This window comes from Lagopus leucura, unplaced genomic scaffold (genome assembly GCF_019238085.1).
Source record: "Lagopus leucura isolate 7727_CA_CO unplaced genomic scaffold, USGS_WTPT01 Super-Scaffold_100039, whole genome shotgun sequence".
NCBI lineage: Eukaryota > Metazoa > Chordata > Aves > Galliformes > Phasianidae > Lagopus > Lagopus leucura.
In genome coordinates this window covers 356,860-602,294 of record NW_024962288.1, presented here as the reverse complement: position 1 = coordinate 602,294, position 245,435 = coordinate 356,860, and the positions used below count along the sequence as shown (strand labels likewise).

At 38.7% G+C, this 245,435-nt stretch overlaps 3 protein-coding genes across 28 annotated transcripts; 1 reads left to right on the top strand and 2 right to left on the bottom strand.

The window, feature by feature from the left end:
• Positions 1-1,061: 1,061 nt before the first annotated feature.
• Positions 1,062-58,913, bottom strand: ZMYND8 (zinc finger MYND-type containing 8). Of its 15 annotated transcripts, none has more exons than XM_042883593.1 (22): positions 56,961-57,009; positions 55,873-55,922; positions 46,691-46,761; positions 32,280-32,449; positions 27,767-27,985; positions 26,771-26,884; positions 25,095-25,187; positions 23,859-23,946; positions 23,310-23,365; positions 22,199-22,276; positions 21,239-21,354; positions 20,004-20,485; positions 17,644-17,784; positions 15,821-15,973; positions 14,449-14,952; positions 12,231-12,605; positions 10,586-10,776; positions 9,727-9,807; positions 8,855-8,933; positions 7,588-7,827; positions 7,269-7,426; positions 1,062-2,611 (listed from the first exon to the last, which is right to left on the bottom strand). In XM_042883593.1, exons 3-22 carry the CDS (start codon positions 46,713-46,715, stop codon positions 2,510-2,512), a joined length of 3,465 nt encoding a protein of 1,154 aa, XP_042739527.1. In that variant the 5' UTR covers positions 46,716-46,761; positions 55,873-55,922; positions 56,961-57,009; the 3' UTR covers positions 1,062-2,509. The 15 variants fall into 15 exon arrangements, 13 of the variants coding, with proteins under 13 accessions (XP_042739527.1, XP_042739521.1, XP_042739523.1 ...); XR_006181176.1 differs by lacking the exons at positions 1,062-2,611; positions 55,873-55,922; positions 56,961-57,009 and adding exons at positions 3,118-5,203; positions 5,755-6,961; positions 58,882-58,913; XR_006181175.1 differs by lacking the exons at positions 1,062-2,611; positions 55,873-55,922; positions 56,961-57,009 and adding exons at positions 3,118-5,844; positions 6,602-6,961; positions 58,882-58,913.
• Positions 58,914-81,679: 22,766 nt separating this feature from the next.
• On the top strand, positions 81,680-157,309 carry NCOA3 (nuclear receptor coactivator 3). 10 transcript variants are annotated; one of them, XM_042883670.1, is made up of 26 exons: positions 81,681-81,776; positions 95,979-96,045; positions 101,209-101,248; positions 127,666-127,876; positions 131,795-131,870; positions 135,051-135,158; positions 137,200-137,372; positions 138,653-138,753; positions 139,714-139,888; positions 140,450-140,638; positions 140,892-140,993; positions 141,794-141,934; positions 142,275-142,422; positions 143,290-143,675; positions 143,908-144,788; positions 145,612-145,747; positions 146,813-147,004; positions 147,562-147,801; positions 148,545-148,671; positions 149,172-149,343; positions 150,126-150,422; positions 151,336-151,440; positions 151,883-152,105; positions 152,309-152,483; positions 153,018-153,159; positions 154,098-157,309. In XM_042883670.1, exons 6-26 carry the CDS (start codon positions 135,061-135,063, stop codon positions 154,107-154,109), a joined length of 4,215 nt encoding a protein of 1,404 aa, XP_042739604.1. In that variant the 5' UTR covers positions 81,681-81,776; positions 95,979-96,045; positions 101,209-101,248; positions 127,666-127,876; positions 131,795-131,870; positions 135,051-135,060; the 3' UTR covers positions 154,110-157,309. The 10 variants fall into 10 exon arrangements, with proteins under 10 accessions (XP_042739603.1, XP_042739609.1, XP_042739608.1 ...); XM_042883669.1 differs by lacking the exon at positions 95,979-96,045 and having other exon boundaries at positions 81,680-81,776; XM_042883667.1 differs by lacking the exon at positions 127,666-127,876.
• Positions 157,310-158,063: 754 nt separating this feature from the next.
• SULF2 (sulfatase 2) lies at positions 158,064-221,112 on the bottom strand. Of its 3 annotated transcripts, none has more exons than XM_042883679.1 (23): positions 220,951-220,982; positions 218,989-219,047; positions 216,776-217,024; positions 214,982-215,229; positions 208,994-209,233; positions 197,084-197,235; positions 194,430-194,599; positions 190,286-190,436; positions 188,448-188,623; positions 184,747-184,875; positions 183,743-183,799; positions 182,911-183,040; positions 173,142-173,343; positions 167,154-167,397; positions 165,562-165,658; positions 164,256-164,350; positions 163,625-163,684; positions 163,055-163,224; positions 162,456-162,598; positions 162,116-162,239; positions 160,751-160,781; positions 160,409-160,465; positions 158,064-159,710 (listed from the first exon to the last, which is right to left on the bottom strand). In XM_042883679.1, exons 4-23 carry the CDS (start codon positions 215,154-215,156, stop codon positions 159,680-159,682), a joined length of 2,634 nt encoding a protein of 877 aa, XP_042739613.1. In that variant the 5' UTR covers positions 215,157-215,229; positions 216,776-217,024; positions 218,989-219,047; positions 220,951-220,982; the 3' UTR covers positions 158,064-159,679. The 3 variants fall into 3 exon arrangements, with proteins under 3 accessions (XP_042739613.1, XP_042739611.1, XP_042739612.1); XM_042883677.1 differs by having other exon boundaries at positions 216,843-217,024; XM_042883678.1 differs by lacking the exon at positions 218,989-219,047 and having other exon boundaries at positions 216,843-217,024; positions 220,951-221,112.
• Positions 221,113-245,435: the final 24,323 nt, after the last annotated feature.

Sequence of the window (245,435 nt, the reverse complement as noted above, 5' to 3'; positions counted from 1 at the left end):
TGGATTCTCTCTTCAGTCCAGGACTGAGCAGCAAATCAGGAAGCGTACAATCAGAACAAAGCAACGTTCCCAGCCCACAGATTGTTCCCAAGCTCAGCTCCCAAGCAGAAGGGATGCACTCCACAGGACAGAGGTTACTCTATATACAAGTGAGATGGCCGTGGTAATTCAACTTACATTAAAGTAGGAGCCTGTCCTTTACGTTCATATCACATCAGTGTCATCTCCCCCCACATCCAAGCCAGAATCATGTACTTCCTTCACTTTTAGTTAAAATCTTCAGGGGAAAATAAATAAACAAAAACAAACAAACAAAAAAAAACCCACAAAACAACAATCTTCAAACCATAACCAGCTGAAATGGGGAAAAAAAATGCAGTCACCAAGATATCTGAGACACCTGGATCTTGGCCTGATAACAACTCGATGCTGGGCTCTGGTCAGCCTCTACTCCAGGGGAAGGAAAAAACAATGCTTATTAAAATTTAAAAAGAAAAAAAAATCCCTGACAGAGGCTCCAGAAAGCACTGCTGTTTCCTATCACTCTTTTTGAATTGTTCATCTCCATTTTTCTTCCAAACACAGCGATGCGTTTCGGTGATAGAGCTCACAAGGTTATTAATCCAGCATTCCAACTACATTTCAAAACATGATTCCGAGCTTCCAATATTTGTGCTTCTCTTTAAACAGTAGCACTGAGAACATTAACTTCTTCTGCTTTATAAATGCATGCAACAAAGTAACCACAGGAGTAGGAACTTGAAGAGAGCGGGCACAGCTTGATGTTACAAGGAACATTTCGTTCGTTCCCTGTTTCTTCCCCTAGGACACACACTGCAGCCTTGCCCCAGTTCGTGCCCTCTCAGAGGATCACAGCGCTGCTCGCCATGGAGCCCCATCTCAGCTCTCAGATACGCTGAACAAGGCTGTGCACACCCATCCTTTCCATCCAGCCCCAATGCAAAGGCAAGTCAGTGTTGCACAACGAGCCTCTTCCACTAACAAAAATCATACGTACAAAACTGCAGACTGAATGCAACTGGAAATCCAGGAACACAGAACGCTTTTCTAAAACTGTTTAATAAAAAGCTGTGCAGTTTCTTGAAACACCGGAGAAACCCAAAGCATACCATGTGCCACCTCTCAGTCACAAAGAAACACAATTTTCAAAAAAGATATTTAAGTTTAATACAAATTTTATACAAAGAAAATGTGAAAAAATACTTCCATATGCTAAAAGCAATTATGCTTCACAAATAAGGCCAGCTAGGCTATTTTTGACACAACTGCAATTCACGAATATTGTTCTCGCCTTTTGCTTCTAATACTTTTCCCCTCTAATACGGGTTCTAGCTGGAGACTGTACAGACCGCATTCTTTTATAAACAATGGGAAAAATCAACATGACTAAAATGTACAACAGAATGTACTGGAATGATATCATACATTAATTTGCTCATATACATACATCACCTTTGCTTTGTTCAATGCTTTCGTTTTACACAACATACAAAATGGTACTACAGTATAAGTGTAACAGACAGCATTTTCAGGGGTTACTTTCTCTCATACTGTTTCATGCTTACATAAAAACATAAATTCCATCATATAAATAATACATGCTCTGGCCCAGCATCAGAAGTCCTTTGCCCATGTTTCCTGATCCATGCTTTTCTCCACCCCCTAGCTCTTGTTCCACGTGAAAAGCTTTCCATAGTCCTTTTCAGAGGATTCAAATTAAAAAAAAAAAAAAAAAAAGGAAGAAAATTGAACTGTGAAGAACAGGAAAAAACCCCTCATCTGTGATATCAACGATAAGAAGCGATGCTGCCCTACCCAACAAGCCGGTGTTACACTTCGCAACTGTTCAGATATCAATCTGAATAAAGTTTTAACTTGTTTCTTGTAAACAATTTTAACAGTCTGGTCACTGTAAAAAACAACGTAAATCTTTATATATCTCAGGTCCGCAGATGGGAAATGCCATAATTGGCCTAATGCAATTAACAGAAAGAAAGATAGCCTTCATCATTTGGTTGAAATTCTACAAGAGTTTCAAAGTGCAGAAATTGTTCCCATCCAAAAGCAAATGGAGCTGTTCAGATCCTTCAGGTTTTATTATTTGATGCATTACTGCCACTTTCCCAGACCAGTTTTCAGCGTTAGCTTGTGATAAGGCTGCTTTAAACCTTTCCTTTCCAACTTCAAACACTCTTCATAAGTTAAAGTCAATACAAATATAAAAAGGAGATGGTACTCTAACTTTAATGACATCCACAAATTGTACATTATTTACAAAAGAGGCAGAGATTTGACACGGATCTTACCTGTCCTCAGCTTTTCTAAGCCAGCGCTAATGCTTTACATTAATGTAGTGTAGTTAATGCTTTGTGCATTTATACAAAGCTTAAGTCTGAACCTTTGAGGTTAATCCAAAGAACTGTGTTTATTTTTCACATTTCTATTAGATTTATATATTCCAACAATTGTATGGACTTCTTGTTAGCAGTTAGACTCTTCGTACTTGGACTGGCATTGTGGTCTGAACATACTGAACTCCAGTTCTCATTGCCACTGTCCCAGCAGAAGGACTTACCACTACAGGAATGGTCTGTGGATTAAAACCAAGAGAAACATATTGTTATGTTGAAGGTCATATCAACATGACCACAGAAATAGAGATTTATTGTCCAGGGAAAATCCAGAACAAGCTCCAATTTTGTGCAAGGATTTATACCTTAATTACCAAAATATTACCAAGGCAGAAAGTAGTATATTACTTTCCTATAGCCAAGAGGTTTTTTTTTTTTTTCTCTGTAATTGTTAGTTTATAATTACTGGGACCAGCTGTTCCTATAGGTAACGTGAATGCTCTACCTATGCTTGGAGAATTAGGTTTTCAAAGCTCCTACAACCAGTTACGTATTTTCCCCAAATAAATTCACAGGAAGAGGAAAAAGGGCTAAGAAAATCCTCTGTCATTTGAAAAAGTTCCAACCAATCAACCTGGAGTACAAAAATACCCTTGTTTATAAGCATATCCCTTACATCTTCCCGCCCTCCCCCTCAAAGGAACTCCCCCATGCGTTCAGTCTACACAGAAGAGAACAGAGAACATCCATTTAAACAAAAAGGTTCTTAAACTTTTGCACAAATTGATAACAAAAACGTCAGCATTACTGGGAATTGTCTTACACTGCCTGTAAAAATACTGATATAGAATAAACTTTTCACTTCCATCATACAGATTATGATCTATAAATCTTAACAAATGAAGTTTCAGGACATCTCTATGGGTAGAAATGGGTTCTACGGATGCAGAGACAAAGGCACAAGAATGTTAAACAATCTGGTCAACGTCACGTCACTCTGGAACATCTGGAAAAGGATTTATTGAATCTTAAGTCTGTATCTTAACCTTCCTACAAAAACGTGAGAAAGCTTAGAAACGTTTATGCCACACAAACTGCAAGTATGCTTTGATACAACGCCAGCGATGGCCAACTGGTGACCCAACAGATGCATCCATTTCAGCTCACAACGTTTTGTGGAAGAAACAAGGAGTGAGAATTTGAGAAATGTGGAAGGGACTCCCAGGACTCCCCCTAAGGTTAGTGTAGGCTTCCAAAGCAAACGTGGAAGAACAACACACAACTTCACTGGAGCCCTATGTTTCCCCCCATAAATTTAAGAAACCACATCAGTGCCTTGATGGTACTCAGGAAAGACTGAGAGTGTCCCTGCTGAGATGGATTACAGCCTAGTGTTGGCCAGCTCCTTTGTGACAAAATCTGTGCCTTCCAGAAGCCTACTATTCCATTCCCTGGAATGCAAAGATGATGAATTCAAAATGTTTACGACATTTCAACCGCAGAAAGAACAAAAACCAAATGTGAAATCAGTTCTCTGAATAAGTTCAAGGTTAAAGTCATTTGATAATGGTTTCAGAGGTGTAAAGAGGGTTCAGTGGAAACGGCACCCAGAAGATACACTGAAAGTTGTGCAGAGGGAGGAAATGCCTAGTGGAAACAAAGTGCAAATTGAACTCTAAAGAAGCCACTGTGTACATCACTGTTAGCACTACAGGTAGGAAAATTAAGGTTGCCACAGCTGTCTTTTACATGTACACACTTACACAAATGAGAAAATTAAGTTTCAGTTATTAGAGTGATCGGGAAATGGAATGTGCAAGACTCCTTAAATGCATTAGGATCATTCCCTGAGAGGTCAATCTTCCACCTCTGCCAGCTTTTCACATTTGTACATTTTGCATACATATTAAACATGCATTAAGGTTTAAAATTATTTAAATTGCACGTGCAGTCATTAGAGTACAGAGGTGTCTGTAGCTGTGCAAGGCTAATGCAAATGTGTACAACGTTTCAAACATGCACAAATAAAGGTTGAAACCTTCAGACGTTCCACTTACGCTTCACATTACTCAATGCTTTGTATTACAGAAAACTGATGAAGGTTACTGCCGTTATTCTGAATGTTACATGAAACCACCTTATGATCTTAGAACCTCTCAACTATGCACGAGAGAGCCTAACTTCTTTGAAGCTTGCTATTTGATTGCAAACACACAAAGCCTTGTTACGGCAATTCAGTTCAAACGACTTAGGGCCAATCCTGCAAAGGTGCACTGTGCTCTCAGTCGAGACAAACGAGTTGAGTACAAATGCTTAGGAATGTGACAAGTCATGATATCCACTACGAGCAGTACATTTTTTCTGTCAAATGTGATGGCTATGAAACACTGCAATGTGTGTGGAGGTGCATGCATTCCTGCACACAGGTGTGTGAACGTTGCAGCTGGTAGGGGTGCATGCACGTCTGTGTGTGTAAACAAAGCAAAAGAAGGACAGTGACTGAGCTGATTGGGCCTCACAGTCACAACATCAAAACTGAACTGCTATTATCTAGCTTCAGTCAGAAATTTAACTGAAGTGACCGAAACATGGGCTGCCCAGCTGAGCCCACCGCTCGAGACAAGGCATGCGGGTCAGCTACCAGTGCAGCATCAGCAATTTTCTTTTTGGTAAGAGGTCAGCTCAGGTGCCACGCTGACAGTGAAGCGAACACTGCAGAGCATGAATGAACATCACACAGAAAGAATGTGATATTATGGTATGCAAAATAAAGAAAACAAACCTCACTGCCGTCCCATCTCCAGTGACTGATAAAAGGGCATTCAAGTGTCCTTGGTTAAGTTTTCAATAGAAAAAAACAGGTCTGAATTCAATGCTATTTCTCAATTTCACGCTAGTGTGCAAGACTGCATGGGAGATACACTACTGATGAATGCATACTTTTCTTTCATAGTTACTGAGATGTCATGGGAATATCAAGCATAGCTCAGAACTCATTGAATCTCTTTAGGATACCATAGACAAAAAAGATATTTAAAAGATATTTTAAATGAATTCTATATATTTACATTGATGTTGTGTTCAAGTATATACATGAAACAGAAATAACTAACACAGTAATGTAAAGTGGAAGTCTGACTATCCTCAGTGCCTTAGCTGTTCTTAAGGAGGGCTCCTGAATCCTTGTAACAATCAGTGATGAAATGGAAGGGTGGAATGTTGCACAGCAAAATAGGACATTTTGCACTGCAAACTGAAACTACACCAGTGAATTCATATCTTAATTAGAGCAGCAAATGGAGACAACCCCCCAGAAATACTGTGCAATTTTAACGCCAGGAACAGCACTACTGCAGACTTCAAATGATGACATCGTACTTACAATTGAGGGTTGAGTAGTTGGAATATAGGTGGTGCTCTGCGGTACCTGGACCAGTTTTATAGGCTGGTTGCTTGTCACACCTGTTGCTATCTGCAGAGACAGCACAGGCAACCTCAGTAAAAGTCTCAGCTTTTACATGAATTCCACCTAGTCATTACTATTACTGTATGAAATTTATGTTGGATGTTTTGTTTGTGCTAAAAATTTGTATCTTAATGAATTCACAGGTTAATTCTTTGTTTATAAAACAAAATTCAAATTATGAACATGATCAATGTACACAGCATGATGTTTCAGGTAGAATACCTACGTGAAAGCAATTCCAGATTAGTATAACTGGAATATTCCCTGGCCAAAGTTTTAGGCAATTGATTTTCTCTGATCCCCTTTTCTCCCAGTAGTACAAAGGTCACACTGCCACAGACAATACATACGAGCTTCAACTGAGCCAAAGAAGTTCAAAGAACTTCCCCCCAGAATCCAGGTGGGACAGCACATCCTTTACCCCTTCTTTTAATCTGTTTCCCAAGTTACTCCCTTAGATGACATGTCAAGCCCAGAGATCTAACACCAGACAGTAGCAAAAGTGTCAAGAAATGAACACAGCTCTCTATTATACTATGCTTCCCAATTCTAGAAGAACTATCTCAATGAGACATCATGCTGGAATCACAATACTACAAAATTAGTTTGCTTTAATATTTTAAAATACAACAAGGCTCCTACTGATGTAGAGGATCAAGTGTAAAGGGTCTGAAGGATAAGCCCCCCATAAAATTTTTCATTTAACAAATCTTGCATGGGCAGAAGAAAAATGGTGCTGAAATTGCTAATAGTCAAGCCCTACCTATAAAGCAGAATCTTCTCTATAAACATTTTCTATATATGCAATGTTAAGTCCCTTTTATTGGAGCGTTTGCTCATCCTTGCCTACTGAATACTATCAGAGTAGATGATATGGAGGATTTCAGAATTGTACACTGCTTCGTTAACTGTAGATCCAGGTGGATTGCTGTATCAGTGTTATGGAACATTGTGGTACCCTAGTGGCAGTCTGTTGTGATAAAGTAAGTTGATTTGAATGCAGGTCTTGAGCTTGGCCTCTGAACCCCCAGGTAAGAAGGGCTTGGAAGTGCTGCAGTCAGTATTGCTTATCAGAAGGCAACTTGTATCGAAAGATCCAGACCAGAAGCTACACTGATGGGTCCTGGAGAGAGAGAAAGAGAGAGGTCCAGTCCCCCTTGGCTGGAAGGATGAGTCAAGCCAACACAAGGTCTTATTGGGAATGAGTGCAGGGGAAAGGGTATTCCCAGAGGACAGAAGGAGATTTTTCCCAAGATGACAGGGGGAAAAAAAAAACAAACAAAGAACCACAACTCTCTTACTCCCCAAATCACACATTTTGAAATATGCAAGCGGCCATAAATTCCCAGCTGATCCAGGGAGGCCTTTAGGGGTAGGTTTCAGAGGACTCTAGTTTTGAAGTGGTTTGCAGTGACCACAGCAATACTCACTGTAACGCTTTCTTTGCTTTTATCAGTTGAAACGTCCTTTTCCTTGGGGGTGCTGGCTGTTTCTGTGGGCGTAGGCTGCACACTTGAACTGGGCTGGGATGATTTATTTAATGTTTCTGTGTTAATTTCAGTATCGGCTTCTTGCTGTGTTGCAGTAGCTAAAGAAAAAGAAGAAAGCAGAGCCACTACTCTTGTGCACCAGTCTTCAATCTTAACAGGCATATCTGCATACGTGCAAATGAAGAACACTGAATCTCTGTGTGTTACATCCACCCCAGCTCCCCTTAGCTGTGAAACATGCAACCCAGAGCAAGATTACCTGACTGCGTGCAGGATTTCATATGCTCAGGCCAGTGAGCTTGTTGGCAGGGATAGTCACAGTAGCTAGTGTTCCAACAGCAATAAAAAATGGCCTCTTTCTTGCAGTTGGCACACCACTGCTTCTTTTTAGTTTCATCCACTGCTTGCTGCTTTTCCATTTCCAGCTGCTTCTTCACTTCAGCAATCAAGCGATCCCGTTCTTGTTCTAGACTCTGACGCATTTCAGCCATTGTCAGTTCTACTCAAAATACAAAGATAAATAAATTTTGCCTCTCCATGAAATGGAAGCTAATAAAATATTCCCTAAACTTAGGTGTATCTGCTTCATATCCACTCAGCAAATGACAGTCTTCCAACCTCTCTAAGTTTAAAGAGGCTGCTTATTACCACACTCCGTGATGCTGGGCACAGAGGTGAAAATGACTGGCCTGCAGCAATCCAGCTCTTCTTTTTTCCCTTTTAAAAAAAAATGGCAGTTGTGTTTTCCCTTTTGCAGTCTATCAGAACTTCACTGCCACAATTTCTCTATGATACAGGCAGAGGCTTAGCAACTTAATCTACCAGTTTCCTCAGTACCTCCAGAAGCACCTCACCAGGTCCCCTGAGCACCATCAGGTATTTCAGAAGGTCTCAAATCTGGGTAATGCCCTACATTCTCCCAGTTCCTGCCTTTGGATTCTGTGAGTATCCTACCTGCTAACTTCCTTCGGTCAACTACGTGGGTAACCTTGTCATAAAACAACATTAATTTAAGCAGGATTTTCCCATTGTGTGAACCCATGCTGGCAACAACCAATAACTGCACTGCCTTTCAAAGTGTTTTTCAGCACCTCCAAGAATAACCTTCTATGTAACTTCATCAGGAAATGAAGACAGACCAACAGGCCTGTAGTTACCAGGGTCTTCTTTTTTACCCTTCTTGAAAATTGGAGCAACATTTGCCAGCTACATACTTCATTAGTATGAAGTAATCAGCATAAAATATCTCCTAAAGAGATTATCCAGTGGTGCATTTAAAAAAAAAAAACCAAACAGTTACATTCAATGTTACATTACATGTAGCCTGGATTTCTTTCAGAGGACTGAAACCTGTTGCTTACTATGCACACATAAAAGTCACCTGTGTACGGATTGAAATGGTACCCACTGATACTGGCAGCACATTCTACAGGGTGCTCTACCCTTTATGTGGACAATCTCTGGTAGCTAACATGAAGACAATGCATGCTACAAGCATTTAGATTTTGTATTTGCCATTTTCATACCCAGATTATGCTTCATTTCTGAGAGTTCCTGCTGATGTAACCACTGAAGCTTTTCTATCTCAATCCTCAAACGTCGAATCTGGATATTACAAACAAATATTGAAATGTTAATATTTAGTAGTGATGACAGAGTACAGTATATAGCACAACTATATACAAAAATGCAAGGCTCTAACAAAGAGCTTCATCATCACTTACATTAAGGCTCCTTTTCAATAACATGGGCAATAGGTATTCTATTTTCTTGGTAGGTTTTCCTATCGTAAAAAGTGCAAGATCGTTTGAAAACAAAACCTACTTCAATTAAACCTGGTCTTCCATCTAGAATTAGTTAGGTCTCCAATTTCTCCAACCACAACAAAAATCTGTTTCTCAGTTTTGCTTGTATTTGTTTGCGTGCCACTTGATTGATTCTTTTATTTCCACGCACCCAGACTTACAAAAGTGGGTTTTTCATTCACTACGAACACCACTGCTCTAAACTGCAGCTTCCTTCTTATGTTTAATACAAACAAACAAAAGATTTCACACTTAACTCTGAGCTTTCTCTTGCTCACGTTTCACATTCATTCATAGTTTACTTTGTTTAATCTGGTTTTGCCAGCTTTAAAGAAAACACTTTAAAGACACCAAGTACTACCTTGACAGTGAATGCAACATTTAGCAGGAAGACACTTTTACTGGTGCTCTGTAGTAAAAACAGTGATAATATGACCAGCAAACTAAAAAAGAAGTATTACATCTATGGTCATAATCATGTAACTCTTATGCAGTATGTGATTGCATTATGATAGCATGTGGTATTTTTATGCATAAAACACTCTTTTACAACTTGTGAAGGTGAAGCAGACTTCTCTCCATCTTGCACTAACCTCAGCTATTGTACTTCCAGTGGTATTTTTGGAAAGATCGTTGTATATTTCAGTCATTGTTCCTTTGATGGCATCCATCATCTGAAAGACAAATAAGTCTTAGATACTTATTTTTAACAGATAACCACTTTAACTTCATTTCAGCCACTCCAATGTGAGCCTGTATTGCTTTTAGTATCTATGTGCATATATACATGTTTATCTGAATCTCCTCTTGAAGTACTGTTTTAGAAGGTACAAGAAAGCACTTTCTACCAGGATTCTGTTGTTTTCAAGTGCTTTTAATGTCTGCATAATTATTTATAGGACTCTCTTTTTTGTTTGTCTTAATTCAAAGACCTAAGAGAATATACCAAAAGCTGATCTCCCTCACTCCACCATCACCTTTATAACATTACAAGTACTGCATCATCTGTTTAACAACTAAGCTTCAGTTTTAATACTTGAATGCACACTTAGGACAAGTTACAATCTGATGAAGCTTTGCAGAGTTTTAAAACAGTTGCATCTGAGTGTGTTTTACCGAATGCACATGATGATTATTAGTGCTTACTGTAAATATGCTGGTGAGGAGATACCGAAAATTGTCCAAAGCGCAATGCAACGTGACCAAAAGAAGTGATGGGGAAATACGGGCGACACAAAGTGTGAGTGCCTGCGCAGCCTCGAGCAGGCCGTGCTTAGAATGACAGCATTCAGCTGCTTCTACAACAATAGCTCAGATCCCAGCAGTCTGACTGCTTCTACCTACTGCTTGTTACTTTCTAAATAAGATTTTTTATTTCAGAATTTGAAATTTTAAAAAACTTTAAAATTCACCACAAAAATAAGTTTAAGAAGATCTTTCTCAAGGACTTACTTTGCTAGTGTATTTAGCAATGTCTGCAGCCACGTCAGCCGAGGCTGTTGCGATTGGCAAGTCTGTATTAACTGAGGAAGAAAGTGTATTTGCAGATCCAGAACTTGTAACCATAGAAATAGGTTGAGTACTTGTAACCAAAGTTATAGTTGATGTGGAAGTGCTCTGGGTGATCTCTTTCTGCTGCACAGCTACGGAAAGAACACACAGCAGACCATTAATCACAAGTAATTATGAAGATGAATAGGTAACTCCTAACTTTAATGTTCATTAAATGTGTGCACCTCAACAATCTCAAGATTTTTCTTACTTATACAAAGGTGCCATGTATCAAATTGATTGTACAGTGACCAGCCACTGAACTCACATATAATTATACAGCTTCAAGACAAGATAGCAAAGAACTTCAAAACCTGCAAGTTTAGACTGGTCAGTGCAAAAGTCTCCCTCTGATCATCGTTCTTCCCATTCTGGGACTTTCCCATCCCATCTCCTAACCTCTCCACTTGGACAGCCCCCAGCTAGCACCACAGGTACGAGCACAAGCCTGTCCTGAACATCTTCACTTGCCACCATCTGAAAGTACATTACTGACTTTGTTCCTTTAGAAACAAGATTTAGTGAGCTACTTTTGAAAAGAGCTTTAGTAAGAATTTTAGTTGTACTTCCTGGTGTTATTTGCATTCGTTTGCTATTAGTGCTACTAATTATTGTTAGTTCTGCGTTGCGACATGTTTAATGTAATACATCCAGCCCAAACTCAGCCTCTGGTTGGAGAGCAAGGAATGTAATGCAAGGTTAACTCATTAAAGCAAAGAATTTATTTATAGAATTAACTCAAGTGGGATGAAAGTCAGTAAACAGGAAGGCTTTGTCAAACGTGCTCAATATTTCAAATAATCTTAAAACAGTTGGTAATTCAAAAATAAGAGTACAAATCAAAACATGAAGAGCTTCACCTTTCCATCCCTAATGACTTACCTGCCTTAGTTTTCAATTTAATTTTAACAATTCACTTTGTAAAGATCTCAGTTGATGGTATCCTCTAAAGGCTGAAATATTACTGAAATAAAACAGTTCTTAAATTTAACTTTGTACTATTTAACATCGATTCAGTATATAAGAAAATCTGTATATTCTAGAGCGTTTTCTTCTGATATTTCTAGCATATCATATGACAGAACATTGTTACAATGCACTCAACAGGAAAAATGTTGATTTAACCTGTGGGGGGGAAAAAAAAAAGCCTGTACAAATCAGCTTCTTGGCAAATAAAATTGGATCCAGATTGTAGATGTTGGGGTAACAATGGTAATCATGCAACTGAAACAGAATTAACGATTTCATCATGTAAAGCAGAAAATAATCAGTTTAGTCTTTCAAAACTGATGGCTAAGAATGGCAAAGATATTTTACAGATACACACACAAATGGTTTGTCATTCAAATAAGGAGACATGACTAAATACACACCAGAAAGAGCAGGTATGGTGAGTTGCTGTATTTCACAGTCATTTATAAAAGAAGAACCACACTTTGAGATTTTGTTTATATGGAAGAAATCCCTGGTTAGGCAGCCTGGGAGCACTGACATCACTACTGGGGGATTATGGCATCACGGGCACATTGAGTTAGAAAGTGTATACCTTTAACTGCTTGTCTTGTCTGATATCTTGTCCCTTGAGAGGATTGAGGCTGCTGTGACTGAGACTGCTGGTTCTGCTGCTGTTGCTGCTGTCTCTGCACCTTCTGCATGTGCCATTTCTGAGAAGATGTCTGAAATTTATTGGAAGAATTCCACACTACTCGCTGCACAGCAGGGGCAGTTTCCTTAGGCAGCAGAGGCCGCTGCTTTTTCACAGGGCTTCCAGTGGCTGCAGATGGAGCACTAACAGTAGAAGTAGCACTAGTAGTTGCAGTCACACCAGCTGGTGGAGTCTGGGACGCAGAGCGGGTGAGAACTGGGGTTTCTGGCAGGGGCTGGGTGCTTGCACTGGAAGAAGGTGGAGTTTTACCTACAACTAAACAAAATTTATTGTCAACTTTTCACCACCACATCTGATCCATAATTTCACATCAAATTCTGAAGAGTCACGTGCACCTTCCAGAACAGAAATTGTCACGGAATTAGAACAGAATCATAGATCCATCGCAGTCGGAAAAGATCTTCACGATCACCAGGTCCGACCGCCAACCCAACCTACCGTGTTCCATCACCAGCGAAGTGATGGAACTCCAGGGGACTCCACCACTTCCCCAGGAATCCCATTTCAATGCCTGACCACTCCCCCACCCACGATTAAATTCTTTCTTACATCCAATCTGAATCTCCACTGCTGAAAATGAGACTGTTTCCTTGGGTCCTATGGAGTGAGAAAAGAGACTGACACCTTCCTCATTGCAATTTCCTTTCAGGTAATGGCAGAGAGCCACCTCCTCTTTCCTAGATGAAACAATCCCAGTTCCCTCAGCCACTCCTCATAACTCCTGTTTTCTGTGTTGTTTCCCCTTACCAGTGCTGTTGCTCTTCTCTGCACACACTCGAACAACTCAAAATCCTCCTCATAGTGGGGGTCCCAAAGCCAAACACAATGTTCAGGGCATGGTCTCATCAATACAAGGGGACCACTAAGTCCCTTGCCCTGCTGGCCATACGAGTTCTCATGCAGCCCAGGATGCCACTGGCCCTCACCAGTATCATGTGGGCACGCTGCTGGCTCATGTGCAGCCAGCTGTCAGCCAGCATCGTCAGGTCCTTTTCTGCCTGGCACCTTTCCAGGCATTTCTCCCCATGCCTGTACCACCGTGTGGAGCTGTTGTAACCCAAGTGCAGCACCTGACATTTAGACTTGTTGAATGTCATGGGCTTGGCCCATCAGTCCGGCCCATCGGGATCCTTCTGCAGAGCCTTCCCACTCTCAAGCAGACCCACCTGATGTGGTATGGTCCACAACTTACTGGTGATCAATTGTCAGCTGGACTGAGCTTCCCCCACCAGGCCTCTCTGACCCCAGCCAGCCAGCTCTTCACCCAGCAAACTGCACCTCCCTAGGACACAAGCAGCCGGCTTCTCTGGCACAGTACTGGGGAAGGCAGTGTCAAGCACTTCACTAAAACCTAAGTGAACAACATCCACAGCCCTTCCCTCAGTTACAAAGCAGCCATCATGTCACAGACATAAACCATGTTAATCAAGTCTTTCATAACCCATCCTGGCTGCTTGTAAACAAAAAGACTTCTCTGGAAGAACAAGAAGTTACCATTTGTTAAGATGTTTCTAGGTTACCACTTATACCTGTCATCCCAGAGCTTATAGATGACTGTTCCGTGTATCCCATTCTCTTGCTATACAGCCTGACAGGGAAACATCAGCATTGATCAAGGAACTGTCTTCACTGGGGTGATAATCCTCCTCCCCTTAAGGTTTAGAGCTCTTTCTCCCTCTTGCAAAAGCAAAAAAGCTTCCATCCTCCTTAAAGCATTTAATTGGAACTCATGCAATTTGTATCTCTGAAAAATTCTAGTGCTTATACAGCTGCGGTTTTGGGACATCCGTGGAAATGTATTTATGTTTGACTGGTGGCTGAAGCAGAACCAAATTCCTAAATCTGTGACAGAACAAATGTGCGTTCATAATTTTATGTTGCTGAAAGTAATTTCAGTGAAGTAATTTTTTTTTTTTTTAACTGAATCCAGAAATTATAGAACTGAAAATATCGCTTACTCATCAAGAATGAAAAATCATTCATAAACATTGTTCTAGTACATATATTTTTACCATCTTAAATGCAAAGATAGAGCTTACAGCTTTGGCTTGAACAACAGTGCAAGGATAAAGGACAAATAATAAGAATTTCATCCTACCATCTTGTTTAGGAGGAGGCTCTTTTGACTCTTTCTTGTTTTTCCGTCCTTCACGCCCGCAGTGATCATCGCCCAGATCGATGACAAGTTCGCTCTCAGAATCAGAGTCCAGTCCCAGATGCACTGTTGGAGAGTCCGTTTCATCTTTACCTTTCAGTTTTTCTTTTGCAGGATGTTGCAAACTTTTTCCCTTTTCAGAAAACTCTTTTTCAGTGTCTGTAATTGCCTTTTCTTTGACTGGGTCATCTGCTTTCTCCACTTCTGGACTTGTGCTTTTAAGTTCTTCTTTATCTTCATTCTGTGCTGGGGGCTTAGGTTTTTTTTTCAAGCTTAATGATTCTTTGTCACTTCTTGTACCTTCCTTATCCTCTCCATCTTCTTGATCATTCTTAGATTTCTGATCCTCATCGCTATATTCACTGTCACTGGTGTCAGATTTTTCAGAATCTTCAGAGTCACTGTGTTCTACTGCAGTATAAACAGCTTCAGATATTTCATTTATTCCTAAATGTGGGGAGGAAAGTACAGTCCATGCTAATATCAGACTGGCTGGTATTACCAAAGAGAAAAGAAAAAAAACAAAACCCCAAACCCGGCCCTTTGTAGAACAAAATAGAGAGGTACCACTACCTTAGCTGTCAATCCTTAAGCTATAAGCATCTCTCTTACAGCCCTATCGCAGTATCACGAGTGAGAATTACCTTCCATACTCCTAATTCTTATTTTTATTTGATTCAACAGCCCTCCTTTCACACTATTTTTTCACTACCTGCAAGCTATAGCTCTGTTCAATGTTGGGCCAACACTGGCAAATATTAACAGGAATGATTAGTAACTACAAGAAATCACCTTAAAATCAGTAACACTATTCAACTGACCACAGTTATTTCTATGCATGTCTGAAGAATCAGTTTCAGACTGCATAACTTTTGTAAGGAGAATCTGTACTTTTTTAACCTTCAATTAACTGCTGGATTGTTAATGCTTTTCAACAGTAGGGAGTGCCCTCGTCACTGGATATACACATCTGTGCAGCAAACATAAAAGTCAGGCACAGATCTTTGGTTTTTCAGTGTACAAAGCAAATAGTAAGATTATAGTTGTGCCAAACCATCTACGTCAGAATGGTGCAAAAACAGATCACAAGACGAAAGCTTTTTGACAAAAATCAGACATGTCAGCTTTTGCCAGAGTTTAAGTTAGACGTGTTCAGTTCTATTTGCCTCTAAGAGCTCAAATAGCCTCTACTCCTGTTTTAATGAAAAAAATTAAAGTTTCAATATTTGAAAATGCTTTTTTTATTTTTAGACTCCAACTCAACATTTTCTCAAATTCATCCTCCAGGCTTCCACTGCATTCTTGGGATACTCACCAAGTTGTGCTTTACAACTCTCTATTGTCTTGTCAAGATTAAGCTGGAACCTACTACGTATCTGTCGTTTTGGTGAAATGAGTGGCACAGGAGTGGACTGCTGTTGGACTGACTCACTCAGCTCTTTCAGATCCATCTCAGCTTTGCTTCGATCTAGAAAAGGAATTAAAAAAAAATTTTACAAAAAGAAGAATGTCCATGTGAGGCAAACCTTACAGAGTAACAGTGCAGACAATCTGAAGTGTGAAAAACGGAGACAAGAGACACTACAACACCTCCCCAGGGCATCCTGAATCTTAACATGGAAGTGGTCTCACAATCCAAATTTATCTGCCCAGCCCACGAGGGGGGTCTCACTGAGATCTAAGTTTCCAATTTGCCTTGTTGACGCTGCAGAAAGAAAACAGAGCCAGAGGGCAGGCAAACCCCCTGAGGAGAAATCTTCAAATTCTCATCTCTAAAGTCTTTACTGTTTCTTATCATCCATCTTAAGAATTTCATTCCTTACCACATGAAAGTTTTCTCTCTTTTCTGTCTCCATTTCACAAGGACAGGCCCTGTACCACATATATTTTTCCAAGCAATCTGTGTGTAGCTTGGTCATTCACACTTCCACTTTTCACTTTAGCCAGTCTACCAGCAACAACTGATGGCTCCTTTTCACTATTTCCCCTTCCTCCTTGCTGAATTGGAGGATCACAGCCCTTCTAGCACTCTGCTTAAGGTACAAGTTTTTGTTTTGCATATTTTCACTTTTGCTTTTTAGGGGAATCCCTTTTCACACTGTGCTTGAAAATAAGACACCACAAGTCATGTCTGAAATCCACGGGTTTTGTAGATGGAATCATGTTTAGTGCAGCTGCCACTTTCATTTCTAGCATCAAACAGTATATTTAGGAAAAGAAATCCCCCTAAAGCTGAATAAATGATTGATACTCTACCAGAAAGCACAGTAGCTGTTCTGTTACAGTATTGCTCACGGGCCATAACATTGGTTTTTCAGTTCTACCCCATTTATTCAGAATGTTCTGTGTTCAAGCTAATGCCTCCCATCCATGGCTCAAACAGTTCCCATATGATGTTTCTTTTTGTGTTTGGTTTTTTTTATAATGCATTGTTACATCTGATAAAAAAGACAAACAGCTGTGGTGCAGCACAAGCAATTCCATGGTTATATCACAAGCACAGACTAACACTGAAAAGTATGGTATGTCTAAAAGAATGCAGAACTTGATCTCAGCCTTCCTGAAGTATTTGGTGAAGACCGGGAAAAATTCTGTCACTCCATGTAACATCAAGTGGACGGAAAATATAACCAGAACTGAATCAGAATATCTGTAGAAGCAAAACATGATTGGGGAAATTGATTTACATCTGTTTGGCTTTCAGAACTGCCTTACCAAAGCAGTACTTTCCTAATTCATCTCTTAATCTCAGTATCTCCCTTGATACAGATGGTCAGTGAAGAAGAGACATGAAGTTTGCAAGACCACAAGACAAGTGAAAACTTCATCAGCAGTTCATGTAATTATAAGCTTTACAAACTTACCTACTGTTTAGAAACACTTATTTGTACAATTCAGCTATGAAATCACCCATTAAAAACTTATTTTGATCAAAAAGAAGAAAAAGCAACAGGAACTTTCAATTCCACTTACAAAACATCAAACATCTTATTTGATGAAACAACAATTACACAAAGCCACACTTAAAGTTCTTTGTTCATTTAAATCTACCTAGAAGTAAGTTTGTTCACGTTCTTTTGGCACCCCCATGATTTATCCAGCTATAACATACTGGGACTTCTGAAAGTCAACACTAACCAAGATTCAGATTCAGAATGCTTCCTGGAGTGGCAGTTCTTTCTTGCTTAGCAGAAATTGGCGTTGACGCTTGAGGAGAGAAGGGTTTGGGACTGCCTGACAAGCTCCCTGCTTGACCTGTTCTTGTTGGTGCAGGGGAAGCTGAAAAAAGTACAAAATTAATAACGATGGATTTAAAAATAATCACAGTAAAGCCATATTTGCTGGGCCAAAACAGCTTTTCAACTTATAAAAGCAGAGAAAAGGTTTTTGTTTAATCATTTAAATATTATTCTATACCTCCACTGCTAACTTTCAAATACCCTTCGACTTTAGTTTAATAAAAGAAGAAATTGTAAGGAAAAAAAAAATCACACTACCATGATTTATTTCATTACACCAAATGCATGTTTACCCTGAAAACCTCTCTGTTTTCAAGATACTAGCTTTCGAGATTTGGTTATTTTAAATGTGAACTCTAGACTCTGAATTGCCATTATTTTACTGCATGTATGCAGGTAAACATTAACAAAAAAGTCCAGCCATTTTCTAGAGATGTTAATAGAGAATTCAAAGAAATCATATTAAGTTCAGTCAGTGCAGCTGGAGATCAGTGACAAAAATCCCTCAGATAAGGCAGTAGGATATTCTAATTTTACACAGTTAAGCAAAAGTCTGTGCTCTGATGCTCCAAAACATCCACAGAGTCACATTTCAAACATGAACTTCAGGAAACTCCCGGTCAGTCTACAGAAGGAAGCTTTTGTAGGCCATAACCTGAAAAAAACCTCTGATTTCTGACAGCAAGTGCTGTGCATTAAACTCCTGTTTAACGTTCTGACAAGTTACCCTGAAGTCATAGCTGAACACTGCATCTGACAGCTACAATTCATTTGCTACATCCCAGGACAAGGTTGCAAGTTATTTCCAAGTTATTTCCTTCATATCACTCCAAATGCACAACAGAACCATCCAGTCCATCTGAATAAAAGCATTCCTGTCTAAAGACAGTGCAGTCATCCTACCTGGAGTTTTCTTTTACAATAAACAGAGTAAGTTAATCCTCATTTTAATCACATCACACATTCCATTAACACGACAGCTAAATTAAAAAAAAAAATATTAGCATTTGTGACAATATACAGGAAGAAATGCCAGGTGGGAAATTGGAACATACGAGTTTAGAATATAAAAATCAGCTAATCATTGAATCATAGAATGGCCTGGGTTGAAGAGGACCACAATGATCATCCAGTTTCAACCCCCTGCTGTGTGTGGGGTCGCCAACCAGCAGACCAGGCTGCCCAGAGCCACATCCAGCCTGCACGTGGAGGAGCTCGGTTGCAAGGGACCTCCATCAATTCCAACTGCCTGCTGTTAAGTCAAATCTGGCATTTTATGCACTAAGACAGGATCAGCAAGGTGTGAGGAAAGTGAAAGTTCCCCAGAATTGCCATGATGGTCAAGAATGCAAAATAATAGGATAATATTATCCTACATCTCCTATTACCTTTCTCTAACAGGACAGCTTTAATGTGATTTTGGTAACAATCTCTACTATTATAAAGAAATAATAACGTAAATAAGTTTTAAGACAGAAAACAGTACCTGTAAGCTACAGCTTGTGCAGGAAAACTGCACACATATACATCCTTGATAACTGATGTATAAAATGAACTATTCCTTTTGACATGTTATTCTCTACTGAAATATCTATGTGTTCTCAACACTTAAAACTGATGCAGTTACTTTATCACAATTTCCACGAGATAATTTGGAGCCAAAGGTGGTTTCACAGCTCAGCTTTGAGGAGGAGTAAGATACCCAAATGGCATCACATCTACTGACCACTTGGCATACATGCCTGCCTGCTTGTTTTGGAGAAACTACTGGGCTGCACAAACACTGCAGAGTAAGTGTCACATATGACTCTTGTTGATTTTTTTTTTTTTTTTAAATTAAGCTTCTTGAAACAGATGTAGGGGCAGAGGGGAGGGTGGTTATTTAGCACCGATTTCTCCAGCTGCAATACTGACCTGATAAACAAAATTTATCTCAAATCTCAAAGTCACTTCTGCTGGTTCTGACTCTTTCAAATGTGCCCACCACTAATTCACACAATTAAGAAACGTGTGCATTACCAGTGCCGTTCCACAGAAGGTGAACAAATGATACCACAACTCTTTTGTGCAGCACCACCTCCACCTAACTGGGCAGCGCTGGCAAAAGTTTATATCCAATAAATTTTAAGTCTTATCAAAAGCAAATAAATAAAGGCAAAGCCTTGAAAAAGAGCTATCCAATTTTAAATGAAATGCCTCCTAATCACAACGCTTCCAACTAGTGAATTAACCATACGCAGTCTTACAGCCCCTTTCTACCTGTATTTTTCTCAATAAAATCCATGGATTCTTCACTTGCACTGAAGTGGCTGGAAGTTGCCTTTTTCTCTGCATCCTGCTCAACGTCAGACCCGGTGTGCACTGATGAGTTGGTGCTCATTGGCGACCGCGGCATATCTGTCAGCGAAATCCTACGACCTGTGCTACTGCTCAGCATGGGTTTGCTCATGAGAATCTTCGGTGACGCTGTCATATCAAAGTTCAGTTTGATCTTCTCTTGCCTGTCCGTCTTTGCAGTTCCGGCAGTTGGGTTTGTAGGATCTAGCAACATTTGGTATTGATTATTGGGAGTATACGGTGTCCGGAAAGGTGCGTAATTAAATACTCCAAACTTCCTACGAATGTTATCAACATAAACCTCCATTTCTTGCATTGCACTATTGAAGATGCTTTTCGTCTTTTTCACAGAAAAAGGAATTTCTTTAGACATGAGGTAGCAATTATTTATTGGAACCCAGGCCCTATAAATCAAACAGAAAGACAGAGATACGACAGTTTACGCTGTTAACTGACACAGTGAAGTTTTAAACATTTTTTTCCCCAAACTCCGATTTTATGCCATCGTAAAGATATGTGCACCTGAGATCATTTCAGAGGACCTTCACCTTCTTTTAGAAGGACACTGCACAGGGTTTTTCACATTAAATAACCCTGGTAAATAAGTAAACTGCTTCTATTAGGATATTTCTAGCTGATTTTACTTTTCTCCAGCAACACATAAAAGAAGATTAAATACTGATCAATAGGACAAAACATACTTAACCAAACTAGTCCATAGAACTGTAAGATGATCATTACAGAACAATCTTTCCATTCGTCATAGCAGAGAAACATGAAAATGCAAGTGAGAAAAACAGTTCCAAAGAACATCCTACAATTGTGTGTTCACTACCTTGGTGTTCAGACAGCTCAAACAACAGTACTGGCCCCTTCCACTAGTAAGAATTTTTTTATTTTTTTTTCCAGTGCAAACTCATTGCCACATGAATGAACTTGCATGATCAGTGAGGTCATATAGGTGCAAGTCTTGCAAGTGCACGGCTCACACTCTACAGACATCATGTAAGGAATTAAAATTGCATACACTACAATGTTATTATAGCTTATCCAGGTCAATATTCAAAAAAAAGGATTCCAAAACTTGGAGAGCACAAAATAACAATGAGGGTTTTTTTTTAACTATAACCAGAAATAAGCTTTGGTTAAATTCCCACCTGTCGTGTTGGCCAAAGAAACGGGCATCAACTTGCCCATCTTTATCCCTCAGTGCTTTAGCAGGCCAGAACGGAAAGCCTTTGAGTTTAGCCCAGACCAAAGGGTGAGGATTGCTCTAGAGAAAGATGGTAGAACATACAGTAAGAAAACACTAGCAGTATTACCTTCAAAATCTGTTACATAGCATTAAGTTTTTAAAATTATATTTATTTCCTAGATTAAATAACGTGCAAGACCCTGGACAAACACAAGATTCCATTTCACTATGTATTTGGTACCTAATAGATCATGGAAGGAAAAAAGTTAAAAAAAATATATATATATATTATCTTGTTTGAACAAATCTTAATAGCACTTACTATTCTATAATTTTTTTTCTTGTTCTCTCCCAATATGCAGCACATCCTAAACCACAGTTGACCTCTGAAATTCTCTAATTTCCACTTAAGCTCAAGAGAGAACTTGATGGATTACACAGTTCTACTTAAGAACTTCAATAAGTCTTTCAGGGTTTGGTGCAATATTAAACAAAAGCAGAAGTCAGACAACCTATTAACAGGCAATAAAGGAAAGCCAAGTCTTAATACTGAAATCTCAAAACCAAGTTTTCAAACATTCACATTTCAGAAATTTTACTCTTAGTGCAAGTACCACAAATGACCCATCAGTGGGCACCTTTTATTTGAGGGCAGAGACTGCAAACTGTTGCTAACAATTTACAGTCACTTCTCAGCAAAAGCATGAGTCTGACAGCTAACACCTTGAGATGGTCTTCTGATTCCACAAAGCGCGATGAGCGTGACGTGTAACTACAAGTCGCTTTGTAAAACTAGCAGTTCTCCTTAATTCACTTGCCTCTCAGTAACCACCACAGGTTGAAAACAATGGGAGGACAAGAAGAGCTAAATGAGAGCCTTTACTTTAATGCACTAGCTAGACTACCATCATCCTTAACTTACACAAGGCTCACAAAACCAATTCTCTCGTTTTTGGCAAGCAGCTAAGTAACATTCCGGACACACTTCAATTTCATTCATCTGAAAAGAAAAGGAAAACAATCATTCAATAACTTATCACAGTTCAAGGTGTGATTAGTAAATGCTGTAATATAATAACATCATATTTCCCACAAATCCGTGGTCATAAATCAACCTTTAACTGCCATGAATTCAATGCTACTTTGAAAGAAAACCCTATTTTCCTACCCCTGTGAAGCAGGCTTTCCAGTTAAACAAGACACATTTCTAAGCCTCTCTTCAGATCATACACTGCTCATGTCATAAAAATACATTGTCTTTAGTGTTGCATTTATTGCAGTGATAAAGAATTACTGACCACCATTTGTTTCTGAACACTTAGTTCCATAATAATTTAGGAGACCAAAAAGAAAATATGTTGTTCTTTTTTCAGACTATATAAGCCAATTAGGAAGTCAGAATCAGGTCATACACAATTTTTTTTCTCTGAACAATTGATACATCCTCAAAACTTACTAGAATTATGGATATTGCTGCATCAGCAGAGGGGTGGGAAAAGCACTCTGCATAAATATGAAGTGTCAGATTATCAGATAATTCATATCAATGAAATACCGTTCAAAAATGCTGCATTTAGAATAAATTTTTGTAATATTAGCATTATGAATTCTCAGTGAAATAAAATCAGTTCAAACGATCAACTAAAATGCAGGCATTTATTCACAGGGCTTTCATACTGTGACATCAAACGAACCACCTCAAATATGTCTACAAATCAGAACATCTGTTTCTTTTTCCACCTCCAAGCATTCATTTAGAAGACAGGTGTCTTTGTGCAGATCCCACATATCTTCTCACCCATCACTGACATCCTAATTACATATGGTGAATATCCTAAGGAAAATATTATTAGCAATGCCCTTGTCAAAATCCTCCTATAAGCCATGGATATGCATCCCCAAACATAAGAAAGCCTACACAAATTATAGTTTGTAATACATATATTAGAAAACATTATTTCAATCACAAATACAAGCAATGGAATACTTCAAATATACAGATAGAACAATCAAATTAACTGGGGTACACATACCTCATGCTCACAGATTTTGATGATGACTTTTGCTGTTTGTGTCAATTTGTGATTTCCTGAGAAGACAATAAGAAAAATGCTCTAACCAAGAAAACTGTTAGTATAAAACGATGATAAAAATCAACAGGTTTTAGTTATAAAAAGTTTATGTTGAAGACAACATAGAACATCTGAAAAGACAATGCAAAGCAGGTATATATTCAACACGTGCTTGTGGAAGCAGCAGGCAGGCTCTTCAAAGGCAAACAAAGCGCAGTAAAAAATCTTCACGTGTTCCCTGTCTGTGCCTGTTTGCCCCTGCCCACCACTGACACACCATTCAGTAACGGGCATCTCCTCAGGCAGGTCTCCTTCTGAGCAAGGAGACAGCATAGGCAGTATTTGGTCCCAAGTGTAAATGTAGGTCATTCTTTTTTTTTGTAAAGTCACGTTTAGAACTACGGCATTAGCAGGAAGATACTTCCACCATTTGTCAAACAGCAGCAAGTTTCTGCATTGCTTAATCTAATCTGAAGCTTCATATTCTAAGAAGTATATCTCTGTGCTTACCCCCATTGTAAATAATGCAGTTGTGCAAAATCCATTTGGCATCAGCCAAAAATGCTTCAGTGCAACCGTACATTTTCTTTTTAACATTCTGGAAAAAAACATTTTTAAATGTATCAGAAAACAGATATGAGTAAAAACTCGCATCTTCCTAAACACTGCTGCCTGTCAGACACACAATTACTAAAACAAAAACCTTATATTACAATTCATTCTAAATACTTCAGTAACCTTCCAAGTTCAAGGTGTTTTCTGACTGCCCTAAATATTTATGAAATGTCTAAACCAATTCTCAACAGTGAACTATTTAGATCAGCATCTTCAATAATTCCAAAGGGCTGCAGAGGGGCACCAGTAAGCACCTGTCCATTTCCTGAGGCAGTAATTCTGCTTGAGGTCTCTACAGAAAACAGAGTCCTTGATTTTGCACTGGCATATCATCATTGCTGCATGGCATTTTAATTTCTTTATTTTGACAAGACCCAGGAAAAAATTATTTACTATACCCCATAAGCCAGTTTTTGATATTCTAGCCTACCACCTGGGTGAATCAAATCAGTGACATGGATTTGTTATACATTTATGCCACAAAGACATTGACCTCTGCTCCCAGAGCCCAGAGAATAAGGACTCCTCACCCAGGCACCACCACAACAAAGCTCTGCATTGCTACACTATTATTAAAGCAACAGAGAATGAAGAACTTTGTAATTTGAAACATTTAACTTATTACTGAACTGACAAACTCCTGTAATCCACTTCTTTACTGTTTTCTTCTTCTCCCACATCTCAGGTGCAGTGGATGTTCTTCTATTTGCTATTTTATATGTTCTAATGTTTGACCAGCAGATGAGCCTGGAATGACCTCTGGTCACACACTCAAATGGTCCCAAGGGGAATCGTATCAGCAATGCATTAATAGCTAACAAACATGGTGATCAAACGTAAAATCTTACTAATGAAGTCTCCCCACAGGATGATTCCCGGAATTATACGGATTTACACAGGAGGAGCTCATCAGGGTAAACTTGTCTTTTTTATACTGCTTTTCCTGAGCACTTGCCATTAGCTCAGACTGCATAACAGACACATTCAGTGGCTCTTCCAGTTGGTTTTACAATAACAAAACTGTAATCAAAACACTTAAATAATTTCAAGCAATCTCTCTCGCTCCCATCGAACAACCCAGAAAGCTTAAGCACAGCAATCAAACTCAAAGGACCTTTGCCTCATACCAACCTTCTCTAATGTACAAAGGTCCATTGGATGAAAGATATATTCTGCATAATCTGGGTGTTGATCCAGCGAAACTGGCTTTTGAAATGGCTCTGTCTGTTAGGAGAAAACAAATCACACAGCTTCTTAATACTGAACAGCTCCATCAACAACTCAATAGTCACTCTTCTTCTAATACTACTTTCAACTGTGGTATCAGAGAAAATTATTTAAAAGAAACAGTAAAGATTTGTGAAGTAATGCAGTGCTGGCAAAATGAGGAAATAAATGCCCTCACATAACTGATTTTTCATATGTTGGAAGTGATGAATTACAAGCCTTTGGGTTTTTGTAAAATGGACTGTTCTTATTTACAGCAGATCTTTTTTGAGCAGAGTATTAGCTGAGGCTCAGCAAATAGTTTTTAGGAGAACAAACACTCCCATTATCTAGAATTAGAAATAACTTTATCAGTCTTAGAACTTTCAGAACAATGGTGACTTGCAGATAAATTCAAACTTCCATCAGTGGGACTCTGCACATTATCTGCTGCATTGCCTTTCTAGCTGCACGTTGAGAACAGTTTGTCATCTCAATACAAACACACACTGATACTTTGCTTCTGAAAAAAAAAAAAGAAAAAGCTAATGACTCTTTCTAAAAGGAGACTATCTACCACTCCAGAGTTAAAATACTCCAAGAGCTGAAGTTTATCAATACTAAAGAGTAACCTTCCTAGAAACTGTCACTATTTTTCTGCTGAAATATTTATCATGGAGACACCAGAGCTGTAAAGAACCCATGATTCCTTCCATACATCTGGTTTTTCCAATATATTTTACTGTATGCTTGCAAGCACAGAGACTCTTCTAATCTATTTACAGGGACAAGGTAGCAACAGGAATTCAGATAAGCCATGGCAATCCATTAAAACACCTTACTACACTTTTTTCTTCCCACATGTGAAAACTACTCAAAGCTTGCATAGTGAAAAAAGAGCAACCAGAAATTTAGAAGAAAGAATGAGGGACTGAAATGTGTGAAACTTCCAGGAGGCAATGATGATTTTGAGGGTTAAATCTCAGACAGACATGTGGAGATTGGTAAAAGTTAGAGGAAACAACATTTTCCCTCCATGATAAAAGTTCATAGGATGGCAGATTCCTACAGTATGCAAGTTGATGGCACAGGTTGCCACTACACTGAGAAAAAATTCAGTTTTACAAGTACACGATACAACTACTTCTTGTGGTGAGAACAATTTCCTACTAACAGAGAAAAGACTGGCTTATAATCAAATTAAGGGTTATAATCAAATATGTAACATTACCTGCACCTATAGCCTTGCCCACATACCTGGGTTGGTAAGAAACCACACCTTGTCATTTCCCTTGCACCTCAGATAAGACCAGCATTGTTCACTTTCAGTGAGTGAGAAAACACAAATTCCCTTTGGAAAGCTATGCTGCATCCTCACTGCATCTACTGAAACTACCTCCAGAAGCTGCATCAAGGAACTGTGTTTTATATGCATTCCAGAACAGCATACACAGTCTGAACGAAGCTGTTTGCAATACACGGGTGGTAAACAGCAGAAAATCTGACAAAATGAGCTAGACTCAGCTCAACAAGAGGAAGCAAAACCCAATATTATGACAAACACACAGAACAAGCATTAAAAAAAAAAAAATCTTCCTTACCCCTGGCTGTTTCATTTTCTGTAGTGCAAACTTCAGCAAATATGATAGTTGTTCAGTGGTGAGCATTGTCATAGCTTTACTCTGTGTTTCTATGCATTCTGCAACTGTGATTTTCTAAAAATTAGGATGAAAAAAATATTGTCAGCAAACATTTCTAGGTGAATTCTTCTCCAGTAAAAAATCCCAGCATTTGAGCAGAAGATAATAACTACTTCCTAAGAAACAAAATATTTTTTATGAAGTAGCATAAATACTTCAGATACTTGTTTTATTAAATTCTGGATATGTTAGCCTAAATAAGTAAACGAATATATAAAAAGGGAAAAGTCTAGAAACGACACTCATTTTTTAGATCACTCAAATAAGAGAATGTTGGAATACATACAATTCCCAATACAGTGCAAGCTCCGGCAACACGAATGAGGAAAAAAGTCATCTGGGCTCCATATAATGCAATACATGGCCAAAAAAAAAAAGACATCTGATAAACCAATTTACTTTCATTGTAGATACAATGTAGATACAATAATTATTCTCTCTCCAGAAGTTGTTGGAGAGGAATAGTTAAATTCTTCCTCAGACCTGCAGAAAAATATAGTACTAATAATATCCTCTTGTTTACGTAGACCCTACAGTGCACGTGTTCTGAGCACTCTGCAGAACTGATCAGCCCCCATGCAGCAGCATGAAGTAAGCTAGACAAAACTGTGAAATGTTTTCAGAGTTAAAGGTAAGATGTGGGGATCACTCTTTGAAATGGATTCGCCTTCCCTAGAGATGGTAAGAAGTTGAAGAGTCACAGTGAGATGGCCAACAGAGTCCAGGTGAACGCACAGAGAAAAAGCAAGGAAGCAGCAAGAGACGCTCCCTTTTCACACAACTTTTTCTGGTACCAAAAGGCAACGTAAGAATAGAACAGAAACACACTGGAGTGTAAAAAAAAGCAGTTTGTATCACTCATATACAGAAGAAATCCACTCCTTCTATCAAACTAACCTCACATTCTGGGCAAAACCAATCCCCCTCTGGTTCCGCTGTCAGTTTCAGACACTTAGCGTGATAAACCCGAGGGCAGAGTTCACAGCAGAGGACTTGGCCTTCCCGATGACAAACCCAGCAATAGAAATCATTCCGTCCATCCTGTGGTACAACATCAACAGGGTCTGTGGTGAGTGGCTGCTTCATATAGTAAAACGGACCATGTCTTAGTTCTGACTGAAATGTAGGCAAGAAAAACAGGTTTGGTTTCAAAACAAATTTGCATTTCATACAAAACAGCATTCATAGCAATAAATATCATTATATATAAATCAAACAGCAATCTACAGAGTTTGATTAACGTTTATGTAAACACAATATCTTATTTATTGCACAAAACCATTCACGAAGAGATTCATTTCATATTCAGATGCCAAATGATGCATATTATACTCAGCACTGAAAATAAATTTTTGTGGCAAATGAGGACATCAAGTGCAAGTCGTGCAATCCAACATCCTCAAACTCAGAATCCCATGGGGCTGAGGGAGCTACATCATACTGGGAGATGTAGTGGTGGCTAAACTGGCACAACTGAAGAAATTAATCAGTCCTGAAACAAGTAGCTGAGCACCACACAAACCTGTCCTAAATTACAGTAACTCACAACTTCTCAGAACCAAGCAAGTCAATGGTGATTTTAACTGATAAAGCAAAACAAAGTAGGATGGCACAGAAGCAGATTCAGACTTTAATAAGGTGACCCCAGCAGCATGAGCCTGGGGAAAAAATGCAACCCACCATTTACATGAGCATCAGAATTTAAGACACAATCTCCACTAGTTTGTCTGCACTAGAAAATAATGTGAACTTCATAAACTGCACGGACTGCTCTTTCACTTGCACCTCAAACTGCTTAAAGGTGACACAGATGATACCAAAACACAAGAGCAGGAGAGCCTGGGAGAGCCAAAATTGGACAACAGATATCCAGTGTTTCCTGGATTGGATTTGAAGAAAAGCAAATAATTATTGGAAAACTGAGACATATTTATTAATGATAAGGGAATTTAAGTTTCCTGTTTGCTATTAATTAAAGGAGGAGGGGATGGAGATAAATAATCACAAATTTTTTACTATTTGCTGTGACTTTTTGTTTGACATAATGCTATTTGTGGCTACCCAACTGGCTGCTTGTAGTTTGCAGCACCACTTTGGTTCTCGGGTAATCGTGTGCACTTCCTACATCACAAAGAGCTTCACGAGTTCTTAGGCTGTCACATGCCTGCCTGATTGCTAAAGCAGGGGGACAATATGCAAAAGCTGGGTACCTCTGCGGCACCCTGAACAAAACTGGTCACACAGGACGTACATTATACACTACAAACCACCATCAGCTCAGACTGTGGTCCTTCTCGATTTATAAAGTAGCAAAGAACAAGGTCTAATTATCCTCATGAATAGAAGGCCTTCAATGACAAAGTTAGGTGATGCAGAAGAGGTGTTCTATGACAATCCAGCTGGAGATACAATATCTCAACAGATACACCGGAAGACATATTACCTCTGATAATCAATTACTGTACTTTCATGCAAAGAAAGAATGTTATCCATAAAATTTTACTGTAACTTCATAAGCATTCTGCTGCCTAAAGTTCCACTTACATTCCTGTCTCTTTTGGCAGTTTTCATTTCCTATTCTACATACATTGCAGCTACTAGAAAGGTAGCACAGACATGGACTGAGCATTATCTTCTGTACTTTCTCTGTGTATACAGTTAAACACAGATACAACCAGACCTCTACAAGGAAGGTTCTTTGTGCTCTTGGGGAATAAGAGGGGCAGGGAAAGGCTTTACCTACATTTCAAATATATTACTATGCCAATCATTCAAACCAGGATAGAAGTGCACGTGTAAACTCAGAGCGAAAAAGAGAAAGTTACAATTGTCAGCAGAAGTGTGCTTTGTTTGTGGTTACATGCACCACAGCTTGAGACCAAAATCTCAGTACTCAGAGATTCTGAAACTGAAGTCTTGGTAGTTGAGATGCAGCTACGGGCAGTGCATCCACACTGACTTCCTGTTTTAAAAGAGATTTAAAATCTGTAAGCAATTACAGAGAAATGAGCTTATTGTATCTAAATAAAATAGTCCATCTTTGCTAGAAGGTGGAAGGAATTAATTCTCTGACTGAGGACTTTCCTATCTTTCAGATAAATACCACCTTGTTTTGTCTGAGCTAAGACTGAGGGCCAGGAAAGAAAGAAGATAGGAATGAGACTCAAAAAGACCCAAACAACAGAACTAAATGATGGAAAACGAACCCCTGAGTGACATCAAAGGAGCCTTTCACTTGTTCTAATCAGAGCAACATGTTTAAGAGTTTAAATGTTAACAGTCATGAAAGAAAAGCTTTGTTCTCCCAACAGTTTCAAAAGTCAGTTCCAGCTCAAGTGGCAGCTTGCCCTCACAGTTTCAGCAATGTTAGTAAGATATGTATAAAACTGAAGGAAAAACAAGAGTACTGTAGTGCTTTTTATGCAAGACAAAGATTACTATTTCTAGCCAGTTTAAATTAACTTTGAAGCTGGGTTGGAAAAAAGCTGCTACTTCAAATATATTGTAGCTGACCAAGTGTTGCACATTCCTGATTATTTTTTTTTTTAACCTTTTAGCTATACTCTATATCTCCATAATTTTTTGTATGTCAATACTTTAAATACCCGTTGGCACCATTCTGAACATCCATAGCATCTTAGTACAAAGCCTTGTGCAATGATAGCTGTAGTGAGGGTATCTTGATACACACCAGCACTACCAAACACTCGATGGTGAAAAATATCAACCTGGAGGCTCCACTGATGTTGCCAGACCTCAAAATGGATTTATCAGCCAAGCAGAATCACAGCTGTCAGCTACATTATACTTGAAACCTAAACTAGGAGCAAAACAAGTAACTGTGTGCTTAGCTTACATCTCTTCAGCAGTTAAAGGATCTTTAGCATTAACTGCCATTATGTAGAGCAGATTGATACACCTTATAGAAACAATCATCCTCAGGTACGTTTTATTAAATTAAAAGCAACTTACAAAAGCAAAAAAAGCCAACAAAAACAAACCAAAACAAATGATACTTCCTTGCTAACTGATAACATGTACAGCTAAGCAACATGCCTAGTTTGCTTTTCTTCTTTAGATACACAACTTTTCTATCCTGCAGTATTCCAGGTTTGAAATACCTGGAAAACAGAAAATGATTTACTGAGGGGAACGGACATATTGAGTTCAACTACAATTATTTTTCCCACAGTGTACTTTTAAATGCATGAATGAACAGTGGGAAGGAATCCGCTAAGATTCAGCCTCACTGTCTGTACCATTATCTCTACAGAGCGCAGTCAGAAACCCAAACTGCAGCACAACATCATCTCCTTGCAAATGTCCAAGACGTGCAGGAATTCTCAGGGCCCACAGTGAACTCAGAAAAAGCCGAAATGACAACATTAAACTACATCAGCAATGCCTGCACATGCTGTTACTAGACCTCCCCAGTACCCTAAGTAAAATACATTTAGCACTGAAAGACCATTCTTTGGCCTCATTTATTCAAGGTCTCTGTTCCAAAATAAACTGCAGTGATTAAGAATTTCATTTTCTTTCTAAACCAGTACAATTGTACCATGACGATGTTTAATGCAGATGCTATTACATGAGGGGAAAAAAAGCTCCAAATCCACACAACTTAATCCTGTGTTTATAAGATAGTGGTAGAACACATTAACACACAAAAGCACTCTGAACAGAACACAGGCACTTCATCTGCAAACTAGATGAGAAATCATTTCAGTGGAGCTAAAGATTGCTTTCATGTAATCTCCTCCAGCATGATAGAGCTGCTTTACAGCATTTAGTATTCAATGTAATTCATACAATTCCTTCATTTGCATCATACAAAGACTCTGAAATTGTCAGTCTTCTGGAGTCAAGTCCTTTCATGAGCTACAACAAATGCTATAAATTCAGTATTCAGAAGTCACTGAAAATGAAGACGGAAAAATACTGCCAGCATGATCCTTTGAGTCATCAACTTTGGTAGCAATATTTCCGGCTCATCAGTTTAAAGGAAGGGGAGAGAATCTGTGAAGTACCATGGGAGCAGCAGGACTGCTGTTAGCAATTGGCAAGAGGACTGGGAACAGATGACAGATTCCCAGAGATATTATGGTATCTTTCTTAACCTAGGACATCACATCCCTCTATATTCCCTTTTAATTTTATTTACTCTCTTGATAGTTTTAACAACAACAAAAGCTCTCATATTAAAAATAAAAACCTTAAAAAAAAAAGATTATAAGCACCCAAATCTACCTTAAAATGCCAATTCCTGCATCCACTGCACCTTCAGTGAATATCTACTTCCTAGTGCAAAAATTAAGCTTCCTAAAGAGTAGGGGGCTCCTGTTCAGCTCTCTACATCCATCTTTCATTGGTTCATATCCTAGCATAACAAGACCAGGACTTCTCTTACCTGTTCTTTATTATTACTGTTCAATAGACCAGGTTTCTTTTTCTTTTTTATGGGACTTGTTGATGCATCTTGGGGTGAGTGGCCATTAGAGGAATGTGGAGGGCTGGGAAACTTCCTTTTTTGTGCAGTGCGTTCGGCAGAGCCAGGATCTACGTCAGATACAAACAAACCTGTTAGAGAGCACACATCAGTGAAAAGTGTTCAGCCAGCATTGTGCTTTATCATACACGCTCCCTCACTGAACAGTTTCTCAATTGCCCATTATGCAATCACATACAAAACTGGAAGAACAAACAATGCCACCGTCAAATGAAATTTCAGTATATGTTATTTTAGGTTACATTAAACATTTGTTTCTTTTCCCCTGGAATTCTGGTCACTCATCTCATTCCAAATATTATTCTTTTTTGAAGTGTAATAACAATTACATTCTGTAGTTTAGCAGAAATCCATTTCAAACTTATTTCCTCAATTCCTCTCAAAAAGAAGAACAATTATGATTTCACTGATGTAATTTAGGAAGATAAGGAACAGAAGCATAAATGTGGCAAATGATGAGGTCAGACTTTCTTCCTATTTCCCATATTTAAACGTGTCTACTGAAATTAAAAAAAAAAAATAGAAAAAAAGACAAGACTCTCACTCATTTCTTAACATTTGACAGCTAAATAGAATAAAAAGAGAAGGTGACATAACTTTTCAATGCCTCTTAAAGGGAGAGCTCTAACACTCTCCAAGCAAATGACTAGAGCAGTTTATTAAGTTACAGCATCCCTCTAGACCCAAAGTTATCACTCCAGGCAAGAAAGATGGCAGAAGGAAACATGTGCCCATGGCTCAACTGCTTTAAATCATCATTTGGTATCTTAGTGTAAGCTCATCAAGCAGCTTACACCGACACAGCAGCCCTGGTGAGTGCTATGAGCTGCAAACATTCTTAAAAAGAGACAGAGAAGAAACTGAGAGCCAGTTTTACCAATCTGCTGTTGATCCTCAAGTCTGTTTCACTCTCACAGTGGTCCTCCATTTTGTTAACGCTTTATAAAAACAGAGCAACAAGCACTGACAAGCTCATCAGAAATACCCCAGGTAAAAAAAAAGAAAGAGCATTCCTAATAGATATGGAAAGCTTAGCTCAAAGACAAAGTACTGATGTAAAACAAAAAGTACCATCAGCTGCAATAGACAATCACTGATCAGCAGACAACCTTGACAAAATACAAATGAAAATGCAACAGATTCTGTTCAACACTTTTTTTTTCCTTAAGCTTTTAACATGTTTAACAAAACGTCAGACACAACCCTAGGGGTCAGAAGTCATCACTGCCGAAGAGAAACAACTGAAACCTCCACAAAGTCATTCCCATGCAGTCACTTCCCTACTGACTTGTGCTAGCAAGCTTTTTTTTGCAGCTACACACAAAACTGTTGAGGAATAAAATCTGTCAAAAAAAACCCAAACAACGCTTTTTGCTGAGTAGTTTCTTTCTGTAGCCCCATTTGTTGCACAGCCAGACAAGTGCTTCCCCTTCAGCAAAGCAGTTATACTGGACAGGAACAAAGGAAGGAAAAAAGCAATGCTGCTTTATCATTAATGCCACCTTAAAGGGTGTTTGCGTTTTCCACAGCTCCCGACATAAAGTCAAATCCAACTGCTGGGAAATAATCCCTTCCTTCACGAATCTGTCATCTTTCCTTCCAGGTCTCACTGGGTGATGGGCTGAGTTGTATTGGGTTGCCAAGCCATCAGAATTCACTTGAAGACCTCACCTGAAATCTCCCATGAAAATTAACATATTTAAATACTACTTTACATGCATAATACTTCATATCTCCTTTCTCAAAATGAAAGATGATATTAAACTCATCAGCTTGAGGAATCCACTTATTCTTGTGTGAGAGAGATGCACAAAAGTGTTCACAGACTAAAGACAGGATAACACTTATGTCAGCTTAGCCATTCTATTTCAGGCAGTTATCACTGTCAGTCATCTGCCCTGCCTGCGGCACACGTCCTGGACCTGCTCCAATTTTCAGCCAATCACATTAATTGGACTGAAAACAGGTACCTCAGATGCTCATTCAGAAGTGACTCATGTCTCTACTAGAAGCAACAATGCTCACTAGAGGAGCTGGCAGATGGCTTGAGGAGGTAACAGCACAGGCACCTGATTTTAATCCACTGCCTGTAAAGGCTCTCACTTAGCAGGACAGGCTAGTCAGGAGTCCAAGCTCCTTCCAGTTTCCTGTCTCAGATAGCATACCTTCTTTCCATTGCCTGTACTAATCCTGAATGCATTCAGGCATCTTTACAGAGGTACCCAAGTTTGATCATATGCTACTCTATCTGTACAGTAGGAAAACCGCATACAGAGATCGATTCAAATCTGCAGAAAACAACACAGTTGACTTCCCTCCTACAGGCAGGTAAGGTCATGCATGCTGCTGACTTAAGGTGCTTCAATGAGGAAACAGAAGTTATATGGACTGAATACATATCTAGGATTTTTAAGAGAATTTACAGTCAACTGTCAAATGCAATTCCTTCCTACAACAAAACTGTAGGTATCACAAATAATATGGGCTGCTGACACTTTCTCATTAGACATTCTTAAAAGAAAGCCAATCACAGAATCACAGAATTGTAGGGGTTGGAAGGGACCTCCAGAGATCATCGAGTCCAACCCCCCTGCCAAAGCAGGTTCCCTACACCAGGTCGCACAGGTAGGCATCCAGGCAGGTCTTGAACATCTCCAGAGAAGGAGACTCCACCACCTCCCTGGCAGCCTGTTCCAGTGCTCCGTCACCTCACTGTAAAGAAGTTCTTGCGCACATTTGTGTGGAACTTCCTATGCTGCAGTTTCCAGCCGTTTCCCCTCATCCTGTCTCCACTCACCACTGAAAACAGTCTGGCCTCGCCATTCTGCCCCCCACACCTTAGATATTTATAGACCTGGATCAGGTCCCCTCTCAGTCTTCTTTTCTCAAGGCTGAACAGACCCAGTAAGCCAAGAAAACAAAGTTTGGTTTAAAACTCTACTCAAAATAATGCCCCATGTAATTGATGTTAGGCTGAATCGCATTCAAAGGTGATACAGTTTGTTACATAGCACGAGTCTTAGAAGGTCAATAACACAATGAAGAACTGAATTAGACTTCCAGATGATTTCTGTATTTTCTGCAAACGCAGAGGTCAAATAGTCCATAAAGAGAAATAAAACTGTCTCCAATAATGATTTGCACAAATAAAGATAAGGTTAACAACCTAGGCACATTTCTCTAAATACTACATGTATAATAATACAGGTACAGTTATGCTGACAGACTAGTGGGAGTTTTTTTCAGTTTAGCTAATCATGCACAGAAGGTAGCAGAACTCCTATGGCTGGCATACGCTTCATCTATCCCATGAGAGCTGAGCCAGTAGAGCTATCATGGAAGAAAAACTGCAGCAGTGTCAGCTAAACCAAATCCCACAGTTTAACCAAAGCAATCCAAGCTAATATAAAAACAAGTTCTGAATTCTAACTTTTCATTTACGTGAAATAGAGCTTACTTAGCACAGGACCTGTTTGCACCCAGAGTGAGCAGCAAAAACTGCATCGTGCCATCCCTCTTCTCATCCTGCTATCACCACACAGCTTGCACAACATCTGTTTCTCTTCTATAACCTCCATTTCTTAACACGGCCTTTTCACACATTCCTGAAAGAAGTCATGACTAAACTACTCTCACTGGGAAGTGCTGACTGTACTTTAACCCTTTTCCAACGCAGACATCTGTAGAATTCTCTCTCCCTACTGCAAACAACATCCTTAAAGTACTTGCAAGGACCTATTAGCTCGAGTTTCCTCAGTATAACTCACTGAACAGTCTTCAGCATTTATTTCCATTACATAAGTACACAGGCACAGCTGAAACCAGGAGAGTAACAGAAGATTACAGCTTTCTGCCCTTTGGCTTCTATTTCTTACTTTCAGGCACAAAACTGCCACCAGAGGAGCACACCAGTTTGCTTTTAGCAATTCGATCTATTTGGGGATTACAAAGAAGATGCCAGTGACACTGAATGTGGTACATGAGCTCTGAAATGCAAAAGGAAAATTGAGTGTAAAGTTTACGTTATTGGCTTGCTTCCATCAAGTGATGATTTCTTACTTTTAAATGATGTTTTATCCTGAGCTGCCTCATTTGGGCCAGGAAGAGTTAAACTGCTGTATACTAAATGAGAACTGAACTGCATTTCAGTCATAAATCCAAACCACACTTTAACTGGAAAGAAGTACTGATTCAGTACTGATTAAACCAAACTAAACATGATCCTACAAAAACATGTGTTAGGTTAACTGATTTTGAAAACTACTTACATTAAATCAGTGTAAGTTTCTCCTGTGGCTCAAGCCTGAGAATGTCAGAGATTTGCATATACATGAGTGAGAACTCAAACATCACAAACTGACCTGAATTACATATTTGACTTTTTTTAACTGGCAAGTTATTGAAATGGCCAGAGATTTTCTGAAGGCAATATAACTGAGGGGGGAAAAAAAAAGAAAAAAAAAAGAATAGACAAGACAACAGCAATGCAAAGGTGGTGTTTTCTTTCAGGCTTAGTCATGCTGGTGGAAGAATCTAAGGCCTTTAACTGTCACTGTTGCAAATCTACCAATCTGCAAGGGAACTAATACTATGAACAGTTTTTAATTCAGCTTAGATAACACAGAATGTCAGTACCTACTTAAATAGAGTTACTTTAGCTAGAATTGAAAGCTCACCCGGAGGGAAGTGTGCTGCCTTCCTGGGGCACGGGTCAGGGACATCTCTAGAAAGCTGCCTGGGCTTATTCGCCCGTCTGACTACTACCCCTTATTGGTAGTTCAGGTTGGCAGTGACGATACTGCCAAGAGAAGCCTAAGGGCAATCAAAAATGACTTCAAGGGTCTGGGGAGGGTACTGGATGGTGCGGGAATGCAAGTGATCTTCTCTTCTATCCCTTCAGTGGCGGGGAAGGACTCTGAGAGGATCAAAAAAGCCCTCCTCATCAATAAATGGCTTAGAGGATGGTGCAGGCAGAAGAACTTTGGTTTTTTTGACCATGGGGCAATTTACTCGGCTCCTGGCATGACGGCTGCAGATGGAGCTCAACTGTCTACAAGGGGTAAAAGGATCCTAGCCCAGGAGCTGGCAGGCCTCATTGAAAGATCTTTAAACTAGGTAAGAAGGGGGAAGGGGACAAAATGAGGACTGCTGAGGTTCAGGTAGTTCAAGGCTCAAAAGTAAACTTGATGGGTGACAAGGGTGGAGTCCGAAGGGATGGAGTGTGGCAGGGGAATGCTGCCTCCCTGAAGTGTCTATACACTAATGCGTGCAGTATGGGAAATAAACAGGAAGAGTTAGAGATCTGCGTGCGGTCACATGGCTATGATCTCATTGCGATCACAGAGACGTGGTGGGACAGCTCACATAACTGGAATGTTGTTATGGAGGGCTATGTGCTTTTTAGGAAAGATCGGCCGGCAAGGCGGGGTGGTGGAGTTGCTCTTCATGTAAGAGAGCAGCTTGAATGTATTGAACTCCACCTGGGGGAGAGTGGTGTAGCAGTGGAGAGCTTGTGGGTAAGAATCAAGGGGCGGGCTGGTATGGCTGACACCGTTGTGGGTGTGTGCTACAGGCCCCCTGATCAGGAGGAGGAGGTTGATGAGGCCTTCCACAAACAGTTGGAAGCAGCGTCACGATCCCAGGCGCTGGTGCTTATGGGGGACTTCAATCATCCAGATATTTGCTGGAAAAGCAATGTGGCCAGGCATGCGCGGTCCAGACGGTTCCTGCAATGTGTTGAAGACAACTTCCTGATGCAGGTGGTTGAGGAATCGACGAGGAGAGGGGTACTGCTGGACCTTATTCTCACTAATAGAGAAGGGCTTGTCAGGGAAGTAAAGGTCAGGGGCAGCTTGGGTTGTAGTGACCACGAGATGGTGGAGTTCAAGATCCTGAGTGGAAGAAGTAAAGCAAAAAGTAGGATTGCTATCCTGGACTTTAGGAGAGCCAACTTCGATCTCTTTCGGGGCCTACTTGGAGCTGTCTCATGGGCTAGGGTGTTGGAAGGCAAGGGGGCCTGTGAGAGCTGGTCAGCATTTAAGCAGCTCTTCTTCCAAGCTCAGGATCGGTGCGTCCCTGTGAGGAAGAAATCGGGAAAGGGTGGCAGGAGACCTGTGTGGATGAGCAAGGAGCTCATGCACAAACTCAAAGGAAAGAAGAAGGCCCATGAAATGTGGAAAAAGGGTCTGACTACTTGGGAAGAATACAGGAATGTTGTCAGGGTCTGCAGGGATGCGACAAGGAAGGCTAAAGCCCGCCTGGAACTAAATCTGGCAAAGGGGATAAAGGATAATAAAAAAGTTTTTTTCAAGTACATTAACAGTAAAAGGAAGACTAGGGAGAATGTGGCTCCCCTGCTAAGTGACGGGGGTGTTCTGGTAACGGGGGATGCTGAGAAGGCGGAGATACTGAATGCCTTCTTTGCTTCTGTCTTCAGTGAAAAAGCTCCCCCTCGGGAATCTGAGACCCTGGAGATTAGTGAGAGGATCTGGGGAATGGAAGACCCCCCTTCTGTCAGGGAAGAGGTGGTCCGGGAGCGCCTAGGCAACATCAATGTTCAGAAATCCATGGAACCCGATGGGATTCATCCACGGGTGCTGAAGGAGCTGGCAGAGGTGATTGCTGAACCGCTTTCTGTCATCTTTGAGAAGTCATGGAAGACGGGGAAGGTGCCTGAAGACTGGAAGATAGCCAACGTCACCCCGGTCTTCAAAAAAGGCAAGAAGGAAGACCCAGGCAATTATAGGCCAGTCAGCCTCACCTCTGTCCCTGGAAAGGTGATGGAACAGCTTGTACTGGATGTCATCTCCAGACAACTGGAAGAAGAGGAGGTTATCAGGAGTAGTCAGCACGGGTTCACAAGGGGGAGGTCGTGCTTGACCAACCTGGTAGCCTTCTATGATGTTGTCTCTGGCTGGGTGGATGGGGGGAGAGCAGTGGATGTAGTCTACCTTGATTTCAGCAAGGCATTTGATACTGTCCCCCATGACGTCCTTATAACAAAGCTGAGGAAGTGTGGGATAGATGAGTGGACAGTGAGGTGGGTTGAGAACTGGCTGACTGGCAGAGCACAGAGGGTCGTTGTTGGTGGTGCAGAGTCCGGTTGGAGGCCTGTAACTAGCGGTGTTCCTCAGGGGTCTGTGCTGGGTCCGGTCTTGTTCAACATCTTCATCAATGATCTTGATGAGGGGATAATGGCCACCCTCAGCAAGTTTGCCGATGATACGAAGTTGGGAGGATTGGCTGACACGCCTGAAGGCTGTGTTGCCATTCAGCAAGACCTGGATAGGCTGGAGAGCTGGGCAGAAAAAAACCGGATGAGGTTTAACAAAAGCAAGTGTAGAGTCTTGCATCTGGGGAGGAATAATTCCATGCACCAGTACAGGTTGGGGGATGACCTGCTGGAGGGGAGCTCTGCGGAAAGGGACCTGGGTGTCCTGGTGGACGACAGGTTGGCCATGAGCCAGCAGTGTGCCCTTGTGGCCAAAAAGGCCAATGGCATCCTGGGGTGCATTAAAAAGAGCGTGGCCAGCAGGTCAAAGGAGGTGATCCTCCCCCTCTACTCTGCCCTGGTAAGACCTCATCTGGAGTACTGCGTCCAGTTCTGGGCTCCCCAGTACAAAAAAGACAGGGATCTCTTGGAAAGAGTCCAGCGGAGGGCCACGAAGATGGTGAAGGACCTGGAGCATCTCCCCTATGAAGAAAGGCTGAGTGAACTGGGTCTGTTCAGCCTTGAGAAAAGGAGACTAAGAGGGGACCTGATCCAGGTCTATAAATATCTAAGGTGTGGGGGGCAGAATGGCGAGGCCGGACTCTTTTCAGTGGTGAGTGGAGACAGGATGAGGGGAAACGGCTGGAAACTGCAGCATAGGAAGTTCCGCACAAATGTGCGCAAGAACTTCTTTACAGTGAGGGTGACGGAGCACTGGAACAGGCTGCCCAGGGAGGTGGTGGAGTCTCCTTCTCTGGAGATGTTCAAGACCTGCCTGGATGCCTACCTGTGCGACCTGCTGTAGGGAACCTGCTTTGGCAGGGGGGTTGGACTCGATGATCTCTGGAAGTCCCTTCCAACCCCTACAATTCTGTGATTCTGTGATTCTATAAAGAATGCCCCTGTGTTGTATTTTTGCAAGAATGGCCTCACTTTGGAGTGCATCCCACCACGGCAGTTCATTGCCAATTGCTACATATCTCTGGCTTCTCCTTGCTTCTTCCAGGAAACCCCTGTCACACACTGAGCACATCAACTCAAACCAAACTTTTCATCAATGAGCACCAATTGTGCACCCATCTTTCCTACTTGAAAAGGCAAGGATCAGACGGCAGTAACTCAGCACTCAGAAAAAAATGCTCCATATATTAAATGAAGGGCATTAAAGAAAAATAATGAATTAACATTTCATTAAAATTGTGATAAATTTAATTGTACTATTGAATTAATTTGCCAAGCAATCTTATTCCACTTACTTACTGATTTTTGATTAAGTAATTTTGTCTTAATATTACTTAAATATCACTGCTAGTGCAAGTGAGAAAACGGATACCTGAAAAAATCCTTGAAATTCTAATTAAAAGCTATCTGTTCATGACTAGCTTATTATTATTTTTTCTACGTTACCAGTATTAGCGTAAGCAATTATGAATGTTCTTGCAAAACATCCATCACGGAATAAGAAGCTAACCTGAGCTTCACCTAGGGTTTAAAAATAATTGTTTGACTGTGCCACCATGCAACTACAGGATGAGCATTTGCTCCTGCCAGGAGAAGACTGGACTTCTAAACACTCTATCACTTCTCCCTTCCTTCTTCCTCTTCAAAAGCTCTGAATTCATGTATTCTAAATGGTGTTGAGGTAAATCAATCAAGTATTCTGAGAGAAAAAGGAGCAACATCACTCCAAGTCATCATCCTTACAGTCTGATTTGGTAGAAGGCTCAATTACTGCTTTATATGGTTTCCACAAGTATGAAGACTTTCATTTATACATATTTTTTATTATCCTGAACAGTTGCTAACAGATTTATGATTGCTCAAATCCAATATTATCCTATATCAAGCTCAATTATCTACAAAACACTTAACAAAATGATGGATAACTCTTTTCGGACTTATATGCAAACTCTGAGGCATTTTAATCTTATGCCAGGGTTTTGAAATATGATGCAATTGCAATCAACCACTGAAGCCCTGTTTACATTCCAGGAACTTCAACTGGTACAATTAACTCAATTCAGTTGCTTAATGTAATAAATAACAGAGGTTAGCCATGGTTGTGTAAATCCTGATGAACTCCTACATTGCAATTGCAAGTACAAAAAGAGACTGCTACATGTTTCTTCAATTTAGAGCTTTGGAAGACAGAGAGCAAGAAATACATGGCTACCTCTGGCAATGTAAGGGAGGTAAGCAGCTTATGAGCTACAGCCTGGCTGCAGGGGGACTTGCTGCCTCAAGGCACTCCTGTAGACCCTCAATACTAGAGAAATAAGCCTCCGGCTATACTACTTTTCACTGCAGAAGTTTCAAATTACATTTCACATTGAGACAAGAACTTCATACTTGGTGTCACTGCACCAAAAGTTGAAACATTATACTATTATGAAACTATTACTAAAGATAGAAGTTTTCTAGAAATTTGGTTTTACTATTCATTTTGTATTTCTACTCACAATATCTGAACAATATCTTTATACCACTGTGAGATGCCCTTAAGAGACAAGCCTTAAATACAAACATGCCATATTACAAAAGTTGTCCAAGTAAGAATTCTTACTGTTAAGTGTAGTAGTGTTTCAGTATATGATTTTATTATACAGCTAAGACCATCTAATGATGAGCTGGCATTGACAGGCACATCTGATCCTAGCAATGACATCTATTCAACTCCCTAGTAATCTGGTTCAGGGAGATAAGCAGGTAGAAAATTACTTCCACATCCAAATCCTTAACAGACTTAGAATCGAAGTGGCTAAGTGCCAGTACAGACGCAAAGGAAACATAATGAACACATGACTGATGATGGGAAGGAGGAAGTTAAAGAGCTCCTTTTTACTGGTCACTATTCAAGCAAACAAGAGCACTAGCTGAAATACATGAAACCTTCATGGAAGTCCACCTGCCACCACAGCTAACATCTACTGGGGGGTAAGCAAATAATCAAGCAAAAAAAATAACCTCAGCCTGAAATTAAAAAGAAAAGTCTTCAAGTTAATAGTAGAAAAAAGCCCCATGAAGAGCCTACTGCTGTTTAGAGAGAACAAGCACGTGGAAAGACAGAACTACATCAGACAATAATTAAGCTGGTTACACTGCTCTGGGAACACAACCTGGAAACACTCAGGAAATCCTCCAGAAAGCCTTGAAAGCTCTATCTTGAAATATTTAATATACAAAGTTAAAAAGTAGTCCGTACGACTGGAACAGAAATACAACAAGATGTTTCTGTCAGAAATGTTCATGTATGATACGCAGAGGACAAAATATTACAATAATCTATTCCATGGCCTTTTTCCCTTGCTAAATAGAATCTGCTTCTGCATTTGTTCTGTTTTTTTTTTGTTTGCTTGTTTGTTTTTTAGGACTTCTTTTATTCTCTTGAAGCCATTATTTTCCATTTCCTGTTCTCTGATGTCTTTCACATGCTTGTTCTGATCAAGGCAGCAATGTATTTTAAAACCCTATCCTTACTGAAGCTGCCCATCCACAGCTTATTAGCATATCTAAATTAGAACAGTTAAACTACTACAGTAAGTCTGCTCCCATTCCCTTCTCAACTCCACCAGAGGTCTGCCTCTACACCTTCCCACAGAGAGGCACTTGTGTGTAATCATTAAATCAATCTGTTCATGATTAGAGCAAAAAATACAGTACAAACTTCTTGATGCTGCTCACTGTGCAACAGCAGAGTGCTAGCCTAAATAAGCACCAGTACTAGTCTAAGGAGAGGGGTAGAAAAATGCAGATGGAGAGTCAGAGTGCATAGCTCTGACCACTGTTAGAGACTCACCTTTATGTATCACATTCTAAAGCATAAGAAGTTTCAGCCACGGTTTTAAGCTCTATTTTTCTTAGAGCCTAAGCCTATCTAAAAGCTGGCTGCCAAGCTCTACACTTCCTGCACCCAACTGGTATATTCTTGTCCTCTCTCTTATACCAGTTCTGGCAGCCTACCAAGCTATTGCAGCATACTAAGCTAGTAAAAAACTAAGCATGTTTATGGTTCAGTTAGTTTCCTGCCAGCTTAACTATTGAAACAAGTGGGTAAAACTGCAGCACTGAGCAGTCTGCCAAGCTTAGTCCGCCTTGAAATCACCACCTTACTTAAACCAATTCAAAAGGCTATGTTGACACTCCCTGTTTTCAGATTAAACAATGCATGTTTCAGTTTAGCTTAAGCTGAACTAGAATTCATTTATAACAAGTAAAACTGAACTGTTTATTCTAAAGTACGTTTATGATGAGGTCTGCATTGAGCTATCTTTTTAATTAATTTAATTTAAGCAATTTAATTCAGTTTAGCACAACTGTCCCTACACATAGCCTCACATTAGCTATACAAACATACTGTAGCAGAGCAAGTTAAACTACAAACTTGCAGCATAACAGCTTCTTCAGGACAGCAGTGAAGTTGTACAACTCCCGGGATTCAACTCCTGCTTCTCAGAGCATAATAATAAATAAATAAATAATGCAGGGCTCCGTGCTTCCCTTAAGGGCTTATCAATCCAAGATCAATTTCCTCATATACATCCTCTCAAAAACACACAAAGCAAAATTCTGAACAAGATTACAGAAACACTGTTACCCTATCACACCACCATTAAACCTCGCTGCATTTTTTCTACCCTACACAAAGTATAAAAGCAGTTCTTAAATTCTGCTTTCCGACTTTTCCTTTGCAGAAACGCTCCACTAAACTAAGAGGATCTTGTTTCAATCCATACAACAGAAGCCAAGAAAGATTCACTTCAGCAGGCTTGTAACATAGCCAGCTCTTGCACTAAGCAGATGACACTTAAGATCCACTCCCTCTTATTTTCTATGCAAACATACAAATTCAACTATTATATAGTTCTACCACCAGTTCATAAATTAAGCTGGAAATACAATAGAGCAAGATGGCTTACAGACAAATCTTAAGATTTCTTTACATCCCACATCATTTCTTCCCTGACAAAACAGCTGAAAGGGACCAGAGGTGGGCAATGGCTATTTTTCCCTTTAAAATAGCATTGATATGGCTTTTGCCCAACCTACAGTCCACATTTAACAAACCAACTAAATGAAAGGAGTGACTAGTTAAATAAATATCACATCCATTACTATTACTCAATTAATTCAACTTCCGTCAAGTTTTATCTTTCCTACGGTGATGTTTGGCCAACAAAGGCCTTTCAGATCAATCTCACTGATATTTAAGAGTCCTTCTGCATACAGAACAGCGACTTCTGGCCACAGTAACAGGTTGGGCCAATCTAAACTAGCGTTATGGTAATAATGTCTTTGTTTTACAAACCACTCTCCCTTCAATCACTACAGGAGCTTGCCCACGAGCTTGTTCAGGGAATTGTACCAATAGAAACTCAGTACAAAACAAGTCTTCATTTTTCTATTTTGAACTGATCCAAGCCCAAGCAATGGGAGCTGCAAGATCACGGGAATGAAAGATGAGACTGGAAGATGAAAGTCCATCCCTTTCAATAATCATGAGTTATTTAATCAGCTTAATTTCATTTTAACCCTACAAGGAAAGCAAAAGGTTCCTCGTGGGCTTAATTCATTAAATCAACACACCTTGAGGTCAGATCAGCACTCCAATTAAGGTAAGAGAACTGAAACCTGCTGTATGGACCATACATCTGTTTCTGTGCTAAGTAAAGCGACAGTGTGAAAATGCAGACATCCACATAAATATTATTGAACTCATAAAAATCTTTCAGATACTGAATTTCAGAATGACAAAAGAAACAATTTAGCTCATTTGATGTGTGTGAAATTTATATTATCATTAATATCTGGGTCAAAGTCTTCCTATGGTGAACTGAAGGCGAATTATGCCATGGGCAGCCAAATGCATCTAATAACTCCCCTTGCCTCCTATATCAGCTGGGATCTGACAAGCCCCACAAAGGAATAAAGTGGTGGGACCACAAAGCCGGGAGTAGAGAGAACCAGGAGATATCCTCTTTCCACAGTCATTAAAGAGAGAAAAAAAAAAAAAAAAAAAAAAAAATTTTTTTTTTTTCACCAAAATTTAAAAAAATAAAAAAAAAAAAAAAAAAAAAAAAAAAGTTGACTTTCTCCTAGCTTTGTCAACTGAAATATAGAAGCAAACATCAAAAACGGTCCAAGGATGGAGGCTGAAGCGCAAGACAATGAGTAGAGAAGGGGGCAAAGGGAGTCAAAAGGAGTAAGCAAATCTCTTGTGAGCTGTCAGATGACAGAGATGAAATATACCACCTCATCTAATCCTACCAGAGAACTGAAAGAAAATTACTATCTGAAAGAACAAACATGACAGAAATGCAATGCATAAAAGCAACATAAATTGCTTGGCTTACCTGAAAGCCAAGTCTGCTGCAAGTACAAAAGGAGTGTGGACAGGCAGCTGGTATTCAACTACACTGAACTGTAGCAAGCAATCATGTGCAAGTATTTCATTGCAGGGCACTTTTGTTGCTCCAGTCCAAGTGACTGTGGCATTATTTAAACCAATAGAGATGTTTACATCTTTAAGTTTCTTTATACTGAGAGACAACAGCATTTGCCTGTAGTAATTCATTCACAGAAAAAAAGTTAAAAACCAGAGGGACAGAAATTCCCAGTCACCTGCAATACTACCAAATTTACTTCAGGTGGGGATAATGGAATGCATACATAAACATTTTTGAGACACACTGCTCAGTGAACCAATTTTTGTGCAAACAGAAACATTAGTGTTCTTCATTCTTAGGAAAATTAGGATTGGTCACTGTATGAAATACCACCTTCATATTATTAGTTTCTCCTATATTGCAAATCTTCAAGGGAAGCCATGGCAAGTAAGATGATACAGAAGGTTGATGTTCTTTCCAAGGACCTAAATTTACTTGTGCATAAATCAGAAATAACAATGGAGTGTGGGGGGTGGGTATGACATACAATGAAAACTAAGCAAAAATCAAAACACATTCCAAGATCCAACTGTCACTGTAAAAAAACAGAGTGACTCTTCTCTCAAGTGCAGTTTCACCATAGATGGCACAGTTTTCTTTCCTGGTTTACAAATATTTTTCTCTGTTATGGAACATGTGAAATATTCCTTCTTACTCACCTTTGGATCGAGTGGAGATATCCATCCCCTCCACCACCTCCTGCTCTGCCTTTATTTCCTCTTCAGCCAAACTGCAGGAATCAAAAAAGTGAATTAGAATAGTTTAGACTGTCTTATTCTCATATCTGACTTGAAATACAGAAATTCAACATGACTCTGTCAAACAGAACTACGTTAATATTTCTGACAAAATTTGAAGTGCTAATTGCCAGAGCATACATGGACTAAAACATGGAGAGAAACAATCCTGATACACATGCATGCTGCACGTTACCTATTACAAAGGTAACACTTCCACACTAACGACAATCTAGTAACAAGTACTGAGGATTATGCCACTTTCTATACAACTGAACATAACAGACAAATAGGAATTGCATTCCTTGAAGCTCCTAACCTACGGCCTCTGTAAGCTGTGTGAACAGATTCCTGCTAATGTTTAAATGCTTGCCTGCAACAGTGAACAGATTTGCTGAAGTAACTAATTTAGCGACACTAAAAAGTTTACAAAATTAGAAAGTAATGCACAGTTTTAAAAATCCTTGAAATTATTTACTAGTTTTTAAATGACTCTCTATAAAAGAAAATTTATAGAGAAAGAAAACTACCGGGAATAGAACTTCATGAATTATTACCTATAATACAGAGTAAGCAGAACCAAGTTGTTACTATCGTTCAACCACACATCCTTATACAGACACTTCTAATTTAGTCCAGGTAGGATTAAATGATTAATTAGATGACAAAATATATATGACTTGGTGATATTCTACTTTCTTATATTGATACCATGCAGGAAAATATCTCAATAGATCTTGCTAACGAAAGCCATCTGAGAAAGCAATGTGGAAGAGACAAAAAAGGAGTGTTAGAGTTACACAGCAGTTTAGGAGATCTGACTACTACAGATGAATGAAAAAGAAAAATATGACATTGACTGAAGCAATCAACCAAATTGAAAATCATTGACGAAAGCAGTTATGGTGCCTGAAGCAGGTATCACAGCTGTCCACTAACACAACAGTCAAGCACAACGTAAATCTTTCCCTCTGCAGTAACAACTCACTGTCTGGCATGTTAGTATGAGCTGCTGCAGATACCAGTTTACACAGATATGGCAGACTGTGAACTACTGCTGGTACAGAGCATTCTACCAGCTATCCTAGCTAAGGGACATCTATTTCTGCCATAGAGGCCAGAAGGACAGCTGGAGACCTTTGTTTTAGCCACCATGGCTAAATCTGCCTAAGGCAGCTAAACAGAGCTTTGAAACTACGTAGGGAACTTGGGTTATATTTATAGCAGAAAAACTCTTCAGGCTAACAAACAGTTATATTAGCAGGAGTTTGTTACTAGTCCGAGTTGAAGCAGTTTCCTAAAAACAGCAAAACGTACCAGCAGGACTTTTTAGTCTGGCATTTGTCAAAACCACTTTTAATCAACTCTACCAGAGAGTTGGGCTGGAATTCCTTCCACACTCGTAAACAGTATAATTGTGTCAGCAAAAATTTTAAACACAAATGAACAGAGCTCAGTGTATGGAAGACTCAAACCGGAGAAGATCCATCAATTCCAGAAAACATTATTGTATATTTGTAGTTCATATATAGCAATAATTCACAAGTTCTATTAACTGGCTGTTCATTCCAGCAGCACAGAAAGGGAGCCACGTGACCAGAATTATGGTAAATGTACAGCACAGTTGACCACAGCACAATGCTTCTCAGATTTATTTTGCATGGACAGATTAAATGCATAGCATAGTTGACCATAATACAATGCTCACCAATTTACTATGCATGGGCAAATCAATTATACTGTGCATTTGTTACACCCTTTCCCAGAGGGCCTCCAGCAAAGAGGAGCTGGCAGTTGCTGCAGACACCAAAACATTTCATGCACCACTTGCCTCTGCCCATTCTCTTTCCTAAGCAATGGGAAGGGATGGGCTCACAGGATGAGTTCATTGTTCTCTTCCCATGCTGCACTCTATTTTCTTCCCTTCCCCCATTATAAAATCTTATTTTCATATCACCAAACTGTAATAAAAGAACACTTTTTTTAAAAAATCACCTTGTAAATATGTATTAACACACACTAACTCCGTGAAAAGTGAAGTAGTTAGGGCAGCATGCACTACCTGTTCTTAAAATACAGATTCTGTTTCAGCAAATCAGACATACAATCTTGTAACAACTCAGCTTTAGTTCTAAAAGACCATCTTACACTAGTGGCTACTAAAAGGGAAGGTCTCAGCAACACCTGACTTGTGGTTACAGAAACCACATTAATTTTAATTGAATCAGTTCTATAGTCTAGCTCCCTGCACAGGTGGGTGTGCTGGAGAGAGGAAATGAGAGTGAATGGCATGTGGGGAAGGAGTGAAAAGTGACATACCCTTTTTGCAGTACCTCACACATTACGTTAAAACAGCCCAGACATTCCAGACTCATCTGAACATATCAAGTGTGTTTTGTTCATACCACACAACTCCAGGGAACACAATACAACAAGAGTAACAAAATAGTTGCTACAAGTGAGTATGACAAAGCCCAGAGTTGTGCATGAATACAATCTGAGAAATGAGCGTGGCAGATAGCACAAGAGCAGGAACTGTCCCTACATCCCTGTCCAGAGCAGCTTGGGAAGTTGCAGCTGATTGAAGACTCTTTACTCCTGTAGGCCCCAAACCAGTACTGCAGTCACGTGATTAACTTCACATCATGACAGGGTGTTATAGATCAAGACTCCTAAGATTTCTTCAGCTTGAAATCTGTCTCTTCCCATGAGAATATTTCAGGAAATTCAGCCAGATCACCTTTTAAAGAATTCTTTCAGTAGATCTAAAGACATAGGAAAAATAATCTGCATAAGCAGTCCCAAGATGAACCAAGAGCCTTGACTTGATACATCTCTAGTTCATCCTATAAAAGATGGGGTCTGAAGCTTCTCCAAAGGTTTGAAATGTAAAAGTACCGTCAGAAATGCACTCAGCACTTGACACAACAGTTATACCTTTGTTTCAGCAGTGGAGGTGAATATATCCTACCCACACAGCTGCACCCACTGTCCTTCAAACAGAACTAAAATAAAATTCAGCAAATACGTTCATTGCTCCAAAAGTAATGCCTCCAATTTATTCCCATGGGAGCTACAACAGCTACAAAGAGCACAATAACACTATTTGATAGAGCAAACTCTCAGCTACAAAACACTATTTCTCAACAGCCATCACCCTTAGCTAGTCATTTTCACCAGCCACCAACAAGAGCCTGCATGCTGCGCTCATAATAATCTGCATAGTCATCCAGAATATGGCTTGTCTTCCATTTTGTTGTTACCACTGCTGAAATGCACCACCCCCCACCTCACTGTGCTCACATCCACTGCTTGGTGTCCATGAAGGATCAGCAGACATTGATGAACATCAATGGGTGCCACTTTTTCTGCACAGAGGAATCCAGATGCACACCCGTTTCATACACACTTCCATGCCAGATGTCATGTTGCCAGACTGTTTCTCTGCTGCCATCTATCACACAGCAACAAAATGCAATGGAATATTGGTAGGAAGGTTCAGCCTCTACTGCCATGCCACCAATGTCAAGCCTCTAACATCATAAAAAAGGAGGCATTACTTTCAGAGCAGGTCTCATGTATACTACAGAATGACAACTGACCCTTAGATAAACAGACTGTATGTCCTTTTTCTCTACTACATTTAGTCACTCTCTTGTTTAAGAGCATCAGAAAATTACTGAGGTTATTTTGAAAAAAAAAAAAAAAAACCTGAAGCATCAGAGGATTTAAATAAATGTGTTACACATAGCTATAAAAGATACCTAAACTCAGCTCCTCAGCAGCACATCCCATTGTTTGACTTGATGCCATTTTTATAACTTGCCCAACATGACACTGAATGGGGGTAGTGATGGCTGAAACAGTAATCTTTCAAATATAAGTTTGTAAATACATGCAAAAATTCACAGCAAGTTTACAGTAACTTTTCTAAAGCTGACAGATTTTTTCACCTTTGCACCTGCCATTAACATCAGAATTATGCTGAAAATGCTGTAAGCAGTACTTTCAGACACAGAAAATCATCAGCCAATCAAATGCAGTAACTCATGAAATAGGTATTTTATTACCCATAGTGAAAATAAAACGAAAATTAAAAGCAACATCAAAATAAGTACAAACAAGCATCTATTTCTACATAAACAAGAACTGTGTGACCAAGCAGACCACCCTACACAGCTATATTTTGAAAAGATTTCATTTTTGCAGGGCTTAGAGCTGTTCTTTCAGCCAGCATGCATTGCTATCATGTACGTATATTAGGGATGCGACATCCTCAGGTTGCGGATCAGAAATGATACTTGTATGTATGCAATAAAGTAACTAGGTGAGTACAATAAATACCTTGTATTCTTCTGGAAGCTACTCTTGCTTCTTATTTAGGTGAGTGAACACCGAAGGAACACAGAGGAGTGTATTTTAAGAACACAATTGAAATTTAAGCTTTGCCAGTTTCACTGTCAATTGACCAGAACAGCAATTAATCATTTAAAGCTTCCCCACTTGTATTGACAAAACTTACTCTAAAAAAAAAAAACAAAAAACTCCTAAAATGTTAAGCTAATTTGTTTCATGCAAATTATGTTAACATGTCTGAGAGGGGGGAAGGGGTGGAGGTTTTTCCTTCGGGGATAGCTGAGGACAGAAAGAAAAAAATAAAGGTTGCAAATACACAGGATTTAGTGATAGTTCAGTAAAAACACAAGAACTTAGCTGCACCATCTTTAAATATTCTACACTAGCCTGAAGAGGTTTTGTTGTTTTTTTTTTTTTTTTGTTTTTCAAATCTAAATTAAATCCACTTTTTCAAATTTCAGACAAACAAATAAAATACTGACTTTTCTGTTTAGGAAAATGATTCCTCCAGCAGTAGTTCTTATTTGGAAAAAAGAAGTACATACACAAAAATTTTTCAAGCTGCTCTAACCTATATAAACTACCAAGAGCAATTAAAAGTTGCAGATGAACTACTGCACCTTGACATTTAACCAAGAAAAACTGACAGATATGGAAAACCACTCAGAACAGCCAATGCCCACATTTACAGTCTAGATCTACATTAGGGAATAAACACATTAATTCAAGAATTATATACTTATGGAATTCATTTTCCCTTTTAATCAATAGAAAACCAACCAAAAAAAAAAAAAAAAAAAAGATCACACTGATTTAAGACTGTAAGCACTAAAACTGAATTTCATCCTTAAGGTAATTCCTGTCTCTCCCATATCACATCCGTGAGCAGCATACCTAAATAATGATTTCAAAAAACTGCATTCAATGAAAGTTTGAGAAAAAAATATTTGCATGCCATTGCTGAATAAATAGCAGCTTTGTATAAGCACTCACCTATAACAGTCTCTTACTCATCGGTAGCTATGCTATTTATGCAGGATTCTTAAAATGGCGTCTGACAGCACTGCACTGCCTCATTCCTGTACTGTAGTTAAAATGGTAGCAGTTTATTCAATAAACAGTAATAACAGTATCTCTTGTTTAAACAGCAGTGCTATATTCGAAGCAAGCATCTAAAGATCAGAAATGGTAAAGTATGACAGAAGGACACCTGACATCCAAATGTTAACTGAAAAGGCACAAGACGGGGCTTTGTGAAGTCACAGGTTACTAAGGAAATCACTCCATTTTAGATTCGCTCTCCAGTTTGAGCCTCTCATATTTTATGTATCCTCCTGCAGAATCTCCTGCAAAATGCTACATTTCTACTGTGCAATTAAGATACACAAAATGTTTTCTCAGCTATCTACACACAGCAGCTTAAGCCAGTTACCTCAGCTATCGTGCAAAGCCAAAACACAGATATTTCAAGAACATTTACACTATTTTCAAAATCTTCCTGCTGTTCAGGGTATATTCAGAACAGTGCCACAAAAGAGAAAAATCAGGGCTGGGAGGGAGACCCTTGGTGTCATGCAGTCCTCTGAAGACCACAAACACTATAGCTGAGCTGAGGCCCAAGCATGGCAACATTCATAGCTACAGATTTCAGAAGCTAAAAGCATAATTCAAGAATCAAATTTGAAAATAAATATTTATAGTGGCTGTATTATGAACATTAACATACTGCTGCAACACAATATTCATCAGTATAAATCACAGATGCCACAACACCCGAAGGGTTAACCCGAAAATGACAAATAAGCATCAAATAAATAAAATCCAGTTTCTGTGCAGCCATTTCTAAATTAGACATTAACCCACGAATACAAGACATGTTTGTTGAAAAACACATTTAAAACATACTTTCTGAACACAATTTCAAAGGCCTACTACAATGGCTTTCAGTTTGTGGTTTGCAGACCCCTCACAGCCAGTGTACTACTTCCAAGAGGGTTACCAACAGCAATTAAGTAAATCAATCCTGTTCTATTTGGCTTAAATCTACTACAAAGGGATTCATGTATTTATGGGAAAATGTTATGATTAACTTTCACAATATTAGGTAATTCAAGCTAATATCCTGAATTCCAGACAAAGAAGAGGGGAACTTTTACTAAAATTTATAACCCTTAAACCAGTAGTGCTGAACTGGCACCGTTACTATGGAAAATTGATTATCACCAATCACTTTTCAGCTACTGGACCCACATGACCAATTGGAAACAAAGCAAAAAGAAGAAAAAAAAGCCAAACAGCAACAACAAAGCAGAAATGATATCACAAAATGGAAGACAGGTCAGCAAGTGCAGCCAATTGAAGTCCATGAACACTGATATCAAGAGCTAAATTTCTAATTCAGTTGGCTTGTTTCTAATTTTTGAGCTTGAAGTCCCTTTCAGTGCATTTCAGACATGAAGTCCCTCAGTACAATTGCAGGTCTTCCCCTAAATTTCAAAACTCCTGCCTGAAGAGAGAGGGGAAAACATCACATTCAGAGTGGTTTATATTCTGCTTTTTTTCACTCTCACTGTTAAGCAGCGTCATTTGTTTAAAGAAATCATTCATTTTTCCCTAGCGCTATTTAGCTTCCAACTAAAACAGTTTGCCTGGGAAGAATGAAGGAAGCATGGAGCTTTTAAAAAGCTACTGTTTTCATCATAGTTTATAGTCCAGATCACTCCTTTGTTTTTTTCCCACTGCGTTCTTTGTCCAGCTAATTATAAAAGTAACAGGATGTTGGCACAAAATAATAATGGCTAATCATGTTCGTCCTGGGCAATTCAATCTACTCGTTAGTAGCCTGAAAGTTTAAAGTGCAATTATAAAATTAACTGCTAGATACATTAGAATAGTGGCTATTTAGTGCAAGCTGAATAAAACTCAGCTAAATTGCTTCATGTATGCTCTGCCTAATTGTGATATTAACAAGATCCAGCCCTGTAAAATCTTGGGTAGAAAGAATAGGTGCTTCCCCCCCCACGCTCCCCATGACGACCACGTTAACAAAACCCCATATTCCATCTGTCCTGAACTGCAGAAAAACTGCACAGTGCTTCTTATTATGCAATCTATGAAAGTGAGTGATAACATCATACCTTGACAAAGCACCAAAAATACATGAAATTCTTCAGCTTGGCTGAAATTGCTTAACTTAGATGGAACAAAGATGGTAGAAATTTCCAGAAGGCCTTTCTCAGCCTTGCCACTGCAATTGTCAATCTTTAACCTACCCTCTGCTTCTATTGGCTCAAGCACTCCATGGAGCAGCGTGATTGGGCTGATCTGTAAAACAACACTGCTGTCTCTACCTTGCCTCAGACATCTTGCTGCAATGCAGACATTTATTTTTTTGTGAACTATAAAAGAATTATGTTCGAGTGATTAAAAATAGGGAACTTCAGCAGACTCACGATGCTACGTTTCATTCCATGCACAAGGACAGCTTATACAAATATGCCTCACTGTCAGCAACGTGTCTGGAGGTGCAGATTTGAAACAGATTCTAGTTTAACAAAACCTGTGGGAGCCATTTTAATACAAGCTTTTTGATTGCAGATCACTTACTCCTGCTTCCTCATATTAAACAAATATTATGTTGTGCAATTCCTGAGACTGAGAGTAAACTGCTAATGTGCACAACCTACTGTTAAGAAAATTATCTCCCAGTGTAATTTCTGTTTTTAGCAATCGAAGAACAAAAAAAGAAGTAACATCTTAGCTGCGTTAGCATCTTTGTGTACGCTGAAAAATGCATTCAAGTTGCACACAAAACTGCTATTACATGAAACTCAGTGGTACAGCACAGCAGTGTTTCAGGTTGCAAATTGAACTATAGACGCTTACAATGTAATTTTTTTTTCAGGGGGGGAGGGAGGAGGAAGTTAAGCAAAGCTAGGTACTTACAATAAGATACTCACATCTAGAAACAAGTAACCACAAGAAAATGGCTATGTTACAGAATCCCATCTTGGCAACAGAATTTAACATGCAAGTGTACCTAGGTGCTGCCATTTTTAAAGCTACCCGAGCTCAAAGCTTCCTAAAATCATGAAAGTGTGCAAACTGCTAAAAGCGGGACAAAAAATGATACTGAAGCTCAAAAGAGCATCTTTCCACTGCTTTTGTAATGATATTGGTGATCACTGAAAAACAGCTTGTTAAAACAAGCACACAAAGGTTACAATTGAAATCTTAATAAAGAGCACAGAATGCTCTAAAACAGTCACAAATTGAGCAACATTATCTGATATTATACCTTGTATACTTTCAAAAACATATGCTCATTAAGTACTACTTACTTTACTTTGTAAGGTCACTTCATAGCTGAGTACTAGCACTCTCATCACACCTTACAAGCCTAACAACCAAACTGCGCTTTACCCTCACGAGTGTGGTAATTAAGGAGCTACAAACAAACAGCAAGTAGAATATTTGTCACTGGTCTGAGGAAAACAACAAGTATAAGTTTCAAACTTTAGAAGCAAATTATCAAAAAAAATAAGAAAAAGAAAAAGAAAAAAAAAAGCAGTGCATTCAAATTGGAACAGTTTACACATAAAAGCCCCTTAAAATGGACGCTAAACAAATCGGATTTTTTACATGGCTAACCTCTGAAATCACCTCATCTACTGCACTAACTGACCCAGTAAAAATAAAATGTTTGGAAAACTATTAAAAATGTTTAGAGTAGCATGCTGCTTACTTACCAACTGTTCAAGCACCCATCTCATTTTTCCAGTTAAGAAGATACAACAGGCTGGCAGATTTGGGAATTGATCAAAAAGGAATTTCTTGAAATAATTACGTAGCATTAAACCAAAAGTTAAAAAAAAAAAAAAAAAAAAAAGACAAAAAACAAGAACGAACAACATGTACTACTGTCATGAACCACAGATGATTTTATATCCTCTGGACTCCACAACACAGAACTGTGGCTGATACAGTGTAAAACAAAAAGGCACAGATAAAAGGTACATTAGTTTACTCAAAATATGTAAAAGAAGAAAGCTAATAGTTAAAAAACATTTTCCATAAAGAATCAGATTTGCAAACTGATGTACTGCTGCATTTTATTGAGCAGCAACCCATTTCCAAAATCTGCAGCATAAAAACTCCCTTTTAAAGGAACAAAATATTAACCATACAGTGTCCCTCGGAAAGAGAAACACATTGTATTAATTATCCCTGCAAGAAAAAGAGTTCAATAATCATTTTAAGCTAAGATAAGCTGCATAAAAAACATGATGCAACAGCACACCACCACCTAGGCCCAATATCTACAATCAGCCATTAGCAGTTTTTGCTGATGTCTAGGTTTTTTTAAATCCCATATTTTTTCAGAGATAACTTATCTTAGCTATTCCATTCACTGTTTAGAAAGGTAAACTTGCCTGTTCTTCTGTCTGCCATTATCCCTGCTTGACTCCCTGTAGGGCAGTTAAATGCATCTGCTCCCTAGCTTCCATTTTCTCTTCAGCAGGCATGTGACACAACAGACAATAGTGCTGGCAAACTGCTCAGAGACAGAAAGCTTCTTTGGAATACCAGGATCTTGTTAAATTCTAAAAACACCAGCCTCCTGTGAAGAAGTAGGTATGCCAAGGTTTTGCCAGTCTGCAAAATAAAGCTGTGGCTAATGGCTACTAACCATGTGACCCAAGAAAGCAAATTTAAACAGTTTCAACTTAATAAAGTGCTGTGGTGTGAGTTTTGCACGACAAATCACAGAGAATCACACTCTCAACCCACAACTCATAGGTCTTAGAGAAAAAAAAATGTAAAAAGTAAGGCTTACCTCTGTGGATGCATTGTTAACACAGTGTTATGTCAATACTTATAAAACATGGAGGACAGGCTCTCAGTACTCAGACAGAAAGGGCTTGGCACTTCAGCTTGATGATCTGTCTTCCTAATAAAAGCTAATCCAGGATTGGCTACTTTGGTAAATCTGAATGTAAAGCTTCAGGGGATTGGCTGAAACACTTCCTGAGCGATTATCTTTGTGCAGCTCTGGCAAGCAGGAGCCATCCTGTGCACAGAGAAGACAGGCTAAGCTAGGCCCGTTTCAGCAAAAAAACTCGAAAAGAACTCCCAAAAGGTGACTTCCCCTATGAAATACGTAGATTTTCAAGCAGAGGAAAGCGATCACAAACTGCCTGCCTGAGCAAACGTGTCTCAACGTGTCCCTGCTGAAGGCATTTGGCTATTTTAAACCTCAAGAAGGACGAGTTCACCCAGGTCACAAAAATGATTCTTTAGAAACAAAAAGCAAAATTCGCTTTTCTGGTGTTCTCCACTGTGTTTCACACAGTGAAAACAAAGGTACAGAAAGGGAACAAAATAAACTGAAAGTGCACATGCATGGGAGAGACGGACATTAAGAACTCAAAATTCAGACAGAATCCTTCAATTCCAGAATGTAAACACATTAACACCGACTGCAGCAACCATACACTGACAGTGGGATTTATTTTTTTTTCAGACAATATGAGCCAAACCCTACATGGGAGAAGCCTGATGGCTGACTTCTGCAGCGAGTAATACACAACTGAAATTACATTATCAAAGAGGGCTGCTGGCATTCAGTGCACACCTTTCCCGACTATAAAAATGCTGCAGAGAACGACCCAAACTATGCGGATGGCAGGGATGGCAGCGATGCACACCCGCAGCCCGGCCGCCCCGGCCCCCACCCCGCGGCCTGCAGGGCTGCCCTGCTACCGGCCGCAGCCGCCGCTTCCTGGCCATTAACCCTGTCGCACTCTGCGCTTTTTAAGGCACCAGGCAGGCCCTGAAAAGCAGCAGAACCTCCACGTGGCAAATTATCAGTCTGCTTTCACAAAAATTGATTAATGCAGCTTGTTGGATTCATTTTTGCTTTCTTTGCCTTTTATCTTGTGTGCAATAAAATGAGAAAAGAGCACGTAAGCGGCCCATGTGGCCAATGCCCAAACACTGTATTCAAAAATGCTTTAAGTCCTTTCCCTAAAATTCTGCAGTTTGACTCTCTTTCCTAATACAGCAAAAGAGGGAGGATTTATCACTGTGCCAGCGAGGAAGGAAGTGTCAAATGCAGATTAGTATTTCAAAGGTCATCTCTTTAGAAACGCTGCAGCAAGGCTTCGTGTTTTTGTTCAGGATTGTGTGTCTGTACTGGGTAGCTAGGCTTTAAAATTCTGCTGCCATCGACAAATTACAAAGGAAATCATAGATGAGAAGGTGATTCTGAAGCATACTGCATATTATCAGAGAGTTACTCCTGCAAAAACAAAAACTAAGGGAGTTACGGAGGGACAAATTCAGTATTAAAACAGTAATTATTAAATATTGAGCTAAAACAAACAAAGCAAAATAAAGGTTCTTCCAACACAAGATTTAGTATTGTGCAAAAATTATAGAAACCCCTCTGCCATTAATCAAGGCTAGCTGCAAACAGAACATACACTTCACTAACATAACCCCGGTGCTAATTACCCCAAAACAATCACCATGAATAAAGATTATCCCCCCTTTTCCCCCCAGCCAGCTTCGACCAGCTTCTCTCACGGTACAACTATGTTACCACTCAAATCTCTGCACTTGAGAGCTGACATGACTCATAACTATGCTACTCAGTAAGATTAATACTACTACTCTGCGTTACTCTGTATTGAATTCAGATTATTTCTTGAGATATCATTGTCAAAGGAAAACCACCATCCTATCGCCGTGCTTACATTCTTTGCGTTCCCATGCTTTAGGCTGCAACAGAGGATTAACAGCCCACAGTCTAAATTCTCATCTCATAAGTAATTCTGGAGTCCCTGCTGGAAGCATTTTCCCTTTTTAGCTTTGGCAGCATTTTTCAGGGCAAGGAGCAGGAAGGCTCATGGATTACGCTGGCAGTTGGTTCCGTTTTAGGAATGTAGCAGAAATGACAGTGCTGCTATAAAGGGAATCGTACAGCCCACTGCAGCAGTGAGAACTCACTGGAAATGCATGATATTCAAGTGAACACTTACATCAGTTTTAACAGTTCAGACCACTCCAGATTGGTTTCTTTTTGAATGCATACTTAAAGCTCAATGCCACTCAGAGACACCAACTGCAAATACATAAATACCCATATTTTGATCCATGCAGTAATTCTAAGCAAGGATTATCAGACATTTATATTTATACTTACTGACTGCTCTATTCCAATATTATTCTATTAAAATAATAATAATGCCAGTGAAGTACAGCAGGGAAATAAAACTAAACACACTGAACTTGTCAAAGCTTTGTGCTACCCAAGACGTGATCCAGGAATGCAGTCGTGCTGATGGTGACTGGGAACACTGCCAAAGTGACACACATGGACTGATCAGAGAATCGGCATGCAGGAAACAGAAGCAGCCTTAGAAAAGGCCTAAAGTCCTATTCTCTTGACTCAGGAAAATGGTGGCCCAAAAGCAAAATTTACAATTCAGTCATTAGCGAGTGCATGGATGAAAATGTATCAGCACACTGCTAAAATAACCATCATAATTCGGTCAGAAATTAAAAGGAAATACTTCTTGCTCTTCATTTTCTTGTCCATCTATATCATTTATAGCCAGAGACACAGGCCCAGTAATCACCACACAGGTACATCTTGAGAACTCAGAAGATTCTGTCAAATCATGGTGAACCCATGCCTTGATGCAGCTTGACCAATTCTTTTACAGAGGAGTAGTGAATTTTTTGGAGGGGGATGGGAAGGAAAACAAAGGATAGAGACAGGGAAAGCTAGAAGCTTTGTTAAAGCAGAAAAGAGGGCAGGGAGGTTAGAATAGGTAGTATTTGTCCTTTTCAGTGCCTTAAAGATGTTAAGAGGAAATAGGACGATGATGCAGGAAAGAAATAAAGGCAAAATAGAAGTGAAAAAAGGAAAAAAGGAAAGAGAGGAAGTAGGAATACAATCAAAAGGAAACTAAAAGACAACAATGTTACAAGTGTAACCTACTATACTTAATGGGTTCTTTGCATAGAACAGTGCCCACTGTGTAGAATGTTCTCTCCAGGAAGTACCACCGCCAAGGACAAGCAGAAAACAGTGCTGTAAGGAATTATACAATTCAATACATACTGGAAAGCCTCAAAATATAAATAAATGCCACTAAGGAAGGAAGATATTTGTCTGTGTGACAGAAGCAATGGTTTTGAGACATATGCACTTATTTAGGAAGCAGCAGATTATTCACATTCCTCAAAAAATAAGTACCATGGGGTGAAAATATCAGTGGCAGAGAGAGAACAGTAGAACAAAAGATAGAGCTTTAAAAATAATGTTTGGAACAGATACACAAAAAGAAATCGAAAATACATTCTCCAAGGATAAGCAAGACATAGGAGATAGAAGTTGCATTTAAGGTCTCACAGCTCGGTCCTGCATTTCCAAGTCCTTGATTGCAAATGCTAATTTCAAGGATAGAAACAGAAAACACTGTTGTTCCATGTCTTTCCTTCAAAGACACGGGGGTTTTGCATTCTTCTTTTGGTTGTTTCTCCTAGCTACTCACCTTTAAATCTACCAAAGTATCAGTAACTTCTTAAAGATGGGAAGACAAGACCTCCATCAGACAGAACCCAACAACAAATACCTAGGAAATATCTTCCTGAATTTTTAGGAACCTGTTGGATGCTAGATTTACTAACCTGCCTAACAAGGCCGGTAACCTGTGAACTATCAGCAACTACTGGAGAATGCATTTATGCCAAGCAGGTAGCTGACGTGTCTGTAAGGTCAAAGGGCTTTGTGGCCAGATGCAGGCATTTATCCTGAAGCACAATACATTTGTACACTTTCATTTTAGGTTCCTGGTTCTGGATCACTCTGATCACTTGCTGTCTATAGATAAAAATCTGATTTTGTTTTTATGCACACTGAATATCTGATGCATTATGAAAGTTTCTCTTCACAGCCTTTTTTAGTATGCTGTGAAACGGCCTCACGTACATTTCCTTCCAAAGGAAATCTTTATTCATGTTTAATTATCTGCCAAAAATACCTAAAAAAAAAAAAAAGGCAAAAAAACCCACCCTTGAGTCCTGTGCTTTATAGCAGCTGTAGCTTTTCAAGAGGTGCTACAGCCCATGTTATCTTAAGGCATAAGCCCATATATTTCATCTCTTTCACCTCTAGAGTTTGAAACACTTTCAAAGACTTCACAGCTGGAAGCATGGCTGTTGGATATCCTGTATAAAACAGGATTTTTGTCACCATATATTTAAATTAAGTGTTCTGTAGGAAATCCTAACAGATATAATTTATTTTCTATTTGATCTGAAGCTGCATACTTTCTTCAGTTAGCAGGAAAGCAGCTGTAGGACACATGCAGATACACTGTATATCAGACCTGAGGAATATGCACCACTTGAATTGCACCTGAGCAGCAAGCAGACTTACCATTCCTACTCTGTTCTAAGATGGTAGTGAGTCCAATGCACTCATTGCACATGCCAGGTTTGTGAGTATGGGGATGTAAAAAGAATTAGGTACAAAATTCTGAAAGAAGTCTGTGTTTCACCAGGAATTCTATTGCTCAAGTGCTGGACATCCCACACACTGCATTAGTCTGACATCACATCCTTCCTAACAAGATAAAGGCGCAGCTGTTAGGGAGTAAGTATTTACTATGGTAGTAGTCTAGATAATGCTAAATTGTAGTCCCATTACTGTGTTTTTTTGTTTTTTTTTGTTTGTTTGTTTGTTTTTTGTCACATTCAGGTATCACTTGGTTAATATTTTAAATCAGTAAGACTGACCTTTTTTCCTTCTATCATGAGATAGGAGGATTTCCTTGTTGTTTTGGTTGTCGTTGATGTTGATGGTTTGTTTTTTTTTTTTTGTTTTTGTTTTTGGTTTTTTACATAAAAGCTGATTATCCCACAGAGTCTATCAGCTACAGCTCACACTAAATATTTAAAATGATGGAATTACAAACATAGTACAGTGATTTTTCTCTCAGCTAGACTTACATTTCACCACATCCCACCACAGATCTAAACTGTATCACTCTCTACTTCTATCCTGCTACTCCATCCACTGAATTCAGCTTTAAGACTGCATTCTCACACACCTTTCCCATTCCTACCTGCTTTTCCAATTGCTAGATTAATCTCATTTTTCCAGTTTGCCTTTCAGCAGTAAAGAGTTTCTTTTTCCACCACAAACGTGCAATACAATCACTTTCACAAAGGCTTAACCCATAGTTTCACCAGCATTTCCCATTCCTTCCAACCATAGCAGTCTGCTCAATCACACTTCTTGCAGACCTGTCTGTAAAGTTCCACAGAGAACAGGATCAGTGAACTGAACACTAACTTTAACCCTGGAAAAGCACCCAGTCACAATAGTTCACAACGCTGCTGCAGCAACACTTGTAGTGGCATAGCTAACAGGGCAGGAAAAGGCAGCCCATGGTAATCTAAGGGATCACTCTTAACTAGAAGAAAATTTTGTGGAACTACAAGCTCAAGCACTGGATTGACATTTTTACAGGATTTGCCTCATTAACAATGTTATGTTCTTACCTAAATGACACTACAGATCTGCCCTCATCTCCCCAGCCTTGTGAAAGGGCATGAAGAAAAAAATCTTTAAAATATAACCACATCTCTAAAGAGAAGAAACACATGTTACAGTTGTGGCACTGTCTGTGAAGCCACGTAAAAGACTTGGCCGTGATGAGCATGCATTTCACTCACATTATCTAACATCTCCATAAATAGTTGAATTCCTTTTGGCACCTTTACAAGTTATTATTTTTCATGCACTGTTAGACTTGCAGACAACGCTCCATGAGCCCTCCTTATAAGGTGACAGGAATGGGGACTTGACTGAAACCATGCCACTGTAAAATTGTTTCAAAAAGGGAGGTTTACTGTAGAGAAATCTATATCCACATCAAATAACATACTGCTGAAAGAGCAGAAGAAATCACGCTGCATTAAACCACCTTGCCAACAACACAATGAGATACAAGTATGTACGTAGGTTGCTCTGGAAGTAATGCTTCTATTTACTTCCATGGAAACTACAGCAGCTACAAAGAACACAATAACACTATTTGATAGAGTAAATTCTTAGCTACAAAATGCTCTTTTTCAACACAGTCACTACAATTAGCTGTGCATTTTCACTAGCCATGAACAAGAGTCTGCACGCTGTGCTCATAAAAAAAACGCACAGCCATTTAGAACGTGGCTTGTCTTTCATATTACTGCCACCACTGCTGAAATGCACCACCCACCACCTCATTGCTCACAGCCGCTGTTTGGTCTCCATGAACATTCAGCAAGCATCTCCATGAATGTCAATGAGTGCCATTTTTTTTTTTAACAGGGAGGAATGCAGTTCCACACCCATTTCATACACACTTCCATGCCAAATGTCATTTTGTCAGACTGTCTCTCTGCTGCCATCTGTCACACAGCAACAAAAGGTAACGGAATACTGGTGGGAACATTCAGCCTCTATTGCCACACCACCAACATCACATTATGTTGTGGGCCAACATCATAAAATAGGATGCATTACTTTTGGAGCAGCACTTATAAATTAGGTAAACACAGCAAGACTGCTCTGCAATTTATCTATTAAATGAACTTTGCTACACACCATTACTACAAAGCTACAACATCCTTATGAGTGGAAAATGTCAGTAATTCAAAATTGAGATTCTATGCAAACAAACAGAAGTATATAGGGAATAAATGTATTTCTATGAGTAAGTTACCACAGGTCCAAGAAGAACTCATGAAAAATGTCAGTTCGCCCCTTTGGGAAGCAGTATTCCGACTTCTTATATAACAGTCATGCTTAATCCTGGCTTTTAAACTTCTGCTGGAACATAACATTTCTGCACTGCAAGATGTGATGATACATCTCAGTGTCACTACTCATTCAGGAAATACCAAAACATTTCAGTGGAAGAAAAAGAGAATTCTAAAAATGTTCTTAAGCAACATTATACAACGCCTGCTCACAGGCTGTTGGAGGACAAAATTAGTATTGTGCCCCTTGTTTTACTGTACTTCTCTTAAAAAAACCTTAGATTGCAGTCTTGTATCTGACAGGTTTTTAATGTCTTCTGGGCATTCTGATTCTTCCTTCAAAGGTAACTAGAATGTTTTGGAAAAACAACCAGTTCTGGACATTAGCACAGTGCAAACACTTTAACACAACAGAAGAACATTATGTAAGGAAAAAAAATTGTAGTTGCTATAACTAAATCCTGATTTTCATTGCATTTGTGTTTTTCTTCATGTGATGGCAGAAAAACATCTAAAATATGTAAGGAAAATCTCTACCAGCAATTTTAAGTCTAAGGTACAAATCAAATCACATGATCTAAAGACTGACAGAAGAAGCATTTGAAACTAGCCCAGCAAAACAATCTAAAGGAATACATTATCTGTTCCTTGATTGCTCTGGTAGTTCCATATTTGTAAGCCTAACCTAGCAGGAAAAAACTAATTCACAAACAATAATATGTTTTCTAAACTACAGTTGTATCAAACCATAGATATTATCAGTATACATGCCTGGGGCTCAGCTCTCAAGTAATGTCTTAGAATGTAAGTAAACAGGATCATTAAATTTATAAGAGCTTATTGCCATTGAAAGGGTTCTGCAATTCCCAACCCCATTCCCACACACATATTCCCACTCCTTCCATTGCAATGGATTTATTATTTGCTTAGAATTTCAGTAAGCCAGTTCTACTTGTTTGCTGCAGAAAACTGCATGCAACAGCATGGTTAGACTCAGCAGCAACAAACAGCAGAGGGAGGGAGGGAGAGAGGAAGAGCGAGCGAGTGCCCTTTTCAACGGCTAGGGGCTGTTAAATCACACTGTCTGTACTGCCCTCTTTCTTCCCCAAAGACACAGCTATAAAAAGAAAATTACACACAAATATTTGACAAATTTGGACTTTCCCTGCTTTGACTCCTCAGTGCTAAAAATCTCCCCACACAGCACCTGCCATTCATCTACAGTTCTGTGTGCACTTAGTTCTTCGTGTTCCTGTACGTAAGCCTTTCAGTACTTGGCCTAGGATCACAGAACATCCAAGTTGGAAGGAGCCAATAAGGATCACCGAGACCGACTCCTTGCTTCTCTCCTTTTTGCACAAATCCTTGTACAAAACAACCAGGCTTGTCCTGAAACAACTTAAACCTCAAACCTGTGTGCTGTGCTGTATTTGTTGTCTAAAGATAGTTTCCAAAATAAAGAGTTCCAGACTCAATATCTCTACAGTTTTGAACATTTCAGACACGCTATATACTTTGCCTACTTTTGTATGTAACCTATTCAGATGGGATCCCAAAGCTGATCTGGATATTTCTGTAAGAAAAATACTTTAAAATAAACCTTTTTATGCATAAATTAAAATGACATCTGCCCCAAACTTTCAGTAAATGATTCAAAAGTAATCTATTTCTACTTACTTGATATGCAGCAATAAAATACTGCTACTACATCAATCGACCAAAGTTATTTCCCCTCACCTTTTATGTCAAAGGAAATGGTAAAATTTCAGATATTTGGCATTTTTTCCTACATTGTTTTCTAACTTTGGTAGAAATGCAGCATCCCCTAGTGTTCATTTATTTCACTGAAAAGAAAAAAAAAAAAAAGTGCATTCAAATAATCACAGATGTACAAAATGCTATTCAAAATATTTTTTGTAATAGCACTCAGTATTCAGTTCAAGATTTTGGCAAAAATACTTCATTGGCTTTCCTGATAATCACAGAAAGTCTGAGGGTAAAGTTTCCTCACGCAACAGAGATACCAATTGCTCTGAAGCAGCATGAAGCGAGGTAAAGCATGTTAAAACCCATATGGTAACAAAACCAAGACCAAGGCAGACTCATCCTACACTGACTTGCCTGATTCTTCCATCAGCAGTGGCTGCTCTGAGCCTCCAAAACAAACCTGGTAGCTATGTTCAATTGTTTCTTAGTGAGGTAAGCATGGAACGATCTGTCCTGTACTGTGATGGAAGAACTTGCATAGCTCTTGTTACTCTAGGGCATACTCTTCTGCTGGCCACATCAAGTATTTGAAATCATGGCTAAATCTCATTCCATACATGTTGTTGCCATGTAAGCTATAGTTAAATATCCAGTCCTACATAAACAAATCTTTATTGATGCCTCTTTGATCTCATTAGAAATATTTCTTCCCAGCATTAATGTCTCCCTGGCTGTTGTACAGAGCAGAGCAAGTGATTAAGCTGGGATAAGCCAATTTCATAATTTTTATGCAGAAAACATAAAGCAACAGAACTTAAATAAGAAACTTAAGATTATACTGCTGAGTTTTGCTCTCTGACACAGTGACAGTGGCAAGATAGTTGGTTTTGGACAAAATGTAAAGAACAGAAAGCTTTTTTTTTTTCTTTCCTGTTTGGGTTATACAAACTTTATTTACAAGAACATTAATTCCATGTAGTTTCTACGTCCTAATTCAGGGTTTCAATCTAACACTCTAAATCTCTAAATTTTCTTCAAAACCTTGTGGTTTATTGCACTTCAGAAGTGAGAAGGATCAACAGTGGATTACACCTTTATTTTTAACCCATTTTGGGATACTTGCTGCTAGGTCATTCCACATCTAAGCAATGCCAGTGTAAGATGTTGACACACTACTTCATAGACATCAGCTCAGCAGATTTGCAAGAAAACATAATATATACTTATAAACATCAATTTGGTGAGAAGAATCTTCAAAAATCTAGAAAAAATAAGAGTGTTTTTCCAACCAGATAAAAAAAATCTGGCTGAAAAAAAGAGTTTAATTTAAATTTCAATTATTTCTAGTCATTAGTTTTTTCTTGACAGACTACTTAACTTATCAATGTATTAATGAAATATTAGTCTTTGCATTGTAGGGTCATCTATTGAAATGTCAGTTTAATAGCTTGTTACATAAAACCCTAGGGTGAAATCCAGGTCCTATTATCTCTGGTGATGCCACAGTTTCACCCAGAACATTCATCTGTTTTTATAATGCATGGAAATTACAGTCTTTCAAGGACAATAAAATCTGTTCTAGGCAAATTAAAAATTATTAATGTATCTAAGCCCTTCTTGTGTCTATTGAGTAAGTAGTGAACAGTGACAATTAATAGAAATGTTACGTTGACAGAAATACTACAGGGAACCAGAAATGTTTTTCCAATCAGCAGTTTCATATTTAGTTTTGATTAGTCTGTTTTCTTGTATTGCTATTACTATTTTGCAATCCTCAATACCTTTTTACTCTGTCCATTTAATAAATGCTAAAGACATGGAAGGGAGAATAAAATACTTTTCCCTCATAAATGACAAGGTAAATTCAGTGTTACTCAGACTTGAGTGATCTATTTGGAATATAAAAGAGGAGAAAAGGTTCAAAGAAAAGCATGTGCATTCTCTCTCCCTTTTGAGCATAAACATCCAAAAGCATACTGAAATTCTTTTTTGCCTCCTTATGAATCACAAAATGCACAAAAAAAGATTTTAAAAAACACAAGCCTCTTCACTCCTTATTTAAACTGTATGCTACGTTCAGGCCAAAATGACAAACTTAGATAACATCAGGTATCAGAAGTTAATGGGCTTGAGCGGGATCAGGAACAAAAGTAAGGTTTCAGTTTTAAGGACAGCTCTTCAACAAGTGAGATATGCTGCTTTTGCAGTGCTATTAGCACGAGAGCGTGTAGCCATACATTCCGTACACATAAAAATCAAACTGCATAAAGACTGGACAAAGACTTATGTGGAAATAAAGCCAAAATTGTTCTACAAACAACTAACAATCAACGTAACAATTCTTCTAACAAAGATTCATGAGCCAAGTTGGATGGTGCTTATCTTGGATACATGACAGATTTTGCTTCCAAAGTTTCTTTTTAGGTCTTAGTAGCAAGTAACACACGTTTTTGGTTCTGTTAAAAGCCCTGCAATCCTTCAGGCCCTCAGTCTCCCAAAGGTAAACAGATATGACTACTAATAAATGATCATGATTTTTAGACTGGAATTACTTACCCCATGACAATGAGTTTTTTCTTCACCAGATTTACTCAAACTCTGAATTAATCCATCTTGTTTAACTGAAGCATAAAATAAAGGAGTCATTCTCAGTTACTTCCAAGTAGATAAGCAGATTTCAGGTTGATTTCTACAGTTCTGCAAAAGATACCGATTTCACTTTGCTTTCTAGATACTGGAAGAACAAATTAACAAAACTAAAGAGTTGAGTAAGTATTAAGCATTATGCAGTTGTTCTCGACCTTGCTGGCTAAACTTAATTTTCAGTTTCATTCCTTTACTGAATAAATAAAAGGGATGCATTGACAGAAAAGTGGAAAGGTTAGCACAATAATGATTTCTTATAAGGAGGCTAAGTTTTTTGCTTGTTTATTCATTTAGATGTGGGTTTTCTTTTTAATTTTTATTTATTTATTTATTTATTTATTTTTTTGCCATTGAGAATGCCTATGTTTGCTAAGCTCATTTATTTAAGAGATAGGACAATCAAAATGACCATGTCGGGTGTAGGTTGTACGAGTCCACATATAATGTAGAAGATGTGGAATCAAAGAGGTAAAGAAAACTTGGGTCATTAAATCCAGGACTCAGAGCTTAAATAACAAAAACACAGAACTATAAATCAAGCAAAGAAGTTAGTAGTCAGAAAAATAAATATATTGTCCTTATGCAGATCCATCTAATTATCTCACTTTCCAAATATTAAGTAACATAAATTCTGAGAATATACCTCAGAAAAATAACTGTAAGCAACAGGAACAGTGGGGTTTTGCTGATCTTTCTTAAACATACGTACAGTGCTTTGAGAAACAGGATTTACTCATTTGTCAGAGTTCAATCAATCTCAAGAGTGCTGAAAATGTTATAATAGACAGAAGTGATCACCTCACTATTTTAACACAACCCTGTCATCAAATATCAGAGGAGAAAAAGAAAGCTGTGCCAAAGGGTTCTTAAGAAGTAAAAGAGGTCTGCATCATGTCTTTATTCTTCTTGCCTCCAACACAATGTTTTACAGAAAAAAAAACCCATAGGTTCAAGGTTTTTGTCAATTGAAATAATCATTTTAGACAACAATGATCTCCTCTTAAGCATACAGCATACGTCTAAGTAAAAAAAAAAAACTTAAGCCAGCTAATACGTACAGAAGTCACCAGACAGCTCTTGAGGCACAAATACTAGTTTAACATTACTGTAAATTATCGTATCTGATCACCTCGTGGTCTAAGTCTGCCTTAAAATTCACTGTGCTAAAATAACGTAATTATGAGGTTAATTACAAATTTTAAACTTAATTAACATATTAAAAAAAAAATCTTACCTTTTCCTAAAGGAAAACATGCCTCTATGTAAGAGATTAAGTAATTGATGTTATCTGCTCCTAAATTGCTTTAGCTTTGCTTCAAAATGAAAATTCAAACAATATTGCTTGTTTGGAGCTTCTACAAGTATAAGAGCTGAAATTTGTGCAATAAAACTACCTAAAATCTACTTATGTCAACGCTACATGAAATAAGAGCTTTTAAAGCCCTACACGTAAGGATTCTTAGGGAAAAAAAACTATATCCCTATGTAAGGAAAGCATTCAAATTAGCTTGCTTGCTGAGGCTTAAAAATGTCTCAGGTTAGTGTACTCTGGGCTATGAAAGCACGGTGTCAGTCCGTGGTTTTGGGCTCTCCCGTCTCTTGACCGTTCCCTACCCCTTTTGAGGGCATGGCAGGAGAAAAGAGAAGTGCTGCTGGGGATCAAGGCCACTTGTCAATCTGCAGCTATAGCAAATAGCAACAGAAAGCTACTCAAGTTTTAGAGAGTAGCATGCTTTTTTTCCTTATATATAAAACAATTCATTTTCTCCTGCCATATTCCAGCAGATGACCCATCTCCATGCTCATAAGACCTCAGAGCGCTCCAAACCCACTCTCTATAAAATAAAAAATTGTACTGATTCTAGAACTAGTGAGGTGAGCTGACGGCCCAGCGCACCTCGCACACTTCCCAAGATCACAACCGCCTCAAGCGCGGCCTCCACAGCACGAAGCCGCCACAGCACTCACCGCGCCTCACGCACAGCCCGCGCTCGCTAACGGCGCTCAGCGGCGGGCTTCAGAGCGAGCCCCACCCACCGCGGCTGGAAGACCCCGCATCACTTACACCAAGCCCACCTCCAACCCCGCCTGCCCAACTGCTTGTGAAACGCCCACCCCCTCCGAGCCCGCTCTTCCAGTCCGCCTAACGATTCGCTCCTGGTGCTGTCAATCATTTTGTTCTTCAGCTTGATTGGTTAGAACTCGAAAGAGGGTGAGTGTTGGGCTGGTTATGTTTACAGCGTTCAAGATGAGGCCGGCTGGGGAGGCGGGAAGAAGCGCTGTTTGTTTTAGCGGGCCGGCTCGGGTCTTCTCAGGAAAAATAGCAGCTCGGCTGTTCTAAGCCGCGAGTTCTTCATCCAGAACCATGCAGACACCGTGTCCGGCCTGGCACTGGGCCTCCTGTTGGGGCCCGTGTTCGAGGTACCGCGCGGCGTGCCCCGTTAGTTGAGTAAGGTTAGCAATCGCATCGTTCGGAACTAAAAGTAGCATTAAGTTCTGAGAGCAAATGACAGGCTTCCAAACGCGGTACTGCAGGCATTGTATGCTAGTAAGCTAAAGGAAGTGTAACCGAAACTTTTCACTCTGTGATCTGTTCATGCTTAGTACTATGTTAAATGCAGGGTTTCCTCTCAGGATGGCTTTCATTTGTTCCTATTCTCGAGGCTATGTGAAAAAGCCAATAGGTGTATTGCAGTTAGAAATGACCATTGTAATGCTGTAAATGGAACTGTAAGAATTTCTTTAAGGGAAACTCTTAAACATAGGACTGTTTATCTGTCTTACCTTAGTGCTGCTGAATATTATAAGATCTGTTGATGTGTGTAAGAAGACTCACTGGTTATAGAGAATGGAAAAGAGGCAGTTAGAAATTAGAAGTTAACATACTAATTTTTTCTTGTCTCTGAGAAACGTTATAATTTTCTGTGTGCCCAATACTGCTCCTTTTTGACAGCACTAATTCTTGTCTTCTCAGTAAATGTTTCTTTTAGTATATACTTCTTTTTAAGCCCTTGGTGTCATTTCATAGAAGGTTTTATATGATTTCTTTCTTCCTCCTAGAGAAATTTACATCATCCTTGTACCCTTGGCTATCCAGCCACAGAATACCACTTAGGTGGGCTCCCATACTTGCAGCAGAGTGCAGCGTTTGTTGCATTGTGTCCTATACTTTGTAGATAAACAGAAAAGCTAACCTGCTGGCTTCTAGCAAAGATGCTTATTGCCATCTTCTCCTAAAGACCATTAAAAACAGCTTATTCATAGGAAAGCTAGCTTCTAAGCATTCCTTTAGAATATTATCATGTTTGAGTGGATTCCACCAAAGGAAGCATATGATTTGTCCCATTTTTGAATGAAATGAGGTTGCAGTGAACATGTGGGAGTAACAAGAATTATGATAATTAAGTAATTATGCAGAAGGTATTTTATGTACTTTGTTAAATATGAAGTACAAGCTTCACAGTTAAGAGTTGTAACCAGTACATCTGTTTGTAGATGGCTCAAATTGCAAAGAGAATAGAAACAGCTCCAGATTCTGTATCAGCCTGCAGGCATCCCCAGTCATGGAAGGCAGCACAGTGAAGCCAGAACTATTGACCACTTCACTGTTGTCCTTTTGGCATGGAAAACAGTGGGGAAGAAGCATGCTCCCAAATTAAGGAGTGAAGCAGTGCTGTCAGAATGCCTTTGTTCAATGAAGATAGCAGTGAGTCTCATTCCATGGACACTTTAAGTTGGCATCGATGCTCTGGGCTGTTGTCACCACCAAACACATGAAACTACTTGTATAGCTGAGCAGCACAGCATGTTAGGAAATTAAACCATTGTAGTTAATAGGGTTTTTTCCTCCCCCATTTGACTGTGTCAGTTTTGCCTTGTATAATTTCCAATTCACCAAACAGCTACTTTTCCAAGTGAGATACGCTGATAAGAGGCATCTGGCAGTAAGTAGAGGCAGGATTGCTGCCTTTGATGGTGATGCTGACTTGTACTGAAGTTGATTTTTGTATGCCAGAAAAGGGGACATGTACTTTTTTTTTTCCTTTATGAGAATTAATTTTCAAAGCACTCTCAATGATTGTAACTCCTCCTTAATTTCATGGGTGCATTCCCAGTATGCTGAAGTGATATGCCACCTCAGTCTTTGCTACAGAGGACTTTTTGCATTGTTGTGCCACTCATTTCCTTAGTAGTTGGTTAAATGAATGCTCTGTATACTCCTGAGTGTTTTTCATTACGCTTTTAGAAAGTAGGTTATGTAACACCTGATGAAAATAGGTTTTTTTGTTGTTTATACTTGTTTAATTCGCATTTATGAGGATCAGCGTAAGTGAAAATGTAAAGACACAATAACATATTCCTTTTCTTTACAACAGTTTTCAGATGATTCCTGTTCTCCTTCTCTGATTTATAACCTAGATAACTGACTGCTTGTAAATGTAATAAATGCATTTGCTATTGGCCGTGTGAGATATAATTTCATATTTCTTGCAGCAAAAGAGCAAGTTACTTTTTTCCTCTTTTACTTATGTACTTTATACTTAACATTAATGACATTGAAGGGATTGAGTGCACCCTCAGTAAGTTTGCAGATGACACCAAGTTGGGAAGTAGTGTTGATCTGCCTGAGGGGAGAAAGGCACTACAGAGGGCCTGGATAGACTGGCTTGATGGGCCAGTGTTAACTGTGTGAGTTTCAATAGGGCCCAGTATTTTGGTCACCACAACCCCAGGTGACCCTATGGGTTTGGGGAAGAGTGGCTGGAAAGCTGCCTGACAGAAAGGGACCTTGGTGTACTGATGGGCAGTGGGCTGAATATGAGCCAGCAGTGTGCCCAGGTGGCCAAGAAGGCCAACGGCATCCTGGCTTATATTGGGAATGGAGTGGTGAGCAAGACTAGGGAAGTCATCCTGCCCTGTACTCGGCACTCGTGAGGCCCCACCTTGAGTACTGTGTTCAGTTTTGGGCACCTCAGTATAGAAAGGACATTGAGATGCTGGAGCAGGTCCAAAGAAGGGCAACAAGGCTGGTGAAGGGCTTGGAGAATATGGCCTGTGAGGAGAGACTGAAGGAACTGGGGCTGTTCAGTCTGGGGAAAAGGAGACTGAGGGGAGACCTTATTGCTCTCTTCCAATATGTGAAAAGTGCTTACTTCTCGCTGGTGACAGGACGAGGGGAAATAGCCTTAAGTTGTGCCAGGGTAAGTTCAGGTTGGATATCAGGAAAAACTTCTTTATAGAAAGGGTTGTTAAGCAGTGGAATAAGTTCCTCAAGGAGGTGGTTGAGTCACCATCCCTGGATGTGTTTAAAAACTGTTTGGATGTGGCGCTCAGGGACATGATTGAGTGGAGGGCTGTTAGAGTAGTATGGTTAGATGAAGGGATTAGATGAAGGGATTGAGTGTACCCTGAGTACGTTTGCAGATGACACCAAGTTGGGAGGTGGTGTCGATCTGCCTGAGGGCAGGGAGGCCTGCAGAGGGATCTAGATAAGCTGGATCGCTGGGCTGAGATGAATGGGATGAGGTTCAACAAGGCCAAGTGTCGGGTTCTGCACTTTGGCCACAACAACCCCATGCAGCGTTACAGGTTTGGGGATGAGTGGTTGGATGATTGTGAAGAGGAAAGGGACCTGGGGGTGTTGGTTGATGCTCGGCTGAACATGAGCCGACAGTGTGCCCAGGTGGCCAAGAGGGCCAACGGCATCCTGGCCAGCAGGAGCAGGGAGGTGATCATCCCCTGTACTCAGCTCTGGTGAGGCCGCACCTCGAGTACTGTGTTCAGTTTTGGGCCCCTCACTACAAGAAAGACATTGAGGCCCTGGAACGTGTCCAGAGAAGGGCAATGAAACTGGTGAGGGGTCTGGAGCACAAGTCTTATGAGGAGTGGCTGAGGGAGCTGGGATTGTTCAGTCTGGAGAAGAGGAGGCTCAGGGGAGACCTCATTGCACTCTACAACTTCCTGAAGGGAGGTTGTGGTGCAAAAGGGTCTGACCTCTTCTCCCAGGCAAATAGTAGGACCTGAGGAAATGGCCACAAGTTGTACCAGAGGAGGTTAGGTTGGATATTAGGAGAAACTTTTTCTCTCAAAGGGTGGTCAGGCACTGGAATGGCTGCCCAGGGAGGTGGTGGAGTCGCCATCCCTGGTAATGTTCAAGAGGCGCCTGCATGAGGAGCTACGAGATGTGGTTTAGTGCTTGTGGTACTAATAGGAATGGGAGGGTGGTTGGACTAGATGATCTTGCAGGTCGTTTCCAACCTTGTGATTCTGTGATTCTGTTTGGTTGTGAACGAACTCAATGATCTTGAAGGTCTTTTCCAACCTGAGCAGTTCTGTGATTCTATGATGTACCTGTGTTATAGCTTACTACTTTATCAGTTAGAGCAGCACAAGTGTTTGTTTTTCAAGTTGTGCAAGTTGGATAATTAATTATTTTCAGTTAAACTAAGCAAACACGTTTACCTCTTATCACTCAGTTGTAGGTCACACAGTAGTCCAGATTGTTAACAGATCTACTGCCACAGCTAAGGGCTAGATATGCTGCAGTATGGGAATGGGCAGAAATTATCAGGAACGTGGGGATGGCTGAAAGTGATGAGTATTTTGTGTTTGTTTTTTTTTTTTTTTTAAACCAGTTTTGCCACTGAAGAAAAATAATGTAAAGGTGTACTGTTAGTTACTTTGGATTGGTTACTTTATATCTTAGAAGGTAGTTGATTTTTCTTGCTTGATTTACCAGATAAAAATTCATGAGAGAGTTCTATGGTGATAGTTTGAATATTCAATTTGTTTATATGGACACTTAGCCAAAAAAGTGATGTACTGGCTGTCTTGCAAGGTGAAACTTTTCATCTGAATTAATGCAATCTCATAACTTTTGAAATAAATAAAACCCACTGACACTTCTAAACACTTTCAAATATTGTTTAGTAGAACAATGAGTAATTTGATCCTTAGCTAAAAGGACATAATTCAAATCCTGACCCTATGTAGCAAGTGTTAAAGGAATTGCAACAAGGTGAACCTCCACATTTGTTGGAGATGAATAACAGTTTTGGGACCGCTTTGATGTAGACTATGTGAAGGAGGACGTTTATTGATGGCATAATTGTCTTGTTTGAAGAATCTGATACCTTTTTCTTGTTTCCTTTTAAATTTTCAGGCCACAGCAAAGTACGTCGTCATCTTTATTGCTGTGCAGTACAGTGTCACCTATGCTATTGGTGAGATTCAGTAAAATCTGTTCTGCTTTTGTGTAATAGGAAAGCTGAACTATTTAAAAGTTACCTTTTTTCCCCTTCTCAGAACTTCACGTTTGTAGTACAAATACCTTCCCAATTTTGGAGCAGCGTCAGGTAAAATCTCCTGTATCAGTGACAGAAGTAAAATCCTTTTGTAGATACCAACTTGTTTCTGGTGTGACCTCTTCATAGGGTTTGGTTTTGTGTATGGCTGCATACAAATGCTGTAATCAGGGTATAGATTGCTTTAGTATTAAAAGAAGGTTTGGTTGAGTTTTGGACCAGAAATTTCTGAGGTTTTCACTTGCAAATATGTTACTATTGAGTATTTCTCTTGAGAAGTAGTGCAGGCAGGAATAGCATTTGATATGCAATTGCTTGTTCACTGGTAAAATATGAACAAAAATATTAATATGAATAACTTGAAAAGAATATATATATATTTAATTAAGTGTATGGACAGCTTCACTCCATACCTTTTGGACCTTCTAAAAGTATTGTTCTGGCAGTACACAGAGCCAATATGCTATCCTGGCAAATATAGAAGAATTTAACCTGAAAACTAAACAGTAATTCAGATGAAGGCAATGAAAGCTTGAAAACTCATCTTCTAGCACAAAACTGATTAATTTTAAGATAATGTTTGAAAGCAGCTAGAAATCTTATTACTTTTTCATCATGAGCTCATCAGTTAACACTCACCCTTAATACTTACTGCCTATATGTGTGAGGGATTTTGAATCTATGTGACTTTTCATCCATAGATTGCTTGGCAGAAGGACTTTAGTAGCACGATTTCCTATCAGCTGTTGAAAGCTATGGTCAAGACTCCTTGATAAGCATGACTGTTTTTATCAGTATGCTTGCATACAATTCCCATTCATTTACTGTGTGCCTTTGCCTTGGGTAAAGCTTTCTGTTGCATCTGTTTCCTGTGGTATGAAGATTTAAATTGTTTTAATAACAGATTTATGGGGAAAATGCAGGTACAGATTTGCAGTCCATTAATGAATAACTGAAACTTTTATGTAACTCTCTATGCAATCCTAAATCTCATTAGGATTACCTGTCTGGGTGCTGTTTGTCTAACACAGGCCTGGATGATGTGGCGATGTATAAATTTTCAGCTGAAGAAATGGAGATAGCATATTAAGAAAGGAAAAAATAAGAATAAACCAACCAAAAAGGAAGTGAGCAGAAGTTGGTGGCGTAATAAATATTTACTGAAATGATATATTTTTAAGTTCTTTCCAGTCTAAATGTTTTCATCTGAGATGTCTTTCTGTGAAAGCACAAACGTATCTGTCTTCTGATATTATTCTTAGATATGTTTAGGCTTCCAACCCGAGCCATTCTATGATATGTACATAATAGCTTCTTCAAAATTATGACATGTTCTTCTCTACTTGCTAACAGGATGGCACACAGAGCCAGCCATGGTTAGTGTTACCTTTGGTGATCCTTGGGATTAGTGTTGTCACTGAACTCTGTATTTATCTAAATGTGAGAAATATTTCCTGAAACGGATTTAATGTTTGTTTTTTTTCTATTTGAAATCTGTCTTTTATAATGCCTCAAAACTGATTTCATAAGAAGGCTGTCATCTGTATCTTCTCCCTTCTGTATCTCGTCTATTCTGTTTCTAATATGTTTCAGACCATTAAAATTCAGTTTGTTTGCTTGTTCTTCTCAATAAAGACGTTATATAAAGAATGTCAGATTTATTGAAAAAGAACTCTGAAGGAACATCTCAATTACTGGCAAAGGACAATTAGTGGAAAAAGTATTTTTAATAAATGACAGTATATGACTTTCAAATCCCAGTATTTTGTCACTTGGGAGTTAGGAAAGTTCTATGAAATTTCCTATTTCTGTTAGCATATATGTATATATTGAATACAGTGTCAGCATATGTCTGTTATACCTTTTTGAAATGAATCTGTGTGTGTTAGTTTCTACCAAGAAAGGTTAAATCTCTTATGCTTGGATTACCAGCTGAGTCAGCACTATGTGAAATCAGCTGGAAGATTTTAGGCTGTAACATTGTTTTTCCTTATCATTACAGAGCAGCCTTTCTGCAGATGCATTTGTTTTTATTCTTTAGACTTGGAAACTGTTTTCTCTCAGTGAATAATTTCATTGCTTTTTCTCCATTAGAGTATAGAAATTAGTACAGTTCTTAAGTTTCCAAGAGTACTATAATCTGAAATGGCAGATTTCTAGAAGTCATTTCCACAAAAGTTTGTGAAAGTATAGCCTAAGAGATTTAATTGCTGAGGGTTTAGTCTGTGAGTGGCCAATAAAGCACTAAGGTGGCTAATAACGGGCTAAATGCAACTTAGACCTCAGGAAGTTCCTGAAGTTTTCTGGAACCTGAGAGAAGTTGTGTTGGTAGGACTTCTCTTTGTTTGCTACAGTTTTGATATTCCTCATTAAGCATCTGACTGCTGGAGAAAGGGACAGCAGACTTAAGAACAGGAATCAAACAAAAAATTGCTTCTACTGAGCTTTGTACAGTCAAAGTTCTTAAAAGTTTTAGATTCCTAACATTAAGTAAGCTTCAGCTGAAGGAAATACTTGGGCTTTTATTTATTGTTTTCCTTTGGTCTAATTCCTGTGGTTTTTTTTCATGGGAAGCTGAATTATATTTCTGCTTACTGCATTTTAATTTTCTTCATTTATAATTACAGCTATCACTGTCAGTGGAGCAGCAAAATTATAAAATAGAACATAACTTTGAATAAGAAAATCAAAACCAGTATCAACAAAGCTAGTATCAACAAACATTTGACAGAAGATTGTTACAAAAATTGACCCTGCAAAGCTGTTATTTTCATTTGTTTAATTATTTAGGTGGGTGCCATCAGTTTGTATTTTAAAAACATTGTTCTTAATAACCCTAAATTTGTTATAGGTCCTCTTTGATCTAGATTAACCCAGTAGTTATGTTCAAATTTCACTTAAGTTTAACAATGAAAATGGGCAAGAAAATAATTTGAACTTCTCTGTGGTCAGAATTTGTTCCATTTCTGTAATACCTTCGGTATGCTGTCAGAGTCTAAGCTGCTTGTTTTTATGTTTTTACAAAATTGATATTCTGTGACAGAAAGTTCCTACAATCGATGTCTGTTTGTTACCCCTGCACCTGTCTGAGAGGTTTTTTTTGTTTAATTATTGCATTCATCTTAAATGAAGCAAGAGGTATGTCTGGAATCCATATAGCATGGTAAATCCACTGAAAGCATTCAGAGTAACTTCTAAAAATACAAAATGTTGTTTAGGAGCCGGAGTTCGCAGCAATTTCTAAACACTCAGTACTGTGGAAAGCTGTGTAATTATGTAAGTAATTAATTTCATTATGTTTTAGACCAATAAGTTGGGGTGAAGGAAGCAATATTTCATCTGTACTTGTTCTTTATTATTAGAATGGGCTGCTCCATCAACTTCAATTGAAAGCACAATCTGTTGCCTTTCTTGTGCCACCTGAACGTTGACTTTCACCACAAAAGTTTCTAACAGTAAGAGAAATGGGTGAAAGAGCACTGATATTGTCAAGAAGATGATGTTAGATGTTTAGCTATAAGCCTTAGTAGCTGGAACACACATCGTGAATTTACTGAGCGGAACAAGAGAGTCTTGTTTACAAATAGTGTTGTTGTAACATTTTCTTTTAGTACAGTTATTCCCTAACATGCAGAGTTGCTCCACTTTGAAACCAGTTCATTTTGATTAATGTGTGAGTAGCTGATTGCAACAAATATAGTGGGTTTTAATTCCTATTAAACTGCTGTTTTTATTTCAGTTGATTTGTCTGTTCTTTTTCTTGTTAAACAATTGGAGTGTTAAAATGCATTTTTATTTAAGAAATCATGAAAACATAACTCCATTAGTTGTTGTATAAGCTAAACTTATGCTTTATTTAAAATTTGTTTAGAAAGTACAATCACATTGCTGAAGCACTACAGTGTATGTCTCAGATAAGATTTTTTTTTTTTGTCTTTTTAACACGAAATCAATAGCATGAGCTGTTTTCTTGAAAATTTAAGAAGACAAATCAGTTTTGTAGAGTGACTCCCATCTGAAAGAGAGAGCATTTTTTGGAGAAGAATAATAGATGATGGAAAATGATGACCAAGTGAGTTATGGCAATGTCTAAAATGTAAGCCCTGCATATTTTGTCTGTGTACATCCATTAGGCTTTTCTTAACTGAGAAATTATTGGAATTGGGTTCAATTAAATTATTACATATATTAACCTTAATGCATATAAGTATATTTTTGACAAATGTTTAATACATTTAGGCTTCCAAAGACTGCTTTAAAAAGAAAATGCACCAGCAGGTGGAGCAAATAGATAAAAATGTTATGCTACTGTTCTACAGCTACATTTATTAAGATGATCTTTTAAGATAAGTACAAGAATTTCAAGGGGTTTATTAATTTTTGTAGAGATCACATTTTAATGAAAAGTGAAGGTATTTTGTTACTCTATCCATTATATAAAGTGAGAGGTAACTTTGATGTTGTTTCTGTTTATAATTGGAGCAACAGAAATTGAAAATTAAAAGGGAGAAAAACCCACAGTATTTGTACTGTATTGACACATGAAGTTCTGATTAGTGCTGAGTCCAAGATGTCAAATGCAGTGAGTGTAATTCAAAGACCTTATGATCTATATGTAAGAAATATGAAGAATATGCAGTCTGCCCAAATGAAAAACCAGCAGAAGTAAATTCCAGTGTTATTGCATACTATCATTAACTTATCACACCCTGCTCACTTCTTGTTCTTGCCCTGATGAATGCTCTGTTGTAATTCACAGTAGAAGGAGAGAACCCTGCAGGAAACATTACTTGAAAGAAATAGAATTGTTAAGTAGCAGATCTTGTGCTCTCAGGAGATGCAACAGGACCTCACTTCATTTAAGGTACCCTAACAACATGAATTATTTCCTTATTTGTTGATATTGTGATAAGGAATCTCTACCAGTTGGTTAAAATTGAATTCGCAATTAGAAGCACACACTTAAAATTTTGAAGCTCTTGTGTAGTTTAATGACGAAGTAAAATCTAAGGTCAAATTTGTTTTTGTTTTGTTTTGTTTTTTCTTCAGAATTTGAGCATATTCTGATTTGCTTCATCTCTAGATTTGCTTGGTTTTCTAATATTTGTTTTAGAGATAGCTGAAGTCTCACATAATAGCAACTTACTCATAGGTGCCCAACGCTAGTTTAATGCATTGATTTAGGAATTATGGGAAGGCATACTTAATTGCTTTATTTGTTTTTCCATCTTGAATACCAGTTGTGCCTATGGTCCTGTAGTGAACTCTGTATGAGGAGATGGCAGAACTTAAGCCAGTTCCATTATTTCACACTATAAACTTCAACTTGATAAGGGCCTTTTCATATGGCTGCTTTGAGTAGCTGACACGTATCCCATGTTCTCCACGCAGCTCATTTTGGTCTGGAATGCTTTAAATTCTGGTTCTAAGAAAAGTATTGAATGTAAGACTCCTGCAGTCGGGTTGGAGGTGATGCTTTGTGGGTCCCTGTCCCATCTCCTTGTGTTCTGCCTTACAGGTGCCCAGCAAACACTGCTGTCATTTAGCTTCAGAACCGTGCCTCCATATAGCTGAAGTAAAAACTGATGCTATTTATGTTCGTTTTAACTTCATTCCAATCTGTTTGCATTACATTGAACATTTGCTTCAACAGACGTTGTTTTTTTCCCTGTTGAAGCCGAGCAGATTGTGCTTGGTATCGCAAGTCCTCCACAAACATTCCATAGCTGTGACTGAGCGCTGCGTGCAGGACCGGCACCTTATCGTATTTTAATCCTTCAGCATAAAACATACTTTTATTAAATCCCGCCTCGGTGCGACTTCCCATAGTCCCCTCACATCCGCAGCACGGCAGGGGCTGTGTGCACAACCCTTGTGCACAGCAAGGGCAAAGTCGGCAGGGCCGGGCCCACTGCGGCACGGGGCGCTCCCGGGGCCGGCGCTGCGAGGCAGCTCCCGCCCAGCCGCCGGCACGCAGCGGCACTACGAGTACCGGGATGCAGCGCGCGGAGGGGCGGGCTCCGTGGGCACTACAGATCCCACAGTGCTCCGCGCCGCCCGGTGGCTCCGCTCGGGGAGGCTGGTTCCTATTTAAATCTAGGCAGCGAGGAAAATGGCGGCGAGAGGTTGAGCGAGGGGGAGACGGGGACGGAGCTGCGCCTTGGCTCCTTTCCCAGGTGAGCGGGGTTTGGAGGGAGGGAGCGACGAGCGGAGGGAGGAGAGTTCTGGTTCTCGTTCTTCTGCTCCCAGTGCCGGGGTGGGACCGGGCTGCGGAAGGCGGGCTGCCCCTCGCCGGGGAAGGAGCGGCTCGGGGCTGGCCCTGAGGGGCGTCTCTCCTCCCTCTCCCCCTCCCCAGCGTGGAGGTGTCTCCCCGAGGGGAGGAGGACGGGGCGCGCAGCCGGGCTGTGTGAGGGAGCGATCCCTGCTAAGATCGGGGGCTGAGAGCATTCCCAGGGCGGCGCGCGAATGCCTCTGCCTCTTTACAACCATTGTAACTTCGGCGCTGCGTGTAGTTCGGAGGCTTTCCTGAGGCAGCGGTCGGAGGCTGCTGTGCTGGGCGGGAGCCTTCCCGTAGCGCTGTGCGATGCGTATCTGAGCGAGGTGAGTTTGGGTGGAGGTTCCTCGCGTAACGCCGAGAGAATCGGGATCGCTTTAGATTCCCGAGACTTATGTTGAGAAGCGTGTGACCCTGCGCTCCTCAGCCTGGGCAGGAGGTGTGTTTGGGTGTCGTACCTGGGTTGGAATGGCCCCGTCTGCCATTCAGCTGGGTTTGTCTGACACAGAGGCGGTTCCAGAGACCTTGTTATCTGCATTCTGCTTCTGATCGTCCTGTAGCCTGGGTAAGTTTCAGAGGTGACTTCTCTTGTCTCAAGTAATAACGAAAAGGATGAGAAATGCTGGAAATGAAAGGTTGATTTCTATGGCCTCTTTATTCATTTCTGTTCTGCAGCTGATGTTGATAAATGGAGATGAGAAAACTTTTTTTTTTTAAAATTGTGTGATATCACGGTCTGCTGTCTGAATGAGGTGTTGGTGATTCTGTGGCATAAGTGGGGTGAATATGGGTGGGGATGCTGTCTGAGGTTGACAGAGTTCCCAGAGTCCTCCTTGGTTCTAAAGTTGGTTTTGTTTGTGGTTTCTGCTCCCAGTTTTCTGCGTGGTCTGAGGTTTTCTTTTAAAAGAGAAGCTGCTCGCTTTGTCAGCTCATCTAGTGAGTAGCTTCAACTCTGTCTCTTTAATTCAGGTAGTGTCTCCTTCTTCCTATACCTGTTAAGGGTGAAAAAATATCTTTTCAGCCTTTAATGTTTCCTCTTGACTTACAGATAAAAGATATGTTTGATTTTTATCTGGAATAATGAGACTAGACTGAAGCACGTTTGGAAGTGTGAAAGTATCTATAGAATCTCTATAAAATAGTTAAAAGGAAAATTTTAACTTAAATCGGTCACCACTATTAAAAAAATATGTATAGTAGTGAGTTGCTATACAGGAGATGAAGATGTGTGTGTTCTAAATAAAAATACAAGATTACTTCATAGTCACAAGCAATATCTGCTTGAAAGTCCTGGCATAAGAGTCTGAATTTAAAGGAAACTGACCAAATTGCTTTTTTTTTATAGCTATACAGTGCATAACGTATAGTCATTTTATTTGCTGTTAGCAGTTGTTGTAACAGGCTTTTTCTTTTCTGACACTTGCAGTGAATTTCATGCAGGTCTGTTATTATTACTAGTATACCTTTTAATTTCATAACAGTGGATTTGCTGCTGTCATGCTAGAGGTTGGGAGATGATAGGTAAGGGAAGTTATGGCAAGCAGAATAAACCCAGTATTCTGCTTTGCTTTAAGTGCCTTCCCTGATGACAGCATAGTATTTCCAATCTGCTTTTATGTGGGCATCTGGGTTGATTTCTTTAATTCTTTTGAAACCCTAGTTCATTCTGGTTTTGGATTTATTAATTTAGAAGTTTGCATTGTCAGCTTATTTTTTTGCACAGCATCATTCAGACTAATGTGTAGCTGAGATAAAAATGCATTCTACAATACAGTGCTATCTTTTGGCTGTGGTTTGTTTTTCCCACAAATACCAGACAAGAAATCCTAGTTGATACCCTCATGATTAAATTCTGTGTTAAAGCTGCATAGAAGAGGTTTGTTTTATTTAAAACAACAAAAGAAACAAACAAAAAAGCTGAAATAAACAGAAGAACCCTACCTCTGATAAAAAAAGGGCATCTCGGTTATATTTGTCTGTGAAATCAAGCCATTGATAGCATGTAAAATGATCTTGGATGCTTTAGTCTGACACTGGAGGTTGCTTCAACTCCTGCATTTAAATGAGCCTCCCTTGAAGATGTGATCTCGAATAACTGTATGATATAGGATATTCTGCATTGTGTTCGTGGAAGCTTTGCAGTGGTGACTGTTTGGAATATCTTAAATATTGTTTTCCTTCTTAATACTGAAAGATGGGAGGAGGGGAAGAATTGCCTAGGATATGGGAGGATGGTGAAGAATACCTAAATTTAAATGGCAATATGTGTGCTTTTTTTCTGCAACTAGATCTATTGACATTTCTAAATGTAGCGTAGGAAGAGTCAGCTGAGAAGAAACGTAACTTACTGATTAAAATCACAGGGCAAACATTTCGTAGTAGTTTTAATGTTACGTTTAGTTAGGAGAAGGTACATCAAATTCCTTTTCATCCCATGAAAATTGGAGATGTACTTACACTCTGTTACTTTAATGCTTTTAATTTAATTGGTGACTTTTATTTTTAGCTGGCAGTTATCAGTAAGCTAATTGTCCTTGAATCGGAACAAAATTAACTTGCCTCCTAACTCAATCTCACAAGGGAATTTCAGTTTTTTGCATGAAGTATGTGGAATTACTGTTGGTGAGGTTCTATGCTTCTAAGATGTAGATACAGATTTTTTTTCTTTGTGACGTACAGCCACCTCCATTTCTGACGTTATATGGAGTTAAGAAAAGGACAGTTGCTTAATGCAGCATTCTACTTAAGAAAGAAGGACCACCAGAGATTTTGTTGCCCATTTTTTCTTATGCTGGGGACTCAGGCTTCTTGGTGCAGACAGCTTAGGATGGAGGTGGTAAGGCCAGCTTTGTGGGTATCTCTCTGCCTTTAAATCTTTTTGTTCCCTGACTTTGTGTGGACGTTGTGGGTTTGTTTATTTTTTTTCCACCTTTGTCACCTTCTCTGTTAAATGTAAGTTCTTGTCAGGTGTGCTTCAGCTGTTTGCTGAATGTTCTTTGCTAGGTTATGGATCATTGCCCTGTTGGAAACTTTAAAGACTTTCCAGTCATCAAGTTATGGGTTGTTGCTTTTTTTTTTTTTTTAAAGGCTACAGGCATGGATAGTGTCATGACTTCAAGCCTAACACCATTATAATTACATTTTATGACCAAGAATATTCTAGAAACCTGAAACAGTGAAAATTTTCCAGAAAATCTCGTAATTGTTAGGTCAGGGCAAGCAGTTTTTTCGTCAAAGTTGTTACACATGTGGCTAAATTACCTAACAGTTCTGCCCTGATTTATCAGTTGCACCTGAAAGTGGGGGAGAGGGAGGAGAGGAACAATATAACTCTTATATTGCTGGCCATAATGACTAGCACCTGCATTGGCCTCAGCTGAGCGTGAGATTTTGTCACAAAGCCTATACTTTGTACTGTTTCTACACTTCCATGCATGTTGGGATGTGTCAGAGCCATGGAGTGAGATAATTTGATACAACAGGTATGCTCAGATGGTGTTTTAGAGACTTATTTTCATGGCAAGTTTATATATATTTTTATGTATATATACAATTGTATGGGTTATTCTGAGTTATGAGGATTTTTTTCTTCCTTCTCTGTTGCCTGGAAATGAGAAAATGTCGTCTACTCCTAAGAAGTAAGCACTGAAACAGGTTGCATGGCTGAAAATGTTATCAATACAGTGCATTTCACCTGTCTCTCAGGTAGTTACAAGTGCTGATTCTTTTCATTGCTAGTGATAGTAGGGGAACTGAGTGGGATAGGGCAGAAAGAAAAGGCAGAAGTACCTTTTTTCTCCTGTTCTCAGTCTGTAGGGCTCTTTTGCCTACAGAAGAGACTGGCTGATGGGGATTTGCTCTGTTTGGGTAGTATCTCCATAGGACTACATATGAACAGGATGAGATAGTGGTTTTTGTAGTCCCCAGTAGCTTTCTCTCAGCAAAATAGATGGTACAAATGATATTTCTTTTATGGCCTGATTTTATTCAACAGGCCATACAGATATTTCTCAATGACAAACAGATATCCAAGTATTAAGAATGGACTGTGTTCCGTTCGACAAATACAATTATTTTTTCCCAGTGGAAATCCCTTTTATTTTTTTCTTCAGCCCATGATTTTACTGTAGTTTTCTCTCTGAGCCATGGGATTGTTGAGACTTTCTAGCCAGGGCTGGGAGAACTAAACCTCAGTGCTCTCTATCAAGAGCATTTAGTTGAGTTAATGTAGGCTGCAGATTCTCTGTTTCTGATGTTGTTGTGCCTAAATAGCTAGAAATTTGGTCAGAGGAAATCCTGCTTGGGCTCTCATCAGGCTACTTTCTATTGCAGTGAAAGCTTAGAAGGTTTGGTAACCTCAAACTGTTGCTCCTGTAGAGTAAGAAGTGCTTCCTGCTCTTTGCTATATCAGGAGACTGTTGGCTTTGATATTTGAAAGTTTCTTTTTGCATGCCAGTTGGAAAAAAAACACATGGGGTAGATTATTGGATAATCTCTTTGCTAATGTTGTGTTTTGAAAGTGTATGGTTTAAAGGCTGATGTAAGATGTAATCATGAGCCACTTTAGGAAAGCTTTTCATTTTCCTGGGAATAAATTAAGGACTTAGTCCTGCAGATCTTCTTTACAAAATGGAGAAATATGCAAATACTACGCTGTTGGTTTATTGTTCTGTAAATACAAAATTAACTATTACCTAGTACTTGTTTATCATATAGCTCTTCTGTTTTAGCTTTTTCTCTTGATTAGTCAGAAAACACCATGTAAGTTCTACCTCCCTCTGCAGTTTAGAAGAAACTCATGGAGTTGTAGAATGGTGAACATGAGCCGATTTCCAGCCTTCCAAAAATGTTCTGAAGGTTGAAGAGTTTGTCCCAGTAAGGATATCTTAGGCAACTTTTGCTTCTGTTATTCTTGAAAATCAGTTGCTTTATCAAGCTCTAAGGTTTTTCTTCCCTAACAGAGCTCATAGTTTTCAGTCACTCTGAGAATCACTTTGGGTGGTGCATATATGCAAAGGCAGTAAGTATGAAGTGTGGAATGTCCTCTGCTGATGGTTAGTGCTGTTAAAAGTTAGCTTGTTCAGTCCATTATTTTGAATTATGTATCACTGTGGAGACTTAAACTGTCTTGTTTTTCTAGAAACCTGGACTCTTTTAACTGTTGTGACAAACTTGAAAATTAGTGTCTGTATATGTATTTTAAAGATGTAACTTGCAAGTTGTATTCTGGACTTTTTTCCTTCAAGAAGACTACCAGATGATGCAGTGCTGAAACTTAGTACCAATGGTTCCATGAGAAAATCAAGCTGTCTCTTTACTGCGTGCTTTTCTGAGCTGCACACGTGGGTAGGTAAATACTTGTACTTATTATGCAAGGACAGCACAAGTGGTGACTCATTAGCACCAACCACTGCAAGACTACTGTTGCAGTCTTATTTGGAGATGTTTTTGGAGTCTCATTTTTAATGAAGACTTAAAATGAGGAAATAATCTTGGGGAGAAACGCAAGAAATAGTTCGTTTCTGAAGATACAGTAAGTCAGAGAATGCCTAAGCAGTGGAAGCTTACAGTGGAAACGTAGGTTTGGGGTTTTTTTTTTCCCAACTTTTTCCCCTCTAAATTCTTGTTGTTCTATATCAGGTCTGTCACTGCTCTGAGCTTTAGCTGGAGCATGAGATACGAAATGTTGGAGCATAATGAGACATATCAGCTATTCCTGCTTTGCATTTGCAAACGAGTGGTAAGCTCTAAGGATTCTAATTTATTGTTTACTTACTGTGATGCATGAGTGAATTGTAACTTGTGAAATTGTATGAGGACAAAGTTTCTCTGCTGTATAGATTGTCTTCCTTTGTGACCTATGTGAGCAATGGCTCACTTTGGTCATTAGACCTCAGTGGTTTTTTAATTTGTTTTTGAACAAAAGTAGAGAGGACCCGAATACTGCGTCGATTTTCAATGTCTTTTTAGTCAAATACTGATGAGTTTAGTCAATTGCATGTAGAACTTGATCAGTGTAATCCAACCAACTTCTGTTTCACTTCTGAATGAGTGATGTGTAATCAATAAAGTTTTTCAAATGCTTTCTGAGTCTGCATGAATCTGAGAAAGCTGTTCTGGGAAGCACCTAGTAAGCCAGTTAGAATTTGCTTTAAGTGATAGAAACCATGCACACTTAAGAATTCAAATACAGCAATTAGACTATGTTGCTCTATATTTTCTCTATGGCTACCTTACATCTAATAACAGCACTGTCTCCCTGAAACAGCCCAGAGTGATTGAACCAGGGAGGCAATACAGCAGTGAGTAGAAGGAGGGGGAGGGATGGTTTGCTGCTTTATCTAATCACAGAGAAGTTAAGCAGAATGCAGAAGTAAACTATTTGCGTGCCAAAAAAAAACAACCTAAAATGCGATGTACATATTCTCCATACTCCAGTGTTTTGAGGAAACTTACTGGTTCAAAATAGTCTGTCAAGATAAGTTTTGTTACTTTTTTTTGTTGTTGTTGTTATTCTGCATCACTTGAACTAAAACCTAAAGCAGAGACAGCGCTGTTTTTGCTTCTGCACTTGTAATTCTAGCATTGTGCTGATTGTCCTATGGAATGGATCAAGTAGTTAACGTTCTGTTTTTGTCAAATATCTGAGTTGCTTTCACCACATTTGCTTCAGGCAAGTCCTGGAACAGGGGCACTTAAGAGCTGCTTTGAACCGTCTGTGTGTGTAGGCATCAGGTAGTGCAGTCTACTTGGATTAACTTTTCTGAAACTTCCTTGTAGACAACTGTTGAATGTGTATGTGTGCACACAATTAGTACATGGAAATGCTGTATTTCTTGTTTCTTGGAAGCTTGTGGAAGAGGAAACAAAAGTTTAAAGTCATTTCTTCCTCTTATTCATGATGGTGGCTTTAAAATGGTTGTCCATTCTTAGCATTCTTATCAGCTCCATCCTGAAGGAAAGATCTAAAACAAAGTTGTTTTTTTCACCAGTGCCAAAGACCTTGTCTGTCCATGTAGTAACTTTTTACATAAAGTTGGTTGAACAAAACCAGAGAATTGTGGCCCTTGTTCCACTCCTTTCATGCTCTTTCCATCTGCACTGTACTAAAGCACACATAGCAGCATACTCTGCTGTAATACTCTCTCTTCTGCTTTCTTCGCCTTCTGTGGAAGCTTTGCTGATGCTCACAATGGGGAAGTGTGGCTCAATGGACAGACCTGTGCACGTAGCCTACTAGAGGACCACATTTCAGGTAATGCTGTTAGGTATTTATAGATAGATCCTTTTAGCCAATATTTATACCAATTGTTTGGCTTAGTTATAACTAAGAGAGAGAATCTGTTTTAACTACTTGCCTAATTGACATTTAAAGTATATATTTAATAAGAGCTCTAAATGGATCAAAAGAGTACTTTATCTGCAAATTGTCCTCTTCATTACAGCAGTGCCTCTTAAACCTAGGATGTCCATTTCACCCCTCCCTCTTAAGAGGAAGGCTCTTTTGATCTGACAAAAGAAAGCATCTGCACAGGCTGGAGTAGCTTTTGAAGACATTACACCTGTGGGTTTTCTCTTGAAGCTCTTTATCTTCTGATGATGCATATCTGTAGCTCTTATTTAAGACTTGTGGAGGTGAGATATAGAGCCAGCGCAAGCTAACTTGCCAGATTGATATTGGCCATATTAGAGATCATACAAAGGCAGTAGGGGGAAAGACTCGGATCCTGTGAGGTGTACGTGGAGATTTGAGGAAATGCAAAGAGAGCTGTCATTGGTTAGGGACAGGACAACTTGTGATGTCATCCACTGTTGCATTATTGTGAACTGCTTCATCTTCCCTTGCCTGTCTGTTTGTAGCTGGACCTCAAATGACCTCCATAAAGAGGTGAATATGTAGTGTGATACTACAGATTGGCCAAGCAATGCTATTGGTGTATGAGAAAAGTTTTCCATTTTTTTTCTAGTGTTAGCAGTGCTTTATGTCAATTAAACTTGTACTTATTTTAAGGCTTCTGTCTAGGCAGGAATCTTAGCAATCTCTTAGCTGTATGTTTAAGAAAGCTTTTTAATGGTTATTTAAAGCTGTGGAAATTTCCAGGACGAGCATGCACACACACATGCTCACACAAAACTCTATTCTAATAGCTGCTTTGCAAGTAGAGAGAAATATGAACAGGAACCGCAGACATTTTGGATGTCAGCCTGTGAAATTTTCCACTATTTCCTTTAATAACATGCAGACCTGCTTATGTTGCTGGAATTTCAGTTAGGAGTTTCATTCTGACTAAAACTTCAAGCTACTTCTTGAGTGAATGCTCCCTGCAAATGTATTTTCATTTAAAAAAAAAACAAAACAAAACAAAAAAAATCTGATGCGTAAGGATGTGTGTAACCCAAACACATGCTGGATGCCAGTGATTGATTATATTAATCTTGCCTTCAATTTCTTGTTTTACAGTGTAACTGTTTCTATTACTGACTGATCACTGTCAGGTGTTTCTTGCTTCCAGTTTTAATTTGAATAAGGACTGCCTGTTACTAGAGATCTTAATTGTCATTATCTTTGATCTACTGAAGGTACCAAGGTGCTAACAAAAATATCCTGCTCTAATCACATTCTTCTTTAAAACAGCTAACTTTTAAACCTGTTTACTGGCTATTTGTAAAATTACTGCAGCTTCATATGCATTGGTGGAAGTGAAACTAAAGGGCTTTACAATTTCAGTCTTTTTTTCTACTTTGAAGCTCCTCTCAGTTAAATTCTTGTTTACAGAAAGGCTTCCTGACCTTTCTGCAAGAACTAGACAGCTCTGTATGTTGAATGTGCCTTGTTTTTCTGTCGCAGCAGATATGCGTTGTTGACCTGTGTTGTTTTGTGTTAGAGCATAAAGAATCCCTTATGGTTTTTTTTTTTGTGTGCTGTGCTTAAATAGTGGAGTGAGAGCTAAGGTGATGTATTGTGAAAAAAGCAAGCAACATCGCAACAAACGGACTTCTTTGCAATACTAATTGAAAATACAAAATGAGAAGCCTTTAAATGCATTCCTGTGCAATGCTGTCTTCCTGACGCTGTGCACTGCACTTCCACAGCACCTCAGGCCAGTCAGGGCTATTGTGACTCCTTTCTCATACCTGTCGTCTTGCTCTAAGACTGGTGCTTTTGTAGTCAGCAAACTGATTCCATTGAATCAGATCTCTGAAGATTGCTGTTACTGTCCCTCCTAAGGAAGTTTAAAAAAAAAAAAAAAAAAGAGGGAAAAGAAAAATGCCCCCAAGTCCCTGAACTCAACAAAACCCACCCAGCTATGTTGTGGCTTTCTGTTTACCCTCCAGTTCACAGATATAATTTCCAGTGCAAGGGAATACAGGGGGTGAGACTCCTGTAGCCACAGTCTAGTAAAGTGAAAACCAAATGGAGGTCCTGTAAGATGCTGTCCCTGAAACTGTGTTATAAAAAGGAGAGATACAAGTGATACCTGGAGGTAAAAGTTCAACACCATTCATCTGTCTTGGAATTTTTACCAGGAAGAGTTGGTAGTTTTAATAATTACTGACAATATAATAATTATATTATTATAATATAATAATTTCTGACAGTTTTTGATCTATGGTATCAGAATTGGAAAATCATTTTCATTCAAGTCAGTAGGCATTCAGTAGATATATTCAGTGCTGTTCTGGAAGCTGATGTTGAGAAACTTGCAAACACTTGATATGGATTTGTTGCCAGTGTGGTGTGTATAGATATTACTGAATTATTGATCTACTGAAAGGGTAAGTACTGCTGTAATGCTTTTTTGAGGTAGAACTAATCTATCAGATCACTTCTTTAGAGATTCAGAAAATGAGTATCTTCATCTCATAGAGCCTAGTGTTGAAAGGCTTAACAGGTCAGTAGGATTAGAATATATTATGTTACTATTTGTTGTGAAAAGCTTTCTCTTGTTTGTTTCCCCTGTGCTGTTGAAGTTGACTGATTCTTTGTAGGTGTAAAGATTTCATGTCTTTAACCTCAATGTAGAAGTCTAAGAACTATAAATATCTCTCATAGTTGGTGATGCTTGTTTCTAAATGAACTGTAGCATCAGAACTTAATCTCTTGTTGAACTGTCATTTCAGATGCAGCTTTCACGTCTATAAAATTAAAATTGTGTTTTAAGTCTGAAAATTTGTTTTGTGGAGATGGAAACAAAATGGGAAAGAAGGTCAACAAGACAGTACAGAACAAAGTTTGTGTATGGATGTATCTTACTTTATAGTAGGAGTGCTTCTCATGTCTAGGTTTAAGCTGCTTCCAAAGTTAACCTGTGCAGCTAGGTCACAGTAAATAACTACGCGCAAAGCTGAAGGCTGTTACAAATACGTTTCTGCTAAGAAGCTTTGTTAAATAGATACATACCCAGTGTTCATATGAGCCCTTTTCTAAATGAGTCTGTCTATGCTTGTATGCAGAGTGATGGGACACAGGTCTATTTTAGACTACAACCATCTTGGTGACACATTAATGAGAATTCATAAGATGATCAATCTCAAGTAATACTTGTCTGAGCCAGGGTAGCAGTGTTTTCAGGCCACCAAAAGAAACTTAGCTGAGGCCTTTTTGTTGTTACCTGTCACCAAAATAGGTGGTGTTCCTTTGGGTTGGGGGCATTGTGGAATGTTGTATTAATGTTGTCTGGGAACTTCCTTCTTGTGTTCTATCCATATTTTTTTTCTTTTTCAGTTGCATGTTAACTTTTATCAGCTCTTTTGAGGGTGAAATATAGGGTTCTCTAGGTTTTGCTGTATTTTCTTTAGTTTATGTGATACTGCAGCAATAAAGCAGTAGTACAATGTGTGATCCTTTCTGATAAAGTAATTAACTTGTGCAGGGACAGAGTAATATTGAAGTCCTCTCTTTTGTACTTTCTTTGAGCTATATTTGCATATACATAACAGATGCTACTTCATTCCAGGGAGCTAAAAACTACTGCTCGTGTAACTTCAGAGTAAAACCAAACCTCTTGTATCTTAATTGCACTGTTAGCTCTGCTCTCGGTGATTGCATTGTCTGCTCTTCTTACCACAGTGGGCAACGCTGCTCAAATTTCAGTGATTAGGAACCTCAGGTATTGAGTTCAGCAAACCAAAACACCGTGATGCAGTTTCTTAGAAATACATGGCCAGATAGAAGGGAGCTCCTGTTAGTGGGTATGCTGACAGGTACTGTAGTGGGAGCTTGTACCTTACTGGAAGCACTGGAAGATGCGTGAACTCCAAACTATATGAAAAGTTTCAATCAGGCATCAGACTTCTGGATTTCACTGCCTATGTAAAAAAACCAAACGCACCGCAGAACACAATATCTGAAGATACAAATTCTAAAGGTGTTGAGATCTCTGAAAGAGAGAGAATATGTGAAAGGGAGACGCAGATATTTCTAGGTAGTTCAAAATTAAATGGCGTGCAGCTCTTATGGCAGAGGACAGTGTGCTTTTATTCTTTCCACAACTTTGTTTTTAAATAGCTTGTTTTGAACAGGACAAAAAAAAAAAAAAAAGATATTTAATGCTAATTGTGTGTTAACTCAGTATCATTTTTTTAGGTAATAAAATGAGATCTGTGTGAGTTTGAGTGGAGTATTGACAGATAAGTATGAAAAGTCTTACTGAGTGGCTGTGAATTGGATTGAGGTATGTTTGAGGTAAGCGTTTCAGCAAAGGAGCATGCTCAGAGACAGCTTGTAATTCCTCACTTTCTGTGCTTCCAAAGCATTCTCTATTCAGACTTTCTTAAACTGAAGCACCCTACAATAGCGTATATTGTGTAGAAGGTGTTTCCTTTGAATTTCCCCTGTAAATTTGCCTAAACACAAGCTACATCATGAACTTCACAATTAGTAAGGTGTGTCGTTTGAATGGAGATGACATGTGGATGAAATTTTGTATTCTTCCCCCCTTGAAATTACAGAAAAACATTACTTGTTTTCTTTTTTGTAAATTCTTGCTACTTTCTTTCAAGCTATCTTAAAAAAAAAAAAAAAAAGTCCTTTTACCGCACTAACACTCGGTAAGTTGTGCTCTTTATTAAAGTGTTGTCTCTTGTAGAGTATATGTAGTATTGCAGGCTTCATGGAGATCTTTTTTCACCTTTGTCCTTCTCTTTCTCCTGAGCAAAGATCTAGAGAGTTAAGAAAGCTTAGCAGGGTCTGTAGGTTAATTCCTTTAGGTTACAGGTTAGGGATAGAGGAGCTCATCCAGGTTTCAGGGCAGATGCTTGACTGAATTAACTATGAACCAGTCTCTTGAGATTAGTGTTCAAAAGCCTGGTGCATGTCCTCACTGGTAGCGATACCACTGGTACAGAGGCTGCACAAATGTTTTCCTTTATGGTAAGTGCAAACCCATGACGTTGGCTGGCTTTCTCTGAGGCAGAACACTCCTAACCCTTGTTTCTAATTAGAATACAGGAATGTTTTGCCTATGGTAGGATCTCTTGGATTCTATCTCAGCAATCTATGAAACTTATCTGATCGGCCCCTTCTGTTGGAGTTTAGGGGAAAAGATGGATCTTGCAAGTGCAGCTTAGTTTTAAAGTAAACTTTTATGTCTGACTGTTAGATTTCTGTAATTAACTACTTAAATATGCTCATTAATCATTTAATGTTAATCATCTTTGAATGGGAGTGATTCTACTGAATATTTCTGTTAACTAGCGCTCTTCAGTTCTGTCTATTTCATTTTTATTTACATCCGAGACATCACCTGGTTCTGCCAGACCTCCATGAGGAGGTGGAGAAAAACTCTTTTGGGAAACACTGTTAACTAATTCCAGGTTGGTTTCAAACTTGCTTCAAGCTGATGAGGTTGCTCAGGTGAAACTGGGAATATTGCAAGTGTGCAAAATATCCATTTTGTCTTCCCCTTTTGTTCCAAGTTGGACACAGCAAGGAGCCATAAAATTTATTTGTATTAGAGAATTTAGAAAAAAATTAACAGGTTGTGATATTGCAGATTTTCTTCACTCATTTGCCAACCTCAGGACTTCTTTGGATTAACATAGAGTAGAACCAACTTTCAGCAGTGTGTTATGTTAGCGTACTTCAACTCTTGCACTGTGTGGACTTGTATAGCCCCAGTTAAATATATTCATATGGAGTATGCAGTGTCTACCACAGCACAGTTTGGTTTTATCTTTTTGAAAAAATTCTTAAGATAAAAAGTCTGACTCCTTCCTTCAATTTTGAGAGTGCAGTGCAGGATGGATGTGCCTGCCTGGTGTCAGCTGAGGATGGAGGCTTTGGTGGTGTTACCATGGCAACTACCTCTATGAGCTGTCTCAAGGTCACTCAGCAGTTGTAGCCTGGAGTGCTTGCTGCTTAAGTAAAACATCTACACCAAGTGTAATTCAGGAAATGATCAGTGCTTTGCAAAAGCAGCAGTGGTGATGCAAAGCAGTATTTTATTTTGGGTTTGAGGTTCTCTTTATTGTGTGTTTTAATCCATCAGATATTTTGAGACTCAAAGAATAAGCAGAGTGTAGTTGAAATGTAAGCTGTTGACATCAATTATGTGTAAAAATTGTCTTACTTGAATGCAAAACAACATGGAATTGATAGAAACTGAAAAACGTGGATGGAAGTTGGTGACCAACCCTAAAGCTTGTGGTGCCAGAACAACTGCCTACACTGGTGGAAATGTAGATGAGGTGATGAAAACTCTTATGCTAAGAATTCAGAACTGCTTATGTTTAGGGGCTTCTGCTGCAGGGCATTCAGATTCATTCTTGCATCCAAGTCCTGCTCGGTATAATTTAAGAATTTCAAATACCCTAGGAGTATTTTCAGTCTAATGCAGAACAATTCAGAAATAAGGAGTTGATTGTGAACTTGATCCTGTGTCTGAAGTTACAAGGCATCATATGCATACAAAAAATTGAATCAAGTAAGCTAACATTTCATTTGAATGAAAAAGTTCAGTTTCCTTGTCTTTGGATGGTTACCTGATGAGTAAATGAACAGTATTCGGTCTTTTACTTTGTGCTTTCTTCACTGTCCTTTTTTGATTTGAACTTGGATTTCTTCTTTCTTCTTGCACCATTTGCTGCTGTGCTACTGCCTTAGTCCATGAAAACAAAGCCATTAGATCCAGCGTCCTTGGAGTACTGCTGGTGCTGCTCAGAAAAGCCAGGTGAGCTGATACTTCCATTTCATGGTTAGCAGGATATGCATACCTCTAAGGAGGGAATAAAAATGTAAGAGCTGAAAATAACAGTAGTCCAAACAATTGCTGTCCACCTACAGTAAAACAAGCCTAAACTCCAGTAGGGGGTGGATAGGGTGTGGGTTATGTACAAATTAGTGGTAAAAGATTTTTAAGAAATCTCTACTATTATAGATGGTCTGTAAAAGATATTTTCCTAAGTGTCTTCATTTTCTTCTCCAAAGCATGCAATTTTAACACATGATATCATGAAAATACTAGCGTATCATTATAATGTGAGGTGATAGTAAGGAATGAAGTGTTTTCACCTGTGCCATGTAATAGAAGCTTCCAGAATGTGATAGAAAAGTCTTTTCTACATGATACAAAGTGGTGGCATATATAAGCACTTAGTTCCTTGACTACAAAATAAGCAGCCCTTGCTGACAACTGCGAAATTACACGTAGAGAAGTATTTACTGTGAGATTGGGGCTAGTGTTTGCATTACTAATTACCAGGACAATGTGAGCTCCAGGCTTACCACCCCAAAGCTCTCAGTGCAGTCCTGTAGCTGAGCCACCACAGCGTGGGTCTCTGGGTCTGCTTTGTTAGCCTGTGCTGAGTACCAGGGTAAATCTGTCCAGATTTTTGAACTAGATTATTGCTAAATGCAACGTCGGGGCTGGTAGAAGGTAACTCCAAAGCTGCCTTGGATGTATTCAGGCAAATTTCAGTACAAGGAAACCATCATAGAATGCATATCTTAATGTGCTTAAGAGGAGAAAACACGTTTGTATTTCCCTTAATGTGGGGGCTTCCTGAAAGTGGATAGGTTAGAGCCGTGAGTCAGCTCTGTTAAAAAACTGTTTTTTCTTCGTGGTTTGTTACAGTATATTGCTCCTGTTTAACAACTCTCCAGGAGTTCAACAGAGAAGCAGCCTCTACAGCTATTAGAGCTTTTTTTGAGAATGCAAGTAGTTCTTATCATTTAACAAGATTAGATGAGCTAAGATGGCAGATAGTGACAATGTTTTGTTCAAGTGTATGTACTTGCATTAGGGAAAAGACTCAAGTTTAGCTATGCTGATTGCTTCAGCCACTGAAAACTTTGCAGTAGCAAAGCTGTTTCAACTTTCTAAATTAATACTTTAAACAAAACCTTGGATGCTTTCCTATAGTCATACTAATTCCTCTGAAAGTTGCTTGTTATGGATCTTTGCTATTTAATAGTTCCAATTCAGTCTGGACTTTTTTTCTTAAATAATAAAAAACTTGTGAATCTTCCAGGCTTTTCTTCCACACCAAATAAAGTGAGGTATTTCTCTAGCATTGCATACGAAAACCGATTCATTTAGAACAAGCTCCAATATACTGGTGGGTTTTTTTGTTTGTTTTTAAAAAGAAACTCACTCCATCAAACAAACAAAAACCCCAAAACACTATGGACCAAAAAAACCAAACTCACTGCCATTTTATTACTTGGATGAACTGGAGTATTTCTCTTCTGTAGTTACTCTGGCTTCATAGTGTCGACGGAATAATGTAAGTAACTGAAAGCGCTGTGAGATCCTGGCAAAGTCAGCTGATACAGAGGTATAGATAGGAAACCAAATAGGAAAAGTAAGCCCTCCCTCCGCAAACCAGTACCAAAAAGAACGAACACAACTGAAAAATGGTTTGTTCTAACTTGTTTCTTGTGTTAGTGCATTTCTAGCATATTCACTGTAAATCAAAGACTTCACCTCTAGAGCTGAGATTCCACAAACTTCTTTGGCTTTTCTCTGCATGTGTGCAGAGAAGGTCCTCGTACATTTCAGCGTTATATTCAAGAACCTGAGGGGGGCCCTGGGATAGATCTAGGTAATTAAGTTCTTACTAGAATTCTAGCCACAAACAGTCTTAACTAGTATTTTATAGGTGAAAGAATTTGTACTAAGACTCATTACATAAATTGTATAGAATGTGATGTGACACATTCAGCTCTTATAAGGCTATTCACCAATTGAGCTTAGCAAAAATACTTTGTAATAGGGAAAAAAAAATGTACAAGTGGCTCTGTTTTTTTTTTTCCCTAATCAATTTGTCTCCAACCTAGCAGGCTTTTTCTTATTCTGACTGTAAGAGAAGCTCACTGAAAAATCTGCTAGAATGCCGCCTAGTATGGGACTCCATATGGTGAATGCTTTCAGTCATAGAATGTACCTCTACCTGCCGAAGCTAGAGAAATAGAAGGCCAAAACACAGATCAAGTGTCAAATAAAGCAAAGAATACAGAAGTGCTTAAATACCTTTAGAAGCTGTATTTTTTCTTGTTTGGAATTTAGATATTTTCTTTTTCTTCCATTTGGCATAATTTGTATATTCTCTTCTTGCTCCCTCACTTCCAGATGTGATTAAAGTTGCTCCATGCAAAAGTTAACTGCCACACTTTTCAGTTGCTCTGTCTATGAAGTTACTGCTGCCCTGCTAGAAATGTGAAGTTCAGGATTAGTGTTTACTGCTCCAGAGCAGAAGTTTGTTTAACCCCCTCAGAGAAAAGTTACTGCTTACTAAACGTACAGGAGGTCAGCAATTGCTATTAGTCTGAAAGCCTTCTGTATCTGGCATAAGCGTATTAATGTGCAGTGATTTCTACCAGTGCTCACTGTGTCTCTAGGAAAAACAGGTATTTCATAAACCAGAATTTTAGGTCAGACATCCTCTATAGCACATCTGTAGGGAAAAAAAGAAAACTGATTTACAGAACTAGCTAAAGCAGAGCATAGTCAGCAGTGCAAGTACACTGTCATGGAAGTGATTAAGGACTGAAGTGAGCACATGGCAAGTTTTCACCACTCTTAGCCAGAGTCTGGCTTTGACTCTAAATGTGCTTCTGCATTCAACTTTGAATCTAGAATCAGTCCCAGCATACCTTATAGACGTGGCTGAAGCAGGAGTTCCTGGGGGCATTCCTGGCACTGCTCCTGGAAGTGATGTCACTGGTGGGCTCAGGGTGTGGGAATCAGTCCCGTGAGGAACTTCAGAGGCTGTTCTAGAAAAACTTATAGATGTGGTTATTGGCGTGTTGTCTAGAAAGGCTCCTGGAAGTCTGCCCACAAAGTCCTAGGAGCATGTTGATTCTATGTGATGATTTTAGACGTGAAGATAGAAATGGATAGAGAAGTAATTCCAGAAATCATTTTTAGTTGTAGAGGTGGTGCTGGAGAATGATCCTAAATGTGGTGCTAGACCTGACTCAGAAAGCAATAGCTGAGAAACAGGTTCTTAGTGTTGCAACCACTTGCCAAATTTGGTTATTTTTATTGTCATTGTTACAAGTCCTGTCTGAGTTTGGCACCTCATTTTGAGCACTTCAGTTTTCTCTTAGCAGCTAAAAAGATGCTGGGTTTTGTTAGTGTTCTTTGGGATCCAATGTTTTCTTGCCATGCGTGTCAATTCTTGAATGAGTTCTGGCCTTCAGACAGGGTTGTATATGGTGTGGATCAGGTACTTCCACGTGCAGGAGTGCACAAAACCAGTTTGTTGCCTTTCAAAGATAAGCACATTCTCATGCTTCTTCCCTATTTCTTAGTATATTTGAAACGCAGATGTGTCTCAGGATGTTGTTCTCAAAGGTGTTGTCTTCCTTTCAGATCATTATTATGTAAACTTTATTTTTTCCTAATAAATCAATCACGAGACTGTCTGAGTTGCCTTGGCCTTGTGAAATGCTTTTAAAAAGCATCTACACCAAGTCCCACAGCAAGTCCTGCTGCAGTGTGCAGAACTTCACTGTTACAAAATTACACCAAACGGGGTTGTTCCATTACTGTCAGACTATGTGAATGTAAGGCTACCTTTCTCTGTGAGCTACAGAGTTCTTTTGTTGTTGTTGTTTTAAAGTTTTGTAATGAAACTTAAGCACTCAGTGATTATGAAAAATATCAAGCAATTAAGTACTGCTTCGTTAAGTGATTAATAACTGTTTATTTGATATACTGTGGCAGTGGGAGATTTAGCTCTCTGGGTCTAACTGTTTTGTTTGTTGAGCTAAAAAATGTGTTTTGTAAGCACATAAATTCCTAGCTGCAGCTAGGAAGCTGACTTGCTATAGCAACTTATTTATTAAGTTACTGCTAATGAGCAAGGACTTGACTAAAGTTAAAAATAGAGCACATTGAACTTGACGTGAACCTTAATATCTTTTCCAGCTTTTACAAGGATTGTACTGTGAATTGTGTATTGTTGGTTTCTCAGTGATTGAAAGTATTGAAATAAACAGTGTATTATGAAATAAAGCCTCTGCCATTGCTTTGTTTACATTCTGAATACTTTATCTAAATGCTTCTTTATAAATTTGATGGCAAGTTCAAATGTGGACGCGGGATTTCTAAGTTGTATTAAAAATTGATTTTTAAAGGCAGAATACATTGTTGAAGACAACTGAAATGTCTTTATTATGAAAGTCTAAAACAAATAATGTTTTGTTTACTTGTGCATTGGATAAAAGTGCGGTAGATCAGCTGTTTCACTGCAAGGTGTTTGTTAGTAGGGTCTCAAAGTTGTTTCTGTGTTTGAACTTGGTTTTGCGTGGATCTTTATTTTGCATTGTACAAATTCATTTACTGATTTAACTGCCAATTTATTAATTAATTTATAGATATGCTGCGCTGAAACAATTTTGCAAAGCCTACTGCATAAAGATTTGCCGTATAAAAGAAGTATAGTGGACTTAGAAGTACAAAGATTAACATCAACTCTATGGAACAATTTCTGAATTAAAAATGATTCATCAGCACTTCAGCTGTCTATTCCTTTTTTTTTTTTTTTTTTTTTTTTGCTTAAGATTACAAGACACCCATATAGTATAACACTGTATCATGGAAGAGCAACAAGAAAAAAGTGTTTTGCTCTTCACTCGTTTCATTTTTTCCTCTTCATTATCTGGTGGTAAAGTTGAAAATAAAAGAAAGGAATTTTCAGTTAGTGTAGAGCTTAACTGCAGAACTGAATATTGTATTGATTCTCATGGGTTCAAAAAGAAATTCATTTGCTCATGAAGGAGAAATCCAGGTCCTGGGAAACTCAGTCCTTCAGAACCAGGAAATTTCTAAACTGGGGAAGTTTGAGAGTATGCACAAACAGTGACATGCTTACCTTGTTCTTTTTAGGCATTCCTACCAGCTTCTGTTGGAGAGAGAAGACTGCTAGGTAAGTCTTGTGTTTGACTTGATTCTCTGGGCTACTTTGATTTGTGAGAAGTGACCAAGAGAAAACGCTGATGTTTAGGGAATTTGGAGGAGGGAAGATAATTACAGTTCTCTTAGAAAAATAAGACTTATGGCTTTTTTTTTTTTTTAAGCTATCTGTATGGTGTGCTCTCTTACACCTCCTCTAAACTACACTTGAGGAAATGTCTGGTATAACTTTGTGTTTATGTTCAGTAGGATCTAAGGCTAACATAATTGTGGGGATATCTGGGCCATGAAAGAATGTTGTTGCATTTTATAGAATGTTGTAGTGGGATGAAGTGCTAGCATCCTTCTGAGTATATATTTGCTTTTAGTTCTTAATTTCATATCACTGATGCCAGCATTTTCTTCTTAAAGAGGCAGTGATGTAAATTCTCTTCTCAGAACAGTTATTCTGAAACAGTGGTGATGAAATGAAATTTGTAGCTCAAACTGTTTGGGCCCAGAGCGTTGTGTTGCATATCGTCAGGGTGTGGTTTTGGTTTCTTGGTCATAGCTATGAGTGTTAACCCACTTAGCCTTCAGTACTCCAGGAGATTAGAGTGTTAAGTTTGTACTTGTTGTTGTTGATTAGTGAAACTGATAGCATGTGTTGATATCCTATTCAGTGAAATTTTGCTCCTTGAAAAGGAAGCACCTTCTTCATGGTAGTATCTTGTAATAAGTTCAGCCCTCTTCTCTCTGCAGTTTAGCAGGGTGCCCTGTGATAATATTCAGTGACCTTGACTTGGTTAGAGTAAGGGAAACTCAGAGCAAAATGAAGAAAATGAAAAGAGACAGTAAAGGGAAAACCTTTTGGAGAATGTTCTCTGTTGCATTGCCTCTCCTCTAAGCACAGAAAACTGTTTTGTTTCAGGTAGCTGCACTCGTTAAAATGTTCTTAAGTAATGATTTACAGACAAATGCCACACTGAGGTAAATAGTATGTGGTGGAGAGAAGAGATAGGTAACTTTTGCTCTTGGCTGGATGGAGACATGTCTAAGCATGTTGTCTGACATAAATCTGCCTACAGTGAAAAAGCCTAAATTATGGTATTGATATTCAGACAGAATCACTGACATCAGATTTAAGTTTTGTATGTTCTTCAGTTCCCTCCATGCTGTCCTCTGTTTATCCTGTTACTGTATACGTGCTGTCAGTTACAGCCTTCACCTATGTCAGAATGTGGTGGAAGCCAAAGTGTTGGTAAGGTTTTGAATTTTTTTAATGTATGTTTATGTATGCCAAAAACATTTAGCTGTCTTTAAACAGAAAATATTAAAGCTATACCATGCCTGGAGATAGTAATAGTGGCTTTTCTATTAAAATCTATTTTTTAATGAGGCCTGGGGATACAAAATTCTGACTCTGTACATAAACAACTCCTTTCTTTTGAGTTGCATGTCAGCATGCTGTACTGTCATAGAAATGCAGTCAGTGTAGTGTTTAGTGGCAAGAAAACGTTATCAACTGTACTTGATAGGTGATGTATTCCAGTTTATGGCATAAATGTATGACTGATGCTAATCACTTAGCTGTTGATATGCTTAGCAGACTCTAATAAAAACCTCCCTGTATCTGGGTGTGTGAGAATGGTTTTAAAGCTTAGCATCAAATCAAGCTTCGGATTGTCTGCAAAACACGTGAAAACTTGCTAGAAGAGAACATGTTTAAATTATGGTGGATACATTTTGGATGTCCTATTAGCAGACATGCTCAAGAGAGGTGTAAGGGTTTTATTGAATGTAAAACATGATTGCGTTGGTCTGGTGTGGGAACTAAAGATGCAGTGCATTTAAGAAATAGCTCTGTCCTGGTGTTTCTTCTAGTGCACTGTATAAAAGTACATAAAATTGCTTCCTAATGTTGTGAAACTACTCAACTATTTGGCCATTTATCTATAAAGAAGGAAGCAAGTGGATCTGTAACAAAGCATTGCAAATGTTTTTGGCACTTAAGGGGGAAGGATGTGATCTGGTCTTCCGTTTTTGGCAGTCACTGAGCTCTTGTATTAACTTCCAAAATGGCTGCGGATCTTCCTAAAATTACTTGGAATTTCTGTGCTAATGAAGTGTTATTTTGGAGAATGCTGCAGGTAAACATCAATGTTTAAGTGCCGTTTGTATAAATAATAAGGAACATAACTGATTTTTTTTGATTGGTAAGCAACTATTGCAAAAATACTTGCTGTAGGAATCCTTGAGAGGGTAATGAGAGATTTATTGTAAAATATCTTCTTAAAGTTAAATATTTTTGGCAGAATATGGGGGAAAAATAGAATCAGGATCTTTTTATACAATGGAGTTGTATCCCTAACAACTACTATATTTATGAACATCTTTTGTGTGATGAGAATGTTAATGGATTTAGGCAAAATCTAAAGATGAAGAAGATTACTAAAAACATCTTGTGATTAAAGCAATAGCAAGAAGAATGTGGTAACAATCCTTGGAATTAAGGCAAAGTGAGATTAATTGCAAAGCTCTTTGTCCTAGTAACCCATTATAGTGGTATCTGTTTCTCACTGGGCTGCAGTATATAATTGTCTGATAATAATGTTTTACTGGTAATTGTAGACACGATGCTAGCATCAATCCAAAGCTTTCTAACAATGCTGAGGCTGTTTTGAGAATTTTGAGCTCTTTGAAAATGGGTCTTTACCTTGTTGCAGGTAGTGAATCCTGCATCTTGTCCTTCTTTTGTAGGACTCAGAGGTGAGTCTGTAGCATCTCATTGAGTGCAGTTTTTCCATTTTGTATAGTATTAAAGAAAGACGCTGACCCATTTCAGCTCAATTCTTAAATAATCCCTGAAGTGTAACATTTTAGGCTAGCAGTGATACGTAAAACAGAGTTTTCATGTTTTGCAGTGAGTTTTAGCAGTTTAAGCTGTAACTTGTGTTACAGTTGTTGGTGTATGGATGATGGGTGATATTTGAAATACAGTAAGATGACCTGGCTGTGCAGTGGAGAAACAAATTTCTAACTTGATTATGATTCTGTTATGTTCTTAATTTGTGGTACAGTTGAAGGTACTCTACTAAGCTTTGATCTCTATTAAAATGGAAATATTGTAAGATACCTGAAAACAAGCAGAGGAAAGGCTATTTTTAATGGAACAGCCAGATTTGTTATACCATGGGCACATAACTGTCGCTTCAAATTCTGAATGCTGAGTGTTAACGTTGAGCTAAATGAAGGCCTCTTGCTACCATACCAAATGTACTGTGTCTGAGTACACTCAAATTTAGTTAGGGATGTTAATTACAGCACTGAGCTAGAAATACCTCCGTGTTTCCAGGTCAAATTGTTTTAGAAATGTCACTTTTGCATTAAGGAGTTCTACTTCTCACTCTTTACAGCGAAGCAAAAATAACATGTAAGCACTGATGCTGTGCATGGAAAACTAAACTTTTTTGATTTCATCTGTTCCCTGACTTCCTTTGTTTTCATTCTCTAATCTTGTAGCACCTCTTCAAATTTCAGTTATAACAAAAAGTTATAGCAAATCATTAACAACATTATGAGATTAGACAGTAACAACCGAATATTAAAAGCAAGGGGAATGTGTTGTGTGGCTGTTCTTTTTATCCTCAAAAGCACTCTTAACGCATCAGACATTTCACTCCCATTGAAGCCAGTTTGTGAGTCCATGCATACCTAACCTGAAAACCTCTCATGGGTGGCTGTCTTCCCTCCTGGCCTTTTGCCCACAACAGCCAAATACTTTTGGAATTACATCTTTTTTTTCTTGTTTGATTGTGGATTTCTCATCCACAGATTTGTGGTGTTCTGGTTTGGTTTTAAACAAACTTGGTACTTCATATTTGAAAATGAGAATATATCCAAAGCTTTGACTAAATTGAGTTGTTTTACAGTGTTAAATAATACATTAACTGACGTTGATTCTGTAGCTTCGTTCCCATGCAAATGCATGAATAAATGTCCATAAGTTCTGCATCTGCTGAGTACCAAAATGTGCCTAAGGCAACTCAGTGTGATTTATAGACTGTATTTCTTTCCAACTCATGTGTTGCTACCCCCCTGTTGGCTGGTGTAAATATTTCCAGAAGTTAAATCAGTGATTAAATGCCATTTTAAAATCTGCTGTGAATGAGCAGTCTTAATTGCAAGCTATGATCTGTGATAACCAAGACTGCATAGATCTGTCTTGTTTACTCCTCATAGGAAAAGAAATACTTTGAATGGAATTGAAATTCCCTGTGTACTCAAGTTGGGTGAAGGCAAAGTTAGGATACAGGTCCTTGACAGAAGTAAGCTCTCCATTATGAGAGACCATAACCAGTCACTGTGAGAAAGCAAACGTGATTGTAGAAGTAGTAATGCACCTTGGAGATGATATAAGGCATGAGCAAATAAAATAGCAAGAAAAATGTCTGTGAATTGATAAGTAACAGTCCCATAGTGTCTAACAGGCAGCTGCACAGCAACATGTTGAATTATGTGTGGTTGAAGGAAGAAGACAGTTGGAGTTGATGGTAGTATTTTAAGTCTTCTGAATTACCTCAAACTTAATATTTTCAGCTTAACTTTTTGTATGGCTTTAAAAAGTGCATGGAAAAATTACTGGAGTTTGCCATTATGAGATGCTGAGAATATATCTGCTCTGCTTGCCAACAAGGTTGTTGTATGGAATTCCACAGAGCTATTAATGCCACTTTGGCCACTGGATTGTGTGCTTTCTACATCAGCTAGCCATTAGAGGGGAAGGAAAGTAACGCTTAGTTGCACTGTCCGACCCATCTCCTGTGTCAGCTGGGAACAGGAATGGGGCTGCAGCCATTGCTCAGCCCTTCAACTGACTGATGCCTCCTATTCTGTGGGTGCTGCATATGGGTGGGGCAAATTAACCTGAAAAAATGTCCCATCTCACTGGCTGCTGTGCTGCCAGGTACTTCAGCTGCTGCATATCTGGCAGGCTTATAGGCAAGCTGCTCTTGGTCTTCATTATATGATGATAAAGCATGTTCTGTCCTGTCAGCGTAGAGGAGCTGTGCAGTGACAAAGCTTGCTTGCCTGGATAAAATACTTGAGGATCTTGGCAAATGACTTTAAACAAAACTGAGCATGTGCAGAGGCTTGAAGGCTCTTACATCTGTGCAGATGGAACATCAAAGCAGCAAGATGAAGCTTAGCTTGTTTTGAGATTTGATCAGTTTCTCTTCTAAAACCTTTAACTTCTCAGACTGAATAGAAAGTTATATTTTCTTCAGTGTAATTATCCTCTCTTTTAAAACGTCTGAATCAACTTTATACAAGTCTTTCACCAAAAGTAATTTTGAGGGGTGTGTGAGAGATGGTTGTTAAAGAATTAGAATAGGCTTCTGTGATGGAAAATGTTAGGCATCCTTAACCACAGTGTCTGCATAGGTAATGATACGCTTCAGTATATTTTCCTATTTCAGGCAAAGATGCCTACCCAAAACCAACAATGTTCATTCTTTTTACTACATCAGTTTGTTGAAATTAGCTTCCATTCAGCAGATCCTCCTAATTTTAGCCTAGTATGAATCTTCAGTTGCAATGCTGAGTATATCAAGACTGTTTTAATCATAAAGCATGTTAAGTTGTGCATGTTCATAAATACAGTCAGTGGGGCCCATTTCCTAAATGCCCTTGTGGAGAATGTCTGTTGGTGTGTGGTTTTAAACATTTACCAGCAATCCTTTCTCTCCCTCACCCTCTGTTTGCTAACAGCGATTGTAAAATCTTATTCGTGCACAAAAAGCAAAAATAACACGCACTTTTGGTGCAGGTCTTATTTTCATGAGCTGTTTGCTTTGTGTCTGGAAGTTGAAGAAATTACATCTGTTTGCCTTTGTGCATAATGCAATTGTGGCATAGTTTTAAAATAACTTCTTAAATACCTTTAATATTATAGGTGAACACAGCTAATTTCTAATTGAGTTTATGAACAGCAGGTATAGTCCTCAGAAACTAGAAACAAGCAAATGCTGCTGACTTACAGGAAAAGCTTGCATGCTTTTCTTAAATGTGCTTTTCCTAAATGGAGTCAGAATAATACAGTGTGGACTGGGTGGAGCCTCAGAGTCTCAGTAGGATTGAGACATGCTGTTAATTCAAGGGCAATCTCTTATTAGCTTCATCAGCTGTATAATGAAATGTATGGAATTAAAAAAAAATAGATATTAATGGCAATTATGTGTAAAGTTTAGTAAAGGGTCCTCAGAATTGTTCATAATTACAGGCATGCTGGTGCATCATTTTGTGTCTTTTTGCTTGAAAACATGATTATACATGGCTTTAGTTAACTGATTGCTTATGTGGAGATCTAGTAAACATTTCTAAATATTACTCAAGTTTTGTAATTAATGTATTTTTGGAGACTGTGTCAGAAATTGCCAGCATCTTCCCATCCCCCAGCTCTCAAGCTCAGAGGAGTCTAGTTTGCTTGCAGCTGCAGTGGTAGGCATCTTTCAGGAAGTGACCTTGGCTTGTATTAATCAAATTCAGAACACACAGAAAAGCTTCTTGGTAACATGCTGACTTGATGTAAAATTTTATAGCATCCATTTTCTTTAAAAATGAGGCCATCTTATAAAAAGGGAGCTTATTTCTGATACCTCAATTTAAATGACTTTCCCGAAAATACTTGGTATTTAAAGAAACTAAAATAACAAAATATACTCCTGTTTTTACTGAGAGGAAAATACCTTTTTATATATGTAATAAGTCTTAAATTGCTCTTGGCAAAACTGTATTTTAGCCCAGATAACCTATGAAAATAGTGCTATTTGATAGCTATTTTTCATTGGTCTCTTGTCTTTTTTGAATTAGCGTAGAAAAGGTCTGTAGTAGGGCATGATCTTAATCAGCTAAGATTCTCATGATGCATCTAACTTTCTGACTTGATGCATTCTAATCACTTACTGTATCTTTTGTTAGCAGCTCTCAAACAACCTCACGGTTGCTGCCTGGAGCTGTTGTGCCTATTTGCATAGATTAAGAATCTGTGCCTGTTCAAGAAATCCTGTTGTATTCCTGACACAGCTTTGAAGAGTGCTCGATTTCTTTCACACACCCCAAACTATTGTGCATGTTATAATGGAAGACTGTTTGTAGGAGTGTCTGTTATGCCTTTATCCTTCTTTGGAATCTATGCAGGGGGCTGAGACCGGAATATCCTTTGTCATTATGAAGTGCTGTGAAAGTCTGAAGGTTCATGAGTAAGATCATTTACCAATTTTCAAACTGCAGCTTTCTGGACAATTAGTAACAGCTGCCCCTGACTACTGTTTGTTTTTTTCTTCCTCCCCCTGGTTGTCATGAGCATTATCTTGAACAATCTACTATCTGATTTTAGTGTTTGAAAAACTTGAGTTCTGTCTTATCGGCTATTTTCAGCATAAACCTCTTCTGTATGCTGGTGGATTATTTACTTATTTTACCACTTCATATTGTATTCTGATTTTTGTTAATCTATCTTCAGCATTGAGAATCTGTGTATGCTAACATGTTCTCATGTGTCTTCTGGCCTCACTGTTAGCTGCTTGCTTTGGATAACTTAATTCCTCGTTGTCTTCCTTGCAAACATCTGCCATTGACTTAACATTTTAGTTGCTATCAAGTCGGAGTTGCCAATCATTTACTTAGATCTCTACGTAACCCTACCCCTTTCTGAATTTTTTGAATGTAGTCTTAGGTTACTCAACCTTAACAGATTTTACGGCATGTTTTGCATGCTTTTGTTATTTTCTATTAATGCTCTGGACTGAGAACTCTTCATCTGTATCTCCCTTTGGAATGCTTTTAGCCCTTTCCCATAGTATGCAAGGCGAAGGGGTGATACATCTGTTGCTCTTTGCTTAAGTGTAGCTGATGCTGACTTTCCAAGTTGAAGTGGACTGCAAAATACAATTGTAGATTGCTATTCCCATGCTGTTCAATATTTGCCATCTTCAATGTTTTCGTCAATCGCCAAGAGATTAAAACTGATTTCAGATTTTTTTGGATATCCCATCACAAACCAATGCACTGAGCCAGTAGTTCCTGTGACAAAGCTGCATTGCTGGTAAGGATATTCTTTCAATCCATTGAAAATTGAAGCCTGAAATTCTGATTAGAAGAATTCTGACAAACTAGAAGCACTGACACAGATTGGGTGCAGACGGTGAAACAAAAAGGCTGCCCTACATTCTTCTCTAGCTCCCTAATCCTAAAGTGATTGGAGGCTAGGATGCTTATAGTCTTTTTACCCGCCAAAACAAGGAAACATATATAAACTGCCTCCCATCTGGACAATTCAGATTCATTTCTGCTTCTGGGGCTAGGTGTGAGTTAACCCTCAACAACTTCAACAGTTAACTCCATCCAGCCAAAACGAGAGCTCTAGGCACTTGCTTATGAGTGAGAACTGACATATCTAAATGGTGTAGGTGCTGTAGGACGGGAGTTTGTATTCATGCTGAGTCATATCACAACTTCTTATTTTAATAGTCACTAGAACTTATTCTGGGCAGCAAAACGATGTTACACACAAGCAGGACTCGGGTTCACGTTCAATGGGATGCTACATTAACTGCTGAAGGTTCCCTTATTTACTTCCAAGAATAGGCTCTAGCGTTCGTTTGTACGCATCTTGGTGTGCAACGCTGGAGACGTGAGAAGGATCCGCCCCTGCACCGTGCTCTCTTGTGGTTACCCGGAGGGCGACTTGTAGAGAGAAGTCACTCTGGAGCAGCGGCGACTTCTCGTTGGACGAGCGGCCGTGCGGAGCGCGGCGGAGCTGGGGGTGAAGCAGCCCCGATCTGGGCTGTGCGGCTGGAGTGCTTCCCGGCGGTTCCGCGCTCCCCTTTATCAAGGTCACACCTTCCTGTTTGCCGGCACAGTCGTGCTGCTGTCACTCGCTCGGTTTCGCGCTGCCCTGTGCCACTGCTGCACCTTCGAATTACCGACCTGGTTCGCACCAGAACGGGGAGCTGGGTACCTACTTGTACAGCTCCTGAATTCTGCCTCGCCGGCGGACCGCGTCCGCACGGCTCCTGTACCCGTTTATCTCCGTACTAAGGGAGGCTCAGCCCGCAGGAGGCTGCCGGGGAGCTCCGCGCGTTCCCTGCTCGGACGTGGAGCGGCGTTCCGGGCCGTAAGGGGTTAAGGAGCGGAGGGCCGCGCTGCCGCCCGCGGTTCTGTCAGCAGCCGCTGCCATTGGCTGCGGAAAGGTGAAATTGAAACCACGGTAAACTTTTGACCCTGTAGCAGTTCTTGTGGAACGCCTTCCCCTTGCCAAGAGCGGAGGGCTTTTTTCCCCCCTTTTTCCTGTATTTATTCGCTGTGATCGTGCCGTGCCGCATGCAGCCTCGCCGAGGGAGGGGGAGAACAAGCGCGAGCAAGTCGCCTGCGTGTCCCGGGAGCGGGGAGCCGGGCTCTTGCTGCCAGCTGCTCCAGCGCCCCATCGGCGGCCGAGCTTCCAGGGTAGTTTTTGTGTGGTTTGAAAGAAAAAAAAAAAAAAAAATTCGAATCGATGCTATCGCAGTTAGCTAGAAGTGAGGGAAGGGAGGCTGAGTCACCAGGCACGGTGGCATGCTGGCTGCAGGGAGCTCTGCTGCTTAATAAACGTGCTTTTAATTTATTTACTAAAAATGAAGTGGTTTCTTACTGAAATGTAATGTAAAAATGTCTCCTTAGTTCACAAGTTGATGTGTTAAACACCCATTTACCTAAATACCTGCTTTTCTCTTTTTCTGTGTCGTCTTTAAACAAAATAATGGGTATTTTTCAGCCTGGGAAACAAGCGGTGCCTGCTCAGCATCACTGCCAACGTGTCAGAGGCCCGAGGGTAGCGGCGTTGCATGTTTTTATTTGGGCAGAGTGACTAACAAGTTCTGGACCTAATTAGAGCGTGTCACTTTCATGCTATGTAGGTTTTGTCACAAAAAAATATCACATATCTGTGGTCAAATAAATTCACCTTCCATCTGTAGCTTTGCCAAACCAGACAAATTAGAGTAGCATTACGTTTGCAATGAAGTATGAATACGAGATTTAGTTAATCCACATTTCTTTCCCCTTCAACATGTCTGTCTTCTCCCTGACAAAAGAAAAGCTGACTCGGTTACTTTCCTACATCAGCTGCCGTTTTCTCCCTCCCCCGCTCCCTGCGCAGGTACCGGCCTGCTGTTCTTGCCTGAACGTTCAACTTGCTGAATGCTGAGTGCTGCTTAATCAAGGAGTCACTCGGCACCTAACCTAGAGATAACATTCAGAATTCCTTCTCAACAAAGAAACTTGATTCCTAGCCACTTCAGGTTGATGTCTTCACTGCTATGATGGCTTGCTCCTGCGAATGCTATCACCAGATTTATGCATGTGTTCATCTCTCTAATGAGAAATTAGGGCTGAGGGGGGTGTCCTCGATTGCTGAGATCTGTATGTATGTATTTATTTTAACTCAGTACACTGAATAGTTAGGTGGTGAAGAAGTGTTTAGTTTAGAGCAGCGTTAGCATAGTAGGACAAGAGAGGTATGGTTTGATGTGAGCTTCTGAGTGCTGTTGTTCTTGCTATGGTTTTATCTGGGAATTGAGGGAGTCTCCCGAAGCAGTGCCAGCAGCAGCGAGGGAACAATGAATATAATATGATTAATAGCAGATCCCCTGCCCCCTCTTGTGTGCAGTTCTCCTTGCAGCAGCAAAAGAAACATGCGCTTGTAATGATAGTTGGTGGCCTCCCTGTTTGTTCCAGCTAGTGTTCCCAAGCAGCAGCTATTATAAGGTTTATTTTCTCCCACTCCCTGTGATTCTTTGTTCTGCCCTTGCTGTGTCTGTGTGCATCTTGTCTGCTTCTCATTGTCTGTTTCATGGCAGTTCATCTGCCTTCACAATGGAGCTGCACTGAAGCTGCAAATCATATCACGTATCACAGCAAAATGGAATAAATGCTCTTCTAAAAGAAAAATGAGTGAGTAACAACTGTCAGGAGCTCAGAAACACTTGTGAACTCTATGTTTGAAGTGTCATTTTTTTAAGTGTTCCTATCTGAAAGGTTTCTCTTGAACAGTTGCATTACTGTATTGTGGTAGCGTTGGGTGCACGTGCCTTCTAGTATTAGAAACAAGGGATCTTTAAAAACATTGCTACAGGGAAAAAAACACAACCACCTCAAATTAAAGAAACAAGTCGCACCTGATTTGTGAATACTGTAACTTCCAAATATCTTCTTTTGAGGAAAGCATTAATAGGCTGATATGTGACTTTTGAAGTTTATTAGTGGTAGGTAAGCGCTGAATATAAGCAAATCACTTATGTAACTCTTACTTCTAATAAGAACGGCCAGGAAGAGGGATACTGGAAGTATTGTCCATGCATTTTGTAACCTGAAAGCAGTGACCGTGAACTCTCAAACTGAAAATGCTGAGTTCTATGCTATTATGTTCTGTGTGTTTATCCAGGGTGGATTTTGAGGTTGGTTACATCTCTCTGGTTTCTCAGAAGTGAATTTCTAATGGCTTTGGAGTTGCCTTTTAATTTTTTCAACATTTCCAAACTGTGAATGCAAGATTTGAGGAGCAGATCACCTCAAGGTGTTTTCATCTGTCCTTTGTTATCTAGATTAACCGGTTCCTGTTGTCTTGTTTTAATGGAGGAAGAGAAGATGATTTATAGAGATTCTAGAGCACCTCTTCAAATAGAAAAATTATTTTATATTCCAGAACTTGATGTGAATACTTCTGCATCTGACTTGAAATTTCCACTTGCTCATCTCCTCAAGTTTCCCAGGTTTGGTCATGGAGTCGCATGGTGAACTGGACTTGGGGATGTTGTGCTAGAACTTGGCACTTCCACCCAGACCTGCCCCAAACTCCTAGTGCTGGCATAAGTTATACTGAAAAGCAACAGAACTTCCAAGTAGGAATTTGGAACTTTGTTTTTGAAGTGTTGTTGTATCTCTGTCTTCTCTGCTTGTATTTCCATTTTGGTTGGTGGTAAAACTTAATATCTATTGTTCAAGATTTGCCTCATGGGATGCAGTAAGCATTTTTTTCCCTAGCTCTTCCTCAGAAAGTACGTGTAGGCAGTGTTGTTGGCATCCTTGCTGCAGATCTCCAGTGATGAGTGAACTCTTGATCTTCTGCAACAATAATAGTTTGAGTTTCTGGAATATGAATCCCTCTTGGAAGAGATGTGTTACATATGGAAGGCTTCCTTTTTTAAGATATACAGTAATTAGGTCTAGTGGTCCTCAAAGCACTTTAAATTGACTTTCAAGTCCAGTTTTTCTTTCTCCTTGGAGTGCATTGATAGTATCAACTTCTTATCATAGAATCACAGAGTGGCCTGGGTTGAAAAGGACCGCATTGGTCATCCAGTTCCAACCCCCTGCTGTGTGCAGGGCCACCAACCACCAGACCAGGCTGCCCAGAGCCACATCCAGCCTGACCTTGAATGCGTGCAGGGATGGGGCATCCACAACCCCCTTGGGCAATAAATAAAATCAGCATATTCGTTCTCTCACCTTCTCTGCCAGCATCATTCTTTTTAATTCTCTCTCGCATGCCATCAGTAAAGCGAAGAGGTACAAAAAAACTTAAGCTGCAGACATATTGGTTACTGAAAGCATGTGTGTGTATACACCCACAATCTTGTTTCTCTGGCACGAAATTAAGGAGTCAGTGTCTAAGAAGTACTTCTTTTTCTTTTGATTTACAAAAGAATATGCAGAAATGATGGTGTTTTTCAGATATCGCTCCACTTCTCACTGTTGGTGAAGCAGACCTCCTGCTGTGAGTTCTGGTGTAGCTTACCACACTTTCCTGAAAAATGCAGTACAGCGATTAGTTGCTATAGTTGAAAAGGCTTTATGTTTTTATAATCTCTGTGGGTTGCATTATCTATATAGCTGTCACTCCTGTTTGTCTGTGGGTTGATGTGCCCTAGTAGCTTCTGTTGTAGGTTGAAGTAGTCTCGGACAGCAAGGGCAGTAGCTAGTCTCTTGGCTTACTGATTTCTGCTGAGGGAGCAGACTGGAATACTTGTTCTGCAGTCTTAGAGGAGTCAGCTTTATTCCCAGCCTAGTTTAAAATAGGTTTCTGAGTTGGCTGTTCTTGGGGTCTTGAGCATGGGGGTTGGACTGGAGAGGATTGTTCAAAGAAATTCCACATGTTAATGCAGAGCCCTCTCTGTCATTCACATTCTTCTTCCCTTTGTGTGTCCTGAGAAGCTCTTCTTATCTACCCTGAGTCATCGTTAGATCTGATTTCTCTAAACTTTCATTCTGATGTTTATTAAGCAAACAGTGCTTGTCTTTTAGGATGATAATCAGTATGATCTGCCTGATTGTTTCTCAAACTAAATGGAATTTAAATAATAGACTGCATCCCGGACAGATGAAGGAAGGAAAGCAGACAGCTGGCTGAAGTGCTCCTTTACTGCTGAATTCACCCATTTGCGGTGTGTGGTATTTCTTCCAGTAGTCTATTGATGTCTGTATCTGGATGGCTAAGACAATAAAAGAGGCCAACTTTACGATTTGTTGTATTGAGATTTCTTCGTGATATATCACTGCACGTTGCCCATTGTTCACTCTCTCCAATCAGAAATAGAAATGCACAGATTTCTTCAAGATTAATTAAATTAAAAACTCAGTACAATAACCCTTAATAATATTACTGTAATCCTTGCAATCATCAGTTTTTGTTCTCAGAGCATAAAGAGGGAGTGTTCTGCTAAGTCAGGGATTGGGGAAGTACAAATGGATTCAGAACAAAAATGTTATGCCAGCAAAAATGATTTGTCTTTTGTCTAGTTGGCTCCACGTGCTATTGTCATATTTTGGTAATGATGCTTTGAAGGCAGTGAATGGGTGTTTTTTGCTTGGGAGCTACTGCTTAAATTCATCCTCATGTCCAGTGGGGAAACAGAGAAATGTAAACATTCTTTCATAATAAAATTCAAGGTTGCACTGTGACAGTGAATTGCAAAGTAAGCAATTCCTATCTAATTTTTTTCCAGGGCTAAGCTTTGCCTTTCCTAGGGAGGAAAAAAGGACCATGTGTGCTGAATGTGGAAGATTGCAGAAATGAATTTGTTTTATTTACAGGAGGAACTTCTTGTGTCTTCCAGTAGGAGAAATAATTATGCTCCTTATTCAATGCCTGTTTAATATAATTCTGAATTGAGAGGGTAGAAGTGAATTATCCTGGATATGCAGATGAAGGAGGAAGGGGAATTGCAAGCTCTGATGGTCACTGTACTTGTTTTAATTGTTCTATGTCTGAAGTTTATATTAAAAAAAATACTCCTATAGTTAGTGGCATTTCCCATAACATTAGTTTTAGATTTGTTTTATTTAATTCTATTAAGTAACTAATAGCAAATGTGTTAATAACTTTATCCTTTTCCAGCTTCTTGCATAGAATTTAATCCGGTGATTTGTTTTTATTAAAAATACTGATACTAAATGCACTACAGCTGTAAAAACTGTCGTGACATGAAGGAAATAGCATTCCTCTTTTCCTTTCCTGCTATTTCACAAGAATATAATATAAATGTTAATTATGTCTCTTTAGGTGTACAGAAGACATTTCTGATATTTGTAAAGTATAGCAAGTTGTAGTCGTAATTCTCTTCATAGCTTGCTTTTCCTGTCTGTCAGAGCAAGATTAATACTGTTTAATGGAACTATGTTAAGTAGTCTACCATTCATGCATGCATGGCGTTCTTCACTTGAAGATTTCATAAAGTTTCAGGGTAGCCTCTCAGAAACTTTGAAGGCTGCAAGTCCTTCGTTGGCTCACAATTTAGGAAAATGTTGGCTTGCTTGGCTGTAAAATCAAAACTGGTCTTTGCTTTCAGACACTTAATTCAGTGTCTTTGAAGTGCAGCCATAAAAAAAATCCCAGCCTTTTTAGAGGTGCTTTTGAAGATATTTTCTTTTTTCTGTCCTATGAACTAGCAGAACTAACAGTATTTTAGTAGTGTCTTACAATCTCTGGTGAGAAGCTGAAGAAGTTCTGCCCTGCTTGTTCTTTATGACAGTTATTTGTCAGTCTTGAACCACTGCAGTTTGCAGAATAGTGTTTTAAGGGATCAGTTCCATTTTGTTTAAAATGCTGTGCTGTGATGTGTGACCTTTTAGTGGCTAATAATGGCTAATAATGGCTAGTTTGTCAGAGGTTGCTGGGTATGCAGAATAGCAGGGCAGAGTCTTCATATGCCCAAAGACAGAAATAAGAAATCCCTGCTCATCGTTCAGAGTTTTCAAAGACCTAGAATTGTAAAGAGCATTTAGAGCTGGAAAAGATGTGGGTTTTCTAAAGCAGTAAAAATACTTGTTTGGTGTTTATTCCAAAGTTGCAGAGTTCTGGCTCTTTCCTCATCACAGACAGTGGAGTGAATTTAACTCTTTCATGACGGATGAAGTTTACCTCTCATCCAGTCTAAACTTCACTTTGGTTTTAAGAGCGCTGAAACTGTCCCACTAAGAGATTTCACTGAAGAATGAGTGAAATCACCTAGCAGTCTTCCTAACAGCTGTGAAGACAAAAGGAAAATTAGAAAATATCATTTAAAGACCAAGGACAATTGTTGGAATTTCTCAGTGCGGAATTGTATGTCTTCTGTTACACTTTAAAACTTCAGCCTTGACCAGCTGAGAGTGACCCCAAGGAACTGCTTTCCTCTTCACAGGACGTTTCTCCTGGTCAGTAGCAGGTACACTGTAGTACTTCATTGGACAGTTTTTGTCATTCATTATAACCTCTCCATTGCTGTTTTGTTTGATCGTTATGCAAATATGGGTTATATTTACAAACATGTCTCTATGCTGTTAAGTAATGTGTGAGGAGACTTTGTCTTACTTCCCTGCTGCAAAAGATTTGAAGTTTCCTATTTTACTGAAACTTGACAGTTTGCTCAGGTGAGTATTACCTTAGCTGAGGGATGTTGCTTTTGTGTTTACGTTGCTGCAGGTACTGTTTACAGACAGTAAACGTAGCACTTGAGATGCCATTATTTTCTGCAATTGTAATGCTTTTGCAGCACTGTTGTTGACTATGGTTAGTGGAAGATCATGTGGATCACTTGCTCTAACTGTAAGTACTGGACAGTTTTCTGTAGCTTTCTAAAATGTTGTAGGAAAGATGCAATTATATTAGGCGTCAGAAAACATGAAGGAGACTGGGCAATTATTTTAGATAGACGTTATTCCAACTGAGACAACAGCTTTAATCTAGATCATAATAGTAGAAGATGCTTAAATTGTTTGTTGAGCAAGCAAGGGTACTTTGATCTGGTTTTCTTGGCTCTGTGTGCAGTGTGCACCAGTGTTTCTAAATAGACTGGCAAATAATCAGTTGTAAATAAAAGTTAGGTCTTCTGAATCTTTTGACTAATTTAGGCACATTTACTGTTTCTTTCCATTTTAGCTTAATAAGAACTTGTTGCTGAAGAAAAAAGATTGGAAAGCAATACTACTTTCAGCTTTAGTAATTCCACTGAAGCTGATGGTAGAATTCTCATTGAATTAACAAAAACAAACTTACACCAACACTGAATGCTTTTGAAAATCCCGGTGGAAGTATATGAACTGTGAATAGATCACGATACTTTCGCAGCAGAGAGAAGCAGGAGCACTGACTGACATGACATGAGTGTTTTGTGATCTTTCAGCACACCGAGCTTTTAACTTGCTCAGGAAAGGTGGCTAATGCTTGTAATAAAAGTTCACTAAAGACTGTCAGAGTGCTTCAGACTCAGCTGCAGAGGAAGAAACCTGCTTGTTAACATGGTAATCACAGGACGTTTACTATTTGACTTAATGATGATAGTGCAGTAATAACTTCTCATATACACAAAAGTATAAATTATATCTAGTTTCAAATGGAGGAGCTGGCGAATGAACAGCTTTTAAGTGGACTGCACTTTCCCAAGCTGGAGCTGCTTGGCCTAGTTTTATCACATTAGAAAGTATTATTTCTTAATGGAAAGTTCTGACAATCTGATCCCCAGCCCACTCTGTACAATACAGCTAGTGTTCCACATCTGCTCAGTTCTTTGTACCTGGACTAATTCTGCAAGATACTTTTAGAATTCTGCAGTGAGTGATTTACTACAGCAGGAAATGTTCACATTCATGGTACTGAATGAGTCCTTCACTGAAATTTAACCAATTAAACAGCAGCAAGTTTTGGTTTTTAAGGTTAGTTTGCTTTCGACATTTCTGAATGCAGTATTGAACAACACACAGCTAACAGCAATTTTCTCTGATTTTGTATGTCAGTCTCGTACTCATCAGTACAGGAGAGAAGATTGTTGCATTTCCGTGTAATTTGTAAAATTTGACTACATGGAAAAAAGCAGCACAACTGAAAATGACAGTAAGAACAGCTCTTTTTCAAATTCTTTTTGACTAGGTTTGATGCTGAATGGTGTCCCCTTGGGTAGGATGTGTATATTACAGGGTACTCCATTAATTTCAGTGTGATGGTACTGCCTGTGTAACAGTGCACTGCTTTGGAAGTTAAAATTTGAAAACATTAAACTTTTGACCTTGGCTAAATGTATAATGTATCCAGTGAGCGAGGTAAAAATTGCATTTTTCTGGGCTCTAGGTTGTGGAAAGTACAGTGTGTATTGGGCTGTATTGCCTGACAGCTGACATTTATCAAGGGTAACACGAGCTTTACTCGTTCTCACATTTTTAAGCAGCTTTCAAAGCTTTACATGTATACACATGTTCAGCATATGTCTTGCAGCTTTGAACATTTTGTTCTAAAGATGTTAACTCTCATTAAAATGAGAATCCAGACTGTAAACTCATAATGATTTTTCATACATCAAATTTAGTCAGTGTTAACGTTTTGTCAACTGGCACTGTGAAGTAAAACAGTAACATGAAATGTTAATGCTTAAGTAAAATGTAAAAATACACTGTCCTTATTAGCTGCATTAATAAACTTCAGACCGGAAGAGAATCTACCTTCAATACACTGCATTATTTCAGATGAACGCATTTGCTAGGAGTCATGCAATTAAATACACTAAAAATGCTATTTCTCATTAGACTGAAAAACTTCTCTTTAGGGACTTTAAAAAAGCGTTCTGTGTTCAGTGATGAACAAAGAGTTTGGTGGCCATTTTGATCTCTTTTTAAGTGTTTAAACAGTTTGTGCACCTTAGCCAAATAACAAAAAACTTGTTCTACTTGCTTCAGATGTCGTAAAGAATGACGTGGTTGTCTTGAAATGTTCAAAACTGAGCAAGTAATTGCTCTTGCCTAATAATCCTCTTAGAGGGTTGTCTGAAAGAAATAATTATTTTCGTATTTAGCAAATTTTCTGCAAGTCTAAATAGTTTGGGCTGTTTTTACACTCCTGTTACTTCAGTAACTCAGTGTATTGCTGAACGAGTCGTGTTGCTCTGACACCAGGTAACTCAGAGCTATAGGTGATTCCTAAAGATGGAATGGCTGGGTATGGTTGAGAAGAATACTTGTAATTTTATATTGCTGTTTTCCTTTTTGTAAGTTTCCTGTATAGTCTTACAGTGATCTCCCGATTTCACTGTTATTTCTTCTGTTAATGTAACTGTACAATTCAAAACAATGGACTTTTCATTTGTTTTCATAAATCACTACGAAATCATTATAAAAAAGTAGAATTTGAGGACATTTAAACAAGTAATATTGATTTTTTCCTCCAGTATTATTAATGACTCATTAGCATCTGTCCTAGTTTTGAACGGCATGAAATCTTCTCTTGACAATAGACAAGATATGTATTTTCCTGTGTCTTTTCGTCCACAGAGACAGCCTTGGATTTTTTAGCTTCACACTACTGCTGAGATAGAAGAAAGCCTCCTGGCTGATACACGTATCTAAATGTTATCAATTGGTAACAAAAGCTCTGACAATGCTGTGCCACAAGGATCTCTTCCTTTTGCAGTATCAGTAGTCAGTGCCTGTCCTTTCTCGGCTCTCTGTGGGAGAGGTTCTTTGTTTCACAGCTGTAACACCAGCTGCCGAGGTGGGACTGCGGGAGGAGGCAAGGAGGAGGGTACTGTGAGTGCTTTGGTACTGAGAGTGGTGTGACACTGCCCTTAGAACAGCAAGAAGAAAGTGTTAGTGAGTGGTGCTCCTGTTCAGTGTTGAGGGGCCTGAATAGTTGCTATTTCCTCTCAATCTGGGTTTTTTGTGCAGTTCTGCTGCTAAATTAGTGGTGCCACGTATGTGTGTATGTTCCGTGGTCAACGGCAGTTAAGTGCTTTGCAAAAGTGTGATGGTCTCAGAAGAGAGACTCTTTCTGACTTAGATTTTGGCATACTTAATTCTATACACACTTGAATGGATGGTAAGGTGCACATGATGGTAAGGAGGCGTATTTCTGAATAAATTTTGTTGATTGATTTTTTTTTTTTTTAATTATCCTCAGGAAATAGCTTTATGTATCATTACATAAAACTGCAACTGATAGGAGTGGCTAAAGGTACATGTAGATCCTTTGTTTTGGAAAGCATTTTGTAGTAAAAAGAATGGATGAGCAGCTTTGTTTTTATCAGTGGTCTTCACTGATATCGAAGGGCAATTATAGGGAGCATAGCAAAATTAGTATTCTGTAATGAGATCCATTTTTGTGCTGGAATATTGCTGCAGTGATTGTGTGCAAAACTTGTTGTACAGTAGAGTGGAAGTTTTGAAAGTACACAGCATTATAGCTATCATATTTGCAGCTTGTTCTCTCATGGCTTACTTGGTTACCTTAGAGTATTGCTATTCCAATATTCCATAGGTATGTATGAGATCTCTTAGAACGTGTCCAGCAATGGCAGGAACTTGCCAGCATGTGGGTCGTTTCTGATGCCTTACAGCACAGTGTATTTCCCTAGCTAATGAACGGTTATGCCTGTTGTTGCAGTGTTTGTGTTCACCTAAATGGCAAAATGTTTCCACATTACCTTTGTCATTATAATGAACGTGGATTTCATGCTGAACTTTTCCTCCAAATAATTCATATAATGTTAGGTGTTTTAGTTCCAATTACTTAGTCTGGAGGTAGCTGTAATGTAGGCATGGTGTTTCATTTGTATAATAATGCCAGTAAGTCTTAGCGTGTAAATCAGCCTGTAGTTTTGAGTCCAACAGATCCTTTCTGTGCATAGTTTCTCATGATGCACTGATGATCAAACCCTTCGTTTGTTCCTCTGAAGTGCATTTTTTCTTGTTCATTATTTACTTTTGTTTGCCCATGATTTAAATAATTGGCATTATTTTTTTCCAGAAAGAAATGTTGACAATTGAAAGTTACGGCTAATGTTGTATTTCTTAATATTTTCCATGCTGAAATACTTCTCAGTTAATACATGAAGGAAAGCAATTGTTAAATTTCTTCACGTTTGTATGTCTGTTTGCAGGCTGTGGTATTGTCTCTTTTTTTTTTCCAGATCTTATTACATTTGTTACTTCTCTTCAAATCCCAACTGTGACAGCAGCACAACTAGCAAAGCACTTTCCATTTAGAAGGAAAAAGGGTTTCCATTCCCTCAACACTGTAATAGGAAATTTGAAAATGTCAACAGTTTACATAAAAGTTTGACTGAAGTAAATGGAAAAGCAAAGAAGTCACATGTTGTTTCTTGTTTGCTTTTTTTGTTTGTTTGTTTTTTTTAAATACAGAGAGAACTGTGAATACTTGTAAAGGGGAAATTAAAAGCAAACCAACACAAAAAGAGCCACCCATCCACCCAACCAAAAAAACCTACAACCAGCAAGCATACCAGAAAACTGACTTGGAGATTTCAAGGTTTCACTGAACTGTTTTTCTCCTCCCTCATTGACCTCTGGCTGATAAATGCTCAGATCTTTGACTTTCAGAAAGTATTAGATGTTCAGAATGGAAGAAACACTGTGTTTGTCCTAGCAGTTTTTGTAGGCTTCATCTCTTACCAGGGAGGCTTCCCAGTGAAGCTCTATCAACAAACCTCTTCATAAAATCACCTTTCTAACTGCAAAGGAGCTTCTGCACCATTTTCCTGAGTAAAATGGGCTATTTGGGAAAATACGTTTTTGCCACTGCACAAAAACAACTCAAATATAATCATTTTCTTTTCAGCAGTTTAACCAAATGCCAAATGACAAGAAATATTAGGAAGATCAATCTGGGGATCATACAGCTCACAGTGATTCTGTGATTCTCAAAACAAGGCTTCCCTTTTCAGAGCTCATGCCAAGTGGGCTGCTTTTCTACTGCTTTTGTTTGTGGGTGTGCTCGGTCGTTTTATTCTCCAGGAGCATTTTATTATGGGTGGAAGTCAGTCAAGGGATGAGCATCAAATTCACTGATCCACAGCTCTGAAGTATCCATGCTGATTCCTTTTGTTGTAGGAGTCACACCGGTCACCTGCTAGCCCTGTGCGCAGCAGTGATTTCCACTGGCACATTGTGCAGTTTGTCTGGCAGCTCAGCGCATCCACATGTGAGCCCTTTCTCAGCTGGCGGGTGTCCTGCTGGCTGGTTGACACCATGTGTGTCTGTTTGCTTTAGAACTTTCTCTCCTATTCATTACAGTGTCGAACATCTTGCTCCTCCAGCCAGGTGCTGCAAGGAGCGTGCTGGCTGTGGGAATCTCCCTCACATCCAGTGGTGGGCGCAGTGCAGCGATTCTCTGGGCTGTGGCTTTACCCCCCCAGGTGCCTGCTTTATGCCTCTGCCATGGAGAGGTCTGCTGAGCTCACTTCCTGTTTCTGACGTGCTTCAACATCTTTTTAGTATTGGAGTTTGGTGCAAGGCCCTCTTCATGTTCTTTTTTTAGCCCAGCATTTCCTGTTTGCGTTTCATATACCATATTTTACGGGCATTTTGGTTCCTTCGAGGTGGACATGCTTCCTGCTTGCTAATGCTGACCTTCCCCCTGCAGCAGCCCCCTTAACTTTCTTACAGAGCCATATGGGGGGGGTATTTTGTTGTTCTGCTCTCTGCTGCAAAAGCTGTGTAGCTGTAGCGGCTGTTAGCCAGGATTCGTTTGAGAGCCAGCATCATTTTTGTCTCACTCCCCGTCTCGCTGTTGTCATCATAATGCAGTCATAGGGTGACAGGGTAATCGCTTTCCATCTTGAGGGCTGAGGTGTGCAGTGATGTCCCCACGTATCGCAGGAGATGTGTAAATTAACCTTCCACGCTGCTGCTAAGCTGCATAGTGTTTGTTAAACACAACTGATTTCAGAGGAAGGTGATACCAGCTTTGAGAATTTGTGTCCACAAGCATTAACTGATTAATGTGCCAACTTCCTTTTCCTTTTTATTTTTCCCCCCTTTAGCCTATTTAAAGTATTTGGCTTTAATAGTTTGAACTGGAGCTACAGATGATGTGATATAGTGAAGAAGTAAATACAGCATTGTAATATGATAGAAATTTATGATACATGTTTCCTGGGGTCTCTGTGCTTTTGTTTAATGTGAAGAAATGTTCTGGCAGGATTTTACACACTGTTGAAAATCAAATCCTCGTTCATTTCACATAGCACAACTCATTACTTAAAGCTGTAAATTCTACATAGCTGGGGATTTGCAGCGATTGTAATATTGAGTATTTTTAGTGGGTCAGTTGGTGAGCCTCATGGAAAAGTCATAACAGAATTGAAGCTTAAAATGTGAAAGGCCTTTGTGTACTTACAGTAGCTCTATTCAGATCTGATAATTCAATTTTAAGGAGCACTCTTGATGAGCCTACAAAGATTCCCTAAAAACTATTTCAAATCTGGAATTAAATTTACAAAGTCTTCTGCTTTTAATTTATGAACATCTGGCGAGTTCTAGTAAGAATTTGATTATTTTTGTTTTGTGCTGTTTTTTCCTTGGTATTTCTGTGTGGTTCTGTCCAGTTTTTATGATGGCCAGGCAGTAATCTTCCTGAGGTCCTTACAAATGCTAGGCTTTATTTGTTCTATGGATACAGCCTTGTGTTTTGCTGCTTTTATACGATGTGTCCATCACCCCTACCTGGTGACTTTTTATGAGAAGAGTGGCGTGTTCTTTTCCTGTTTCACTGTCCTTGAGTCTGTTTCATGACTATTTTTTTTAAGAACTAAATTCAGTTAAAAAACAAAACAAAACTAAACTAAAAAGCAAGAAATAAGATTATTTTATTTTTGGCACGTATTGCTTCCCAACTGCCTTCTAGTGGATTCTTCACATCTTCAGATCACAGACAAACGCAGCCTGCTGCCCTTCATCCCCCACACCCCAGGTTACAGCCCCAGAAGGAGCCTATTGTCTCCATTCACGCTGAGATGTCACAGATGTGGGTGCTCTTCTGAGCTCTTTTCTCTCTTGCAGCTCTAATGACCGCTCCTCTTTTGATTCCTTTCTTAGGCAAATCGCCATAGGCTGTACAAAAAGAAATTTAGGGCACGAATATCTTCATTCTACTTGAGTGGGAGGAAGATTTAGCTGAGTATGTTATTTGTATATACAGTAAATTCATGGCAAAACCTGGCAAAAGGAATTTCATCCAACAAATACCGTTTTGCAATCTTACATCATCATATCAACACAATCATCAAATTAATGCACAGTTTTAGTATGAAGTATGTGTGCAATTGGAAGAGCTTTAAACCTGTATTTATGATTTCTCTCTGGGGATTAAAACGAGGTGTATTCATCTGTATTGTTAACACAGCTGAGATTATTAGCAACAAATTTTAATTAAATAATTGTATGTAGTTTCATTTCAAAATGAATTTCAAAAATCTTTGTTTTTCTGCTTTGAGAGAAGCTCCTTGAGTATCCTTGGTACCAGATTCCCAGTCTGTCAGGCCAGCAAATTTAAGGTCCAAGCATGGGTGTAGCTTTCTTTGAAGCACCTGGGAACCCCACGTGTGTGTTAGACCTCTTGGCTCCTTTCCCTGAGGTGTAATGGAAAGTAATCTGGGCTTGCTCCTGGGCCTGTTGTTCACTCTTACACTCGGATGGTTGAGTTGAGCAGGCAGTAGCAGAGGTCTTCTATTTATTCAGAATTACTTTTCCGTAAGCAAATTCCTTTTTTGCATGGTTCTCAGGTACACCCTTCATGTGTAGAAAAAGCAAAAGGGAAAATGTTTTGTTCTGTGTTACATCTCTGGACTCTCCCATAGCAGCTTCCCTTTATGGCTGGTTACTTGACCTTCCATTTAAAGGTAGCACTGTGTTTGAAATGTACTTTTGCCACAGTCTTCATCACTTCTGTAGCCTGCTTTTGTGCGCTATCTAGCCCTACTTTTAGACTTAAAAGCATAAAAGATAAAGATTCCATGAATACATCATAATTTCTAGTTGTTTTACAGGATCCTCTGATCAAATATGAACATGTTAGCGAAGTTACAGAAGCTGCTTCTCGTTGCCATTGTTTTGTTGTTTGCTAACAGCAGAATGCTGCTGTTGGATATCTGTGCCCTTGGAGGTGGTGGATATTGCAGCTGACTGGTAATTCATGACAGCAGGCCACACGATTTATGACCTGCTTTTCTTAAGAGGATAATTAATGCTCCTGTCCGGTGCTGGGGGCTTGGTAGTGCGAGTGTGTTTTGTGGAACTGGCTTTCAGTGTTCAGGAAGAGAGAAAGAAATTCCTGTGAGCATTTTTGGGTGGTTTGTATTTCAGTTGCTCTCCTGTGGAGCTAGAGCACCCTGGCAAGGCTTGTTCTCTCCATTACTGTGTGCAGAGCTCTGCTCCTAATATCAACATCTTTCTCGGCAAACCAAACAGCAAAATGCTGGTTTTTTTTTTGTTTTGTTTTGTTTTGTTTTTGTTTGTTTGTTTGGTTTTGTTTTTTTTTTAGATACTGAAATAAAAGATTCCTGAAACTGTGTAAGAGTTTTCACTTTGGAGGTCTCTGTGCTGACAGTAGGAAGTCTCACTTGGTCAGTTTGACTGACAAGTCAGGTGCTAGCTGTAATACTGTGATGCTAGTTTATTTGCAACTTGTCTCCAGAAATCCAGAATACAGTCTTTTCTTCCTTGAGATGCTTGTGGATTAGAATGGCATAACAGAACCATTGCTTGCATGTAATAAATAAAAATGAATTTGAACCCAGCGTCCCAGAAAGGAGAATTCACTTGCTGATGACTGATTTGGAACTTCAAGAAAGGGAATGGACTTGTTGATGTCTTGGGAAAAAATCACATGTATTTAGTGAAACAAAATCCATGCACTTGATTGCATTTCCTGCTTTCATCAGAATATCAACAGTACATTCTGTTTCTGAAATGTCAGAGTAGTGCATAGCTCCCAGAAAATGGTAACTGTTGCAGATTGAGTTCTAGCTCTGGTGAAATAGTTTCCCTGTTCAAGGGAAAACTAATTCCTAATCATTGTTAAATTAAGGCAAGGAGTCTTGTGTCTTTACCAGCTCGTGAAAGAAAATGTCTTTGTCACCCAATTGCCTTACAGGAGCTGTTTAATTAATACAGTGATAGTAAGCATTTGGTGCTTCTAGGTATACTTACCAAAGGTATGGGTTGCATGGATAAATGAAATTGGATTGTTGTACGTGACTTGAAATTGTTTCCAGAATAAGAGCAAAAACACTGACAGGACTTTGCAAACTAGGTTTTGCTTCTAGGTTGTCCCTACCATTGAGTTCTGAGAGATGTGCAAACATTGTGCTTGGATGCATAGAAAGAAATTGAGATCAAATGCATTACATTTTTCCTAGTAAACCCAAGGTGTGCTTTAAGGATTTTATTCAGTGTTTATGTGTTTCATCTTACAGTTCTATATAGTAATCAGAAGGATGTATCAGTGCATATTAAAATAATGAGAAAGATATTATAAAAATGTTTTGCATTTTTAAAATGATGTGGTTGTTTAGATGTTTGAATAAGAGAGAGGTGGTTCATATATTAAGAAAGAATATTCATGTGCACTCGCATGCACAGGAGCACACAGGCACAAAGAGAACAAAAGCCTGAAATTAACATCAGTTCCCCCACCCCCATTACCCGTGAGGCCTATGGCTGCTCTGAACAGCTTTGTCTCTTGAGAATTTCAAGGGTTTTTTCAGCTTAAGATCTTGTTTCCAGTTATGATACAGTAACAAAATAAGCGTGCATATGAAACTGAAATACTAAAGAAGTGGCTGAATTTGGAACTTTTTAGGATTTACTCTGAACTGGGCAAAGAGAAAAAATATTCATTAAAATTCTTTCTCTAATGTGGACTTAAATATTTTTGACCTATTAAGCTGGAGGGGATGAAGGAAAATAATGAACTTTCTGTCCTGTGTAGATTCAGTTCCAGATAGCTTTGTGGAAGTAAGCTGTTCTGACTCTTTACTGCTGTGACCATTATCTAGTTCTGCAATCTCACAAGATGTAAATGTTCCAAGATCCCAGATCCCTTCCAGTTACAAGTTGGTTACCTATATTAAAAACGTTCTAAATATGTTCTAGGATGATGATCTTGACTGATGCCAGCAGCTATACCAGAAGCCCACGTTACCACCTCCAGTACAGTGGCTTGGAAATTAGTCAGGATTAAGGCCACCTCCGGTATCTCTTGGCCCATTGCTGAAGCTTACCAACTCTAGTTGCTGGTGTTGTGCAAGTAGGTGGTGTGACTGCATCTTACAAGAACTGTGACCTGACAAACACAGCTGGCCAAGTAAGTTCACTAGCAAGCTCATAGCTGGGTTATGAGGGCAGCATTTATTCTGACTGTGGAGCATAGCTCACGTGTCTTTGGACTTGCACTGAGACACATTAACCTCTTTACTGCAGTGTTTTGTGCAGAAGCTGACAGGTGAGAAGTTTTTACGAGTATTCTGCAGCATGTGGTCAAGGCATAAAGACAGACTAGCCTTTTTTATGATAGTGAGTTCACTGGAGCCACTTCTTCCTTTTTTCTTTTTATTGTGACTGGGTATTGTAACTATTACAGTGGCAAGCAAACAAGGACCTATAGGAAACAAATTAACCAGTAATGACATTCCAAAAATAGAGAACAAGCATTATTTATCAAAGGAACAGGAGAAGTACTATGAGTGTGTTCGTTCCACCTCTGACCATCCTTTAACTGAAAATGCCCTGTCATTTTAATATATGCAAAGCGAACATGGCTCAAGTTAATTGTCATGTCTGAAAAATAGCAGCAAGTGCACAGTGCTAACTAAACACAGAAGGGAAATTGGTAAATGAAACCTGACAAGGCCTGAAAAATTATAGGCTCCCGAAGATGGAGCATATAGTATAGCAAGGATGGGTGCTGAGTTAAGGTTATTTAATGTGTTGCAGCAAAGTGTGCTTCACTGATTGCCAGGTTATAGGTAGCACCTTTTGATTTTTCTTTTAACTGACAACACTGGTTCATTAAGTCTGGGTCTGAGTCAGTTATTTATTATTGAGAAAATAGAAGCTGAGAAGGTGGGGGAGAGGGAAAGTGGACAATTGTGAAATGCATGTGATTGGGAATAGTATTTTATTATTGGTTATTGTTCTGCTGGAAGTGCTAGATTGGGACAATGATGTATTAATAGAATTAAAAACATGATTTGCTTTTTACTTCATAAAGTAAGCACAGCTGCTTTAGTCTGAATAGACAGGAGAATAGTATGAAATAGTTGCAGTACACCAGCACAACCTCTGTTAACTCTGCATACTTCAGTCTCATTATCTGTTCCTGTGGTTTGTTACTGTGCTGTCAGATTCACATAGCTAAGTTGTTAAGGTTCCACTGCATTTTTTCAGTCTGCTTCATTTTCCCCCCATGAGATTTAAAAAGATGTTTTTTTAATGTACTGTAATTTCAAGTGTAGTATGTTTGATTTCCTTTTAAAACAAGCATATGTGTATTCTCTGAAACATTTAAGGAGGGTGGAAGACATAATCCTCTTTAAATCCTCTTTCTAAAGGTAGCCAATGTGTTTGCTGTGTCTAGCACATTCAGCTCTGAATATGTCATATTGTTACTTCTGTGCCACATACAGTAACACAGCTTATTGTCTAGTCATTCCATCCAAAGTCTGATGCGATCTTCCTGTGATGTGTTTTAAAAATTGGATTGACCTCTTGTACACTTACATTTGATAGCTGGGCTGTGCTGTGTGCCCCATCTCTGCATGGGTAAGCTGAGTATCTCTGGAGTTCATCCTGCAAGTGGGGAAATGAGCCAAAGGTCAGCATGTTGAGCTTGTTGACACTGAAATACACTGAAGGATGTTTTTGTTTGAACAGCCTTACTTTTTAGTTGAACAGCTTATAGACAGGAAATGGTGCGCTCACGTGTTGGCAGTGGTACTGGTATGGGCAGAGCCGGTGGGAAGTGTTCTGCTGAGCCCCAGTGCCACGCTCAGCAGAGCAACACAGGCTGGCATTCACCTGCTGCATTGCTCTGCTTCCAGTAAGCTGTGCTGGTTTGGTTGAAGCAGAACTGACAACCCTGTTGAAATAAAATGTCCTTTACTTAAAATGTTAGAAAATTGTCTGTAATCTCTGTACTCAAAAGCAGTAGGTTTGAAGTACAGAAGTGTTAAATGGTCAGCTGCACTGTGTTAAGAGTTTGGGCTTTCATGAGCAGGAGATGTATTGTTGAAAAAGAAGGATGTGTTTTAAATTTCAAAAATTTTAAGTTTTTACATTTAAGTCTTGTAGATGATAATGTAATGACTTACAGTACTTTAATATCCTGTTTCCTCTATAGTGGTAGTAACTTGTGGTCTGAGATTTACTTTTGATCTATGGCAAAATTTGTTGTAAATTTTGTTTACACTAAGGTAAGATTTTCTTTTCTGTGTTTCAACTAGCTTTAGTTCAGTGCTGGCCCACAGAATGGAATTGGGAATGCTGGGATCTGCCCTGCTAGGTGACAGTTCCCAAACGATGGCCCTTTGCAGTGTGTGACCAGAGCACATACTGCTCTAGATGCCCTTAAATCCTTCCAGGGCCCTTCTCTAGGCTTCTTCAGAAGCTTCCTTCAGTTACTTTACCGCAGTGCTTTTTGAGAAGTTGTATTTCATCTTCTTTTAAAGCACCTCAAATATTTGCATCCATATAGTGAATCTTTACTTGAGAGGTGTCCTTGTGGGGTTTTCAGCATACTGCTTTCTCAGAGTTCCCCCCTTTCCCCTTGCACTTCCAGTCATACAGAATCCTTGAGGTCTTTGTTCTTCTGCTTCACATCATACTCAACACTGTCAATGTGATGGAGGTTTTCTTCTAATTCCATAAACTCAGTCCATTAGAAACATCAGTGAGTAGCCCTTGCTGGTGTAATAGCATCCCTGTGAAGCTGGATGGCAAGCTGTAGCTGGGTGTGGTGTACAACTGGTCAGCATTTTTGTGGGAATCAACAGCCGAAGGATTTAATTTTCTCTCACTCATTTGTCCAAACAAATGTTTCTGACACTGCATCTTAGGATTTTGTTTGATTTTCCTTTTTTGTGTGCATGGTTTTGTTGAGGTTTCTGTGATTAGCAGAGGTTGATAGAGCTTGAAATGGTGCTGGTGAAGTATTTAATGAGTAGACAATTTACTCTTGATGCTTACTTACTCTTATGTGACCATATTCTTAATCAGCCTTCTCATTGGTAATTCTAGTACATCCAAACAAAGCTACAGTCAGCATTGTCAGAGGGATGGTTAGAGCAGCAGATGAATGTGAATGCAACCAGTTGATATGAAAAGCTTCAGTTTGCTTTCTTAAGAAATGAGGTACTTGAGTAAAACTCCTTTACCTGCCTACTGGTGATTAGCTGTTAAGTAGTCTGACTGGAAGGATCCATTTTGAAACTCTCGATTGGTATGGGCCTATGGTGTGTGCTTACATGTGAATGTCTCATAAATATTTCCCAGGAGCAATTTATTTTTCTAATTAGCTTGAACAGCCTCTGCTTTACCTAGTGCTTTAAGCAATTTTCAGTAAATCAATTCAATCACACAGCTGTTGTTTGAAACTTTTCCTAAGTTCCCGTAATTCTCTGTAGAGACCGGGAATCTCACTAATTAGTACACTTAATCATACCTTCTATAAAATGCATGGCAATATAGATTAATCAGTCCCAGAATTTCATAGGAAAACAGGGTAACAGAAAACCAAGTGTATATAGCTGTGAAAGGAGTTTGTTATTCGCACGTGCCAGTTATGTACAGTGTGCCCAAGCTGGCACAGAATGGATGAGCACTGAGCTTTTTGCATGGCAATCATCACAAAATAATTAATTCAGGGCTGCAGTCTTTTTTTTTACTTAGATTTTTAAGTTACCAAGATCAAACATCAACTTTTTCTTTAGATTTCCTCTAAAGGAAAAAGTACATTTTCTATTCCTATGTGAAAGGACATCTATCTTGGAGGTATCTATGATGTTACAGTTCAGACTGTTAGCTGTTTGGCACATACCAGAGGTGACATTTACAGTTAATACAAATGAGTTTTAAATTTCTTTCATGCTACAGTAAATGAACAGTGTTTATTTTATTTTCTGGTGAGATTGTTAATATTAGATTAAAAGAAAAAATGGGAATTCAGCTTTTTTTTCTTTTCTTTCTTTTTTTTTTTTTTTCATGTAGAGCCTTTTTTGTTTTTCAGGATGTGACTTAAAATGGTTTTTGATTCTGGGGACCCTATGAAAAGCATCCTGTGCTTGAATGTTTGTTAAGGTCAGGTAAGTAAGAAATGTGTTTGTCACTGAGAATAGGAAACTGCTGAATGAAACGCCTTTAGTTTTATTTACAGCAAATTACATTTAAATACCTACGGCTTTCCTCTGAGTAAGTCATTTTATTAAAATTGGTGTCTTAAAAAGTCATCTGAATTATGTCTAAGATTATTATATTTAATATTTAAATATTATATATAATTAAAAACAAATTTCAGATCATCTTCATGATTCATTGAAAAGGACTGGTTTGATTTAGTTCTTCATAATTGGCTTATTCTAGGGAATGCTAAGAGGCAATTCATGCTTTTTCCCTAGTGAATTCTTCAAACAAGAAATCAGCTCAGACATAAGAGCTTCCAAGTGTGCTGCATGCCATGAATACGTATATTTATTATAGCAAAAAGTTGATAGAGGCAAACACAGTTACTGATGATCAAGAAGACCTTTATTATTCTTGTTTCTTTTTGCTGTATGAGAAAAATTACAGAAAATTTAAGTCTTTGTTTGCAAAGGTAAATCTAATAGTATTGCACACTATTGCCAGTGTTATTTGCAAATAATCATGGAAGCGAGGACCAGCTCATCCAGATGTTGCTGCCTCTGGTTACACTCTAGTGTTGGATGTAGGATCAGTATGTAGTAGTTCAGAACTGCTACAAGCAATGGATTTAATGTCTTTCACTTTGAAGGCTTTTAACTGCTGATGAAATCTTGGTTTTTCTCACATTTGTGTTAAGTGTAAACTTAGGAGTGCTCTGGTTGTGTTTTCTTCCATTCAATTTTAACATTCCATTTCATACAAATGCCTGTCTTTTAAATTATTTGGTGAGAGCTAGGACTGTGTTTCCAAATTTCTTTTGAAAAATTCATATTGGACAGAACAAGGTATGGCTTATTACCAACTGTTTTGAAGAGCTAAATAGAGTGTAATCTTTATTTTACAAAATGTTTCATGGAAATAAGTAAAGTATTCCAGTGTAGTAATGGGTGTTTGTAGAAATTATAAATAGATGCTGGTTCTGGTAACTTGGAGTAGCAGGTATATATATCTGCTATATGTATACACACATACATACATACATATATGAATTATTGGTCATTAAATACCTGGCTTTAAAATTAGGCATTCCTGAGTAATTCTGTTTATAAATTATATAAACTAGGGACAGATACATTTTAGAAAAATCTAGTTGGTTGTCACAGGATAGAACTGATATTCAGTGTTCTTTCCTCACATATAATCGTCTGTTCTGGCTTATTGCAACTTAAGCACAAACCTACATGCAGGTTTCACCAAAAAGCACGTAACACCACGTAGTGATACGTAACACCATACTGATACTTGGAGCTCAGATTCGTAATTCAGTCCCACTGATAATTATCTTTTTATGCATTAGGTTCACCATCCACACTTTGAGTTTTACCTGCAACTTGGTAGAAGAATAGCAGAATGGTTGTCAGATTTTTCATGACAGTCATTAAGTCATATCTAACTTTCAGATATTCTGAGTAATACTGTATGACAAAAGGTTATAGCATCTATGTTTTGGGTAATTAATACTTATACAAACTTGTACATCTTACATTTTCCTAGTTTTATGTAATAACTGACTCAGATTAAGCTAGCTTATACATGTATTTTCATTAAGCAAGTGAGAAAGATTTCACTATGTACATTTTTTTAAAGAAAATACTTTCCTTAGGTCAAAGAGACTGTGCAACATAACTAGTAAAGGAGTCTTTCTATCACCAGCTGTCTAGCTAATATTACAGGTGTACAGGTCAGAAATAATGCTTTGTTCATTTTTAAAAAAATGCTTTTAGTGATAAAACAGCATCAAAACATTAACTTCTAAATGCTGCATTTCAGAGCTTTCTTCTAAACTTGAGTAACACCTACCCCCCACTCACCCACCCACAAATAATCACCCTAAAGGCTGGATATCTTTTGGGAAAAACCCTTTGGTGCATTAGAAATTACAGGTTCATATTCAACAGATGAACGTTACATCTGATGCCTTTTAACTGATGATTTATTTCATTATTAACTTACTCAGTAATGGCTTCTTTTGCTAAGGTTTCCTGCAGCAGGAGAATTGGTTTGCCTGTTAACAACTTATATTGTAAATCTATATGTAGTGCAAATAAGCTTCTAGAATTTCCTTCGCTAAGCAGTTGTAGTTGTTCTAGACATTATGTGCTTTTTCAATTTGTAAAGGTGCTTATAGAGAGAAAATGATTTTTAGGGAGAGGGGAAGGAAAATGTGTATGTGCATTTTCAAGATGGAGAAAGCTCCCATAGCCTACTTGAGTGCAATAGAAGGAAAAGAAGCTGCATCAATTAATACATTTTCCTTCTTCCTGCACTCTTTGGTATGTATGCACCAAAAGCTTTTCTTGAGTAGAACTGCTGTGATGTCTATCATGTTCCACAGACAAAATGTAATAACTTTGTGTTCTATTCAATTCTATTGTGAGTTCAGAACCTGTCAATACAGGCAAATATTACACAAGAAGTGGCATTCCCATTCTAAATCATTTAATGCAAGCCAAATTGCATTCCACAAAAATGCTGAAAGTTGAAGCAGCCAAGCTGAATTTTTCAACTACTTAAAATGTTTTATTTATTTCAATGTATTTTTCAACTACTTAACATATCTTTCTTCCTTACACTTGGCTTCTGACATTTCCTGTGTCCATACCCTTCCTGAGCCATCCTCAAGCCTTATCATTTTGAGCTCTCTTTCCGCAATAGCTCTCAGCACTGCAGCGTTATTCTGGGACTGGGAATGCAGCTGTGGGGTGGGGGGAAAGCCCCAGTGTGGGGGGGATGTTTGTCACCAGCTCTGGACTCAGCCTCAGCATGATGTCTGTAGGCATAAGACCTTGTGAGTCATAAGTTCTAGTCAGACGTCAGCTTCAGATAATTAACAGCTTTTTGCATGATCATAGTTTGTTTATGTAACGTGTTTTTGAAACTGTTCGAATGAATAGCTCCTCATCCAGCTGCTTGGTTGAAGAAAATGTTATTCCTGCCGTTATCTGGCGATATACTGTCACCTAGTGGTGTAACAGGTTGTTTTCCCTCAACCTCAAACGAGGTAACTGCTGCTTTAACTGTACTTAGGAGCTTTTACCTGGAGAAATAGTAAATTAAATGAATTCTTATTTTATTACTTTTAGTTGCTGATGTATGGTCAGGATGAGTGGATTAGGAGAAAACTCCTTGGATAGCTTGACCAGTGAGTCAAGGAAACGCAAGCCGTTGCCCTGTGATACTCCAGGTGCAAGGTAGGTTTATTCAGTCTTCTCTGCTTTTTGAATTATGGATTTTTAAAAATATTTTTCTAGTTTTCATAGCAATTTAGTGTGAGTTCTAACTAATCATTTTGTTTAATTGAAAAATTCTTTAAGCTGAATTTGGTTGTGAAAATGCCAAGTATACTGTAATTTGCAGATCTGCCAAAGCTTATGAACAGTTAAATAGACTTACATAAATCTTAATGGAGTGAATGTGTAAGAACTCACTGTTTGAAGCTGTGATTACAAGACTAAGGAAGAAAAGCGTGTTGCTTCACATAAATTACAAAGTCAGTGTCTTACATCTGATAACTGACTTGGCATGTCTCATTTTGGAAGTTATAGTCACCACAGAATATTGCAATAAGTTCACTGCTTTTTTACTTGCATTTCTCCAGACTTGTTCTCTGCAGTCTTATCTTGAGTTTTGGTATTCCATGCTGCCTTCTTTCTCCTCTTTGAAATATGTCAGAAATTCACTTATCTGAGGGACTCAGTTTTCAATTTCCCTCTCACTTCTTTTCTTTCTGTTACACATAACAGTTCTGTTAGCCTTCTGTATTCTTGTTCCCATACAGTAAAACCTTTTAAAACGGTCCCCAATTTCATCAAAATACCAGACATGTACCAGTATTTCTCCCTTTTATATACTTAGCTGCTGTCCCTTGCCATCCATCATGTAAGAAATTGGCTAACCCAGAGCTTCTTCAGGAACTCAAGAAGAAAAGGAGAGTTTATGAGCTCCAACAGAAGTAGCAGACAATTCAGTGCTGTTGTCAAGTTGTGCAGAGAGACAGTTGGAAGGGCTGAAGCCTAACTGGAACTTTGTTTGACTAGTGCAGTAAAGGACAACAAAACTGCTTTTATCAGTACATCAGCAGCAAAAGGGGGATTAAGGAGAATCTCCATCCTTTAGTGAATGTGATAGGAAATACAGTGATGAAAGATGAGGGTAAGACTGAGGTACTTAATGCCATTTTTTGTCTCAGTCCTTATTAGTAAGACCAGTTCTCAGGGGCCAGTCCCACAAGATGGTGGCAGGGAGCAAGATGAAGATCCTATAATCCAATGGGGAAATTTAAGTAGCCTCTCCCTTATATCATTTGAACATTTGTAAGTCTGTGGGGCTGGATGGAGTTCATCCACGTGTGCTGAAGGAGCTGTTGGAAGTGTTCATCAAGCCACTTTCAGTCAGCCACTTCCCAGCTGACTGAAGGTGAGCAAATGTGACTAAGGGCAGGAAGGAGGATCCAGGGAATTACAGGCCTGTCATTCTGACCTTAGCAGCAGAGAAGGCTATGGAGCAAATAATCTTCAGTTTCGTTACATGGCATGTGCAGTTGAGTGATCAGATCTGGCCTGCATGGGTTTATGAAAGGCAGGTCGTCCATGACCAACCTGATCTCCTTCTATGATAAGATGATCCACTTTGTAGATGGGGGAAGGTCTGTGGATGTTCGGGTTTTGGTAAAGCATTTGACATTGTTTCCTGCAGTATTCTGGAGAAGCTGGCTGCTCATGGTTTGCGGAGAGGTGCATAGTTTGCTGGCCAGGCTCAAAGAGGCCTGGTGAATGGAATTCAGTCCAGTTGGCAGCCAGTCACTGGCAGTATTCCCTGGGGCTCAGTCTTGGTTTAACAGGAATTGTGAGGAGCTACTGAGGGAGCTGGGACTGTTTAGTCTGCAGAAAAGGAGGCTGACAAGAGACTGCATTGCTTTCTACAGTTATGTGAAAAGGAGTACTCAACAGGAGGATTTTTTTAGCTGAATGTCCTTCTCATATCCTCTTTAGATAAACTGGTACTTAAGATTCTTAGAAAACAAAATCACAACATAAGGAAACACTGGACTACAAAAAACAAATAACAGTGTAAAACGTACACAAAGTGCCCTTCAGATTTCCTCTTGCTAGAACGGCTACCAGCTAGGTTTAATAGATAGGTGTTAGGAGAGATATTTTGAAGTTCATGGTGTGAACACAGCTTTTGTATATGATGGAATATAAGTATATGTATAATGTTTTTGGTTTGCAGTCTGACCTGCAGTGGTGAAAAGCGTCGACGTGAGCAGGAAAGCAAATACATTGAAGAACTGGCTGAACTGATATCTGCTAATCTGAGTGACATTGACAATTTCAATGTCAAACCAGACAAATGTGCTATTTTAAAAGAAACTGTGAGACAGATTCGACAGATAAAGGAGCAAGGTATAATTTCCTGTTAAACCAAAACAAATACGTTCATTTTCTTGTGATTCCTTTTTCAAAGCAGTAGTAACACGGGAAATCCAGTATTGTTTTAATAATAGCACATAACTGAAAAATACTTCAGATTTTTATTTGAACCAAACCTTTAACGTGCTTTCAAGAACGTGCTGTTTAAAAGTAAGCCACTGTTTGCTATTACTTTTCCTTATTGGAAATCAGTGCTTTAAAATTATGTGTGGCCTTTCTTACAAGTTCCCTGAAAATACTAGTTAAACCTGTGCTGGCCCACAGTGAAACTAAGTATTGATGGTATTGTGCCATCTCATGGTACAGAATACCAAATACAGTTGCCTCTCACGTTAAGGGACAATTAAATAAACAAATTCCAATACATCAAGTTTCATTGATCTCTTTTGGTGAGGGTAAACCTAAGTGGTATGATATGAAAAGTATACAGAAAAAAATAAAATGCATACTGATAGAATATGTATATATTTCAAATGACTACATATATTTCTGTATCTGTATTTCAAATGACTAAGTTGTCATGTGTATATATTTCCTTTGGGCAGTAAGATATTGTTTGATATCAAGTGATTATTTGCCAGTTTTAGAGACAAGTTAAGACAATTCTGAAATGATGTCTTCTGTTTTTAAGGTATTTCTAATGTAACCTAATGTAATAATTAGTGTAATAATTATTATATTTTAGTACACAATCCACAGAACTAAGTTTACTGTTTCTTTTCTGTAATTCTACTGCCTGATGTGGATGATTGTTGCACCTTTTCCTGCAGTAATGCTATTTATTTAGGATGTTTTGATTCTTAAAATGTAACTTTGCTTATGTATATATATGTTTGTATGTATGTATATACAAGCATACGTATGCACACACACACACACATATATATACATATATACACATTAATATGAGCCAAAGGCAGTTTGTAGAACAGTGGTGATGGCACTGTTCTGTTGACTGTGACCGGTGATGATGAGATAATCAAATTAAAACCAGCAAGAAGAGATGTGCTAAGAAGTGAGTTTAATGGCCATTGAAAAACTCATCCATCAGTCAGATGATCACAAAAGTTTGGTATTATGTAGTCATGTCCTTTAATCTGGTCATAAGGAGCTACTAATATGAGATCTTCTCTCTCATTACTGCCTCTCTTTTTGCCCTTAATTCACGTAGTTCCCAGAATCTACCTTCTAATACTAAAATGCAGGCTTTGTATGAAATGTTGCTTTACTGAAATACATCTTCTGGGTTTCAGGAAAAGCGGTTTCCAATGATGATGATGTTCAGAAAGCTGATGTGTCTTCCACAGGTCAAGGAGTTATTGATAAGGACTCCTTGGGACCTCTTTTACTACAGGCAAGTGCAAATTAGAACTTAGTAAATCCCAAGGCAAAATAAATACTTAGAGCAGCTGAAACTACTACAATAGAGCCTGCAATCCTATAGTGAAATAGTATAAAAGAACATTTTATCTCTGACCCTTTCAGACATAGTTTTGTATAACAATTTGAAAGGATCAGAATTAAAATCCATTTTGTTTTCTTAATTTCACTGAAATGGTTTGTGGAAGGAAAGAATAGAATAGCCTTTGGCTTTTTCTCATATTCTAGTTCTTTACTTTCTCTAGCAGTCATTAGTAAATTACTACTAAAGATGTGCTTAGCAATATGAGGAATATTTTTTCTTTGCTTTGAGGGTTAGCTGTCTAAATAAATCAATGAGGTTTTATGAGGAGTAGGGATCTGTGATGTGTATTGCTGCTTTTATTTCTGAAACGTGGAGCACATTCACCCAGTGCTATCAAGTAAGCTAATCTAATAACTGACAAAAAGCAAAATAAAGAAATAAATATTTAAACATAGCAGATATTTTTTTTCCTTTTGCCGAAAAAATCAGTCCCATGAAGTGCATCAAAAGACATTTTTGAAACTTCTAAAAAAATAAAGCTGGAATTTTCTTTCATTTAAGAAAATACAGTATTTTCACCACTTGTTCTACTACATTTCTTCTTATTTCAATTTGCCAGCTATACAAACAGTGTTATCAATTCATTATCCTGTTTCCAGATAAAGAAGGAATAAAATAAGAAGGCTGGTTATCACTGTGACAAATCTCAGTTGAATAACAAACGAGCAGATTTGGGATATTGAAATCATTCCTTAACACATTCCATTTTCTGTGCAGAAAAGTGTGAAAACTCATTTCTACTTTTGAAAATAAATGCATGTATTATGACTTGGCATTTAGCACCCACAAAGTTTTTAAACTAAATTATATTCAGAATTATGCAGTCTCATATGCTATGTTGCTATTTAGGCATTGGACGGTTTCCTGTTCGTTGTCAATCGAGATGGGAACATAGTATTTGTGTCAGAAAATGTCACACAGTATTTGCAATATAAACAGGAAGATTTGGTTAATACAAGTGTCTATGCTATCTTGCATGAAGAGGACCGGAAGGACTTCCTTAAAAACTTACCTAAATCTTCAGGTAATGAAAGTTGACATACTGCCTGTTATCAAGCTGTTTGCAAACAGTCAGAAGAGGAAGGACACCAAACCAATTTGTGATGGATGACCTTACAAAACAAATTACTTTTACAAAGGAAATTTGACTTCAGAAGTATATTAATCTTGAGAAGTATAGTATGCTCTCACTAAAGCACACCACTAGAAATAAATGTGCTGGAAATTAACACTGTACTTTAGCCTTTGCAGTTTGTTTACGTGTACCTTCAAACAAGGGTTCTAAAGGAACATGTTCTGTAAAACTACGTGACTAGCTGAGGGAACTGCTTGTTTTTTAAATATGGCTTCTTAAGAAATGACTTTTCAGCCCTCCTTTAAGTAATACTGCAATCATCATGTTAGGAAATGAATTTAACTTGATGTGCACTCCTACTATTCCTCACTTATAGACTGATTGTATACTCAGAAAGCATCTTACAATTCTTTAACATCTCTAATCTAGCAGCAAGTTACCTAAGTTAAGACAAATTGGTTATGAATTTTGTCTGAAAATCATTATGAATTCTTACTGTGTTCTTCCAAGTTAATGGAGTTGCTTGGACCAATGACACACCTAGACAGAAGAGTCATACGTTTAATTGTCGGATGATGGTGAAAACTCCCCATGATCTTTTGGAAGATGTAGGCAGCCACCAGGATACACGCCAGAGATATGAAACAATGCAGTGCTTTGCTTTATCTCAGCCAAGAGCTATAATGGAAGAGGGGGAAGGTAGGAAATTTTGTGCAATTGCTGTGCAGAAATGAAATCTCTGAGTAGAGCTTTTTGTTATTTGGTGCTATGATGAAATATATAGTTTATGCAGTCCCTTCTTTGAATGAATTAGAAACAATGCAAGAAGCTAAATTCTCATTGTTTATGTACCTCTATTAAACAGTGCAAGCTTCTTCAGCTATTTCATAAGGTTATATTACAGAATAAAACAGGAGAGAAAATGGAAAAAAAAAATTCTTTTTAAATACAGATTTACAGTCCTGTATGATTTGTGTGGCACGCCGCATCGCAACTGCAGAAAGAGTGTTTTCAACAAATCCAGAGAGCTTCATTACCAGACATGATCTTTCAGGTGAGAAATGTGTTCAAGATGAAGGTATTAAGGTAACTTTTTTGTCCATGTGCTCTTGGTTTGTATAAATGAAGTATGTAAACTACTTGTTTATCTGTAGTAATTAGCAGAATTCATAACAAGATTCCTAGCTGTTTTGTGCAATATACCATTGTTGGCAGTGGAGCGCAATGACAGAAGTGGGACACGTTTTCTTTCTATATGCTAGTATGGCTTTGTTTGGCAAGTTGGTATAAAACATTACTTGTTTCTTTACTTGGCAGCATTTTGAAGTGTTTTTGTTATGCTTTTATTCACACATAAGAAATATTTAAGATCATAATTGAAAGTAATGAGTGTTGTTTAGAGTGTATGTTTCTGCAGTTGGTGAGCTAATGTTTATGGTGTTTAAATTGATGTACTTGGATCATCTGTATGGGGATTTTTCAGATTTTAGATTTACTTTTAAGGTGTTTGTTTGTGCGTGTAGCTGGTTAGTATTTTTGAGAATTTTACAGTCTGGGCATCCCTTGGCTGCCTGTAACCAGAGACAAAGTTGCTGTATGTTTTCTAGAAGCTCTGACATTAACCAGAAGATGTTTGAACTTCCTCTCTTATCGTTATCTAAATCCCCTTGAATGCTGATGTTTTAACAAGCAACAGTATACTCTCGTATGGCAGATTACTCATAAGTGTAACTTTTTTATACTCAAAGTTTGGTGTTAGGCTGAGAAATTCAAATGGTGACATTGGAGCCTTTATACAAAATGATTGGTGTAGTCATAAAGATTTCATCTTGCATATTTTCTTTCCTGCAACAGGCAAACTTGTCAACATCGACACAAACTCATTACGATCTTCCATGAGACCTGGCTTTGAGGATACAATTCGCCGGTGTATTCAGAGGTTCTTATGCCATAATGATGGACAGTCATGGTCAAACAAACGCCACTATCATGAAGGTGAAAATCTGCACTGTTTGTCCTTACTGCTTCTCTCAGTGGCTGCGTTTTGTTGGTTTTTTTTTTTTTTTTTTTCTGAAAAACAAAAAGTCTAAAATTCTGCCTATCTTCATTTTTTTCCCATATTTTTAGTTACCCTTTTTGTTGTGAACACCTATGTGCAGTCTGAAGAAGGATGACTTCCTGAGAAACAGGAATTCTGACAGAAATTACTCTGTTTCTGGTTTTCTAATGTGCCTGTGTTGATAGTTTTCCTGGTACTTTATTGAAAATCTATGTAGTGCATATTAGCAATTTTTGTGCTTTTAAATATGAATGATTCTCTGTATTCCCTTCACAGCTTATACACAAGGTCATGCTGAAACGCCATTGTATCGCTTTTCCTTAGCGGATGGAACTATAGTGACAGCACAAACAAAGAGTAAAGTGTTTAGAAATCCAGTAACTAATGACCGCCATGGATTTGTCTCTACCCACTTTCTTCAAAGGTGAAATCATTGGTGTCTGTTTGTCATCTAAATGTCATAGCTTTTAAAAGTACATCTGATGTTGAAGATACCTGGAAAAAGACTGAGCCAAAATATTTTAATTACAACTCAAACTGAACAAGAATGTTTGGGAAGCAAGAGTTGCAAATAAATGTGTCAATCTAAGATTTTGTTCAACAGCCTCTGAACTTACCTGTGTGACAGAATGACAGTCCCAGTCAAAAGAGAGGTTTTTTCCCCTGTTTCTCTGTGAAGCTTGTGGTTGAGTTCATTATTTTTGGGAGTTAACATATATAATGATTAAGGGGAAATAGAAATGCTTAGTTACATGCTTTATCTTTCTGTTTTTAATTGCACACCAGTTGAAAACACTGCCCACCCCATCAGATGCATTACTGATGATTCATATGTACCTTAAATAGCGCTTCCTGTGACCTTTTCTTGTTGATTGCAAGAATAACTGAAATGGGGGCAGTTTCTCTGCTTCTGGCAGTAAAATACCTTCAGATGCTGAAAAATGAGTAGTTGAGACTCTTCAGGGTACCATTAGCGTGCACAGAATAGTGTCGTGCGTTGACTCAGAAAGGCTGAGTAAAAAAAGGTGTTTTATAACTAATGGCTGATGAAGAAACAGAATGCTTTTGCACTGCAGTGATGATACTGTATATGCTTGTAACTAAATGCACATGAAGGTGTAATGAACGAATGAGTGACATAGTTTAGTTGTGTTTTTGTGGAGATGCTTGAATTCTCATTGGTCTTATAGGAAAAAAAATTATCCTGTTATTCTTTCTTTGAAGCACTTGATTCTGAATAAGATTTGACTTCATTTTCGTGAGGCCTCTGGGTATGTTTTTGAATTTACAGAGAGCAAAATGGATATCGACCAAATCCTAATGCAGTTGGGCAAAACATCAGAACAACAGTGGCTGGAAATACAAATTCTGTTGGTCTTATGAACATGTCACCTGGTCAAGGCGTGCCAATGCAGAACAGGAACTACGGCATGGGAGATCCCAGTACAGTGGGTCAGCTGAGTAGCTCTCGATATGGAGGCCCTGGTAATATGGGACCGGTGAACTCTGCACCAGGAATGCAATCCTCTGCTTATCAGAGCAACAGTTATGGGTTGAATATAAGTAGCCCACCACATGGTAGTCCTGGTTTAACTTCCAACCAACAGAATCTAATGATATCTACTAGGAATCGAGGGAGTCCAAAAATGAATTCACACCAATTTTCTCCAGTTACAGGTACTTTATTTTTACTATAAATAATTTTTTAAAGCTTTCTTTTCTCACTTTTATGTGCATTCCATTTGTCATCCTTTTTAACAATTCTGTGACACAAACACCACCTAATTTTGTGGTAAAAATTTATTTTTTAGAACTTAACCCAGTGTGGCAGTCACACATAATACTGAAGTAAAGGTAGATACAAAAAGTGCTGTAATCTAATAAGTTTGATCTCTATCTTGTGATACAGGTATGCACTCTCCAATGGGATCCGCCAGCAACACCAGCAACAGCACTTTCTCTAGCAGTTCTCTGAGTGCTCTTCAAGCCATTAGTGAGGGGGTTGGAACTTCCCTTCTATCAACGCTTTCTTCACCAGGTCCAAAATTGGATAGTTCTCCAAATGTGAGCATAGCTCAGCAAAATAAAGCAAATAACCAGGACTCCAAAAGCCCTTCAGGCTTGTATTGTGAACAAAATCAAGTGGAAAGTTCCATCTGCCAATCAAACAGCAGGGATGTCCTTAGTGAAAAAGATAGTAAAGAGGGAAGTCTGGATGCGTCTGAAAGTCAGAGAGGACAGTCTGAAAGCAAAGGGCATAAAAAGCTGCTTCAGCTACTCACATGCTCTTCAGATGAAAGAGGACATTCTGCAGCATCAAATTCACCTTTGGACTCTAACTGTAAGGAATCTGCTACCAATGTTACCAGTCCTTCAGGAGTTTCCTCATCAACATCTGGAGGGGTGTCTTCCTCCTCAAATGTGCATGGGTCACTCCTGCAAGAGAAGCATAGGATTTTACATAAATTGTTGCAAAATGGTAATTCCCCTGCAGAGGTTGCCAAAATAACAGCTGAAGCTACTGGTAAAGACACATATCATGACACTAGTAATACAGTCCCGTGTGGAGAAGGTACAGTCAAACAGGAACAACTGAGCCCAAAGAAGAAAGAAAACAATGCTTTACTAAGATACCTGTTAGATAAAGATGATGTTAAGGATCCGCTTTCCAAGGAGTTAAAGCCAAAAGTGGAAAATGTGGATAATAAAATGGGACAGTGCAGTAGTTCTGCTATTCCTACTTCCAGTCAAGAAAAGGAGATGAAAATAAAATCAGAACCAACAGAAGAGGTACTGTGTATTGTAATGTGAACAAGGCAGTATTTTCACATTGCAGTGAACGGTAAAAGGACAACGTATGCATGTGTAAATGTTTCCATTAGAGGTGTTTGCAAATGGTGGGAAAGGACATGCTCAGGTTTTATTGTAACTGAGAAAGCACAGATAGAACTATGGGATATATATATAGCCAGATGTGCTGTACTGTGGTCCTGGAGTAATGTAAACTTTAAGTTATGGTACGATTAAGGTAGTATGCATTTACAAATCCTTATGTAAAATGAAATCTTTAGCAGATTCTCATTGCATGTGCTTATCTTTATGGCTTATTAGGAAATGGAGCTGTTAACTGCCTCCACAATTAGCTGGCAATGCAATAGCAAAAGGTAGAACCAGCAGACATTACGTAATTTCAGTTTGAAAATGCAAGCAATGCACAAAAGCTTGTAATGCTTAAAATAGAAATAGGTTGGTTGCAGTTCATTCACTTGTTCTAGTACTTTTTTCCTTAAATGAGAGAAAATGTCTCAAATAAGTATAAGTTAAAAATATCTACGTATTTGTTTCAATATATTTACTGCAATTTTTATATTCAAAAATGTTCTTATTTATCTGTGCTTCCAATTGCTTCTCGTTGTCAAAAATAAATGAACAAAATCTAAAAAATAAGCTAATTGATATTAGAAGATCTTTGGAAATTGGGAGGAATCTTAAGGTAGTGCCAGTGAATTAAAAGATTGTACAGTCATTTAAGATGAGCGAGGAACTAAATAAAAGCTGAAGGATATCTGTACAATAATAAATAACCTTTGTTATTTTACTGCTTCTTTTTCAGATGAGTGGAGACTTGGATAATTTGGATGCAATTTTAGGGGATCTGACTAGTTCAGACTTTTATAATAATGCTATGTCTACAAGTGGAAGTAACTTTGGAACAAAGCAAGCATTATTTCAAGGAAATGCTCCACTGAGTAAGGAATTTCATTTAAAATCACTTTGTTTTAAAATTGGGGCTTTCTTCTTACCTGATGTAAACATAATGCATCTTCAGTTCCTTAGAGAATACATTCTGATCTGCTGTATCTTCATGGACAAACAGAACGCAAAATAGCAGCACTTAACTTTATTCACTGTGTATGTTGTAGGTAACTTCAGTTCCTGATGTTGTGGGTTTTTTTTCAGGGATTGTGTAATGGATTTCTCAGAGGCAAGACATCAGGAGAAATGTTTTGTCAGTTGTAAATTGAAATAGAGTTTGTGTTCCCTGCAGATGTAGGGAAATAATATGGGATTGATGGCAAGCCTTTGATTTCTCATTCACTCGATATGAAAACATCTTGTGACCTGCAAATCTTAATCAGCAATCTGTGACATTGGAAGGAATGATCCATTTTAATAGGAAGCTGAGTAATAGAGTGGATTAACCTTGCTGAGAGACCAGTATCACTACAGTTGTCAGTTCCTTTTATAACATTGGTCATCTCTTGATTATATGGGGTCGTAGTTTGCTTGAGGTAACTGAAGGAGGTGGATCATGAAATAATGAAAAATGTGAAATCAAGTGTAAGTACATCTAGGGCCACTGACACTGTTGGCTGTGGAGCACAGTGATCTCACTAATAAGTCCACATAGTGTGAAGAGCTCAAAGCCATACTGCTTCCGGATTGCATCTGATTCAAACAAGGAGCTGTTTGCCTTGTTTCTGTCTCCATGTCACTTATCCAAAGGCTGGTCGAGTCTACTCATGTGTATTAATGTGTCTGTAATATTGGTGTATTTCAGAATGATAGAAACATGATTCATTGTGGAATGTAAATTAAAATGAACTTTTTAATGTCAAGGGCCAAAAGGAGTTGCATTTGGCTTTGCCTGTACAATATCTTAAGTAAGTATTCAAAGAGTGATATGGGCAATGAGAATATAAGCAGAATAGCTATTCTTGGCTTGTTTAAGGTCAAAAATACATACCTGTAAGTAGATACAATTTATGTAAGTTGCTAATAGTTCTTTCTGTTCAAAATATACAATTCTTTAGCAGGTATGAGGAGTCCTCAGTCTGTGCAGACAGCCCGTCCGCCTTTCAACAGAGCCATGTCTTTAGACAGCCCTGTGGGCTCAGGTGCTTCAGTGAGGAATGTCAATGCATTCTCCATGTTACAAAAGCAAAACTTGATGGGTGGAAGTCCAAGGATGACTGAAAACCAGGAAAGCTTTGGAGCAAATATTGGTTTGTTGACTATGCAAGTAATTTGTATTGTAAAAGAAAAAGCTTTAAAGTTAAGAACATTACAGGATTATAGTATGAGCTCTGGAAGAAGAAACATTAAAGAATATTTCTTAATCAGCATATAAATACTTTTCAATATTATCCCTAGTTAAAATTGTAATAATGCAGCTGTTTATTATCTGTATATCATTACCAGTACTTTACTGTTACTTAATAGTTAAATGATTTTGGGCTATTATGAGTTTTTAATTTAATGTATACTTGTGATATATAAAAGCAAGAATAAGTCATAATGCCAGTCAGTCATTAACATTTTAAAATATATTTAGATCAATATAAATGTTTGATTATTTTAAACACGGCACGGTAAGCTTTAATTGCTTTTGTAGATGTTAGGTGAATTGCATTGTCATTGAAAGGTGTCCTTGCTGGTAAAACAAAACAAAACAAAAAAAAGGAGCAAACATAAAAAGGCATAAAATCCAGTTAATTATAAAACAAAAGCACATTGTACATTCTCAATGAAAAAACATTATTTTTTTCACTTTTCATTATAGCAAGTACTCCCAACAGGAGTGTATCTATGAATCAACATCAATCAGGGGACTGGGGTTTGCCAAACTCGAAGGTTAACAGATTGGAACCTACGAGTTCTGCTTCCATGTTGAGACAAGGAGCTGAGTTCAGTGCATCCCTTCCCAGACCCACAGCGGGTGGCTCTATGCCTGGGCTGCCCATCCGTTCTAACAGCATCCCTGGGACAAGACCAATGCTACAACAGCAAATGATGCATATGAGTAAGTTCTTGACTTTTTCTTGGATACTTTGCATTGCCTGTTTCTTTAGCAAGGCATTCATCATCAAAATCTTTTTGCTTTGGTACAATTGTAGCTTCTCATCTGAAGACTGTACTTATTGAGGTTAAGATTATGGGTCTCCCCTAACTGGGGCATTTTATGATATTGGTGTTATTTTCTGGTGTTCAATTTCATATAGAGATTATTCAAGCTGACTTTACAGATCTTTTTTGGATAATTTCTTTGTTTTTTTTTATTTCTTTATTGTAGTACTTCTCTCATAAAGTCCCAGAACTAGATGCCTTTTATGATTTAGATGAAGATATTAGTATTCTGATCAAATTAATTAATTGCACTACCTAATTAGTTTAATAATCTTTAACAGAAATGTTTTTTTGCTATGAACTTGTTAGCAATCAGGATTGTTTTTTGTAAAGCTTTTTCTTGAGATTTTCAAAACTCATCTCACATGGATTGTCCAAATTTCATGTGAAACTACTTTGGAAATTCAGGTACTCATTTAAGTACTCATATTTAAATCTTTGGTCTCTCATATTTGTGAAGTCATCTTAAGTGTCAATTTATATATGTGTATGCACTTTGAAATATGCTACTGGAAGGCTCTTGAAGCTGCTTCACTATTTGTGTGATCATCCACAGTGCTTTGTGTGAACACTGGAGAGCAAGGTGACACGTTTTGCTTTAAAAACAACTGCTTTAAAAACAACTGTTTTACGTTACAGGGTCAAATGAGATTAACATTGGTATGGGGGGGAATCCTTACGGACAGCCAGGGCCAGTCAGCCAGCCAGGATCGTGGCCTGACAACATGCTGTCCATGGAGCAAGCATCACGGGGTTTACAAAACAGGTAGAATTAATGAAAGTTTTTAAAAAGTTTGACTGTGACTGTTCACTGTTTATCAAGAGCACTTAAGACCTGGAAAAAAATCAATGCAGTATATATGGAGGGGCTAAAGAAAGTCAAAATGTGTCTCCAGCTTTGCTTCTTCTCTATCACCAAATGGATGGTTATTGCTTAAACCAGCTGCACAAAAGGCAGTCCTAACAAAATCAGTCAATCCTTGAGTTGAGAGGCAGGGAGAAAAGAGTTGGGAAATTCTGAAATTGTCTTCTTTGCACCTGCAGAAGCTAATATTGAGATGCGAGGAGAAGACAAAATTTATGTCTATTCAAGGCTAGCTGACAGTTGCCTGGGCCTTTCAGGACCTAAATTTGGGCCTTAAGTTCTTCAGTCTTCTGGGTGATTATAGTACTTATTGCCAATATGTACATAAATAATGTACTGTATGAAAGCTAAGCAAATGCCTTTGCAGTCCATCATGGTTGCATTTTTTTAAATATTTATAGACAATTAGTGAGAAACTCTTTGGATGACCTCTTAAGTGCAACACCCAGTGTGGAAGGCCAGAATGATGAAAGGGCTCTTTTGGATCAGCTGCACACATTGCTGAGCAATACGGATGTCACAAGCCTGGAAGAAATTGACAGAGCTCTAGGAATTCCTGATCTTGTAAACCAAGTAAGAAGGAAGAGATCCTGGTCACTTTTCTCTTTTCCAAAAGCCTGTGATATTTTGGTTCTTGGTGGGGGGAAAAAAAAAAAAAAAAGTGAAGAGAGCCTCCTCATTTACACGTGTGGCTGCACTTTCTTGTGTCCATTTTTCTGAATCTTTGGAAACGTTTCTTCTGAGTAATGTTTCTCATTGGAGAACTTAAGTACTGATTAAACTTCTTTTGAGTTAAATAAGTAAATGAAATGGTATCCTCTTATCTATGTTCATTATCATTTGCCTTGGTATATAGTTTTTTTAAATTTTTTCAGGTAGTGTAAACCATTGCAATCTGTAAGCAGAGAATGAGTTAGGTTTCCTTAGTATAACTGAGCTGGGACTGAAATGTTTCACTGGCAGTTAACGAATAGAATATTTCTATCTCTTTCAATTTCAGCTTGAATTTGCATGACTAGCAAATAGGAAAAAAGAAATTCTGTTCAGTACTTTGGAATTCACTGGAAAACGCAAGATCATGATTTAAACTGCAGTTTAAAAGAGCAGAAGGCTTTTATAATGATACTGATCTGCTTATGCAAGCACTGATCAGCAGAAATGATTTTCAAGTAAATTATTAATAGTCACTTGTGCTTTTCACTTGCCCAGAGACAAATGTGATAGTAATCTGCTTATGCTGTTTTCTACTCAAGAAAGGACTGGGTTTTGTATGATGCATTAGTTACGTTGTTTCTTTAGCAATTCATACTTTGACAGTGTTTTCAATAGCAATATATGTTTTATATCTCTTAAAGGGGCAAACTTTGGAACCCAAGCAAGATTCATTTCAAGGTCAGGAATCCGCAGTGATGATTGACCAAAAGCCTTCTTTGTATGGTCAGCCCTACCAAGGGCAGGGCACAGCCTTGCCAGGAGGCTTTAATAGCATCCAGGGACAGCAGCCATCCTTTAATTCCGTGATGAATCAGATGAGCCAGCAAAACAATTTTCCACTTCAAAGTATGCATCCTAGAGCAAATGCAATGAGACCTCGGACCAATACACCAAAGCAGCTCCGCATGCAGCTCCAGCAGAGGCTTCAGGGGCAGCAGGTAATCTTTTCCTGCTTCTACTTTTCTGTCTTCTTTCAGAACGAGGTGTGCACTAACCTGTATTGCTTCAGGAATATAGAAGTTGGCACAACAGCAGGTGATTCTAAGAATGGAACTTTTATTTTAACAGTGCTTTTCACATTTTCTGCCCAATACCTGTAGATGTGAAAGAACCTTTATTAGGACAAGTATTTATCTTTCATCCACCTCACTACAGATTGAATTGGCTCTGGCAGCAGAGCAAGTTTTTGCTAAATAAAGCAGTAATCTTGTAGTGCATAGATCTGGATGATCTCAATGTCCATGCTAAAATTTAGTTTTTCTTCTGAAACTCCCTGAATATGATTTTAGTATGGAATATACTGCTGAATGGAAAGAAGTGCTGTGGCCATTGGGAAATGCACTTGGATGTGGTGAAGGTTTAGATAATGGAAAATTTATAAATAAAACTCAGGGAACAGAGAGCGCTGTGTGACATTGAATGGCAAGGTTAAATCCTTGGGAAATAGTGTGTTCTGTCTTGACTGTTCCATTACACTAATTCAAGCTGCATGCAATTGCAGTATTGTGAGGGAGATGGAAGGAGACAGAAACATACCAGCAGCTGTGCTTAAAATACTAACCTTCTGCCCATAATGTGATTGGGAACAAAGAGATGGTGTGCTTTATATTTGTTCTTAAAAAGTGCTAATTTGAAGAGAAAAATAAAGCCCCTAAGAGCTGTACTGTTTGAATGGGGTTTTTTTGTATGTCTGTTTTGAGCTTAATAATAAATAGCTCGGTGCTTCATGTGTATCCAACAAAGAAAAATTAACCACTGTTCTTTAATCAAGAGGTGGGTAAAGTGGTTGCCAGTATTTTGAGCAGGTACTGGTGCTTTCAAACTAACACTGCTAAAATATCTTTTTCTAAGTTTATGAATCAAACCCGTCAAGCGCTTGAAATGAAAATGGAAAATGCGGGCAGTAGTAATAGCTCAGTGATGAGACCAGTGATGCAGCCACAGGTGGGATCACAGGTAAGTAAGTGTTACACTGACCATTTCTGCAACAGTCATTTTTGTACAGACACATCTTTCACAGAGCATGGGTCTTACTTTTCTTGGTATGACAGCATTATTTTTTCTTTTTTTCCTTCCCATCTATAATGATGAAAAAAGATGAGTTCTCTAGTTTTCTTATTCACGAGACTTGAGGGGTTTGTTCATTGCTCCATGGTGTCAATGCAGTGTGCTAGTCTTTTCCATGTAGGAAATAGCAGACTACTGCATCACCTGTTAAGTACTTACAACAACTTAATGCCTTAGTCTTATATTTTGATAATTTTTTACTAGCAGTGGATTTATTAACTTTCCGTGTTGGTAACAGTTACACTACGTCTCAGTGTGAGCATAGTGGTTGACTGACAACTTGTTTTGAAAAAAAATTTCTAATATGATTTTTCTTTTCTTTGGGCATTAGCAGCAAGGTTTTCTTAATGCTCAAATGGTGGCTCAGCGTAACAGGGAGCTAATAAGTCATCATTTTAGACAACAGAGGATGGCAATGATGATGCAGCAGCAACAACCTCAGGCCTTCAGTCCACCACCGAATGTGACTGCCTCAGGAAGCATAGATAGTGGTCTGACTGGCCCTCCAATGGCTCAAGTTCCTCCACAGCAATTCTCCTATCCACCTAATTATGGTACAAGTACTAATAACAGATTTTTTTTTTTTATGTCTGTCTGGTGTTCTCTTCCCTTCTATTATTAATCCAAATTGGCTAAATTCTGATCGTTGTGAAAAATTGAAAATACTCTACAAAATAGGTTATTTTTTTTCCCCTCCTGTAAGAAAATACACTGAGAGTGCTAAGTAATTGAAGGGAATTTTTCTTTGTCTTATTAGGAATAAGCCAACAGCCTGACCCTGCGTATGGTAGAGTATCAAGCCCTCCCAATCCAATGATAGCATCAAGAATTGGACCTTCCCAGAATCCTATGATGCAGCATCCTCAGACAGCACCCATGTACCAGTCTCCTGAGATGAAGGGCTGGCCGTCGGGGAGCATGGCCAGGAGCAGGTGAACTGTGCAGCTGTTGCTCAAAAACTGTCTTTCATTTTGCCCAGAGAAACACTGTTAAATTGTTTTAGGAAGAGGATCTAGAAGAGGGAAATACAATGGTATTTCTAACATCTGTATTGTCCTTGATCCTGCTCTGGTTTTTGAAATCAACAGATTAAATGTATCCAGCTCCATTTGTTTGTATTGGATCTCTGCAGCAGCTGGAAACAACATTCATTCATTGTATACTGGAAAAATAACTTGTGGAAAATGTGGTGGTACAGAATAGTGTTAAGAGTGTACGGTACAGCCTTAAGGTACAAGAGGAAATGTGTGCACATACTTCTGCATGTATTTAAAAATTTGGAATTTCTCTTTGGAGGGGAACTTTTATTTCTATGTTAAATAGACTAAGCAGAAAGAAGTAAATACAGCAATAGTTTTAGGCTTCTGTTGGTAGCAGTTCTTTCACGTGTGGGCAGCTGGAGCAGGGACTGTAATATAACGATGAGTAAACTTCTTGAAATGTAATGTTGACGTTTTGTGTTTCAGTTCTTTCCCACAGCAGCAGTTCAGCCATCAAGGTAATCCTGCAACGTACAGTATGATGCACATGAATGGCAGCAGTGGCCACATTGGGCAGATGAACATCAGCACTGTGCCTATGTCAGGGATGCCTATGGGTCCGGACCAGGTAAGTCGTACATAAGGAGGAGTGATGAACCGCTGACTCTTTTCCAATTGAGAATGATATACTGAAGTCATTCCTCTGGCACAATTCTGTTCTGTTTGCCTTTATGTCTGTGGACTTGCAAGTTGTGTGTCCCAAGGAATATGTTATTTCTTGTGATATTGTAATGAAATCCATGATAAACCTAAGCAGCAGTGCTAAGTTGTTATCTTTGAAGTATCACAGATAGGATCAAAGTTTAAACTGCACAAAGGACTGCAACAAAGGGAGCCTGGAGAAACCCAGAAAGCAGAACACAGGGATTGTGAAAGGCAACTTGAGGAAGATGAGTTGGACTAAGAACCCTCCCTGGTAGTACAGTATTTTCTAGAAGCTGCTTGTGATGATGCTCACTCTTACACTACCTGAGAATACTTTATGTGTGCACAGCAAGACACTGGAAAGTTTAGGCCACATATTTAACGGAAAAGTGAGCTTATATTGCAAAGAAGGGTAAAGTACAAAAAAAACTTCTGCTGTAATTCTTCCACAAAATACCAAGGAATGGGCAATATAATATTGAGATAAGCTACACCAGGACCTTGTGAAATTTTGTGATGAGGTACCTGGGGAAGTGGCTGACGTAACCTGAGGACTTCTGCAAGACAAATAAGGGATGAGAGGCCTTACCCTTATAAAGAGGGGAAAAGGACTGAGCAGTGTCGGATTTTCCACAGCCACATCACAGCAGTCATATCAGTGAAGATAAGCAAAGAATGTGTGTAGGGAGTTCTGGGACAGCATTTCTTTTCTACACATTTATTTAAAAAATGGAAAACTATAACACTGTTCTGCTTAAAAATTGACTATCAGTACTTTTCAAAATGCAACACATTAGCCAGCTTTTCCAGCAAAAGTTGTTTTAATTTTCTCTGATGAAGCTCTTTTCCTTTCTTCAACAGAAATACTGCTGACACCTGCACCTGGATCTCCAGCCAAGAATGCGCGGAGCATTACAGAGATGCACTGGTGTTACAGGGGAGAGTTCCGCATTCTTCATGGCAACGGTCCTGGCCTTATGGAAGTGATTTTTCCTGCTAATCACCACGATGTCCTAAGTTATTTCATTGACGAAGAAACAGACTTTTTTAGTAGAAGCAGTCTGTATTACTGTATATTGTGTTGTACAAAAAAGGCCATAAATATTTTTGGCGCTCTGCCTCTAGAAATGTGAATTTGGCAATGGCGTTTAAGTGAGTATGATGGGTAGAGCCAGCCCTGAAATACCTTGTCTATTTACTGTAGCTATCCAAAGCCCTTCATCTACAGGCAGACAAAAGTGCCGGGAGAAATCACAGTGATAAGAATTTTCTGATTTCTCTCATAAGAATATCTGACAGAGAATGTAGTTCCTAGCCTTGACTCTTTTATATGAATTCCTTAATATAAATGCTGCTTTTAATCCCCTACCCCCCAAGAGTCAGGATTTCCCAGGCAAAGTTATCAGTGCAAAATGAATTGGCACATATTATTCCAAAATCCTGTCCATTGATGCCAAGGGGTAAAACGAGAGGATGATAAATTTAAGTTATTTAAATGCAACTGTGACTAATATTTACATATTGATGTGGAGCTGAGTGCACTTTATAGAAGACTATATAATGGATTAATGCAATATCTTTAATAAGGACTTAATATGAAGGTAGGGTGTACTCATGTTCCTTCTCAAACACAATCTCTTAAAAATTATTTGAAAAGACTGCATAGTGTGTTTTCTGTGTGTGGAAATCAGAGCAATAATCTTTCATCATTTTGAAAATAACTCCAGAAAACTCAAGGCAAGGCACTGCAGTCTGAATCAGAATTTTGCAGTCTTTCTCTTTGTGAATAAATTTTGTAAATATGTTCTTTAAGATAATGTATTATATATATGACTTTTGTAGGTCACTAACTCATTTTTGCAGAGTTTGTGAAGCTAAATATTTAACTAAATTGATTTCTGTAAACTCAGCGTAGTTGAGGTCCAAATAGAATACTTTTTTTTAATTAATGACTTTGAAGCTGGGTGACCTTGGCCCACACCTTTCCCATCTTTGGTCTTCAACACTTCATTTATTTTTACATCCTTAACATGTAGCTTTTTATAAAAGACCAGTTGTTCAATGCTTTCTCCACCTGTGAGCACTTTGTTACGTTTATTTTTACATTTGGCAGTGGGACAAAAAGGCTCTGCGCTCTGAGATGTCATGACGGTCACGTCTTGCTGTGTTACCTTGCCTTTTCAGCTGATGGCTGCAGATTGTGTCTTTTTGGGCAATTTTAATGAGCTCTACACGTTCTTCAAAAGAAGCCTCCCTGTTGCAAAATATTTGTTATGGGACATCCATAAATCTTTCAGGATATTAAGCCACACTTTAACCAAATGTCTGCACCTCATTGGATTGTTCTAATAGTGCTGAATGTATTTTTCTGAGCAGGCTTCTCTTGCATTAGTATTTAAGTTTGGTTACAAATTTGTTTGTATTATTTGCTGACCGTTGTTTTTTTTCCCCTCCTGTTTTGGTTCCTTGAGATGAAGATCCTGTTGCAGTTTCTCTGGTCTCAGGCAGTTACAGTGAATCAAACCTGTACATTTCCATAAGGGACGACCCAGAAATGTTTAAGATACATGGTGCTTTTGCACTGTTGTTCATTGTAGAATGGAAAATTAACTTCCCAAGGAAAAAAACAAAACAAAACAACAACACATTTTCAATTGCTTCTTGGTACTGTAAGTGTGAGGTGGTTTTATTTTTAAGAATAGGCAGTGATCTTCCATTTTAACAGAATAACTTACCTAGAAAAAAACTTTAGAATGTTCCTCCTTAGCATACAGCCAGTTGTGTTCCAAAGAAAATGTAGATTCCATCTATTTTTATGCAACCCTGTCTTTGCAATTGGACCTGAATATATAGTTTTGGGGGAAGTTATTTGAAACCTTCAGTCCAATTCATGTGTGGTTTTTTTAAATGCAGAACTCTTAAAAGGCTGAGGAACTTTTATCATCTTATTTCTTAGGACGTATCTATTTGTTGAGTGAGTGCTGCCTGCTGAAGTCCAAAGGCAACAGGCATTTGCTTTTTGTATCAAATGGGAGTGGAACAGTCCTTGTATTTTGTAGTTATTCATTATATTGATGGAAACTACAAACCCTGGTTGCTTTCATTAGGTGAGCTCTTAGACTGTGTCCTACTTTATACATTGTGCCCTGTTTTGTTTTTTTATGAGCGATTCTGTTTATACATCTGTGTGTAACTGGAACTTGGCCAGTGTTATAAAGGATCATCATTTCTCATCTGTATGTTGAATGTTGGAGCTTTCTCATACAGTACCTACTTGTTTGCTGAATCCAAAGATTTTTAGTTTAAACTTGATTGGGGGGGGGGGAGGAAGCATTTTTTATAATGAATTGATAACATCTTTCTTGGCAACACTGATCCTAAATCCTACATCTACTTCAAAAAGCTTAGCAGCTGCAGCAAATGAAACTTACCTTGAAACAAGTCAGCATTTATGTCTCCACCAGTTCTGATTTGGTTCTGCGGCAGCAGATTTTTCTAGTTTGTTTTATGTAACAAAAAGAACCATGTAACATTGCTCACCTGTAGGAGGGCAGTTAGCTGGTACAGCCACCTCTGATCACTGCTGCGCACTGAGCACAGTTTTGCTGCTTGTTTTTCTTGTTCTTTTGATCGCAGAAACTACGTGTTATAAAATTCACATGTAGTACCTTTATCCAATCTAGGTTTAAAATTCTGCTTTTAAATTTAGGAAATCAGGACCACTTTTCAGTTATAAAACAGAACTATTTGAATGTTGTACCAATTAGCACAGATTTTATTTTTGAACTTATGTGCAGACTACGAGGTGATTGAATGATACAGCAAGTATAAAACCATGTTATGTTGAGAGCAATATTTTTAAAATTCTCAGGAGAAGGCATACAGTATTGAGAATTGCATTTAAGTTTAGTTTACGTTAAGTATTGCTTGAAATATCTGTATCTATGTTGCAGAACAGAAAACCTTGGGGACTGAGTTATAAAAGAGTTGGTTGTAAGGTATTACTGCTCTTCTTCTGATTTTTGTGTTTGGATGTTAATAATAATGTAAATAAAGGTTTCTATTTAAAATCAGAAGTTGGTGACAAAGTGTATTAGCTTTCTAGTACTTTGAGGCTGACAGTTGTATCCTGGTAAGGTCATAGAAAATCTGCTACTATTGAGAAATAGCTGCAGCTGTTACTGAGGAAAGCTATGGACTAGCAAATATATACGTATTTTTTTTCCCAGCTATCTGTAAAAGCTGAGGGAGTATTGACAGCCCCTCTGCCTGTGAGGCCAGTTTAGCAAAGCTGCATGAAACCGACTAGAATTTGTCCTTTTCAACTTAAACAGCACCAGCAGAGCTGAGAGGAGAAGCAGTAGCTTTCCTGAGCCTTTCAACAACCTACCTTTCAGAAACAACAGGTACTTCTTACAGCAGATGTTCCACTGCTCAAATCATTTTAGCATGTGCATAAAGGGACACGGTGACTTCAAGCTTCTGACTGCTGTGCACCCCGAGCAGTAATTCTGGCCGTGCAGGATTCTGACAGTCTCATCCTCTTGTCAAATATTACAGGCTGAATGCAAAGAAAGGTAAGGGGAAATTTTTTTCATCTAACTTTTAGTATTCTTTATGCATACAGACAGGTAAGGGGAGCCAGCTAATGCTTTTCCCTTGAAAGCAGCAAAAATGTTTTTCTATTGGTAAGTTTAAAGTCATTATTTTTTACTTGCTTGTATTGATCCAGGCTCTCATCACATACCAGACTTTTTTTCCTTATCATCCATAAAATCTCTAGCATGTTACAGACACAATTATGCCAGATTAAGACAGACAGTCATATTTTGCAAGAAAAATTTGGAAATGTATTTGACTCATTCATGTGTGATGCACATACAAGATCAAACCTATTTTTACTGTATAGTACATACAAGCAAGTTTTACTACATAGGCCCATGTTGGTTCAAGCATATTTTCAAGAGCAGGGGTGTGGTGCCAGATCTGCATCCCCTGTGAAATAAGGGAATTCCTCTTGAATGACCTACTATGCAGAGTATCAAAAGTCATTTCTTTGATGTATCTTCACACTGTTGCCAGAAGTGCAAGTTTGTGTTTTGCAGAAATATACCTCTCTTTGTTAAGGGTCAAGGCCACAGTTGGTTGTTACCATGAGCTTGCCATTGCATGTGCCTCTAGAGCAGTTAGTTAGCAGACTAATGTGGAAAAAATGATAGAAGTAGCACTGCTAGTGCTGCCTGTACTACAGTGTATTTAATAGCATCATTACTAAGATACTCAAATAGACTCTGTACACTGTGCTTCCTTAGTAAAATGTTGGATTTTTTTCTTTTATAAGCTTTTAAGCAATAACTTTCATTGAGAACATCTACTGTAGACTGAACTATAACTAGGTCATAAGTTATTGGTCGTGATTTTGAACTTCTCAGAGAAGCCTATTTTAAAAAATAAGTCTAAAAATTGCACTACTAAGCAAATGGTCCTTTCTCAAACAAATTGTTTTGGTCTTGAACACACAATATAGTACTAGCCACAAAAAAACCTGATACAAATTTGATTTCATTAAAATGTAGGATGTACATTTACTGAAACTTCTGTACTTCTAAAACCGGATGAATGCTGAAATGTGCTATGCAACATTAAGTAACGTTTTGAGAAATGGTATGTGGGCATTCCACACTTTTATTAACAAAATTCTTCACAACCTGAAGGAAATTATTTTTAAACAGTATGCTGATGGATATTTACATAACCCCTCCAAAAATATGACATCCTGTCAGTCAAGATTTTCTCTAATTTTCCTAGAGGTGTCAATAGGATGGACAAGTAGACATGGAACTAAAACATATCCTCAGAGGAGGAAATTTGAGAGATGACGGTATTGAGAATACTCAGTGGTGCTCACTTGAATTCCTGAATCTCTTACGTGGTTTTTTTTCCACTGTTAACTTTACCCCTGTTGGAAGCAGAAGTGTCCATGACATACTTGGCATTGAAATTTGTCTCCTTACATCCAAAGCCATAGTTGCACTGAAACACAGTTTACTACCACTGTCTTTGAGGACACTTTGCCCACTGGGATGGCAATCCTCTTTGGGATGCAGCTGTATTTCCTCTTCTGTCAATTCCTGGAACAGAGTTAGTGGCGTCTTCTTGAAGTAAAAAGCCTTGTGCAGCAGGTGAGGTATAATCCAAAGCAAAAAGCAGGTACAAGAGTGGATCTGAAAGAGACCTGTATTCCTGGCAGCAGGTTCCTGTAATTTCACTTCATCTATTTAATTCGCTCACCAGTGCAAACACTGTTTTGGCCTCCAAGTTCATCCAGTCCTCCAGGCTAACATTAAAATTCTTCTGAAATCATACACATTTTTGCTTAGTCTGTACACGAATTCAAGTTCTGGCCAGTTCATATCCTTGCTGAGGTCCAGCAGTTGAAGCAGTTAGCCCTCCCATCCTTCCCACAGTTGTCCTCTTTAAAATAAAACAAACATGATTTAGTGTATAATGTTTCAGAGAAGTACTTGGAATATGTTTTCAATGGTTCCACACAGGGCAGAAACCTTTAAACTTTTTTTTTTTTCTTTAAATTTCTCTCTTATCTTTGAGGTGTGGCAAGTTGAGAACTAATAGTACTGTACTGAACTAACCTTCAGGTTTCAAAAAAAAAACAGGCAACAAGCAATCCTGGATTTTAATATAATGTCAATGTCAGAATAGCCCCAAATTTCCAGATTTTTTTTTTTGTACGAGTAGGACTGCTGTCTGCTTTAATTTGCTTGCTTTGCTCACAACTTCTGAGAGGCTGTGGTTGGATCAGTCCTCTTATTTCTGGACAGTGTGACAGAACACGAGGAAGCTGCTGCATGTTTAAGGTCAGACAAAACCAACATAATGATCTGTTAATTCTTGTAGAAGAATTACAAGTGAGAGTCCACCTCTGCTCAAATTTGAAACTGCCTTACCCTTAATGTTCCTAGATTCCATAAAACATGCACTAACAGGTTTTGTACAGCTGTAGTCAGCATAATACTTATTGTATAATTTAGAGGGCTTGCAACTTAGCATTCCCTAAGAATAGGTGGTGTTAAAAAGGTGCTGCAGGCAAAAAGTAGTAAAGGAAGAAAAGGTAAGTAAAAGCTCATGCTTCTCATGAACTGCTCCCAACTCACAGTGACTTAGAAGATGATGGTCTCTTCACATCTGGCCACTTTCGACGCTGAAACTGCCTAATTTTCAAGCAGTAAAAGGAGAAAAAAGTTAACCATCACCAAGAAAACCACCAGCACTACAGTCAGAAAGATGAGGAAAGAGAAGAGTTTAGCATGAATTTTGGCTGCAAATATTAGAAGAACATGCTGTAACACTCCAACAGAAGTAGCTTCAGTGTTTGAAGCTAACTGATAGAAAAACTGCAAATTTTAGATGGTTCCCAATCCTGGATTCCTGACTCTTTAGCGTAAAGGTGGTATGTAGGAACAATCATTTAACTGTATGTATCTTAAAATCTGTACCTGTACTGCTCGTAGCTTCCATCTTTGAGTCCTAGATGAAAATAAATTAACATGTTATTAACTATAGCCTGCAACAGATAAGATATAGGTTAAAGCTCAATTTAAAGAAGAACATCAGAATATTAACATGTTCATTAGTACTCTTATTTTTAATATTTAATCCCTTATTCTAAGAAAAATAGGTTGTAAATTGAGATGATAGGTAAATTTGAAACTTTTCTGTAAATGTAATGCAGTGGTTATTTAAATGCTGAGACCTGTTATTTCAAACATGCAGCCCTAGCTGATATGTGTACTAAATAAGACCTGAAATAACATTGGATTTCTGTGGACTTACTTAGGCTGACAATGCTGTTCTTTGGAGTGACTTTGGAGTTCTTTGGAGTTTAAGCTCTAATGGCTGCACATTTATTTTTAATTGCATTTCTTAAGTCATCTTAATTGCACTAAGGGGTAGACAAGATATGCAGTTTAAAAAACAGAATGCAATTACCTGCACTTTTCATCTTGCTGCTAAACTTAAAAAATGACAACAACAACAGAGTATAAGCCAGATGATTTCTTTGTAGACCCAGGAAAGATTTCAGGAATAAGAAATGATGAGACTAGAAAAAGAATACTCATTTCCTTCTTTGTGAAATATAAAGGCATAGTTAGAAGAGCACATCTTTTGGTAGCATAATGCATTCCTCAGTGCCTCTCTTCCTAGATCTGCTGTTATTTTACAACCCTGCACTAACACAGGGGAAATCTGACCAGCTTAGGTATTCTTCTGCATTCTGAGGTTAAAGCTAAGCCACTTTTTAACACGGCTGCCTGGACTGTATTGTCTCTAAAATAAATATTTATAAAAATTATGACTCCATATGGAATGCTGAAACTCAGCTGCTGGACTGATTGCCCAGAGATTGTGCAGTCTCTGTCCTTGGAGGTTTTCAAGATCCAAATGCATAAAGCCACGACTTAACACGGTCTGACCTCAGAGCTGACCCTGCAGTGAACACAAGGTTGGACTAGCTGAACTCCAGAAATCCCTTCCAACTTTGGTTACCCCATGAGCCTGCAAACTTGAAGCAGCTATTAGGTATTCTTTCACTCATGTCATTAGTTTTGTTCTTTTCTCCTCTCTCTGCATTTCAGCAGCTGCATAGTTCAGTATTCAAGTACACCTTTTGAGTTTCTGGACCTGATACATAACACAAATTGAACAAACCATACAAAAATGTGTTCATGCAGTCATGTTCAACAAAACATGGGTAGCATAAATACATTCTAAAATCCTTTCCATTTATGAAAATTTCATGCGGTTAAGCAAGAGATTCATTTATTTGGCTGATCTCTGAGCATAACAGGAGAAGCACTTACCCAGATCTATGTTCCTAGTTCTTGGGTTGCACTGTTTGTACCCTCTGCAGCTTCTTAGTTCCATGAGCTGGACGTGCAGTTGATTGAGAACTTCCCTATCTAGCGTATTCACTGCATTGATGAGCTGCAATACATGGGGGCTCTTGTTAGAGAACAGGTACTGCTTTGTAGTTCAGTAGCCTCCATATGTGGAACATATGTCATTTGTTTCCAGCAGGAAAGAAGCTAGATCATATTACATGAGTTGATGCGTAGTATCTTGCACCAATACTGTTCTATTTCAGCACATCATCAGTGAAGAACACTCATACATTTCCAGAGCCATACTACGATGAGGTACCTGATAAGGGTCAGTATTGAGATCAAAATACTCCAAGAATCCAGTAGCAAATTCACAGAAGAGGAAGTTGTGGGTCTCGTTGATTGTCCTCAAACACCAGTATGTGTTGTTGTTGGCACTGGTACAAGCACAGAAAGGACCCACTGCAAATGAAAACACAAAGACATAAGCTACATGTTGCCAGCTTTAGGCACCGCTTATCTTAGTACTTTTTTGTTTATGGCACTGCTTTATTCACAGGCAGTTACTCTGTCATTCTTGAATTCTAAAGCAGAGAATGCCTCCCACCATCAGCTTCTTGTTCTATGCATACCTAGCTTTCAGAATACAGCTAATTTGAGTGTCTGGCTATTTGTTTCCCCTGTCCTCACTGGCTGGGATACATTCCAGCTGCTGAGATAACAACACTGTACTGTGTATGTACTGTCTCATTCATGCAATGGTTGTAGGTATTCAAACACAGTTACTGGGTTTTCTGGTTGCTGTTTTTTCCCCCTTGCCAACACTGAAACACAGATCATTTAGTAGGAGGAAAACGGTGTGCCTCTGATGTGAGTAACTCCCAGACTCCTAACTCCTCCAGTCAGATGTATCCTTACGTGTCCACAGGGGCGCGGTTTGCCAGTGCTGGTTGTCATGGGTGAAGCAGGTCAGGCCAGGCATGCTGCACGTGTCATTGTTTTTTATTCTCTTCAGCAGTTTGCGCAGTTTCTTCTTTCGTCTTTGCTCTCGAAGCAGCCACAGCCTGTCTTTCTCCTGTAGGGCTTTCCTGCACACATGAAACATTAGGGTCATGCTGACTCTGTTATACTTGAACACACCTAAAAAAAAAATGAAGCAGCTAATAAAATGAGCTGCTTTAAGGAAAGAAAGAACTGCTGTTTTCTTAAATGAATGGCTTCTCTTCCCAATGGCTCTGGAAATTATTCCTTGCAATTCCACCATACTGGGAAAAAAATGTAGCCTAAGGGGTTTAACGGGTTTGCCTGAAGTCTCTGATGTGCATTTAGAAACATTCTACCATGGGCTTGGTTCCCTTCCCAGATACCTGTACTCTTCTTAGCATAGGATAAATGAAGTATCACTTCTGCTTAGTTTTGGCTTGTTGAACAGACCAAATGTTACTGTCTCGCATTTTTTCTGTTTCAAAGGAGAAAACCTTCACTTACTTGAAAGGGTGAAGATTAGATCCTTTGTGCCTCAGTTTGCTTTTGTGTTTTGAATGGTAACTGGAAAATAAAAAAACATTGTTGATAAACAACAGGAGAACCCATCCTGTTCATGCTACACTTTCACTTTAAATCAAAGCAGATTTAAGATGGTGTCACTTCTCCCTTCTATTTATTAACAGGAATACGTGGTGAATACAAGACAGCCATGCTGGACTGGATCAAGCATTTTCTCTCTTTTCCTTACATTATTTGTGCACTGTGACACCTGGTGGCCCACTACTGAATTGCAGTATGTGTCCACTGAAAGTGGAAAGCAAGTTTTCAGAAAATGGGCTGCAGAGCTTAAGATACTGATCTCTAGTATCTAACGGAAGCAACTTCAGTTGCTTGCACACCTAATTGGTTTAAAAGCATTTTATGTGATCTTCTGTATCATCGTCACTTGGCACAAAAGCAACTGAATTTCCGCTGGCAGAGGGTGGGCCTTGTACCAGGGACAGCTGCAGAAAGCATTAGGCAACAGTACAGGAGGCAACTTAGCAAAACAGATTCTAACCCCTCCTGTGAAGGCATGGATCAGCTACACTTGCACAGTACAGATAACTACTCAGAAGTACACAAGAAATACCTTATCTTGTTACAGTCACACTCCTCGGGTCTCTTCTTCTTCAGATGTCCTCTCACCTCCCTCAGGTTTTTTATTTTATTTTGCAAAGTTTCAATCTAAAAAATGGAAAACACAGGTTAAATAAAAATACAGCATGTTAATTTTATTCTAATCCTTTCAAACTCAATGCCACCAAATGCTTCTATTTCCCCACCTCCCATTTTCAGATTATCTACATCTCTGAAAGCAAACTGCAGCCAGGAGGAATCTTTTCTGGTTACAATTCACCTGCAGACAGAAGGTGAAAGCACAACATGGCACTGGAGGGAGAAGGGACTGCCATACAGCCTCAGGATACAGGTGATCCACTGTGATTTTCCCTCTTCAGGTTGTCAGCACATTTGCAAAGGAGAAAGGTTACCCGGCCTGCTACAAACCTGAGCAGGGGATGGGGAGTGCTGTAGGTCCCCTCTTCAGACAGTCTGGAAAAGTATCAAGTCTCCATCATTTCACACAGCACTGGCAATGGCTGGCCACACAGCACGTGCACTAGCAGTTAATTTAATTGTACCACCCACATGGTTTATTTTTAACCACCTAATTCTTCAGTAAGTGAAACTCCTGCTTTTGTTCACCCAGCTCTCACACAGCACAGCCTGATTCCATGCAGGCAGGTATTACAGGCTTCTGCTTCAATTCCTCATACAACAGAAAAAAGAAGTCCTCCAGTGTGAGAAATGAAGTCACTGCAAAACTACCATCAGACATCAGAGACCATAAATCTGATGGGAGTACATAACTGACTGCAGAAGCACAGACAGATGACAGAGAGGTCAGGAAAAACAGACAAAGAATGCAGCCCTGTGATCCTAAATCAGAAACACAACCGGACCGAAGTGATCTCATCTTCTTTGGCACTCTAACCTATGCTCAGGCCCTTTGCTTACAGTTTCTAAACAACTAAAAAAGAACTGGAAGATCATGGTGATACTGAGATGCCTTTTTCTAATTCTAGCAGAGCTAGTAAGATTTTCAGAATTTATTTCCCTTAGTATATGTCAATAGGTACCACAGAAAGGGACCAGCAAGTTCTTAAGTAGGACTGCTGAGAATTTATGTGATTTGGTAAGAGATTACAGCAGGCCCCACTTGTGTTAACTTAATTACCTATGGCATCTCTATTCGGAAATCAGCCACTAAGTTCAAAAGGTCCCAGGGAGGGACAAAGACACCCAGAGGCAGACAGACACACACAGCACGATCCTATCAGCCCACAGACCAGGCTAAAATCACACACTGAAAATGCGTGACCAACAGCATCACTGACCTCGTGGTCGATGTGAAGTTTGTGGTCCTTCCAAGCTTGCAGTGACCTGTACAGATCAGTGTCACACTGAACGGTGTCATTCTCCAGGATGTAGCACCTGGCCGTGGAGAAACAGTGTTTACTACAGCAGATAAATGCACAGTGCAGACAGCTGGTTCTAATTACACAGCTCCAGGACAGATGAGAAGTCGGATTGGAAATGACATGCAGAATTCAAAATAATGTTCATTCAAGAGAATAGGAGAATATCTTACAAGGCAGGAAAGAAGTTTGGGTTGGAGTTGCCATGGAAATTTTTGAGAAGGAAGAAAGAATAATCAAAAATATTCCTATCAAGTAGAACCTGTTGACTACTTCATTTCTAAATGTAAATTGTGCTGCACAGAATTCTTGTTTATTCATTAGGCTGTCAACGTAACTCATCTCTACTAACTAGGAAGTACAGAAAGCATTACTCAGGAGCATAATTCAGCAGTACAGGGATAGGAGCAAGGAAAACGTGCTTCTTTGTAAGACTTACTATAATACTGCAAAGGAAAAAAAAATGATTTTCTACAAAAGGAATAAACTTTTTCAAATAACCTCCCTGACTTCAAAGGCAAAATACCATCTGACAACGCTGAGGACTTACATTTCAGTAATTTCTAGTACAGTCCTGGTTTTAAGATTTAAGGGGGAAAAAAAGGCAAAATACTTGACAGGTGTACTTGGTTAGATTATTAGGGAATAACAAATACCACACCCTTAACCCTGATTGCTTATTTAAGTTGAAGCTCAGGTTTCTTCAATATTCCTTTATTTTCTTTAAAGCACTTCACACATGTTGTCCCACTGCCTTCTTTTCTGCAAGTGTTCCTGGGCACCCCTCAGGATTACATAGAATTTCCTTGCCAGCTCCTTTTATGGATTTGGGATTCACCCAGCAAGGCAGCAAAGAATTGACTCAACAGGTTCCAAAAGAAAAAACACAAACAGTGTCTTATAAATCCTGCGTATTCAAAAAAGCTGAGAACTCTGCTGATGTCAGCCCAGCTATGTTTCCTTGTATCAACAAGTCTCTTAAGACTTTGTAAACTGAAGTCAAATGGAAACCACATATTTCAACAGCTAACTTGCTCACACAGATTTATGCAAGTTAGTCATCACAGAATTTAATTCACATCATCAGTAGTCACTGATGTTCTCATAATTCAGAAGCAGAAATGGTAATCCAACTAAGCACAGTTGGAGATGCATCATCAACCCCTAGATCTGCAAACTGAAAAACAGACTGTTAGCTATTAGAGTGTCTTTAAAACCCAGATAATTCCATAGGCTCTATTCAACGTCCCATTTCCCAAGGCTCATGGTTCACCCAACTTCATCAGTAATACAGATTTTCCTTTCCTAGCACTGGGCACAGGAAGCTCTGAGAAGCTGCTGCTACCCTCAAGACTGATTTTGTATTTGAAATACAAAGCAATCAATGATAGGAAACTATGACCAGGTATCCCGAAGGGGCACAGTATGCTTATCAAAAGTTAATACACCTACTTATTTAAAGCAACCACTGAAGGAGCAAAAGCATATAGAAATATAGCACATGCACTCACCTGTGTGTCACTTTTATCAGGTTTGGGGCTGCGTACTCTGCAATGCCTCCAGTGCCACTGTACTCAGCCATGTCTTTGTCTTCCTCCTCGTGAAGAACAGCCCTCTGCATCTTGTGTCGCTTGGTGATGTTTCTTGGTAAGACAGGTTGGTATCCATCCTCTAAACCCAAGTTAAAAACAGCCCCGTTCAGCTCAACGGATACAGAGCGGGTAGAGCGATTCCGAGCATAGCTTGGTTTGTATTCTGCATGGAGAAAGAAGTAAGAGGATTAAGAGGGGAAGAAACAGCCTGGTACAATTTGGTCTTCTGTGGTTCTTGGAAAAAAATCTGCCTATATTTTGACATTGGAATTAACCTGCTGACAAATGCTGTTTGTTGCAGCTTTCCTCTGGGTGCCACCTCACCACCTTTTGCACGGATTGATGGGTTTTCTTAAAGCAGGAGAGAGGCAGATAAAATGCACAAGGATGGCAGAGGGAAAAGAATATGTATCTCACCATCACTTTCTGAGCTCGTTCAAAGAAACTCTGCTCTTCCCCCCCAGAAGTCGCTAGATGGCAGTAAGACCTTAAGAACTCATCATGACTGCGGGTCTCAGGTCAGCCTCCCGTTAACTACTGCAAAATGCTCCAGTGCCAGAATTCTTGCAGCACTTCCCAGGTTGTTGTCCCACGTTTCAGCAGGAAGAATTCCCTGTGTCAGCCTGAGCCTTTTCTCCATTCCATTCTCTTTCTTCAAGATAAGATTCTTGATTTTCATTGGAGGGATTCATATCTGAATGTTTACCTCTATCAGCATCTCATTCTTTTATTTGCAATTATTTTCCTCGTGTACAGACCAGACAGCAAATTTCCATGCTAAACACCACACTCCTGTGCTATGCACTCCCTCAGGCTTTGCTTCTGTGTTTGCAGCAAAAAGAAACATTTGCTATGAATTGACATTGCACAGTATGAGATTCCCCCTGATCTTTTTGCCTTTTACTGCTTTCCAAAACTCTCTGTCCTGGCCCAAATGCCCCAGAGTTGCTATTTTGTTTGGTCTGCAATGGCATGAATATATGGAGTCTAATCCACATCTATATTTCTATGCAGGCCACATCTGGCTGTGTTTCCTGCTCGTTGCAAGTGACCCCTCATGCCACTCGTTTCATTACTCATCAGATTAAATTAAGCAGAATCATCTCTCTCCTTGAGAAAAAAGCCCATGAAGGTACCAGAGCCTCTTGTCTTCTCCCTACCCAGTGCCTGACTCTGTGCTCTGTATTCATGGTTTGGAATCATCTGAGATGTTACTGGAAGCAAGTATTGGTTCCTCCGGTCACCTCCCCTTTACACAAAGCTGGAGCACAGCACACCTCGGCAGAACAGAACTGACTCTTTCTTCTGCAATCTGGTAAGGGGAAAACTCAAGCAATGTGCCCAATGAGAAGAGCAGCATTTCCTGTAATCCCAAACTCCATAGAAGAAACAGTTTCAAGGACAAACTTCCCAGCAAAACAAGACGACAAAAAAAGAATGGAAGGTAGAACAACAAAAACTGACAAAAGCAATATTTATATTTGGCATCAGCACAGATTAACTTCACTCAAGATGCCTTGCATAAAATCCAGATGGATCACATGGTCTCAATGGCCATTTTGTAGACATGGAAAGAGAAAAAACCATCTCCTCCCACCTGTAACTACAGTCCAGCTCTGAACACTTGTTAGTACCACACACACGAAGTAGAACACCAGCTGGACTGCCCAGTTCAGCACATTTTCCACCTGTAGTTACAGTTTACAGCTGACAGCGAGTGAGGTGAGTCACAGCTGGAGGGAAAAATAAATAAATAACCACCAAAACCAAAATATCAGCTCTATTCCAGGCACCCATTCAGGAAATGCTTGAATAAACAAGAAAGTAACTCCTATCTTTTCAGAAGTAGGAGGAAGGAGGAAGGAAGGTAGGAGGAAGTTCCAAAAAGCTACACCCTAACAATTACATTCAAAGCGTAAACTCCCATTTCTTTGATTGTTCCCTCATTTCATCTTGTTAAGCTCTTCCAACCAACAATTTACCTTCCTTCCAAGTCTAATAAACCAATCCAGCATGTTGGCCCTGAGCAGGTGCTGCAGGGAGCTGTTGTCTGCACATGCCCCTGAAGGACTGGGAGCCGCTTCCTCCTGCCCTGCAGCCAGTCCTGACCCAGCTGCACCAAGAACAAATTGCTCTGCAGTGAGACAGCTCCTCACAGGCTCGCTGCCTCGTTACCACACGACAGCCACAGCGCCGACTCAATGCTGCCATTGGTACCAAACTCCATCATTTTCAGAGTAAGTAGTTAAAATATTTAGTAAGATCCACATTCATCTGTGCTGTGCCCCTGCAGGCAGAGCTACCAACCTCTAACCACTTAATCTTCCTCCAGGGTTATGCTTTACCCTACATTTAACTGTGTACACAACTCACAAAGAAAGTAGATCTAAGTCTGTTAAATATTTGGCCCAATGTGCCTATGACCCTCTTTCAAATTATTGATGTTTGGTCTCACTAAGCTGCTCTCAGTGCCACGCTCACTCTGCCCTGCCTTCCTGGGTCACTTGACAAACATACCTGTGTTCGTCCTAGCCTGAAGGGACGTGCTCTGTTCTGGCCCAGACTTCCCCAGACAATCCAGGGACTCAAGCACCCTTGATTTTCTACAGCTAATTCTTGGTCACATCTCAGGTTTCAGCACTACCTGGTGAAAACATGAACGGCAGTGTCTGAATTTATTGTTCAACTGAATGAAGTGAGGTTATGCTGTATTATCAGCCTTCAGGTTTGCATTTAACTCTCCCCACAACCTCACCACTCGAGCCTTATTACTTATTTTGCAGCTGCCAAATTCATGATTTAATGCTGACATCATTTGGAAATGACCAGAGGGATGGTTAAGAAAACTGTGAGCAACTGTAACTCCCGAAAGGCACCTTCTCCAAAGCAGGAACACAACTGCTCAGCAGGAAAGTGAGCAGAAGACAGAAAGTTCCAGGGCTTCCCTTTTACCACTTATTCTATGTAGATGTTTTGGGTGTATGAAAATATTGTCACCAGCACAGTGACAGTGGAATAAGGCAGTATGTGAAAATTATGCAAGAACTCTGCATTGAAACAATGGGCCATGAGGAAAAAGTCCTGCACTGGGCACACAGGTTCCTGCTTTATATTCTCAGTTATGTCTACGTATTTTCACAAAATTCTGCACAGACTTTTTTCTTTGATAAATTCAAAGTAAAATCAGGCATTTGGACTCAAATCTCTGAGTATATCTCAGGTGTCCAGAAATATGGACAAAGGCACAGCAGTGGCTTCACTTGATCATTAACTAGGGGTTTCTATAAATCTTACTCAGAATCTGTGTTCTTGGATATCTCAAAGAGAGACAAAAATTAAACCAAACAACCTCAGTTTCTCAAAACTGTCATAAAAATTGTTTCAAACGCATTAAAAGTAATGGCTGTTCAGGTGTTCAGGTACTTGTAAGAAAGAAAGTCATTTTGCTGTCGTATTGAGACTACCTCAAAACAAAACAAATTACATGAAAATAGGAATAAAAATGCACTGGCTTCTTTGTACACACTGCACAAATTTGTGTGGCCTATCATCATTCCTCTCCTTTAATGTGATGACTTGTTCATCACAGGAGGAGGAGGCGAAATCTACAGCAAGAAAAAACAAACATTTGGCTATTTGTTGTCTATTAAGAGCTCACTGTTACTTTCAGCTTCCTTCCCATCACAAAGCTTTATTTCATCACTTTATAAAAATAATAGCACAGCCAAGAGAACAACACTGCTGTGCAAAACACATCAAAGCTGTGCAGGTGAGCTGTGTAACTGTCCCAAACAGCATGTCTATGGCATGGCCCTGTTTGGCAATTAATGTGCTCCATTCAGAGTACTCCATGCCCGCTGCACATTACGGTGCACAGGACCACAGGCCATGCATACACTACAAATTCATTTTATCAGAACGTTTGGTGCTCTGGCCCCTCACTCAGCAGTTTAATCCATTCTTCCAGACCACACATCCATCATGCATTGCTGGTTTGTATCTTTCCAAAAAGCAATCCTTGTATTGTTATGAGTTTGCAACAGTCTTGTTGCACCCAGAAGCAGGGCATCCAATTTAGTTTTCTGCAGCCAACGTAGATTAGAACATAACAAATTCACCTCTACTGTTCACAATAGGATGCTTTCAAAACTACACTACTGCTATGAACTAAACCACTGACATGGGCATAACCTGTCTGAGATTTCCTTTTTCTGTTTAGTTACTGTTCAGTTTCATGGTTAGCACTTGCTGGCATTCAGGTAATATTGCAGTATAACCCCTTGCACTAATCAAATTCAGAACAGCAGACTCCAAAGATGCCCTCAGAACCCAGCACAGACTGCACTTTATCCCAAGCCTCATGAAACAGGTCATAAAAATCCAAATGCACACCATCAGTATTCAAGTTGTCATTTGCAATCCAGCGAGCCAGCTTTCTAAGTAAGCACAGAAAAATGTTGGTATGTTAACTTGTATTGCTTTGTGGTCATTTGTTTTCAGTGTCATTTGTTAGATTAAGCAGACGTGAAAGAACAGCCAACACCAAACCCAAGAATCTGTGTCAACAGGCCCATGCCAACCTCTTCTGTTGTACGGCACACCCTGCATGTGGGCAGGAGTTTGTGCCTTATGGTCAATGAGAAAAGTGAGATGAATGGGACAGTGAAAGCACTAAGCAGAACATACTGAGAAAGTGTTCTGATCCCACCACTAAAGCTATCTTTGCAACCCTGAAGTTGTGCCTCGATCTCCTTAATCCATGAACTAAAGGTAATTATACACTTAACCACCTCTCCAAAACGTTGTGAAAATTGGTTAATGTTTAGTAAGCACAACGCAGATAAAAAGCACTTAGGTAAGTGTCAAGTATTATCAGATAGCATGATGTTGCCCTCACTTAAATTGTTTTCCTCTTCCCATTTAAGCACCTTCGATCTGCTGTTATTTGACTCCCTGTGACTGAACTTCCTTTTCTGTGTCTTAGGAAAAAAAAGTTAATTGAACGGCAAGTTCTGGTGTTATTTAAAGATTATCTGCTGTGCCACATGTTTAAACTGCAAGTGTTGTTAAGTAATTTCATCCTGGAACCAATAATTTTTTTTCAACTAAAAATTAGCTTAGTAGGTACAAATCTGCTTGCTAGGCAAATATAATGGAAGAAAATCAATTTAAACTCTCTGTTTGAAGCTTGTGCCATGTCATTATACAGAAAGACTAATCTGCTAAATAATTAAGGCTCTGTATTTGTGGAGTGAGACGAAAGAAACATTACAAGTGAATGGTAATCTGTGCTGCCATTTGCCTCTTTAATCTATAATTAGACTAGGTACTTCAAATATAGATGTTAGTCTGACTAAGGTTTAAAACACAGCCAGTGGAATGGACTTTCTGAAGAAGCGCCTGATCCGTGCCAAGGAGACTAGAATCAGAGACATCCCCTTTGGATGTGATCTCTGGTTAAAAGTCAGCTCTGCTGACAGCACAAGGAAGGGATGTTAGAAGCAGCTTCTGTAAAAAAGCACACAAATCCTTATTAAATATAAATTACTGCAGTAACAGCCCCAAGCACTGCAGCATATTGAGGATTGGTGTACTTGCTGCTCTCAAGGCCTACGTAAGGATGAGCTCCTCACCACTTCAGGTTGTGTAATGCATTTCCTGCTTCTGAAAGAAATAAACACAGCACCCTGTTTTGAAACATACTCCTCTTCCTATAGACTGAGACATTTTCAAATCTGATTGTCTGATATAAAACACACTGCTTCATACTGAGATACGCAGCAAATATGCTTGTCTTCAATGACATCTGTAGAAATCAATGTCCGTGAAAATCGGGACAACTGGGAGTGTTTGTGAACATTTATAGTTTTGTGAGGCAGAGAAAGAAAATACAGTGAGCTCACTTACTCTTCTTGGAGAAGAGCTTCTTCCTCCGTCCTGTGTGGCTCAGCTTGTATTCATTCTCTTCACAATTGCAGTCTTCACTATTCCTGCTGTAGTACTTGGGCAAAAGATTGGAAGTGCCTTTGTTGTTGCCTGCCAAGTTCATCATTCCCTTGCACTTGTGCAATTTGAGCTTCCCACTGGCATCTTCCACACACTGCCATTTCTGGAAGGAAGATGTGGTTATTAAAAGATTGTTTCAACTCTGCATTGTCTAATTGTTCCAGCAACCTGTCAGAGTTACATGGTATGGAAGACTCATCCCCTATTAGCAAAACAGATTTCTTTTAATCTTACATTTTAAAACCAAAAAGAGAACTTTTCTGGAACACACTTTGTGTGTCTCTGATTTTGTTTCCTGGAGACAGAGCAATGGGAATTTCTTAACAAATCTGATGCTACAGCTAAACACAGGGAGGTGTCAGTTGAAAAGCCGTATTTCCCCAATTATGCTTCTCTAACAAGGAAGCCCAAGTCATATTATCCATATGTTTGAGAAGAATTCTTGCATATCTGCAAGTTTGCTTGACAGGTTGGCAGGAATCTATACCATTATCAAGATATTAGAATAGCACCAGCTCCAGACCTGTGTACAATTCAGATCCATCCCATACTACTCTACAAAAGAAAGAACCTTTCCTGTAAGCCTCCTTACAGCATTTATATTACTAATCTTTCCCCATTCAACACCCTTGGGCTTGATCAGCAATGGTGAGCTGCACTGGATGCTTCTACAGTGATATTCCCCTCCCTTTTCCACGAAAACTGGAGAAAATCTAATCTCTAATCTAATCTGATTCCTTTTGTTACTCAAAACCTGAAGCAAAGTGGTGATAGATCCCTTTGTGCTGCTGTCAGAGCTGTGCCAAGGGCAAGGGAATTTAGCCACCTTTAATCCGGCAAAGAGTTTTACCTTTATTCATCAACATTCTACTAGCTACACAGCTAGGATTTGAGATACATATATATTTATTTATTATTATTATTTTTAAATCACATTGCAGTTATTATTGTGTTAGAGAGAGTTTTGGAAACACCACAGCTTTCTGCAGAGCCCTGAGAAGTGTTTCTCTTTTTTTCCTATTATAAAATCCTAAGCTGTGACCTCCAGGACTCACTGGAATATTGAGATTTTTTCCAAATAAAAGAACAGAATGAAAAACAGCAACAGCTCCCAAGAGAGATGACATTTTACAGCAGCCCACAGCTCTATGAGGGAGATTCAGTCACTTCATTTCCCACAGAGAGGTGTGCCCAGGCTTGGGGAACAAAGCCTTCCTTTTTGCATTGAAATTCACTGCATTGTTTGCATGACAGCTAAGTAAGAAAACAGTATCTTCGCTGTGCTTTCATTATAGAGAACTTTATGGGAGTCAGAAGTGAAATGCCCAGTTACACTGGATTTATCTACATTCTAAAGATATTCTCATTTAAAAGAGGCTTATGGTATGTCCACTCATTTCCTTAGAAAACTGGACGTCAGGTCCCCTGAGCTATAATTCTTAGCAGCAGACATCATGTCCAAACTCCTGTATGATCCAAGCCTTGCAGGGATGCAGACAAACCTGTCGTAACTTTCAGCACAAGGAATCATAGGAAATTGATGTGACACTGGCGATCAAACGTTTCAATCCGACATCTTTGCATGAGTGTCTTTATCTGTAAGGCAGGATACACTTACCTAGCTGGAGTGTAGAACTAAAATCTGAACAATAAATTGCTGAATCTTTTACATTTGTTTTATAAAAGCCTGACACTGATTGATGCACAGACTGAGGTTGAAGTAAAAGTTACTTTACTATAATGATAAACTTTCCAATAAAAAAAAATGTAAAATGAGACATTAAAATGTTTGTTGCTGTGCCCCATTACAAATCATCTGAATCTTATTTTTGAAAATACACGAACAAACTGCATTTTCTGCTCAGCAGAGCTCTATGCTGGAGGTGTCTGATACACAAAAACGAAGATTCAACAGAGAGAAAGTTAAATGCCACAACGGGAGCTACAGTAAATAAGTGCTGTGATGTGTAACCCAAAAATATTTATAGTCTCCTGTCAAGAAAGCAATGCTTATGTTTCCCCTTCAGGTTAACTGGAAGAATCCATTTTATTTTTGGTGAAGCTTAAATTTCTCCAAGGCAGCTGTACGCCCAGTGAAAGTATCTTAGGGCTTTACCAGAAGGGCATGCTGGATGCATTAGCAGGCCCACTGCTGAACAACTGCAGTGCACAACTACAAAAATGACTTTGGAAGCAAACACTGAGCCCAGCTGGGAAATTCAAGTAAAAAGAAAAAAAGAGCTCTTATTTTTTCTTACAAAACAGATATGGGCATGTGTGCAGACGTATCTAGGTCTTACAACTTATCCCAGTCTGCTTGTAAGCAGAAACACAAACGCTCTAGGCAACATCATGGCTATCACCTCCATTTCCACAAGATACTTTGAAGCTTAGGGAAAGGAGCTGTAGTTGCAAGAGAACTGTGAAAATCTCTGCTTGACAGTCAAGAAACATGAAACTGTGAATTCTGGCATTTAACGTTGGTTTCTAGGGCACAGCACACTATCATGCTGAAACCCGTGTCAGCTGGCAGCAGATATTTTTTAAGAGGTAATCACTTAAATACTTAAATTCCTATATGAGGAACTCTGGAGTGCCAGAGATACGTTGGCCTACAGGTAAAATGATAACCATCCAGCAGTAAAATGTAATTACATATAAACAGTGGATTAACTCAACCAGACAAGAAAACAAAACGCCCTTAGTTGGCAACCCCCAACTTTAAAGGTCTTTTCTTTATTAGATTGAAAGACGTGTTCTCATTCCAAGTTCTATAGCATGTAATGTCTCACACGAGCTAGATCCTGAAAAGGAGCATGCGTTAACACAAACTAAAACTCAGTGGAAAATCCAAGCTCCCCCACAACCTTTATTCCAGCTAATATCAAAAATCCAAAGGAAGAACCTTTCTTTTTTCCTCCAGTGCCTTCCAGAACCAGCTACTCAAGCCACCAAATAAGTGGCTTCTACTTATGTACTGAAATTCATCAAATTCACATTGTGCAAAACATTCCTTTAGTTTAATCATTAAATCTGTTCTAGCTGGAGATTTCCCACTATCTTCAGGCAGGCTACATTAGCTGCTGTGCTTGCTCTTTCTGCCACCTACTGTGCTGGGCCTGTTCTAACATTTCTACTCCATCCCCCATCCTACCCAAACTCTCAATGCTACTGATTGCAACTTGTGTGCACATCAGAGAACAGAAATATTAGTACTACTGAACAGAAGACATGTTCAAAGGTACAGTGCAAAAGCAAAGAGAAGACAGCTCATACACACATTCCTTCCTCCAGCACAAACTATCTGCTGTATGCATCAACAAGAGCAAATTAGGACTTCAGTACTTACTAGACACGACTCTTAACAGCAGCTGCAGCTTGAGCAGAGATCCTGCTTCCCTCTGCTAACACTATTCACCTTGAACATACAAAGGATCCCTTAGTGGAAGAAGACACGTTACATTTTTCTGTGTGTTAGAAATCCATTATTTCCTTCCCAGCCCCAGTCATCATCAAATGGTTTTTGCATTAGTGTGCATTACAGTCTCCTTACTGCTACAGCAATCACAAATGTTAATTCAAAGTCATTACTTGAGGCTCCAATCAGAAATAAATAGCCATGACCTTTCCCCATTGGATTTTTCATACCATTCACTCGTTTCCCTCAGTGAATCTCTCTCAACTGACATTGTTTTCTTTGGGGAAAAGGACCGATCACACAAATCTTGCTAAGAAAAGATTCCCATAGAAACATACAGCATCCACAGCTGAGACCTAAATCATCATGCTGTGTCTCATCAGTTCTTCTTTTTGTTAAGAGGAAGAGATTCCATTCCCTTTCACAGAGAAGCGAAAAGTGAAACTGTCTGATCAGTTACCTGCCAGCAAGGCTCCCTCCCACACAGACTCTAGAATTCAAGGTTTCAACAGGATAACAAAGTCCTCTCTCCCTGCCAGCAATCCCACAAAAACACGTCAGCAATACACATCTTCAGTTTACACAGATGTTTTCTGAACCCCATTTTTGTTGCCACATTTGATGCTGAAGTAAAAACAAGCTGCCTTAACAGCTAGAAATATTCTAACTTCCAGCCTAAATTGATTTATGAGTACCAGGATACCTTTTTTCTGCACAAACCTGTACACTCCAGTTCAGTACTACTTGGCCCTCATTCCAATTGGTTATCATTTCTTTACACCAGCTCCCAATTTGGAGATTTGGACCTTTGGGCTCTCAGCTCAACTTCAGTTCTTGAACACTACATATCACTGAAATCCAAAAACTACAAGATGAACGAGCAATTTATCAACAGGAAGTCTGGGGGACTTTCTATGCTGCAAACTGTAGTTGAAGTGAGGCAGCTGGGACAACATATAAATGAAAAATCAGGTATTCAGCTGAATTTAATATTACAATTATATAATTAATTGGACTGTGGTATCAAATAGTCCCACTGCTGTGATAGGTAGTGAAGAGTCTAAGGAGTGCAGCCTAAACAGAAATCAGATGAGCAGTGGAGGGAAAAAAAAGCAAACAAGCACCGAAAGGGGAACTGATTTGTCTGAGGTCCCACACTGAGCCCCAATCAGCCTCTCCCCATCTGCAGCTCATTGCCTTTTGAACTGAGCTACACTGTTACTCTGGCCAGGATATTTGAAGGCTTTGTTTGTTTTTATTAGAAGTTAGTATTGATTTTGGCAAGCTTCTTGCACCATCCAATAATACAATGACAGGGGCTTTAACAGTCCCAGTTAACAAGAGATGCAAATCACTTGGACCTGTACAGCAACGTGAAGCAAAGAAACCCATAAGTAAAATAGCCTCTGGAGATCATAATAGGCCACTTCTAGCTAGAGGAGGAAAACAGTTTTGTTACTTCATGATAAGGAATACAATCCTTGTATAACATCCCTTAATAAATCATGATGTTCATTTCCATAGCTAGTTGCCTCCTAATGTTATCAGTTGGAGGGTTGATAAAATTTTTAATGTATGAAGTTATCAACAAGTCATTTCTTGTTGTAATCACAGATTAAGAAACAGATGGTGAAAGTTGCTGAGCATGTGCAACTCATGCTGGAATTCAGGAACTCTGAGGATCCACCCAACGAGCCATGAAAACTATCAGCATTCTAGCTGGCTTGATACGATTCACTGTTATCAACAGAACCAAAGTTCTTTAGTAACCTCAGGACATTCCTGCGAGCTACAAAAGAGAGAAACTAGAGACAGGTCAAAAACCTTCCTGGATTTTAAAGAAATTCCTTATAAAACCGGACTTAGTTTTCTAGTTTGACTAAAGTTCAGTTCAAGCTGTGGGGACCTCAGGACAAAGAGAACAGGTAATCTAATGATAATTATGGCACCACTTTATGAACTGCTGTAGGAAGGCACATATTGATCACAACAGTTTGCATTGCTGCTATTCCACGCTTTGTCAGAGAATGGAGGGAAACAGCAGAGTAAGTGCCACCATTTAAGACATCTGCACATCACTTAGGAAAAGAATATTTTTTCATGACCCTGGTACAGAACAAAGCAATCAGAGGAAGCCTACATAACAGACCTTTCATTTGCAGAATAAAGCAGGAAACCAAGTTTGGACGGGGTCCTGGGCAACCTGATCTAAATGTGTATGTTTGGTGGCCCTGCTAGGCAGGGGGGTTGGAACTACATGACCCTTGAGGTCCCTTCCAACCCGGGTGATTCTGTGATTCTAATTTGCATACTTTGAATTTTCTCCTGAAGAACACTGTCACATAAAGTAAGATTTTTAATGCTATGTAAAGAAAAATCCTATTTTTTAATCAAACACAAACAAATAGAATTTTGGGAAAGGAAAAAAAAAAGGATTTGAAAAGGAAATAATGTAAATCCAGACAACTAATTGTCCTTGCAGAATTAGCATTGTTATTGTACTACATGACATCCTGCTACAGACAAACTCATCCTCAGCAGTGCTGCAGGTACGGCAGGTTTAGCAAACGTGCACAAAGGCAGCACATGATTTAGAGGGATTTTGTGCAGCTGTTGTTGTGATACTGTGGAGTTGCTGGGAATACTCTGCAGAGCAACGCTGGTATCGTAATTGGCTTCCACAAAGCACATTAATGCAGGCTGCCAGATAAAAGTGGGTCAGCTTCCACTTACCAGTCAGTTTAGAATGAAAGGCCGAACTACAGTGAAGAGAAAGAATTTGTGTGGAAGCCATTAGGTACCAGGATAAACGTTTTTTATTTCATGTGGGAAGAAAGAACTCATCTCTTTTAAATCCTTGAATATAAATGCTGAGCTGCTCTTTCATCTGAGCCTACAGTCCCCTTTGTTGGATGCAAACAACTAACACAGCCCAAACTCCACTAACTGAAAAAGAAAACATGGCAACAGGCTGATTCCCATTGCACTCAGAAGAATTTACATACATTAGTGTTGCCAGAAAAAAAAAAAAAATCCCCCATAATGGACTTTGAAACAAGGTTTTAAACAGTGTGAATACCTCGTCTTCATAATCCTGGTGCTCTCTTATCAAAACAATTATAGGTCAAGGAGGGTTACAGAGATTTGTGAAGGAAGAGCGTTTTTGGGGAGACAGAACTGCATTCACAAGCTTTCATGCTCACAAAGGGCAATTTCAAATTCTCCATCTCACGTTCAAAGCTTTCCTTACCTCTCTGTCCTTGTCCCTTATCACTCATCCCCCCTTGAGTCTTTGTTTCATCTCCTACTTGCACTTCAGATTCTCTGTGCCCAGAATTCTCAGTGCACAGACTGTGCAGACCCCCAAAACCTGTTTGAGTCAAGAGGAAGAATCCCACCAAGCTCGCACCACATTCTGACCCAGCCTTCTCTTCATCTGGATATGAAAATCTACTTCTTGTATGGAACATTCTGTATACTGTTAATTGCATAACAGTGAGTATCCTATAGGATCAGGAGACATTTGTAATACAACCACTGTATGTATCACAAACTCAGCCAAGACCGTGGCATGTTACTCATTTGTGCTCACTCTACTTACTATGCAGAGCTGTGAAAGGCACCAGCAAACAGACAACAAACATTTGTCAGTTGAGAAGTTACTCTTATTACTCTGAAAATTTTTGGGTGCGCTTATATTTAGGGCAATTTACCCTGAAATAAGTATATTCATCTGCTGCTATTTCTGCTGTCTAGACACAGTACTGGGACATATGCTGTGGTTAGATGGATTGAGACTCCCTTGAGAGCCCTTCCCAGACCCTAATTGACTTGATTGTTAGGCAATTTTTCCTGATGTCCAACTTAAATATCTTTTTTGCTCAATTTCATCCTATCACTTCCAATTATGTCTGACTGAACTGTTCAAAACAATTCTCCTCTCTGCCTTCTGACAGTGAAGATGCAGCACACACATCTCTCATTAACACACCTTCACTTTGGAATCTATTGGCGATTGGCGATACCAAAGTTATTTTATTACCCATAGAAGAAAACATAAGCCGTGAATGAGTGCAGACAATACATGGCCCTCTTATTTTTTTTTTCATAACTGAGACAAGTGATAATTACAGTAAGAAAGCCCGACTGTAGCTTAATTCTTATGCATAGAGATGGTCTCAGCAACAACATGGACTTGGAAATCTCTCTTCCACACTGTTTTTACAATACTGTTCAAAATGATTGAGAAGATGAAGACAAAAGCAAGTTGAAACATCTCTCAAAGGGAAAATACTGATGGAAAAGGAAGAGCCGCATTTCCCCCAAGCAGCTCATGAGATGACACTGTAGCAGAAACAAAGACCTCTCCCCGAAGTTTCTCAAATGTTGACAAGTCAAAAAAAAAAAAAAAAAAAGTTTGCTCTCAGCCACCTACAATTTCAGCTCAAGCTGTCTGATGACAACAAACTACAATACCAAAGTACTTCTTTACATTCAGGACTTTTAGCAAAAACAGGCCATTGTGACACCTGGTCTCCTAAATCTGACAAAGAAATCTTAGGAGAACGAGTGCTGCTGAAGAATGCTCATGGATACAGATTGAATCCAAACACCTAAAGAACAATGGACTCACTATACTGGTGCACTGAACTACATGATCTGCAGAGCCAGAAGGAGGAAGTTGGCCCTCCAACAGCAGAAACTGAACTAGTGTCACCTAAATAGCATATTGCTGACAAACAGTTTCACTGAGACATTCAGCTCGTGTCTGCAAGAATGGTAATATTCCGCAGAGTTACTCTGACAGCCCTCTGAGCTGCAAGGAAAGGAGGCAATGCCAGTCCAATAGCTCACACACTATCAGCATGTTGTCCCGCCTACTCTCACCCCTTTGTCCTCAAGTCCACAGGCAGGATGTGCTTATGGTCCTTGGTAGGAGCTATTCTGACTGGTACCTGGATGACAAAGCAATGGCACTGAGAAAATGTCACTGTTTTCCAGATTATGAGAATTAACCTAAGAGTGCAGGAATTTTCACAGAAGTGGAGTTGCTGGAGACAGCTCTGCTGTACCTTTGCAGCTCTCTGGTGAGGCTGCAAAACTTCCCAGGCTGAGGTTGTGTATTGATACTACTTTTCCTAAATTCTCTTTTATGTAACCAGGATGCAAAGTGAAAATATATATTTTAATGTATGACTACAAAAGTTGTGCAAAAGAAATTACACAAACAGCCAGTTTTGTGCCCATATATACACAGACTATTAGCATGCGTGCTTTCACAATATATATATTTTCATTAACAGTGAGAATATATTGAGTGCACAGAATGTTAGCTTTCTGTTATTACATGTAATTCCAACTAATAAAACGAGTTAATTTAAAAATTCAAAGCAAAGGGAGCTTTGGAAGAGGCCAATTTGTTAGGTTCATTGTACACAGGTCACTCCAAAAGTAATTCCTCCTGTTTATTTCCATAGAAACTACAACAGATACAAAGAGCACAACAACACTATTTGGTAGCGCAAATCCTCAGCTACAAAACACTACTATATTTTTCAACACAGTCACCCCACCACTAACTATGCATTATCATTAGCAATGGACAAAAGCTTGCATGCAGTGCTCATACAAATCTGCACCAGCAGAGGTGACTGCTGTCACTGTGACCACTGCTGAAATGCACCACCCACAGCTTCACTCTGCTCACAGCCATGTTCTGTCTCCACTAACATTCAGCAAGAATTGATGAATGCCAATGGGTGCCATTTTTAATGACACACCTTACCATCACTCACTCCATCAGATGTCATTTTGTCAGACTGTCCCTCTGCTGCCATCTGTCTTGCAGCAACAAAATGGAACAGAATACTGGTCCTACATCTACTACCATAGCACTGTCTGTCTCTGATGACATAGGCCAACATAATAAAGTAGGAGGTATTATTCGTGGAGCAGCCCTCGTAGATTCTCATCGCTAATGAATCCCAACCACATTCTATTTGGGGAATATAATGTTAAAAACAGCTGAGACAGTTCTCTTAGCAGTAGTCAGGAATCAATAGAGAGGCACTTGAATCAGCAATTTCCTGACTGCCAATCTCGTAAGTGCTGCAATATGGTTTTGAGCAAAGGCCACAAAGTGAACAATTTGATTTATAAGCTGACATTGGCAGCAAGGTGAATGGCAATGTCACACTGAAGATACTAAGCTCCGCCCATCTCCAGGTCCTTACTTTCAGCCACTTGTCCTACCTGGCCAAGCTGTTCACAAGCTGTTTGATACTCAGCTCTCTGACAAAGGTCTTTCACACGCTGGTATTTGGGTAGAAAGTTTTCTTCTTGGGCATCTACCTTCTCATTTTCCCTCTTATGCAGCAGCTTACTGGAGGGAAAAAAAAAACCAACAAAAAACACAACTATTTTTGCATTAACTCTAAGATATGCATACAGTTTACTGAAAAAAGGCCCAGAGAAGTACCCTATCTGCTAGAACCCAAGCATTGCTAGTGGCCAAAACTTAATAGCTCACTAGAAACTAGTCCTTATCATCATCTCTCATAACACACTCATTATTTATGTCATCCTCAGGGAGCATACAAAACCACACAGAACTGGGACACTGTGTTGCACATCCGACTGACAAGGCAATAACAACAGTCCATCATATCCTCCTCTCTACTGCATGGCTGCACTTTGCAAAACCTTCATGTCAAATGTTACTTATAAAGGCAGAGCACAGAGGGAATGGCCAGCCGACGAACACGGAGACACAGAAGATTATTCTTACTTCCATGATTTAAGGAGGAGGGTGGGGGGAGTAGCAGTTAGGAAAATGAGATGTCTTCCCATCTCCCAGTCCAACTAAACCTCCTCTCCCCCCACTCCATAGCATATTTATGCAGGCTGTAGGCAAAGGCCATACATCCCCTTCTAGCACACAATCACTACCATTAAGCGCATGCAGCCGTGTTCCTGCTGGCAGAGATAATGGCTTTAGGTCTGCAGTAGAGTGCTGCTTTGGCTCTGCCTACTCAGTATCCTTCTATTTAAAAAGATTGAGCTTTGTGATTAACACTTTCCTTACCCTCTCTCCACTAGAAATGAGTCTCTCCACACTTTCATCTTCTTCTTTAAATGGAACCTGGTAGGAGATGAGGAGAGAAAGAAACAATTTATTTCCACAAAGAATAGTGATCAAATCATGTCCCAGTTTCCTCTCCCACCCCCAGTTCAGAGGAGAAACACAATAACCTCTCAGGGGACATGCAGCTTTATGAAGCAGGCACATATGCCTCTCCAGTGCAAATCATGAACAAACACAGCACAGATTTGTTCTCACAGGGACAAAATCCACAACAGATTCACAGAGTACACCTATTTAAATGTAAGCACTTTTAAGGCACAGGGGATTAACCAAATTGTCCTTGATCACAAAGGATTCCAAATTAAGTCAGGATTTCCTGAACCCAGTTTGGACTCTTAACCAGCCTCAAAGTATCCTATTCTAAAGCAGCTGGCTCCTTCTCCCCCTTCCCCCTGTCTCCATCCCACTACTTACAAAAGCAAATCTCCTTTTTTCCTTTTTCTTTCATACTGCTGCTGATTTTCTCTAGCAGCCATCCAATCCGATTCTCTCTTCCCTTCTCTTTTACCAATGAAAGTACTGCTGGAAGGACTCAAATATGTAATTCTGAATGCTGGCCTGCCCTTGCAGTCTGATACACAACCAACCTTTTCAACTCAATTCTCTACAGTTTACTCAAAATGAAAGGCTCTGCTACAAATGATGCCACAGAAATACTTTAAATCTATGATTCAAATAAGTGAAGACATTGGGTGGCCCACTCACTGCTAACACTTTTACTACATCCAGATGCCACATGTGCCATACAGCAAATTTGACAGAATCTGTCAAAATGAAAACTGTCAGAAGTGTAACATCAAATATCTTTAGATTTTCCTATGAATACTGCACTCACAGATAGTAGTTTTACTAGTTTTCTTTCAAATACACTGCATGCTGATGAATAGTTCTTCTAATTTCCATGCAAGCACATACATTTTTACATGCACATTTTCTTCTCCTACCTATTCACTGGTCTCTCAGAATCCAGAAGTTTTAGAATAGATTTACCATCCATATCAGATGGAATATCCAATCCAGCAATATCCAGAATCGTAGGTGCGAGATCAATATTCAACACAATGTGAGGATTCCTGTAAAACATGTATAGGAACGTGATTTAAAGTATGTGCAATGACACCAAGCAACTACAGCTCTTCCACACAGACCATGGATCTAGAAAAGCTTATTTTGTGAGGCAAATGCTATGAAATTCCATGTAAGGAATTAATATGCAAGACAGAGATAAGTTGTGCAACCTCAAAAGGGATTAATACTAAGATTTAAAACTTTAGCACAGAGCATTTTTGAGAATGTAAAGTTGTTCATACGGCACAGTTAATTATTGCAAAAGAGGTTCAAAAGTTGTTCAGAACATGAGAGAGCTTTGGATACCATTGTTTTACAGCATCAAAGAATCTGCCAAATATGCTGATTACTTGATTAAAAAATAAATCTGGCAGTCAACACATGCTTTATCTGTTTCAAAAATGGCATGGAAGTAAGTACTGTAGCTCATATCACAGTAAGCATGTTCTGATGAGAACATGAGGAGAAATACATTGCCAGATAGTACAGCAAATAACTGAAAGTTGCTGCTAATATGGTGTGTGTGACAAAGTGGGAAAGCAATTATGGACCAACCATAAAAAAGAGAACATTTAAGTTAAAGATGTTGTTTTGTAGTATAGCCTCCCCAGACTCACAGCTATCCTGTGAATCCTGTCTGCAAACACAGACTCCCCAAATTTCAACATATTTCCATGCCCTGTTTTTTAGCAAAGCAGTGGCACATGCTTCTCAGCCACCACAGTTAACAGGGCACTGTTTGAACCTAAACTCACTCAAAATTCAGTTCCAATATTGGCATCAACTCTGGACCAGTACAGACAGCTCCCATCTCCAAATCCCTTCAAATGCCACAGCCAAATATGAGTGTGTTCATGGCTCCCAGCATCTAGCTGTACAGACCAGCGTTCTATCATGCAACCTGCTTTTATTACAGGTTGAGTTCTGCTGAAGAGCTCAAGGTCTATGTTGCACCTTAAAAGCTTATTTCAAATACCTCTGTGCAGAAGCTGTCTTATTCACAACATTATACATGGTTTATCAGCTGCATACTATTTCTTTAAAAACAAATACACAGGCTGGCAGGGAATTTTTGAAAATTGGAAAAAAGAGAAGGTGAACATATTGCTATAGAGACAATCTTCTACAGCACTGAACATAAAGAATGACCGTGCTATGAACCACAGGCACAAAAGAAGGACTGGGACCAGATGGATTGCTACACACGTATGTCAGTGCAAAATTTTAGCTGAAAGTACAAGACAGAAGAAAGCTGCTAAATTCACACTAATTAATGAGACACCATTTAAAAATTACTGCATTTTTGAACAAGCAAGCAAACAGGCACTGACAAGATGATGAATTAAATTGATGTACCTAATTTGATTTTAATTACTAATAATTGTGGTGTAGCATATTTGGTAATACAAATGAGAACTTAGTAATGACTTGCAACAGTGAATGCTATTAAATCTTCGTTGGTATCAAAAGGGAGTCATGGCAATTACTCTGCAGGGAAAAGAAAGTCCACAGAAAACACGAATGATTGAGGCTGTAAAATTCAAAGAAAATCAGGCTGTAAAGGAAGATCAATTTATTATCTGATATATTTTCCCCTCCAAGGTATTTTATCCTTTTCTTCCCATTTGTTGTACAGTGATGGGCTCTGCTTTGCCAGACTCTATCAGACTAACTCTTCAGATTCTAAAATAAATATATTTTCATCCTTACAGGTCATTAAAAACAAAATTCAGTGGGAAGATTTTACAGGTTTTATGAGTCCAGGTGTGAAGATCTTTGGACCAGTGCAGCCAAGCACTGGCTGGCCCCAAGCACTGCAGGTTGCAGCTTACTCCACTTTGGCCATACTAGCATTACTGCTTTATTGAGACCAAAACCTGCAGTTGATGGGAAATAAAGCAAGTTTGCAAAAGGCTAATCCAGTTCTCTGGAAAGTCTCTGCTGCTGCAGACAAATCTTCAGGGCTGAAGGAGTATGTTTTATTCCATCTACCCTACAATCCAGTGTGTTGTGCAGGCAGCCCTTCACCCAATTTGGAACCATGAGGCAGCTTTGACACTGCAACTCTTCTTATCATTTAACATTACTGAAAGTCATCCCAGTACACCAAGACTTTCACAAGATTCAACCTTACCTGTTTCTTATCCAATTTACAGAATTTTATAGCATTATTTTTGGCAGAGTTCTGGATTAGGGCAGAAATCAGTCACAAAGTGTTGGATGCACTCAGTGGCCACCCAGATCTTTGTACTTCAGAACACTCCCGCTCCCCTGCCTGTGTCTTTTTCTCTTCCTAGTCTTCTCTGTTCTAAATTCTCCTTACTCTCCTCTCAAACTCATGAGTTCTCCCTTATGTCACCTTCCATTAGATCAACCTCCTATTTCTCTACAAAATGCACTCCTTCCTCTTTCCCCAGTAACGTTAGTCACTCACATTCTTCTGTGCTTCACAAAGTTGTTCAGTAAACGGAGGGGAGGGAAAAAACATAAGAACACAATACCAAACAAATAATAAAAACCCCGAAGATTTTCAGTACTTCACAACTTCAACTGAAATCAGCAGTTGAACACTTGGTGCTAAAAATGAAATCACGCTTAACATTCAGTTTAACTACGAGAACTGCTTATTTCACATGCAGAACTACTGTCAGTAAGCACATATACACACTGCAACATCTACAGAATCTAACATTTTTGTCCCTCATAACTTGAATCAATGAATTTAACTAGTAAATGGAACAAGGTTTATTCGTAACTATTTGCTACTGGATGATGTGTTGGAACACATTCCTCTGCTGTGATGAAAAAATGGTGTGTGGAAGACTGTGTGTGTTAATTATGCTAAAACATGCACATTTATATAAATAAAAGGCAGCAAATTATGGCACTCTGTCCAAAATCATTACTTAAGTGCAAATATTTGCTATTGAAATAATTGCTTAGAAAGTGTATTTACATAATTTCTTAGCTGATCAAAGCTACCAATTTAATTAACAGTCATATTCGGCATGCTTGTGTGAATCTGACAAACAACACTAACCATGTAATCTCAAAGGATGAACCAGAGGGAGTCTGTGGATGATAATTGTGGATAAACTATTACATACATTCTTCTTCATAAGTTGAAACAAATGACTTCAGTAGGAGATTTAATTAATGTCTGGCAACAATAATTTACTGTAGCAGTGAACGTTATACCATACATGTTTCACCTTGAAAATATTACAGATGTGTGTAATACTTGCATTCCTCAAAAGAAGACTCACAAATGTTTTCTACAACAGACCCAATTCCAAGTGGCTTTTTCAACTACAGCCACAAAAGCCTTGTGCTGCACACCTATGCAACCAAAAAGGTAACTGTAAAAACTGCTTGATCTTGTTATACCAGCACGTGCTCTCAATTCTGCTAGCTAAGGCAGACTTATTCTGCTGCCACAGATGAGCAGCAAGTCAGTCAGAACATGCAGAATTTTGTGCCTCCACTTGTATGCCAGGTCAGTATGACCAGAGATATGCACAAAGAATTTTTCTGGTAGCTACATATACACATGCACACACAATAGCGAAGAACTTACAAGGACCCAGCCTCCACATTTGGCCCTCGGACGTAGAAAGGAACTCTGATATCAAACTCATATGGCATCGATTTTCCCTTCACCAGCCCAAACTGACCAATGTGATAACCATGATCTGCTGTGTATATTATATATGTATTGTCCAGTTCACCAGTTTCAACCAGTGTGTTGTAAATCTGAAAAAAAAAGCAAAAAACCCACAGTATTTGTTTCACTGAGATGTACTATATAGAGAGATATGGGAGATAATTTTCAGTCTATGTGTAATCTACAAATAACAGCAAACCTGGATGTCACTGACTTATCACACTGATCTATTCCAAATAGCTTATAACTACAAAAAATGTACTGACTGAATACTGCAGCTATATATTACAAGGCAAATGCCCATTTTCTGTTTTTAGGTAAACACGTTAACATCTCATAGCTTCAAAAATGCTTGGGTTCAGCATTTTGCATGAGAACTGTCAAAACAGCATTGAGTACATTTTTGTATTTGATGTTATTTTGATAACAGAGATGAGAGTTTCAAGGTGATGAGCATTTCTGAAATTCTCTCTCCACCTTTATCTTTTCCTGTCAGCAAGCAATTCTAATAAAATGACAGCATTTTGCATCTCACACTTCTTTAAGCAACACTTAACAATCTTGCCTTCAGACAAATGAGTTCTCATTATGTAGAATATCTGCAAAATCTCTTCCAGATAAACACCACTCAGTTTCACTAGAGAACTAACACAGCATTTTCTCTTAATTTTCTATTTGTGGTTGTTCCTATAGATTTATATGAGAATCTTCACATGAAATACACCAACATGAGCACCACAGATCAATTTTTATGTACTATTTTCACTTGCCAAGGTCCTAGAATGGTGAAGCATTAAGTCATGTCTTACACATTTCAAGACAAAACAGCACTGAAAAAAACCCACTCTTTTTTGTTACTTTCCTGTTGTTGCTGCTGTTTTCACTTTCTTTAATACTGAAAGACTGTTAGATACAATTCAGATGAAAAGATCAGACCAATTTGGGGATTACAACTACAAACAACCCAACCAATTTTTCCTGCAGTAAATATGCATATGAAATTAATCCAAAGTCAAACCATTTTACAGTAAAATAGATAATCTCTAATACTGATATCTGATGTATCTAAGCAGGTTCATTAATCTGGAGTAGAGATCACACTTGCCTGAATCAGAAATTATAAGTCATTACTAACAAGTTCATGCAATGGCATCCAGATAACCTCATCTTCGCCTTCCAGGACTTTCATTTTATGCTCTACCATTTTGATAAAGAATGCCAAGAGATAAGCAGAAAATTGCAACACCTTTAAATCTGCCTTCTTACATCTGGAAATAAAACCACTCTTTCTCACAGTAGCTATTAGCTAATTCAGATATATCAGTTCAAAGTTCCCACTGTTATATAAAGCAGATTTAAAAGAAAATAGAAATCTACCTATATTCTTATTTTCTTCTAGCATTTAACATCCTAGGTGTGATTTGTCATGGGATTGTTCCTTTTTTAACCTGTTTTAATTTTCTGAGTTCTCCCAGAAGCCCTGTGTTACAGCACCAAAATAGGTCCGCTGTCACATATACATCTTCAACAGGCTGTAGGATGGCTTTGCACTATTAGAACATATATTTTTAAAGTTTAGATTAACATTTTGTTTTCAGTAATGTGTCTACAGCAACAAATTAGGTGACTTGGAACACCCAGCTATTTAAAACTGAAAAGTCCTTTTTCTCTTACCTTCATATGCATCACATTTTGAAGCTTAACTCAAGAAACAAACCCATATTGACCCAAAAAGTGATGGTTAATCTTACCATCTCCATAGAATCATCCACAGACATGAGTGTTTGAAGGCGCTTTCTCTGTAACATGTTAGTGAACTCCATGTGTATAGGCTTCATGGGACCCGTATACCTCATTATCCAGTGCTTGTCTGGGTTTGGAGCATAGTTATAGCTAGGAGTGCTGAGAAGCAAAGAGAAAAGTAGACTATTTTAGCAGTGCAGAAAAAAACCACACATAATGTGTAACAATAACTACTATTTCATCAATACTACAGGACCTCTCTCTGAGGTACACAAGAAAATATTGAGTTCAGGAGTTTCGTTCTTTACATTCTAATAGGAGATAGGAGAAAACTCCGTGGGGAATAAAACCTATTAAAAGAGTAAACATTGTTTCTGCAGTGTCATCAGACTAACACAGATACTTTTCAAGGCCAAGACACCACCCTCGGAAGTCTAACTTCACAACTGGGATGTATTAGGACATGTTATCAGGTCAAAAAGCATGTACTACTGCTTATTTTCTACTCATGTAATTAATCACTTTGCTTTCATTCTGCCCACATTAGCGCAGTGCAAGCTGTTTAACAATAACTATAGAACATGTTGAGAAGCTTCCAGTATGCTTTTTTAAATCAGCTTTTTTCAATTTAACATGACTGGCTATTTTCAGACTTCAGCACTCATGTACCCAGAGCAGCAGAGGCACCCTACCTGGTGGTATCAAACTGCATGTGAGCTCATGGCAAGCAGAAGTGGATATATAGCCAGATTTTAAAGACCTGCCAAAAAAAGCAGGAGTGAGGGGAAATAGGACTGTATTTTGTCAATACTTTCAAGCCACTAAGTCATTTGCAATCATAAGAAACTTTCAAATTCCAGTGAGTTCAAACTAAAACCAGATTAATTCAACTTCCTGTAAAAATCCCAAGAGCTGGAATCAATATCCTCCTGGAATCTCACAGCCCCTCCAAATACTCATAATCTTGTAACCACCAAAGTGATGAGGAGAAATAGCACTGATAGTCCATTATCTCACGTAGTTAGCTGTTTCAGAAATTGCTCTTTCCTGCATAATTATATCATTCTACATAAGCCAAATCTAACTAAAAGACTTACTTTGGTACATCATTATCATGGTGTTGACTCTGTATCACCAACTTGCTTCAAAGTTATATTTGTAGCTTATATTTACAATAAATACTATTTTTATCTACCATAAATATCCCTTAAAAGCTTTTTTTACTGTTTAAGACTAAGAACCACATCTGTCAGTTTCTTCATGTCCTGGTTCACACACATCTCAGGTAGAGTTTAAAATATTAGAAATTACTTTTCCTAAATGATTTGCTGAGTCTCTCTTTTTCAATCAAAACAATAAACTCACTCTATGCAAAAGTGCAACCTAAGAAGGTGACACAGTAATACAGGAAAAAAATAGCAGATACTCAGCTACTTTCTTCTTCCCAAACACAATTTCCTGACAAACTCAGCTCCTGCTTGGCAAATACCTACACTGTCGTTTTTGTGTATGCAGCAAAGCAGCAGGGTAAGTTATTAAGACAAACAACAGTAACATAAGCTGAAACTTCTCCTTGAAGTTAGTGTTTCTAATGTATCTTTGCATATGACAGGTAATCTTAAGTTTTTACATAAATATGAAATTAATAATCCGACAGTGAAATGTTCTATGCAGAAAGCCTTTGTTAGATGCTATCTGAAAAATGTGCGTAGGTGGCAAATGGAAGCTTCTTCATATAGGGAGGAAAGGGCTGGTGTTTATTCTCTGTGTATTGTTAATAGCCTCTTGAATTTCAGAATGTTATTGTGGCTGAAATAATGACATTGCTCCTTTGAAAATGCTGACAGTTATGGAAACTGTTGCTATGTGATGCCCAGAATGAATCAAAAATGCTTGGCACACTCCTTTTCAGCTTACTTTGTGATTTCCTGGCTGATTGGAAACCTCCCGCTGTTTAATCCAACCAAAGCCCATGATTTTCTTTGATTACTACAAATGTAACTCTCTTACACTTAACAGATTTGTCTGTCTTGTAGGAAAAATACACAAACGTAACATTCCTAGAAGTTGGTTAAGATAACCTCTTCAAGTGTACTCAGATGATAAATCCAAGCCTGACTGCATTTGACCTTGGAAAAGATGGGTGGTAAAGTGTAACCTCTATAGAGATAACATTTCTGATTGCTGTCAAACTGCCAAACTGTGGCATTCTCTGCAGCCCTCAGTACAAGCAGTAAAAAATGAGAACTGGCCATGCAGCCTACAGATTTGCTTGCTGAATGCTGATTGACGAGGCTAAATTTCACATCAGACCAGAAATGCACACAAACAGGAGTTGTACAGAAAAAGGACAGTGACTGCAGTGTAGGGTACAATATTCATGCCAGCTAGTATATCTAACAATAGAAGCATGAGAACAACAGCATAAATTAGCAACAGAAATAAGTACTGGGGATCTCAAGCAAAGGAACACACTGATTGTCAGTCTAAGCCAATATAAAAATTTAGCAGCAGGGATTTTAACAGTGCTAAACAGTGCAATGTGCCCAGCATAAGCATTGCATTTTGGATGCACCATCTCTCTGTGGCTACAGCTTAAGGATCCACATGCAGACTTCAGAGGTGCTGACACAAGCAGAGGTACGAAGCCATGCTACGTGGTGTATTGCCCTCTGGTTTCAGGGCTGGGCAATGACTTTGTTCATGTTACTGCTTTAGGGCAATTCATACAAAGTGTTCTGATCTTTCTCTGCTGGGTCCAGAAGACAACAAAACAGTGAGAACTGCATACATTGTCATTGGCAGAATTATCTGTCACTGAGATTCCCTTGGGATGTGGGAACAGAAGGAAGAATGGAAACAAGAGAACTGATCTATGTATACAGGGAGGGAATGATGCACATTCTGCATTTTTGAATTTAATCTTAAAACCAAGCTGATGAAGATCAATTATTTTTAAATAATTAAATGAAAAGTGCTTAAAATCAGATTGGCAGTTTCTTTGCACAGAAAACATATACAATTCTATGCTTTGGTGTTTATATATGCATATATATTATATATATATATTTTTCTACAAAAATATTTCCAGTATAATTGTCATCAGTGCAAGAAGAATCACCTGCAATTAAAAATAGATTCATGTAACTATTTTATAATCACAAAGATAAACCTTGTTTATCTAAAAATGAAGTTACACCATAAACAAACGAAAAATAGATGTAGCTTATATTTTTAATTGCAGGCCTTCCTTCTATTCCTTTGCACTGACCCACCAATGCCTCAGAACTGTCTTTGTTAGCACAGCACAGAATTAAGGAATACAATTCTAAGTTCCACTGCAGCTAGATAATAAGGAAAGGTTGTTTCTCTTTGACTCCATTTTAAATGAAGTGAAAAGGCTCAAATGGATTTCTCTGGACTTTGGATTAGTCCTGAGCAGCTTTAGCTACCAACTGATTATTTCAATCAGTTACCAGTTCCTTCACAAATCCAAAACAGAACAGAATTCCCCTCAAAAGAAAAAAACAAAACAAACAAAAAAAAAAACCACCACAACAAAAAAAACAGGAATAAAGTTACAAGTGATGAACATCAATGAAGGCACAAAGACATGAATTAGAAAAATACTGATTTTTTGCAGTTATGCTAAAAGGTAACTGAGGTGAATAATTTGATTTATCAGCACGAAAAAATCCTATACTGAAGAATTACAGAGCTGTACATGCATAGCTATGAACAAGAACTATCTCACCATGATACTGCATTGGAGCTTATTAAAACTTTAACTTGGTAACTAGACAATACTGGTTTTGATGACTTCAGTTGTTTTCAAAACACTGTACAGCATCATTTATGGACATACCAGCTCATTCAGAAACTGCCAGTCTCAGGCAGCCTCTCTTTTGATATAAAAATAGAAGTAATAATTAATGCATACTATGTGATTTTTGTAATAGCTACAAAATACTGTCCAAGGGATTCCACATGATTGATCCTCCCCAAAAAAATCTCCAAAACCTCTTCCTATACGTTTGTGACAAAGTTATGCCAAGAGTATTAAAAAATAAAAATAAAAAAAAACAAAAAATAAAAAATCACCCAAAATTTATACTCCTGAACCTGAAATATCAGGGTTTTATTTTTCCTTACATGTGTTGTGAAGCATTAGGAAAGAGATGTGAATATTGAGGGGCTGAATCTTCAGGGCCATGAGGAGCTGCATGGCTTATAACCATCAAAACAGGCCTGTGAGGATACATCTTCTTTGATATTCTGAAGAAGGTAATACTGTCATTGGTTATCAGATCAGTGAGATAATCCTGCAAGTAGAAGGAAAGTTATAATGAGATATTTCAAAAATAATTTCATGTTGGGGTGGAATGTGAAGGGGAGGCATCATAAAAAACAGGACAAAGGAAGCTACTTAGCTCAGAAAGGGAAAGAGGAGGAGGTAAATTGCAGACATTAAAACATACACCAAATAATTCTTTCTACACTGTCTAGAAAAATGAAAAACAACAGAAATGAAGGACAATGAAGAAGCTCAAATGGGACTCTTTCTTCTCACTGTGAAGATCACAATACATTGTGTCATATACTTGGTCACAAAATGACCAAGTATTAATGAAACAGAAATGAAAAATTAAAGGAAAAGTACAAGCTAAATTATTTGGCTTTTGATGTTGAAATTTTCTTGAAGGTGTGCAGTCCAACCTCACACCACAAATGTGCTCTTCAAATGCAAATATATGTTAATTTTCCTTCATCTTCCTCTGAACCAGAAATCTTTACACCTAGAAGATGCTGGAGCGATTGGACTGAAAACGTCATTTTATATTACAGGTACAATGACAATCTGATAGAGATACACCTCTATCAAATTAATTACTGATAATTTAGAAAACTCCCTTTGTAAGATATGGATAATATATTTTCTAGTAAGTGTACACATCTTCTGGCACCTGCTGGAACTATATGCATTGCAGACAGTCTGTACTGTACTGTGGGAAATGCTGTGAATGCAAACAGGACTAGAAATTGAACTTTCAAAGTTAGAAGAAAAAGAAAAAGAAAAAATGGAGTAGAGTAATTCCTGTTGGAGAATCTGAAAGAATTTGCAAAGATTTGGTTTTCACAGGATAAGGGCTCAGCAGTTACTTTGGAGGACAAAATCAGTAATGGTTATTTTTTTCAGTTCAACTGGCACATAATTAACATCAATTATGTCAAGTAGATAGTGACAAAATATAATCTCATTATCATGTTATTTGCTGGAAAAGTAGGTTTCAAGCAAAACAAATGGTAGGAAGATCAGAGAACCAATTTTGTATTTCCGCTTGTGTTTGTTCATTTGAACCCCAGTGTTAACATTGCCATGTACTGTCTAATATGTTGAGTATTAGGCAAAAATACGAAGATTATAAAAATATTTATATTTTCAGACCTGTTCTTTCAATTAACAAACTCAGAAAAACTGAACAGAATGAAAACCTAAACATTTTAAATTGTTACATATACAAAATCGAGTCGAAGATCTTGGCATGTAAAATAAAACTGTAAAATTGACTTCTTGTTACACAAACAGGGAACACTGCCCTATGACATCACTTGCCTGAGATTGTTTCATGTAAGGTTGATTTCCACCACAACATTTTTGGTAGCATGGCTACAAGGATTAACTTTGATTCTTGATAGATCAGAAGGGAAAAAAAAGACAAATAATTCTATCAATTGTCTGTAACCCTTAGCAGCTGGTAATAGAAAGGGAAATACTAGAAGCCTGTCAAGTTTTATCTTTCAGTACAATGTAGATTCAATTAAAAATTACAAATGGGTGATGGGAGGGAGGAAATCATATAGACTTCAAACTTGTAAAGAAAAAACTGCGAACATATTACTGAAATGAAAAAACAGAGGCAGGATTTATGCTCAATAAAAGAAAGTGAACTGAATCCCTGCTAAGCAAATACATCTTAAAAATCAGTATCACTGCTAAGTTAGCTTTTGAAGTTACACACTACTTGAACTACAGCAGTTTACTGATTATTTTATTTATAATTATATTTGAGCAAAGCCAGTTCCTTTGGGAAGTTCACACTTTTGGCTGACATAGATCCTCTCCTGACTGCAAACAGGTGACTGAGCTGTAGTAATAATTTGCAGGCATTTTAGTAAGTTTGGCCATGGAATATATAATATCCTGGAAAGGACATTAGGAACATACACACCTGTAACAACACACAGTGATATACATTTAACAGTTCATTTTTCCATTCACTTAGACAGCAACGTCTGAGTTACCATAAAAAGCAGCAGGATTCTATGAATTCTCCATTATATTATAGCTGTGAAACAAGTAAATTAAATTAACATAAAAAGATGGGTCTAGCTGGAGGGAACTGGATTCTTATCTCATTTATGCTTGTGTAACTCTGCTGAAATCAGTTCTATACCAGGGGAATAGATGGCAATCAGATTTAGCACAAGATAATTAAAGTACAAAGAGGAGAAATAGTTGTCATGCAGCATTTAAATCCGTTTTCACATCTGCAGCTCATAATACACATCAGCAGTCTCAGGATGTTTTGTTTGTTTCTATTTCTGTTAACAATGTTTTCAGTAATATGACCCTCGCTGAACAGAAGATAACAGAGAGTCCAGACATGGAGCCTTCTGTATTGTAGCTAATGTTACACAGAGCAGCTTTCAAGTATGGTGGGAATTCTTTAATTAGACTGAAACTGCAGCTATCTCACAGTCACATTCAAACGTTAAAGAAATCGAAATAAATCCGTAAGACCTACCCTGGAGTAGTCAAATCCATGCTTCTCCTTCACTCCATTTCTACAGAGTGTGTAGTTGTAAAATCGGGAATTTTTAAGTAATCCAACCCATTCTTTCCAACCAGGAGGCACATAGGAACCATTATATTCATTAAGGTACTTTCCAAAGAAAGCTAAGGGTAGAGAAAGCAGAAGTATAGTAAGAAACATCTCAAAGATACTCTATTTAGTCATATTCGTTCAATTCTCTTTTGAAACTGGAACATTTTCCTTAAAGTGAGTTATGAGTTTGTCTCTGTTTCTTTTTGATTTGCATTCTGAATACATATGACACACACTGGAACACAGTTACATTTGTTTTACGGGCTGATATTTTGAGACTGCTACCAGCAAAACAGAGAATGTTTAAAATAGCACCAGTTGTCACATTATCTCACCCTGCTCTGAATCACCCAATTTACGTTTTTCATTGTGGTTACACCCACTCAAGGTCTCCACCTAAGAACTGTCAGAAGCAGTGAAGTCACCAATAGGAGGCTGCCTTAGGAGGAACGATGACACCAGAACCATAAACACAATCAAATTTTAAAACTGCTGCATAGAAGAACTGAAGCAGCAGCCTTGCTTTGCAGAACAAGTACAGATTAAGCACAAGGATTCTAACAGAACGTCATCCAGACACTTGAGCCCTCCTCCCAGCTTATGTAATTGCTAGATTTGCTCTGTAAAGCACAAGCATACAGACACAAATTATTCTCCAAAAAACAGTTAAGAATGTTACAATATATCATCACTACGCCACTGCAGGACAAATCAAACCCTCTTCTGGTTGCTTTATTTGTTTTTACAGCTTACAGGCAAAATTCTGCTCTTGGCCTGGAGATTGCAATGTGATTCTACATCTGAATTTTCATGTCAGAGCTCACACGTGAAGTTCTGAATGCTCTGGCAATACAGGTTAGCACTATCACAAAGACCAGCATGAAGACCTTCACTTGTTCTCCTTGACATTACAAATATTTTTAATTCAGAAGCAGTAATGCTGCTGCACCTTGCATGGATCTCAGTCTTAGAACAAAGCTTATCTCAAAACCCAGGAGTTTTGAGCATACAGTTCTCAGCTCCTGATTCTTGAAGTGTTTTTTAAGCTTTCAGCCACAACATCTGATACCACATCTTCTTGTATTTCTGTACAAGGAGTGTATGCACAGTGTGCATATGGACAGTGAGGTAAGAAGGGCCAGCCTCACTGTAGTCAATGGAACTGTGGCTATTTGTAGGGGCAGAACCTGTCCAAGAGATCTAGTGAGAAATCATGTTGCACAACAGTACATGAGAGAGTTCCATGTTATTACTAGATAGCAATTCTCTTTTCTACAAAAATGGGAAACATTCACAGGATCGTAATACATGACAGAACAGAATGGAATCAATTTATAGGGAGCAAATATACTGTGCACCAAATACACATCAGATCCAGCTCACAGCGGATGCGAGCACAGCAAGGCGGAGGACGGCGTGTTTCAGCAGTGGCAACAGTGCTACGAAAGACAAGCCAGGTTCCAGATGGCCACACACAGCTGTCACACCATGAAATTAAGAGTATCTCAATCAGCTCATCCACATGAATAGCTAATGGTGGTGACCATAACGAAAAACTGTGTTTTGTCACTGAGAATTTGCTCTATCAAAGTGCTTTTGCACTCTTTGGATCTGTTACAATTCCTATGGAAATAAGGAGAAGGCATTACTTTCAGAGCAAGCTATGTACAAGCCAGCCACTTACAGAAGGGCTGGGTGACGGATAAGCATGACACAGAAAAGAATCTCTGTGTCACTGTCCTCACCTACATGCTCACCTATCTGCTCCACTACAGACAAAAACTACCACATTTCTCAGGAACTGTTTGTACAGTATATATTTTTTCAAATGTTTCTGCTTTATGAACATCTTCAAATTTTTAAAGAGTGAAAGGCAACTCATAGTGATAGTGGGTAGTTAATGTATGCAGGTGAACACTTTCTTCTCTCATCCTTGTTACACATAAGGACTGAAACACTGACTACTACCTACAGTAGCAGGTGAACATAAAGCAGTCCAAAGCTTCTCATCTCCCACTCAACATATTATCATTCAATTATATTCCAACAGATGAATTTGGCATTTCTGCTCAATGAAATCCCTCAGTTCCTAAAACCTATGCCTGAAGAATTCAGGAAAGAGGCATTCTGTAATGAATTACTGCATTGCTGTTCTGCAGAGGCCTTAAAGGCAAGTCTGACAGAAGTTCCTTCCAGCACCTTCTGCATACCCCGCATTGTATATTCAGGATGTCTTCATACTGTTTCATGGATGTCAATGAGCTTTAAATAATTTTCTCTGTTGTTTCCAATGTTCCACTACCTCTTTTTCTTTTTTCCCTCCTCCCTCCTTTTCAGCCTTTTAAAGGCCTGTTATTCAAAAACTGTTAAACCATCACTTCTCTGTACTACAAAATATTGGGTTACAAAAAGCACTCCTGATGCTGATGAAAGATTTTCATTTTAGATTGTAAAGATTCTTTCTAACACATTTTTCCCCTCATCAGATTAGTTCACCACCAGAGACAGCTGCTCAGTAGAGCACATATGCCTTCGGAACATCCAATTCCAAGCTGCTCCAAGATTTCCTTAACAAACATTTTCAAGGACTGCTGTTTTGATACGCTCAGCCATGTTCCCATATCCAACCTATGAAAGGATCACTAAAAAACACCAAGTGATTGTTTTTAATAAACGCATCAAAAGTGTGATTTCCCTTTGCTTTAAACGCTACAGAACATTATTTTCTCCTAAGACCAAACAAAACAGGATATAGAAGAATTGAGTCCTTTGTACACTGTTACCACTTCTGCAGGGTTCCTAATCTTTCCCAGTTCTTTTCTCAGGGTCTCAGTCTTCAATGATAAGCACCTGGAAGATCCTTTGGTACAAAGTGGAATTTTCACAAGAGGCCTCAGTGTTTTTTGTTGTTGTTGTTTTTGGTTTTTTTTTGTTGTTTTGTTTCTTAGTTTAAAAAAACAACCCTCTTCCTATACAGAAAAAAAAATTCATGCACATAAGAATTTGCCCTTTGCTCTCAGTTAACACAAAGGTCTGCTCTGAACATAACACAATTGCAGACACACTAGGCACACAGCTCCCTGCTTAAAAAGCAGGTCTCGCCTATCTAAAGAACAGACATCTCAGTTTCAAATATGCTCCAAAAAGACAGCAGTCACCTTCACTGAAAATATTCAGGCTAGTTCTACCACATATCATTATACCAAACTGCAAGGTTGTTTCCACACCCGCTCCTCCCCAACCTTTCTTTTCTTTTAAAAAAAATCAAGCACACTAACACACTGCTACTTTTTCTAACTTCAAAATACGCAAAGAACTTAAGGGCCTCTACAAAGCATATTCATAATTTCCTGTTTGATGTCAAGTTTTAAGATAATTCATCTTCTTAATGCATCAATAAAACAGTGCAGGGGAATCACTCAATCCTTTTCATGCCACACAGGCTACCCAACACTGTAAGCTGGATATAACAGAACTTTGCAGCTCCCATAGCAGCAATGAAAACACAGTGCAAGTCACAGATCCAGCACTGCAGAACTGCCAGAAGATCAGAATTAGAAACACGATTTTAGTCTTTAATTTGGTTTCCCTAATTTGGCTGTTCAGATCTAACTGACCATAGTCAGTCTTCTGCTCAGTCTGGATAGAAAGAAAAGCTTTAGAGAATGGTCAGAAATTGAAATAAGTTGCTCAAAATGACAGCACAGTTTTCATTCTGGGTGTTTTTCAGGTCTGGGCTGAAAGAAGTGCTCAGCAATATGGCCTGACGCAAGCTTTGGAGAGGTGGGTGGACAGGAGATCTCCCCAGTACCCTTCCAACCCAAATTATCCTGTGACAGACTACATTAGTAAACAAGTTCCATCTTAAGTCAAAACAATGAGATTTCAGGATTTTAGAATTTAGGAAGCTATTTGTAAATATTCCTGCTCTCACAATAAATCATCAAGCCAAGAAAAAGTAAAATTAATTTTTTTTGTTATCCCTGAACTATAAGCTCAGAAGTTCTATCATCCATCTGTCCTCTGGGAGTCCTCCCTTCACATCCTTCCCAGTGCTCAGCTGTACGCACTCGGCAGCACACCATTAAACTGCACTTTCCACTGTGACTGTGAAGTTAAATTCCTGTTTAAAGCTACTGACCCTCTACTTTTAACCACAAATGCTGTGTATTAAGTACTTCAAAGAAGCATTTAAATCATCGTTCTTTTGATACAGCTAAGCAGACAGCTTTCCAGGTAGCAAGGCTTTGAGTTGCAAGTCCTACAGTTACACAGAGGGATTTTTTTTCACACCTCAGAAGTCTTCTACTTCTGTATCTGACACTAGTCTTTCCTAACTCAGAGTTGAACAATTAGTTACAGCTGAGCTGAGTTTTGAGGGGAAAAAAGTCTTTCTGATCTTATTCTTTTGCTGTTTATCTAGCAAAAATTACTTTTAGTACTTTTTGTCCTCTGAAAGACAATCAAAGGAAGGCAAACTTGAAAACGTCCTCACCCTGGCTAAGTACAAATAATGAGCATTAAGCCCAAAGGTCAATTCAATTCTACATTCACATCATGGCCAAATATACTCAAACTGAAAATGTATAATGGAATCCACCCAGTGGAATTAATGGATTTACAGCAGAAGTAATAAAAGGTTCTGAAATAAAGTTCTGTAATTTAGTATTAAATTTGGTTCCACAAGAGAGATTTTCTGGAAACTTCAGTTCTCGTGTGGTATCAAAATAACTGACCCAAAACTCATTCATTAAATGTAAGAGTTGTAAGAACAACATTGTACAGTGACTGGTAACCATTGCAATCAGAATATCCTACAGGTTTTCTTACTGTGCTGGGGAACTACCATGGTAGTAGGACAAAGTGAACACAGAATAATCGTTATGATACCTTTGTCCCTCTTCCTGAATTTGCATTGCACATTCCACAGTCACGGCCGAGAACCAGTGCCAAGATCTATGCAGTGAATCAGAGGAATTGGCAGAAGAGGATCAGATGAAGCCAAATAAAACAAAAGGGCTTAAGCCAAATATTTTGAAATGGTCAACAAAGAATCAAATGGAAGAATGCTAACAATGAGCCAAATCTCTCTACTTTCTCAGGTGAGCAAATTCCCAATGGAGTCACTTGGCAAAAGGTGCCTCTCACTAAAGGCTATGGCACAGCTTATAAAGTTCAAATAGAACTAGAATTGTAAAGCATAAATACCTTTCTGAACGGCTATCTCACACATACACTCTGAAAGTTGAAGGAAAAACTCTAGAAATAACAATCTTCAACTCATCAGTCTTTTATAACAATTCAGTACAAGATGAGTCAGTGTGTTGCAACAGCATCATTTCCTGTACTGGGCAGTGCAAGAGAAGAGAGCACTGGCCACATGGGTCAGAGTGCTGCGCAGTACCACTAGTCAGCCTGCTTGCTCCTTGGTGGCTAAGTCTGATCATTCAGATCTCCAAAATGTTTCCCTATACCAAAATCATGAAGACAATGAGACATTTTGTTTAAGACTCACCATCAGCTATCACACCTTCCTTCCATATATTACGATCACAGAGAATCCTAACTGTTAGATTTTTCCTCCTCATCATATTGTCAATTGATTGCAAGGTTCCAGGGAGCTACTGGGATATGCTGTGAAAGAAGAAGTACTGTCTAGATTTCAACAAAGCCTGTTTTCTTTCACTTAGCATTATAACTGGAAGAATAATAAAAGAGTTCACAGTTAAAAATAATGAAGCCTTACAAATTCAAAGTCCAGCTCTGGTTCAGTATAACCACAGAACTCCTTTCAACAAGATATCCACCAAAACAGAAGAAATCTAGATTATACAGTAGTATACTTTCTGTACATCTACTTTTTATGTTTCACACACAAAAAAAAGAAATCTAACAATTTTTTTTTTTTCCAAAGGACTAGTCACCTCTTACAGCACTTAAAATGCATCCCATCTCATACACACAGATACCCACCCTGTGCATAACAAATACACAAGAATGGAAGTGCTATTATTCATAGCTTGGACAATGAGGCACAGGTCTCAGGGTAGTACTCATGCTATTAAAGCATACAGAAAGATAGGAAGATGTTTCAACTCAAAGAAATTGGAATTCTACTTCCAGAACCTGGAAGCAGAAGTTTATTAAGTTAAATTTAATGAAAACAAAATAACTGGCTTTTACAAAAGCAAAAGAACACAAAAAGATAAAGCAGAAGAGGATAAAGCCAACAGATTTTTCTTAAAAGTGCAGTCATTTTAACAATCAAAATTAACAAAGATTTAACTTTTTTCTCAAATGTGAAAACATCTCCTTTAGTTTTTTTGCTATTTTGAATGCTATGACATGATGACCGCTGCTTCTTGCTTGAAATGATGAATCAATACAACAAAGCCAATACACTTCAAATTGGCATCCTATCAGCAGAATACATGCAGTAGGGAAAAGAGGAGCTTCTCACAATCTACAACATTTTATGTTGAAAACAGATAGATTAGAGGAATAAATAAGAAAGAGGGCAAGAGGGAAATAAAATATGACTGGAAAGAAGTGAGCCACAGGCACTGGCTTTCTGTACTTGTGGATGCATTCATCTCAGACTCCTGGAAGGTTTTATTTGATTGCAGGCTATTTTGTGGATTTTACTCAGTGAGTTACTCACTGAAATGCACATATTCCTCTATTTGGGATGGTTAAAATGTGCATTAAATAACATAAAGCTACATGCAGAAGACAGGCGATAAAACAGCAGCTATATAGATGAGTTTCATTTCTACAATCTCTGCATAATCATTGGAACATAACTCAACTTAGTGCATTCACACCAAGTTATCGTACATTATAATAAGTTTAAACTGAAATTAGTGAGGCACACAGCTCAATTCTTAGAAACACAGGGAAAAGACACATGCGTCCTTGATTCAAAACTGACTGAAGAATAGATGTGAAGTCAGTGCTAGGAAAAAAAAAGTCTTTAACATACATAAAGCAGAAAATTCAGAAATATGTTTTGTGTGAAAAGGTCATTCTCCAAAATATTTGCAGGATATTCCATCTCAATTATTCACTGCCATGGACCAAGTCTGCCAGAAGTAGAAACACGGACGTGTATTCAGGCTAAACATCAGCACACTTCTTACATCCTTTCCAGCACAGGTTCTTGGTTTACTTTTACAATAACTGCTACCATGATATATCCAGTAGGCTGAAGCTTTCTTTCACGTCATTTTCAAATCTAATGATCTCAAGCCAAGTAACAGATACAATTTGACAGTCCTAGATAAGGTAATTTTTCTATACAGAGAGAAAAAGATCTCAGGAAACGAATTTACTTTTGAGTAAAATAATTCAGAAACTTGATACCCAGTTTTCAAACATCACCAACATGTCTTGGAGGTGAATAACTTAACAATGCAGTTCCTAATTGTGCAAATCACATCTAAAAATCAAGTCTGACTCCTAAGCCACTTAATTATCATAATAAAAGATGGCCTTCAGATCTTCAGTAGCTGCCCTGCATACAGGACATCATTCTCAGTTAGTCTGTTTTCTTTATATGCACATAACTCTTCTTAATATTTCTCTTTACATGTATTGAGCCTTGCAGAAAATACTCCATTATTCTGTCTACAATTTGACTCCTTAGTTTACCAACTGTTCCCTACCAAAAAATTATACACAAAGATCAACTTCAGTTAAGTTTTTAAGCATCTCTGTAATCCAACTATTATGTAGAGTGAATTCTGCAGCAGCCAACTGATAAACAAGAGTATTTTTTTCTGGATGTGCATCAAGATATTAAAACCTGGTTGCATATTTTTCACATTCATTCCTCCTTTTCACCATTTAGCATTTACCAATGGCCTTTCTCCTCTATCTTACAATTTAACGTTAAAATCAGTTAAAAATGCCAAAGGCTTAGACAGTGAAGTGGAAAAATAATTACTTGAATGCAGTCAACCACTGTGTCATCTTCACCTAATATAGGAAGGAGGAAATGGAAGACCGTCACTGAATTTTAATGAATTCATTAGTTAATTACTGTAAATCCCTGTGAAAGCACTAAGAATGATTATTACTTTTATTCCCAAGAAATTTATTATAATGGCAGGGATGGACCTCCAACAATGACTTCTCTCTAAGTTCAGAATATATAAATGCTGCAGGATGACATATATTAATTCTTTGCATAACTCAAGTACAACCTTCCATCAGAGTGAGATACTGACATATTACCACACAACAAGTACTGTTTTCCTTTTTTAATAGGTTAATTCAACTTAATAGAATTAGCTGTACTACAGGGTACTGCTGCTCGACAGGAATGAAGATGGTAAGTTAGTCAAGATACATACTATATTTGCTGCATAATGTGCCACACTAAGCCCTAACATAGATGAATAGAATTCTTGCAGAAAAATCACTGAAGCAATTGCATGAATCAGCGAAGCAAAAGCAAGGCTGAATTTGGCCCATCATCCCTAATTTTATTGAGTTTAATAAGAAAAACATGTATTTTAATTTCCTGACTGCAGTAAGACTGACAAAGTATTCTGGAATCAGTCAACAGCTTTAAGACCTAATCATTCAGACAGACAGACGGACAGAAAAGAGAAGCTTTTATATTAATTAATGTTTAAGGGGAAGTTTAAACGTGTATTCTGATAAGGCTATTTCTTGTTAGAATCAAGCAAGCAACAAAGTATTGTGCATTTTGAAAGATGCCTCGTACAAAGATGTGTATATTGACAAAAACAGGATGTTTTCTTTGCTGTGAATGTTTACACAGGAACTTCTGGCAGAGAAATACTCTGACATTCAGAAACATTTGTCACAGGATCTCTTTCTTTTCCATTACAATCATCTGTTGCTCTAAGTTAAAGTACCAGTGACCACTAGTTTAAGTTTCTGATAATTCAGATGTTGCTTACAGGGTCTTTTCTAAAGATTAATTCACTAATTGACTCGGCTTGTTTCAACAAAATGCCTTTCTTGCCCAATTCCCCACAATATGTAACGGGACAATGTTCCAGAGTGACTGTTTATTGAGATTAGAGATCTGGTGTCTGCATGTACTGGCTATATAATAAGAACATGACCTTTTAGTTGCTGTTTGTGACATTGGTAATTTTTACACTGAGAGACAGGGTAACGCACAGGAAAACACACCTTTAACATCTACTGCCTTAAAGGCTTCCAACACAGGAGGACAAGCCAGTCATTGCACTGTCACAATATTTAATTGATTCACATAAAGCAACAGTGTATCTTACACGAGGGCCAAAATCCTGACTTACATGTGGAGACAGAAATTCCCTTGAGCTCAGTATCTTACCTTCACCTCTATGCTGCTAAATCATTGGTTAGTAAAACTTTTTAAAGTATTAAAGTTGAATAACACAAAGGTGGCAACCAAGGCTGAAGCTAAGAAACACTTAAAGGAAAGTCCCACCTTTTCAATCTCCTCTCACACATCTTATTTGAAACTTGTGGAGGACAATCACGCACCACACTGATCCCTCCTGCCTGCAAACCATCAGCACGTTTCCCAAAGGTGCCCACAGCATCAAAAGTCTATAAGAATCCAAACCACAAACGCCACAGGAAAAATACTACAATGCAGGATGACCAGAATTGTCTTTTGCAACAGAATAAAACACGGAGATCAGCATTACAGAGAGAAGAGCGAGGAGATGGGAAATGAGTGACAGAAAAGGGGAAAAAAATAATCAAAACAACACAACACTAAGAGAAGCTTAAAAGCAGTAGGAGAGTACAGTTTTTCCTTTCAAGTTTAAATAAAAAGGAAAACATAAAAGGAAAACACAGGGAGGTTTGGCTTATGAATTAACAGAAAAACAACCTCTCCACCAAAAAGACAGCTCTCTCATTTCAGAGCTGTGAGCTTACATATTAAACACAAACCTGCAAAAATCATATTCACCATGACTGCTTTTCCCTCTTCAAGAAAATAAACAAATAAATAAAAGCAGTAGGAAGCTAAAGTGTGTATTTGCAGGTTATGCCAGCAACACCACGCACTTTTAAATATTTCAATAAATCTATAAATTAACTCATGTGCTTTCCTGATCTTCCCTTACTGCAGTCATGTTCAAGGACACCCCATATCACTGTCACAGAAGTTGATCATAACATCCAGAGATATTCTCCTTAGCACATTACTTTCAAAATTGTGCAAACTGTACTTCAAAAGTACAGTTTTCTGCTGTTTCTCAAACAGGTATATCTGCTGAGATCTTTGGAAATAACAGGTGAAAATAAACACTTCCTTGATGCTGACTGATCCCTCATGTTGGTTACCACAAGTTTTTATTCTGAGACCAGAAATTAACACCAGTCTTCAGGAATGGTAGTATCCATTCAAATTTTTGTAATAATATATCATGTTGAGCTACGTGAATGGAGATCTCATTTACACCTTAAGATCACTTTGTAATTGTAAAACTATTTCTCATATTCCAATGCATTTAACTTCACAGAAAAAGAAAGAAAAGATAATGGAGATTCAACATAAATCTTGAATCTAAATGTAAACATCAATATAAAAATATAACACCTAAACACGAGGATATCTGCAACAGCTGTAGAAGTTGGTAGACCTTGCAGGTGCTCAAAATAGAGCTGCTACATATAAAAAAATTATTACAACAAACAAATATCAGCAACACAAAACAAACGATCTGTGAAGAATAACGCTTGGTGTGGTGTTCATACAATCACCAGAATTAGTGCCAGGAATGATAAATGGAGGGAAACAGCAACCAATTAACTAAGTATGCGCACTTCCCCTAATTTATGTCTTTCCACATTAATTCAAGTCTTTATTTTAAAAAACAAAACAGGGAAATTACCTATTTGTTTTAACACCAACCCTTTACAGTAGTGGCATGCACAAAACACGTGAATGGTTAAAAACAACAAAAAAAGGATCTTGTTTCAATTAATATTTAAATTTTATATTCTGGAAGCACCATCAAGATCAAGCCTCACGCATTATAAATTCAAAGCATGAATGTGCACTACCAGTAATAACTGTACTACTAGCACAGATATACTACAAGTAACATGGCTATTTTCTGACATGACAGAAAGCATTTATTTAGCAGGAAATGCAACAGAAACCCTATAATTGGCAAGAACCTAAAGCACATGTACAGAGAATGCAGGAAGGAAACAAGTGTGAAACAAGCGCTCCATATTTTCTGAAATCCTTTCTACAGGATCTTTCTTCCTAAGGAGCACTGTGTACAGGAAGCATATTTGTTTCTCAAGTGTACACGTGATTTTGCTGATTGTTCCTCAGATATTTTACCTTGAACACTGCTCTGAGAACGGACTGCCTAGAGAAAACAATCCAGCTGAGTGCTCTGCCTCAAAGCACATAAGGGAAATACCCTTCTCTTGCATTCTTAGTTTGATTAATATAACTGTTCCATGCAAAATTCAAATCATTAAATTATTTCCATGGCATTTCTCTTGTATTTAGCAGGGCATATTTTGCATTTGCTGTGCCTAGGGTTTAGTCCTGCAACAAGACATTCTGTTCCTATACCATGCATATTTACTCCTTTGTAAAGGTTGATGGCAGTGGCTTCTTTCTGTGTTGTTTTTTTTCTTCTCCACTTTTCTTTTTGTTTACAGTTTTTCAAGTAAAAGAACAAGGAAGGTAAAACTATAACCTACATGCGCAATAGAAGCTATGGCACTTTGCACTGTTGCAGTCCATTATGAAAATAAACTAAAACATATGTTAGCTTCTGTACTAAGAAGGCTAAGGGAACTTTTAAGTAGAGTCAGTCTTGATCTTACCTGTCCTATATCCTGTGTTGTTGAGGTACACAGCAAAAGTACGTATTTCATGCTGAGCCTGCCAGGATGGAGAAGAACAGTTCTCGTTGTTAGTGTAGGTGTTGTGGTTGTGGACGTATTTCCCTGTAAGAATGGAGGAGCGAGATGGGCAGCACATTGGTGTTGTCACAAAGGCATTGATGAAATGAGCACCTCCATGCTCCATGATCCGTCTTGTTTTATTCATCACTTGCATAGAACCTGAAAAAAGAAAATTATCTCAGAAATATTTTCTTGTTTCAGTCACATGAGATAAGAGCTCATGGTTTCCATCAGAATCAACCACATGTAGTAACAGCTCTGTGATTTCAGAGGGAACCCAAATTCTAAGACAGTCCACTTCCCCCCCATTTAGGAAGTTCTCCCATGGTTTTGAGAAGGGTGAAATACTCAAGTCCTAACTTAAGATTGAATTCAAACCTGTTGACATAGATCATAAACATTTTTTAATTTCTCTCTAAGCTCAAGATTTCCAACTGTAACCTAGAGTGCTTGCACAGCCTCTCTGGAGCCACTAGTACTGTTCCAGTAGCTGAAGGCAAGACTCAACGTGAATTAGACTGAGATAATACAACCTGAGGGTGAAATTAACTTTGTGCAGCAAGTCTGACCGTAGTTTGTATTATTTAATCCTTGGTTTCTGAAGATACCTGATGCACTACCTTTTGTGCCAACTTTCTGTTTCTGCAGAAGAACACTTCTAGCTGAGGGTTGTAATCGCAGAACTGTTCACACTGGAAGGGATGGCTCCAAACCCAATGTTCAAGCCGGTCTTCTAGAGTTTTCTACTGCATAAAACGCACTCTTCTCTCAAATTAAATATTAGCAGGAATTGATTTCCAGAAGAGGTAGCAATGGAACAAAGCCCTCTTCAGAATTTCCATAATCAACTCACATAGTTCTGTCTACCCACTTGACCCATTTTGATAAAGGTGTTAGCTAAAATTCTACAGATTCTCTAAGGCTTAGTTTTGCAGAATCAGATTTTAGATGAGTAGCTGGGACACACAACCAAACACAAACAAGCAAGTTTAACTGGTAGGGACTTGGATGATTTGGGGTAATGAGAGTCAAAGCCTTCTTGCCAGATGTTACTAAAAGACACACTGTTGGCAAAAGGCTGTTCTGTTACCCGTTTAAGACAAGGCTTTAGATTAGTTCTACCAGAACTATAAACCTAAATAAGCTTGGATCCATATCAGAGGTTCTTCTTACGCATAAAATCATCAAAGATCAGAAAAAAAGGACTTTTAGATTTCATTATCTGTTTGATAATCAGGTTTGATGTCAGGTTAAAACATCAGAGTGCTTGATTGAAGAAGAATTCCAACTTCCCAAGGAACTTATACCTGTCATCAGCACAACTTTGCAAAAGAGAGTAAACCTTTCCATCACTAATACTCCCTTCTAATTACAAGCAAAGAAAGCCAACAGAGAGCACAGAGATGAAGGTATGGGTTTATGTTGCAGTAGAGTTGGTGCTAACTTACCCAAGGTTGAGTTGGATTCATAGTTCAGCTTTAATCAATGTATCCTGCAACCATCTGGCACAAACTGTATGTCAATAATGGGTTTAGGTTTCTTCTAAGCTCTTTAAGAAGGGATTTCATTATGAAATTGCAACAGTAAGTCAATTTGACACAGAGAACACTGATATAACTAGGAGTAAAAACCTAAAGGGGAAATGGTTGCCGTATATGCCATATATAAGCCATATATGAAATCTGACTATGCAACCATGAATGGAGGTTAACTGCTAATGTATGCCATTTCATCTTAAAATTGCCATGGCACTAGTTTTCTTGAGATCATTTTGTTGGAATTAATATAAAAAAGAAAGAAAGAAATCTGTGCATTTTTTAATCAGAGTACATCCTTGTCACATCGCTTTGGCACAAGAACCAAGGTGAGTTATTGACTCTCCCTTCAGAGCTTGTTGAACTTCACATTTTGAAATAAAAGTTCTAAACAAAATAAGTGGGTTTTTGTTTTTTTGTTTTTTTCTTTCTATAACTGTGGGAAAAGAAAGTACACATTTTGGGAGAACTCTCCAGTTCTTTGAAGGCATTAACACAGTTAACAGTCAGTTATACATCATATGTCTCTGAAAACTGTGGACGTTTCCTCTGTGCCATCTTATGAACTAGCCCAAGAACAAGTATTGCCATTCCAATATTAAAATACAATTTAACAACTCCTTTAAATGACAGAGACATCTGTGCATAAATAACAGCACATGTTATGACTCCCCTTGGGGACACTAACTGTCTTTAATAAAACTGCTGTAATTACAAGGTCCTATATATCAACAGTCTCTAATACAAAAACTTATGATCTAATCTGCTTCCCTAGCTTGACAACTAATACAGAGTGACAGATCAGTCGAAGGTAAAACTCCAGCATACTCTTCTGTGCAGTGTTATATAGGCCAGCTTTAAATATTTTAAACAGCCTGAAATCAGCCAACCAAAGCTTTTTTTCTTCAGCTTGCCTCCAGTACAAACACAGAATTGCAGAAAAAAAGTGTAAGTTGATCTTTCCATAGCAGATTAGTTACATGCTAATCAGCAGCTGGAACCTCATCAAATCACCTTTTGAGGTTTCATTAGCTGATGTACCGAGAGAAATCATGCTTTAAAGTGTCAATATATTATACAGAAAATGTCTGTGACCTGTCAAAAAGCACTGATTATACATAAAAATGATTTGGTAGTTAAATGTGGAATTTCTATACTATCTTTCAAAAACAAAAGATCTACAAGACTGTAAAAATAGCCAATTAAATCAATTGGATGCATTCAAGCTTCTCACTTAAATCAAAGAAAAATCTAGGTTGAAATTACACTTGAATTTTGCGTAGTGTCCAAAACCTTACATTTAGTGTCCCTTCGCAGCTCACTTTAAGGATTAGGCTAATATTTTGACTACTATTAATGGAGAATGCACACTAAAAATGTATGCATTTTAATGGAATCTTGGCACTGAGGTTAAGCTCACGTGAACTAAAAGGTATCTAGGTACCTATTCATACCACTACATATGAATTTAACTTCACTTTTTAGTATGCTAGGAAAAAACAACACTATAATACAGGAGACCCAATTACATTTACAAATGCTACAAAGAAAAAATATCCAGTATAGAAAAGTGCTTAATCCTATTGTGTTCTTCAAATGAATGTTATATTGGAAAGGGAGTTATTATAACCCTGTACTGGCATATAACAACATATACAAATACAAGTATCTTTCATTAACTACTCAATAAGGCTGCAATCAGGGCTAGCTAAACAAAATCCTTTATCAGTTTAGCAGTTGTTCATGAAATAACATTGACTTTCTCATTAACTATGTTTTGCTGTCAGAGGTCATAATTTACACGAGTTTTAGCAAATTTCACTTGTTTAAGAGCTTTCAAGTCTCAAGTGACTCAGTAAATTCTGTAGGGCAATTTGAAAAGCAGCATCTATATGCAAATAAGTTCACAATCCCAGAACGTACACTTCTCTAAAGCCTTCCATTCGATTCTCATTAGACATCCTTTTCACACACATCTTCACTTCCTTTTCTTTATCTTTAATTTTAACACAGCTCTAAGACACTTATCTCCACATATGATAACTAAGAAACATTATCTCCATGATACTTTTATTTTTTTCACACATTGGAACAAGTAGGAACATATGTATCACCTCTGGCTCAGATTTCTGTAATGTGGCTGAAATATTTTCTAAATAATTAGATCCTCTTCTAGCTATGAGATAATAAGTTGGTTTATTAAACCACAACAACACAGTGGGCAACCTGATTACAGTAGAGAGACAGGGGAATAACATGGACTTACACGGCTCTTAATGGGGGAAAAAGAATTTGGTTCCAATTAATTATTTCTCCTCATCAGTATATTCCTCTTCTTTCTATTCACCTTTTCAGTACAATTCTCTTGATTAAAATGATAGTCAACTGAGCATGTATGTTTCAGTGGATCTTGGTGCTCATTCACCTTCTTGCATCTGTACCCATTACAATTTACACTTGTCCTTCAACGTGGAGATTCTACACTCTTTTCATCAGTGCTTCACCAGTCTGATCCTTTTTTCAATAGAAGACTGGGTTTTGGCTTCTTAAATAAACTCTTGATTAGCAGCAGCAGTAATAAAAAAAAGTTGAACTCCTTTCTTGAAAAGACAACATCTCCTGGCAAACCCTGCCTGCTAATGTTAAAACTACCTTAAATTTATTTAATTTAGAGAGGCTGTTAGGAGCACTTGAGATGCACTGTGCTCCTTTCTGACTCAAATGTAACCACAATAGAAAAATGAAAGCTACAACATCCACCAGTTGGAGAATACTCCAAGTAATTGAAATCTTTGTTATGCACAACCTTCTCTGCTATGCTGTCACAGCTCACAAGTTTTCCTTATTTTTTTTTATTTGTAGTTCACATCTTGTTTCTTAAATGTTTCTTAAATGCATTAACCACAATCCTCACAAATACCAATTTTGATTAATTTGGATAGCTCAGTAGACAACAGACCAAAACAGAAATTAATTCAAAGAAATACTGGGTCTCACAAAGCCACTAGTCACAAATGACAAATACCTAATCTCAGCTTCACTGGATGGATTTTCCTTAGTTAGATGCTGATTTGTGTGGACACGTGCCCATTATGCTTGAAATTGGAAAGCATCAGGTAATCGGAGAAGAGAAATATACTGCCCAAAGGACTTAGACAATTGCATCAGAAACAAGCAGGCTAGCATAAAATAGAAGATGATAAATTTTTTAGGACCACCTTCTGAGCCTGCAAGATAAAATACGTAGGTTCTTTTAGGTATGCATTATTAAAACTGCTTTTTATGATCCAAATAACCACTTAAAAAAAGTGACAACATCAAAAAAGCAAAACAAAACAAAAAGCAACCACCAGAACCAACCACAATATTACAGACATGCAGTAATACTGATAAAAAGGAAGCATCTATCAGAACATTGCCATGTTGATGTGATTAACCTCTCAACTAGAGAAGTATAGAAGTAATACAAGTTAATTAACTTTACTATTTGTGTTCCATTTCTTCTTTGAGGCTTGATACTAGAAAGCTGGCACAGCAGCTTGTCAAAAAACCCCACCAGACCACACATATAGCAGCTCTCATCTTCCAGATGATTCGGGCTTCATAACCACATAAAAGTGTATCTTTAATGTGAAATTACAAATGTAAACTGGATTGTGTTAATCACTTCTCCTAAGTGCAGACAACGTTTTGTACATATAAGCTAGCTCAGGTAATACAAGAAAACCCAAATTCTGACAGTTAATTCATTGTTCCAAATCATTAGGCAAAGCATGTTCAATCTCCTTTCTTCAACAATTAACATAGCATTAAATAGCTACATAGAAAATAGCATAAATAGCACTGCAGAACCTTTTCACACTAAGCAATTTTGGTCAGTAATTAACTACACATCTAAACGGACAATACTGAGAATAGTATGAATATGTTAGGTAAGATTTAAGTAATTAAAATTAAAATTGTATACGTAACGAATGCCTGTAATTACACAAAAAATTTGGGTAATTGCATGCTGCAATAATCAGTTATGAATTGAAACCTACTGCTTAGGCATGTAGCTTCCCAGGCTATACTTGCATTTGCCAGAAGCACAGTTTAGACATGTAGATGAAGACAGACAGACAGGAATCTCATATTTCCACAGAAACAGGAAGTTTGACATTCTAAGTAGAGATTACCTTCAACTGCATGCAACTGGAAACCTACATAAAGCTAAGTTTCAAGTTTCAACTTTTGCTATCTTGTTCCTTCTACCGTATCTTACACACAGACAATATTTTATAATTTTTTTGAAAACAAGCATCTAGCTTCAAGGAAAAGCAGCACTATACTCATTACCTAAAATTCTCTTTATGTTATGTTGGTTTCTTACCAAGTTCTACATCCTGATCATCAGTAAGAACAAGGATGATGTTTGGGCGGATGTTTCTACGGTCTCTTTGAAATCTTCCTTTCAGACGCTGATTTAACAGGAAAGCTGAACTTCCATCCAACAGTGATAAAACCATCATCATGAATAATCCAAGGACAACACTATGCTGTGCCATATTGTGTTGATTTAGTGTTCTCTCTGAACAACGTATGTTAATGGCTTCCACTTCGTTTTTGTTTGCAGGTATCCTATAAAAGACAGAGAAACATGTATTTATTTATACTTCTCCCTCACCACCCCCAGCTCAAAGGAACAACAACAAAGTTATCTCCAAAGAAGTGAGAAGCAAGAGTTAGATAATTCTAGATATACCAAAAAAAAAAAAAAAGTATGAAGTACTTTTTTTAGTATCAACTGGAAGCAGAAACTTGAAAAAGTCACAGTTCATAAGCTGTTACTTACATATGCAATTAAGTTTTTCACTCTATGCTCAAATTCAGCAGCAATTTCAAGGGCTCAGTAGTGCATCAAACTCTTACTCTTGCTTTGATACATAAAAAGTAACCTCCTTATTTAAGGTTCTGGGATGTACTGAGATGACATTTTTGCTTATTGCATCAAAAATGCAAATGTTGAAAACACATCTATGTATATTTTTAAGCAGTATTAAAACTTACTGAGTTTACCACACATTTACAAACTCACAAAGGATCATCAAATTAGAAGATTTCTATTTCGCTGCTTTGACTTACAGATTTCATTAGAGTACAGAACTGTTCAGACCCTGAAACTGTTGTAGGATACTGTCTGAAGTCTCTAGCTTTGTCAATGGTGTGATTTCCTTTTGACACTTCTGTTGGTTTCCAAGATTTTCAAGTATTATTGAGTATTGAAGACTACTACTGCAAATGACTGTGAATCCACTGAAATGTTTTGCACTGCCTTAGACTTTACTTCACCATAAATACAGTTCCCCAGTTCACCTTGTTTGTAAAACAGAGCAAAACTGATACTGCTCCTTCCAGTGAGCCAGAAAAGACACTGGCCATTCCTCCAAGGAGATGCCTAAAAATAAATGAGCGTGCTGAAGCATTTTTGAAATCACAGTTACACTCAGTCTTCTTCTGCTATAAAGGCATTTTCTCCTGCTTTCAGAAGTCAAAATATATGAAACTGTAGAGAAATATCAAGTACCAATTATTTCATCAGACTTAGTGATCAATGAGTCAGTTTCTGATGGGTTCCCTACTTGCTGCTCACTACTTCCTGGACTGTTGCCAATGATCTCTTGCAATGCAGTGAAAAAAAAATAATAAAATCAATTAATAATGACACAAGGGAGGCTCTCTGCTTTTTGTAAAGACCAGAAATGCCTGAGTAGAAAGAACCTAGCCAAGTATATTTCACCCGAATAAATACATCAGCTATTCTGTTCCTATAGCCACTTGGGAGAACAATTTTTCCCCAAGCAGATTATTTCATAGCTACATTATTACTTCATCTCTCTCAGTGTCTGTTGAGATAAATTTTTATTAAGAAAGTTCTCACGAAATAGCAAAACCACTGGTCTGAAAAATTATACTCAAATTCTATGCTTATTTAAGAAATACGTATTTAATTTTCATATAAGTCAACAGATATGTACTACAGTATGATGCAATATTTACTAAGGCTGCTTTCCAAAAATGTATGCTAATAGGTTTTTTTTTTTTTTGTAGTCTCTCTATTGAGTTTCACTAGCAGGTGAGATCAACTTTCTTCATAAAAAATAAAGATTACTTTTACATATCTTACCACTTATTTCAGTGGGTAGGGAAAGAGAAAAGTCCAGCTTCCTAAATTCCAGATACAGTTTTAGTACCTTTGCTGCTGATCAGAGACTTGCCAGGCTATAGCAGAATGAGCACCGATAAGTCCTATCAATTTTCATTCCTTGTAGTCAGAATTCCATCTGCAGCAGTAGAGCTGGGAAGAATCATGTCCGATTCAGTGTGTTGCTACTGTCCAGAGAAGTCAAAAGCAGCCTGAGAAGCAAACCTGGATCTGTTTCAAAACAGGACGGAAAAAAAATTCATAATTTTAGCAGACATACATACATATATATATTCCTCAACACTGGCTTTCTAGGGGGAAGAGGTAGAGAAATGGTTTCTGATCTTCAAAGATTGTTCCACATGTATTACTCTATACCAAAAAACAAGCAAACAAAAAAGAGTAATATAGATGCTTTCATTATTTCTATCTTTCTGACAATCTAAAATTTAATGTTTTCTTTTTCTTCTGTTCTACATTAGCCAGTCACTTCCCTGAATAACAGCATTTGCTGTCATTTCTTGCAGCATTTGGAAGGCCGTCCCTTTTTGCTGTATCTTAACTACATTCACTGAAGAGCGCTGTGCATATGATCACCTTCTTTGTGTTCTTCTCACTTCTTTTGAACAAATGCATGGAAATAACCTTATGGCCTCTTTCCCCTCAGTCTGTCTTTTCCTCAAAGTTTATTGCCCCTCACTCATTCCATTGCATTTAAAAATAGAAGTTGTCCCCAGCTCAGAGTGTTGCTTATCTATCTGTGAAATACTTAACGCATTCAGGGATGTACTTAAACTGCTGTTCCACAGCTACTTTACCAAACATGTACATTTATGGTTAAAAGAATTAGTTCTATCTGAGAGGACGCTGCGGATGGAGGAGAGAACTTCATGTAAAGTACAAGAGGCATTTCCTTCCAAAACCTGTTATCTCTTTCTATCCCCCTCCTCAACAGAAAATTGTCAACTATTTTGATGAGTTATGTTCCTGTTATTATCAAGGTAAGTGCTGCCAGGAACCAGCTCAAAGCATGTAATTATGTGCAAAACTCACACCAGTAACTAGGTAAGAAAATTAAAGCAATTTTAGAAAATAACCTATTTCTTAAAATGTGTATTCATAAAAGAAAGATGTGCCACTACTAACAGCATATTTGCTGTAAAACCTAAAAGCCAGCTTTAAATAGTTCTGAGAATAGTAATAGAAGAGCCTCTTGCATGGACTGCCAGTGGACAAATATAGATGGGTATTTTTAACCCTTTGCCTTCAAGGAACTTCAGGGAGGGAAATATGACTTAAAGTGCATTAATATTCTTCCCCCATTTCTATCAACAAGCTGAACTGTGACTCATCAGTAGTACAGAGAGTCTGCAGGCAATGCCCCAGTCTGCCTTCACTTTTAATATAGCACCCACTCCAATGATGCATTTTGCATTGAGTGGCACAGATGGTCCACTGCTTTATGTGTCTCTGCAGGCCATCCTCCAATATTAAAGATGCTTGATCTCTAGTGGCTCTCATGAGAATTAGGTACGCCTCTTATTTTCTCACAGATTACATGTGCAAACTTGACGACTGTTTTATATTTAGGGAAGTGCTATCAGAAATGCATCAAACACTCTGCAGCTGGGTCACCTAGCTCAGCTTTATCAAGCCTACAACTTCTGAGCAGGCTGCAGTAGAGAAAGTCTCGTCCTCTTATTTTCTATGGTTTACGGTCAAGTTTAACAAGTCCCCAACTCCCTTCATAGCCTGAATTAGATACAGCTGCCTTTTTTTGTTCTTAACTCCCGCTAGCATGGAGAATAAGAATAGTGCCAAACTCAGTTCTCCTGTGTGGCAGCGCAGAACACTACGCTAAGTCACATTATAAAAGTTGAAGATTTTAGTGCATTTATTCTATTTATAAAAGATCGGAGACAAGTTCCACTCCCAACATTTACACCAAGGAAGGACAACTTTTTAATACTGCCCTCAGTAATTATCGTCAGTTCCACTGCAGCGCAGGCAGGATGCACGAGGATGACTGATGTCAGTTCTATCCCCAGATGGTGTTTTTTATCAAGCTATTGATTAGTATTGCTTGGCACAGATGTAACATCACCACGTGTCAACCCAGTAGCTGACAGCAGACGGCACACAGTGCAGCTCCAAGCCTTGCTAATACCAGCCACACAACTGTCCTGTGCACAAACCTAGTGCAACTTCACTGAAGTCAAACAAATTACATTGTGTCAATATAATCAGAGTGCTCCTGTAACAGAAAAAGCACAAGGATACGAAATCAATTCATGAATCAAATGTAAGTTAATCCCACTTTAAGACTTTCTACAAAGCTGTTTCTAGTTTTGCTTACACTAACTTATCTTTTTTTTTTTTACGTACACTGCAAAACACGAAATACAGAATTGGTAAGGCAGCCACAATAGAACAGGGTAACAGCATGAAAGCCACGAAGTGGAACTGCACAGTAAGGGAAAGCAGGTTAGCAACAAGCGACACACACCTGCTCCACATCCAGCTGGAGCCAATACCAGGTGCATTATTCAAGCACACTTAGGTGTGCCATTTGTCCACTGCTTAAAGTCATTGAAATACATGGTGGTGGATCCATTCCCTAGCAACCAACCCAATTAAAACCACTTTGCCAGTTAAATGGATTCAGCCGCTCTGCCGTTCTCTTAACTCTCGACTTGCTCCTATACGTATCGGGTTTGGTTATGACATTCCATTTTCACTGAAGCTGTCAGCCATCATTTGAAACCATCATATTTTGTTTGTAAGAGACAAAAACAGCTTGATTTGTGAACTGGAAAGATTTCTGTTGATAATCCAACCAGGTTCTCAGGAGAAGGCTGAAGTTATCATTCATGCTATAATCTAACAGCACGCTGTATCTTCTTCTGCTTTGGCTCTTACTTGTTTCTTTCTTTTTTTCCCCACAGCCAGTCAGAAGCTTAAGCACAGCTAAGTGAGGCTCTCAGTGACGATAGCTGTGCTGATTTACCTATCTAAACCGTGGCTCAATTATTTTCCTTCACAAGCAACCAACGTTTATTCAGAAATCAGGAAGAGAGCTCCCAGACTTATCAGGGCACTGGATTACCATGCGGATGAATTCTCCTGAACTGCCTTCCTTATGCTGGTAAATTCCATACCAAAGCTAAATATTTATCAAAGGAAAGCCTACATTCATTGTGGAATCTCTTCCTTATTATGCAACTTCCTTTTAACTAACACTGAATTCAGTGTTCAGTTATAGTTTTTCTTAGGACTTCATTTTAGAAAATGTTTTAAAATACATAATATACTCTGTGCATCTCTGTACCATCCTTCCTATTCACCGCCTGCATATTTTGCTATAGGTTTCCTGTAAGTCACAACATTCATAAGCCTTCAGGTAGGTTTCACTGCTAATTGGATCCTCCAAACCCACACTAACAAACATGTTTTTCTTCACTACGTGCAGATAACAGCCCAACAACAACTTCTAAGAGACTAAGAATTACTCCCCTATTACACTTATTACCTCACGTCTTTATAAACCATAAAGACACTCTGATTCTAAAGATAATTATATTAACTTGTGCTATGTACAACAATAACCACCGACTTACCAGAAGGGAACGAATGCAAGAGCATTAAGACAGAAAAGGTAGGCAAGAACAGTCACTGACACAAACATTCTATCAAGCAAACAGATTTCTTGCAGCTAGATATAGAAACAAACCCTGCTCTGTATATACATCCATTAACACATACAGACGTTCAGCCGCACGCATTCCCCGGATGCATGCGATGATTTATGAAACGAGAAGCGAAGTGCTACAGCATCACTTATGTGCCAACTCTTCTCCCGACCACCGCCCGCCGCGTGCTGAGCTGCCGATGTCTGCACCGAGCGCCCTCCGCTCCGCGCCGCAGCGGGCCGGGGCTGAAGGGCGGCGGCGCCGCGGGGAGCAAGGCGGGGAGCTTCCGAAGGCACAGCCGCATCCGTCTGCCTTCCCGGCCCTTTTTCTCCGAACGCTCCCGCACAACTTTCAGCCCCGGCCGCTCCCCACGCGGCGCGAGCCCCTCCGCCCCGGCTCCCCGCCCGGTTCGGCCTCCGGAGCCGCAGCAGCGGGGCGCCGCCGCCCCCTCCCCCGCCGCGCTCTCACCGCGGAGCCGGGGCTCAGCCGCGCCGTGCCGCCGCTTTGCCAGGCCGCCCGCGGAACGCCGCGGCGGAGAAGGGCATCCTCTGGCAGCGGCCGAAGCCCGCTTCCGAGCGAGCGTTCAGAGGAAGCGCTCGGGCGGGTGCTCCGCTCCACCCGCCCCGTCCTTCTTCCTCTCCCTTCTCCTTTCCCCGTTTAAAAAGTTCATTTACCTCGAAGATCCTCCTCCCGGCGTTGACGCAACGCCCCGGCGGCGCGCAGAGGAAACCTGTTCCTCCGGCCGCAGCTCGCCCCGAGCCTGGCGGCAGCTCCGCGGGCTGTGACTGCGCCCCGGGGCCGGACCCCGCCGCGGGAAGGGTGCGCAGAGCCTCCCGGGGGGTGGGAGAGAGAATTAATGGCCCCTCGTTGGTCGTGGTCCGCTCATAAGCGGCCCGAGGCGACCTCGAGCACTGCCCTTGCCCTGCTACAGCAGCCCCTTACACTTGTGCGAGGGCTTATTAGTAACTGAGAGAGCCTTCGCTGAGCTCCTTGAGACGGTGACTCGAAACAACATCCATCATACACGGAAAAGCAATGATGTTTAAATAAATATCTAAATACACACAATCTCGCGTGGATTCTTTGGGAACGTCTAAGAACAGCTTTCAAAGACACTAATTTATTGGTACTTTACAAAAAGCATGATTTTTTTCACAAGTTACACTGGTGACAATGCCACACTGAGCTTACTCACACTTTACTACTATGTCCAATATGTAATTACACACAGATCAAAAATTCCTTGACTCTGAGCTTCCACCTTTTTTACCATAAAGTTCCAAACATACAACTAAAAGTAAAAAGAATTTTAATGCCACTATTTTTATGATTAAATGATGCTACAGCAAAAATGTGGTTGAGAATGGACAGGACAGCTTTTCTGTGCAAGAACAACCAGTGGAAGAAGAGCAGAAAGAGACTGAGCAGAAAAGGACAATCCCATCTTTTTGCTACTTGAAGTCCAAAGCAGCAAAGGAGTATGACAGTTCCTGAGAACTCCTAAGGAAAATGGCCAAATGTAGTTCGAAGAAAAAAAGTCAGCACAGGGCAGATGTGTAGGAAGAACCATAATTGTTCAAGAAGTAAATATTTTGAAAAGCCACACAGGATATATTAGAGAAAATGAAAATTTACTCGTTTAGTTTATGATTTATTTGGATTTTTGCCTAAAAACAAACATTGCTTCCAATGACCTAATTCTGACTTTGCTGGAGAAGGCTAATCATCCTGACCTTTTTTCATTAGGCCACATTCTTCACTACATTCAGTGTGACCCTGGATCAGCTCAATTGAAGCAGCACAGATCCCCCACATACAGCTGCAGCACGGCAGGGGAACCTGGCAGCTGTGCTCAGGAACCAGCAGCACAAGAGCAGCACTTTGTGTCAGTACAACCGCATCCACTCCAGGGGCTGCAATGGTACAACGGTGTTAGTGCAGCACACCACTCCTGAACAGCGAGTTACACCAATGCAGGTGGTGGATGGAAAACAGGGGCTACGTGTTGCTGACGTTTTGATAAGATTGTTATATTGCTTTCTAAGATAGCATTTGACCTTTCAGTAGTGACTTCCAACACGTGATAAAACAATTCACAGCCAATTAAGTTTTACAACACACCTGTGAGCTATGGTGTGTTCTATTTCCACATATTTTAGACACAAACTTGAGTTGGATAAGGCAGATGAGTCATACAGAGCCAAAAAGACATTCAGCAGCAAGGTCAGGAACAGAAACCAGGAAACCCAGCATTCCTCTGTCCCAACCACAGGCCAACAGCGCCTGCAATGCACAGATTCTACGAACCAGCTCTAGAAGGACTGCAAACAGTTACTACCAAGTCAGAAGGAAATTTGCTGCACAAAGTTTGCTACACCACAGTGGTCCATGGACTGCACTAAAGAAGGAAGCATACACGCTCCTTTTTTAAAGGCATTTTCATCATAAGGAACACATGACCTAATAAAGTTTCATTGCGAACTTTCTTCAACAAGCTACAATCAACAAAGACACTGAGATGTGCATTAGGGGCAGTGGTGTAGCAATCTAAATTTGATTTAGCATCACTGGAAAATCTGTCACAGCTGATCATTCATTTCAACAAAAGGGTAAATTCACCTCGCAGTCAGTGCATGTAATTTCCATTAATGTTAATGGCAGTTATGCAAGCGCATTAAGAGGATAATACACCCCCTGGTTTGTGACAACCCTGCAAAGTGAAAGGTGCATCCTCTTGAAGAGAATGGGTTTCCAGCTCATGCATTTCAAAATAACTTCTTTTGGCACTGTTACAAACAGGATAGATAACTATTATATGTACTTGGAGAACAGTTTCCAAAGTTACAGCAGTTTAGCAATTTCAGCTCATTTTCCTAGTGCCAAAAACTCAAGGGATATAGGCACATTTAAAACACTGTGGTTTATTTGAAGTCTCGGGCAACAAAATCACGTGAAATTACTGGTAAAACAAGAAGGCCTGAAAGAATGCTGGTGCAAGGAGGAAGGAATGATGTAGGTTTATACTTTTTAAATGAAATAAATTCATTCACTAACTGTAAAAGAACTCTGTGTGTATATAGACCATCACACACATACACACACACACACACACACACACACACACAAAAAAAAAAAAAAACAACAATCAGACCAAAAGCTAAAATAAAGAAGGAAGACCATTTCTTTACCCCCAGTTTTCTCGCTGCACACCGAATAAATTTCAGCTCTCATAGCATGTCATTTAACAGATTGGATTATTTTATTGAACCTCAAAACAACAAATATTGCCGATTACACAAATACTTAGTTTGTAAAATCCCTGGATATACCTACTGAAATTAGGAGGAAACAGATGTGCAGGCATTTTTTGAGTACCATCACATCTATCCACATTCTTAGGCAACAATCCCTCTCAAAATTAAACCTGCAGTTTCCCTGCACACCTTACTTTGAAGTAGCACGGCACAAAAAAATGCATTGAGCAACTCATGTTGGAATGTTTACTGCTCTATGGATTTGGGAACCAAAGGGAGCCATCTTGACCCAGCTGGCAGATAGGGGGGATCCACACCATTATCTTCTCATCAGCTCAGAGACAACAGCCTGTACCCAACAGTGGAGAAAGCAGGCATGGGCAACTGTACCCCCATCACAGAGCTTTGGGAACAGGAGGAGGAGCACATCTAGAAACTCTCAGGAATGACAGGATAGTCACAGAGAGTTCAGTCATCTAAAAAAAAACAAAACAACCACCACTAAACACCAAACCAGCCGACTCCATAAATGGAAGAAAAAGAACATGCTTGAGACATCTTTTTCACTGTTGCCAAATACAATGTGCTTTCAGAGCTCAAATATTGCTCCCTGCTCATGTTCCACAAGATAGAACAGCTGCCTTGCACACTTCTAAGTACTTCATTTAATGCTTTCCAACTCTTTCAGTTACCCTTTATTTTTGTAGTTATTTATCATGTAAACGTCTCAAATCATTGGTCATTTTGATCTTTTTTTTTTCCCTGTTTTTCAATTCAGATGCACATGCTCAGATTCATCTTAAAAACTTAGAAAAACACAGCAATAGAATACAAGTCTGACCTCACCTTCATTTTCTCAGGGCATCATACCACTGTAATCACTCCAAGGTTACACTAACTAAATATTTTCCAGATAGGAATATTATGTTATTGTAATTTGTCTAAACAACAGCATTTCAGTTGCATAAAACATGCACATATTCCTTCAACAACATTCAGAGTACTGTCAAGAAGGCACAATATGAGACCCAATATTCAATATCATCATCCCATACACTGTGTAGATTTTATATTGCAGATGCAGCTCAAAATGATTTTGTGGGTGACTGCTCCACCCTTATCTTTCAAAGTTAAGTTATGTTTCCTATACATAAGCACTCATGCTATAGAATAAAATCGTCAATATGCTTTAAGGTGTTATGAAAATGGAAAAGGGTAACAGCCAACAAAAGCAAGGAGAAAGAAAAGTTTCCCCTTGTTCTATTGCTCCAACTGCTAGGCAGCGGATCTGTTCTGCTCACTCTTCAGCATGAAAATACAGATTTAGTATGCTGATAGGATTCATTTATGGCTGGGAGTTCATAAAGTCAAGAGAAAATAATTTCTGGGCAAAGATAAATCAAATGATCTTAAACACAGCTCGTGATAGTGGATGCCACTTATTTAGTGAAATACTAAAGCAGAGAAGATGATTGGGAAGTTGTACCAATAACAAAAGTAACATCCCAGTGTACTGATAGTTCATCTACATGGATATCAAACTCAAAACAAAGCTTCCAGTAATCTAAACAGAAATTCATTGCAAACATTTATTAGAATGATTCTAAACTGCACATATAAAATTAATGTGCACTGAGCATTAGTACTACTAATAAGCCTCAGTGGTGCATCTGAATATCAATACAAGTATGAACTGCCGTTGGTCACACAGCTCCTATGACAAATGGTGAAAAAACAACCCTACTTTTTCCCTATTTATAAATTACCCATAGAACAGTTGATTGTAAGCCAACAGTGATTTAATATTGTTTTTAATAAATTTTTCTATTCATAAAGAATTCAGATATGTTTTGTTTAAATCATCTTGATCTCATTTCCCTTGGTAGGCTTTCAACATTTCAGTATGGCATGCAAGCTGCCTCTTACTCCAATGCTGAAAATATACGGATATGAAGCAATGGGATAAGGATCAGAAAGATGCATTCCGTTAACTACTGACTACTGCTCTCTTTCCTCAGCAAATGCTTACATTCACTTCTACTAAAACTTCTCCTAGAGAAGTCAGTAGCCATTGTCCTTATTTCAGTAAGATTTTGTAAGGAAATAGTGAAGTATGTAACAACAAAAAAAAAAAGCTGTGTATTTCAGATTAGACAGTGTTTCAACAGAGACATGACAAATCAACCGATACAAGATAGAGCAGCAAGCCTCAACTTCATCTAACTACTGCGTTCATTCTTTTCTGTACATTTAATACTAGTAAAGGGTCCCAGAAGGGTTTAGAAACGTATAATATGCACAAAGCCAGTATCTCTAACAAGTATCATTAACTCTTTTTAAGAGAGTAAGGAATTTTAATAGTGAAGCTTATCTTTTGAAGGTGTTTTGCAGATGTTCCTTGAGGGTCAGAACTGAACCATCAGAAACAGAGTGGTTACTTTGTGAGAAATGTTCACTGAGCAGCAGTTGGCATGGTGCTCATTCACTGGTCCATCTGCCATGACCAGGAGAGTTTCTCTGATCAGTAATGCTCTAAATGCACTCTGCAACTTTCACAATATTCACATGTTCGTATAATATGACCTGATTTTTTTTTTTCCATGTTTCAAAAACTTCAGGCTGATTATACCTAAGTGCTAAAAATCAGTCTTCAGCTACTTTCTGTGCTCAGATTCTATGCAATTAGATTTCTCTTTCATATCTTCTTATATAAGCGGATAAAGGATAACCTGACCAGCACCCTGGTCTTCTACCCAATTATCTTAGTTTAAGCCTTTTATTTTCTTTCTATACCGCAAGTACCCATTTCAAGTCATTTATATCTATGTTTTCTTCATGTGTAGAGCACATTACTAAAATCCATCTGAGTCCCTTTGCTATTCAATACTGTCCTTTTGAATTATTATTTGTAATCATAATTTCTTCTTTCATTTGAGGAAAATAACATGGTATTTTCTCTAGATGCGCAGGCAGCAGTCTATTTGTCATTAAAAGAATAAGTAACTCATCATCACTCTAGGAGCCTTGCTGGCTACAACTACATTTCGGCAAAGAACAAATTAAGTCCAATAGTCCCTCTAAACACCTATTTTCTTTCTTCACTGAATTTCAGAGCTGCCCTGTGATATCTGATCCTCTATCACTTAATACTGGCAGAATTTTATCACTTAACTTTAGTAGAAACTACATATTTTTAACGCTACTCAAAAATCTCTGCAAGTTCTTATTTTTCACATACACCCTCAGATGCGAGCACATCTCTGACAAATGAGGAAGTGAAGTCTCAAGTAGAGTGACAGGAAACTCTGTTGTGGGAACCATTACTAAATACATATACACACATATATTCTACCAAACTTTACAATGGCCTGAATGGATCAAACACGTAACGGAAGGGCCAACCTTAAGCCATTCTGACAGTTCTGAATGTTGTAGGAGTAACTTCATCTAAAGAGACTGTGCTAGATCATGAACAACAAAGATGTAGATTTACATTTCCAGATGATCCAGTACTGCACAGATCTAATCTTAATGATCATAAACACAATCTTATGCATGAAAATATTATTCTCCTTGCTTCATTAGTTACAGAATCAGAATGCTAGCATTTGCCTATCAGACCTTAATGCAAGGCAAAAGATCAGACTGAAACACTCAATTTAGCAGGCTGTGTTACAGAGCCAAGGCTCCTCAGACCTTTTTTGCAGTAGTAATCTCACAGCAAGCCTTTTCAAGTTTATAGCAGGTATTTCCTCAGTTTGCAATAAGCTGATCTCTTTATCCTCTCACTGTTAAGTCTAAAGAAAATGAATTTAGTGAAAGCATTCATTAGACCTGCCCCAGTGAATACAGAGATGAGGTAAGTTAGAAGATTAGTTCCTTAGTAGCTTGATCAGTTTAATGGAAAGAAATGAAAGAAACAAATGCTGTTGCAAGTAGTTATTGCATGAATATGGATACTAGTAATTGTAGTCAGATTTTAAACCCTGTAAGATATAGGTGCTTTTGTTTTCACACATATCGGTTCCTGATTATTCTCTCCTATAACAGCTGTGTGATTCCAAACCCAAGATAATAATCTTGGTGCTTTCCTCCCCACATCACTTTTACTGGAATGCAGTAAAGCATTCTGATTCTGTAACTAATAAACGGTCCACTTGTCTCAGGCCATGTAAGTGAAATTGCAGTTTAATGTTTAGCAGCATTATAAAGATTAGAATAACCAATCTGTGGTATTTTTACAACCCGAAATGTATTCCATTTATAAATACTCTTACAGGTTGTTCTATGCCTGTATTTATATGAAGATGAACTCTTTAATCACTGAAATACTTTGCTCTCATCCTGAAGCAGTGGCATAAAGTTTAAGGATTACACAAATGACGGCTACTTCTGGGGGCATATTAGCTGCACATGAAATAGATGCTGGTAGCCACAATGAAACTATACCACACACAGCTATAACAGAGTGCTGTAAGCTCTCCTGCTGACCTACAGCTCTAAAAATAAATGCTGACTTCCTTGAATAGCTTCACAGCAGCTCTTAAATTAAAGAGACTGAACTATAATAGACAAATTAAATACGTTATTGTACATTCCTCAAGTACAATTAGAACATGAATAGTTTCAAGCTCACATTTTCATGTACTTTTATACATAATAATACTCAGACAACGCCACCACTTAATGTTAAATGTACACCTGAAACTACATGACAAACACTCAGTCTCACTCTATCTTGATCTCAGTGAAGAAATGGTTTTCAAGCTTTGAACAACACTCCCATGCATTTAGATTTACTACAGTTTAATAACTCTAAATCAAGTGATTCATCCTCAAAACCTTGCAAGCCCTCTCCAACACACCTACAACTTAATGCCTCTCTTAACCTTTTGTCACTTAGTAATACACATGGGAACAGTCTTGCCACATCTAAGCAAGAGATCAAGTCAATTATTAAGTAACCAGTTCTGAGGAACTGGATGAAGTCAGAGTGGGTGCCTTAGTGAGCATCCTCAAGCAGAAAGTGTTTGTTCATCATAATTTTAAGTTATTATACATGTATATGATAAAGGCACCTTGATCTCTTGAATCCCTCAAATTTATTTAGAACACAGTCAGAAGTAACAGAGAACAAAGAGCAAATCTGCACAGCATAACAATAGCATCAGTTTCAAGGTTGATTGCCACTAGTAAAAATCAAGTCAATCTGCTTGAATCTCTCTCAACAAGCTTCCTTGAAAATTAGCCTTGTGGATGTCACTATAACGGGAGCGTCCATTTAGCTCACACTTTTCCTCTTTACATCTACTTTAATGTAATTTCCATGCATTCTGTCATCTGTTGCCAGAGAGAAGAGACTGGCACCTCCCTCTACATTTCCCATCCTCAGGAAGTTGCAGAAAGCTATGTGACAGCTAAATCCAGCTCATACACAGAGGAAACAGTAGCATGATTTTCCTCTTTATAGTTAGCACTCTTCCTGAATTCAGTCAGTTGAAATAAAAATCAATATGCATGATTAAAAATGAAAGGAAAAGGCTGAGAGAACAGACAGCATCAGAAATAGACTCAATGTTTTTAGACTGCATAAAATGCAGTAAGAGAAAATTAATGGCATACTAGCCATGATCTTGGTTTACATCTCTTCGTGTTGCTGCCATACACCTCATACACTTCAACCATGGCAGAAAAATTCCTCTCCATTCAGCTGGTGCGACCTTGTTGATGTAATAGTATCATACACTACCATCCAAGTAAAGACTTACCAAGCTCTTTTATCAGCAAAGTTTTTAAAGCAGCACTGTTACAGTCTAGAAGCTGTAAATTAGATTCAGTGTCTTTATCAATAGGTTCAGGAGCAAACAAGAAAAAAACAACCAATGGAGTCTCAAAACTGTAAAGCTCCGCTCCCCAACAAAGCCAGTGGAACACACAAGCAAATGTGCAGCAGTGACGGGGCTGTAGCTTTCAAGTTTGAGAATTTCAAATTCAATCTCATAAACTAGAGTTCTGTCCATTTATTAGCCATGTAAAATATTTAACAATTCTAGCATTCTTGACCAATCACTCTTACTCTCATTTTATCAATGGAACCAGTGTAAAAAGGCTCAAAATCACAGTAGAACGCGTTAGAAAGCAGCAGTACTTGACCTCTTCTTTGAGTAGTTAAGTACTCCACAGGGTATGAAATACTGCATGTAATGCTGCTCACTTCATTCTGTACACATACCCACACAAATAATGATATACATGCAGTTAAAGCATTCCTGACTGTTTTTCTGATATAACATTTCTCTGGGAAAGAAAGAATAAAATCAAACCTCACCTCCATTAAAAACGAAATTCATATCAAAACTATTTATTAAATAATAAAAAAGTCCATCCAGTGTATACTTAAACAGAAAGACAATTCACTGAAACCAAGGATTGCATTGCATGTGCACTCCTCTACCCAACCTGAGGGTGAAGATGGCAACTTGGTATGAGTTGAAGATGGTGGCTTGGTATACTGTGAGATCCAGAAACATTACACTGACACCAGCAGAATAAGAATCAGACAGAAACAGAACAACTTCAACATCTAAAAAAAGCCGCTCCAAGACCTGTGCCCCCCTAGGATCAGTAAATCCAATGGCTACCAGGCTCACTGTATTCTGGGATAAGACAAATGATCTCATCTTTCCAAGACACTTGCTCTTGATTTCTAGACAAGACATAAATTTACAGTATACACAAAATTGGTGCAGTGTCTGTTAGCAGCACAAATCTCATATCAATTCCACTTCCTCTGATGTGCTCTCATCTTTACCTGTCAAAGCAAAGGTCTTATCAGAATGCCTTACCAAGCATTTATCCGTGTTTAGGGAGGTACTTGCACATTTTACTCTCCATTCGTATTCTTCAATTCTGTTCTTCTTTTACTGTACACCACATTTGGTACACTGCAAGTACTCTGAGAATATTAAATCTATAAACTTTCATCTTAGAAAACAGGAAGAAAAAGTTTTCTGCACAGAATACACTTCATATGATTACATCTTACTATCACATACTCTTTCAATCAGACCCTCATTCAAATTGCAGCATTCTAAGAAACGTTATCTTACAGTTTCTCAATTGTTTGTGCATCTAACATGAAGAACTGCATGCCATTCAAGGACCTTCACTGTTTATAAAAATATTTTCTTTGTAGTTGTGCTTGAATATAAAATAATTTTAAAGGTTTAGGAGTTTAAAACATTTTTTAACTTGATTCCTAGAATACAAGACTTCCTCCTCATTCATTTGCATTACTTTACAACAAAGCACATTTCAAGCCTTTGATACTACCTGCACTCAAAAGAAGGCCCAACCACTTAATTTCTAGACACTATGGAGCACTAACAGAAAATTGAGTGTATTTCTAACGTACAGTGTATTCAAGCAGTAAGGCTACAACTACTATTTTAATCTGAGCCCCACAGAGCTCAACATACAAAGTTTGACTGCAGTCAGGAATCTGCCCATCTAAACATGTCAGGTGTTTAAAAACAGGAATCACCCTAACATTTATGCACATATGCATCAATCTCCTTTATATAACTCAATAATGACTATGTTATTATGAATTGTAATAATATATTATAAATACAATGCTATTAAAGGTATTTTTCATTTATGCACTAAGCATAAAAAAGGTTTAGAAAGGCCAACTTTGAGGACAAATCTAACTGAACAGTGCGACCAACTAGACAGAGTTTTACTTTCATTTTAAATGAGTTATATTTGACAAGCAGTATTTTGCTGCCTCCCTTCACTGATGTTCCTCAGCTGCATAAGATGCCATGCATACTGAGCTTTCTGCAGTAATACCAGGAAGCACACTCTCCAAGGTTCTATAGCATTTCTCTCTGGTTCAGTTAGTACTGGTGATCACTTTGGTCACAAAATACAGCCTTGTACTTGTGGAGTTCCAGGTTGTTTCCTCAGATAGGTGGGTGGCTAAACATGCACACAGGTTGCAAGGGCACTTGCTACATCTGAAGCAGTTTAATGTGACTACAGGTGTGCACATCCAAACTGATGCAAAACAGGCTGTTAAGAAATCCTCTTATGAAATAAGAGGAGGGGGGAAAAAAAGTGAATCACAGCTTGTCCTGTGAACCCTTCCAGGAATAAGTGTCATCACACACTGCACTCTCTCAGAGAAAAATACAGCATCTGCAAGACTGTTTTGAACTTCCAAAGGAAAATACGCCCTGACAAGTTCAATAAATGAGTCAACATCTATATGCAAGATACTCTATGGAACTCTAGCTTGGAAAATTCCAACACTGAGGAAATGAATCCTTCAGCAGAACTGCTCTCTTAGATAACCAATAAACAGAGAGAAAGAACAAGAGGGGCAAATCACAGAACAGTTAGGCTTACGTATTTTAGAAATACATAGACATAGAAAAAAATTCAGGAGTGATTTTTTCTTAAGCAGTTCACAGAGGAAAGATTTTTATTTCTAAGCAGCAGAGTAGGTGCCAATGTTTCTTTAAAGAAATGAGCCTGACACTGCATATTTATCAGGTACTCCAGGGATCTGTATGGTGAAAACATGCCAGTCATTTTACAGAGAACATACTAATTTGTTTATAGTCCTATCAACCATATTGCTGTGAGCAGGTAAACACGGTATACATACTGGCCTTATGAGGTAAATGTGAAGCCCTAAAGGATTGGCTATTACCCCTACTCTGACTTACAGAGCAAATTCACTTTATATATTGGTTGGGTTCCCCTATTTTCCTGGTATATCTGTAACAAGGAGTTTTGTTATCTTAAAAAGAAAAAAAACATACTGGAAGCCTTGTTAGGAAGGTGTTTTATGTAGAAAGCTATATAGAAATTAGGCAATTCAACCAATATTGCAAGTCCTCCAGCCTTATGCATATTGTTATCAAGTGAAATGAGAGCAGAGGTTCCATCTTTGTTTTGTTTTCTGTGGTACAGCTCCTTTAGACCTCACTGATACACAGACTCATCATTTAGAAAATAAAATAATACTAAAGTTCTAACAGCCATAAGGTATAATATACCTGAAAACTAATTAACTCATTTGAAATGCCTCAAAATGTATTAGTACTTATTAGAGCCCATAATATGCCAGGCTTGCATTTATGCACATACCTGTCATATTGAGCAGTATTGCTGCTATCCAAACTGAATCAACTCCTTCATTCCTCCTTCACCAAGGCACACTTCTGTACGTGAAGTATCACACTGTTCTTATGATTTCTTTCTAGTCATTTTGTAGTAGTTGGAAAATCAATAGGTGAATGTTGAAATGATTTTTCTTAGTTAAGGCTTCAGACGATTAAATAAAACAATCTCAACATAAACTGAACATCATTAGATAACACTCAAAGAATAACAAGTTTTATTACCATTTAAAAAAATGAAGGACCTGACAACCTAACTTTGAGAATAACCATCAGGTTAACTCACAACCCTCTGAACACTCCACCTCTCCTGATGCCAGTTCCTACTGTTGTGCATTGATTAAAATCCTTTGATACTGGTGAACTGACACTGACAGATCAGCAACAGCGGAGATGCACACCAACCACCTTCTGGCCTTTGGTGTTGAAATGATGTCCAATGCGTGATTAATGGATGCTGCATTTGTGAAAAGCTGCTGTCATCATTACGGATTTCTGAAACAATGTCTGTTCCAACACACGGTTAATGCAGCTGAGGTCAGCACTGTAAGAGTCAACTGAACACCGGAAGCTTCTGAAGCAGTTCCTGGGAGATAGAACTGCTGGAGCAAAGATGCAGTTGACATTAAACAGCAAAAGGCAGTTAGCTTACCTGTAATTCTTCCTGGTTCTGACAGTGTAAACATAGCATTAAGGAATATAACAAACTACAATGAAGTAGGCTGTGAAGAGTACACATGGAAACTTCTATGTAAGATGAGACTACCACTAAATGTAACATTATCTTCTAGGAAGACAAAACAGAGTAAACTGACCACATGCTCATTATGTTTGATAGACAAGTACATTAATACAAAGCTTAGGCAACTACAAGTTCCAGAAGTTTTATGCCAGCTGAACCGACCAAGTTCAAAGAAATTCCCTACTCAACTCATTTTCTGTTAGAAGTTTCTCTTGTGTATGACAATACATTTCACACAAAAAGAGATGGTTGAACTGTTTAGAATGATGCCAGAATTGAGCCAGTAGTATCTTCCCACACAAAGGATGCCAGCACAAATTTTAACTTACTTTCCAGACCACACTTTTTTCAGAAATGTCAGTGGGAGACTTTCCTTCAAACTTTTTGTACTTCATAAGCAATTTTTAGAATGCACTCTATGCCAATTACTGAGTGATTTTATTATCTTCCTTGCAGCAGTTTTGAGACTGTTAGTCATACGGAAATGAACAAGCTGAGCAGGATATGACTGGCATGGTTTACCAAGTTGTTTGAGATTTCATGAAGCCAATCCTTCCAAATAAGCAGGAAACTCTCCAAACTGATGTAGAAACTATTTCCCAGCATGCACAGAACTTGTCTTAAGGACAGAACAAGTTGCTATGAAGCAACTTCGGCTTTCAGACAAATGATATAACGTACTTTGTGTGCACAAAGGAAAGAAAGTTGAAGAGGTAATGATAATTACAATACTCTATACAGCTTTATCTGTGGTTAAGCAAGTCAACTTATTAACTGCTGAGATGTAATCGTGTCTGCCAAGAAACACAAGGAAAGCCTCTGCTCAAATTTCTAAGACGCTTAAATCTAAATCTTCAATTATTTATGACAGAGAAAGTTAACAGGACTCAATTGTTGTTGCTACTATTTACTACAGCTGCTAGATATTGACAGACAACTTTTTAAATGGTAATTTCACAACAACGCTTCTCAGCACAATTAGGAATAAGCGACACACTGAGCTGCCTTTCATTACAAGGGTTAAGCTCTGCCTGCATTTATAGCTCATATTTCCATGTACTTCCCCCCCCCGTGTCCCTCTCAATTCAGATGCATAAGCAGCAATGAAGGCAGCCACAGGATAGAGGTGAAAAGAGTCTCTCCACCTTCCAGGGCACAATGTTGTATAATAGATGCGTGCCCCCACAATCTGGAGCTGTTAGCAGTGAGCATGCTGTTGTCATTGGAGCATCACAGGCTCTGTCCAGCTACTTCCATCAAATAGTCAGACTTAAAGGGTTAAAGACAACCCGTGATGCTAAGAACACAAATACCAGCACCAAAGAGCAGAAATGAGAGTCAGAGGACTGAAAGTCCTTTACCATCTTCTCCTTCTGTCTTAATTCTGTAACGCAGCAATTGTTATTCAAAGTCTATGGGGGAAAGGACAAACTGTATTGAATCAACATGTGACTTCAGAAAAAAAATCCACACTTATTTTCCCAATTTCTTAAATTTGGAAAGGAAAATATCATTAATTGTATTTCATACTTTTTTTTTTTTTTTTAAAGTAGATTCCCAATTAGCTATCATGAGCTACTGAATGTAAATTAGTATGAGACTCTTCCATAATGCTCAAGGGAAACAATTCTATATTAAGGAGTTCCTTGCCAGGCACTGTCAGCTTCAGGAAGAAGAGGGCAGCAGCATTCTATCCTTGTGGAATGCGCAGGATTCTCCCTGACTATTTTCAGACAGAGTACTATGCTATTCACCAGAGCCCCCATAAATGACAATCACTCCAAAATGTGGACATTTTCCTATATGCTTAATTTCACAATGATTCACCTGCATAGGGAAAGAATTGCTCAGAAGCCTTTCATTTGGTCACAGATTGTCTGAAGCTTTACACTTTAAATATGCAGCAAGCCCAGAGGAAAGACAGGCACCTTCTTGTTGCCTGGTCAGTTTCTAAGGAAAGGTCTGTTGAGTGCACAAACTGCTGCCATATATCCCAATTACAGACAGCAACAGTAAGGTACAGTGTAACACAGAACACTGAGAACTGTTGTGAGCTGTGAAAACTTTCCTTGACATAGGAAGACATAAAAGTCCTTTTCCAATTAGACGTCATTTGCTTGGCAGCACTGATCTGTCCTTGCCAGGCCCAGAGTCACAAGACTCACCAGTGCTTTGGGAGACCTTCATTCTGTGATAACGCCCAGTACCAGGTTAAGTCTCAGACAATGGAAATGAAGCTCTCAGGTGACAACTGTCCAAGTAGAAGTCTGTGCCTTAACAGTGCATTTCAGCAGCAGCTCACAGCAAGGCAGAAACTACCCTAAACTGGATCCCAAAAATGGTGCAGAGCCTTCTTCAACTCAGCCCCATTCTCTCCTATCTCCTCTGCTGCTGAAGTGAGGTATAAAGACAACATTCCAAGTGACGTGGAAAGCATGAACCTTATTATAGTCACTACCTCAGAAGAAAAGCATTAAAAGCTCATATAAATAATACAAAGTGGGTTGAGAAATTAAGAAAATGCTTGAGAGAAGTTCACTGCTGAATGCAGAAAATTTCATGGCCTGAGCTGCAGCATGGTCCTTAGTCCCCAAGCCTATAGCAGAACACTCCAAATTCAACACTAATGAGTGAAAATCAATCAGATATAGTGGAGCAGGACACATATGACTTAGTTTCTGAAATAAAGCTACATTTAATTTTAATTTCTAAGATTATTTTCATCTTACATGAGAAGTGTCCCTGGTCAGCTCACTGAGAAAACGCCGACACAAGAGTGTATCTGCCAAAACATCTTTGTACCAGCTGTGTTCCAAACCGGCAAAGAGAGAAAAATAATTCAAATGGACCAAATAAATCTAAGCTGTGTGAATAGGGAGTAAATATATCAACATGTTTACTACTCTTCCTCTAAAACAGCTCCAAAAGGTAGCAAAAGCTGGAAGGGGAAAAAGAATCACACACAAAATGAAATAAAACAAGAAACAATAGACCGCATGCAATAAAACCCAAAACAGCACCATTTGCATTCAAACGGGCCTAAGAGTCCAATGATGCAGCCTCACTGATCGTATCAAACAAAATGAACAGCCCAGGAACACAGATAACACACCACTCAGCAGGATTAGGAAGCAAATTAGTCACAGCCTCTGTTTGTGTTGTCTTCATTCTCTTCACTAGTAGGATACCATTTCTGACAGTGCTTTTGCAACCTTTAGAAGCCAGCTTCTTTGTATTTCTTGCACTGTAGCTCAGTTAAGATTATTAAAGAAAAAGGGGGTGGATTAACTACTTGACAGTAATTGGGAAACACCTCAGGATACAAGTTCTATTCTTCCAAGAAAAAGGGTTAGAATTAAGATAGCTGCCTCTCATAGGGCTGAAAGATCAATACCAGGCCCCATGGCAAATTAATAGTATGTGTAATAAATGAAAAGAGATTGCTGCTAGACCTCTAGGAAGTGTCACAGAGAAAAGAACCTAGGGATTCAAAATGGCTGCAGGCCATTCTGTACCACCTCCCTCACCTCACTGTGGAAGAGAATTAAACACCAGAACCTCTAGATTAACTTAAATGTACGGCATCTCTGAAGTTCCACAGAGAAGACATGAATTTTGCAGAAGATACCTGTACAAGGTAGAGCGAATTCCACAGAAGTCCTTGGGGTGAGGGGAGTACAAGAGACAAGAGCAGAAATTTCTCTGAAGAGCTAATAGGTCACAGGAAACACAAGGAGTGAAGAGATTTCAGAGTTAAACAACTTTCTGTAGAGATGATACATGGGGCACATTTAAGGGATATGACTGATAGTGAAACCCAGAACGGTGATGCTGCATCCCATTAGGAAGCGCTGGAAGAACGCATGCATCTAGAAAGTAAGCATGTGAAAAATTAGTAGAAATTAGGATAACTGAGTTCCTGAATTCAAAATATTTTGAAGTCATCCAAGATCTCTCATACTAAGAGATTAAAGTTTAATTTATACAAAGATAAAAAGAAAACAGAAGAAAAATAGCTTCTTCATTGCACTATTTTTCCTACTGAATGAAGAGCCTTTGATATCCTTCAGTTTTGCCAGCAAAAATTTCTTCTCAGGAAGAGGTGGTTGCATCACCAGATCCATGGAGCTGCTGTTCACAATCCTTGGGAACTTCCTGCTATCATGTCCACCCCGGAAAAAGATTTCTGTGCTTCCCTAAGCTTCATCACACCCACATACTTTTTGCAATGCAGACTTGCTTCAGTATGCAGGGATGGCTCAAAGATACCTCAGCCATTTAAATTTGTGGCCTGGTAATGAATAAACTCTCAAACTACAGGATTTCAGCCCTAATTCATATCACTGTTTCCTGCAGGAAATGGACTGTTTGGAAACGCTCTTTCTCCTCCAGTATAGAGTACATTGAGCTCTGAGAAGCTACAGCTACAAACAGTAAACAAGCCTTTCTAGTCACAGAATATTGACACACGCTCCATTTCATTGTGTTTTCCCACTCTCTGGTGAGCAAGGCAAAGAAATCTGCTGTCTCTACTCAATCTTTTTTTGAAAACAGCCAAGCAAAGAATTAGAAGCTCAACAATGTCTGGTGTTTCTACATTATTCCCACTACTCCTTACAAGCTCAAACTTTTGAAATTATCATCTTTGTCTTTTATCATCGAAAAGTCTCCGCTTTCAAATCTTAAGGATTGCTTAAGGCAATCCTCTCTGCCAAGCCTTAACAAGTTAAAACAGAAGTTTGTAATGGTCCCCATTTAAGAAATATCCACATTAGACAAATGTGGTTAAGAACTCCACATAAGTTAGTTTCATAAAACAGAAAGAGAAAACAGAATTTTGTTTCTTGTACAGAATACAAAGCTACTTCTACAATAGGCTTTTGCTAACATAACTGAGCTATGTGAGGTCCACAGAACTGACATCTGAGCTAACTGCATTGGCAGAAGTTAGTAGAAACTTCATCTGTAAAGAGGACAAAAACATGACTGACAATACATTATTTTGCCATATAGTTATTAAATTAGAACAAGCAGTAGCAGTAAATTAGAATTTCTATCCACAGAAATGGAAGCCTCCTGCACAACATTTTACATTACACATCTACCTGACAACTACTGGGAAAAGACAAAATCCACAGAGTTATTTAGGATCTTAAAACACAATCTTATTTGAGTATCCAGAGTCTCAAAAGAGAACAAGCGTGAGTCTCAATCAAACTGTTTCAAATTCACACTGAATTTCTACACCCATGAAGCCTTTCAACTGCTTTGCCAAATTCTGAATTTATGGTAGTGCAGCCAAGACAGACGATAGTCCTGGTTTCACTGTCAGCCAGTACTTGCTATCAAGAAGTTATGAATCAAAATCTAATACATATTTCAGAGTTACATAAAGATGTGAGTGAAGTACCACAGCAAGATTTTTTCTAGTTTTTTTTTTCCTCCTTTCTTTATTACATCTTTCACTCATGAGTTATGTTGTTCTCCTGACAGCCCACATCATCCAAACTACACTACAATATCCAGTGACTTGGAGCAAAGGACAGAACTCTACAGAATTATTGGTATTTCCTCCCATGTATGGTGTTTATTTTATAAATTAAGCACTGTATTTTAACAGCTGCCTACTTTCAGTTTATTGCAAGTGGAAAAAAAGCAACCACAAATCCATTGCTGTCAAATAAATGAATGTATTTCATGTGGAAAAACTGAAAACTTGATGTACGCAAATGATCTACCACAAAAATAGAGAGAAAAACAACTTATTTGTAACTACAAAAACACTTTGTCCACCAAAATAGCATCATATGATGGAGATGTAGAAAAACATCCACATTTAACTACAAAATTTAGTTTAAATGTTTTAAATTTAAAGTTTAAATGTTGATTTCCTTACATAGCATCTATTCTGATACAACAGAGTAAGCAGACCACAACAGGCAAGGATGAGGAGGTAAGATTTCTTTTGCTGCATCTCAAACTGACTGCAGCGGATGCCTTTTTTTAGTCCTTGGAAGATTGATGATTCCATTATTTGTAGTACTCAGCAATAAATCTCTGAGTTTAGGCTAAAGTGAGCACTTTTCCCTACTTTACGTCTTCCATTACACTGTTATTCATCATGTTTAATCATTCATTTACCTCTGACTGCTACTGCACTTGGGGAGGACTGGCACATTATTGATTTTTGACTTTTACCCTTTAGAAGCTGGGTAAAGGGCTTCTCGACTGCTTAATCAAAAGTGACACGACCAGGGCAAGGGAGCTGCAGACCTTGGGAAACAGCAGCTAAACAACGTGCCAAGTTACGATGAAATGAAATAAAGAGTCAACAAAGAAAGCAAATTATAATAAACTAAAAATTAAAGTGGATACCCCCAGGAGACCATGGAGTACAAAGCACTTCTCTGCCTAGTAAAATACATTTCTGGGAAAGAGAAGACTAAGATTGAGCAGGATGATTTACAACTTCAAATTCCCACAAAAAGAAAAATACGGAGCCAGGCTCCGTTAAAGGTGCATCAGATAAAGTAATTTTGTTGAAGTATATTCTGAGTTGCTTATAAACCTTTTTCCTCAAATAGAGTGTCTGTTCAGCACTCTACTAGCAAACATGCATCGTAACACACAGTAAAATATTTTGATAGCTGGCTTATTTCCTGCTTACCAAAAACAAATAAAAAAACACCAAAAACCAAGACAAAGTCAGAGAAGTCTCTTCATGCCCTGAAAAAACCTTGCAAATAAAACCTTAACTTCTGCTACAACATACTGCAATTTTTGCAATAAGCTATAAACTTTCTACAGGGTCATGCAGCAACAGGATGAGGAGAAATGGCTTTGAACTGGAAGAGTGTGTGGTGTAGACCAGCTATTAGGAAGAAATTCCCTGCTGTGAGGCTGGTGAGGCACTGGGACAGGTTGCCCAGTGAGGCTGTGAATGTCCCCACATTGGAGGCCTTCAGGGCCAGGCTGGATGGGGCTGTGAGCAGCCTGGTGTAGAGGGAGGTGTCCCTTTATGCTGCAGGGGGTTGAAACGAGATGGTCTTAGAGGTCCCTTCCAACCCATACAATTCTATGACTGTACGAAATATACATACATCTATATATAGTTAGTGTATAATCAATAGATATCAAGATGTTATAATCACAATCTAATTGTATAATCAATAGATATCAAGATATTATAATCACAATATAATCAAGAGAGTTAGGCAAAGTAGATAACGATAACAAAAAGAGAATAAGTGGAAGAGCTTACCCTTCGGCTGAGCTCACCACAAAACACCAAGAGAGGTGATCTCCAAAAGAGATCCTTCCCCTCTGGTAGCCAGCTCTTCAATAGGTCCAGGAGGGGTGCAGCCAGGCTCCACCCCTTCCGGCAGCACAGCTGAATTGCCTTCACCTGTGCTCCTCTGGCTGACTCATGGCTCACCTCAGGTGATCAATCAGAGGTTCAGGTCGTGACTCAGCAGTTCCCATACAGTTATCATCTTCCAATTAACAGTATTCCTAATGCTGGTTTCACATTTCAGACAAAGCAGTGAAATAAAATGACTAACAAGTTTGTTAATATTGTTTAGCTTTTTGTATAACACAGTTATGTATATGTGGTCTCCTTAGAGAGGAGGAAAAGATAGTGTAAGAACTTGGCATCTGTTTCTGTGGCCCTCAATAACATTATCATTCTTTTTGTCCTACATCATGCCTCCCCAATTCCTCTAACCTTCGTTAGAATATTGTGCCTTATCAAAACAGAGTGGCTTTTTTTTTTTTTTAATATACACTGATCCCCCATTTGCCCACTTGTTATATACTAAAAACAAAAACACAGTAAAGAAGAATAAAAAGAAGAAGCAGTGACTACCCCTAAATAATTATTTCACTTATTTTACCCCTCTCCACTGTGGGTTTTGCAAATTATCTCAGCAAAGAGATAAATATATTTAGCCTTTTTCTAAGGCTAAAAAATGTGCTACTTCATATCACAGACAAGAAGTGCAAATCATTGTTTTGCAGCCATGAAGTCCAAGTCATGTATTAGGCCTACATCCATATCAGTTAACTGTCAATGATTGCTTAAGCTATAGTTAGTCTGCAGGAAGAAGTTCAGATCACGTACCAGTGGCCACTGAGATCTATGTCCCACTGGAGATTAAAATACAGTATTTTGGCAAAGAGCACTGCAAATTTTCAAGTGGGATATATTTAATCATTTGAAATTGGAGTACGCAAGGTGTGTCATACACTGCATGACTGAAATCTGGCCCAGAGGATCCAGGAAAAACAGCTTCCTGAATAGTGAGACTATTGCAGGGGAACTATTGTTTCCTAGCTATCTTAATTGAATGGAGATCATAGATAAACTCTTAATGAAACTGAAGTTAGTCTTTTAAAACGTGACAGATGAGAAGAAGCTCAGGAAAGGAAAATCAATAACGATGAATCTTTAAACATAGCATGCGTAGGCCTGCATGCGTGCAAACAGCACAGGTTTTTCAGATATCTGGTCAAAAAAACCCTCAGGAAGTGAGACTGCTGGGAGAAATGTGGAACTGATTTCAAGGCTGTACCCAAACACCATCTACTAGCAGATTTTCAAAATCTTGCAGTTGTACTTGCAAGTTCTCTGCACTGCCAGTTTCTCACAACCTGTTGCATTAAGAAGTAGCTTCATAACATAGGAAAATAAAATTAGTGTTGCTGTTCCATGAACATCAATAGGATCTGCAAGTTGTTGCATGAAAACCCTTTGAACATGGAAATTATAAAAATGAGCTGAAAACTCCTAGCTGGGCTAAATGCTGAAAGCATCCAAGTATGGCACATTCACTTTGTCAATTTAGAAATTTTTTCATGGTTTCTTTTCAACACAAAAGCTACAGTAACACAGCACAATGCATGTATTTATGGGAACAGAAGGTCCCCTGGCAGATCACAATAATTCTGAGCCCCCTTTGCTGAGATAAATCACATCCAATCACTCCAAGGACAGCATGTGCAAAATTGTTTAGTCTTCCACAAAATTCAGCAACGCCAAACCACCAGAAAATTTCCAAAGAAACAAAAATATATTGCTAACTCTGTCTGAGCCTGGAAGAGCTTTGCAGCATTTGCAGTATTGTTCTTCCTGTAAAAGCATTGCTGTCTTCAACAGAACCATCAGTGTCTCTTAACTGCTATCAGAATCATGTTCTCAGAAAACTTTACTACAGCTAAAACATATCTTTTTACAAAGACCTTATTTGACACTTCTTTCTTCTTAGATAATATTTTTTACATCAACTGTGAGCAGTAGGGCCTCCTGTTTACCGAAATGGAAACACGATGCCAAATATCTGTGAAAGACAACCATTCTGACAGGCATCCTGAAAGCTGAGCGTTACCTTTCAACCTCACTTCAATCAACTCACTTAATGAGCTCTCTCAGATTGTGTCTGGCTAGTCAGACTGGCTCACAGTGATGCTGTGACCAACTCTGATACAAAAGTTTTGAGAAGTGCCAAAGCAGGGACAATTGGCTCCACAGCTTCTGCAGCTTGAATGTAAGAATACAGTTCACCAAATACTGAGAAGACACAAATTTCTGCATATTTTTTTTATTCCTCAAGTTTAAAAAAAAAGATTAATGTTTCTTATGGATCACTATAGCACATTTCCAACATTTAAAAAAAAAAAAAACAACACTTTCCTTCATCTTAATAACCCTATCAGTTAACATTCATTTAGGTTTTCAGCTTTGGAAACTAAGACTGTTTCTAACACTTTCCTGATAGTATGCATCAAAGCACTTTTTTTTTTATTTTACTGCAGTCAGATCATGTGGATTACTCTATGCTGCAATAACAGAACTGATACATTTCTATCATATGTAACAATTCGAGTAAGTCTAAGCAAAATGCTCAGTGCTTACAATAACCAGCAGTAGCAAACCTCAATAAAACCAGTTCAAACTCTACTGATATTTTGTACAAAAAACCTTACTTCTTGGTACAAAGCATCTGTTCTCCTTTTTGCAATTTAAAGTTGTATTTCAGATGATCTAAGCTGAAGGAGCAGGTTGTAGCACAGCTGAAATGGTGAGTACACATTCCCTTTCTGAGTTGTCCATCATTGGCTTTTTTTTTGTTACTGGTTTCTGCAAGACTTCACCACCACTGTCCCTGGGACACATAGGATGGACATTTGTGACTCACCAAATGCTAATTATGAACCTACCTTGGACAAAGCTCTTAGACTCCTCAGCACAGCCAAGGTTTCTGACGATTGCTTTAGAGTACTGCTCTGTAGCTTGGCTCACAGAACAGAAAGCCTGCCCAGCATCCACGCTGCTAAAAGCATTGGCAAGTATCAGTTATGTGTAACTCTGTTCTCAGTGATATGAAAAATTCGTTAAAAATCCCAGGACAATACCTGAATATTTCCATGTTGGCTCACAACTGCCTGTAGAAGGAAAGGTGGGGATCCTCATGCACAGCAACTACAGCATGCTTCTTCAGGCAAAACAACCACTTGGGTTTATGGCCTGTTGCTTGTTGGCCTATGGAAAATAACTCATTACTGTCACCTTTGTTACACTGTTATACTACACTGCCAATCTCTACATAGTGGCTGAAACACAAACAGTGCTTCACTGAGTCTCCAGAGCTGCTGCGCTCCAGACAAACTTTCTTCAGCATTGTCTGGCTTAATTCTTTGTTTCCTTTTTGCTTACTTAATTAATATCTTTCACTCAACATCAAACAATTTGAAAAGCGAGAGCCAAACCTATTAGGTTATATGACTTAAAAATGAATATTCACCATTCTGGTTCAATTGTAATGATTGGCATGATTATAGCTCCCAGCAAATAAGTTCCTCGCACAGCCTGATAGTCTGAAAAGAGCAGCAGCAAAACCAATGGAAGCCAGGAATGGAATAATGGAAGCTTGTTAGTTACTTAGACCCCAGAGACCTCGAATTCCACAGTTCCTGGTTGGCATCGTGCACTGAATCATAGAAACATCGAGAGAGAACAAAACTGATGAAGCACAGCATTGCACTGTACTCACTCTGACTACCAAGCGGTTAATTCAAACCAGCACAGAGTTTTGAGAATATAACAGATAAGCAAAGCATCTAAAGCCAAAATAATAGAGTGCTGGATATAATAAAGCAGACACACTTCAGTGGCAGTGCAGTTGATTATCTTTGGAGCAAGTAAACTCTATTAGCATGCCGAACACAGAGATAACACAGAGATGGCAGAACAGCTGTCTTACACAACAGTTTTTAACTACAGATTGAAGACTAAATAGCCAAATGCATGGCATATCTGCTTCTCAGGGCCCAGAAGGATACTAACTGGTCAAAAACATTTATTTACACCAACAGCTACCCAGTCTCATAAAATACTAATGGAGCAACTAATGTGTAGGTGGTTGCTGCTGAAGACGACATAGCTGTATATTTGTATTGCTTTTGCAGTGACTATATATACATGCTTTTCTTCAGACCACTTGCATGCTGATCCAGACTCTGGCATGCAGATTGGAAAAGGAAAAAAAGAAAGCTCATTTTGGCAACAGGAGGCCTTCCTGAAAGCACAGTAACTGAACTCTGACACTGCTCAGCTTCTCTGAATCAACAGAGGCCATTCAACACAGCATCTGCACAGCAAAGCTAATCACATTCAGTGTTTAAACTTTGGGGTAAAGGGTGAGATGAATTAGGAATCTGAATTCTTAGCAAGTTGAATAGGAAAGCATTGGTAGGTTTTGAAAAAAA

Bases quoted from the DNA above. Each gene is read 5' to 3' on its own strand.
- ZMYND8 (XM_042883587.1), bottom strand. The intron at 12,606-14,448 runs GTAGGATGAAAT...AATTTTGTTTAG, and splicing joins GCCTCCTCCTAAACAAGATG to TTGTAGGTAAAACTCCACCT. The intron at 10,777-12,230 runs GTATACACTTTC...TTCTTTCCGTAG, and splicing joins GACAAGACAAGCAGTTAAAG to CTGTGCAGCAGAAAGAGATC.
- NCOA3 (XM_042883666.1), top strand. From the start codon at position 135,061: ATGGTCAGGATGAGTGGATTAGGAGAAAACTCCTTGGATAGCTTGACC. The intron at 135,159-137,199 runs GTAGGTTTATTC...TTTGGTTTGCAG, and splicing joins TGTGATACTCCAGGTGCAAG to TCTGACCTGCAGTGGTGAAA. The intron at 147,005-147,561 runs GTTTGTTGACTA...TTTTCATTATAG, and splicing joins AAGCTTTGGAGCAAATATTG to CAAGTACTCCCAACAGGAGT.
- SULF2 (XM_042883678.1), bottom strand. From the start codon at position 215,156: ATGGCACAGCATAGTGTTGTCCTTGGATTATTCATGATGATGGTTTTA. The intron at 194,600-197,083 runs GTAGGTCTTACG...TTCTACTTGCAG, and splicing joins ATGGATTTGACTACTCCAGG to GATTATCTCACTGATCTGAT. The intron at 159,711-160,408 runs GTGAGTTGGGAG...TTTATTTTAAAG, and splicing joins CCATCATCTTCTAAGTCACT to AGGACAACTGTGGGAAGGAT.